The 211,328-nt window shown below is 47.7% G+C and overlaps 4 protein-coding genes across 14 annotated transcripts; 2 read left to right on the plus strand and 2 right to left on the minus strand.

The window, feature by feature from the left end:
* The first annotated feature begins 7,248 nt into the window (after nucleotides 1-7,248).
* On the plus strand, nucleotides 7,249-18,919 carry AMZ2 (archaelysin family metallopeptidase 2). The gene is made up of 9 exons (XM_084751408.1): nucleotides 7,249-7,353; nucleotides 7,808-7,901; nucleotides 8,263-8,371; nucleotides 9,360-9,642; nucleotides 10,234-10,407; nucleotides 10,495-10,623; nucleotides 14,097-14,260; nucleotides 14,778-14,954; nucleotides 17,122-18,919. The coding sequence occupies exons 3-9, from the start codon at nucleotides 8,333-8,335 to the stop codon at nucleotides 17,272-17,274; spliced, it is 1,119 nt and encodes a 372-aa protein (XP_084607534.1). The 5' UTR covers nucleotides 7,249-7,353; nucleotides 7,808-7,901; nucleotides 8,263-8,332; the 3' UTR covers nucleotides 17,275-18,919.
* Nucleotides 18,920-20,454: 1,535 nt separating this feature from the next.
* On the plus strand, nucleotides 20,455-169,520 carry ARSG (arylsulfatase G). Of its 5 annotated transcripts, XR_014773370.1 has the most exons (13): nucleotides 20,464-20,711; nucleotides 68,039-68,939; nucleotides 91,647-91,834; nucleotides 95,956-96,003; nucleotides 99,346-99,457; nucleotides 102,107-102,244; nucleotides 108,925-109,112; nucleotides 110,128-110,208; nucleotides 122,808-122,916; nucleotides 130,848-130,968; nucleotides 136,549-136,639; nucleotides 144,784-145,108; nucleotides 168,751-169,520. XR_014773370.1 is itself a non-coding variant. In XM_084751395.1 (12 exons), exons 2-12 carry the CDS (start codon nucleotides 68,722-68,724, stop codon nucleotides 145,056-145,058), a joined length of 1,569 nt encoding a protein of 522 aa, XP_084607521.1. In that variant the 5' UTR covers nucleotides 20,466-20,711; nucleotides 68,039-68,721; the 3' UTR covers nucleotides 145,059-148,078. The 5 variants fall into 5 exon arrangements, 4 of the variants coding, with proteins under 4 accessions (XP_084607523.1, XP_084607521.1, XP_084607522.1 ...); XM_084751395.1 differs by lacking the exon at nucleotides 168,751-169,520 and having other exon boundaries at nucleotides 20,466-20,711; nucleotides 144,784-148,078; XM_084751396.1 differs by lacking the exons at nucleotides 20,464-20,711; nucleotides 168,751-169,520 and adding an exon at nucleotides 51,898-52,020 and having other exon boundaries at nucleotides 144,784-148,078.
* On the minus strand, nucleotides 30,596-57,438 carry SLC16A6 (solute carrier family 16 member 6). 5 transcript variants are annotated; one of them, XM_084751387.1, is made up of 6 exons: nucleotides 57,219-57,438; nucleotides 41,847-42,085; nucleotides 38,537-38,680; nucleotides 37,286-37,414; nucleotides 34,137-34,949; nucleotides 30,596-32,985 (listed from the first exon to the last, which is right to left on the minus strand). In XM_084751387.1, the coding sequence occupies exons 2-6, from the start codon at nucleotides 42,076-42,078 to the stop codon at nucleotides 32,735-32,737; spliced, it is 1,569 nt and encodes a 522-aa protein (XP_084607513.1). In that variant the 5' UTR covers nucleotides 42,079-42,085; nucleotides 57,219-57,438; the 3' UTR covers nucleotides 30,596-32,734. The 5 variants fall into 5 exon arrangements, with proteins under 5 accessions (XP_084607513.1, XP_084607511.1, XP_084607514.1 ...); XM_084751385.1 differs by lacking the exon at nucleotides 57,219-57,438 and adding an exon at nucleotides 51,844-52,975; XM_084751388.1 differs by lacking the exon at nucleotides 57,219-57,438 and adding an exon at nucleotides 51,537-51,822.
* On the minus strand, nucleotides 146,022-184,826 carry WIPI1 (WD repeat domain, phosphoinositide interacting 1). 3 transcript variants are annotated; one of them, XR_014773371.1, is made up of 13 exons: nucleotides 184,624-184,825; nucleotides 178,250-178,332; nucleotides 176,082-176,251; nucleotides 169,540-169,636; nucleotides 158,190-158,287; nucleotides 157,139-157,231; nucleotides 156,420-156,490; nucleotides 155,530-155,637; nucleotides 152,246-152,410; nucleotides 151,062-151,169; nucleotides 150,296-150,414; nucleotides 148,566-149,735; nucleotides 146,022-148,529 (listed from the first exon to the last, which is right to left on the minus strand). XR_014773371.1 is itself a non-coding variant. In XM_084751399.1 (13 exons), exons 1-13 carry the CDS (start codon nucleotides 184,701-184,703, stop codon nucleotides 147,669-147,671), a joined length of 1,395 nt encoding a protein of 464 aa, XP_084607525.1. In that variant the 5' UTR covers nucleotides 184,704-184,826; the 3' UTR covers nucleotides 146,022-147,668. The 3 variants fall into 3 exon arrangements, 2 of the variants coding, with proteins under 2 accessions (XP_084607525.1, XP_084607526.1); XM_084751399.1 differs by having other exon boundaries at nucleotides 146,022-147,770; nucleotides 149,635-149,735; nucleotides 184,624-184,826; XM_084751400.1 differs by having other exon boundaries at nucleotides 146,022-146,580; nucleotides 149,635-149,735; nucleotides 184,624-184,824.
* Between the last annotated feature and the right edge of the window lie 26,502 nt (nucleotides 184,827-211,328).

Raw genomic sequence — 211,328 nt, forward strand, 5'->3', positions numbered from 1 at the left:
CTGACCCAGGGTGCTCAGGACCTGAAGCCCGGTGTGGTGTCTGATTTAGCAAAATGGAGACACCCTCTGTCCTCCCCTAAGCCCCCGCTCCCCCCTCCCGCCCCCCCCCCAACACAAACACAGAGGCATTCGACGGGGACATAGAAGACTGCCTAGAGAGAGAGCTTGAGGCAGGGTGGGGTAGCGCATGGCCTCCTCAGACAGCACAACACGCAAGACGATCCCTGGTCCCACGTCACTAACTACAGCGTGGTTCTCAGCTTGCGCAGGAGAAGCAGCGAGGAGGAGGAGGAGGAGGACGTGTGGCCAGGGGTAGCGCGTGCAGAAGGCCTGCCCGCCTTCCAGGCAGGTGCTGTGGTCTGGATCGGCTTTACATCGACCTAACGGAAAGGAAGCTGGCTTCTGGCTGCTGGGGGGGGAAGAGGGGGGGGGAAAGGGCTGCACCCGCCCCCAGAAAAGTCCGAAAGGACACGGAGGAGAACGTCTGCAGTGTTTCCATAGAGGTCACAGACAGAGTGGGTGGCTGCTTTGCGCCTGCTGAATGCTAAGACACTTCCTCTTTCATTTGAGCGTCTCTTTCAGGCCAACACCTTCCCTCCACACCTTAGAGACTGAAAAAGAGGAACTCAAATGAAAAACTGAACCTCAGAAGGAGCTGTGTAGCACGGGGCACTGTGCTGTCATTTGGAGCCATGACTGGGGAAGTCATTGGAGGATAATGGACATCCTCCAGTGGTCACAGGGGCCACTGCCCTGAAACTTGCTCCTGTCACCCACCCGTACACCAAACCACTAACTTTTTCTTTTCTTTCTTTTGTTTCAGGGGAAAGGGTCTTGAACAGCTTTGAATTTGCTGTGTAGCTCAGGCTAACTTCAACCTCCTCCTGTTTCAGTCTTGGAGGCTACATTCTATTATTATTATTAATACTATTATTATATTATATTTTTTGTTTTTTCATGACAGGATTTCTCTGTGTTTCCTTGGCTATCCTGGACTTGCTTTGTAGACTAGGCTGGCCTTGAACTCACAGCAATTTGCCTGACTCTGCCTCCTGAGTCCTGGGATTAAAGGCGTGCGCCACCACTCCGGGTTGCTGTGACATTCTTAAAGTAAAAACTAGAGGCAGACCTTTTCAATTTGGGCTTACCGTATTCATATGTAGCTTGTATGTATGTGTTTCTGAATTTATATATAGATCACAGACGTGTACGTGTGTATGTGCGCCTCTACACACATCAGATGGTGACAGGTTTTAGAAACTGTCAGAGGCACAAAAAATAACTTGGCTCCTAAGACATCAAAGGATAACAGAGAGACCACAGCACTGAAGGGCTCCCTGGCTGCTCAGCAATCTGCAGCTTGCCTGCTGATAAGCATCTGTTTTGCTCCAGTAAACAAAGCCTGAAGCAGAACCATAACACTTATTCCGGGAAACAGTAACTGAAGTCCCAAGTCATAAATAATAAAGGAGAGAGAAGTCCTCTTTTAACTTAATGGACTAAAAGATATCTTGCTTTTCATTTTTGCTAATGGCCCCTCTCCCTGGGCACTCTCGGAGCTAGCCCATTATGGAAGAATCTGGCCTCGGTGTGCAAGCAGGACGTGGCCCAAGACATTAGCTGTAAGCCAGCCATTTAGAATGAAGACTGGGCTGTGCTGGGTTCTATGACTCCTCTGCATGATGCCATTTGGCCCCTATGGGCTGTGAGTTCTGAGCCTCAGAGGGAAGGTTCTCTGCAGTGGAGGGAGAAGACGGTCGACTCCCACTCCTTTGTACACAGCCTTTGCTTTGGGCGTAACAGAGACATAGGTTAAAGTTAATTTTCATCAAATAGTCATTTTTCTGCCTTCTTGCCTCCCTGTTGGTGTATGGTCCCAGGGTCCTATTTCCTGCTTTGCAACATCCTCCCTTTATCTGCTGTACCTTCCTCCTCCAGGCTGGCTGCCCTGCTTGGGTAAGTCTGTAACCCTAAACTACCCACCTGTTCCTGCTTGCTGACCAATGATAGGACACTATCATTTCCTCAGGACAGTGGAAATGTCCTGAGCCAGCTAAGGGCCGGCAAAAAAGAAAAACCACAGCAGGCATGAGTTGGTACTAAGGAGGGAACGGCTGAGAACCTGTTAGCCTTCCTTAGTGTACGCTCATGTTAAAACAGGTTAGCCAGCTGTGTGTAATGATTCATGCCTATAACCCCAGTACAAGCAAGAGATAGGCAGGAAACTGCCTTGAGTTCAAGGCCCACCTGGGCGTTCTAGTAAGTTCCAGACCAGTCTGAGCTTCAGAATAAGAGCCTGGCTCAAAGAATAGAAAAAAAGGAAAAGAAAAGGTAAAAGAAAAAAACAAACAAACAAAAAACAAAAACACCTCCAAAACCAAAAAGCAAGGCAGAGCAAAACAAAAACAACAAAACAAAACAAACCCCAAACACCCATAAAGCGTGTTGGGTGTGAGACCTGAAAGCTCTGCAGCAGAACGCAGATAAAAAGCTGGGAGGCACCCCACAAGAAGACCATCAAGGCTGGAGGATCCGAACTCAGGGGGGCCTGCACAAACTGCTGTACCAACCAAGGACAATGCATGCAGTAAACCTAGACCCCCTGTTCAGATCTAGCCAATGGACAGCACATTCTCCACGGTCGTGGGGAGAGCAGGGACTGACGCTGACATGAACCCTGGTACCCACTGTTTGATCACTTTCCCTTGGTGGGGGAGGCCTGGCGGGGGGGGGGCACTCGGATGAAGGGGATGCAGGCTATCTGGATGAGACCTGATAGGCTGTGGTCATATGGTGGGGGAGGAGGTCCCCTCCTGTCAGAGGTCTAGGGGAGGGGAACAGGATGAAAGGGGTGAGGTGGGGAACGGGGAAGATACAAGTGAGGAGATAACAATCGGGATGTAATCTGAATAAGCTGTAATTTAAAAAAGGAAATATAAATGGTAAAAAAAAGAAAGAGACTATGACTAGAAGCAAAACAAGCAAACAAAACACAGCAGGGAGGCAGGGGTCTGGAGAAATGGCTCAACAGTTTAGAGTATGTACTGATCTTATAAGGGACATAAATTTGGTTCCAGGTACATCAATCAGTTCACAAACACCTGTAACTCCAGCTCCATGGGATTGGACACCTTCTTTTGGTTCCTGCGCGTGCGCGCACACACACACACACACACACACACACACACACACTCCAAATAATTTTTTTTTCCGAGACAGGGTTTCTCTGTGTAGCCTTGACTGTCCTGGACTCACTTTGTAGACCAGGCTGGCCTCGAACTCACAGCGATCCGCCTGCCTCTGCCTCCCAAGTGCTAGGATTAAAGGCGTGCGCCACCACCGCCTGGCTCCAAATAAATATTTTAAAATTTAAAAACAAAAATGTCAGACTTCGGGGCTGGAGAGATGGCTCAGAGGCTAAGAGAACTGACTGCTCTTCCAGAAGTCCTGAGTTCAATTCCCAGCAACCACATGGTGGCTCACAACCATCTATAATGTGATCTGATGCCCTTTTCTGGCCTGCAGGTGTACATGCAGGCAGAGTACTGTATACAAAATAAATAAATAAATAAATAAATATTTAAAAAAAATTTTTTTTCAGACTTCGTCCACATTTGAGGAGTTCTCAGGCTGTTAACGGCACGTCAGTTTTAGAAGACAGTTGGGAAATTGCTCTTTCCTGGGAAGCCTAAGATGGCCACAGGGAATACATTCCCACATTCCCACTGTGGGGCCTCCTCTCAGGGGGTGCGCTGGCCCTCTGCCAGCACGCCTCCAAGTACTAGGGAATGGTACATAACCCTGCACATGGAGTGTTTCACCATCCTTTTCTACCTCCAAATAGTATTTTTTTTTCCCAAGACAGGGTTTCTCTGTGTAGCCTTGGCTGTCCTAGACTTCCTTTATAGACCAGGCTGGCCTTGAACTCACAGCGATCCACCTGCCTCTGTCTCCCCGCGTGCTGGGATTAAAGGCATGCGCCACTATGCCCAGCTTTCCAAATAGTATTTTAACAGATTGACAAGCTTCTCCACATGCCTATAAGAAGTTATATCAGGAAAGAAAAAGACACAAAGAGGACATGGGAGAACAAAAGTAGAAAGGCAACGTGGTTCATATTCAAAGAGAGATAAGACATTTAACATGTAAAATGAGGTAGGGTGTGTCTTTGTGGTTTTGAGCTACTGTAACAAAATGCCTTGGGCTGGATGGCTTATTGACAACCGAAGTTTGTTTCTCACCCAAGATCAAAGTACTGGTGGTATGTGTTGTCTGTCGCCTGGCTCCACTTTTTGGTTCGTAGGTAATATGCAGCTGTCTGGAGTCTCTCTCATCAGGTCACCAATCCAAATCATGGGGGGTCCACCTACCATCACCCAGTCACTTGCTGTACTAGTCACATGGCTGAATGTGACCAAATGCCTGATGAGTGGAAACCTGAGGAAAAACTTATTTAGGCTTATAGTTCCAGGGGACACAATGCATATTATGGCGGAGGAGGCATGGCATCTTAAGCCAGAGGCAGCTGGTCACATTCTGGCCACAGTCAGGAAGCGGAGACCTACGAATGCTGGTGTTTGTCTTGGCTTTACTCACAGTTCGGGACCTCTGGCCACATGATGGTGCCAGCCACATTTAACCTTACCAGGAAACTCCCTCACAGGCATGCCCAGAGGTGTGTTTCAAAGGGGATTCTGAATCGGGTATCTAGTTGATTTACTGGGCCGGCTGCAGAGATGGCCTTAAAATCAAGTACTGCCACACCTGGACAAATGCTACTTTGTTTTTGTTTTTGTTCTGTTGTTTTGTTTTAACACTGGGTTTCTCTGTGTAACAGCTCTGGATGTGCTGGACTTACTCTGTAGACCAGGCCGTCTTTGAACTCAGAGATCTGCCTGACTCTGCCTCCTGAGTGCTGGGATTAAAGACATGGATCACCCACTGACCAACCAAATGCAACTTTTTAATAGAAATGTTGACATCCCGTGGAATTAATAATAATAATAATAATAATAATAATAATAATAATAATAATAATTTAAAATGGGTGTGATGACACTTACTTGTGATCCTACCAACCAAGAGGCTGAGGCAGGGGGTTTGTTGTGAGTCTGGGGCCAGCCTGGGCTACATAGGAAGTTCCAGGTCAGATGTGATACTAGCAGGAGTAGGGAAGGACTCACCCAAGTGACGTGAAGTAAGTGCGTAGTATATTATGTATCCTCTGCCTGTGAGGAACCATGAATAATTCCTGCTTATTGGCAGGACTATTTGTCTGCAGTGATATGGATTAGTTATTCTGAAATAATTCTCAGTGTGTGCTGTACCACAGAGCAGTTAAGCGCAGAAGTAAATTATGAATAACGGAGACAGACTTTGCATTACTAGGGGAGGGAGCAGCACGCGTGGAAATACCTTGTGGTATTACACTGGAATCAGAGAGATGGGCAGGAATTCCCAATGCAGGCATCCTGTGACTACTTAGGAAACTTTGCTTGTTTAGAAATACACTCTGGGGTATTTAGAAGTAAAGGGGCATAGCATTTACGTCTGATTGGAAAGTGTCTTAGGAGGAAAGAAAGTAATAATTGGGTTATAGGGGAGAAAGAAAAGGATGAGAGAGGATTGTAGGGAAACATGAGCAAAGTACATTTGTATAGATATGAACTTTTGAAAGAATATTTTTTAAGTGTTGGAGGAGAGAGGATGGAAGGATGCAATGAAAATGTTCATATTTGGGAACTCTAGAGGTTCAGATATATTTTTTTTCCAGGACGGGTTTCTCTATGTAGACCAGGGTGTCCTCAAACTCAGAGATTGAGATTAAAAAGCATATACCATCAATGACCAGCTATATAAAGTTTTTTTTTTAACTTCCATTCTCACCACTCTTCTGTGAAGCTGAAATTTCATTTTTTTTTTTTTAAACAATGCTGCCTGACGTCGGATGGTGGTGGTGCACGCTTTTAATCCCAGCACTTGGATCTCTAGCAGTTGGAGGCCAGCCTGGTCTAAAAAGACAGTTCTAGGATAGACAGAGAAACCCTGTCTCAAAAAACCAAAAAGAAAAAAGAAAGGAAGGAAGGAAGAAAAAAAAGAGAGAGAGAAAGCCTTAATTCGTAGCTCAGGCTGGCCTGGGACATGCTATACAGACGAGACTGGCCTCCAATTTAAAGGTCTTCCTACTTTCGTTTTGCAAGAGCTGCCATAACAGATAGATACCACCATAACCGGCCTTTAATTATTTAAAACTAAATGGATGGGCCTGATGACTCACACTGTAATTTCAGTGCTCAGAAGTCACAGACAGGAGCCTATGGTCATCCTCTGCGACATAGTGAGTTCAAGGCCAGCCTTGGTCACGTAAGGCCCCCCCCCCAAAATAAACAGCTCTGTCAACTTGATAAGGAAGGGCAGTTTGGCTGAGGAAGGACATCAGGTAATGAACCTTGTTGTAGTAACTGCCACAAGGATAGAGCGCAGATAGTTTGGGAGTTGGGTAGGAGGAAAGGTACAGAGATGTGGAGTGTGAGGTCCTTAAATTAAGTTCCAAGGATGAGAGGACATTGACAAGGCAGTTGCATCTCCTGGTCTCATCGTCCAAGGTGCCTGAAGCTTCCAGAGATGCAAGAAGGGTTGAAACAGGTATATGCTGGGTGGGCGGCGATCTCCTTGGGCTCCGGGGCTTCCCCTTTCAAGACCTGAGGCTCCTGGGTGTCCCCGTTGGAAGCTCTTAGTTCCCCAAGGGCGCAAGGCTACCTACCCGAGGCCCCATGCCCTGGGGAACAGGCCCTGCTTCCTGACAGCCGGGGAGGCTACAGCAGTCTCGGTAAACCAACCAAGAAGGGAAAGTCCAGCGGGTGATGTGTCAAGCCGCGGACACGGCTGACTTATTTGGACTCGGTGGTTAAATTACTCAGGCTCAGCCGTGGGCCACTGAGCATCTCCAACAAGTGGCCCCGTGACACTGCACCGCCCGCGAGGAGCAGGCCGTGGCGCCCCCTCGAGGGCCGGCTGGAAACAGCGACGACTGGGGGATGGCTGGCACTACGTCGCCCTCTCGCTACACACATTTCACCCTGGGAGAGGGGTAGTCGGCGCTGCGAAATGGGGAGGGGCCACGCTGTCAGGGGAGGAGCTAGGGCAGATGGGCAGGCCCTTCTTGGGGCGGGGTCAGTGCTTGGAGGAGGAAAGAGTGCGGTTAGGGGGCGGGGCAATGACCGAGAGGCGGGGAGTCGCATTCTGTGGGCGGGGCCGGCGGGGCATGCGTGACTAGGCGTGGTGCGGCGGCGCGATGCGCATGCGCCCTAGGATCGCCGTGGGAGCGGGAGGGCGGCCGAAGGGCCTGTCCGGGTGAGGGTGGAAGGATGGAACCGTCGGGGCCAGGCAGGGGTGGAGGAGGAAGGTCTTGATCGCTGGGGAGGGGCGGATGTGAGAGGGGGTGTTTGCGGCGGAAGCAGAGGGGACGTCGGGGGCGGGATGTCTCCTGAGAACGACGCCGGCCTTTCCGGTTGCTCCCCGGGGAGAAGAGGCGAACCCTGAGTTCCGGGGAGGCCCCTATTCACTCACCCGAGCGGAGACTGGGTGGTGTCTGCAGGGGCCGAGTCCGAAGTACAAGTTGCTATGGGCAACCAGCTAGCATGTCTGATGAAACCCAGTTTGCGTAGGATGTTCTGGTTATAGACCCGTAGAAACCTAGGCGCCCTGATCGGTGCAGTGACTCTACGATGCTTCCCTGCATCCTTCCTTCGGCGTCACCATCCTCATTGGACTAGGATCTGACCTTCCACTCTGTCTTTTTTATTAGGGTGAAAGCGCCCTTCACAACCCTTTGCCAGACATGCCTGTCCTTAAAAAAACCTAAGTGGGAAACAGCAGCTGGAGGTTTCTCTTTTATAAAGGTAGGGAGACCGCGGGGGGTGGGGTGGGGGAAAGGCACATTTTTTGCTTTAATTTCATCCTGTAAAACTAAAATCTCAGCCCAGATGTATAGTATTGAGATTGAGTTACAGTCACAACTTAGTCTATAGAGGCCTTTTTAGTCTGTGCCACCCTCTTGAGCTTCAGAATTCAGGAGTTAAGTGAGCATAGGCGTTAGCTTCAAATTGAAAAAAAAAATCAGGTCTTAGTAAACTGAAAAACACAGAGAAACCAAACCAAACCAAACCAAACCAAGAAACTGAAAAGGCCCTTTATTTAACTAGAAAACACAGACTGACTAGACAGAAATTTTAATCTTTTTTTTTTTTCTAACTCGAAAAGCCTCGTGGTGGAACACCTGCTCGACCCGGTCCGTGGAAGAATGGAAGTGCCACGTAGGGACTCGATATGAATGGAAAAGACCCGTCACCGTGAGTCTGGCACCTCAGAGGTTAGTCATCTTTATGTCATTCCCAGAGTTTCATAACTGACACGGTAAGCTTAAGAGGCTGAGCTTAAGTTGCCAACCTACAGTTAACTGACAGAACTGGGCATTTATGTTACTTCTCTTTTTTTTATTATTGAGTCTCCTTGAGGAACACTGGAAGAGATGAGTTTAGGTGGCCCAAGTGAGTCAGTTCAGAATATTGTGGTTATTGTCAAGTGACAGAGAATGTTGGTCATCACGTTAGGCTCTCAGGGTTACCACTAGTTTGTTTTTTTTTTTCCTTTGCTTTTGTATGATTTTTAGTGTCTTGTTTTTGAAACATGCCTCTGCCTCCTGAATGCTGGGTTTACAGGTGTCCCCACCATGCCCAACTTACCAATAGCTTTTAGGGTGGAAGCAACAGGTTCTATGGGAGATGAAAGAGTGGATTTAATAATTTCCCTTCTAAGCTGAGCGTGGTGGTGCACACATTTAACCCCAGCCCTCGGGAGGCAGAGAGAGGCAGGTGGATCTCTGTGAGTTCAAGGCCAGCCTTGTCTACAAGTCTAGGACAGCCAGAGCTGTTATACAGAGAAACCTCGCCTCATAAAAAACAAAAACCAAACCAAACAAACAAACAAAAAACCCTTCTAATTCCTTAGGTACTCTTCACCAATAGGACGTGGGGAAACTTGTCCTAAGTGTGACATTTGAAGACTTTAGCGACAGGTCATTTATTCCTGAGAGAAGCATGATGTTTTTGAAGGACAGGTCATCCCTGCTACAGATGAAAGAATTTTATTTGCGCTTTTTTTTTTTTTTGAGACAGGGTTTCTCTGTGTAGCCTTGGCTGTCCTCGACTGGCTTTGTAGACCAGGCTGGCCTCGAACTCACAGCCATCCTCCTCCCTCTGCTACCAGAGTGCTGAGATTAAAGGCGTGAGCCACTATGCCCGGCTAGGAATTTTATATCAGTCTTCTTGTGATCTTTTTCCCCCCTTTTTGTTTGACAGATGCAGGTGCTACAGCACTCTGAGCACACGCTGAAAACAGCTCTCATCTCAAAGAACCCAGGGCTTGTGTCGCAGTATGAGAAGTTCAGTGCCGGGGAACAGCGTTTGCTGAACGAAGCTTTCCAGCCATCCAGTAACCTGTTTGGGCCCATTACTGTGCATTCACAGTCAGATTGGATCACCTCCCACCCTGAGGCTCCCCAAGACTTCGAACAGTTTTTCAGGAATCCCTACAGGAAGGCGCCATGTCCAGAGAAACAAATTATCTACATACAGTCCATTGGTTTGTGCTGGGAATGTGAGGGCGCGGGCTTGACTCTCCTGTGGTGCCACTGCTGGGGAGATCGGGAATTGGGCTGGTGACCTAATTCAAACCAGCAAGTTTTAATCCATCCCGCCCCCTCCCCCTGCCCCACCCCCCAGTGCTGGGAATTGAACCGAGGGCTCTATGCATCCTAGGTATTATATCATATGTGATAATTAAAACTGTTGTTATTCTGTGTATGGTGTGGGAGGAGGCACACGTGCTGTATCGAGTATGGCAAGGGACAGGTGATGTGGAGTTGTTTCTCTGCTTCCGGTGAGATTGTCGGGTCTGTAGAGTGAGCACCTTCCCCTGCGGAGCCATCTACTTGGCCCTGTGAATGATAGCTAGTGACGCCTGTCCCAGTGGGAGGAGTTTTGTAGCCAAGCCGACTTAACAGGGAAATTCTTATCTTTTGACTTCCTGTTGTCGGCAATGACTGCTTAAGATGTACTTAGGCTTTATAGTGGATTCTGTTTCTGCTTGCGGACAGTTTATAGAGTAAGGTGAAGCGTTATTCCCGCCCTTTTGAAGTCTGTCTTAATCTCCCGCCCCTCCCCCATCCCACAGGCTCGCTAGGCAACACCAGAGTTATCAGTGAAGAGTATGTTAAATGGCTCAAGGGCTACTGTGAAGCGTTTTTCTATGGATTGACGGTAAAGTTCTTAGACCCAATTCCAGTCTCTGCAACGAAGTGTTCCTTTAGAGTGAACGAGCACACACAAAACCTACAGATTCATGCAGGTCAGTGAAGCACCTTTGCAGTTGGGATGTAGCGGAAAGGGCGTATGTGTGCAAGTAGATACTATACATGAGTTTCTTTGTAAATAGGGCATATCCTGGCATTCTTGAAAAAGAAGAAACCCACAGATGCCTTCTGCATCGTGGGGATCACCATGATCGATCTCTACCCACGGGATTCCTGGAATTTTGTCTTTGGACAGGCCTCTTTGACAGACGGTATTCCTTTTTGATACTGTTTTGATATTGGTCAGCTTGAGAGTATTTGAAGTTATACAAAGAGCAAGGGGGGCCGGGGGATGGGGGTGGGGGTCCAACCAGTAATATTTTCAGTATTTAGAGCTGGCATTTTCCGTGGGTGTGATGCATGCCATAGTGGGAAGTGTGCTTTGAAAGACTGATGGAGTGGATCCTCTTCAGGGGGCCACGTACTCCCTACCTGACCTTGACCGCCATTTGGAGAGAGCTTGGGTAACAGTTCCTATCCATAAGCAATGCGTGAGATGCCTGAGACACACACAGGCATTCACCTCAGCAGATGGGGAGTTTGAGTTATGAAGCAGCAGTTATTGAACACCTTACAAAGAGTTGCGCTATTATTAACACATGTAAAACTCTTGCTAATTCTGTGTGTGAGTGTGTGTATGTGTGCGTGTGTACGTGCGTGCAAATGCATGCTCACATGTGCATAAGGGTGCATGCACAGTACATGCCATTGAATCCAGGCCTGGTTCAAGGCAAGGGCTCTTATACTGAGTTACATGCATCCCTAGTTCTTGCTGGTTGATTTTGCACTTTTGATCTAGCACAGATGGAATAGCCACACACTAATTTATATTCGTACACATTTTCTTTTCAACCTGCACATGGCTTTATTTTTTTCTTTAAAAAATTTAGGATGTAGCTTACTCGGTGCTTGCCTAGAGAGCCGTCTTTGGGCTACACGTGGAAACGTAGCCCTATAATCGGAGCGCTTGGAAGGTGAAGGCAAGAGGGTCAGGAGTGTAAGATCTGCCTGGGCTACAAATACCCTGTCCAGAACAGCCCAACCAAACAGAAACAGCCACAGAAAGAAACCAATGTTCTTGCTGGGCACGGGGGCACATGTGATTTCAGCACTGGGGAGGCAGAGGAAGGAAGATCGTAGTTTGAGGCTAGCCTGAGCTATCTAGCATTATTACCCATCAGAAAGGAAGGAAGGAAGGAAGAAGAGAAAATGACAACAAAGAGAGAGCCACCCTAAACCTTGACTGGGGACATACTAATCTTTAATGCATTAGAAACTGCCTGACAATATAAGAAAGGGTCTGAAAGTGAGCCAGTTTCTTCCTTTTTCTTTTCTTTCCTTTCCCCCCATTTCTCAACTTTGTTCTCGTTTCCCCTAGTTTTTGCTCTTCTCTAACTTTACGCACGTGCACGCGCGCGCGCGCGCGCGCGCGCACACACACACACACACACGCATGCGTGGATGAGGCAGTGAGCACCAAGAGCTGGAGGTAGCTGACGGTAGCCTGGACGTTTGCCAGGCTGAGGCTTTGGAGCAGGGGGTTCCCCTACAGATGTTTGTGTTAGACGTGGGGCTGGGTCGATGTTCTGTCATGCCTCTATCCGCAGCACTCCATCCCTCGAGTCCTCAGTCTCACCCTGGATTCCCTCAGCATGCCCTTCTGGAGTCAGGGTTACAGTCCTGCTGTATGTTTTTATCGGATGTCCCCTTTTATTAACATGATAGAAACAAAAACATTAAGAACAAATGCAGAGCAATTTATCCAGTGACCTAGATACCACTAGTTCATTTTTTAAAAATATGCGTTTGAGAGGAGTGGGCGAAGAAACATTACCCAAACTGTTTCTATTTTATTTATTTTTTTGTTGGGGGGAGGGGTGTAAGTTTTAAACATATTCTATGACATAAAGCAAGACATGTCAGGGTAACAGTTGATCTGACATGAAATGAGTGTATTTACCACAAGAGGCCTGGTTTTCTTCAAGATTAAAGATTATATTTTAAACAGAGACACATTTAAAATGGTCTGGCTGAAGGGATCACGTGTAGTAAGCTCACACATGCATGATTAGATTTGCTTTTTCTTCAGGAATATTCTTTCCCTAAATTTCAAGTATCAGCCTTCAGTTCCTGAGGGTGATCAAGTTGGATTGGCCAGAGTTACTGTGACTTTCCTTATTTACAAATAGACGTTTCATGAGCTCAGTGGTAGGAGGCTTGCCTGGTGTGCACAGTCAGGGCCCCGGCTCTGCTCCATCCATAGGTGTTTTGTGTGCTTGAGTCTCTCTGGGCTTGAGCCCTAGTAACTAACACACACACATTCATTAACAGTCGTGCCATGTCGGTGAGCAGAGTTGTGAGATAGCTCTTGGGCCAGGAGTTAGGTGTCAGAACGTTCTCCACTCTCACAGAGAGGGCAGGTACACCTCTGCCACCGCACACAGGAAGTCGGTCACCAGCCTCTTGAGAGAGTTGTCAGCACTTTTAAAAGGAAGTAGGGGCCGGAGAAGAGGCTTTTCTCTTTAAAGACAGAGTCTCCAGACAGGGAGAGCCAGAACCTTGACTGTGTGAGTAGGGGTCTGCCCATGTATGCTGTATGGGAAAATCGTTGCTGTTTATCTTGGCTCTCTTGGAGTACTTGTCTTGGACTAGCTCTGAGTGAAGTCTTCTTTTTAGGAGAAACTCTGTGAAACTTCCAGTTTCAACCATCTTTTGATGTACGTGTGTGTGTGTGTGTGTGTGTGTGTGTGTGTGTGTGTGTGTGTGTATATTTATTTATTTATTTATTTAGCATATCTTTTTTAGGTTTTTCGAGACAGGGTTTCTCTGTGTAACAATCCTGGCTGTCTGGACTTGCTTTTGTAGACCAGGCTGGCCTTGAACTCATAGCAATCCTCCTGCCTCTGCCTCCCAAGTGCTGGGATTAAAGTCATGAGCCACCACACCCGGCTTATTAGCATATCTTTTTTGTTTGTTTGTTTTTTGAGACAAGGTCTCTCTGTGTAGCCTTGGCTGTCCTGGAACTTACTTTGTAGACCAGGCTGACCTGGAACTCACAGTGATCCACCTACCTCTGCCTTCTGAGTGCTGGGATGAAAGGCGTGCGCTACCACGCCTGGCTTTATTAGCATATCTTAGTTATGTGTAATAGTGGGATTCATTATGCCTTATTTACCCACGTATATAATGTGCTTAGCTCATGCTCACCTCCACATCCTCTGTTCCTCTCTCAGGTGCCGTTTTCACTCCTGTTGATTCCTTTTCTCTTAAATAGTTCCCTCCTATTCTCACCCACAGTGCGTGCGTGTGCGCGCGTGAGTGTGTGTGTGTGTGTGTGTGTGTGTGTGTGTGTACACGTATGGTCATTTACTGGAGCTTGACTGAGGGGTTAAGAAGCACAAGCACCTCAGCTGTGGCTACCTCAGTGAAGAAAATGTCTTCTCCGTCCTCCAGCAGCTCCTCAGGGAGCGGCCTGCACCTGGTGAGCAGGGGCAGTTAGTTGCAGGTAGCCTTCTTGATAGGGAAGTCTGGGACAAAAGTTCTTTGTGTGAGCAGATGTTTTAAGTATTTCCAGTGGTTCCAGTGGAATCCGTCCAGGTGTGCACTGACTGACAGATGTCTGAGCAGACTTGCTTGGTCTTTGCCTTTTGTATCTTACCCAGCAATTGCCTGACCTCTCTTGTAGGTGTGGGGATATTCAGCTTTGCCAGGTATGGCAAGGATTTCTACAGCTCAAGATACGAAGGCAGAGTGAAGACTCCACAACGAACATCTTCCAGTGACTATTCCATCTTTGATAACTATTACAACCCTGAAATCACTAGTATTCTGCTGCGGCGATCCTGTAAGGTAAGGTGCTTAGAAGAATCTTCCTTTATTTTTTTATGTTTAGATAGAAGCTTTACCTTCCCCAGGACTCTTTGTACCCCTTAGAACTATGTGTTCAAAGGGCCCCTCTGTGCTTGTCACTGTCACCTAGTGTGCTCCTTAGCATGCAAATCAGCTTACTGTTCTGCTGCCTCAGCCGTGAGTACAGGGATGACAGGCATGCACCACCACGTTTTGACAGTCACAGGTCATGGTCCTGTCATCTAGTGGGTAGAACCCACTTGTGAAGGTTCCCACACATGGAATCTGCCAGCCAGCAAACACATCAGCTGCACCAAAGGGGAAACCTTGGTCCAGGGGAAGTAACGAAACAACCATTGTTAACTGTAGATCTAGGTACAAGTTTTGCTGATGGTGGTAATGGTGTTGATTCTTATAAATCTGTTTCTTGGAGAAAAAGCAACAGCAAAAACCCAACTAAAACTGTTGTATAATTGCTGATGGTAGTGCCATAAGCAGCAATGTAAATGTCTTGCAGACTTTAACCCATGAGATTGGACACATCTTTGGACTGCGACACTGCCAGTGGCTTGCGTGCTTAATGCAAGGCTCCAATCACTTGGAGGAATCTGACCGGCGTCCTCTAAACCTTTGTCCTATCTGCTTACGCAAGCTGCAGTGTGCCATTGGCTTCAATATTGTGGAGAGATACAAAGTAAGTGGGGAGGGGTGCAAAGATGGGGGAAGTGGTAAACTACATCACAAACGACATTTCTATTAGGCCTTTTAGAGCTATGATTTCTCAGAGGAAATTAGGTAAAGATAAGCAGGAAACTGTGGTTTTTTAAAAAAAGTAAACAGGGCAGGTAAGATGGCTCAGTGGGTAGATCCTTGCCTGCCTTGCCACGAAGGCATGAGGAGCAGAGAGTGGGTCCCTAGAACCCACAGAAGGGCTCCTCTTTAATCTTAGAGCGTGGGATGTGGAAAGAGAGTCCCAGAAGCAAACTGGCTAGCCAGAGTAGCAAGCTTTGGGGTCGTCGAGAGAAAAACCCTGTTTTACTGTTAAGGAAACAAACACTGGAGGTCAACCTTGGTCGTAGACATACACACACTGAACATACATGCTATATGTAAAAACAAAACATGCAGAGAAATGCCCCCTTTAAACCCTTTAATTTAGGGTGGAAGAGATAGCTCCTCAATAAAGGTGCCTTGTGCCCAACCCGCAGCCCCTGCAGTGTTAAGACAGTGAAATCTTATAGTCCGTGGTGGAAGGAGACACTGACTGCTGCAGACTGCCCTCCGCTCCTGCTGTGGCATCCCTCCCTCTCAGCAATGGCAGTGCATCCCAAAAAAGTACAAAAGTTCTCTCATGATGGCTCACACCTGTAATCCCAACACTCAGGAAGCTGAGGCAGAAGGATTGCCCTTAATGTGAAGCCAGCTTGGGTTACATATGAGTTCCAGGACAGCCTGGTCTCTAGGTTGAGACCCTGTTTCAAAAGGAACAATAAACAAACTTTAGTTTGGGGCTGAAGCGTTGGTTCAGCCATTGAGAGCACCTGCTGCTCTTGCAAAGGACCTGAGTTTGGTTCCCAGTATCCATATGGTGACTTACAATTACATGTGACTCCAGTTCCAAGGAATGCAGCACCCTCTTAAACTCAGAGGGCACCAGACGTACATGTGGTGCGTGTGTGTGTGTGTGTGTGTGTGTGTGTGTGTGTGTGTGTGTGTGTAGATAGAACATGCCTAAAGATAAAACAAAGTGAAAGAAAAGAAGCTTTCATTTGACAATGACTGCCTTTTTAAAAGATGTGTCTACGTGTGCCTGTGTGTGTATATACGCCCTCTGAGGCCAGAAGGGCTTGTCTGGTTCCTTGGAGTTACAAGCATTTGTGAGTCACTGATGTGGCTCTGATGCTGGGCTCCAAACCCAGATCCTCTGATAGAGCAGTAAGTGCTCTTAACTACTGAACCATCTCTCCATCCCAGATAATGACTGTCTTACTCTTAGAATTCAACGAAAAACAGTACAAGACACATTTCTCTGATTTTTGTCCAGTTGGGTTAGGAGGGCTTGATTCTGCAGAGCAGGAATCGTACTGACTTGTGTGGTGGAGTTCCTTCGTATAAGCATGTAACTGTGGCTGTACTTTCCCAGATATGTGACAGACACACTGGTCTGTTAGAAAAGGATGGATATGTTTAAGAAGGAAGAGTGAAGATTCTCAATAGGACGCATCCCCGTGGTACCTGTGGTCTACCTGCTCGTGCAGGGACAGCACTTGATACACTTAGGTCAGCTTTCGCCTTTGAGCGTAGTTACGTTTACGTGCACATGCCCACTAGCTAAAAGCACAGCACAGTGCCTGCCTTATGGGATATTAAGCAAATTGAAAAAAGAAATTATAAGTATCTTGTCATCCTGAAATAGTGTAAGAATTAGTATAGTTTTGTTTTTGTTTGTTGTTGTTTTTTGAGGTAGAGGGGGGGTTCCGTGCCATAACCCAGGCTGGTCTGGAATTCACTATGTAACCCAAGGTAGCTATGAAGCTGTGGAAGTCGCCCTGGCTCAGCCTGTTCTGACTGTTGAGATCATAGACCTGAGGAGCCCAGCTCCCTGTGTCCTTTTGAGAACCGTTACTTCTCTATATTGTTGGTCCGTGCTGTTTCACTAGGGGTCACTCATGTCTCCTACTCCTAAGTTACTCCATCAAATGCAGCCTGGTCACAGTGACACAAACCACAGATTAGAAAACCCAACTCCAGTGCCAGCCACCTCGCCTGAGACTGTTTACTGTTACTGCTTTGTTTTTGAGACAAGGTTTCTCTGTGTAGTCCTGTGATTCGTTAAAATGCAGTGTTTGTGTATTTTTAAGGCACTGCTGAGGTGGATTGACGACGAGCCTAGCGATGCATCCAGAACAACTCCGAAAAATAGTTCTGAGCATGTGAACTTGCAGAAACCTGTGGAAGCCTTTAAGGACTGGAGAGAATGGATAGTAAGATGCATTGCTGTTCTCGAGAAATAAGGACTTTCAGCCGGGCGTGGTGGTGCACGCCTTTAATCCCAGCACTCGGGAGGCAGAGGCAGGCGGATCGCTGTGAGTTCGAGGCCAGCCTGGTCTACAAAGTGAGTCCAGGACAGCCAAGGCTACACAGAGAAACCCTGTCTCGAAAACAAAAAAACAAAAAACAAAGCAAAACAAAAAAAAGAAATTAAAAAAAAGAAAAAGAAAAAGAAGGACTTTCAGACAGGAGTCAGGGAGGTAAGGACTGGTCTAGGTGTTTATGAGTAGAGGCTTCCCTGGAACAAGCCATCTGCTGAGTGTGCTGAGACCGCCTAACAGACCAGAACTTCTCTGAAACCCCCTGCACCGGAACCCGGTTCTCGAAGAAGATGGAACCCTTGCTGCCCTTCTCTCCTGTCTCACTTGCTGGTCTGTGGCAGTGAGCACATCTTTTCCACGCTTCCAATAGGATTAGGTGAAGCCAGGGGTAAATAAATAAATACTTTAAAAATCACTGTGTGGCCCTAGGAGTGAACCGACACTTTTCCAGGGTTGCTTTTGCTTTGAGGTGAGGCGCTTCCCCTGTGAGTCACCAGGGCTGCAAGCTTGCACAGGCTGTCATCCTTGCTGTCTGCAGCCTCTGCTTCTGACCCATGGGTGCCCTTTGTTGTTTCCTGGCCATTTTTGAGCCTGTCCCTGAGGGAAGCAATGGCTTACATCACTTCTCAGCAGTGATCCTTCCAGCAGCTGCTGCTGGTGGGGCTATAACACATTCTCAGCTGTAACTTGTGTGTCATGTCTGAGGGCCTTTGTAGCTAACTAGTAATGGTGCTTACACATTTATTCTGTAGGGATAGGTGGCACTGAAGTTTATTCTTACAATGTTTTGCCCACTTAATTGCTTTGTGACGTGTTTGAATAAGGAGTGTGACTACCTGTCAGGATGCCAAGATGCCTGTGGTGGCCTGTCAGCCTTGGCATCAGTCAGTTGCTCTGGTAGTGAGCAGGTTGACAAATTCAGGGTCAACAAATCTGTAAGATCAGTTAGAAGCTAATGTTATTCATGCCGGTGATATGGTGGCTTGTTCTACTTTATCCATACTTGTAGTACTGGTTTTTGTTTGGTCGATGCTTTTCTTTGAGACAGGGTCTCTTTATGCAGCCTTGGCTAGCCAGGAACTTGCTGTATAGACCAGGCTGGCTTTAAACTCACAGAGATCCCCTGCCTTCTTCCTCCCAAGAGCTGGGACTAAAGGTGCCTGGTGATACTGGGGTTAGACCCAGAGCCTTGTGCGTGCTTAGCACTCTACAGCTGAGCAGCATCCTTGGCCCCCAGTTTCCTACTTTATCTTTAAGGTAAGGCTTAAATTCCTTCCTTTCTCTTACTCATTTATTTATTTAACAGTGGGGCAGGGTGGGAAGGTCGAGGATGAGGGACAATCTCAGGTATAACTCGTCACCAGGCCGGCATGCAGGGAGCCTTGGATCCACCTGACTGTTCCCTAGCCCGCACCCGGTGGGTGCTGGGTATCACACTTGGGCCTCTCCTTACAGGGCAAGCGCTTTACTGACTGAGCTATTTCCAGCTCTCTTTTTCCATTTGAAATCTAATTTCTTTCATTGTTGTAACTTACACAGTATAATTAAAAGCACTCTGACAACCAAACCAGTGGTTTTCCTTGGATATGCTTTCTTGGTTAAACTTTTAAATCAGTTTTGAAAATGGCAGCTTGTCATTGGCACCAATTGGAGACTGTTCCTGGTATGATGAAAAGAAGCAGAAGGCTTTCACAGGTTTTATTTATGAAGTTTAATTCATCCTTGGCTGATTACTCTTAATTATTCTCTGTTTTTCTACATTTTCTCTAATTTTCCTAGCAGGTAAAATCAGTTCTCCTGTGGGTCAGTGTTAGTCATTAACCTAGAATGGAGATTTGCCTGGGTTAAAAAATTGGGAATTACAATATCTGGACAAGATAAAAAGTCCATTGGAGCCTGCTCTGCGAAGGAGCCAGGGAAAAAAGATCTTTTTGGAAGCATTTACTCTTGATGAAAACGGGACTGAATGGCTAAATCTTATGCATCAAGTATTTATTAAGCAGCCTTAAGTGACATTATAACAAATTAGGTTGCATACACTTTGGGAAATTTTTTTTTAGGATTAACTTAATATAATTAAGGGCTGGTGAGATGGCTCAGCAGGTGAGGGCATCTGCCACAAGCACTATGCCTTGAGTCTGATTCCAGGGACCCACGTGGTAGAAGGAGAGCCGGCCAAGTTGTCCTCTGATGCAGTGCTTGCTAGTAAGGGGCGGAGGGAGGGGGAGGGGGAAAAGAGATTGAGGAATATGTGTAATTTACTGCAACTCGAGCTCAGTGGTAAAGTGTCTTTTCCCCAGGAAGCACGAGAGCCTGGGCACAGTGCTCAGCCACATGCAAACTACGTTAGCGAGGGATTCAAGCATCTGCACGTGCTAAATGAACGCGGGATTAAACTACTGATGAGAATCATTTCCAGAAATGAGTCTGAAATACCATTTGCTTATGTCACAATTCCTATGCTTTGGGTTCAACAGTTACACCCCTCAAGGGACTTTATCCCTCCCCCTACACAGAGAGGGAGGGAGGGAGAGAGAGAAGGATCAAATGTTGATAGTAAACGAAAACTTAAGAGAGATGGCTGAACAGAAGCAATGGGCAAGGATTTTTGTCCAGTTTGTGTTTGTTCCTACGTCATCTCATTCCTACTGGTTCTTTGGGAGCAGGTCTCACAGTGTAGTCCAGGCTGGCCTTGAGCTGGTGCCCTTCTGTCTCAGTGCCTCTCCAGGGCTGGGATCCCAAAAGTGCTCCTGACTTTTCTTTCTTTCTTTCTTTCTTTCTTTCTTTCTTTCTTTCTTTCTTTTTTTCTTTCTTTGTTTCTTTCTCTTTCTTTCTTTTTTCTTTCTTTCTGACCTTTCTTTCTTTTTTCTTTCATTCTGACCTTTCTTTCTTTTTATTTTACGTGCATTGTGTTTTGCCTGCATCTATGTGTGAGGGTGTCAGATCTTGGAGTTACAGACAGTGAGCTGCCATGTGGGTGCTGGGAATTGAACCCTCCGGGTCCTTTGGAAAAGCAGTCAGTGCTCTTAACCTTGGAGCCATCTCTCCAGCCCCCTGCCTTGTTTTTCGAAGCATATATTTCTCTGGCACAGGGCTTTGACTCATCTCCAACCCCCGAAAGGAACAAAGGGTCCGGGTTGTAGGTTGTTTCCACTCGGACGCCCCGGTGATAAAATCCAAACAGGCAGTGGCAGGACTGCTAAAGCCGGCGACCCGGCCCTTCCCTGGCAGGAAGCTCGTCGCTGTCCGCAGCTGCTCCCTGGGAGTCCAGCTGCCAGTGACGGGCGACACCTGTGGCCGCCCCTGGGAGGAGAGTGGAGTCCGCAGCTTGGCCTGCAGGCGTCGTGTCAGAAACCCAGGTAAACTTGACACACCCCACTGGGGGGAGGTCCCGGCCACCCGGACTCCCATGGCGGGGCCTTGGACTGTCTGAATGGCAGGGCACCTGAGCCAGGGTGGGGGTGGAGAGGGCAGGTGGGCAGATGGGGGTGCGGGGGGTAGGGGGTGCGGGGGTTGGGGTAGAGTGGAATCAGGTCTGCTTTACAGCACTTGGAAAGCTCTTCCGCCAAAAGTTGGAATATCAGCGCTGGGGGTGTAACCCAGTGGTAGCCCTCTGGCGTACAAGTTCGTGGGTTTAACACCCGCCTTCCCCCGAGTGCACCAACCCTGGCACCGCCAAAAAACTAGAGTCTTAGTCATCTTCTGGATTATTTTATCTGGAGCAACTCTGTTCAGTGGAAAAGCACCACAAGTCAGGCATGTAATTTTAACTCGTCTAGAAGCCCCTCTGACAAACGGGAAAAGTGGCAGCTGGAATTCCATTTCAGTAACATTTATTCCCTTGCCACCCAAATGCCATCTCAACAGTAATCACTAAGAGCTGAGAGAGTTTGGTTTTTTTTAATAACTTGCTTTTCTTACCAAGTCTTCAAAAACCTTATCTGACACCTCAGCTTTAGCTGGCCGTCCCGTGTGACTATGGTACTGTGATGGACAGCACAGCTCCGTATTATGAACTAGGATCTTGGGCATTCACTACCATTCCTGATTTGGAGGTTTTAATTAATTAACTAATTAATTAATTAATTAAAATGTATGCTCTCTTCTCACTGACAAGGGCCTGGCACTTCCTTGGGATGTATTTCACGTTGGGAAAGCAGATTGTGAAGTTCCAAATGTGAAAAATGTCTAGTCTTAAACTGGGGGGGAGAGAGACTCCACAGGGCTCCTCTGAGTATCAGAAGTTACGAAAAACGTTGGCAACTGTGAAAGGTTTCTAGCTGTGCAGTTAGGGCTAGAGATATAAACGCATCAGTGGTTAGGAGTACTGGCCGCTCTTGCAGAGGACCTGGATTTGATTCGCTGCATCCACATGGTGGCCCACAACCATCTGTCACTCCAGTTCCAGGGACTCCAACGCCTCCTGAGTGCCCACTGCACTCTGAAGCAAGGCTCTCCCGTGCCGCAGTCAGCCAGCACATGCAGAAGATCTGCAGGACATGGTCCCTAGCTCAGCCTTTCTCAGCCACTGCTAAGGGTACATCTTCCTCAGTAGACTCCAGGGTGGTATGAATCTAGAGCTGCCCTGTTATGTGGTACAAATAACACACACAGGCAAAATATTCATACTTAAAACTATCTTTAGAAAAATAGAAATAAAAAATAACAACAACCCCCCTCCAAAAAAAAAAAACCAAAACAAAACTATCTTTAAAAGTAAAAGTACAATGACCAAAAATGCATTCCAAATCAAACGTATAGTGAACTGAGGTGTTTCTGGCAGGGCGCGTCTGTGTCACACTGCATCCTCGAGGCTGAACACACAACATACACAATGCACCGTACATGCCATCGGAATACACATCTCCAGCGAAAACTGCCCCTGACCCCTCAGCTGAGATTCCAGACTGTCCTGGGCTAAGAAACGCAATGTTTTTAGTGTATACAAGGTCTTCTGCTCCATTAGAAACATCACGGTTTAATTGTAGAAAACAGCTAATATTTTTTATAGTCATTCCTTCGCGTGTATCAAGTTTATAGATTTTCTTATGTTGCAGTGTTTCCTTTTAGAAGTTTCCATTTGAGTTGCTGACTTCAGTTTCATTAAAAAAAAAAAGTATGATGAAATTTGGCTTGAGATTAGGACACAACTTCTGATGTCTCAAGTGGCCCTAAATAGACTTCTATTACTTTATACTGGGTTTTTTTTATGAGAAGTTACATTTTCAGCACTGACGATTTTTTAAAAATCAGACTTATAAGCTGTGGAAAATGTTGAAGATATTGTATTTTACATTATCAGATGCTTAGCCCTGATCATCCCTATCCTTGTGTGTATGTGTCTGTGTGCGTGTGCATGTATGTGTGTCTGTGTGTGTGTGTGTGTGTGTGTGTGTGTGTGTGTGTGCACATGCTAGGGATCAAACCCAGGCCTTTATGCATGGTAAGTGCTCTACCATAGCTCCACCCCCAGTCCAAAATTTAATTCTTTATATAAAAAGAAATAACTACATCCAGCCCATTAGTATGCAAATTTGCTTTACTCTTTAATAAATGATAAAATCATATATGGATCATTCATATATGTATTTCTAACCCCAAAGAATCATTTTTAAAGTAAGTTTATGATTTATCAGTAAATACTTGACTACATCCTGTTTTGTTTACCTACATACCTGGGGCCACAAAAATTTCTCAAGCAAAGGAAAGAGGTCACAAGTGGAAAAAGTTTAAGATGCCCTGATTCAGCGGATGTAGACATAAGCCTGCAGCAGCTGTGTAAATGTATGACATTTAAGGCAGTGGTAAAAACTGGACCTGATTCAGGTTGTTCTACTGTCAAGGTATGTGTTGCTTTCAGGTGTGACCTTGTGTGAGTAAACACTGACAGCTAGAAACCAAGCACTGTTTTCCAGGTTGTTCACACAGGGGCTTATGGGATTAAGCTTTTCTTCAACTTCTTTCTTAATCAAGTAGGGGCCATCTGGGGTGGGCAAAAATATAAAATAAAATAAATAGAAATTTTTTTAAAAAAATCAGAGGAATCAGTCTGAAGACTTCTGCCTTAGCGGAGGAATAATAGAGTCAGGAAAGCACCCGCTGTTGGCTGAGGCATTTAGAAAGGAAACCAGGCTCATGAGGTGAAGGTGCCTGCTTCCAAGCCTGATGTCCCCTGTTTGATCCCTGGGTTATCTTCTGGCTTCCATCTATGCGCTGTAGTACAACATGGCACACATGTATGTACACACACACACACACACACACACTACATCATCATCATCATCATCACCATCACACACATGAAGAGAATTAGCCTATGGTTATCCTTCAGTGATAGAGCGCATGTCTAGCATTTGTGAAGCCCTTGAGCTTCATTTCTAGCACCCCCCCCACACACACAGAGAGAGAGAGAGAGAGAGAGAGAGAGAGAGAGAGAGAGAGAGAGAGAGAGAGAGAAGCCGCATTGATATTTCATTTGTTTCTCTGCAGTACTGGGAGACTGAGCGCAGGTCTTTCTGTGTGTTAGGCAAGTGCTCTACCACTGAGCTACATACCCAGCTCAACCGTGCATTGCAAAATAGTTCGTGGGGGAAGGACTTGGAATGCTGTGAACACAAAGACCAAGCCTGGGATGGTAGATAGGCCAATTCCTTTGATTTGACCTCACTGCCCCTTGTGTACGTGTGCAGAAGGGATCACACTGAGCCCCGTAACCACGTTCCGTCTCCATGTGTGAATGCACATCTGTTGGGCTCCAGGTGTGGGTGTATCCCCCCCCCCCCCCCCCCCGCAGTCCCAGGATTTGTGAAGCTATAGTGGAAGAACAGAGAAAGCCCTGGGCCAGTTTGGGCTGCACGGCTGTGGGGGCAAGGTGGGTAGGAGCACACACATGGATGGGGGCCAGGCGAGGTTAGGAGGAAATCGGAATCCATTTGCGTATCTACTTAGCCTCTGTTAGTCTCTGCTCATGGATCAATCAGTGTTTGGTCCTTTCAGCCAACATGCCATGTACCATACATGCTCTTGCTCGGCACTTCGAGCCCTGTCTTCTGGTCTTGGAATGGCAGTGGTTTCTGTGCACAAGGTTTTCAGCCCACCAAGAAATTCGCAGTAACGCCAGACTCATGGGCTGTCACTGTAAATAGATGCTGTCTTCAAAACTCCACGCAGCAAAGGGGTTTGCCAATCACTGAAAACTAATAAAAGTCATTCGTTCACATGTTTAGTCTCTTAATATTTTAATACCAGGTACCATGTGCTAGCCTTTGTCAAACCCTTCGGGATATAGCAGTGAAGAAAAAAAGATTAAAAAAAAAAAGCTTCCCTAAGAATAGAAGCAAATTCATTTGGGGTTGAGGGTTGAGATGGAGTCTCATGTAGTTCAGGAAGACCTGAACTTGCTGTAGTCAAGGATGACTTTGAACTGATCCTACATGTATATGCCACCACGTCTGGTTCTATGTGGTACTAGGGAATTGAACTCTGGGCTTCCTGCATGGTAGGTGAGCCCTCTACCAAGTGAACCATGTCCCTCGGTCCCAAATATTCTTTTGCGTAGGACAGTTGGAAACGCCTCCATAGTGCTGGCATGTGGAACATTAAAGGATACGCCATATGCACATTGAAGGGCAGGATGTACCAGGCACAGACACCCTCAAGTGCTGACGGTTATAACAACAGGGAACAGTAAGAAATGACAGGGGCTGGAGGGATGGCTCTGTGAGTGCACATGGCAGCTCACAACCGTGTGTAGCTCCAGTACCAGCGAATCTGATGCCCTCTTCTGGCTTCTTTGGGCTCTGCATGCCTGTGGTGCACAGACAGACATTCGGGCAAAAACACCCATAGAAATGAGGGGGTTGGGAGAGTAGGGTGGGGAACTGACCAGAGGCCAGCATAGTTGGACCAAGGAGGGGGGGGGGGGAATAATAGCATCGTGTGGTCATCTAGGGCATGTCCTTGAAGAGTTGTGGCTGCTCGGTGGGGATTTAAGGAGGTGTCTGCATGTGGCTGACAAACCAGCTGGAAGATTACTGCTACAATGCAGTGAAGATGCCATTAGCTTGGATCACAGAGGGAAGCAGAGACGACAGTGCAGCCAGGTCCTGGATATATTTAGAAGGTAGAGCCAGGTGTCAGGGCTCAAGCCTGTAATCCCAGCCTCTAGGAGGTGCAGGCAGGAGGATCAGGTCAAGGTCATCCTTGCCATGTAGTGAGTTCGAGGCTAGCCTGAGCTCTGGGAGATGGACCATCTCCCAGAATAACCCCCCCAACACACACACACACACAAACAAAAAGAACCACAAACCAAAACCCAGTAGCTCTGATGGGATTTACAGAGATAGCAAAGGCCGCTGTTGTTTAGTAGTTGCTCTGAGTAAGACGAGGCTGTAGTTTATCAGCAAAGACAAGACTAAAGACGACACAGCCAACAGACAGGCGGGTCTTTATCCAAGGAAGGAAGTTACTAGGCTATTTAACATGGTTGTCTTCTTGAGCGACTGGAAAGGCAAAGCGTGACATAAACGCGTGGCCCAAATTGTGTTCACTCACAATAGTCTTTGGCGATGCATTCTGTTGTCTGATTTCCTCTCCAAGGACTCCATAAATACTGAAATAATCTTCATTTGGATCTTAATTTTTAGTTTTTGCATGAAAACCCAAACTGCTAGTTTCTGGCCACTGTTGTTGTCTTTAGAAGCGTTATAAAAATGAACACCAGGGGGACCTAGTCTCCTTCCTGTGCCTGGGTAGATGGCCCATCTATTGGATGTGGTGGACCTGGTTTAAGAGACCAGTCCTTTAGATAAGGACAGCCTCTCTCACCTCAGTGTTCGGTTTTTCTGTAGGAGGGACCCAGCCTGTAATGCGTCTGGATTGCTTTTATGTGGCCTGATTTTAATGACTGTTTTAAATTTCAAAGCAATAGCTTCTAAACTCTAGATTGCTTATCAGTGAACTCGGAAAATGTGGGAGCTTTTGAATTAAGGATCAGGACAGACATCAGAAGTTCAAGGCTGCCCTTGGCTGCGTAGTGTGTTCAAGGCCATCCCCGGCAGATCAGAGGGAGGGAGAAAATGAATTACTATGATTCTGGGTTTTAGTTTTCTTTGGACAATACCTCTAAGGTGACTTGAATTCAGTCTGTTGAAACTCAGACTTAGGATGTAATTTACACTGTCACCACATATAAATAAGTGCCCCCGAAGCCACACACTGCTGGAGAATACATTGATACCTGTGTGGCTGGCAATGTAGCTCAGTTGGTAGAGTGCCTGCCTCGGGTGTACCACGTCCTGGGTTTGATCCCCCAACACAGCTAGCTGGGCACAGTAACCATGCCTATAACTCTAGCACTTAGGATGCAGCAGCTGGCGGAGTAAATGTGTAAGGCCATCCTTTGCTGACCTTAGTCAGCTGAGGGCTAGGCTGGGCTGCATAAGACTCTGCTTTCGGGGCTAGAGAGATGGCTCAGTGGTTAAGAGCGCTGCCTGCTCTTCCAGAGGTCCTGAGTTCAATTCCCAGCAACCACATGGTGGCTCACAACCATCTATAATGTGATCTGATGCCCTCTTCTGCAGATAAAGCACTAATATACAATAAATAAATAAATCTTAAAAAGAAGACTCTGCTTTCAAAAAACAAACAAACACAAAAACAAAAACAAAAAAACCAAACCCCCAAAACATGACCTTAACAACTAGACAAAGGCACACAGCCTACATTTGTACAGAAAAGACATGTTATATATACAAGGACAGGAAGTGATGAACTAAAAAGAGTAATCATGGAAATTAAAAGCCATTAATTCATTAATGCATTGGCAATTATTATGAGCTTGCCTATCTTTGACACCTATGATCTGAAAATTACTTTGATGAGGGGCTGGAGAGACGGCTCAGTAGTTAAGAGCACTGGCTGTTCTACCAGAGGACCTGTTATAGGCTAGGCTCAAAACCAAAAATATAAGATTTCATTTGCTGGGTGGTAGTGATGCATGCCTTTAAAACTCGGGAGCTAGAGGCAAGCTGATCTCTGAGTTCAAGACTTAGCCTGGTCTACAGAGCAAGTTCCAAGACAGCCAAGGCAGCACAGAGAAACCCTGTCTTGAAAAAGAAAAAGAAAAAGAAAATAATAACAAAGATTAGTTTTATTTTCAATTATGTATGTGTGTGTGTGCGTGTGTGCGCGTGCATGCGGATGAGTGGCAGTGCCTGAAATGTCCAGAAGAGGATGTCAGATGGCCCCAGAGCTGTACTTACTGTCAGTTGTGAGCTGCCCCACTTGGGTGCTGGGAACTGAACATAGGTTCTTTGCAAGAGTGATGAGCAATCCCTCCAATACTTATTTTAATAGATTATGAGCTAAAAAATGCCTTAACATTCCCCCCAAATCAAATATTTTACATATGATAATTTTTATGAAATTCAAACTTCTGCATCTGTGATAAATTATTGAAGGCAACTATGCCCCTTCATTAATCGTCGTGACTGCTTCAGACCTACAATGGCAACTGAATAGTTTTGGCAGAACCCTTATGGTAAGAAAAGCCTCAAGGCCGGGTGTGGTGGCACACGCCTGTAATCCCAGCACTCGGGAGGCAGAGGCTGGCGGATCACTGCGAGGCCAGCCTGGTCTACAAAGTGAGTCCAGGACAGCAAAGGCCACACAGAGAAACCCTGTCTCAAAAGAACCAAAAAAAAAAAAAAAAAAGAAAGAAAAAAAAAGAAAAAGAAAAAGAAAAGCCTTAAGAATTTACTATCTGGACCTTTGTGGTAGAAGGGTGCCAGCCCTTGGCATTGAGTATGTGTGCTGTTTACTTAGAGATTTAGTGTTCCGAACAGGTGTGTGCTTATACAGTACCCGTCAGCATGCTCAAAAAACCAGGGTTCAACCCCCAGCCCCACAGAAATCAAGGTGGTGGCTCCTGCCTGTAATCCCAGCACTTGGGAGGTGGAGACAGGAGGATCAGAGGTTTAAGGTCATCCTTGGCTATGTAGTGATTTCAAGGTCGGCCTGGGCCACGTGAGACCCCGTCTCGAAAACAAACAGGAAGCAAGAGAGCACGTGGAGCAACACAGGAAGTGTGAAAGGTTCCTGGGGCTTTCTGTAACTGAGTTTAGCTAGTTGTATCAGCTGCCAGTCACTGTGGCAACATGGCTGAGGTAAATATCTCCGTCCAGAGCTTACCCTCAATAGCCTCACTTCCTTCCGCTAGCCCCACCCCCCAACAGAGCCGTGGCCTTTGAGGTACTTTTAACATCACGCTATTTTACTCTTTATTACTTTCTTAAAAGGAGGGTCTTAAGATATAGCCCTAGCTAGGCTGATCTTGGAACTAACAGCCATCCTCCTGCCGCTGGGCTTACAGGTAAATGCCACCATGCCCAGATATTGTTCCTTTTTAAAAAATACATTTAGATTTATCATGTGTGCATTGTGGGAGAACACACATGCCATGGGCTATGTGTGTGGATGTCAGAGGACTGTTCCTAAAGTTGGTCCTCTCTTCCATTATGTGGGCTCTGAGTATCAAATTCAGGTTGTTAATCTTATCTGAGCAATCTTGCTGGTCCACATGTGCACACACACAGGCAAGTATACTCACATAACACACACACACACACACACACACACCCCACACAAACAAAGAAATGAAGTTTTTTGAGGAACAGTGGCATTTACCTTTAATTTTTGTATGCAGGTGGCAGGAGCAGGAGGATTTCCATGAGTTTGAAGCCAGTCTGGATTATACAGCAAGTAATAAGTCAGGCAGGGCTAGAGTTTCAAAAGTTTCTGTTTCAAAAGGAAAGGAAGGAAGGAAGGAAGGAAGGAAGGAAGGAAGGAAAAGGGTCAGATTATTAGGTTAAATTATATTTCATTTTTAATTGAGAATATGCTTGCATATGATTAGGCTATTTAATTTTTATCTGTCCTGTTGTCCGTTATTTAATTCATCTTTTGAATTATTTCTAAAGCATTTAAAAATGATGTATAGGAAAGAGTCAATAGAAAATAAATGGTCAAGCCTGGCACCATGGTATACACCTTTAATCCTAGGCAGAGGCAGGAAAAGTTCTGATCTACAGAGTGAGTTCCAGGACATCCAGGGCTACACAGAGAAACCCTATCTCAAAAAAAAAAAAAAAAAGTCAGCTGAACATAGTGTGGGATATGAAGAGTGTGTGGCCAGTCAGTCAGACTTTGTCTAAATAAATAAATGAATAGTTTTAGTGTTGTGCAAAGACCATGTGTTAGCAGAGTGCTCAGACACAGATCTCTACCACCCTCTCTGCCATTCCCCCGCCCAGGCCTTGGGGTGAAAAGACAGAGGTCAGGGAGAACCGGAGCGAATCTAAGCAGCTGTGATTGCTGGCACAAGCAAGCCAGTCACCTTCCGCACAGATGGGCGGGGGAGGGGGAGACCATGAGCCCCCAGCATGGATGGGGGGGAGACCATGAGTCCCTAGCACAGATGTGGGGGAGACCATGAGTCCCTAGCACAGATGTGGGGGAGACCATGAGCCCCAGCACAGATGGGGGGATCATGAGCCCCCAGCTTTAGCTGAGGAACTACTGACAGGTAGCAGAAGGTAGAGTTCTGCTTTGTCAGGGGCGTGGACTCTGGTAGGGTCCATCTTGCTTCACAACAAACTGGGCTCCATGGGTTATAAAACAACAACGAAGGAAGGAAGGAAGGAAGACAAACAAACAGAAATAAGGAAAAAAAAAAAACACCAAAGGACACAAAGTAGGGCGGAAGGGAGGTGGGGTGGGTCTGGGAGGACTTAGGAAGAGTTAGAGTAAGGGCTGAATATGATTTAAAAAAAAAAAGACACTGTATTTCTTTCAATGAGTTAAGAAAAAATATTTTTTAAAAATAATTTATTTAATTTTATTTTATGTGCATTGGTGTGGGGGCAGGGTGTCAGATCCCTCAGAACTGGAGTTACAGACAGTTGTGAGCTGCCATGTGGGTGCTGGAAATTGAACCCGGGTCCTTTGGAAGAGCAGACAGTGCTCTTAACCACTGAGCCATCTCTCCAGCCCTGAAAAAAATATTTTTAAGGAAGATTCTGAGCATTTTTTTCTCTGCTTCCTGACTACAGATGGGGGGTGTGAGGGGGGGGGAAGGTTGCATAAACCACACCTTGAGAATCATTGTGTGTCCTGGCGTAGCTCAAAGATTTTACAGTTTCTGAAGTCAGTAAAAAGCACATCAGTACAGAAGAACATCAAAATCTTTAAATAAAAAGCCATAAATTTATTGTAAATCTAGAAGTACCAGAACGCCACTTATACAGAACAAATCAGCGATCCTGTGGTGTTTTTTTTTTTTTTTTGGTCTTCCCAACTTTTCTCAATTGTTGACATACTGAAATTGGTATACATTTTCTTGTCTCATGCAGTAAACAGAATAAACTTAGAGTAGATCCTTCAGAAATCAGCTATAAATATTAAATCGTATCGAACATTCGTAGTACAAAATAGGTTGTAAAGTGCTGAAGTCACACGCGTCTGCAAAGCTGCCCACAGCCTAAAGCATCTCTTAGGGCAGCCCCGCAGAGGCTCTGCTACATCCGCCTTGTTTTAGGAATGCCTGCTTTTTTGGACAGACACGTTGTCTTCAAGTCACTCACCCTCCCCAGAGTTTTAGATTGTCCTATTTCTATGGCTGATAAGATGCTGTATAAAACGTGGCCGGTGGTGACAAACTACACCATTTTCATTTCAGTGCAGAGGAAGATTCAAGCGTGTGTCCCTGTACCCAGACTAGACTTGTTCTAAGTTCCCCCTGAGCTGTCATTAAAATAAAGATGAGGACAGATTGAGCAGCAAGCACCGGCCACCCCGTTGGGGAGATGCAGTGAAAACAGACAAGGAAGCAGCCCCCCTCATCCTCACACTGCCAGAGTGCAGAATGCTGCACACACGTAGTGTAACTCGCCAACAGTGGTGACCAGGTACCTGGTACCCATGGCAACTTAGGACAACCGAGTTCTATGGAAGATGTAAATTGCAGTGATAAGAGACGTAAGCATTTCTCCTACTTCAGATGAAACGAGGAAATGCTTGAACAGCTAAAGATTGGATAACAAACAACAACAACAACAACAACAAAAACCACTGGAAATGTTCCAACAATTCAATGACATATAATTCTGATCGAAGAAGATCCTCAAGTATTCTTAGGTGAAAACTTAAAAGCTGAGGCGGTTTGCTGTCCGTTATTCTCCTCTGGTCCCCTTTAAATAACACACATTGCCTTTAACATTACAACTTGGCTGTGGAAATGGACATTATGAGACAAGAAAGGCTTTCTGAAGCAGTCAAAGCTGCAGAAAGGAGGTTACAAAAATGCTGTGTGTATCTCAAACCACCATTTATTTATTTTGATTATTGGTTGTTTTATTTTTTCACATTTTAGAAGTGTGGGTGGGTGGGTGCATGCGTGTCGTAGCATGTGTGTGGAGGTCAGAGGACAACTCAGAAGTTGGTTCTCTCGTTCGGCCATGTGGGTCCTCAGCATGGAATCAGGCCATCAGTCTTGGCGGCAAGCACCTCTACCTACTGAGCCATCTCACCCGTCCTGTCTTTTGATCATCTTAATTATTCTAGAATAACTTAATAATAAATAGTGGTTTAAATTAAAGACACAACAGTCACTCACTTCTTGAATTATGAAAAATAGGAAACATGAATGCAATTTAACATTTCTATTTAAATACTTATGGTAAGGACTGGCCGTAAAAATGTAGTAATCTTCATGTTTATGAAGTTCAAGTTGTTATATGTGTTTCAGTTTTTGCATATTAATAAAATGCTTAGTTTTAAAGCATTGCTTTCTTTCCATGCAGTATTTAGAAAACCCAGAAGCCACATTTTGTCAATGTAAACTTTAATAAATTTTTAAATTGTTTTAAAAAAAATTTACTGTATTTCTGAAATTAGCAACTTTTTTTTTTTAAATGATTCAAGAAGTGTTCTTTCTTTTTGGAATGGCCAATTCATTTCCATGACTTGGGCTAGATGTCACTTTATAAAATAGTAGTTTATCATATGAATGCTTTTAACACCAGTTTGCTCAATCCATGGCATTGTTTTAGCACTGGGATATGAGCCAGCGTCCTTCCGAGTATCTTTGTATTGCTACTGAATAGGGCTGGATTCCTGTATGGAAAAGTGTTTGGTTGTTTTGGTTTTGGCTTAAAGAACAAGCAAAGGGACTTGAGGGAGAGAGACAGATGTTGGTACCGCGGTTCACACATGCACGCCCTTTATGAAGTTTGAAGGTGGGCTCTCCTGGTTGGGGCCTGCCCCCTCCCTGTATCCCCAAGGGCTCCTTTCCCAGGCAACGTAGAAGCTATGACACGAAAAGGCATCACACTGGATCCATTTGCATATGAGCCCTGTGCTCACATTTCCCAAGATCCATTTCCAGAAAGTCTTCAGGTATGTCCTGCAATGCCTTCCTGTTATGGTTGCCTGTCTGGTTTTCCCCTGAATGAGGATGCTGGCACAGGCCCTTTTTACACGGTCTCACCAGGGCGAGGCACACAGCAGCTATAGACATGCCTGCGGCACAGGAGTAGAAGGCCCTGCTGTAGATCTTGCTCTGGTCAACCAGTAGGCCTGGAAGAAAGCATGGGTACCATTAGTGACATCAGTGCCGCACACTCCCTCTCACCCAGGCTCCCATCCCGTCTGAAACTTCTCCATCTCTTAGCCTGACCTACTATCTTATTATTTTATTTTATTATTTTTGAGCCAGGGTCTCACACGGTCGCCCAAACTTCCCTGACACTCACTATGCTGCTCAGCCTGGCCTCAGACTCCGCAGTTTTTGTGTGGCGGCCTCACAGGTGGTGGGATTAGAGGCATGAACCATCGCGCCAAGCTACCTTCCTTCCTTGCTTTAACTTTTCTGAAGGAAACATAGTCAAAGGCTCTGAGTCAAAGCGAAAGAAATCAAACACACAGCATACTTAGAGCCTGGGAAAGGGAGTTTTAAGTTACTGACTAGTTCTTGATGGGCTAAGTCCATCCTACCAAGAATAAAAAATACAGGACCATTAGATGCTCACTACTTTAGCAAGCTAGTATTCTTAACAGGAAGAAAGATACATTGTTCTTACTTATGGTAGCACAATTCTAACAAGCACAATTTCTTTTTTCTTTTCTTTCTTTCTTTCTTTTTTTTCGAGATAGGGTTCCTCTGTGTAGCATTGGCTGTCCTAGACTCACTTTGTAGACCAGGCTGGCCTTGAACTCACAGCGATCCACCTGCCTCTGCCTCCCAAGTACTGGGATTAAAGGCGTGCACCACCACGCCCGGCACGAGCATAATTTCTAATCACAAGAATTAGTTTTTCTGAAGCAGAGTCTCTCTCTGGCTGGCCTGGGACTTACTAGACAGGGCAGGCTGGCCATGAACTCACAGGATCTACTTGCCACTGCCTCTGGAGTGCTGGTGTCACAGGTGTGTGCCACCAAGCCTGGCTTTAATCACAGAAACTGTAAGGACATATCAGTGCTAGGATGTGAAACTCAGCTTGTCCCTACAGCAAAGAAGCATTCTGCAGTAACCAGCACAGACGCCCAGATGGCTCAGTGGGTAAAAGGCGCTTGCTGCCAAGCCTGACAACACGAGTTCAATCCCTGGGACCCACATGGTGGAAGGAGAAAAAGCTTGACTGCCTCCAAGTTGCCCTCTGACCTCCGTAAGCATATCATGGCACACGCACACCCACTTGATAAATAAGGTAGAAAAGCCATTTAAATACCTGCCAGGGGTGGTCCTGCCAGCCCTGAGATGCTCTGAATGAAGACGTAGACCCCAGCTGCAGATGACATCTTCTCGATTCCGACGACATCATCCTCAGCCAACAGTGGAATGTGGGTCCCTCCTATGGTCCCGACCATTACGCCAAAAAACACACTACACAACATGAGACCCCAGAACTCAGTAGCAAAAGTGAAGGCGAAGAGAGACACTGCCAGGAGAACGACACATATGAGTTCGACGTAGATCTTGCGAATGGGCTCTTTGTTGAGGACAAACCCAGCCCCGATCCTCCCGAACACTTCAGCAATGGCCATTGTAGACAGCAAGAGAGCAGCGCGGTCGGGGTCGATGCCCAGACTGATGCCCAAAGGGATGATGTACAGGGAAGGTGCAAAGAAGCCCAGCGTGGCGAAAAGGCCAAACAACGCATAACAGATGAAGCTTTTCTCTTTCAAGACCGAGAAGTCTAACAGCGGGGCTTTCTCCTGGCAGATCTTGGGGCCAGCCACCAGGGTCTGCTGCTGTTCGGCCCTGGCTTCCTGCTCTGTGTTAGCTTGGCTAGGCACATTTTTTGGTGAGGTAGGTAGTTCTACTCCTGAGTCGATGGAGTCGATTGAGGTTCGCGTTTTCTCGTTTTCAAGCATATATTGCACTTCTCTCCGGGGTTCGTGAGTGATTGTTTTCGGTGACCCTGGCCCTTTGATAATAATTGGTTTTAGCAAGGCGCCACAGACCATGATGTTCAGCTGCAGCAGACCCACGAAGAGGAGGCTGTATCTCCAGCCTATGTGCTCCTTCAGCGCTGTGATGGCTTGAAGAGGCAGAAGCAAGGAAAGAAAATCCAAGGTCAGCAACAGGCTCCACACCCAGCAGGCAATAGCCAGGAGAAACATGGATAAAATTTTAGTAATAATTTTTTCTCAAAGTTAGGGCAAATCCAGTTACTTTAGACTATACTTTCTTTTTTTGTTTTTGTTTTTTTTGTTTTTTGAGACAGGGTTTCTCTGTGTAGCCTTGGCTGTCCTAGACTCGCTTTGTAAACCAGGCTGGCCTCGAACTCACAGCGATCCGCCTGCCTCTGCCTCCCGAGTGCTGGGATTAAAGGCGTGCGCCACCACGTCCGGCTTTAGACTGTATTTTCGATGGGAGATGGGGAAGCTTGCATGTGGAGACAGATTTTCTCACTGAATCTGGAATTCAGCAAAACTGGCTGGTCCCTGGGATCCCCCGACTCCACGTACCCAGTGCTGGGAATACAGGCATGGGCCAGCATACCCAGCTGCTGGAGGTCCAAACTCGGGGCCTCACACCCTGCATGGAGACGTCGCCTCAGCCCCACAGACTATCCTTTATTCTGGATTCTAGTGCACTTTATGAATGAATTTAAAAAGTACACACTTATTATTATATATGCTATAAAAAAAACTGTCAGTCCAGTTTTCCAAAAGAGTTTTGGGCAGTAGATTTTCCCAGGTGGAGGCCTAATAGGGAAGATATGTCTGTAGCCTGCATTAAGTGTGCCTGCCCTGACATCCTGGGCTTCCTCACTGTGTCCCAAGAACTGCCCACCCTTTTTACAGATGCTTGCAGGGCTCCATTGTGGACCCTAAGTCAAAAGACATGTCCTTCTCCCTGATCCTAGCATGAAAGGTCACAGTGCTGCAGTTTCTACCTGACTGTGTCCTTGGCAACCTGGGGGCTTGCCTCTTTTACTGTGAGCCCAGGGCAGAGGCTGCGTGCGGCCAGAAGCAGCTTGGGGTGGGGGTGGGGGTGGGGCAGGGGGGGGAGAGGGATGGCCAAAGAGGCGCATGAGGTTTACAACAGTAAAACTGTGTACCCCACCACCTTAAAACCTTTTTTTTTTTTAGATTTTATTTATTTTTATTTTATGTGTATAAGAGTTTTATTTTATTTTGTAGAAGAGTTTTACCTGAATGCATATCTATGCAACTACATGCATGCAGTGCCTTCAGAGGCCAGAAGAAATTGCCAGCTTCCCTTAGGACTAGAGTTACAGATGGTTCTAAGCTACCATGTAGATTTATAGGTTCTGGAAATTGAACCTGGGTCTTCTGCAAGAGCAGCTGGCACTCTTAACCACCAAGCTCCTCATATAACATTTCTTAAGTATGAACCAAGTGTCAGGAACGGTGCCCAGCGCTAGCTGAATAACATGTGGTTTCCACGCTCAGGGCACTCACAGTTCATGGATTTCTTCTCTTGTCAATGTTTTATTTTTTTTTAAGAGATGGAAACAGAGGGAGCGAATGTCATGTATATGCTCACCCTTCACCTAAATTGAATTGTTCCATGATTTCTGATTGTCTTTCTCTGTGTATACATATGTACAAAGATAGACATGCATATACATATATGTATATGTGCATTTATGTATACACACATATATACATGTGTGTGTGTGTGTGTGTGTGTGTGTGTGTGTGTGTGTGTATACAATTATCAGAAACCACCTGAAAAGCCTCAGGTATTGCAATAGTTCACTCCTAAACAGTTCTGTTTGCAGTCTTGTGACCCACTGATGCATCAATAAGAAAGAGTATCGGGCTGGGATACACGCAGCTCAGTGGTAGAATGTTCACCCAGCATGTAAAATGTCCTGAATTTGCAGGAGTCAGGGCAGCGAACCCAGGGAGAAAGGAGGAGAAAAAAAAAAAAGCAACGAATCCGGAAGGGCATCTATTACCTCACTCTTCTTGTAACTCATGCATTCACATTACGCTGGGGACATAAGCCAGGGATAAAGTGTTGTGAGATTACTCATATGCACACAAGAAAGCTGATTTTGTTGGCATAATTTACATCTACACTGAATGTAGCTCTTTTGGAAAGGGAATGATAATAATATGAACAGTCCAAATTATTAAACAATTTAGGGATTATCTTTTCCTGTTCAAGAAGCCTCACACTGAATATGTACCCATTTATGTAAGCTTGGACTTAAGAGTAAGATGGTGTGACTTCCTAAAATAGGCGAGAAGGAGGATATCCTCAGAATGTGCTGAAGGGAGAGCAAGTGACAAACATCTCATTACCCGTCACCCACACTGCTGGCTGCAGTTAGCACAGCAATAACAGCACAGCCTGGCTCCCCTGGCCCCCACTAGTGAGCCACTGTCACTCACATACCTGGTGCAAAAGCAAACACAGCAAAGCACTCTCCTGTGGAAGCGACCGCAGTGACTACTGAGCGCCTTTTGTCGAAGTACTGTGACAGAATGGTGACAGTTGGGAGGAAACTAAAGCAGTACCCCAAACCTGTGGGCAAAAAGCAAAAGGCGGGTGACAACCAGGCATGGTCTGAGCCTGGAGGGTGTGGTTGTGGTTAGCAAGTGGGGGTGGGGGGGGCGAGCTTTGTAGAAGTTCTAAGTTCTGGGAGCCAAGCCATTCCTTCTGCAGAAAAAATGGCAAAGAGAATGGCTTTCATCTTAGATCTGGAGGGCTGTGGGGTAGTTCAGTTGGTAGAGTGCTTGCCTAGCATGCACAAAGTCCTGGGTTCGGTCCCCAGTACCACATAAAATTGGGTATGGTAGTGCACACTTATAACCCCAGCACTCAGGAAGGTCAGGAGTTCAGAGTTACCTCTGACTACTACTGTATAATCATTTGGAGGCTAGCCTGGGATACATGAGATTGTCATAAAAATAAATAAATAGATAAATAAATGCTGCAACAGACAATTAGGGGACTAAGACATAGGGACTGAGAACTGTTTTCCAGAACTCTCCAAATTTATAAAATTCACAATGGAATAAATTATTAAAAGTGGCCTTTTATGTAATATTTGTGTTTGGAAATAAGTCTTTCTCCTTTATCCTTTTGAGACATGGAACTTAGGCTGCCCTCACACTCATGGTCTCCCAGGCTGAGCCTAATCCTGAGTGCTGAGATTACAGGCATGTGTCGTCTTCTCTGGCCAACTAGGTCTTTTGATGTGTCCAGTGCTCTGTACAACATTTAAAATATGCAAATTGGGCACACGTATGTATCACCTACCATCAGTGTCTTCTCCGACACCCCCAAGACTAAGTCCAGCACACTGCCTTCCCCTTACAGAGCCCAGGCTGCTCAGGCCCTGATCTGAGAAATGCTGGTGTGAGAACTTAAGTCTTATGTTACGAAAACAATGCATTTTGGCTTCAAACTAGAGCAAAAGAAAAGTTCTCTTTATTATGAGTAAAAAATTTTTTCTCCATAAGTACATACAAAAGCTCTTGGACACTTGAGATTGTATTTTTACACGGAGACCCTAACACCTGGTTCAAAATTACTGATCTAAGACACAATTAACTTGAAAGAAAAAAGGGAGAAAAAGAAATATGATTTGGGTTCACTTTTCTCCCTCCCTCAAGAGCTCTTGAGCCAAGGAGCGGCACTCACCCGAGATGACCCCTATGCAGATGTACATGTGGTAGACCCTCTGGGAGAAGGAGGCAGCAGCCATTCCTGTGCTGATAAGCAGCCCTCCTGCCATCACCACCTGCCGATGTCCAAAGCGGTTGCTCAGGACTGTGGAGAGCGGAGCTGTAGCGGAAAGGAACAGAAAATGACCCGTGACCTCAGGCGTCCTCGCTGGTTTCGCTAAGATCCCTTCCTACAAATTGTAAACTTGAAGGGATGACGTAAGAACCTGGTGTGTTTTGTGCAATGGCTATTGGTCAGGTCGGAGGTTACTTTAGCATTTGTTCAAATTCGGAGAGCCAGTCCTGGTGGTACATGAGTGTGATGTCAGCTACCTAAGAAGCTGAGGCCAGACTGTGGCAAGTTCAAGGTCATCCTGGGCAAAACTTGAAGGAAGGCTGGAGATGCAGCTCATGGGATGTGCAGTTGCTCCTGCTAGCCAGATCCTAGGTTCAATCCCCCAGTACTTTATTTTATTTATTTTTTAATATTTATTTTTATTTATTTATTTATTTATTTATTTTTTCGAGACAGGGTCTCTCTGTGTAGTTTTGGCTGTCCCAGACTCAGTTTATAGACCAGGCTGGCCTTGAACTCACAGAGATCCACCTCTGCCTCCCGGGTGCTGGGATTAAAGGTGTGCACCATCACACCCAGCTCCCCCAGTACTTAAATGTCAAAATAACAAGAGGACTGGGGCTGGGTACAGCTCAGGTATAGAACACATGCCCAGCATGAGCAAGGCTTTGGATTCCAGCATCTGAGGGTGGATATATATAATGCATTTTTAGGTGAACTATCTTTGCTGACCATGTGCGATACTAGAAACATTAATCTAGCACATACTAGTTTTCCTTATGATCATTTCCCTAATAATTGTTTTTATTTTCTATCTTCATTATACTTGTGGTCAGAATCTACTTAGTTTCATTGGACTGTCCGGAAAATAAGGCCGGTTCTCAGTTGTGTTAACTTAAAAGACAGCCAACAGGGCAGCTGATTCAGAGCACCGAGGAATCTCAGGCTGCTTGGCTTCTAAATGCTCCCTCCCCTGGGACACTGAAATCTAGAAAATTCTTTCCTACTTACATGTGGTTTAACACTGGCTCGAGTGCACTAAGATAGTGAACCACTGAGAGTTGGGTCAAAGAGGAACACACTAGATAGAAGGGATGGGAGGGAAAGGAAGGAATTCTGTTGGAATTAGTGGACACATTACTGTTAGCTTTTTTACTTCTAAAATTGCATGTATGTATATGTGCACGCGTGTGCATGTGTGTATTCGTGTGTGTGTGTGTGTGTGTCAGTATCAGTGATAGTCGGAAGACAACTTTCTGGAGTGGTTCTCTGCTTCTACCATGTCGGTCTCTGAGACCAAAGCAGGCGATCAGCTTGACCACAAGCCCCCGCAGGCTCGTGTTGACTGTAGCTGCTGATGCGAGCGATTCTACACAGTGAGCCCCTTTCTCAACACCAAGCAGGCTAGAGCAGCGTTCTAGGATATTTTATGGCTAAAAAGAACCACATTTAGAGAGTGGCTCTGACTCTGGCAACAAGCTCACAGGTGATGCTGCATGGCAGGGCATGAGTCAGGGAAGTTTAAGGGCAGCCTGGCCAGCTTCCTGAGGCCAGCTCAGTATCCTGGCCTCTCAGGAAAGCCTTGGTGTTGCCTCTCACAGACAGATAAACATGAGACCATAGCATGCATGTCCAAATCAGGCCCATCCAAGTGAAAGTGAATGAGGTAAAAGTGGCACCAGCCCCTACCCCCATCTTACTTTATGCCGCAGGATCTGGGAGTATTGTAGTGTGATGGAGCAGTGAAGGGTTTTGGGGAGTCAGGCGATAGGATTCTGTGTCTCCTCAGAGTACTAGTTATATTTTTACAAGTGGGAATAGAACTTAGATATATATGCATGCTATATGCATTTGTGCCTAGCATGTATGAAACTTAAGGTTTAGTTTCCAGAACAAAAACAAAGGAAAAAAACCCATTGTTCCTGGGACTCTCCCCTCATAAGGAGACCCAATCCAATGCACCGATGCCCAGGCTCCTTAACGCCGACACAGTATTCACAGATAACCTATGTGCATCCTCTGTATACCTGTCATCTCCAGATCATTAATGATCCGTAAGTCAAGGTAACAGCATGCACACAGCTGTTACACTAAGCTTGGGGTGGCACAAGGAAGACCTGTGGGTGTGTTAACCAGGGTCAGCTCCCGGTCGACAGCCCTGCGGGCTGCATCTGTAAGTGAAGGACCCCAAGAGAGAGGGTTGACTGTCTACCCCAGACCCACCCCATCTTTCTTCTTCCTGTGTCCTCACTGAGGTGCTTCTACTGCTTCCTCAGCGTGCCTCCATGAGCCCAGAGCCTTAGCATGCTAAACGAGTTTCTTTTTAAAAAACACAGAGCAGCTGGAGAGGTGGCTCAGCAATTAAGAACACTGACTGCCTTTCCACAGGACCCCGGTTCAACACCCAGCACCTAGTTGGCAAATCCAAACCATCTACAGCTCCAGTTCCAGGGAATCCTATATCCTTTTCTGGCCTCCTTTTGCCCCAGGCACACCCGAGGTGCACAGACATACATGCAGGCAAAACATCCTTAATCATTAAAAGCAAAATGCTTTGTGAGATTGCGAGTTGTCCTTGCTCAGGAGCCATGCTAATCTGTGTGGCTCCATTTTTGGTGCTTGTACCAGTGGGTGTTGCTTTCTCAGCCAGTGACTATGTCCTTTGAGGACTGGAGTTTACCACTATCTTCAAAGTGCTGTATAGACTACTAGCACATGCACACTATAGATATCTGACTGCTGCTTCTTTGTGGTGCTGGGAATTGAACCTGGGGCATTATGTGTGCTAGGCAAGCATTCCCTGAATGCACTGAACTACCTCCCAAGCTGCAGGCGGTACATGAGGAATATGTGTGTTACATTTGGCATCCATGGCTTTTTCTTTAATGTCTCCTAATTCTTGCTGGTCCCCAGCCCTCTGAAAACTGCATTCCTTAATTGATGCTAGACAGTCCAACAGGATGTGTGAGAGAATGCATCACAGATACACTGACAATTGTCAGGTAGGTTGGCAGATTAAAAGAACCATGTGCACAGGCTAAGCTTGTGCTGAAAGATATACTAGCATGTAAATGTTAACATAAAACACATATGGATATCACCCATGTACACACCTGTAAATGTTAACACAAACACACATATGGATATCATCCATGTACATACTTGTACATGTAGGCACAAACACACATATGGATATCACCCATGTACGTACCTGTAAATGTTAACACAAACACACATATCGATATTATCCATGAAATCTTGCTGTTGGATTCATCAAAACTGTCCATTAAGTCATTAAAGAAGACACCAAATGACTTGATGACGCCATAGGTAAAGACTTCAATGAAGAAAAAAGAAACAGCTACTGCCCAGCCCCATCCTCCATCAGGCACTTGGGAATACACATTGGCTGTGGAACAAAGCTTTGAGTTCTTTTGGGTCATTCTTGATCTGAAATAAAAACACAAGAAAAAGGATTCATACCAGTAATATGGAGGCTGACCACTCTCCCTTTGTCTTTGTCTCTTCTGTGAGACGGGGTAGCGCAGAGCCCAGGCTGGCCTTGGATTTGAACTCACTATGTAGCCTAGAATGACCATTCCTGGTCATCCTGCCCCCAGTGTCTGAATGCTGGGATTAAAGGTCCGTTCCAGTACACCTGCTTTAGCAAACATAACTTCAAGAACTTTTTATTAAATATGTAAATCATGCAGTTAGCATAGATAGTCCTAAACAATTTTACACCTATCTTTGGATTATACATGGGACCCACGAAGACTCTGAAAATAAGATCTCTCTGTCATAATTAAAAGGGAGAAAGGATAAACAAACTCAAGGAACCAGAGTGGGATATCTGAAGGCCCTCTGAAGGACGCAGAACACCCACCAGAGCAAGCATTGACGCTGACGTCAAAGAATATAAATGAACTAGAGCCAAGTGTAGTGGCACACACCTTTGATCCCAGCACTCAGGAGGCAGAGTCAGGCAGATCTCTGAGTCTGAGGTCGGCCTGGCCTATATACTGAGTTCCATCCAGGATAGCCAGGGGCTACACAGAGAAACCCTGCCTCAAAAACAAAACAAACCAGTAAAAAAACAAAACAACAACAACAACAACAACCAACTAACCAACTAAAGCAAACCAAGAAAGAGTGACTTGGCCATGAGGCATGCTTTTAGGGAAGGAAGCCAAACACTGAGAGAAGTCCAGCACCTTCCACGCAACAAGTGCTTGAGACTCCCCATCCATTTCTACTTAGCATGACTGGCCATCCAAGCCACCTAGCCAATGTGGCTCCCATTTCCCCTCAGTAAACAGCCTCCCGATTACTACTTGGTGTCCCACGTAGAAGTGTCTTCATGGACTGAAGGCAACTCTCCGTGAAGGTGTAGTTTTCTGAATTTAGATTCTGTCCCTCCAGGTTGATGACCAGGAGCAAATTAACTTCAGAGCACACGACAGATAGTAAACACCAATGGGGCGTTACAGGCCTGCAAGGTCCTGAGCATGTCAACCTCCAGCTGTCATTATGCCTTCTCTTCAAACTTCATCAACAGGGTGCGCAGTGCTGAGCCTTAACACGGCCAAGTAAAAGTCTCTAATGGCCTCTTCAGTTCCATAGCCTTTCCAAATGGGCATACACATTAGAGGTAGGCAGTGTTACTTCTAATGATAACCCATAGCAGTAGAGCTCCTGTCTGCAGGAGGGACTCTTGCTGGGACACACACATATCAAGCACAGTCTGAGCTACATGAGACCTGTCTCAAAAACAAAACGAAGCAACAAGAAACCACATTTTCCTGTCCCCAAATGAACAGACAACAATAAGGAGTTGCTTAGATCGTTGTACATCAGAGAACTTTTCAAGGGATTTACATAGTTTTTCTCCTGACCTTAGGTAGCCACACTCACACACACGGCGTAAGGCAAAGACATTAGTTCTGAGCTTGGAATACAGGGGCCTTGCACACCACAAGCGGGGTGGGGCTGGGGGAGGGGGTCTATCATGGAGCTACAGCCCTGACTTGCTTTCTCATTTTGACAGTATTGAGAACCGGTCCAGGCAGGCCTTAACCTTGAGATTCTCCTGCCTCAGCCTCCCATGTAGCTGGGATTATGTACTAGGGCAACTGGAAAAACAGAACAAAACGCCCCAAACCAGTTCTCAAATATGCAGCAGACTAGTGAGGTTTTTTAAATTTAAAAAATGAATTTAAAACTTAATTCTGTGGCTGAGTGGTGGTGGCACATGCCTTTAATTCCAGCACTTGGGAGGCAGGGGCAGGCAGATCTATGAGTCCAAGGCCAACCTGGTTTACAGAGTTATTTCCAGGAAAGCCAGAGCCACACAGAAAAACTGTCTTGAAAAACAAAACAAAACAAAACACAAAAATAATTCTGTGGGCCTGGAGAGATGGTTAAGAGCACTGGCTGCTCTTCCAGAGGGCACAGGTTCAAATCCCAGTACCCACATGGCAGCTCACAACTGTCTGTAACTGCTGTTTCAGGGGATCCGGCACCTGCCCATAGACATACATGCAGACAGAACACCATCATACATAAAAAATAAAAATAAATTGTAAGAAAAATAATTCTGTGGATGTGTGTGTGCCCGTGTGCTATGGCATGCAGGTGGAAGTCAGTCAGAGGACAAGTGTCAGGTGTCAATTTTTCCTTCCACAATGTGCATCCTGGGGATCGACCACAGGTAGTCAGGCTGGGCCGAATGTAAACATCTCATTGGCTCCTAGTTCACAAACCTGCAAACGGTGATGTATCTAACCTATACTCATCTACCTATTGATGTTTCCCACAGTCACCTGGCATTGGAGGGAGCTATAGCTCATTTTTTTCATACTCTGGTCCTGTTAAATAATTTGGCCAAGTGAAACAGCATGGGGTGTTTTTTTTTGGTTGTTTTGTTTTTGTCTTTTCGAGACAGAGTTTCTCTGTGTAGCCTTGGCTGTCCTGGACTCACTTTTGTAGACCAGGCTGGCCTTGAACTCACAGCGATCCGCTTGCCTCTGCCTCCCGAGTGCTGGGATTAAAGGAGTGTGCCATCATGCCCGGCTCAGCATGGGTGTTTTAAGAGGCCTGTGCTCCTAGTAGCAAAGGTCTTTTCATGCTGTGCATCATGCTTGAGAACGAATGAAAGGGCAAGGGCTGGGAAAGAGCTCCAGGATGTAATCCGGGCAGCTTCAGGGCATCTGTTAGCGTCCCCACCATGGACAGCAGGCGATCTGTGATGGGAGCCAGGAGCCTGCAGGCAAGGGAGGTCTCCAGAACACTTCATCAGTCATGCCACCCTGAAGACAGGCAGCTGGGGCAGAGTGCAAACACCAGCCGGCTGTGGCTTAGGAGACAAAATAAAAGTACTTCCTGAGGGTTGGCTTTCGGACAGTGGTTGTCCCTGGGGAAGGGAGGCCACAGTGGTGGTCAGCCTGTAGCTGTCAAGGCCTTGGCCGCCATGTGAATCTGTCTATTGGATCTTCTCCTTGTGAAGCCTGCAGGTTCCTCCTGGCTGAAAAATGAATCTATTGGCAACATTGCATTTCTCCCCCTGCCACACCCTCCCCCCCCCTCTGTTATAATCACTTTGCTCTTTCTGAAGGAAAAAATCCACTAATGAGACTGACTTTCTGTGCCTCATTCATTACCACACCCCGACCTATCTGGGTAGCCTTTTTTCTTCTGGTTCTAAAGCTTGACTCACCTGCCATGGCCAAAAGAGGCTCCTGGTGGCTCTTGTAGTCTCCAGCTACCTTGCCTTTGGCCATGTCATTTCTTCAAGCTGCACGCAGTCTCTATAGCTGCTGGGGCAACCTCCACTGCCCTGTTCCTTCTGGTCCTCCTTGTCTGTCAGGCTTCCTCTGATAAACTCAACTAAAGTGGTCTCATCTTCTCACGAGAGTAATCACCTAATGGGTAATTATTTACTTGCGTACATTTGTCTTCTTTGCTCAATTAGATTATAAAGCCACAAATGTGATTTTTATGGCTTGAATATCATCTCACACTTTTTTTTTTCTTCCTTCCTTCCTTCCTTTTATGTTTTTTTCTTTGAGAAAAATTTCACTATGTAGCTCTGGCTGTTCTGTCTTGGAACTCACTATTGTAGACTAGGCTGGCCTCTAACTCACAGAGATCCTCCTGCCTCTACCTCTGAGCCACCACGTTGGGCAAGCACCTAGATTTCTTTCTTTCTTTCTTCTTTCTATTTTTGTTTTGTTTGAGACAGGGTTTCTTTGTGTAGACCTGGCTGTCCTGGAACCTGATCTGTAGACCAGGCTAGTCTCAGCTCACAGAGATTCACCTGCCTCTGCCTCCCAAATGTTGAGGTTAACGGTGTGAGCCACCACCACCTAGCCAGAAAGTTTCAGAGTCTTTTTTTTTTTTTCCCAAGACATGGTTTCTCTGTGTAGCCTTGGCTGTCCTGGACTCGCTTTGTAGACCAGGCTGGCCTTGAACTCACAGCAATCCGCCTGCCTCTGCCTCCCAAGTGCTGGGATTAAAGGCATGTGTGCCACCATGCCTGGCTAAGTTTCAGAGTCTTAATGGAGTCATTGGAAACAACGTGAACAGAAGTATATTGGGATAGTGATGCTATGGAGACAAGTTGGACCTCTGTCCTGATTAAAATTCTGTCTTTTATTTGCATGGGTGGAACCAGACTGCAGCTGTGGTTTGAGCTGAACTGAAGTTCCCACCATCACAGAAGGCTGTGTCCCAACAACCTCACAGCCCTCTTGCTACTGCTAAAAGAGCCGGGCGATGCTAGGATCCACCTAGAGCCTTCAAGCAGAATTAGAATTAAGGGGGCCGCAAGGGAGTCCAAAGTCAGCTTGTCCTCCTCATCAGCAAACCAGGGAAACCTGTCCAGGAAGGTAAAGGGTTTTGGCTCCAACAGTCCTGAGTCAGACTGTCCAAGCCAAGGAAGCAACCAACTAAAAGGAGGGAAATGCTTTCTATGTTTATCACGAGGAAGTGATTTTCAGCGCGCGCGCGTGTGCGTGTGTATGTGTGTGTGTATATGTGTGTGTGTGTGTGTGTGTGTGTGTGAAGAGCTGAGGCTGGTCTCTTAACCACTATGGAATGGCACATGACCTTGAACTTCTGACTCTCCTGTTTCTCCAAGACCCCCCAGGTGCTGAGATTGTAGGTGTCACCCATCACACTTGGCGTATATGATAAAAGGGACCAGGCTTCATGCATGTTACATGCTAGGAAGCACTCTAGCATCATCCCAGCATGACAAAGCATTAAAAAAAATTTTTGGTAGTTACATTGACTTATTTATTTACATGCATATTTCAGGACAAATGGGGTATTCATGCCACAGTGCTCATGTGGGGCTCAGAGACCAACCTGGGGCATTGGTTCTCGCCTTTCGCCAGGTGGGTTCCTGAGATTGAAGTTAGGTTGCCAGTTTTACCTGCTGAGTCACCTCACCATCCCCAAACTTTTTTCCCTCCCAAGATAGGGTTTCTCTCTGTGATAGCCCTGGCTGTCCTGGACTCACTTTGTAGACCAGGCTAACCTCGAACTCAGTAATTAGCCTGGTTCAGTCTCCTGAGTGCTGGGATTAAAGTTGTGCACCACCACGCCCGACTCCCCAAACTGTTCTTGACCTCCATGTGTGTAGAGGTCTTGAACTGTTTAGCCACACAGCTGTGTGACCTGCGGTGGTCACTTCCCATTTCTGGGCCTGCACTCCTCTTTGGTTCAAAGAGAAGTGACCAGGGACTCTTTGCTATTGTTTATTGAGACAGGGTCTTTCTATGTAGCCCTGGCTGGCCTGGGACTTGATATGTGCGTGGCCAAGGCTGACTTTGAACTCGTAGTGAAATGCCTCAACCTCGCAAGTGCTGGGTTAAAGGCGCTTGCTACCTCAGCCTACAGTGACCGGAGCGTCTCTAAGGCATCCTCCGGCTTTGACAGCTAATATTTTTGACTTTAGCATTACGCTGTATTCATCAGCTGATTTTTCTGGCCGAACCCCGTGGGTGGCCCGAGGAGACTGAGCTAGGAGGAAAAGTGCTGGGAAGTAGCTTTCACGTGTGACAGCTGGCCGCAGAGCCCGTTCTGGGCAGCACGTTCCTTCACCTATGCTTCAAAGTCCTGCTTCATGTCTACGCCCCTCTGTTCTGCCTACAACCAAATGCAGGTTTCACTTGTAGCCCCAGCTTGATACAAATTGGCAGCAATCCTCCTGTCTCAGCCTTTCAAGCACTGGGATGAAAGGCATAGGTCAGCGATGCCTGACTAATAGGGGTTTAAGTGGAACAAAATTTGACTCCTTGTTACTGGGATCATCATAAAGGTAAAATGATCTTCCCAGACCAACTCCAAAGCATACTCCTTTATGAGCCTGGAGCATCCTATGTCCTACTATGGGTGGCTTTGAGATGAGACCACAGTGTGCCCAATAACAAGAGAAAGCCTCACTGGGAGATACTATCTGCCTGTTATAGCTAAGATCCGATATAAATGCTTGGGCCTGGTAGCATGCTACCTCACATGAGGGAGGTGGAGGCTCCAGGGTCAGGAATTCATTCAAGGTCACCTGTGGCTATATACCAAGTTCATGCTAGTTCGGGCTGCATGAAGCCCTATTTCAACTCCCCCTTCTCCCAGGGGAAAAGACTGCACGTCTCAGGCCACCTACAAGGCTACTCTTCCCATACTCACTGCCTGGATAACAGTTTGTGTATCACATACACTTACTAAAAGTTTACTGAACAATTTTGGCATCGTGGCCCATTCAGAAGGCTGAGGCAGGAGGATTCCCAGCCTCTGTCTCAAAAAAAAGCTTAAGTTCAGCCTAGTCTACAGTACCAACTACCTTCTCTTCCTCCCGTCAAACAACAACAACAAAAACAAAAACAAGCCGGGCGTGGTGGTGCACACCTTTAATCCCAGCACTCGGGAGGCAGAGGCAGGTGGATCACTGAGTTCATGGCCAGCCTGGTCTACAAATCAAGTCTAGGATAGCCAGGGCTACACAGAGAAACCCTGTCTTGAAAAAGGAAAAACAACTCCCCCCAAACAAATAAACACTAACATCCAACAGAAACATAGCCAGTCACCCTCAAGGTTTACTAAAGGAATTAAGAGTCTCAGGACACCCCAAAGCAATGCGCCCGCCTCTTCCTTCTGCCATTTATCCAGCGGGTCATCTGGCTCAACACACTGTCACACTGCGCGCAAAGCCACCGAGGCCTAACCTCTCAACCTGGCTACCCAAAAGCCTCTCCAAATTACAGCACGCAAAAACTACTCATTCTACCACTTGGCTTTGTGGTTGTATCTGAGGAAAAAGACCTTGTGGGGATCTACAGGGCAGGGCTGGGTCAGCAAGCTGACATTTTGATTTTCAGTGTTCCCAATGCACAAATTCTGAACCTAACTAAGGTTCTGAGTCCAGATCTTGTCTCCTAAGAAGAGGCAGTTCCTAGGATGGCCTTTGACCCTGATTGGCTCTGAGTCACCATCTACAGGGCAACCCAGTGGATTTACCTTCTAGAAGCCCTCAGGGGACGGTTCTGCTCTTCACTACCTGGATGAAGTCTCCTGGTGGCTCCATGGCATCTGTGAAGGCGTCTCTAGGGTATTTTCCAACTGGAAAGCTCTGCTATTTTGAGTAAGCTCCTGCTGATTTTTCCCCAAGACCCCAATGTCCTTTTATTTATTTTTTTTAAAAAAAGGCCAGGCAGTTTTCCTAGTAGCTTTCGGTTACACCAGCGTCTCCTTCAAGAAAGAAAAGAGCCGGGCGTGGTGGTGCATGCCTTTAATCCCAGGACTCGGGAGGCAGAGGCAGGCGGATCGCTGTGAGTTCAAGGCCAGCCTGTTCTACAAAGCGAGTCCAGGACAGCCAAGGCTACACAGAGAAACCCTGTCTCGAAAAACCAAAAAAGAAGAAGAAGAAGAAGAAGAAGAAGAAGAAGAAGAAGAAGAAGAAGAAGAAGACGAAGAAGAGGAAGAAGAAACAAAGAAAAAAGGAGCGAATGTAAAATAAAAACAAACCAAACAAAATGGAGAGAGGTTCATTTGCTCTTAGACCCATAGACGCTGCAATGCAGGGAGCCGGGCCAGGAAGTGAGCTATGAGTTGAAACGAGCCTCCTCCACAGTCACTTTCAAGCTAGTCTGGGCTACAGGATGAGACCATTTCACAAAAGGGGGTGCAGGCGGCAGGCATCCCACAGGACTTGGAGGCCCGTGTTACCTGGGACTTCCACTGTGTTTTGATTTGTTGTAAGGATTCGGCAGGAAAGCATAAAGACACTGGATTATCATCTGGCCTCTCCAGCTAACCTGGGGCCAGTTCTGGGCGAAGTTCAAAAGACAAGCATGGGGGGCAGTGAGGCGGCTGCTGGTGTCAGCACAGCAGACACCCTGGGAATCTCCTCTTAAGGCGTAGCTGTGGAGTACACAGCTCAGAACAAGTCGTCTCTAGCCCCAGCTGTCCCGACCAGTCTGAGTGTGTGGGGGTGGGGGGGGGGGGAGAAGTTCGTTTGAATTCTCTATTTAAAAAACAAAATCTCAACTCTAACCTGCTAAGCTGCCTCAGCCACCTTGAGTGAATCATGGCTACAAGCAGTTCACCCGTTTTCGCAAGACCATTGCGCTTTGAAACCCAAGCCCCTAATTTAAGTGTCTTCCTCAGGACTTCCACTGAGGAAAAGTCCTGTTTCTGGAAACCACAGAAGGAAAACTCAGGGCTCATGGTACTCAGTCAGACCATTTTTCCACTTGGCTGCGTTGTTTATTTACGTCCTGTCAGTTTCTATCTTAGCCGCCCGCCTTTCCCTTAATTACCAGAAAAGGTGTTTCTCGACTGGACTCTCCCCAACCCCCAGGGCCACATACTCGTGCTTGGTACACGGGGAGATCTTAGCATAGGAGCTGGCATTTTCTTGTAGCTAGACACACAGCAGTTCGGCTTGCAAAAACAGATCACGGAGCCTGAAACCTCAATCCCAAGGTAAAAGTCTCCTTCCGCTAAAGGAGCTGGCAGGGTGTCTAGCTGTGCAAACAGAACCAGCTTCCAGGTTAACTAGTTGTAATTCTGTTTTCCCAGTTTCTACGACCCACCCTCGTGTTTGATGACATTTTACCCGCCACCTAACAAACTTCTATCACTTGTCGGCTGAAGTGCAGGGAATGAAAACCCAGAAGGAAATTAACCTATTTCCTCTGTAAAACCATTCTCCCCCGCCTGGAGCCGCTCAGCTGCACCGACACTGCTGCCGCTGGTAGCCTGGCGAACCTTTATGGAAGTTGTGCGGGACCGGCTAGCAGAGGGTGACAGTGCAAGGTGTGGGACCTACGCTCCGAGGGAAAGCTGTCTCCTTCTAGAACCGCCCTGGGGAGAGGGGCGTGTAATAGGGAATGGAGACCCGGACTCTCACTTTCCCTCGTGCTGCCTTGGTGGCCGCCTTGTGTGCGCTCGCGAGCCTGGGGAAGGAAGGTACCTCTCTGACATTTCGCTTTGATGGCGCGCAGGCAACTTCATGTGGAAAATCCACAGGGGGTCTGAGGCGGTCGCCCTACTCGCCTTACAGCCTGGGTCCTTTCACCCCGGATTGGGGAAGTCCAAAGGCCAGGCTACCCTTTAAGGTATTTACCCGAACCCATCTGTACTAGGATCATAGGCATTCAACTCTCAGCTGCCCACAACTGCCCGAGAGCGCGTCATCCCGGTGGCCCCCCGAGCACTTCCAACTGTCACAATATTTTTCGGATTAACCTCTTCAAAATGTTAAACGCTTTCCTCCTCCTCCCCGCCCTAAAAAAGGCCCCAACACATATTTAAAAACAAAAAACAAACAAACAAACAAAAAACAACCCATACCCCACAATCAAACTTTTAAGCATGTAAAATAATAAAACCAACTCACCAAGTTAGAAGGGAAGAGAATAAACCCCAAAAGGCTCCCAATAAGGCGGAGGCTGGGCCTCCCGAGCCTTCTTATAAACCGCTCCGTAACATGAAAAAAAAGGTTTAACCCCTTAAGGCGTGGGCCCGAGTCTCTATCAAGTTGGCTCAGGCCAGGGAGCCTGGAGTACCCTGGCCCCCAACCCACGCCAGCCTCGGCCACCCGGGCCACACCCTCCCCGCCCCCCAACCCTGTCGCCTCCTCCCGGGCCGTGCGTGCAGCCGCCCGAGCCCCGGCCCCGCGTCTTTCCCTATCGCTTATCCTATACCGGCTGCAGCCGGTCTCCGCCGGCCTCGGGGGCGCGCCGCCGCCGACCATGTGCTGTGAGCGCCGAGCGCCTGCAAGGAGGGGGCCGGCCTGGTGCGCGCGCGCGGGCCCACGTGGATCGGGGCCGCGCAAGGCACGCGCCCCGCCTGCCGGCTGCCGGGGCTTGAGGTCACGGAAGGTAACCGCGCTGCCACCGGGGGTCGCCCATCCCCGCCGACGCCTCTGGGGTCCTTGGCCCGACGCCCTCATCCCCTCATCCGCGCGTGCTGGTGGGATCCTGACCCGGTCGGACCCCGGCACTTAGCTGCAGTACGAGCCGGAGCGCGGGGCGGTCGAGTGCGCCCCTGCACCCCCGTCTCCGAGCGCAGCTCTCGGGTCCGCCCGCGCCCTGAGGATTTGGGGATCCAGTGAGAAGGGGGGGGGCAAGGGAGGCGCGCGTTTGGGCTGGTCCCGCGCGTGGCTGGCCCCGGACTGAACAGGTTCCTTCCAGTTTGGATGTGAGCAGAGCACGCGCGGGATCCCTAGTTCCTCCTCTAGCGACCACTTCCCCCCCAAATTTCGTCAACTCGCGCGCCCCGCCAGTTCCCCTTCCGGGCATGGGGATGTGGGGGAAGTGCCGCAGTGAGCCCCAAGGAGCCCGCAGCCGGGTAGCTGCGGGTTACACAGCCTTCCCCGCTGCTTTGGTTGCAGCGGCAGCCGCCAGCATCCGCGCAGCGCGAAAGGGATGGGAGAAGCCTGGCTGAGTCAGCATCCCCTCTCCGTGCGCGTGCACCCGCCCAGGCCGGAGGCGACACGGGCACAGGTGCATAGCTGCCTTACCCCCAGGGAGGCCCCTATAGGGGATCGGGAGCCCCTCATTTCCAAGCCCCGTGACCCCTAGGTCGTTATGAACTAAATGGATGCTTCCTGGGAAGCCCGAGTTACGAGTTTCTCCCGAGGACAACCCGTGTTTGAAGACTGGGGACTGTTTAGAGCCAGAGGGGGCGCAAAGTTGGTTTCCTGGACTCCATCTTACACCTCTAGGGAAATTTTGGGAGCTGCTCAGGCTGCAAAGGATTCTCTGCATTTCCCTGTAGACTGGAAAATACAACCTCTGTGGCTTAGTTGTGTTTCAGAGAATGTTTTTCTGTTGTTTGAAACCCAGAGAACCTACTTTGGGAGTGTGCCTGAAGGGTCACCACAGGGAGGAGCCCCCTGCTCCAAATTTTAGTAAACCAAAAACAACAAACTTCTTCCTTGCTCTAAGATCTCCCCCACAGTTTGGGGATGCAGTCATCCAGTGCCGTTAACAAGCTCTGGTGTGGGTTAAGTGGGGGAGCAGGTGTATTGGTGCATAGTGTGTTGTTATGGCCACTGCAGTCCAGCCAGGACTCCACCGAATAATAATTGCTGTCAAGTTTGTAGGAAAAATTAAACTATTCTCCCATATCAGACAGGATCTTGGGTAGTCCAGGCTTGCCCCCAACTTTTTTTTTTTTTAAGACATGATCTCACTAGTGAAAACAAGACTGGCCTAAAACTGAGGGTCCTCCCGACTCAGCTTCAAAGCAAGGGGATCACAGGCTTTCATAACCACGGTCTGTACCGCCTAAGCTCACGTGGTCCTCCAACTGCCCCAACCTGTGCTATGTGCTGGCTGGAGATGGTATGTTTTAAAGATGTAGCTCAGGCTGATTTGGGGCTTGGAATCTTCCTGCTTCTGCTCCCCAAGTGTTGTGATGCCTACCTTTTCAGCCTCTTAACTTTACAAATTAGACAATGCCTGGAGTCCTAGCCAGCAATGAATGATTGACCAGGTAAAACCGGAATAGTGCAGGCAATAACAACAATCAGGTACAATGATTAATAATGTATCATTACCATTTTGTTAAAATTATTTTTTTTACATTTGTGTTAGCACCAATACTGAATTGAGTGCTATCTATATGATTTTACTTGTTTGTTTGGATCTTTGGGGGGAGGTTGTTTGGTTTGTTTTTCAAGATAGGTTTTCTCTGTATACTAGCTCTGGCTGTCCTGGATCTCGATATGTAGACTAGGCTGTCCTTGAACTCACAGAGACTAAGCAAAGGTGTGAGCCACCATGCTCCGCATGTTTGGAATTTTGAGATAAAATCATGAGGATGACCTTGAACTCCTGATCTGAATTCACCTCCTATTGGAATTGTAGGTCTGCTCAGACACACTTGGTCCATCCTTGTGTGGTTTGGTCCTGCTGGTAGCCCTCTGCGAAGGATGGGCGTGTTTCCCATTTTTAGGGATGAGGCAGGTTGAGGCAAGAGCATTTGGTCACATGACCTTTGTAGATTTCCCCCAACCCCCACCCCCAAACACACCCAGGCCTGGTTTGCAATTGCTGCTGCTCCAGAGTTGACTTGGACCACTTGCGTTTTCATAAGGAGAGGTAGCTGGAATCCAGCCTTGCGGAGCCACGGGCTGGTGATGACTCTCGCTAGTGCTGGTTAGAGACCTGTCTCACTTCTATCCCCTCAAGCCTAGTGATCTGATCCCGTGAAGAGACGAAAACCTCTGCTTTCCTCACTTCTGTAGAGAAGGTACTCCATTACCATGCTAATCAAAGCCCCCAAACAAAACTAACTTTGTTTAGTCCCAAATAAGAACAAAGGGACCTTTGCAGTCTGGAGCACAGGACCAGGATGACGGGAGAAATTAAGAGCCTGGGCTGTACCGTTGCCTCTTCAGTAGGTCAGTGGGAGTCTGTGCAGCAGGCAGAGCCCCCTCTGGCTCTTCTTTGCTGCAGGCAAGGCAGTAAGGGTGTTGTGAGAGAGTTCCTCATCTTCTCGGGGTGGGGGCAGTCTCCTCAGAGCGCCCGGTTTCCTTTTTTTTTTTTTTTTTTCCTAGCCCTCTTGCTTAGTTTAGGGTCATTTGCATGAGAACAGATTCCTTTGTGCAAAGTTGGCCTGCCTGTTCCCTGTCCACACTTATAGTCAGTCCCTCAAGTCTTGGGGTTGGGTTGCTAGGCAGATATGACCCTGGCCTGCAAATAAGCTCATCGCTTTTTACCAGCCTGTGAGAACTTCATCTTGGGAAGAGCACTGAAAGAAATCTCCGCTGGAGCTCAGAGGGAGGGTCCCGCAAGCCTGCTTGAGCTGCTGGGTCCTCAGGATAGTCTCAGAAGAGAGGAGTGTGTGAGGGGGCCGTTGGGAAGGCCCTAGCCCCTCACCGTCCCTTGGTCCCTCTTCCTGTCCCCGTTCCACCCACCAATCGCCTACCTAAGGGCTTATGTTCTGCCTGAGCGCCTCAGAGCCCATTATATTCCTTCTTGCTTTAAAAAAGGATAATATCAGCTGGGCGGTGGTGGCACACGCCTTTAATCCCAGCACTCGGGAGGCAGAGGCAGGCGGGATCGTTGTGAGTTCAAGGCCAGCCTGGTCTACAAAGTTAGTCCAGGACAGCCAAGGCTACAGAGAAACCTTGTCTCAAAAAACCAAAACCAAACCAAAGCCAAACAAACAAAAACCCAAAACCGATAATATCCATCTCTCTAGTTAGCAGAGAAGCTCACATCTGTACCACACGTAGGACTCTTCGGTGAACCGAAATATCCAGGTAGAGGGACTGTGTTTACCCTGTGGTCTGGACTCCCACTTGAGAGGTTGTAGAAACGAGGCCAGGCAGGGAAAATGCTCCGAGGGACAGTGGATATTTACAGGGGAACAGCTAGTGATAATGTGATAGAACTTGGGGGTCCCAGTCTATACTCCAGAGGGCCAAGAACAGCCACCTATCCTTTTGGTTTTTTTTTTTTTCGAGACAGGGTTTCTCTGTGTAGCCTTGGCCATCCTGGAATCACTTTGTAGACCAGGCTGGCCTTGAACTCACAGCGATCCACCTGCCTCTGCCTCCCGAGTGCTGGGATTAAAGGCGTGCGCCACCACGCCCGGCTCAGCCACCTATCCTTAAGAAGCCAATTAAAGCGCCTGAATTAATAGAGAAAGGAGAATAGGGCAATTTATCCCATGTGCTCACACTGGAAAGAGGCCTAGTGAGCCTTTGTTTCTGACTTAAGTCCGTCTTCAGGGTCCTGAAGTGGGAGTAAAGTTTAAATAAAGGGCAGAAGGCAGCTAAGCAATTTCTGTCAAGGTTTGGCCCTGCCCAGCATGGCTGCCCGTCATTGTCTGAGCTCCGTTCCTGTCCTGTAAGGAGGTCTGACATGTTGTTAGGTCTGGGAGACTAGGTCCCCTTCTGGTTGATGTCTTTTCCTTCACCCAGCGTGCATTTCCTGGGAGGTGATCTCCTAGTGTGGGGTTTCATTAGTCTGATAGTCAGATGGAGAGCGAGAGAGACAATTGGCTTTTTAGAGGCAATCACTTCGGCTGCGGAACTTGTAATGGACAAGGTCAATGATGAAAACAAGAGCCAGACTATAATCCCTACGGTCCTAGGCTCCAGCAGTGAAAGTGCATACAAGCTCGCTGCTGCCCTTGGCTCCCAGGGGGCTTCCTCTCGCAAGTGTCACGCTTTGTGCCTTCGGGGGAGTTGAGTAGAGTAAAGATGGGTGGAGTGTCGAACAAACAGAGAGGATCTTGGGAAATTTGGTGGTGGTGGTGGTGGTGTGAGTGAGATGATGTTGATGATGCATGGAATGTGAGGAAGGCAGGAGCGGGTGAGAGCATGCTGTATTTGGGGACAGTGAGGTCACTCATAGCAGTGGGGGCCTGTGCATTCCTTCACACCCGGCTATCATTCAGTGCCCTATTGATGACTTGCCCATGGCTGTGTCTCATTAAGTCTGGAGCAACTTGGATTTCAACACCACCACTTTCCTCTCCCAGCCTCCTCGGCCTTCCTAGCTTGCTGCTTCTGTAGTGTGTCATCCTCCCAGTGCTTAAAAAAGGGGGGAAAAACCACACACACACACACACACACACACACACACACACACACACACACACAAAAACCCCAAAAAAACCCCAGCCACACGAAAGAGAACATAGCCTTGAGCCTGTTGCCAAAGTCCGTTATCATCAGAACAAAGCATTAATCACGTTGCATTTAGGGATGGATCCACGTGACATGAAACTTCATAATGCGGCTTTGGGTCATGAAAACCAAAACTGTATAGAAACAGTGGCCTTTGCTCCAGTGAAACCTGCCTTCCCCTGGACAATCGCTGAGGTGGCCCGATGTGCCATGCTCCTCTTGGCCCAAGGAGATGGAAGCCTGCCCTTCTAATGCCTTTGCCTCAAGAGAGTCAGTGGCTTCCCCTGTCTAAACAGATTCCCCCAGAAGGAAGACAGTCTTAGCCTGTCTTTTAACACAGTAGGAGCAGGACAGCCGTGCCTAGAGAAGTACACCTGGCACTTGATGCTAGCACTGTCGTATAGAGAAGAGGCCAGGAGAGGTTGGTCCTACCTGTTTGGAACTCTGCTGTGGTCCACGGAGGGCTCCAGTGTTAGCTGGCTTGGGAGAGCTATGCAGCAGGACTCTGAGAAGACACACCTGTGCTTACCACTTCAGAGTCAGGAACACAACCACACCCAGAGGATGTGCTCCTTTCTCTGAATCGTTTATCATCCCGTTCAGATGATAAGAAGTGAGTCTTACTGAAGGCAGGCTCGCTCGTGCCTGTGCCTCCCCCGCCCCACCTGAGCATGAGAGCCAGGTATCTTCCTCAGTTGCTCTTATTTTTTTTCCCCCAGACAGGGTTTCTCTGTGTAACCTTGGCTGTCCTGGACTCCCTTTGTAGACCAGGCTGGCCTCGAACTTGCATCGATCCACCTGACTCTGTCTCCTGAGTGCTGGGATTAAAGGTGTGCACCGCCACGCCCGACCTAGTTGCTCTTATCTCTTGTTAAACCTGGACTCTCATCTTTTCAGCTAAGACTGACTGGCCAGAAGTCCCCAGGGATCCTCTTGCCTCTACTTCCCCAGCGCCAGGAACACACACACACACACACACACACACACACACACACACGCGCGCGCGCGCGTGCGCGTGTGGAGTTACTACGCCTTTGTGTCTGTACTGGGATCCGAACTCAGGTCCTCATGCTTGTGCAGTGAGCACTTTACTGACTCCACCATGTCCTGAGTCCCCGTTTTCCCTTTTCTTTTTTTATTTTATTTTATTTTTGTTTTCCCTTTTCTTTTTTCCTCTGGGGCTGGGGGTGGAACCAAAGGCCTGACATGTGTTAGGCGGGCACTCACCCACTGAACCACACCTCCAGCCCTCCAGGACAGTTTTTCAGCAAGTTTTACAAGTGACTATCTGGAAGGAGACTTAGGAAAGGGCATCTGAGGTTAGGGGAAGTGAGGCGGTGAAGCTGGGTTTTCAGGGCAGGGCAGATGGGGCTGGGGTTTCATTGTTTGCTGCTAAATGCCCTCCTCATTCAGTAAATATTGATTGAACACTCTGGGCAAGGTTCTGGAATTAGGCAGTGCATCAAACATACCAAAGTCCCTGTCACTGCCGAGTTGCTGACATGCTCAGACAGGTGTCTCGCATGAGCCCTGTAGCTCCTACCACGGACTAGCGCCAGCAAAAGTTCCTCTCACCCACGTCACCTAGACCTCTTTGCAGGAAGAGAGCTTTTACCAACAGTGTCAGCTGTCAGCAGACTGCCCAGCAGAGGGACCTAGCTCACATCTAGAAGAGACGGCTCAGACAATGATGGGGTTATGTGACAAGGAGCCATAGTTTGGAAGCTGGGGGATGAGGGTGGGGTGGGGGGAGAATGCAAAACAGAATGACCTTTCTCTGTCCCTTCAGCGTTGCTCGGGACCAAGGTGTTCGTGACTTCTTCCTCCTCTCAGAGGCCACCACCAGAGCTCACTGACTCAAAGACGCAGGCGCCAATAGCTGCAAGCAGTCTGCATTTCACCACCCCGCCCTGGGAATGCTTTTTGGTCAATGGTGATTTCAGTAAGGCTTTGGGCTTGCGTCACCCTCTTTTCTGGTATCTTCCTAGTCCTCAAAGCAACAGAGAGGTAGCCTCTCAAGAGCCGCCCTTCCCGAGCACAACTTGGGTTGTTTCATCCTCCTTGTACTGCTGGAGGTGAAGGAAGTCAACCAAGGCTTTTGTTTCTAGCTAAGTGAAGACAGGGAGACACAAAGAGATCCTGTGACGTCTCCAAGGTCGCCCAGCTAGCAGGTGACCACGCTGAACTCGTTCTAGAAACATGGGGTGTAGGATGCAGCTGACTGGTAGATGGAGAAGTCCCAGGGTTTGATCTCTGGCACTCCAGAAGAGAGAAGGGAGCAGGGGTGATGGCTCGGTGGCTAAGGGCTTACCACGCAGGCTTGAGGACTGGGCTTCAGATTCTTAGCAGCCATGCAAATGACAGGTGCGCAGGGCAGGCCACCTGTCACTCCTCAGGAGCCAGGCCCCTGAGAAGCCCCTCCCTGGCTTCCATTGGCTACTTTTTGGCTACATTCATTCTCTCTATTAACCCTGTTAGGAGGCCTCCACCTTCAGGGGCTCAGCTGCCCCAGTGGTCCTCTCACCCTCACATGGGGAGTTGGTTAGGGGCTTGTCAGTCAAGCTTTAGGAGTCTGAGGAAAACAACTAAGCCTGAAGCAGATATTGCGCCTACTTCCTCGAAGAGAAGCCGAAGAGACATTTTTATGAAATGATGCCATAGGGGATACAGTTAGCTAAATCCAAACATTGAGAAAATGTGTGGAGCTAACAGCCCAGGTAGTTTTTACATATATTGCAAGCAGAAGGAGAGGGGAGCACTTAAGTGAGAAGAGACCTGAACAGAGTGCATTGCATGTCAGGCAGACCTTGTCTAGATCTGGATTAAAATAAAGAGCTCTGTAATGTGCATGCAAGCTGGGGTGTGTGGTGCATAGACCTGTCATCCCAGCGCTTGCTCTCGAGGCTGAGCTAGGAGGATCATAAGTTCCAGGCCAGTCTGGGCTGCATTGCCTGACTCAAAGCACAAACCAAAACAAAAGTCAGGTGTCTGGGAGAGAGCTCAGTGGGTGAAGTGCTTGCTGTCCAGGTGTGGGGACCTGAGCTCATTCCCTAGCACCCACATAAAAGCGAGCTGTGGGTGTTGAGCTTACTGGCCAGCCAACCTAGCCTGAAAGATGGTTAACTCCTAAGGAGTGTTACTTAAGTGTGACTCCTACACACACACACACACACACACACACACACACACACACACAAACAACCAAACAAACTAAACATTTGAAAACAAAATAAAAAACCCAAAACAATAAAAAGAAGACATTTGAATTTTGTTGGCTTTGGGTCAATAACAAATAGTTGTCAGTCTAAAAAAAGGCCAGTGTTAGCGAAATTGTAGCTATTTATTTTTCATCTTTTAGAGAAGTGTATAGGAATATTTGAGGATGGAACCACTATTTGTTGCTATGACAAAAATGCTTGAGAAAACAATGCGAGGAACATATATTTTTGCCTCACCTTTCAGAGGCTTCACCAATGGCTGCTTGGCCCCATTGCTCTGGGTTCTGTGGTAGGGCAGAGCATCAGGCTAGAAAGAGCACAACCAGGGAGCACAGCAACAGGAAGGCCTTCTTTCCTAACGGCCCATTCATTTCCAAAGTCACTGATGAAGGTAATGTCCCCATGCACCAGCCACTAAGAGCCCATCATGGGCCTGAAGGGAAGGCTCAACAGCTAAGATCACCATTTCTGCACAGGACCTGAGTTTAGTTTCTAGCAACCCACATGGTGGCTGACAACCATCTGTAGCTCCAGTTCTGTGGAACCCGACACCCTCTTTTGACCTCTGCAGGCTCCTACACTCACATAGTGTTCGTACATACACCCAGGCACACTGACATACACATACAAATGAGTAAATGCATCTGAAAGCAGGGGCTGGAGAGATGGCTCAGCGGTTAAGAGCATCAGATGCTTTTGCTAACGTCCCAGGCTCCTAGGTTCCATCCCCAGCTCCTGTACAGTGAGCTCACTGCTGCCTGTAACTCCGCCTCCAGGGGATTTTGACGCCCAATTCTTACCTCCACAGGGAGCAGGTACACTTGTGGTAAACAGACATACATGCAGGCAAAACATTCACACAATAAAAATAAAGAGAGAAAAGAGAAAAGAGAAAAACACCAGTTGCAATTAAGCCTTTACTGTAGGAGCCTTTGAGTGAGGAGAGTTCATGCTCAAAGCATAAAAGGTGGTGTCTGGGATTTACTCAGAAATAATAATCTCTCTAGTCTGGGTCTAGAGAGATGGCTCAGTGAATAAAGAGGGCTTCCTACTCGCCCAGAGGACCCAAGTTTGGTTCTTGGCACCCAATTCAAGAGGCTCACAACTTCCTGTAACCACAGCTCTATAGGATTCAGTGCCCTCTTACCTGGCGTCTGGGAACACTCACACCGGTGTGCCACACACATTCAAAAATACATACACACAGCTACAAACAATCCTATGTATTTGAGAGGGGAGGGGCAAAGGAATGTGGAAGGGAGGCATCTTGATCAGACTGGCTGTGTGTTGACATTTTGTGGGTCCACAGACTGGGCATATGTGAGCCTCTCAAGTCTGGTATATTCTGCCACAACTACAATAAAATATTTAGCAAATAAGTAAATATGGCTTTCAAAGACATCTTTAAAACTTAACCCTGCCATTCTGGGGACGGGGTTCGGGTATGTGACCCTGAGCCCTTTCCTCTTGGTGGTTTGTCTTCGGGGGTGGGGTTCAGGGGAACAACTGTTCCCTCGGCCTAGATATCATTTCTGGGCTTTCAGATGCATGGCATGAAGCCACCTTGGCTCTCCCGGATTGGCTCCTGCTGCGTGGCCTTCCTCTGTGACCACAGGTGGTCTTGGCCTAAACCTGGCCAGGATGCCCTTCCCCTCCTGGTGGTGGCTTTCCTGGCATCTCTGGCTCCCAGAAGGGAAAAACAGGGTCTGGCTTGAGCTGCATAATGCATAAATAAACACGCAAATAAAGGTCTTAGTGAATTAAGTGGATTGCTTCCCCAACTTCCGGTGAAGGCGTTCTCTTTTTTTGTTTTTGTTTTTCGAGACAGGGTTTCTCTGTGTAGCCTTGGCTGTCCTGAAACCCCACTTTGTAGATCAGACTGGCCTCGAACTCAGACCCACCTGCCTCTGCCTCTTGAGTGCTGAGATTAAAGTGAAAGGATTCTATCAAAGATGTATCGGGCACTTTTCTTTCTTGCTGTAATGAAATACCCAATGAAGGGAATATGAGGAAAGAAGGAAGGGTTTATCTCACCAGAAGGCAGAGTCAGTCTTTTGAGAGTGGTCAGACATTGCTGTCTATGAAGTTTAGGCCAGAGAACCACAAATTCAGTTACAAATCCATGCCCCACAGAAGAAAAAAACTTAATTGGAATAAATCTCTTGAAGATTATGGTGTGTGTTGGGCTACATTTATAGCTATCCCAGGGGCGCAGATTAGCTATACCTGGAGGGGATATGGAAGCCAGGCAAGGTGGGGAAGGCGTGATGGCAGGAATGGGAGGAGCAGGTCACATTGTGGCTGCAGTCAGGAAGCATGGAGAAGCATACTGTGATCCCAGCCTCAGCTGGATGGTTCTGCCCACACTCAGGCCTACACTCCCTATTCAGCTAAAACTTTCTGGAGCATGGTGGTGGACATACTCAGAGGTGTGGAGGTGAGTCAAGTTGAGAGTTCAGATCCCTACAGGTAATCTTTAGGTAAAGAGGTCCAAGCCTGTAATCTTAGGCTTTGGAGGCTGAGGCAGGAGGATCACAAATCTTTGGACTGGCTTGTGCCACGTAGTGGGATCTTATCTCAAAAAAAAAAAAAAGTAAAATAATTAAAAATACTCTTTGAATCCTTGTTTGAGCTATTTTTGCTCTTCATACCATGTGCAGACTCTTAGAAAGCAATCTTTCTCAGTTGAACCAGCCCTGCACTGACATGGGGTCTGAGGGCAAAGGAAGGGTCCATCAAGATGTCTCTCAAATTACATTTTTATCTGGCTCTGTTGGAACTGATGTTCTGCTGTATGTGGGGAGAGCACTAAGGCAAAGCAAAATTTAGGGAGTCACCACACTTAGGCGCTGTTAAAGCAAGGTGTCATCTGATACGGTGCCACCTCTGTCCCTTATGCTCTGGACACTTTGCCACCTTCAGCCTGCACTCTGCTTACCCAGACATTCCGAAGGTCTCTGCTTCTTTCCTTACCTGACATCTTACAAATACAAAAATTCTCTTCATAGCAGCCCCGGGGAGTCTGTTACTGTCCCATCTTGCCCTCTCGCCAGCCTTCTTCTGGCTTCCCATCTGGCTTGCTCTCTCCGACTCCACTATCCACTGGTTCACTCCCTTTGGTTGGCCTGGTTAGGTTAGTCTTTTTGACAACTCCACACAAGCTGGTTGTCACCTGGGAAGAGGGAACGCCAACTGAGAAAATGCCTCGTCAGACTGGCCCGTGGGAGTCTGCGAGTCTGTAGGAGTCTGCGGAGGGCATTTTCTTGAGTGATGATTGATATGTGAGGGCCCAGGCAATGGGCAAGTGCGGTTCCTGGGCAAGCCATGGGGAGCAAGCCTGTCAGCAGGGCTCCTCGGTGGCCTCCCCTTCGGTTCCTTCTTCCAGGTCTCTGCCCTCCCTTCCCTTGGACAAAGCTATAAGATGAAGTCAGCCCTTTCCTCCCCATGTTGCTTTTGTCCTGGTCTTCATCACAGCAACAGGAAGCAAGCTAGATCCCTTGTCCTCACACTTGCCTCTCTGCGGCTTGTTACCTGCACTAGACCTTGGCCTTCCCTGATTTCTGTGTCTGTGGTACCCTTTCCACGTGGCTTATTATTCCCTCATCTCCTAAGACCCTAGACCACCGTTTCGGTGGAAGTCCCTTAAACCCCTTTTGGACTGTGCCCACTCCACACTTCTGACACTCTTTCACTTTGGTTTTCCCCATAGCACTCACATTTTACTTTACTTCGTCCTCCATTCCCCTTGGGGGGGTGGGGAACTTAAGTGGTACAAGGCTGGGGATTTTGCCTGTTTTATGTACGGCTGTCTGTGTGCACAGTGCCTAGATAAAAGTGCTAGTGCACATGTGGTGGGCCAATGATTGAGTGCCTGGGAGGACCCCCCCCCCCACCAGACCACACGTGGACAGCTGGTGCCCAAGGCCCCTCCTGGTACGTCCCCATGTGACTCCTGGCCCCTTGCCAGTGCACAGGCCATGCTCTGAGTTGGCCGGCAAAACAACAGAGCTCTGCAATCAGACACTTCTCCTTTCTCCTTTGTCTCTGTTGGCCCCATTTCATCAGAAGCTTCGTTTCTGGAAAACCAACAGAGTCCCGTGCCAGCAAGGTCTGTCCAAACGCCTTGTTATTTCAGCTGTTTTCAAGGTTCTCTAGGAGGATGCTTGGCCACAGGGAGGTCTGTGGGAAGCCAGGGTCAGGTGATGGAGTGGCCTTTCAGCCCGAGGTTACTCAGACACTCCTTAGCACATCTGCAGGTCGCCTTAGCCCATGCCTCTTAGCCAAGGGCCTGTTTGTAGGTCCTTTCTCTACCTTTAACCATGAGCAAACCAGGAAACTAAAGGGAAGCCATACACCTAGAAGCCTTGCTTTGTAGCTAGGCTCAGGGGCTGGGATGGAGTGTAGGCTGTGAACTAGCACCTGCTTAGCATGTGTGGGGGTCTGGGTTCAACCTTTAGAATCATAACCAACAAACAAAGTTGGGGGTGGAGAGAACATGAATTGTTGGTCAAGTTGACTGGCAGCTGAGGTTTGCCCTGCTGCCTGGGGATGTGGAGGAGTTGATGACACCTGCTTGGCAAGGATCGATCACCGTCAGCTGTGCAGTGGTGGAGCAGATGGCCTTCATTTGCGGTGTGTGGAGATTGGTGGCCCAGAACCTTCCACTGAGGTAGACAGAAGAGTGAACGCTTAATTTGTCAAAGATTCTTCCTTTGCCCCCAGTGCTAGGAGGAGAGCTCCTTACCTGTGTCTGCTTTCTTTCCTCTTCTGTGTGCACATTTGTGTGACATGTGTTTGTCCATGGCTGCACCTGTGTGTCAAGACCAGAGGTCAACCCCAGATGTCTTTCCTCAGGACACTTCCCACCTTTTTCTGAGACAGGGTCTTTCACTGGCCTGCAATTTGCTAATTTGACTAGGCTGGCTGGCCAGAAAGCCTCAGGAATCTGTGTGCTGGGAGGCACAGTCCTCAGCACCACACTGGTCTTTTTGTGGGTTCTGGGGTTTGAACTCACATCTTCACGCTTTCATAGCAAGTGCTTTATCAACTGAGCTACCTCAAGCACTTCAGCTGTCTCTCTAGCCCTCCTTACTGAGAGAGAATCATGAAGATTGAGTTGTGTAAGTGACATCAGATGACATCCCAGGGCCACACAAGGGGCCACTTGCTTTAGGACAAAGAAACGTGGAGTCCCAGTATGAATCTCTACTGAAGCCCCGTGGTTCAAGTCCCCCCTTTGACTATCTAGTCTGTCTCTTCCCTTTGGTTGAAGAAAGTAAATAAATAAGCAGAAAGGGCTCAAATGTCCCCTTGGAGGTCTGGATGTGGGGATTTCTGCTAGTGGTCCTGCTAGCTAAATGAGCTCATTTCCAGTCTATGAAAATTTGAATGCTTCCTTTTGCAAATCCTCAAAAGAACGTCACGCCATGGAACTCCAAAGGAAAATAATCTAGTTAGATTTCTCCTTTCATTTCAGCTCCCTTCTTAAATGAATTTCGCCCCCTGGAATTCTTGTATGGTCAGGTCATCCAGAGATGGATTATTGACCAGAAATGAGGCCACACTAGTGCCCTAAGCCAAGCAGCTTTAGGAAGAAAAGCCTCCTGTGGCTGTTGCTCCTGGTTAAAAGCCAGCAGGGGGAGGATGGGGATTAGCCAGCAGGTGAACAAGTATTCACTAAGCACCCTTCTTACGCAAGAGTCTTCCAGAAAGGGGAGAAGTCTTTGGGATCTCAAGATCCGTGAACACCACTTGAATCTGATCAAGTGTGAACCCACTCGTTTTTTGGGAAGTGGGAGGTTTTGCATTTCTGAACAGTTGGCTCATGGGCCTCCAAACGGGACTTCCGGTTATTCTGAACAAGGATGACTCCGTCCATTTGTTTGCTTTTTATCAAGATCTTCTAGAATTTATGACTCCGCTCATAACAGTGGGGTTAGCTTGTCGGAACCCCTGGCCGTGGAGATGGCTCGGTGGGGAAAGGTGCTTGCCACCAAGCCCAGCAGCCACTGGATGGAAGGAGAGAACTGAGCCCTGCAAGTTGCCTTCTGACTGCCACACGTGAGTGCCACGCTTTGTGTGAGCACACATACGCACAAGAGCATGCAACCATTACTATCTTTTTTGCTCCTTTTGAGTTGGGGTCTCACTACGCAGCTACGGCCAGCCTGGAATTTGCGACAGAGACCAGCTTGACCTCAAACCTGCTTCTGCTTCCCAGGTGCTGGGATTGAAGAGACACACCATGTCTGGCTCACAAAGAGATGCAATTTGAAAAAAAAAAAAATTTTTTTTTTTTTAAAGAAATAGCTCATGACATAGCCCCAGCCTGTAGTGTTTTATATATTACAGATTGGTTCTTTGGTGGCTTCCATGGGTGGAAGGCTGTTATTTGCTCTAGAATTTCAACACTGTGTTACCTCACAGGTTTAGAGCCTATAAGTAAACAAGGAGTGGCTTGACTCTATTCTCAGCTCTGCTGGTCACCTCTAGCTGGACATCTACCCTTGTGTTTCGGAACTCAGTCAGATAGGCGCTGTCGGGTTTGCCCACCGGAGCTGAGTCATCTCCAGTTAGGCCATGCAGTTTCCTTTGTCTTCTAGGCCTGGAGTTATGATATTTTTGTTCTCCAACATCTTACCCTTCCAAGAGTGAACGAAGGACAAATGGTGTAGTTCTCACCTGGGAGCTTGCTCAGAGTCATATCACAAAGCCAGGTGTGATGGCTCACACCCCTAGACGGAGGAGGATAGAGAACTCAAGGGCATCCTGTGCTGTGTATTGAGTTTGAGCTACGTGAAATCCTGCCTTGAAAAAAAATCAATCCAACCAAACAGAAAATAGTCTCAGCCTTCCTATTGAATTTGCTGCTTTGTTTGGTTGTTTGGTTGGCTGGTTTTTGAGAGTGGGTCTTAGGCTAGCCTTCAGCTGCCTATGTAGTAGAGAGTGGCCTTGAAACTTCACATCTCTCCCCTCCTACCTCCAGAGTGTGGGGGGTCATGGATATACTTTACCACCCACAGTCTGTGGCATGCTGGGGATTGAACCTAGGGCTTTGTGAGTGTGCGTGCTAAGCAAGCACTCTATAGACTACGCTACATTCCCAACTCTGAGTTTGCGAATTCATATGCTTATCCAAGTTTGAGAATCATTGGTTAAATGGTGGCTGGTTGTTTGGTCGTTTGGTTTTTGTGGCACGGGTGGGATGGAATCAGGGCCCTGTGCATCTTGTGCATCTTCAGTCACAATGAGCTATACCTCCCAGCCCTAGATTTTTTTCCTGAAAATGGCATAGTTAGAATGTACAGAGACCTGTTTCTGTGTCTTCTTTGCAACTTTGGGGGCAGCATTTAATTATGAAAAGTACAAACATACAGAAAAATAGAACACATTCTACAGAAATCACATATGTCCTCTGCCTAGATCTATTATAAACTTTGTTTTCACAAGTCTCTCTCTCTCTCTCTCTCTCTCTCTCTCTCTCTCTCTCTCTCTCTCTCTCTCTCTCTCTCTCTCTTTTCCCTAAATTAATTCCTTTAGGAGAGGCTGTTTGTTTGCTTTGAGATAGCATCTTAGGTGTCCCTGGCTGGTCTCAAACTAGCTGTCTCTACCTTACAATCAAACACTAAACCCAGCTGGTTTTTTGAGTGTTATGGGTCAGACCTAGGGCTTTGTGTGTGCTAGGCAAGCACTCTAACCAAGAGAGCTAGATCCTCAGCCTCCTAGATTAATTTATGCCAAGAATTTCCTATGGAAACATTACTTCATAACATGACCATTATAAACAATTGTGTCTTGCTCATAAGACTTTACTCTACTCTTTCTTCTAAAATTCTCAATGACTTTGACCACTTGTGGTGGCAGGGGTGGGGGTTAGCCGACCGGGAGCTGTCTGGTATTCATCCCACCCAGGACACTGGGCCTCAATAGTCTCGCTCGTAGTGCATGTGAGTCGGAAGAAGCCATCTCTAATGTTCCCGCCAACCCTGTTACTATAGGTCCATTGCAAATATTATTGTCATCCCTGTTTTTCAGGTGGAAGAAACTGATGAGCCAGTTAAGCACTCAGATAAGAAGGAAAACATCTGTTGGCATGGAAAAGTGATTAATTCCCCAGCTACCGAGTAAAACACAGCTGGCCTGGCTGTTTCGACTCTTGTTTTCTTGTCAGATTTTGTTCTTTCAGGAAACCTTACAGAAACCTCAACCATCTGGAGCTCAGACACTCATTTGGGGCCGACTGACCTCTAGAACATCCAGGTGTTGCGCAGATGTGAGAATTGATCCTGTGGTCACCAGATGAAGTCCTAAGCAGATGCAGGGCTTGCGCTGTGGCCCTAGCCTCCCTGATTGCAGAGGGCTACTTCCTTGCTAAGTAGACAAAGAGTGGCTGTTGACACTGATGTGTGAACGCAGCACCCAGCCAGTCCTATCTCATTACACTGTGACAAGGAGACATCTTCAGGGGTCAACCCAACTTAAGAGTGACACATTTCCCGACTCCCTTGGGATTAAGATTCTGGACGGGGACCTTATTTTCATAGCCCCTACCATCCCTGTAGCCATTTCTAACACTGGTGTCTTCTTGCCAACTGGACCCACGCTCCTCGGTGACACCCTGCACTGAAGGTGAACAAAGAGAAGACTCATAGAGGACTTGGTGGCGCTGGTCGGTTATCATCACTTAGTCGAGACCACGGGAGTCTTCTTGTGCCAACATGGCCTGGCTTTTTCTAAAGGTTTTGTTGGTTGGCGTGACTTTCTCTGGACTTCTCTACCCTCTCATGGATTTCTCTATCAGTGGGAAGACCGGAGCCCCCAAACCAAACATTGTCATCATTTTGGCTGATGATATGGGATGGGGTGATCTCGGAGCCAACTGGGCAGAAACAACGGACACCACTAATCTTGACAAGATGGCTTCGGAAGGAGTGAGGTGAGTCTTGAGAATTCCCAGCAACACTTTGCCCCATTCCAGTTGTTTGTTTGTTTGTTTGTTGTTTTTGCCTTTTGAGACAGGGTCTCTCTGTGTAGCCCGGGCTGTCCTGGAACTCACTCTGTAGACCAGGCTGGCCTTGAACTCAGAGATCTGCCTAACCCTGAGTGTTGGGATTAAAGGCGTGCACTACCACTCCCTGCTCAACAAGTACTCTTATCTGATGAGCCATCTCTCCAGCTCTGACAAAGCACTGTAATAAGCAATTAGTAAGTCCGTGTTGATTTCATTACTTTATTGATTTGCTGTGCTTGGAGCCAGTATGGTGCCGTATAAATGTCTATCCATCTATATACTTATTTGCCTATCATCCATCTGTCTGTCTGCCAGTCATCCATCCATCCTCCAATCATGCATCCACTTATCATTTACCAGCAGCCACTAATCTGTATATCCACCAGGCCCTATATCCCCCCACTCACCCCTCTATCCACTCACTTGGTAAGATGTATGTATGTTAGGAGTTGAGGATTTAGAGGTACACAAGATGAGATTTCTTGTGCCCAATTTACTCACTTTCCCAAAGGGGAACCTTGTTAAGCTGAAAGCAGATAGTCACGATACACAAGTGTGTACCCTGGGAGTGTTTGGAGTACAAAAGGGGAGATGTGCAACACCTACCTGGGTGCTCAGGGGAGCGGATGGCCTATGATGAGCAAACTGAGAGCCACTGAGCACACACATTTTACTTGTGAACAGACGCAACTAGCGTTTAAGACTTGCACGTCTGAGGGACGACACAGGGGAGTGGGTATGTGTCTGACAGGCGGCAGTGCTTAGGGGACAGCCTTGGCAAAGTCTTGTTTGGATCCCAGCCTCTTTGCTCACTAAGATGGAGAGCACATGTCAGAGCTTTGCAGACTCCTTTGAGTCCCCCACACCCCCTTTGGGCCCATGTTGATCCAGCTGGAGGCAGGGGCATGGCTGGCCAGCATGGATCCTGTCTGCGTTTTGTAAACCGCCCACATTTGGCTCAGTGGGAACGCTCATGCTAGCTGCTAGGGACAGCGTGTGCAGCATCTCCCCGGAGTTTCTGCTTTATGCATTCTAGAACTTGGAGCTTTTCCCCTTGAGGTAGACACCTCGGCCGACTTCGCCTTCTGCAGCCATCACACTCATCTCAGCCAAGGTGGACCTTTAGCGTTTCTCTGTTTCCAGTCATTCAGAACGATTTACATCCCAAACCCCACAAAACATCTCGCACCCTGTTTTGTTCCCTGCGGCTTCTCCATCTTGCAATTGACTCCAGTTGTCACCTCCCTGGGTAGGCTCCCCCTTACTGACCTGTGTGGTGGACGTTTCCTATGCTCGCTGTCCACTTTCCTGTTACCACTCAAGTGCACCATGGGTCAGGTGTGTTCTGCCCTTACAGCTTTAAATGGCGAGTCTTTCCATAGCTGACCCCATGGGTTGTATTAAATAGCACATATCCCCCACCCACCCACACAATTCATGTCTATCCAGTGTACATGTTGCAGCTCTGAGGAGAAAGGTTTCCCCAATTGAGGTGTTGCAGCCCTGAAGGGAAAGGTACCCGGCAGTCAGCAGTCAGGGAAGACCACAAAGTCACACTGCACAGCAAACCTCACACAGAGAGATTTATAGAGACAGGCACAAGAGGGTGACTGCCTCTGCTTGGGTGAGGCAGAGCAGGGAACTGAACTGAAGGCTTTACAGAGGGTTTCTTGGGAGAGGAGTTTTCTAGGGTGGGGGATTGGTGGGATTTCAAGTCCTGAGCTTTGGGTGAGTTTAGGGATTTTCAACTCAGGGTTTTCAAGTTCAAGGGTTGGTGGGTTTTCAAGTTCAGGGATTGATAGGTTTTCAAACCCAGAAGTGAGCGCAGACTTTTTACCCTAGATCCAGAGTCTTCACAGACGGGAGCAGTGAAAGAGCTTGATGCCAGCACTGGATTTAAGGTGGAAGCAAGTGCAGTGGTTAGTGGAAGAGGAGCAGGACAAGCAGGGGCACCGTGGTACATGCTGTGAGTCTAGCACACAGGGGTCTTAGACAGGAGAGTCAAGGGTTAGGCTAGCCTGGGCTACACAGACACCTCACCTCCACCCCCAATCTCAAAAAACAAAACAGGGCAATGAAACAAAGAAGATTCCAAGGCTTTACCAAGGATGTGTCTCTATCAAGGGCTGCTGTCAGCCCCAGGAAGTCCAGAAGAAGCCAATCCTGCTGACACTTCATTTAAGAATCTTCGGCTTCCTGCAGTGTTGCTTCAAGTCACCCGGTTGTAATTTGTTGCATCAGCAGCAGAAAAGACACATGGGCCCCTTCCAGCGCTGGACTTCAGGAAGAAAAGTAACTTGACGTCTCTGCACTCCTGGCACAAGCGCAGGGCTTCCTGTGTGATGAGCACTGGGTCCCTGCTGCTCAGCAGTAAGTGCCTTTAGAGCCAGACGTCATGGGCTCACCTGTAACCTCAGCATGCTGGGGCCTGAGTCAGCAAGAGGGCAAGTATAAGGCCAGCCTGGGCTAAGCTCTTATCTCAGAAACTAGGGCGTGTGGGAGCTGGCTGAAATCATCTCTCCTTTTTTTTTTTTTTTTTTTGTTTGCTTGCTTTGTTTATTTGTTTTGAGACAGGGTTTCTCTGTGTAGCCTTGGCTGTCCTGGAACTCACAGAGATCTACCTTGCCTTCCTCTGTCTGCCTCCTGAGTGCAAGGATTAAAGGTGTGCTGCTACCACACCTGGCACTCCTTTTTTTTTTTTTTTTGAGACAAACTTTCATTATATAGCCCTGACAGGCCTGGATCTCACTCTGTAGACCACACTGACCTCAAACTCACTGAGATCCTTTTGTCTTCCTCTACCTCCCAATGCTGAGATTAGAGACCTGTACCACCATGCTTGCTGTCCATCTTGAATTTTGCATGCTGACGTTCCCTCGCCCCCCCCCCCCCCCGGAGACAGTTTCTCCAGACAGACCTCCCCACACACCTGACTTCTAAACGTTTAAGAGCTTCTGCTTGAGTGACGAGTGCATTCTCTAAGAGGCATCTGGGCGTTATTTAAGCTGAGATCCTGGAGGCCCAGTCACCTCTTTTCTGAGCTGTTCCACTAATGCATCTCTCTGAGCAGAAGGGGGGCCAGGGGCCAGCCCAGTTTGGTGGGGACTTCTTTATTCTGTTCATCTGAGCCAGTGACAATGGTCAGGCAGATGGTACTCTGACGGTAGGTCAGCGGCTTTTCATTCTGCGCTATGACTTCTTGAAAGGCAGGCTTCCAGCTAAGCCATGGCCGGTGCTGGCTTCAAGGGGCCATCCCTCAGGTGTCACCTACTATTTTTTAAAATTTCTTTTATCTTTAAAAATACATGGAGTGGACACTTACACGGAGGCAGTGGTTCTCAACCTGTGGGTCACAGCCCCCCCCAGGGGTCATGTATCAGATATTTACATTATGATTTATAACAGCAGCAAAATTACAGTTATGAAGTAGCACTGAAAATAATTATATGGCTGGGGGTCACCACAGCATAAGGAGCTGTATTAAAAGGCCACAGCATTAGGAAGGCTGGGAGCCACTGCACTAAGGCATGCATGTGGAGGCCAGAGGACAACTGGCAAAGAGCTGGTTCTCTCATGCCACCCCATGGGTCCCAGGATCAAACTCAAGGAGTCAGGTTTGGCAGCAAGCACTTGCAAAGCCGTACCACTGGCATTGTTTTATTTTTATTTTATTTTATTTTTTGTTGTTGGTTTGGATTTGTTTTGTTTGACAAGGTCTCTCCCTGGTTTGGAACTCGCCAAGGAGACTTGCTTGGCTGAGCAGGGAGCTCAGTGATGATCCTTTCCTTTCCTCTAAGCCTCGTGTTAAGTAGTCCCCACCACACCTGAGATTTTCCTTTTAAATGGAGATCCCAAAATTGACATTAGGTCCTCATGCTTGCAAGGCAGCGTTTCTGCTGACCTGGGCCTTTGCTGCAGCCCACCCGCAGGTGCTTTATGGGAGAGAAAGAGAGTGACCAGTGAGTGTGACAGACCTGCCGGCAGCTAACCCAGCTCACAGGTTGCCTTCCCAGACACACTGCTTGCCAGGCTGAGTCTGGTGAAGCTCAGAGCCTGTTGTGTCCGCACTTACTCATGTGCATCGTGTTCAGTTTGCACCTTGCTTTCACTTCCTGCCTCCTCCCTACCTCACCCCCACCCCTGCCAGCACCCCACTCTCCCCCAACCTCTCCCTCCCAGTTTAGTTCTGGTTCAAGTCAATGCCACTGCCTAGGGGTTCTGGGCGGCAGCTTAGTCATCAAAGATCAATAGTTACTACTCAAAGGTCAGAGGCTCCCAGGAACTTGAGAACTGCGTGTGTGTAGGTGTATGTGTGTCAGTGTGTCTCTGTGTGTGTGCCTGTGTGTTAGTATGCCTGTGTGTGTTCGTGTGTGTGCATGTGTGTGCTTGTGTGCTTATAGTGACCTAAAGGAGCGTGCCGGCCAGGCTGGCACTGGTGAGCCCCTTGCTGTCTGGCACACTATGGACACAGGGCAGAAATGAGGGACATTCTGAGTGAGACTGGAGGTAAGAGAAAGTCCCCCCCCAACTGCGTCACACCTCCATAGGCTGTCACCCGCGTAGGGATGGAAGGACCGTCACTGGGAGGAATCCGCATGTGCTCTGGTGGCTCCCATTCTGTCTCCCCATGAGCTCCCAGCATTGTGAAGCTGGCAGCTTTCCATCTTTGCTCTTCAGTAAACAGGTCAAATAAGCATAAAAGTCATGTCATGCTCACGTATCAGCTGGGACAACGTGAAGATTACAGGAAAGGCTGCGTGCAAGCTTTTACCTCTCGGCTCTGTTTAATAGATGAGGACACTGAGAAACACGGTGACCCAGATGGTAATGAATCTCAGAAGGAAAAAGAAGAAAAGGGAACTGAAATATTAACCAGTGCGGCCTTGGTGTCGGCCTGCTTAACCAAGTGTGAGATCAAAGACAACCAGTCAATCGCCACAGTCAGCTGCTCTATAAGACTCAGGAATACATTTGTTCCATAGGAAATCTCTAAGAGTCGTGACGCCAGCTCTCGCCTTATACAGATTCCTAATGGCAAATAAAGATAAGAGAAAAATGCAGGGTGGTGTGGTGCCGGAATAGAAACCGCTGCTCATCTCCTTCTCTGGGGTACTTTCAGCATGAGCTGCATGTAACTGGCTTGACAGCTTAGAGAATAGAGCGATCACACCCCTTATGTCGGTCCCCCAAGAGAAAGGAGAAAGGCTTCATGTTGGGCTTTTCACCTCCTATAACCTCAGGGTGACATTGGGGCTCTAAGAGGAGAAAGGCACTGGAGTGAAAAAAAAAAGCCAGTGAGAAGGAGATCTGTGACAGCTGCTTTCTGGTTGCGATGGAACACCTAACAAAAACAGCTCACAGGGCTGGAGAGATGGCTCAGTGGTTAAGAGCATTGTCTGCTCTTCCGAAGGACCCAGGTTCGATTCCCAGCAGCCACACGGCAGCTCATAACTGTCCTTAACTCTAGTTCCAAGGGATCTGATACCCTCACACCAATGCACAAAGTAAAATTAAATAAACTATTAAAAAAAAAATCTCTCACAGACAAGCCTAGGGGTCTGTTCCCACTGTGATGCTAAGTTCTACTAAGGTGACAGTCAAGATTAACTGTCACAGGCCCCAATGCTGAGACCTTAAAGATGTGTCTGGATTAGCCAGACCAAGGAGGGGAAAGGTGCTTCAGGCGGAGCAGGTGCATAGAGTATTCTAGAATACTTGGAATGGCTCAGAATGTTAGCAGCGAGGCTCTCCGGGGCAGCTTCATGCAGGTGCCGCTGATAGAGAGCGATGTGAGGTCTGGGAGGCACTGAGCTGTCCCAGTGTGCCCTGTGAGTGTGCAAGCACGTATACTCACAGTGGGAACATGGAAAAAGAAGATTTGCCTGGGACTGGACTCAGCTCTGGGGAACTTGTTTGGAAACAACAAACAAACAAGATAGTGCATTCGTGAATGGGGGAGGAGAAGCAGTGAGGCACCTTTACCACTTTTCGCCTGTGGTCGTGGTCGGCAGGTCTGTGTCCCTTTTATCCAGGCGGTTTAATGAAGGACTTGGTCGTCTTCCCATTTAAGAGAAGGTGATGTGGAGGTGGTACTAAACTGCCAGTCCCTTTAGCTAAGTCTCCTCCACAGGTAGTTCCTCCCAACCCTGTCCCCTCACAACACACATAAAAGCCACAACAGATGATTTTAAAAACCTGTTTCCAACCCCCCCCCTCCGCCTTTAAATTATGAATGGAACGAAGATAGTTTTTAATTCCGGTCACATAACAATTTAGATAGTTGCCACGGAGAGCCTCGTCATCTATTTTAAATTCTTTGTAAGTGAAGGCTGGGCACGCTTGCGCTCTGCAGTGTGGAGTCTCTCTGCAGCAGGCTTTCCAGCATCCTCTATCCCCGACTCTAATACACATAATTTATGCAACGGCAAGTTGCTTGGCTACTGCCTAGCTGTGTCTTAATTTGTACTGATTTTTCTTGTTAGCAGCCTGCTGTAAAGTCTGGCCTCCTGTTTCCAGCTTTGCTTTACAATGTGTTCTCAGACTTTAATGAGGACCCCTCTTGGTGAACTGGCCTGAGCCTGCCCAGATAGATTTGAGGGGAAAAAAAAAAGCTTCCCAGATAATGAGGCCTTGCTGGTGCTTACTCATTAGCCCCTGTCAAATGGACACGGGATGGGACGGGGAGGAAGCACAGGGGCCATGTCTTAAAGCTGTGTGTTTTGGGGAGCTGGAAAGACAGCTCAGTTGTTAAGAACACTGACTGCTCTTCCAGGGGTCCTGAGTTCAATTCCCAGCAACCACATGGTGGCTCACAGCCATCTATAATGTGATCTGACGCCCTCTTCTGGCCTGCAGATGTACATTCAGATAGAGCACTCATATAAAATAAATAAAATCTTAAAAAACAAAACAAAACAAAACAAAGCTGTGTATTTTGGCAAGTGGGGAGATGGGTACTGTCCAGGCTTTCCAGAGGACCCCTCCCCCCACCCGAGTTTCTCTTTTGAAGTTGTTTAGTTTAGTTTTGTTTTTTTTTTCAAGTTTTTATTTTTAACCGCATTGTTCCCCGAGGGGGTGCACCGTTCCTGGAGGTACTGCAATACCAGGTCGATGCGTGGAGTGGACGGAGCAAGCTCCTATTCCAACTCCGACTTCCAAAAATCCATTTAATATATTGTCCTCGGATAGAGGACGTATCAGATATTAAACTGATAAGAACAGATACTACACTTGATCTTAGCCAAACAGATATTGCTAGGGCAGCCACGCTCCACCAAGGTGGTGTGTCTGCAGCCAGGGTTGCAGTCTGAAGTCCCTTCTGTCTGGAGCCCACAGGCTGTAAAAGAGCTCAACGCTACATCTTGTTTGGAGATGCATGCGCCCTGTGGTGGTTCACAAGAAGATGACATCAGCATGTCCACGGAGACGTCACGCTCAGGACAGCAGTTGCAATGGGCAAGGTGGAATAGCAATTAATCGTGGTGTTTCCTGCCTACATTATTAGTTCAGAATGATGTGATAAACACAGTGCGTGGCTTACGCAAATATTTCTCCCCGCTCTGGAGCCTGAAAACACACGTAACTTCTTTGAAGGAATGCTTGCTGGTCTGGTGTGCGCCGCCGTGTAAGAATGTCTGGTGTCTTCTGTTTGCCCACAGCAGAGACACCCACCCTCCACTGAGCCGCTAGAGGGCAGGGGCTTGTCCCATTCCTCTCGTATGTCCATGTTTCCATCTGCAGCCGCTGTTACTGACCAGTACCTGTAGTTCCCAGGTCTCCACCAGTGTGGCGGAAACCCAGCTCCACCAACACACGAACAGAGAGGACCGGCTGGCCTCAAGGACGTAGCCCTGGAGAGGGGCTGTTTTAGCTTGCCCATTCTCTCTCAAGAGCCTTCATGAGACAGGAAATGTTGCTCTTCCCTTCCAAGGCTACATCCTTCTGTGCTGACACCATGGGGGAGAAGGAGTTATTTCCAGTTCTGTTGTATTTTATTTTAAGACAAGGGATCATTCTGTAGTCTAAGGTAGCCTGGAACTCATTATGTAGCCCAGGCTGGCCTTGAACTTCAGGCACTGCTCTTGCTTCAGCCCCACAGCAAGGGTGAGCCACCAACCACATTGGGTTTGGTTTCTAAATAACCCTGTTTAGCCATTGGCTCAGCAAGGGTCCTGAGGCCACAGTGTGTCCATGTTTGTGGGGTAGGTTGGGAGCAGACATCAGCAGATCCATAGGAGTCACACAGAGGGTAGATGTCCAGTAGTCCCACTCATGACCCCAGTGGCCTTGGTATAGATGGTGACAGATGAGCACATACCTTACCTAGAAAGAGTTGTGAGGATGGTACTCAGGCCCCCAAAGTCAGTCAAGGCTAACCCTCCTGGGATTCAAGCAAAGACTGTGATAGATTTGTGTGGATAGCTAGGAATCTGGAGGGGCAAGCCAAGTTATTCTTTCATCCTTTCTTCCTTTTAAAATGTATATTTTAGTCTCTCAGGTTTTCATACTTGTATATGTTATTTGCTGAATGTATTTCCCTTCATAGTCCCGTTTTCATTCCATGGTCTTGTTTGTCCCCCTCGACTAACTAGCCGCTCTCTTTAATATCTAGGAACCATAAGTGAGGGGGAAAACATATGATGTTTGTCTTTTTGAGACTGGCTGAATTTGCTTAATATCATTATTTCCAGTTGTGTCCATTTCCCTGAAAACATAACTTTGCTCTCCTTTCTGACTGAAGAAAAAAATTTCCACTGTGTACACATACCACATTTTCCTTGTCTGTGCCTCTCTGGTTGGATTCCTACGTCAGATCCACAGTTTAGCTGTTGCGAGAACTACAGTATGCACCACCAATCTGCATACCATCCTTGCATCAGGGACCCACGCTACTCCCCTCTGTATTGTTTTAATGGCAGTACGTGTGCTGCTGAGGCGAGCACTCTTCTCTTGCCTGGAGACATGGTCTCATGTAGTACAGGATAGCCTTGAACTCACTGTATTGTAACCACGGATGTCTTTACATCTCTCCTTCTTCCGCCTTCACCTCCCACATGCTAAGATCACAGGCAGGTGTGCCCCCATCACACCCAGTTTGTGTGTATAATCCTGGGGGTCGAACCTAGACTTTGTGCATGGCAGACAAGTGCTCTCCAGCTGAGCTCTGGTCCCAACCCGGTCTATTTTTTTTTTTTTTTAAGATGAGGTCTCACTGGATGGTAGTGGCACATGCCTTTAATCCCAGCGCTTGTAAGGTAGAGACAGGCAGATCTCTGGAGTCTGAGGCCAGCCAGGTCTACAGATCAAGTTTCCAGGATAGCCAGGGCCACACAGAGAAACTTTGTCTTGACAATGCCTCCCCCTCACCCCCATAATAGACAAGCCCTGGCTGGACTTGAACTATGATCCTCCATAGTCTTCCAAATAGCGGAGACCATCGGTCTATACCGCCAGCCCTGCTACTTATTTATCTATCCCTTTAATGCTTTTGAGTAGCTGGCAACCATGGAAACTGGCTTTCTCTGTCCTGCAGGCTGGAAGATCAAGGTGTTTTTGGGTCATGCTCCCTCAGAAGTTCTGCGGGGGGGGGGGGGCAGGGGGGGCGGTTGTCTTGATTTCTTCCAGCTGCTGCTGGCTTCATGCCACCTGGACTGAGTGTGACCTCACTGCCATCTATTTCTGTTTTCATGTGACATCTTCCCTCCATACGTCTTGGGTCTGTGCACACTGTCTTCTCTCTTGTCTGTTTTCTCTTTGAACAGTTAAGTTGGGTAAGGACCCACTCTACTCCAGTATGGCTCTATTGAAATTAGCGACACACGCAATGGCCCTGTGCCCATAGAGCTCGCATTTGGAGATACTGGGGTTTAAACTTCAGCCGATCTTTTTACACTGCTTTGTGGGTGGATGTATGTGTGTGCATGCAAATGGAGACCAGAGGTCAACTTCAAATGACCATTCAGGAGCTGCCCACTTTAATTTATTGATTAAAAAAAGATTTATGGGCTGGAGAGATAGCTCAGAGGTTAAGAGCACTGACTGCCCTTCCAGAGGTCCTGAGTTCAATTCCCAGCAACCACATGGTGGCTCACAACCATCTATAATGAGATGGGGTGCCCTCTTCTGGAACGCAGGCACATGTGCAGGCCGAACATTGTATACATAATAAATAAATAATTAAAAAAAAAAGATTTACTTAGTCAGAAGTGGGGGTACACACCTTTAATCCCAGCGCTTGGGAGGCAAGGCAGGTGGATCTCTGCTTTTGAGGCCAGCCTGGTCTACAGAGTGAGTTCCAGGATAGCCAGGGCTACACAAAGAGAAACTGTGTCTTGAAAAACCAAAACCAAACCAAAACCAAAAAACCAAAACCAAACAAACACACAAACAAGCAAAAAAAAAAAAAACCCAACCAAACAAAAACAACCAACCAAACAACAACAAACAAAAACCAACCAACCAACACCCTTCCCCCCCCCAAAAAAAACTAATGGAATGATAACCAACTCCACTAACTGTTCTCTGACCTCCTTTTCCACACACAGGTGTGTGCACACACACACCACCACCACCAATAATAAAAAGTTTGTAAATTAGTGGTATGCCAGGAGTGGTGGTGCAGTTCACACCTTTAATCCCAGCACTGGAGAGGCAGAGGCAGGCACCTCTCTGAGTCTGAGGCCAGTCTTAGCTACATTGTGAGTTCCAGGCTAGCCGGGGCTACACAAAGACCCTGTCTCAAAAAGAAGAATTTGGACACTTGGAGGTAATGCACCCATGGGTTTGTTTGTTTGTTTTTCAGTGCGTTTAGCCTCAGCCTCCTGTCTCATTTTCTTTATTCTCCTCACATTCTGCTCATGTTACTTTATTATTTGCACGTGCCTTTATACTTGGAGGTGGTTGGTTGATGGGCATGAACTTGGGAGTTTGGGATGAGGGCAGCACGGGTTCTCTGTGCCGAGCCTAACATGTAGCAGGAACACGAGGCCTGCCTGGTGCAGCATCACCAGCAGCTAAGTACCACTTACTCCTGGAATTCCACTCGCTCATTGTGAGGGGTTCCCGCAGGTGTCACACAAGGAAGCAAGCCTTGCAGAGAGATGAGAATGAAAACTCAGTGCAGATTGACATCATCAACCTGGGTCAGACATCGGGGAGTCCGATAATAGGCAGTTTATTCTCAGTGTATTTAAGCCCAGCGTAATTTGGAGAAAAGTTTTCTGGTGTGATACAATTCCCATTGCACAAGACAGAGTAATGACATAGAAACTCAACTCAGGGTAGTGTCATTTCTTCCAAGATGGGTTCTGAAGATAGGTTAACTTACTAGCTCATACACAGAGGTCATTTGGGCTATTAGTCACCTCGGGTCCTGGCTGTGGGAACTTGACATGGCCTGGCCCAACAGGTCACACAGACCACCAGGCCAGCAACCACCTCCATTTTCAGCTTTCTGGATGGAAGAACAGGTTTTTCATCTTTCCCGTTGGGAAGCCATTCCTGGTTTCTCTGGAGGTCTGTGGTCACAAGGACCTCCATGCCATGCTCACTTCTGCCTCCTCTCCCTTATCTCGTGCTGGAACGTTCGTTTTCTCCACATTTCCGCTAGCATTATCAGCCGACATGAGTGTTGAAAGCTGCTGGGTGCCTGATGATGCCCTGCTAATGGCATTGTGTGCTTCATCTCTTCGAATCTTTCAAGTAACACGGTGAGTGAGAGCCAGTCACACTCGTTTTCCAGAGGCAGGGGGACTTCAGAGCAAGTTCCCTGTGTAGCCCCATCTTAGCAACGGTTGACTCTGATCTGCACCCTTGGTTTTTTTTGTTTTGTTTTTTGTTTTTTGTTTTTTTTTGTCAGTGTGCTTAGCCTCAGCCTCCTGTTTCACCTTCTTTATTCTCCTCACACTGGACTCATTTTCACTTTGTAATTTGCACGTGTCTTTATACCTAAAAAACAAACAAACAAACAAACAAAACAACCAAACCATGTCTGTGTGTGTTCGTGTGTATGTGCATGTGTGTATGCAAGCACATGTACATATATGTGCATGTGTATATAGGGGCAGGGACATGCCTCAGCTGTCCTCCACCTTACTTTTTTATTTCAAAAGTTTGCTTATTTTATGGCTCTGAGTGTTTTGACTGCTAACTGCTTTTCAACATCACTTTAGCTATCCCTTAGAAAACGGAGTGGTGGCAGTGGTGATGCACACCTTTAAGCCCAGCATTTGGGAGGCAGAGGCAGAGGCAGGCGAATCTCTGAATTGGAGGCCAGCCTGGTTTACAGAGGGAGTTCTGGGACAGGCAGGGCTTCATGGAGAAACTGTGTTTCAATGGAAAAAAAAAATCAACATGAGAAAAGTGTAGTGCTACACAGAGAGACCCTGTCTCAAAAAAAAAAAAAAAAAAAAAAGAGAGAGAGAGAGAGAGAGAGAAAAGTGTAGTAGGTGGACGTGGGGAAGAGACTAGAGGAATCAGAAATGGGTGAGCAGGGTGGGGCCAGGTATGTACTATTCAACAGCGCCAGACCCACAGTAGGTATGGCACTCCCTAGAGTTACACAATACAGTGGCTCTGGGAGGCAGACACCCATTTGCAGACAAATGGAGACACAGGGCTAGATCCTTATGCTGGTTTGGTAGGGTCCTCTGGAAAGAGGAGGCTCAGCTGAGGAGATGCCCCCAGATTGGGCTGTGGGCAAGTCTGCGGAGCATTGTCTTGATTAGTAATTGCTGTCGGAGGGCCCAGCGCTCTATTTGCAGTGCTGGCCCTTGGCAGGTGGTCCTGGGTGTGTAAGAAAGCAGGCTCAGTGAGTCGTGGGGAGCCAGCCAGTAAGTAGCGTGGGTTCTGCTTTAGTTTCTGCCTCCAGGTTCCTGCCCTGACACCTGTTGGTGGTGGATTGCAGCCTTGGAGTCCGTATGCTGAAATAAACCCTTTCCTCCCTAAGTTGCTGTGCGTCACGGTGGTCAGTATTACAGCCACAGAAGGCAAACTTAGACAGTGCATTGGGGAGATTGAATAGAGGGAGGCAGGGGGAGAGGATGTCTGTTGATGATGTTGATGTTTTATTTTGAGACAGGGTCTTGCTATGAAGCCCAGGCTCCGCCTCCTCAGTGCTGGGTTGCAGGTGTGCTGGACTCAGCTGATGCTTTATCTTGAGCAACTGGGCGAGAGGCGGTGTCTACTGAGATAGGGAAGACTGAAGTAAGAATAGGCATGTGGGCCAGGGTGGAGGGGGCTGCGGGGGGGGGAGGTAAGGGGGGGGACGGACACATGTCTAAAAGATGCAGGCATTCTTGCAGAGGAGGACAAAGGAAACAATCGCAGGTCCTGTGGGAGAACTACCTGGGGCTTTGGGTCCCACAGCCGTTTCTCTCTGGCTCTGGGAAGAAGCCCAGAGGGCTGGGGGCCGCGGCTGGCGTTTCATCAGCTCTGGCTGATGCTCTGAGGCGGCCCTGCGTTTGTAGGCATGTGGCGCAGGCAGGTTCACTGAGGCCTACACTTGGGACTTCTGGTTCCTTGCTGAGTGGTTAGTGGGGTCCTGCTTCTTTGTTTTTTTTTCCCCCCATGGGCCCTGCAAATTGTGCCACTGATCCTACTGGGCTGGGTGTAGAGAAGACACTGGGACACCTGGGCCACTCCACTCGCAACGACATGTTCAAAACGGAATAAGCCCAAGGGCCACAGATGCTAATGGCCTAAGGTGTGTGTGAAGTGCTTGGGAAAGTGCCCAGCGTTGTAACAGGTGTTTGGTGAGCATCGAGATGAAGGTTATGAGGGTAAAACCACGAGGATCCCTTGGAGTGTGAGCTAGGAGGGTCCTTGGGCTTCTGTCGCAGGAGGAAAGGAAGGATGACTGTGTGCCTGGGTGTGACGCTGTGGTTTAGGAGTAATGCTGTGAGCCACGGATGGGGCTGTGTGCAGTCGCTAGGGTAGCCATTGGCAGTTGCCTGCAGCATCAGCATCCGAGGTTTCCCTCAGGAGTCTGAGTCCTGTGATCCCAGTATGTCTGAGGTGCTGGGAGTGTTTGGAAGAAACCCATGCTTGGGAGTGTTATCCCCGGCACCTGGATACCAGGGGAAGGAAGGCCACAAGTACATTTTCCTGAGCCCCCAGGGCCTGAGGGGACAGAAGGGAAGTGCTGGCAGGGCGGAGTTCCTTAGCTATGAACCCAGGATCTCCTGGAAGATCCGGAGGGAAAGCCTCACCCAGCTTTGTGCAAACCTGGCAGTGTGCGTAGGCACCAGCACTCTCCTTGCCCTCATTCTGTCACAGGGAGGTGTCATTGGAGGTGTCATGTGGCCTGCTGCCAAGAGTGGAGCTTTAGGACCGGAGTGCGCTTCCTGACCGGCAGGCCTACGGCCTCACAGTGCAGTCGCCTTGCACTATTCTCTTTTTTGTCCTCCCTGCTGTTTGTCACTTTATTAAAAATGGCTTCAGACTGGGGAGGTAATAAAGCTGAATTGGTAATGTGTTTGAGTTTTATCTCTAGAACCTGTATTAAAAACAAACAAACAAACCAACAAACAAAAAAGTGGAGGTAGTCCATGCTTGTAACACGGGTCCCGGAGAGGCAGAGATTCGAAGATCTCTGGTGATTACTGGCTAGCCTTGTCTACTCTGCCAATTCTAGGGGATGGATGGGAGACATAGTGGATTACTGTTGGGGGACACCACCTGAAATTGTCTTTGGCCTCCACACACCTTGCATGTGCTTGAATGCATACAGGAGCAGACATATGTAACAAGACACACACATACAAACATGCACATACATGATAACACACACACACACACACACACATTTTAAGGCCCGCTGTGGTGGCATGAGCCTATCATCCCAGGATTCAGGAAAGGGGAAACAAAGTATTGTGATTTGAAGCCAGCTTAGGCTACATAGAGAGTGCCAGGCCAGCCTGGGCTATACAGTGAGAGTCTCTCTCTCTTTTTCTTTTCTTCTTTTAAAAAAGGAATTTGATTTGGAGTTAACCTGTATACTGGAAATGAGGCCAGGGTCTCTGTAGTGAGAAAGACTTTGCTATTGTGTACAAACCCAGAGAGTCCTGGTATTGTCCGAGCAGCATGTATTTCGTAGCTTTCATTTTGGTAACCCCCATGCTGGTAGTCTTCAAATATTGTGACATAAGAGAGCTAGACATTGCCTTGCTGTGAAGTGCTGAATAACCAACTGCCTCCACCTCCCCGCGTGTACTGAGCTTCAGACAGCCACCATTTTGTTGTAGCTCAGTACCTTCTTAGCTAGGCATCTGTCACTCTCACAGTGTGTTGGTGAATTCAGCAAGCAGGTGGTCAGATGGAGGTCCAGGGACAGCTTTGTTAACAGGGCGGCTGTCTCCATGGTGATGACCTCAGCTGAGGTCACTGGCCAGAGCAACTATAGATAGCCTTTCTAGCACTGTAGTCTCATGAGGTTCCAACCTTCTGATGCTCACTCGGGGCGCTCCCTCCAGCGGCCAGGACTAACGTCGAAAAGAATGGTTCTCAACCTTCCCAACGCTGCCACCCTTTGCTACAACTCCAGCCATCAAATTCTCTTCATTGCTACTTCATAATTGTAAATTTGCTGCTGTTACGAGTCGTAATATAAAGATCTCTGGAGGTAGACATTTGCCAAAGGGGATGGCGACCCACAGGCTGAGAACCGCTGCTCTACCATCTCCAGACCCTTCATGATGGCATGCCAAGCTGGAGGCCACCTTCTCGAAACATGAGCCTATGCGGGGGCAGGGGGTGGGGGGGACATTCTAGATTCAAAGCAGAATATATGGAGATGCCCCCTTTCTCTGCTGATCACAGTATTCCCCAAGTTAAAGAAAGAAATAAGCGACCCCATTAGTTATAAATAAGTAAGTAGCTGTCAGAGAGACTTAGCGTCCAGACTGGTAGAAACCTTGATCCCAGCTGACCCCTGCTGACCCCTCCTGACCTCTCCTGAGTGGGTTTCTGGGTATTTTTCTCTCAGTTTGTAGGAATTTTGTCTTTTGAATTTTTTTAAACACAAAAACTATTTACACAGCGCAAACTGGCCACTTGAGGCTGTTAGAACCAGTGACAGTCAGTGCAGGTCCCCTGCCACCACCACTTCATTCCAAAAGAAAAGCCCATGCCCATCCCCGACTCTGGCGAGCTCCTAGCATCTGCCAGCCTCTCCTTGTCTCTCTGAGTCTCCATATGCTGCACAGTTGATAGAAGCACATGCACAGGTATGTTGTTGTTGTTGTTGTTGTTGTGTAGGGACATGTGCCATCATCCATGTAATGTTTTTAAGGGACACCTTACTACTTGTATAAAAACTCCATTCCTTTTTAATTACTGAGTAATATTTTACTGCATAGACATACTACATTAAAAAAAAAGATTCCTGTTCACATATAAAATGACATCTGAGCTAGTTTCACTTTTTGGTTATTGAAAATAGGGCTCTATGAGCAATTATTAGTGTTTATTGACTCATTCTCAGTATAGGATTTCTGGGGACCACAATAGCAGTTATGTTTGTTTGTTTTTTAATGCGTATGGGTTTTGGCCACGTGTATATCGGTGTTATATGTCCATGCCCAGTGACTGTAGAGGTCATAAGAAGGTGTCAGGCCCCCGGGACTGGAGTTACATATGGCTGAAAGAGCAGCAAATACTCAAAGCGTCTGAGCCATCTCTCCAGCCCCCAATGATCATGATTTTAAAGAGGCCTGGATTTATGACTTTTAGCCTTCTTAAAAATTAAATATATAGGGCCAGGTGTAGTGGTGCACGCCTTTAATCCCAGCATGTGGGAGGCAGAGGCAGGCGGATTGTTGTGAGTTCAAGGCCAGCCTGGTCTACAAAGCAAATCCAGGACAGCTAAGGCTACACAGAGAGATCCTGTCTCGAAAAACAAAACAAAACAAAAATTAAAGAAATAGTGGGCTGGTGAGATGGCTCAGTGAGTAAAGTTGCCTGCCACCGACCCGGATAACCCTGAGTTTAATCCTGGGACTCATAGGGCAGAAGGCAAAGGCTGCTTTTGACTTCCACACATCATGCCTGCTCTTCATCCTGAACGCAAAATAAATACATAAAAATACAATAAAGAAATGAAGGCGATAAGGAAAGGAAAAATAAAAAGAAACGAGCAAAGGAAGTTTGCCCTTCTGGGTCACTGTCTCTCCTGATGTCAAGGTCATGGTGAGGAGCAGGGATGCTGAGTCTGTTTGCCTAGCTAGTCGGGTGCCGTCTCCATGGAGATACCTGTGAGATAGGTTTCAGCTTACATCGGGGTCCTGGCAGCCAGAGAGAGGCTGCATAAGTGATGCCCAGCAGGAATATTTCTTTTTTCACAGGCATGTGTTGTATGCAGATGTGCGCATACGTGTATGGGTGCACATACCCATACATGCGTGTGTGGGAAGCCACAGGTCGATGTCAGATGTCTTCCTCTGTGGCTTTTGAGTCAGAGTCTGTCGCTGAACCTGGGGACTGCTGGCTGGCTGGGCTGGCCAGTGAGCCCTCAGGACCTCATGGTCTCTCCTCAGCACCGGGATTACTGATGTGGGCCACCACGCCCAGCTTCTATGTGGGTGCTGCAAACACTTTACCAATGGCGTCATGTCCCTAGCTCCCACCTCAAGATCTTTCAGGGTCACACTTTAGCCTCCATGTTGGACCAGCCCCTTAGGTCACTCAGTCTCAGCTTCTCTTCCACGCTATGCCTCTGAGGTTGTCACAACCTGAACACCTCAAGGCCTGGAGATGACACTACCATTTCAACCATCTCTCCCTCCCTCCACTAGGGCCCCACGAGCTCTCTGTTGCTACCATAGTCATTCTAGACTCAGATTTCTATAGGTTAAAAAGTTAAATTTAAGCACATTGATGTAAAGAAGAGAAATCTATGCTAAAATACTGATCTACCCGGGCATTTTGTTGTCTTGTTTATAGTTCTACCTGGAAACACATTCTTTCTCTGTGAATCTTTGGAGGATGGAAACATGCCCCTTCATCGCAAATAGCACAATATGTCTTTTGAGATAAAGAGTATGGGTGTAGGAGAGGTGACTCGTGGGTTAAGAGCACCTGTTATTCTTGCAAAGGACCCAGCTTTGGCTCCCAGACTCACAGCTGTCAGCAGCTCCAGTTCCAGGGGGATCTTATGTTGCCTTCTGGCCTCTGCAGTCACTGCACAAACGTGGTGTGCCTACAGACACACGTGCAAGCAAACCCCTGGGGCACGTACCATAAGTACATCTTTAAACAAGTTCTTTCCATGGGCCAGGCGTGGTGGTGCATGCCTTTAATCCCAGTACTCAGGAGGCAGAGGCAGATGGATCTCTGTGAGTTCGAGGCCAGCCTGGTCTACAAAGTGAGTCTAGAACAGCCAAGGCTACACAGAGAAACCCTGTCTCAAAAAAAAAAAAAAAGAAAAAAAAAAGGTTCTTCCATATGCCCATGTGCCATTATTACACTAAAAATGGCCACTAGTCCCCCAGTCTCTAAAATCCACTCCTCATTAAGTCTTCCTTAGCTATTCCTCAAATGCACTCTTAAGTATGTGAAGTGAGGTCGCTTTGCATTTGCTGCTCTTTGGAGCAGCTGGACCTATTGTCCCAGAACACTGAGCACCGATATGCTTGAGAGCTTCCTTGTGGCATAGCTGAATCTGTTGTCCTCGTAGCTGGATTTCCTGTAACCTGGAAATTAGATTCAGAACTTTGATTAGATTCAGGTTGTTTTTGGCAAAGAGTCCTTGCTTGTATACACTTCATATTTCACCCCCTTGGGAGGCACAAAAGGTCACGGGCAAATGATTAGGGACACTAAATCTAATCCCTTTATAAGGAGCTAATTGCCAGTTCCATCCTATTTATAAATGACCTGAGGGTGACAGAGGGTGACAGAATGACCCGCCCATGTCCCCTGGCCACCAGTTACTGTTCAGGAGGTTGCAGACTTGGTCATTTCCCAGGGCTACTGCTGTGCTTTCAGTGTGAGCTAGGTGTTGCACAGAGTGCTCTTCTTGTCACCTAGAGGGGCTGTGGGGACAGTCCAGAAGACCAGGGCATGTGCTTAAGTATTTTCCTTTAACTATGAACTTACAGGTGGTAGAATTGGTATCATGTTCTCCTCCAGAGTTGAAAAATGACTCAGTGTGTATGAGTGTGTGTGTGTGTGTGTGTGTGTGTGTGTGTTGTGCATGTGTGTGTGTGCATGTGTGCTTGCCTGCATGTATATGCTGATGGAGATCCAACCCAGAGCACTGTGTATGCTAGGCTGCCACTGCACCAATGAACTATGTCCCCCCAGCATATATTTATTTTTCTGATGCCCAAATTGTCTGAAACCTGGAATTACGTATTTATCCAAAGAAACACAATTCCTTGTGATGTGGGATGTTGAAAACAGAGACCGAAGGCAGGTACCTTCGGTTTTGGGTGGGGGAGGGGGAGGCGATGCTTCGTTCTTTCAGTTTATTAGACCCTAGGAAATTGAATTTTAAAATCATTAATTCATAACGACATTGTCTTTCTTTCTAACTAAACTTTTTCTTGTGGTATTGAGATTGAACCCAGAGCCTCACTCATGCTCCACAAGCCCCTTCCCCACTGAGCTGTACCCCCAACCCGGTCATAACACTGCCAGTAATTTTCATATTATAGGCTTTTCTTAACAACTTATACCTCTTATATTTTCTGACAATGAAACTCTTGTCTTCCTGTTAGGAACATTAATATAATGATTTGCATTATTCTCTCATACCCATGAAATTGTCTCAAAACTCCCAGTACTAACAACGCTTCCACCAATAATACAGCCACCGTGTAAAATTTAACACTTCCTTATAATAGACTTTTTGGTTGACGTTCTTCATTTTGTTTTTTGTTTTTTTTTTTTTTTGTTTTTTTATCCCATTGGGATGCACAGCCAGAACACCGTATGGTAATGTTACCTGAAATAATACTTTGCTCTGGGCGTTTTTATTCGAAATTTGTTGTATAGTAAGGCTCATTTGCTTCTGTTTTGTTTCTTCTTGTAGGGTCTGTTTGGGTTCCCTTTGCATTTTGCCCAGATCAGGCATCTACACGGTAGAGAAGGCAATCCACAGAACAACATAGCCAGGATCTTGTTCCCAGCCCTCTACTGCAGGCCCTTTCTCCTGCTCCTTGCGAGGAACTTTGTGTATTTCAGTCTTTTTTTTTTTTTTTTTTTTTTGAGACAGGGTTTCTCTGTGTAGCCTTGGCTGTCCTGGATTCATTTTGTAGACCAGGCTGGTCTCGAACTCACAGTGATCGGCCTGCCTTTGCCTCCCGAGTGCTGGGATTAAAGGCGTGCGCCACCACGCCCAGCTGTGTATTTCAGTCTTAAGCCTCAGTTTGGCTTACCTTTTGCATCAGGTACAAAACCAGTGTAGGCAAGGAAGGGCTTCTTCTGCCTCACAGTCTGAGGGAATGCCCCATCCGGGCAGGGAAGGCACAGTGGAAGGGACCAGAGGCAGTTGGTCGTGTGTTCTCAGGTAGGAAACAGGATGCGATGAATTCAGTCATGGACCCTGCCCCGTGGCATGGCGCCACCCAAATCCAGCCTGGGTCTTCCCCGCTCAGCTAAACATCCCTGAAACCAAACTGACAATCAAACTGTTCCTCCCTGGAGTTGCCTGCCCGTGTGGTTATCAAAGTGTCCTGGAGAGCTTCATCTTTTACATCCCAGGCCATGGAACCTTTTGCTGAGCTTGGATCCTGACCAAGTCCTTTCTCCCTGTCAGTTCTGAAACACTCTTGTCCCCATCCCCTTGGCTCTGCCATCGGTTGGGGGCCATCCATTGTTACTCACTTTTGCTTTCTTCAAGAAAAATTTTTTTAGATGTGTTTGTTTTATGTGTGTGACTATTTCGCCTGTGTGCATGTTTGTGCACCGCGTTGTGAGCCTGGTGCCTTCAGAGGCCAGAAGAGGGCGCTGGGTCTCCTGGGATTAGGGGTGTGAACTACCGTGTGGATGCTGGGAACCAAACTCCAGTCCCCTACAAGGACAATAGTGCTCTTAACTGCTGAGCTACCTCTCCAACCCCTAGCCTTGTTTTTTAACCAGGTTGTATGTTTAACCAGGTTGTAAGGGTGGGGCCATACCTAGAATCTTTTTTTTTTTTTTTTTTTTTTTGGTTTTTCGAGACAGGGTTTCCCTGTGTAGCCTTGGCTGTCCTGGACTCACTTTGTAGACCAGGCTGGCCTCGAACTCACAGTGATCCGCCCGCCTCTGCCTCCCGAGTGCTGGGATTAAAGGCGTGCGCCACCACGCCCGGCTCATACCTAGAATTTTTAAAGAACATGTTTATATTGCATTTTATTTACTTTGCATACATGTTGGGGCTGGTGTTATATGCCTGCCACACCACATGTAGGGGTCAGAGAGTAACTTGTAGGGGTTGGTTCTCTTTTCTACCGTGTGAATCCCAGGAATTGAACTCAAATTCAGGCTTGGTGGTATGCAGCTTTAACCCCAGAGCCCTCTTTCCTGCCCTAGAATTCTTTTATATTCCTTCATGGTATCTAACGTAGGCATAGGTATAGTCATATGTGATAGAGCCAGGCGTTTCTTGCTGTTAGCAATGGTTACATTGTGCCTGGTCACAGCACACAGCAGATACCACAACCTTACTCTGCCTAGAAACACAGAGTTACATTCCTTCCGGACCCTGGATGCAACATTTTTATCAGTCAGTCAATTCATAACCTTGTTTTATGTGGGGCTCTGTTTAAAGACACCTTGTTTGTTTAATACATACTTCTGAGTCATTAGCGTTGCACTTGGCCAACTGCGCTGTAACTCATTCCTGAGCAGCGTGGGGAGCATGCGCAGCTTCTCTGTGAGGCACAGCACAGCTTGCCTGTGCGTGTGAATGATAGACAGCACTTGGCACTTCACTCTGGGGCCAGTGCACACTCTGAAGTCACCCCCCCACACACACACACACAAAATATCGTTAGAAGAGCAAAACAGTCAAGTCAGAGGGCACTTATTAATAGCCTCATAGCTGATAGAGACAGCAGAGAGTCATTTTGTCCGTTTTGTCTGACCTCAACAAGGGATCCGTGAATATGTTCATACGCGTGTGCAGCTATGGTTGCATGTGAAGGTCATACATTGTTGTCAGGTGTCTTTCTGGATTGTTCTCTACCTTACTAAAACAGTTCTTTTATTACGTTTGCTGTGTGTTGGGGGAGGGGGACGTGCTTGTGCCCTGGTGTGCATGTGCAAGTCAGAGGGCAGCTTTGGGGAGTCACTTCTCTCTCCCACCTGTGTGGGCCTTGAGGATTGAACTCAGATCACGCTGCAGTTTTAATCACGGAGTCACCTCTCCTCCATGCCTTCTTCTGTCCATGGATGTTTCTAGACCACCTCAAATATTAATTTTGGGATACAGAAACTCAGTGGAGTGACTGTCTGTCTTTGGCATACAGAATTGGTAAGTAAAGAGGCTTGTCAAGGTGAGTTAAGATGAGACTAATTTCCTGTCCGGGCCTTTATTTCCTTGCACACCACCAGTTGATTGTTATGGTTTTTCTCAGGCTGCCGTTCTAGATTCCCCGCATGAGCCCCCATTCCTTTCCACATGGGCCCTGATCTGATTACCTCTCCTCACAGGTTTGTAGACTTCCACGCAGCCGCTTCCACTTGCTCCCCGTCCCGAGCGTCCCTGCTTACCGGCCGGCTGGGTCTGCGGAATGGAGTCACGCACAACTTTGCAGTCACCTCTGTGGGAGGGCTTCCACTCAACGAGACCACCTTGGCAGAGGTGCTGCGACAGGCTGGCTATGTCACGGCCATGATAGGTAACGGATGGACCCTGGGGAGCTGCCTCTTCTGCTCACATATCTGTGTTTGTTGGTTTCTTGCTGGGCGTGGTAGGAATGCTTTCAGCCAGCTTTAAGTAACTGGGAAGATCTGACGATGGCTGAAAACATGCATAGCTCTTGCCTCCCATGACAATAAGCTTTGTGGTAAGTGATTGCATCCATTAGGTCAGATTACCCCTAAGATACCTTTGGGAGTGTTTCCAGACTCTCTTCTGCTATCCTGAGCATGTTGGCATTTGTTCATGTGCCTGTGGCTGCAATGCCTTGCCTCAGCTTCGGGGTTCTCCATTATAATTAGGCTCAAGGATGAAGAGGAGCAGAGAGTGGGTGGCCTCATGTACCCAACCCACCTCCATCAAGAAACTGAATCCTTGGTTTAAGATAAGTACCCTTTCTTCCTGAGACCTGGACTTAAGTCTTACTGTCCAGAGTTGGGTGACAAGGCTACTGGGTTGCAAAAAAGGCTGGGAAACTTGAGACAGGAGTATAATAATTGACTTGGCCCTGGGCGTGGCCATCTTGAACAATCTGATAGTTCAGGGCCAGGGGTGCATCAATGATGAAGGTCCTACCTAGGATGTGCAGTGCACTGGTTGCCCTCCATATAGACCAGCAGCCCCCACCCTGCCATGCTGCAAAGTTAGAAACACACATGAGGGCATGGATATAGGATAGAAAAGCAGCAGTTGATTTCCCATTGTCCAGCTTCTTTTCCCTCCCTCCCTCCTTCCCTCCTTCCCTCCCTCCCTCTCTTGCTTCCTTCATTTATCCCTCATGTCTTCCAAGATGGCCTCAAACTCACTATATAGCTGAGGATGACAATGAACTTCTGACCCTTCTGTCTCTGCCTCCTGAGTGCTAGAATTTCAGGCACGTGCCACCTGGGGATGGAGCCCAGGGCTCCATGTATGCTAGGCAAGCATGCTACCAACTGCATCCCTAACCTTGTTATTTTGGTCTTACTATGTAGTCCAGGTTGGCCCCAAACATAACATTCCTGTTTGCAGCTGTAGAGTGCTGGAATTCCAGGCTTCTTTTCCTTGTATATATTTTTAAGGCACCACTTACTCAGCATGCATTGTGTTCTAGCCCCTAGGATACATTCATTTATACAGCATTATTATGTTCCTCTTATGGAGCGTGAGAACGATGTCTTAAACCTGAAGGCACCTGCTTCACTGGAGGTGCTGGAACAGGTGGTTTCTGCTCAGGATCTGACCCCAGCCTTCTCCAGATGCTGGGGCCTCCCTGCCAGCCTGTCTCTCTTGCAGATTCTAAGACCACGCAGCAGTTTCTGCAGCCTCCTCAGCCTGCTTGTGCTTGTTAGTTACTTTCACAGAGCTGGTTCCAGTGGGATCCCTGCATCTCTCTGCCATAGTGAAACGGCAAGGGAGGGTGTGCCAACAGGCTTGTGACAGCGAGGGTCCCTGTGGAGGAGAGACTGGTCTCTCGAGCCTTCTCTGTTAGCTTGGAGGATGCTGCTTTCCTAGGCCAAGGGCTGGCACCGTCGCTGTTTACTTCCTCACTCTGAGTTTAAAGGCTTGGTGTTCTTATATAGGCACTCAGACTGGAGGGTGACATCCATTGTCTCAGAAGGAGACACCCCAAGCAGTGGAAGAAGGGAGCAGTGAAGGACTATTATTTTCTCTTTCTATCTTCCTGTGCTGGCTAGTTTTATGTTAGCCTGACACAAGCCAGAGTCATCTGAAAGGAGGGAATCTTAATTAAGAAGATAGTTCTGTAAGATCCATCTGTAGCACATTTTCTTAATTGAAAATGAGGGAGGGTTTGGAAGGAGGCAGGCGGATTTCTGTGAGTTCGAGGCCAGCCAGGTCTACAAAGTGAGTCCAGGACAGCCACGGCTATACAGCTATCTTGACTCCCACCCCACCCCCCCAAAAAAGAAAAGAATATGGTGAGGGCCCAGCCTATTGTGGGTGCTGCCCACCCTGGGCTGGTAGTCCTGGTTCCATTAAAAAAAAAAAAAAAAAAGCAGGCTGAGCAAGCCACGAGGAGCAAGCCAGTAAGCAGCACTCCTCCATGGCTTTGGCATCAGCTCCTGCCTCCAGGTTCCAGCTCTGCTTGAGTTCCTGTCCTGACTGCCTTGTGTGATGAACAGTGATGTGGAAGCATAAGCCGAACCCTTTCTTTCCAATGTTGCTTTTGGTCATAGCAATAGTCACCTTCACCAAGACACTCCTTTCCCTCATGCCCCAAGGTATAATTATGCAGACAACGTCAGCACCCAGAGGGCACATGAAGCTCCCCCTGGGGTTTGCCGGTTAGATAGACCTGTGAGATACACCCGTTTACCCCTGGAGCCCAGGACCATGGAGCCAGGACCAGTTTGGTCTCTGGACTTCCTGATGCTATAGCCTCATACAAAGCAAGGGGGGCTGGGCTCTCCTTTATCTGCCTTGATATTATGGTTCCTTTTTGGCCTCTAAATACCAGGTAAACAGTGGATCACAGGTACCTGGATAACTTCCACCCCTCCCCTTACTTTGTTCTGCACCCTTTGCGAGCCCTGAAGAAGTTAAGAGCATCCCCTTGCTTGTGAATGAAAAGGCTCTGGGGCCCATTCGTAGTGTTTGGCACTGCTTGAAATCTTCGTCTGTGTTCATGTATTTTTACCTACCTGTATAGGTATCCCTTGGCTCCCCCTTTCCCTTTTATATTATCTTATATTTCATCATAATATACATTTTTTTCCACAGAGAGACTTTCTGTATATCCTAGTTTTGGATTCTTATATAACCTAAGCTGGCCTTGAACTTCTGAATTTTCTGCCCCAGAATATCTTAGGTGTTATAATCACAGACATGTGCCACCATGCCAGGGTTCCCTCAATTGTTTTTTTTTTTTCTTCTTTCCTCTCTCTCTCTCTCTCTCTCTCTCTCTCTCTCTCTCTCTCTCTCTCCCCTCCCTTCTTTCTTCCCTTCCCTCCCTTTCTCCCTCCCCCATCCTCTTTCTTCTGAGACATGATCTCACTATGCACCCTGACTGGCCTCGAACTCACTGTGTAGACCAGGCTGACCTGGAACTCACAGAGATCCACCTGCCTGTGTCTCCTGAGTTTCTGTTTCTAAAAAGTTTGTTTTTCAGGCCCACAGAACAGAGCTGGGCCTAGTGGTCTATGGTGGTGTATGTCAATTTCCCAGGAAATTGAGAAAGGAGGCTTCGAATCCGAGGCCAGCACGAGCTACATAGTAAAGCGCCCTGTCTTACATAAAACCAAACGGTTTGCAGTTTCAAAGAAAGAGATAATGGACTCTCACAGATGTTCATCCAGGTTCAATAAACGGTTAATTTTTTTGCTCCGCACATTTTCTTTAAAAGGCAGTTCAGTTGTGTTTTCTCAAGGCCACATCAAATAGTTTACTCAGCCGCACCCTGTGTCTGCTTGCTAGCTTCTCTCCTTTAGGTTGCCAAAGGTCACCAGGTTAGGTCTCTGCATTGATTGTATATGTCTGGCCCCCTTGCCTTGGCAGAGGCTTCCTGGGAGCCAGCCCTCAGAGTAAATGAGCAAATCAGAGCTTCTCACCCTGTCAGAGCTCTGCCCCACACCTCCCAATTATCGCCCCCAGAATGAAGGAATTGGTAGAGCAGGATCTGCAGGTGGCCCAGTTTCTCATTTGCTGCCCTGCGGGTGTCTCAGTGCAGGAGCTCCTGGGGGGAGTGGCCTCTCCCCTCTCTGCAAACTGCTGATGACATCACCCAGAGAGGAAGATGTTGAGGCCAGGCAGGCACTTCTGAGACCTGCAGGGTTTGCAGGAGCCTCCACAGGGCATCACAAGCCACGTGCTCCCGAAGGAAGTGGCTCAGGCAGGCAGCATCACTGAGGCGCGGGGAAGAGGGACCATCCCTAACTCATCTTTCCCATGTGGTCCTGAGTCATCTAGTCCTGGATGGTCTCCCCCATCTGCCTGTAAGATCCCCTGGGGTCTCAGGGAGCAAAGCTCGGCAAGGCAGAGCCTTGGCAGCTTCTCTTTGTCCTCACTGAAGTGTGCAGCTGATGGAAGCCGAGCGTGTGATCAGCTTCCCTGATGGCTTCCACGGAGATCCTTCTGAATGCCTCTTTCTCTCTTTTTCCACAGGCAAATGGCATCTTGGGCACCATGGCTCTTATCACCCCAATTTCCGTGGTAAGAATTCTTTTGGAGTTTGTTCCTTGGGAGACAGGAAATAAGGATCTCTGGGTAAAAGAGCTCTATGAGATTTGAAGCCTGAGTGTCCTGGGGATAGGCTATGTTAGGGCATCTTTGCACCAAAAGTCACTTAGGTACATGTGGGGTACCAGTACCTTATCCGCACATCACCTTCCCTGGTCCCCTGCTTGTTGTCTGTCACCCCAAAGACTAGAGCACTGTGAACCTGTCTTAGTTAGAGTTTTATTGCTGTGAAGGGACACCATGACCATGGCAACACTTGTAAAGGAAAACATTCTCTTAGCTTAGTTTCAGAGATTTAGTCCATTTTTTTTTGTTTGTTTGTTTTTTGGGTTTTTCGAGACAAGGTTTCTCTGTGTAGCCTTGGCTGTTCTGGACTTACTTTGTAGACCAGGCTGGCCTTGAACTCACAGCGATCCACCTGCCTCTGCCTCCCGAGTGCTGGGATTAAAGGCGTGCGCCACCACCGCCCAACTGATTTAGTCCATGGTTGCCATGGCAGCAAACATGGCGGCGTGCTGGCAGGTGTGGTGCTGGACAAAGAGCTCAGAGTTCTCCATCTTGGTCCACAGGCAGCAGCAGGAGACTGTGTGCCACACTGGTGTGGCCTGAGCACAGTGACACACTTCTTCCAGCAAGGCTCCACTTCCTAATAGTGCTGCTCCCTATGGGCCTGTGGGGGCCAATTACATTCAAACTACCACAGAGCCCATCTGTTTCCTTCCATTTTCCAGTTCTTTGTATCTGAGGGAACATTCAATGAGTCCTGACAGCACAGGTAGAAAGAAGCGAGAAAATGTCCTCTGAGGGGTTTGCTGGAGCACACCACTATGTCATGGACCCAGATGTAGGAGGCTGTCTCCTGGCTGTTAGCATCCTCAGACCTCTCATCCCTGGCCTTGCAGAGGAAAGCCAAGACCAGGCTATCAAGGTGGATTCTCTGAAAAGAATCACCGAGTTTGACACACTCTCTCAATGTCAGCTTTGCCAAAAATATGTGGGTTTTTTTTTTCCCCCAACTTGTAGTTTGTATGTCTGCTCTTTCCCTGGCCTTGTCCTTTGCGCTCCAGATGTCTGTCTGTCTGACAGACCTTTATACACAAACATGTGGCCTTCCCTTCAGGGCGAGTCTCTGACTGTTTTGCAACCTTCTCCCTCACCTTTCCCCACTCTGTCTCTCTAACTGTGACAAAGGGCTGCATTGTGCCTGCGGGATCCTTTTAAACACAGAGGGCAGAGGATGAAAGTGTGCGGCTTAAAAAAGGCCGATGGCGGAAATAAACACCAAGCTTCCTGTCCACTAACAACAACAGCAACAACAACAACAACAACCACTCCAGAACACGTGTTCCCTTCTATGCCTTTAGGTCTCGCCTCACATATGAGGGGTTGGATTAGATCTACCGATGGCAGCTTGAGCGCTGTTCCTGGAGTCCCAGTCACAGGGCACATACCTAGCCTGGGCCCTGCTTAGAAGATGGGTTTGTGAGTCTGACCCAGGAGTGAGAAGTGGGAACAAGGAGTTCTATAGATCAGCTACCTTTGCACCAAACAGTGCTGGAAGCCTTCTTGCTTGGACACCGTGGGGTGTCTTGGCTGCTACTTTTTGTCCTCAGTGTTTTGCACCCTGCCATGAATACTCTGCTGGTTTCCCATGAGCCCCTGTCTTCCCCGTGGTTAGCCAGCTCTCTTAGATAGCATGGAACAACCTGCCTAGGGAATGGTGCCGCCCTCAGTAGTTTGGGTCTTCCTACATCAGTGATCAAACAAGATAGTTGCCCCCTGACATATCCACAAGCTGATGTAATCTGGGCAGTTTCTTAATTGAGAATCTCTCCCCACCCCCCCCCCCCCACCTCCCACCCCGGCCCCCCCCCCATCCCCTTCTCAGGTCACTCTAAGCTATGCCAAGTTGAGAGTTAAGGCTAACTGGGACACAAAACACCTACAGGTGAATGAGGGTCTGATGTTCCAGCTTAAGGGGACTTCATGCTGAGAGAGAGAGAGGGGTTGGGGGGTGGGGGGGCGGGGAGAGACTGAAGGCTGTGACTAGACTGAGAAAAAGAAAGAGGAAAGGGCTAGCAGGAACTGGTCAGCAGTGAGGCGTTTTATAGGAAATGGTGCTGGACCACTTCTATGTAGCTTCGTTGGTAAGAGTTACAGAGCAGGCAGTTCCAGGCAGAGCCCCTGGGGTCCCAGGGTGTGAGTCACCTGAGAAGTGGGAGGCAGCTGGCTTAGGAGAGGAAATGTGGAGGTAAGAAAGAGCTTGGCTTGTGGAAGAGACAGGCTGAGGAGCGTGTCAGGAAGGAATTTGGATCCCAGCCCTCACATCCTTACTTCCTCCATCCCGTTCCACCTCCCATCCTGAGTCCTCTCACCCGTTGGAGTCCTGGCCCAGACACTCATTCTGCAGGAAGTGTGTTGAAATGCTGAGATTGCTGTCTCAACCTCATGCTACCCACTGCCTCTGGCAATAACTTCTGCCTCTGACCCTTCTACTTATGAGCCAAGGTCTCGGTATATAGTCCAGGCTAGTCTCGAATGCAGGATCTTCCAACCTCATCCTCCATTATGTGAGGGTTGTAGGCATACACTATACTGCCTGACTCATCCACTTCTCACGGCTTACCATTGCTTATTGTGCCGTGGCATGCACATGGGGGTCAGAGGTCAACTTTTGGGAGTCAGCCTTTTCCTATAACATATAGTTCTATGATGGAACTCTCGTGGCTAGGCTTGTTTGCAAGCACTTCTCCTCACTGACCAGTCTCACTGGGCCTGCATAGCGAGCTTCTTGAAGGCAGAATTTTGATCCCTTAAACTGTCATGCACACAGTGGGTCAATTTGTTTATTTCTAGATACCACATGCATTCATAACTTCATGGAGGGTGTTAGATGTCTGGATTTTTTTTTTTCTTTTCAAGACTGAGTTTCTCTATGTAGCCTTGTCTGTCCTGGAACTTACTCTACACCAGGCTGGCTCTGAACTTGCAGAGATCTGCCTGCCTCTGCCTCTCAAGTGCTGGGATCAAAGGCGTGTACCACCACCCGGCATCAGAAATTCTTGATACTTCCTCCCAACAATCTAGGTTAACTCTCATCACAAGACATTTCTCAAAGCTAGTCTTACAGCCAGAGCCCAGGAAAGTGATTTTCCTCGCACACTTCAAAGGGACATTAATCAAATCCTCTTTTAATTACACACTCTAGAGCTCTGCAATATTAAATCAGGGGAAATTAAATTTTTGTGTGAGTATAAGAGGGCAGGCATGCTGAGAAGCTGAGAGTGGGGGCGTAACCGATTACCCTTCTTTCAGGGTTTGATTACTACTTTGGGATCCCATATAGCAACGATATGGGCTGCATGGATACCCCCGGCTACAACTACCCTCCTTGTCCAGCATGTCCCCAGAGCGGTGGCCTAGGGAGGTAAGAATGTCTGATGCGTTGGCTGTGGGCTTGAAGTCAAAGTAGAGACCCGAGTCTTCCTAGAGCAAGTGAACGGGATAGATGTGGACAGTTGAGGCAGCACACAAGGCGGAGGATATAGCCAGGGAAAAGGTTTTCATTTAAGGGAACTACATTTTTTTTCCTATTGGAATTTTCCAGAATCTTTGAATTGTTTAGCTCACCTGGGGAGAGCCTTGTATGCCTGCCAAAGTCTCACACAGGTGCAGCCTCCCTCATCCTCTGCCTGCTGGCTTTGTTCCTGGGCCACTTGCTACGGGCCTGGCATAGACATAGGACATAAGGAGAGACTGGGGGGGGTGGTAGAAAGGGAGGGGGGGGAAGAGAGAGAGACAGAGAAATGGGGGAGAGAGGGAAGTGAGAGGGGGAGAGAGACAGAGAAAGGGGGAAGAGGGAGGGGGGAGAGAGACAGAGAGAGACAGAGAAGGGGGAGAGGGGTGGAGGGAGAGGGAGAAGAGAGAGAGACAGAGAAAGGGGTGAAAAGGAGGGGGGTGGAGGGAGGTGGGAGAGAGAGAGACAGAGACAGAGAGAAAAGAGAAAGACAGAGAAAGGAGTGAGAGGGAGAAGGGAAGAGAGAGACAGAGAGAGAGAGCGAGATTGAGAGACACAGAGAGAAAGACAGAGACACACAGAGAGATGCTAAGATACAGAGAGAGAAAGAGAGAAACAGAGAGATGGGGAGAGAGTTGCTAAGCCTCACTGAGATGAGGGATTAGCTCAGTCTTCTTGCTCCCGAGCCCTGCTGTGGTTTTTCCTAAGGCCACAGGTGTCTGAACTGCTTTGGGAATGTCTCAGATGGCTCATTAATAACATAATAGTTAATATACTAATGGTTGTTTATTGAGAAACCGTTACATTCTGGGCACAGCCCAACTTTACCTGTGACCCACAGGACCAGTTTGCCTCACCTAGATCACAGCAGAGTCGGCAGGAGACAGGACTCCAGATTGCAGTCTGAGTCTTTAAGTCCAGGGCCCATGTCTGCCAGGTTTGCTTCTTAGTGCGTGCTTGCTGGTTGGACCAGCGTTGTGGATGTCATCGCCTGGTTGCACATCAGACATGAAGAAACACAGAGCTCCCTCCCAGTTCTGCACTTAATAAGATGGCAGGCGACAAGTATAAAAGGCTGTGACATGTCTTGCTACCTTTCGTACACAGCTGTGTGTGGCCTAGGAGCCACAAGTGCAACCCCATGTGGCCGTATCATGGCATGAGATACCTCAACCAATGTCTCCTTCTCTCCCACTTAATCTTCCTCCTCTTCTCATTAACCTATATTACAATTAAACAGAATTGATTGGCTTGTTCGGTTAGTGACCATGGAATTTAATCAAGGCAATAAAAAGAATAAAATTCCAACAAAAATATGGAATAGTCAAGCCAACATCATAACAACCTTTTATTTTTTGGTAATTGTTTATTTTATTTTTATGTATGTATGTATGTATGTATGTATGTATGTATGTATGTGTGCATCTGTGTGTGGGTTTGTGCATGTGAGAGTAAATATGCACAGAGGCCACAAGAGGGCATCACATCCCCAGAGCTGGAGTTTCAGGTGGTTTTTGAGCCACCTCATTTGGGTGTTGGGAACTAAACTTGGCTCCTCTGCAAGAGCTGCAAGTGTTCTTAGCTGCTGAGCCATCTCCGAAACTTCAACTTTTTCTTTTAAAAAATGTCTTTGGTAATGATTTACCCAGTTTGACATTATCCCCTAAGCTTTTACAACAGTGTATTGTATGTATGTAGGTGTAGTGGAGTTTACAACAGTGTATTGTATGTATGTAGGTGTAGTGGGGTTTCAAATGTTATCCTTCTCTAATTGTGGGTGGGAGGACATGTGTGACATTGTACACTTCTTGTCTTTTCATCCACTCCTTGGTGGTGACCAGGGCAGAGAGCTGCCTTTTGTCCTCCTGGTATCCTCTGTAAGGGGGCACAGGTGACACCATGGTAGACAAGTGGAAACCTCTGAGAGTGAAGATAACTCACTCAAGATTGTGGCCAGGGGAGAAGGTGTGCAGCCATGGGACAGCTGCTTGTCAGCATCACTTCAACCTTAGGACCTGCGGTGGAATAATTCTTCTTCTCCTCCTCCTCCTCTTCCTCCTCCTCCTCCTCCTCCTCCTTCTTCTTCCTCTTCCTCTTCCTCCTCTTCCTCCTCCTCCTCTTCTTCTCCTCCTCCCCTCCTCCTCCTCCTCCTTCTTCTTCTTCCTCTTCCTCTTCCTCCTCTTCTTCTTCTCTTCCTCCTCCTCCTCCTCCTCCTCTTCCTCCTCCTCCTCCTCCTCCTCCTCCTCCTCCTCCTCCTCCTCCTCCTCCTCTTCTTCTTCTTCTTCTTCTTCTTCTTCTTCTTCTTCGAATCTGTATCCTTCTGACTTCCTATACTATCCCAGGTTCATAAGCATCTTACCAAGTTTTACAGGGTGGCTGGCTCACCCCAGGAGCAAAAACATCTATTCAAGGGGGATGAAAAAAATAAATGACTGATCTGCTAAGTCCTTTGGAACCAGCTTTGTGGTGTTTTGTATTGATGTGTGTTGCTACAGTAAAGCTTTCAATGACTATTTAGGATGTGAAAATGAATGCTCCTCTCCTGTGTTTCCTGCCCAGGAACCCTGAGAGGGACTGTTACACAGACATAGCTCTTCCTCTCTATGAAAACCTCAACATCGTGGCGCAGCCTGTAAACCTGAGTAGCCTTGCCCAGAAGTATGCAGAAAAGGCAGTGGAGTTCATTGGTCAGGCCAGGTAAGGAGCACAATGCCCTGGTTTTAATCCCTCTTCACACACAGCAAGTCCTCCCGGCCTGTAGGGCTGAGCAAGAGTTTCATGGTTCACCGAGTGTGTGCGTGCGTGTCTGCCATATGCTAGTAACATTGGGATATGGTCCTAATGGCTCTCTGGTCCTGGCTTAGAAGTTCCTCAAGTATGTTGTTGCCCTTCCTGACCATGGTGCTCTGATCAGCACCATGGTCCTGGGCAGTTTTTCTTTTCCTACTAGAGTATAAGTTCCTTGAGGGTGAGGCCTGCCTGCCGCATTCAGCGTACTCAGGATATTTGTGGAGTTCATTTGTTAGCAGAATGTATGAGTTCCTTGCTGCTGCTGTAACAAATGGCCACTAGAGTGGTGGCTAAAACCAACAGTGACCATAATAGCACGTTTTCCTCAGATCTGAACACTAGGTGTCTGAAGCCAGGCTTGGAGGGCTGACGTGAAAGTGTGAGCAGAGCTCATTCTTCCTGGAGTCTCCAGAAATAATTGTTTCTTGTTTCTTTTAGCTTCTGGTAGCTGCTAGTTTTCCTTGATTTCTGGCCACAGCATTCTAATCACTACTTCTATTGATCCCTGGCTATTTCCGCACATAGTCTACACATGTGCTCCCCTTTTTAGACAGAGTGTCATGTAGCCCAGGCTATGCAACTGGGGCTGTTCTTGAACTCCTGATCGCTCGAGTGCTGGAATGTACCTTCATACCCCAGCCTTCTTTGAAGGACACTACTGATTAATAGTCAGTCAGGAGGCAGATGGTGGTAACACAGTCCAGGACTCAGGAAGCTGAGTTCATGGGCAGTGTCCCTCTCTCTCACACACACACACACACACACACACACACACACACACACACACACACAAGTCAACCAGGAAGTCTGAAGATGATCTCATCTCAAGATCTCTAACATAATTATCAGGTATTAATTAAAGTCCCCTTTGCCATGGGAGATAAGGCTCCCCAATTCCAGGGACGAGACGCCAGGCGTGCTTAGAGCTTGTTAGCTAGTCTCCCACACAGGGTTCCAAATACAGCCATCTACAGGGCCCACAAAGCAGGGCTGGAGAGTAGGTCAGCGGTTAAGAGCACTGGCTGTCCTTCCAAGGATCCAGGCTTAATTCCCAGCACCCGGGCTCACAACCATCTGCGCCTCTAGTTCCGGGAGCTCTGAATCTTCTGGCCTCCAAGAGCACTGCACACACGTGGCGCATAGACGCATGCGCAGGCAAAACACCCATACACGTAATACAGAATTTAAAGAAAATCCTTTGAAGAGCAGGATCAACATGTGGAAAACACACCCCGTCTATGGCGAGCAGTAGCTTCTTAGCCCCAGCCGTTGATGATGGGTAAGCCTGGAATGTGAGCCTGGGGTGTTAAACCTTTCCAGGTTCTGAGAGAGACAGGAAACGGCCTTTGAATGTTAAAAAAAAAAAAAAGACTAATTAAAAATAACCGAAAGAGGTCTCAAGATGGCTCCGTGGATGAGGGCGCTTGCTGCTAAGCCTGACAGCATGAGTTGGGTCCCTGGGACCATGAGGGTAGAAGGAGGGAAGCAGCTCCCAAAAGCCGTTCTCTGACCTCCGCACACCGTGGCACTTCTGTATAAACTAAATTAATATATATATATATGTATATATATATATGGCAAAAACTGAAAGTGACAACAAACCCCACACCGCTGTGTGTGAGGCCTCCTGTTGTACATCCTTGTCCTGTCACAGCGGATGATGACGGGAAGTGTGATTGATTTAATCTCTCTCCTAAGATCGCAGACTCCACAAGGACAGTGGGGACCCTTCTCTCAGGGCCACAGCCATAATTAAGTGAGCAAGGAAACAAAAAACCGTGCTTGTGGCTGCGTGCTCGTGCAGAATTAAAATAGCTTCATCAGTGGATAGCCGAGCAGACCAGCCCATGACTGCAGGATCCTGCAGCCTTCGCTCAGCCATGTTGGACTTTTCTAGAGACACCATCAAGGAGGGCAGAAGTGGCAGGCGAAGTAGACTCAGTTGCCTGTGTGCGGCCTTCAGAGTACAACCCATTGCTTTAGTCCCAGATCTCAGAGCAGCATCCCAGGATGTCAGAGGCTGCATCTGAACGATTCCGCAGGCTTTTCTGAGAAACGCTGTCCGTGGTTTTCCTCACATGGCTCATATAGACAGAGCAAAGCTTTCCCGATCTCGAAGGTCGAGCACCTCCTGGCTTCCTACAGCTTGGAAATGGGTCTAGTTCCCATTGCCCTGAAACACGCAGATGCTTCGTGGTTGGTTGGTGAGGGCAGTTTTCTGGTGTTTAACTGAGCCTCAGCTTTCTGAGCAGGAGGGATGACAGCCTGCTGGGCCCTGGGACTGTGTAAGGCTTGCTCTGCAGGAGCCTGGGGCATCAAACGGAAAATATGTAGAGCTGGCCAATTCCTTAGTTAAAGCAAAAGTCACTGACTTTTTAACTTTACAGAGTCTAATTATAGGGCATGCAGGTGTCTTTAAGATTCGACCTGCCAGTTCAGCCATGACTTTCTTACTGCAGCAGAGAAGTCCCCTGGACCTGCTCACATCTGTACTGCCTAGTTTTGTGTCAAGTTGACACTAGCTAAAGTCATCGGAGAGGAGGAAACCTCAATTAAGAAAACTCCCCCGTAAGATCAGGCTGTAGGCAAGCCTTGAGGGCCTTTTCTTAATTAGTGATTAATGGGGGAGGGCCCAGCTTATGGTGGGTGGTGCTGTCCCTGGGCTGGTTGGTCCTGGTTCTATAAGAAAGCAGGCTGAGCAACCCATGAGGAGAAAGCCAGTAAGCAGCACCCCTCCATGGCCTCTGCATCAGCTCCTGCCTCCAGGTTCCTGCCCTGTTTGAGTTCCTGTCCTGACTTTCTTGTGTAATGAACAGTGACGTGGAAATCTAAGGTGAATAAACCGTTTCCTTACCAACTTGCTTGGTCATGGTGTTTCATCACAGCAACAGTACATCTAAGACAACACCTGCCTTCCACTTGGACCACCAAAGCTACCAGGCGATGTGGGTTTTTTTTTTAAGGCATCAGGCAAAAAAGGTCTAAGTAGGAAAAAAGGCAGAGAGTGGATGGCATAGGCTGTGGATGTGTGGAGCCAACCTGTCCTGTGCTGCCTACTGGAAATAGGGAAGAGGACTTGGCAAGTAATTGTGGCCCAGTTGGGCATAGAACAGATGTTGACTTGATGTGTTGGAAACCAGAGTCTTCTGGGAAATCTGTTATGTGGCCAATTCTCAGGATGCTGTGGACTGTACTTCTATGTCCCCTAAGTTTCGCATGTTGAAACCCTAACCCTTAGCCACACAAGACACACTCAACTTTTTGATAGAACATGTTGTTTACGAAGTTTACATTTGCAACTGCACAATCAAGTTATGAGAGACAGACAGACAGACAGACAGACAGACAGACAGACAGACACACACACACACACACACACACACACACACACACACACCCTTATGTTTTAAGTACATTTATGTTTGTCAGCATTCATAAATACCCTGTGTGCAAGCTGGACACATCTCCACCTAGTAGGATATTACTAGGAAGTGGGAACCTTTGGAAGATGTTTAGGTCTGGACGGAGTCAGAAGGATGGAGCCCCGTGATAGTCTTGGTGCCTTTATCAGGAAAGGATAAGGCCAGTTTCTCTCTCTCTCTCTCTCTCTCTCTCTCTCTCTCTCTCTCTCTCTCTCTCTGTTGAGGGTGAAAGGGAGAATCTAAGGATAGATACACTGAACTTCCTAGGTGTTAGGACTGGGAGAAAAAGAATATTTGCTTTGATTCACCCAATCTGTTGTTTTTGTTGATGCAGACTGAGCTGAGACATATGTGTCATTCAGAACAGGGTCTCAATGACACATAGATGAAAACTGGAACTTCACGAACTATAGCCTGAGCTCTTTTTCTTTTCCTTTTTTCTTTTTTTCTTTTTGGTTTTTCGAGACAGGGTCCCTCTGTGTAGCCTTGGTTGTCCTGGACTCGCTTTGTAGACCAGGCTGACCTCGAACTCAAAGCGATCCACCTGCCTCTGCCTCCCAGGTGCTGGATTAAAGGCGTGTGCCACCACCGCCTGGCTTGCCTAAGCTTTTTTACTTTTTCTTTTTCTTTGATTTGTTGTTGCACAATGTGTCGCTCTGAGCAGAATAGCCACTACCTTCTTCAGATCAGCTGGCTACTTGCAAGAGGCCACCAGGAGTAGTCTCATTGACTGTTGACATTCTGTCATAGAAGCGAGGAGGCCAGCAGCTCTTCCCAGCTATTCGTGTGTGGGGACTGCTGTGATTACCCATGGCCTTGATGCCTTGGGAGGTGCTAGAATATATAGGTGTGGGGAGGTAAACCAAGATGGGTACTGTCTTTGAGGATGTGAGGAAGCTGTCTCCATGCTGGGTGAAGACTTTCCAGGCCAACAGCTTTGGGGTTCACCCCCTACTCCTGTCGACAACTCCTCACTCATGTTCTGTAAGACTAATAAAGTCATTGATACCCCAGGATGAACTTTGGTGAAATGATGCCTTAATTTGTCATTGTGACCTTATAAGGAGGGAGCAGACTTTGTTTATATCTCCCGAGGGAAGGAAGTTTTGAAAAACTTGCCCCTCTGTTACCATCATTACCCTCCCCCTACTCCCTCTGCCATGGTGATAAGTTCCCTCCCATCTTCCTTCCCAGCCCAGATGCCAACAGACCAGGACTTTGCAGACCCATATCACCCGTCTCCACCCCTTTTCTTCTTCCTGTTTAGATGCTGCGCTGAATAACGGGTCTCCGAGTAAAGGAACTAACAGTCTTTTAGCAGTCATAGCTAACATCCCCAGAGATGCCCCTGCCTTGAATGGTCACCATGCCTGCACACCAGTAGCTATTTATTCCTTGGCTCTCATGTGATCCTTGTCACCATTTTTATTTTGAGACAGGGTCTCATATTATAGGCTAGACTTGAACTCGGTGCCTAGTTTAGCATGTCACTGCAGTTCTGGTCTTCCTGCCCTCACCCTGTGAGTGAGTGCCGGATTACAGGTGTGCACCAACCACTGTTAAAGTTTAGATTGGGAGGTGGTGGTGAGTCAAGAGAATCCTAAAGCAGATTACTGGGAAATAGGAAGTCTGTTGGAAGAGTTATTCACGGCATGGGCTGACAGAGGGAAAAGGCGGTTGTGCGATGTCCAATGTGGGTGCTAGGAACTGAACCTGGGGCCTCTGTGAGAGAAATAACCGGGAAAAGAAAAGGGATGGACATGGGTGAAAATGGGTCTTCAAAGTGACTCTAGAGCCCTGGTCTGTTGGTGCTGGGTGGCCTCTGAGGGGGGAAGGAAGATGAGGAGGGAACACCTCACCATGGAGGAGTAGGAAGAGAAGTAACCCCCTGAGCCATTTCTCCAGCCCCACATCAAGACATGTTTACCCACAACATGCAGGTCTACAAAACAGGTGCACAAACCAAACATGTACTGATAATAAATCATAAAAAGATTATTCTCAAACGATTCTTTGGCATATGTGTAGTTTTAGCATTCATTAAAGATGAAGTGTGCTTGTTTATTTTAACATGAAGAGTTAAATCCTCTAGGGCATATGCAGTACAAAATGGCAGAAATATGTTTAGTACCATTTTAGAGACGACAGGGAAGTCTGTCCTGAGGTTGAGCCAAAATCCATTGCATGATTTAAAAAAGAAAAAGGGACTCAAGCCAGCAACTCAAACAGCTTTTATAAAGAGTTATTTGTACTGTGTATATTTGCCTGCATGTTTGTGCCCCATGCACGCTCGGTGCCTGTGTAGGCTAGAAGAGGCTGTCAGGGTTGGGTGGGGTGCAGTGGTGCTTTGGGAAGATAAACTTCAGGCCTTACTGTATATCAGGCAAGCATCCTACGCCTAAGCCACATCCCCAGGCCATTTGTTTCCTTTTCATCTTGAGGCAGAATCTTACTAAATTTCCAAGGCTGGTCTTGAACTCACCATGTACCTCAGGCAGGCCTTGAACTTGTAACCTTCCTAATTTTTCCCAAATTTTCCAAGTAGCTGAGATTACCTGCCTACCCTCCATGAGACCATAGAGACTTTGCTTGGAAGCCACCCCAGCTCCCTCAAGCCTTTTATTCTGAATTTCCCAGAGGAATCAGGTTTAGTGTAGAACAGAGCCACTTGTCCCTGTGGTCACACACATCTTAGAGATTCCTTGTGGCTCTGTCTCCTAGAATTTACATGGTGGTCCGGATGCTTGGAGTCTGAAGTGCAGCAGAGAGCACAGATTCCGCCTGGGCAGACATGAGTTTAAGTCCAGACCACCTATTACTAATTGTGTAACCTGAACGAAGTCCTTAAATCCAATCCATCTAAGTTTCCGATTCATCACTGGGAAGGAAAAATTGGGCCTTATCCTGAGGTTGGACTTAGACCTCAATCCTGTGTAATAGCTCTTACTATTATAGAATACTAGCCCTCGTCACAGCTAACCAGCTAACCAGATGATCATTTCTACATTTTCTTAGAAGATTGTAGGTAAATGGATCATCCTTGTGCCTGCATGGCAGGTCGTGAGGCGGGTGGTGGTGGATTTTCTCTGAGATCAGGAAGGACTGCCAAGGCCTTGGACAAGACCAGCCTCCTGCAGAGGCCCTGAGGTTTCCCGTTTGTCCTAGCACCAGTGGAAGACCCTTCCTGCTCTATGTCGGCCTGGCCCACATGCACGTGCCTTTGTCTGTGACTCCACCATCACAGAGCCGAAGTCTGTACCGTGCAAGTCTCCGCGAGATGGACAGTCTGGTAGGGCAGATCAAGGACAAAGTGGACCGCACGGCGAAAGAAAACACACTCCTCTGGTTTACAGGTAAAGTAGACGTGCCCAGCTAATCTGTCTGGGATCTAATGGAGAGTCCCATGGGGGCTCTGTGGAGAGAGGTGTCTTATCTTGTGACATCTTTAACAGGGAAGGGCTCACCTCGAACTTGGGACCCTGATGATACTTATTTGTCTCAGTGCTGAGCTTTTGCGTGTTGGGTTCTTCAAGACTGAGTCATGGGAAAGGTTTGGGCTGACTGAACATGGGCCTCTCTGGCCCCATGGATGGTGACTTTGACATCGTGAGCTTGTATAGGTCTTTACCAGCTCCTCCCTGGTCTAACAACTGTGCTTGCTACTGGCCTTACCTTTAGTCAGGTGGCTCAGGAGGGCTGAATTAATGATCCCTTTAAAGGGTTCACATGTAGCTAGGTATGGTGGTGCATAGCACTTTCTAGAATTCTAGCACTTGAGAGTCTAAGACAGGATGATCTTCAGTTCAAGGCCAAGGTGGGCAGTATAGTGAATTTGAGGCTAGCCTGGGCTATATACATCTACTCTGGATCAAGTTGAAACCTGGTCTGGAACATTTGCCTACTGGGAGAGCCGAGTCTACTCCACTGCACTCTGGTCAGGTTGGAAGATGCTGTGTGTGGAGTTCTAGGTGCATCAAGAATGCTTAGTGACCAGTTGCTGGGCGGACACTAATGACAGTAACGGGTTGCTAAGACTACAAAATGGGAGGTGTAAGAGTAGAGGTTAAGGATGGAGGTCACTGGGTCAGGGCAAGCCACCCCACCCCCACCCCCTGTGAGCCTGGTAGAGATAGGCTCAGTGAGACACATGTATGGCCTAGACCTTTGGAAACTAAGGAGGAGAGTCCTTGGCAGCACGGGGTAGCCGCGCACTGACATCCATGCCTATAAGGGACACCTCAAATGTACGGGTCATGCTTGTCTTTCTGTCTGATCCCTGCTGTGCACAGGCTTGTGGCCAGAGAGGAGGTCAGAAGAAGTGTCCCTCAGAGACCCACTGACCATCCTGTTTCTTTTTCTGCTTTCCAGGAGACAACGGCCCATGGGCTCAGAAGTGTGAGCTGTCGGGCAGCACAGGTCCCTTCCTTGGATTGTGGCAAACCCGTCAAGGTATTATAGACTGATCAGATCACACTTGGGAGACTGGGTGCTGGCTGGGCATGGGGTGTTGCCTGGGGGACGGCGGCCTTGGGTCCTGGCGTTTGGGTCACTGTTACAAAGCAGGGTGGCTCACCAGCCACCAACTTTCAGAGAAGAAACAAGTTGGGGCAGAGAGAAAGTGGGTGCTCATAATGGACCATCTCCTTCTGTCCTTTCGTACTCTTCCCTAAAAGGACCGGCGTTGTCATGACAAACTGGTCCATAAGCTGTCCAGGCAATGTGCTTTGCCTTAATTCATATGGCCACTTGTCCCTTCATGCCTCTTCCCCACTTCCTCCATCCAACCATTAATTTACACTATTCATTCAAGAAACATTTAGGACACAACTCTGTAAGCTTGGGGTTTGTTATTTTGTTATTGCTGTTGTTTTGTTTGACAGGTTCTTACTATGTGGCCTTGGCTGGCCTAGAACTCACTATGTAGATCAGGCTGGCCTCGAATTCAGGGATCCTCTTGCCTCTGCCTCTGGAGTGCTGGGGTTAAAGGTATTTGCCACCATGGCTGGGCCTCCACAAGGCTGTTATGTCTCTTATCTCTAAACCTTATAACAGTGAAGGGTAAATAGCAATGGCTTCATCTATAGATGAAAACCGAACCCTAAAGAAATTGAGTCACTTGTCAAGGTCGCACAGTCGGTGAGGAGACACCTGGCTTGCCACTGGAGTCAAAGCTGATGCCGTCTCCATATACCCAGTGGCCTCCTGCGGTCATTTCTGGCTCTGTGTAAACACTTGAGCCTGGAAACTCGGTTCCCATCTGTTCCGGAAAAGTTCCCAACAAGGAAGGACATTGCCTTCTGAGGGAGCAGCCGCACCGGGGACAGTCTGGTGTGTGGAGCAAAGGCTTGAAAAGTTCCGTGTGCCTTTTGACACACAGACTCCTCCCAGAAGCATTTGTTTTAGGGGACTGACTAGCCAAGGGCACAGTGCATATACATGATGCTCATTGTGTGGGTGGTTAAAGATCCAGCTGGACACCGCTCAGGTACTCAGTGAGGGGAGGATTTAAAGGAGTTACTCATTTAGAGGAACACCAAAGAGACAGTAAGCTCATGGATATTTATTGACTCGGAAATATTTACATGAAATATTTTTCAGTGAATGAAACAAGCTAAAAGATAATATACAGTGTGTACGCGTGTACTTTATGTAACGATGCCTTGTGCAAAGTACAGCTTTTCCACATAAAAGTAAGCTTATGCCTTCTCAGCAAAGTCTTGAGCAAGGCATCAAAACTACTGAAGATTATCAGCGATTACTCCTGGCTTAAGAGGGAGTTTACATGTGACTCGCAATCCCTTCGTCTGATGGCAGACTGTTTCCTAAAAAAAAAAACAAGCGAAGGATTGGAGGTGTAGCTTAGGATAGAGCGCTTTCTTAGCACGCGTGAGTCTGACAAAGAACTCTAAAATATAAACATTAAACTGTAGTGGAATGGGAGTGTAGCTTAGTCAGTAGGGTGCTTGCCTAGCGTGTAGCCCAGTCCTTTCTTTAGCTCCAGCATCATATAAACCAGCTGTGATGGAACACACCCCTAATCTCAGCACCCAGAAGGTGGAGGCAGGAGGAACAGAAGCTCATGCTCACCCTTGGCAATATAGTAAATTCTGGGCCAGCGGGGGCATGTGAAACACTGTCTCAAAAATAAGCCCAGCCTTGCCCTTCTTTCCTTGTCTTGAGCATTTGTTTAACGCCTGCTGTTTCCTGTTCTTCCTACTTGTTGAGCATCTATTGTGTGCTATATGTATTCCCCCACACATACAAAGCCTAGCAAAACCTCTGACCTGAAGGAATCATGGTCCCGTGGTAGCACTTCTCAGGCAGTGTTGTGTAGACACAACAAGATCCTATGGGGAGCTTGCTAAAATGAAGTTTCAACCCAAGAGGTCATCAATTGGTGATGGCGGCCTTGCATTTCTGTGCGACTCCAGGACAAAGCTAATATCATTGGTCACTTTGAGAACCACCAGCCTAGAGCATTGTTGCCTATGATAGCTGTATCTGTATAGCTTATATCTCTGGACCTGCGGTTCCCTGAGTTGGTCATGGGGGGGTGGGCGGCAGTGATTGTAATTTCAGCACTCAGGACACAGAGACAGGGTGGCCACCAGCTGGAGACCAACGTGGGCTCCATAGTGAGTTCAAAGTTGGCCTGGTCTGTCACGATGACTTTTTCAAAAGGCAAAACAACAACAACAACAACAACAACAAAACAAAAAAACCAAAAAAACAAAAAACAAAAACAAAACAAAACAAAAACAAAACCCAAAACAACAGCAACAACAACAACAACAAAACAAAAACAAAACGCACAAAAAACAAAAAGCAAAAACAAAAACAACCCCCCCAGCAATAGCAATAACTACAGTGTCAAAAACAAAAACAAACAACCCTCCTCCCCCAAAGAAAAACAGTGCATGGTTCCCCAAGTTATTAGTTGTGTGAATTCTTCACAGGAAAATGGGTCACAACTGTGTGTGTATGTTCCAGTGTATGCCTCTCCGTGTGTGCTTGTGTGCTCCTGTGTGTGCCTTTCTGTCTGTGTGTGCATGCTCATGTGTGTCTCTCTGCGTGTGCTCATGTGTATGTGTCTGTGTGCATCTGTCTGTTTGCTGTGAAGCCCCAGCTGACCTTGAACTCAAGGAGGCTCCATTGGCTCCCTGACTGCTGAGATCCCAGGTGTGAGCTACTATACCCAGTGAACCATGCATTTTTCACAAGGGAAACAGAACAGAGCTCATTCAAAGAATGCTAGAGTTGGGAGAGAGCTTGAAATCTGTGTTCCTACTCACTCCCTGGTATGAAGTGGAGGCTGAGGAGGATGGAGGCTTGTCTGCACCACCAGGCCAGCTGGTGACAGAAAAGGGTCAAGTGATGGGGGTTCATTCCTCAGCCCGTGTGACTGTGGTTACTCCCACCTTTCAAAACCTGATCATTGCTTAGCTGTCTGGAAAATCCTGTGTTGTTTCTTTGAACTTTGTGGTTGTCAAGGTAAACATCATTAGCCCCCGTGACGGTCAGAATCGTTCTAAATGGAGAGATAAAGAGGCCTGCTGGCTCAGGAGCTTTGCCTGGGCTTGAGTCTCAGCTCAACTATGAACAGGGACAGGAAGCTTTGTTCTTCTGTGTTGGGAGGTGATAGGCCTTCTTCATTACACGAGTAAAATCACACGGAGGCATCACACAGGCACCCAGCCTGGCCCTCTACCAGTAACCCCTCTGGGACTCGGTTTCTTTATTTATAGCAGAAACAGCCTGGGCATCCTTCTTGAAAGGAGAACTAGATGGAGGTGGGGACAGACCTGGCAAGGACTCTCGTACAGAAGTATTAGACAGATAACACATGGCTGATCTCAGAGAGTCCTGAGACCTTGTCTTGGGAAGCTGCTTGGAGCTGGGGTCCGCCACCTTCTTGTTAACACTGTTTTGGGCCAGGCTTTCTGGTAACGTTTTCTGACTTGGCTGTGGCATCTGTAGGCACAACATTTGACTTGGTAATGGGATTGGGGCTGGGGGCCACTCTCTTGTTTTCAAAGTTCTCATTGTGAACTTCCCCTGAAAAATATGTAAAAGTAACTGTTGTGTGTCCCCCCCCCCACCCCACCCACCCCCCCCCCCCCCCCCCGCCCCTGCCTCACTCCATCGCCTCCTTTTCCTCACTACCTGGAACACTGCAGGGAACTAACTCTAGGAAGCCAGGCAGAAGCCGTCCTGCAGTTGTGAGTGAAGAGGACTGACCTAGGTTCCTGTGTCAGGAGGCCGACACATCCCCCTGTGAGGCCAGTCTCAAGAGCCCACAAAAGAGAGGAGACAGTGTTTTCGCAACAGAGTAGGACAAACAGCCCTAGGAGCCCTGCTTTTTTCTCCCCGAGCCAGCTTGCTGCGTCAGGCCACGTGCTGTCTTCCACTGTTCCCAAGTGCCCCCCCTCCCCACCTTTCCTTTCCTTGCCTTTCTTGGCTAGTCCATCAGCTCAGCTGATGCGATGAGACAGCGTCTCTTGGAGTCATCTTTTCACCCTGCGCTAGAGCGAGGATGCTCTATTTGGCAGGCTTCCTGCCGTCTCGGGATGAGGAGCAACCGAGTAGGGGCGTGTATGTGTGCGCGCGCGCGCACAGTGCACATCAGGCTCACCTTCTCCCAAAGAAAGAGGACCTGACTGCAAGTCCCTGCTGCCCTCAGACTCCAGGCACCTGCCTGTGTAAAAAAGCCCCACTCCTAACCTAGCGCATCCCTCCCCACTTTGAACCTGGCTCATACCAAGGCCAGAGTTTACACCTTGTCTCCCCAGCCCATCTGACTGCTGCTCCTCTGTCTGGAAAAATCTTCCTTTGTTTTATTTGAAGAACAGAAGTGTTCCTTCCTCTCCCTTGGTGATGAGAAAACATTCTGTTAACTTGGCATCATCCGTGCTCCTAGGAGACCTTGCTTGTCTGTAATCTGACCCTATCAGGCTCTTACATAAACCTTCCCACTGGGACCCAGATCTCTTGGCATCCTCGGCCTCCTGTCCAGTTGTGAGAAGGTGGAGAAGGGTCAGAGATGCCATGCTCAGGTTGGTAGACTTGGGACAAGGACTGTTAGCTGCTGGGTCCGGCTAGGATAGGGCTTCATGGTTAAAAAAAAAAAAAAACTCTGTGGAAGTTGAAGTCTGTCTTTTTCTAGTCTCTGGACGCTGGCTTGTTACAATGTCCCTGTCAGCACACTTGAGACCACCTCAACCCAGCCATACTTCTGGGCCTCACTGAAGCCCGGCTTCTCTGTGCTTTTATGGAGCCAGTATTCTATGGGCATCCTTGGCAAGGGTATGTATTAATATTTAGGAAGGAAGCGTGCCTCTCTGGAAGGGTATATAGGATGTCCTTCGGTGGGCGCCTCCAGAAATTGCACAAGGAAATGCCAATCGGGGTCCAGCAAGCCAGATAAAGGACTCCACATGGCAGCTGTTGGCAGAGATCTTGCAAGCTGGGTTTGCCTATGATGCTCAAAATTGTTTAAAGGAGCTTATCAGATATGCCGGCCCCTCAGAGGACTGGTACATGAGTGTACCAGCTGCCCCCCCACCCCTCCACCCCCCCGCCCTCCGTCCTGTCTCCATGTGTAGGTATCTTGACCTTTTCTGTCACCCAATCTGTGGCAGGTGCCGTGCGAAAGTGCCTCGCTTCGAACTCTGTGCTCATGATCTTATGTAACTGTTCCCGCAGCCCCGTGAGATAAGCGTGGTCATTTTCCACTTCATGAATGAGAGATGGAGATTGAGGGCGCTTATGAATTCTGCCCGAGACGATCTGATTAAAGGGGCGTCCCTGGAGTTAGGACTTGGATCTGCCCAGCTCTAAAGGTGCCTTCTGATCAGCCTGTTTGTACTTCTCAGAATCTGGTTCTGAGGCCATTGCTGGCTGCCATCAGAATTATCAAGAGTCAGGGTGCTTCTGCACTTGGCGATTTGTGTATGTGTATTTGTATATGTGTGTGTGTGTATATGTGTATGTGTGTATGCGTGTGTATGCGTATGTATATGTGTGTGTATATGTGTGTGTATGTATGTAGGTATGTATGTGTGTATGTATGTGTGTATGCGTGTGTATGCGTGTGTATGTGTATGTATATGTGTCTGTATATGTGTGTGTATGTATGTATGTAGGTATGTATGTGTGTATGTGTGTGTGTGAGTATGTGTATGTGTGTGTATGTGTGTATATGTGTGTATGTGTGTGTATGTATGTGTGTATGTGTGTGTGTGTATGTGTATGTGTGTGTGTTTGTGGGGGGGTGGAGGCAGAGGGCCTGTAAGTACCGTGGGGCACAGGGGGAGGTCAGAAGATAGTTATCAAGGTTCTCTCCTTCCACCATATAGATCCTGGGGCATCGAACTCAGGTCATCAGACTTGGCTACAAACTCCTTTAGCTGCTGGGCTAGTAGCCATCCAGCCTCTATATACAAATCTTTTGAGCTGCTGGGCATGGTGGCGCACGCCTTTAATCCCAGCACTCGGGAGGCAGAGGCAGTCAGATTGCTGTGAGTTTGAGGCCAGCCTGGTCTACAAAGTGAGTCCAGGACAGCCAAGGCTACACAGAGAGACCCTGTCTCGAAAGACAACACAAAACAAATCTTTTGAGCTGACACAGCACAGGTACGGAAGTCAGAAGAGAACCTTCAGACGTTTGTTCTTTCCTTCCACCATGCACACCCTAGGGTTAGAACTCAGACCATCAGGAGTGTGGGCAAGCACCCTCTAACCACTGAGCCACCTCACTGGTTCAGGAACCCAAATTGTGCACGAGCTCTTGTCTGGCGTTGCTCTTGTCTGAAGAGATTGGCACAGCACTCAGCGAGCTGCTTGACTTTCTGACTCAGTGAAACATGGCGGGTGGCCCTTTGCTTGCTCTTCCCAGGCGTAGGCAGCAGTAATCATGGTCGGCTTGCCCCTGCCGTGATACACTGCGGAATGCCACTTTACTTCTGAAGCCAGGGAGGGAAGAACAAGTAAGCAAAGTTATGAATCATGGTTCTGTTTATGTTTTGGTTGCTGAGGCTAAATATTTATTGCTTTAAGTAAGAGGTGCCGCTTTAATTAGAGTCATTACTAACCACGAATGCACTGAAAGACATCATCAGGGCCACAGACAAGCATCTCTGGACAGAAAGCCAAATACAGCTCACACTTTGAGTGTAGCAGAGCCACGGGTCAAAGTACTAAAGCTTATCTAAATTAACAAAGAGCTTTCCAAATGGAAAAGTGCATAGACGTTTAAGCTGTGGACTTAGCTGTTTTTCTTGCTGTAACTTATCGGGTCGTATCTATGATGCGGTGGCATAAGGGATAAAGGTGTGGCCAGTTTAAGGCCTGTGGTTAAAAAGCACGAAAGGCTAGGGAGATGGCTCAGCCAGTAAATTGCTTGCCTTGCAAGCATGAAGACTCGAGTTAGCTCTAGAACCCGTGTTAAAAAACTGTGTGTGATGGTTCATGCTTGGATCCCAGGACTGTGGAGGCAGAGGCAAGTGGATCTCTGGAGCTGGTTGCCCAGCCATGCTTCCTAGTAACTGAGTCTCAGGGCAAGTGAGAGGCCCTGTCTCAGAAAACAAGGTAGTCAGCCCCTGAGGATGGTACCCAAGGTTGACCTTTAGCTGCTAATCCCCTCGTAAAGGCTTTAAGCTTGAGCTACTGGGGATGCAGAGGGAGGGTCAGCTGACCTGGGTCTTCAAATCTGATGAGTTGTCTGCCATGTGGTTAAAACGAAGGTTGTTATGGGAGAACCAGAGGCCTTCAGGCTTTCTTGTCCACCATTTCTGTGCTTGGCATGTGGTTACAGGGGGCATAGGTTGGGTGGGGCTTGAGATCCTGAGCCCAGTATGGGGACCAGAAAGCCAGCCAGCATGTCATGAAGTGGCAGGGACGTGTGAGGGTACAAGTCACTCCAGAACACCCAGGCCTCTGGGCATGATAAGCAGGTGGTAGGTGCTGATGCAGATTATAGAGCAGGGGTCAGACTTTGCCCTTTGCCCCTTCTTCCACACGGTCAAGCCAGACAACCGGTCACAGATGGCCTGCCAGTGTGGCCCTGTCTTGGGACCACAGTAGAGAAGGGAAGGTGTCTCAGAGAGGGAAAGGTTTGGGAGGCAGAGGAAAAGCCTGTATGGTGACTGCACTTTCTTTTTGTTGTTGTTGTTGTTGCTTTTTTTTTTTTTCGAGACAGGGTCTCTCTGTGTAGCCTTGGCTGTCCTGGACTCACTTTGTAGACCAGGCTGGCCTCGAACTCACAGTGATCCGCCTGCCTCTGCCTCCCGAGTGCTGGGATTAAAGGCGTGCACCACCACGCCCGGCCTGGTGACTGCACTTTCTGACTCCCAGGTGATTAGGTAAGGAGAGTGAAGGCTCAGTCAGGATTTCCTCTCTCCCTGACCCCTTCATAATCATAGGCCAATTAAAAACCCAGGAGCTAGGTTTCCTGGGTTTCCACCAAGACCACACAGTCTTAGCTTCCAGAAAATTCCCAGGTCCCCAGAGCAATTAAGAAACGGTTCAAGTTTTACTATTTAATGGATGTGAGAAGGTGAAAAAAAAAAATGGGTCATAGGTCAAGTCGACCAAGGGATTAATTAATTAATTTTTGAGATAGTATTTCATTTTGTAGCCCAATCTGGCCTAGGAGCCACCTTATATCCCAGGCTGGCCTTTGAACTAGAAGGGATCCTCCTGTCTCAGATTCCCAGGTGCTGGGCTTATAGACATGAATGACTGTACCTGGTAGGTTCTCTCCCTTATTTGGAAATTAAGTTATCTGAGTGGGAGAAGACAGCTTAGATTCCCTGGGCCTCAAAACAAACAAACTGGGGCCGGAGAGATGGCTCAGAGATTAAGAGCACTGGCTGTTCTTCCAGATGTCCTGAGTTCAATTCCCAGTAACCACATGGTGGCTCACAAGCATCTATAATGTGATCTGATGCCTTCTACTGGCCTGTAGGTGCACATGCAGGCAGAGCACTGTATACATGATAAGAAATAAATCTTTAAAAACAAAACAAAAACCAAACCGAACAAAACAACCGAAGAGGTTGACCTCTGGCCTCCACACCCACACTTACACACATTGCCCTACATCCCCACATCCACATACATGTGTATGAACAATCACATGCAAAAAGCACACAAGCTACGTTTGGCTTTGAAGCGCGTTGTGCCTGCTTCCCATCTAACCTGGGAGTGAGTCCTGTCCGAGTCACATTTTCCTGGGAGAGCTGTGTAAGGTATTGAAGTGCCTCCCCCATCAGGCCAGCCACTCGCAGCCTCTAGGAGAAGGGCTTCACCATGGTGTTTTTGAAAAAGTCTGCCTGTGATTCTGACACACATTTTGGGTATGGAATGCTAGAAAACTGAATGGGTGAGGGTCCTGGCTGTGTAGTTGGACCTGGATTTACTAAGTACTTAAATTCAGCCAGAGCTGGTGGCACATTCCTGCTGTCTCAGCCATTTGGGTGGCTGAGGCAGGAGACTGGACAATTTGAGAATAGCCTGGGCTGCATAGTGAGTTCAAGGCTAGCCCAGTCAACTTAGTGAGAGCTTGTTTCAAAACTAAAAATTGAAAGAAGAGGCTGGGCTGCAGACGTAACTCAAACCCAGTGGTAGAACACTTTCCCAGCATAGGACGTGCCCTTCGTTCAGCCCTCAATACTGAGAAAAAAAAAATGTACTTAGCCTCTTTGAACTTCTGTTGTTGTTGTTGTGTTTTTTGTTTTTGTCTTTTTTAGAGACAGGATTTCTCTGTGTAGCCTTGACTGTCCTGGACTCGCTTAGTAGACCAGTCTGGCCTCGAACTCACAGAGATCCGCCTGTCTCTGCCTCCCGAGTGCTGAGATAAAAGGTGTGTGCGACTGTGCCTGGCTTTCTTTCTTTTTTTCCTCCTTCCTTCCTTTCTTTTTTCTTTCTTTTTCATTAGAAAAAAAATGGGGATCACAGTGTGTAAGTACGCAGGATTGTCTGGTACAGTCAGTACAAAGGTCTGATGAGGTGGCTCAGTGCGTAAAGGCATTTGCAACGGAGCCTGGACCCCTAAGTTTGGTCCTTAGGACACATGGTTAAAGAAGGGAACCAACTCCCAAAAGTTGTCCCCTGACCTCCCCTTTGCACACCTTGGTGCACATGTGTGCACAAAATGTTGTCATCCAAATCCAATGAAGTTATGTAGGAGAGCACTTAGCCACGTACTTAACTTCGTATGGGCCCAATTAATAGATGATGTTATAGTTACTGTTTCTATTATTTTTAGCTTGGAATGAGGAGTGAAATAGCTACCTAGAGGCGTTATTCTGTAGAGGCGGTTGGTCTGGGCCCTGCCCGTGCTGGAACAGATAAACCACAGAACGCCAGTTGGATAAGTGCACACGGCTGATAATTGTACAACACCACTTGCACTCCACTTCTCACTCCTAGCAGGGCTGGTGAGAAATTGGGGTTTGGCACTAAGAGTGGGGAAGAAAGGTCTCCCCAGAATCTTCCATAGGCCTTCCAAGTGGCGGAGCGCAGTTATCAGCCGTGTGTGCTTATCCAACTGGTTTTCTGTGTTGCGGGTGATAAATATTTATTTGCTTTGGTAATTGCTAAATTCCCTTTGTGTACAAGGACCACGGGACTGGGATCATTTACATGGCTAGAATTAGTGATCTTACCTTTCAGTTAAAATTAGAGCCTTAGGTGCAGCTGGATTAGCCGGCTAGCCCCACCCACGTGGCCATGTTGAGAGGCTTCTCTCTACGGGCCAACCCTTTTCTCTCTCCATCGTGAACTTTCCATGTGGGCTGTCCATCATGTTGACAGATAGGTTTGCCGAAAGCACAGTCCCTTCTCACCCTCTAGCCTCTGACCCTCCGCTGAAAGACGACAAACGTAATGAAACTGTTTCCATTGAGAAACCCTCCGGGGAAGCTCAGTCACCTGCAAAGGGGCTGTCCAAAGTGCAAACTGTTCTTTTGCCTGTCATGGAGCTGAGAGACAGCCCCTGCCTTCTGGTCAGAGAGAGCGATTTACTTCCTAAACCCAGTGCCTTGGCCTTGCCTTAGCGTCTGGCTTAAAAGGTTAATCAGGACCCTTTGAATGCTGTGTACGGTGGGTTGTAAATAAAAGAGCCCCATCTTTCCACCCACTCGCACTAAAAGAGTCCACGCAAATGCAGCTCCCAGAGCTGGAGAGACCCACAGGTTCCCTGGCAAGCGTCTGTATGTGTACTCATTGCTGTTTGGCCATAGGCTGAACCATGCCGTGTATTCTGAGCCCACGTGGAAACAAACGCATCTTGTGCTCGGCCACAGTTCTGGATTTTCTATTTCACGTGCATGAATAACACGAGTGGTCTTGTTCTGTGTCTGTTTCGGGGAGAGAAGGCTCCGATGGAAAGTACGTGCTTGAGAAATGCTGGACTAGATCAAAGAGCCTTTCAGCCCGCAGTGACTGAATTCAGTCGCTTTCTTGAGCCTCACACACTTCAACGTAAACAGTCCATAGGGTGGGAGCTGTTTTGTGTTCAACTTCTTGTATCAACACTTGGGGGTGGGGGTGGGGGGGACACTCCAGAGCTCTTCATGTGCTGGTCCCAGGAATTTGGAGCATTTCCGGTATGATGTACTTAGCCGGGAACATCAAAGGTTCTGTTTGTGGCAGTGAGAACACAGAGGGAGGAAGGCTTCATCTTGGTCGCCTCGCCTCCCCACCCATGATTGCTTTTATTATTTACGCCAGCCAAACTTGAGGAAGTCGCATGACCACAGTGTGTGTGTGAGCCACATACAGCGCTTGTCTTGGAAGAACTTCTTACACGCAAACCTTGTGGAACCGCTGGCCTCTGGCTCAACCAGGGATGAGGGTGGGGTGTGTGTGTGTGTGTGTGTGTGGGAGTGATGGAAGCCGTCATGGTTAATTCAACGCAACATGTGTATTCAGGATGTTTTCATAAAACATGACCTCATCTCTTCCAGCCCACGGCTGTCATTATATTGGTGGTCACTTCGGACTTGGCTACAAAAATAATGCCTCGCGTTACTAATGTGAAAGTTCAAAGATTGCACATGGGAAATTCTTACCTCTCCCAAAGAGGCAAACACTCAGAACCATGACTGATACTGTCTCATCCCAACAACTCATTGATTCAAGGAAAAAACAATGCAAAACAAAACAGATCCACACACGATCAGTCAGGCACTGGGTGGATTCAACAGCCGAGGAAACCCCCTCTTTCCAAGACTTGTAGTCTTTGTTTGTTGTGCAGTGCTAGTGATTGAACTGATGGCATCATGCATGCGAGGTAGGCGTGGGCAACTTGTAGGGGTCTGTCCCCCCTCTCTCTTCATCCTAATCAGACAGGCACAAGATCAACTGGAAGACAAATTCATTTATTCAACCAAGATTCGTTAAGTGCCTAGGGTCACTTGAGTCTCACCGTGCAGGGACACATGAGGAGTCAGGAATGAAGACAGTTTAAAATGGGGGAATGTCATGAAAGGAATTGACAGAATTGACAGAGAGCTTTGTTTATATATGTTAAGTCCAGAGAAAAATCACAGCATGTACGGAAACAAACAGCTGGGCAGTAAAATAAATAATAATAATAATTTATTACTTTTTTGTTTTGTTTTTCAAGACAGGGTTTCTCTGTCCTAGAATTGCTTTGTAGATCAGGCTGGCCTCAGACTCACAGCAATCCACCTGCCTCTGCCTCCCGAGTGCTGGGATTAAAGGCATGCACCACCACTCCCAGCTATTAATTTTTTTTAAGAAAGCCATTTCTTTGTGGAAATTATTGGATACTCCTAGAGAGGGACTGCTTTCCCATAGGCCATCTCTTAGCTGAAAAAGAAGCCAGGCATGGTGGCACATAATCCCAGCACTCAGGGAGGCAGAGACAGGTGGATCTCTGTGAGTTTGAGGCCAGCCTGGTCTCCAAAACAAGTCCAGGACAGCCAGGGCTACACAGAGAAACCCTATCTCAAACAACAAACAAACAAACAAACAAAGCCTTGAGAGTGTGATGTTCATCAAACAACTGCTGCTTCTCACAGGGGGAAGTCCAACCAAGCAGACCACCTGGGAAGGTGGACATCGTGTCCCAGCACTGGCTTACTGGCCTGGCAGAGTTCCAGCCAATGTCACCAGCACTGCCTTGTTAAGGTAAGGGATCCGAATGCCCGTTAGCTGTGGGGGTTTAGAGACAGAGCTGATGTGGACACATGGGTGGCTGAAGATCCCAGCAAACTCACTGCGTGTTGCTTACCTGCATGACCGATAAAGCAGATCTTATAGTAAAGTAGCTACAGAGGGCAGGCGCCTCCCTGTGGGGGACGATACTTGAGTAAACAAGGGACCTTGCTGGTCTCTAACCTCAGCGTTGGTTCTTAGCTAAAGAGAAAAGCAGCCAAAATGGCAGCAGGAGTGAAGTCCCCAGCACTCTTAACTATTCATCCTTGGGATTAGGAGAGCTGTCCCAGGTGGCGACAAGAAGTGGCTATCACTGGAAACCAGGTGAATGCCCCGGAGGCCAGGAAGGAGGCAGATGGCCCCAGTGGACGAAGAGGGAAAGAATTTATCCTTAGGTGAGGATGTCCTCCAGCCTTGCGGAGTGCAGCCTCCAGGCCTCATCTCTAGGGACATCTTTCCTCAGGGGCTTTGTATGTATGATGTCTCTCCGGGTATCAGGGTAAACAGATAAGCCCAGTCAGTGTTTTGGCAGGAAATCTGGCTGTGATGGGTCTCTGGAAACATTGCCTTGGAAACTAATGAACCCTGACTTACAGCTGGGACCCCTCACTAAGTCATTTGAAAAGTATTTGTTTATATACTTAGTGTATGTGTGCGTGTGTGCTCATGTGTCTGTGTGTGTGCGCGCGTGTGTGTATACGTGTGCACATGTCTGTGTGTGTACATGTGTATGTGTGCCTGTGTGTGAGTTTGTGTCTATACATGCTTGTGTGTAAAGGTTAGAGGCCAACCATTGGTGTCATTCCTCTGAAACCACCCACCTTGTGTTCTTTTCTATGCCTTTCTTTAATTTTTTTCTATTTTTGAGGCAGGGTTTCTTGGTGTTTAGCGTTGGCTGTCCTGGACTCACTTTGTAGACCAGGCTAGCCTTGAACTCACAGCGATCCACCTGCCTCTGCCTCCCAAGTGCTGGGATTAAAGGCGTGAGCCACCACACTTGGCTTAATTTTTAAAATCTGTATGAAAGTGCTTTGTCCACGTGTATTTTTTATTTACCATGCATGTACAGTGTTTGTGGAAGCCAGAAGACGACATTAGGGGTCCTGGGCCTGGCATTAGATTTAGTTGTGAGCCATCATGTGGGTGCTGGGAACCAAAGTAGGTCCTCTGTTAGAGCAGTGAGGGCTCTTAATCACTGACTCATTTCCCCAGCTTCTCCTCCCTTTCTCTTTGAGACTACCATGGGGGAGGCTGGTTCAGTGAGTTGGTTATGCTACCTGGCCAGCAAGCCCTGGCTCATTCCTGTCTTGAGATTGCAGGCCCATGCTGCCATACCCAGCATTTTACATGGGCACTGGGGATCGAACTCAGATCTTCCTGCTTGTGTGCGCTACCTCACAAGCCCGACTTCTCACTAGATCAGGTCGGTTACCTCTGTCTGGTTCTGCCCTGTATTCACCAACACCAGAGCCTTCACCGAAGCCCAGGACAATGAGTAAAAGCCTGGCTGAGAAGTTCTCTCACAGAACAGTGCCAACCAGAGGAAGGCAGGCCTCCCCAGCACCTCCCAACATCTCCAGACCCTCTAGGAAAGAAGGGCTGAGACGGAAGCCAAAGGCAGGAGGGGTGAGCAGTTCTGACAGCCTGGGCGAGCAGGCATTACCCCCCCCCCCCCCCCCGCCAGCCCTCAGGCCCCTCAAGGGTTTCAGGTCATCCCTGTGCTATCAGGAGGGGGCAGCGTGCACTCTGTGGGGGCCAGCAGGTGTGACAACAACCACGCAGCTTGGAATCTGTGATGTTAGCTTGGCTAGAAGAAGGCCAGGGAGGGGCGGCTTCTATAGCTCAGACTCAAGGGGCAAGCGTCGGGCTGCACATGCACAAATAACTCCTTAGCGTCTTCAAGGCCCGGGCTTTCACTGCTGGAACAAGCGTGTTTCTCATCTGAGAACTGTGTGTGCAGCTACCATCAGCCACTGCACCACAATAGATGATTGTGTCCTTGATAATCAGAGGACAGGGACTGAGGCCATAGCTGGGTGACTAGAGAGAGTTCTTGGTACAGATGCATTTTCTTGAGGCCCTCTGGCACTTCATCAGAAGAAAACAAGGGGAGCAGGGCAGCCCCTCTTCAGATGTTTTTGGTGTGAAGTTAGTCTGAGTGGCAGCTGGCTCTCCCTCCCCTTCTGGGCGGGGCTTCTTACTGCCGTTGGCTGTGGCTCTCCCTCCCGATCTTCTGGGCGGGGCTTTAGTGCTCACACTTCGTTTTGTGGGAGCCCAGGCTGGTTACTTGTTTTAGTCCTTTATTCTTTGAGGATAGAGACCTTTGCGGTCAGAGTTCCTTCAACTTCTATTCAGATGGCCTCAAGAAATTATGACATCTTAAAATAGGTTAAGATGTGTACTGTCACGAATACAGGAAAAAAAATGAAATCTCCCTCTCTCTCTCTCTCTGAGACAGGATCTCTCTGTGTAGCCTTGACTGTCCTGGACTCGCTTTGTAGACCAGGCTGGCATCGAACTCACAAAGATCTGCCTGCCTCTGCCTCCCTGAGTGGTGGGATTACAGGTGTCCGGCTCAGAAATTAAAATTTTAAAAAAGGGTACGGAGTGAGATGTGTGTGAGAGGCAACAAGATGGCTGGGCCTACAAAGGTGCTTGCTGCTAAGCCAGGTGGCCTGAGTTCCATCCCTGAGTTCCTACGTGGTAAACATAATACAAATTAAACTTAACAGAATGTGCTGGTGGGAGGCTCCTTTAGCCTGAATCTCACTGGCTATCTTTTAGCAATACCCAGGTTACTATTTGGATATGTGCCTATGTGATAATACAGTATTTTAGAAAGACCCTGTATATGACTGTCCCCAAAGCCTGGAGACAGCAATTGCCAGATGGAGACAATGCAAACTTAGTGCTGTTTCTGACTGTGGGTGAAACATTGCCCTGGAGGCTGCGGAAGTAGTCATAAGCCAAGCAGCTTGAATGTTCTTTTTTTTTTTTTTTTTTTTTTTTTAAGGTTTATTTATTTATTTATTATGTATGCTGTGCTCTGCCTGAATGTGCACCTGCAGGCCAGAAGCGGGCACCAGATCACATTATAGATGGTTGTAAGCCACCATGTGATTGCTGGGAATTGAACCCGGGACCTTTGGAAGAGCAGTCAGTGCTCTTAACCTCTGAGCCATCTCTCCAGCCCCAGCTTGGATGTTCTTGATGCTGAGAACTAAACTCACTTTCAAAAGATTGCCTTTGGGGCAAAGCAGAAAAGTCATGATAAATTTACCCTACAGCTCCAGGACAAGGTTTATTTTTTCTTTTCTTTTGGTTTTTCGAGACAAGGGAGGTGTCTCTGTGTAGCCTTGGCTGTCCTGGACTCACTTTGTAGAACAGCCTGGCCTCGAACTCACTGCAATCCATCTGCCTCTGCCTCCCGAGTGCTGGGATTAAAGGTGCAGGACAAGGTTTCTTAAACCTAACATTGCTGTATATTTTGAGCCAGGCAATTCTTTGCCTGTTCTGAGCATTGTGGGATGTTAGCACAATGTCAGGCCCCTTCCCAGTAACTGTGACAACCAAGGTATCTCTAGGCAGTGCCACATGTCCCCAGAAGGACAGAAAGACTCTGATTGAGAACAACAATTTTAGGAAAATTTCTCTTAGTCTTATGAAAGAAAGTGAAGGGTCTGCTATGGACCTGCGATGGGCATCTCCATCCCTGTTCTGGATAGAGGACCACACCTGGCTCTGTGCCTGAGATGGGCATCTCCATCCCTGTTCTGGATGGAGGACCACACCTGGCTCTGTACCTGAGATGGGCATCTCCATCCCTGTTCTGGATGGAGGACCACACCTGGCTCTGTGCCTGAGATGGGCATCTCCATCCCTGTTCTGGATGGAGGACCACACCTGGCAATAAGAGCTGGTGGGCAAGCAGGAGCTGGTGGAACTGATAGGAAGATCTTGAACCAGTCTCATTGGAAAAACAGTCAGAGCTGCAGAAGAGTCCTGGGCTACCTTAGCAGGCTCTGTGGATTCTAGTAAGACAGGGTTATATGGGAAGGGTGAAGGTCAGCAGACTCCATCTTATCTGCAGGCATAGAATGGGATCTACATGCAGAAGCTATAAAATCCTTATCCACATCATGTCCTGTGGTCTGTATGACCCTGCCAAGCTGTCCATGAGAAACATTCACCATTTGCTGTTCAGTATTGCCCTGGTGCTCTAGGACTACCGCTTACTCTAAAGTAGGTGCTTTGGGTGGGGGTGGGGGTGGGGGTGTGTGTCTGTAAGAGGGACTCAAGGGTAGGGAGGGACTGGGATGGGCTGCCAGTCAAATGTGAACACAGGCTAGCCCCTGAAGCCTCTGCAGCGTGACTAAGGCCAGGAAGGGGTGGGAGACCTAGCTTTTTTCAGGGATAATGAGAGGGAATAAACAACACTGAAAGAAAATTACAATTGAATGCTAAAAAAGCCCCTATTTCTGTATCCTAGGGGCAGTTCCATGCCTCCCTCCACCGGAGGCGGATCTGTTTTCATCTCTTCTATTCTTGGCACCTTTCCATATTTACCTCCTTTTCTGCCACTGCGTAGAGCCCTCTGTCACAGCTGTGTCCCTTCCATGAGTGGGCACCGCATTCCTTTCTTCCTATCAGAGGGCCTGTGAAATGGTGCTTTGGGGCCTGAAACCTGCTTACACATCAGGTCCATGACGCACAGTGCCAGAGTCCATAATGTGATTGTGTGAGGGGGGCCAGGCATGTAGCTCAGTAAGTAGAGTGCTTGCCTAGCATGCATGAAGCCCCGGGTGTGATCCCCAACACTGCATACACAGGGTGTGGCAGCTCATGCCTGTAATCCCAGCACTCCAGAGGTCAGCCTTGGATACATGACAGTCTTGTCTGAAAAACAAAGGAAAGAAAAGAAAAATACTTTAAAAGTGGTACAAAATGGTTCACTTATACATTTGTCTTTATATCAATAGTTATAAATGTAGTTTCTGCTTTTTAGACTTTTTAAAATCAGGCAGTGTGTGTGTGTGTGTGGTATATGCAGGTGAGCACAGGTATCCACAGAGGCTGTGGGATGCCTGACGTGGGTGCTGGGAATTGATTGAACTTAGGTCCTTTACAAGAGCTGAGCTGTCTCTCCAGTCCCTTTTTCTTTTTATAATAGACAAGAAACCCGTGGTAGCAAAAATGCCTACCAAGTAAGTCCAGACTGTAGCTCTGACAAAAAGCCAAGCATCAAAATGGACACATTGGAAGTGCAGGGCTTGGGTTCTGCAGGTTTGGGTTTCTTGGGTTAAGACTGAGGCCTGCAGGGGCATCAGTAGCCTCTGTAAGACAGGTCTGCCTTCCAGGTGCGTGAGCAGGAAAGCCCAGCCTCGAGTCTGTGAGTTCCAGGCAGTATTTCCCTCTCATGGGGCTAACCTCAGCGGCTGGGCTTCTGCCATCCTTTGAGAAATGACTTTCCGACAGCCTAGGCATGCCCATGCTGGACAGGGCTACCTTGAATGGTGAGAGTCATCAAACCTGTTGAAGAGGTTTTCTTAGTGGGTGAGGCTTCTCTTTGAGTTCTGTGTAGACTAAAAACCTCTGTAGGGCATGCCAGACTCTGACACACTGGGATTCCCTAACTGTTTAGATTTGGACTAGTGCTGTGTCGCATGCCAAACCTCATGATGCAGAGGAGGCAAAAGATGGAAAAAAGAAAGTATGTAATTCATTCTGGAAGTTTAATATAGAGTCTGTTTAGATGGTTTGCTGATTTGCCCCAGACTCTGGGATGCCGATGTCTCTTAAGATGGCAAAGGAAAGCCTAAATCTACTTCAAATTTGTGTGTGTGTGTGTGTGTGTGTGTGTGTGTGTGTGTGTGTGTGTGTCTGTTGAGAGAGAATATGAATGTGAGCTTGAACAGCCCTACACCATCTCAACCTTTTCAGACCACACAAGACCTCTGTGTTTCCTGGTCTGTGGCAGGGACCTTGGACCCTGAACAGGTTTCCAGACTGTTCTGTACTCTCTTGGGTGCTGACTCCGCATGCCTTGACTGCACACCAGTGTGGGATGCCAGCTCCTGGAGTGCCTATCTCAAGAGATAAGCTACCAGTTTTGTGAACTGTGAAAGCTATGGGCAAAGAGAAACACTTTGTCCCAGAGTCAACGAGAAATTCCGCCTCAGGTCGTAGGCAGAACCCTGCAGGGGGGAAGGAGGTGGGCAGATTAGAGATGCCGCACACTCCTTGGGTCCTTTCTGTGGCTTCTCTGGAGGGCGGAGAGCTGCTCCTAGAACTCAGGGTGGATACATTAGGAATACCTGGCCCTGAGGACTTTCCCACCCAGGATCCTGAATGCTGATGCTGTCCCAGCCTCTGGGTACCAGGACCTCTTTCCTGGGAAAGTCTAAGCCATGACAGAATTCATGTGGGCCCAGCCCCTTGGCTCTGGCAAGCCTCTTTGGCCTTCAGTTCCTTTGGCTCTTGTATAAAGAGCTCTGTTGGAAGGGCAGCCCCTCTGCTCTTCCTGACAACCCACCCCCCATCTCGTGATATGAGCGCGGGAGGCTTGTGGGAGGTACACGGTGCAGTAAAGTTCCACATGACTTTGGAAAAAAAATCACATGACATAAGCCTGTAATCTTATCCCTCATGCCCTCATGAAGTGGAGGCAAGAGGATAAGGAATCCAAGGCAAGTCTTATGTGAAACACCAAACAATCAAAATAGGAACGAATAAAATCACATAAACAAGACCCACCAAAAATGTGAATAGTGGGTGGGGCTGGGGAGATGGCTCCGTGGGGGAAAGTTCTTGCCATGTGAGCATCAAGTCCTGAGCTTAGATTCCCCAGCACCTTGTACGAGCTGGAGACTGAGGCAGAGACACATCCATCACCCCAGTGCTGGAGGGAAACGATCCTGGGGCCTCAGTGTGAGACAGGCTGAAACAGCAAGAGACCGTGTCACAAAAAACAAGATGTGGCATGATAGAGGAAGACAGATGTTAACCTCTGGCCTCCACACAGGTACATATGGGCAAGCAAGCGCGCGCGCGCACACACACACACACATACATACACACACACACACACACGCATATACTGCACACACACAAGTAGGAATTTGAATGTATTGGTTGTGAGCCTAGCCTTTAACGGCTGAGCCATCTCTCCAACCCGAATTTGAATTTTTTTTTTTAAAGTAAATATTAACAGTAGTTACCCTCAAGAGACGGACCAGTTATGTAATATTTTCTTTTTATATTTCTTTATGTTCTAAATTTTTTTTTTCTACTAAGACATTCTCCACTTTGTCATGGACAAAAGAGAATTAAAGTCAAGTGATAGAAGTGGAGTGTTTCACATGTTATAACCAAAATTTCACACACTTCTCCTAAAGACTAAATTTTCATGAGCCAGAGACTCAGGCGATGGAAAATGAAGAGAGTATTTTCCTGCAGACACTTGTCACCCTGCCACACACTATTCCTGATAAGACAGCGCCCCACTCTTCGCTCTCGGGTTAAAGGTGCGACCCTGTTGGTAATTAAAGACGAACAACCACCAAGAACCAGGCTGCTTCTCTTGTGTGTCTTCCCTGAGTGTTTTGCCCACACATCCACCCTGCGCGGCAGTTGTTGTTATTAGACCACACATCTTAGGGATTAGTAAACGGAAGCACTGAGTGTTACACAGGTGGTGAAATTAAATCTGAACCTGTACAACATCTGGCCACATCCTGCCGCTTGTAGCAGAAATCCCGGTTAGAACTCCAAAGAGAAATAGACAGCGTGGGCTCTAAGCGAGGCTGTCTGCTTTTGCTCTGGGCTGCTTCAGGTGGGTTTGGCTCACAGGAGGGCAAGGGAAACAGTTGGAAGACTTGAGGAAAACTGTTCTGTTCTTTCTGCAGCATGCTAGACATCTTCCCCACGGCGATAGCCCTGGCAGGAGCCAGCTTGCCCCCAGATAGGAGCTTCGATGGACTGGATGCCTCTGATGTGCTCTTTGGCAGGTCACAGACAGGGCATAGGGTAAGTGGAGAAAGCACGTGTCTAGGCTGTGTCTCACAGCTCACACCTGCTACCTACATATACAGGACCACTCTCGGAAGATGGCGTGGCAGTGCTTGGTACAGATCCTGTGCAAAAACCGCAGTGATTAATTTCAGAGATGAGCTACCTCCAATAATTCAGTCTGTTAATCCAGATTTATGTTTATATTTGACATGTTGACTTACTGTAGAGGTATGTGAGAATTCATTATCTCAAAGGTTTAATTTCCTTTTTCTGCATGCATTCAGTTTTCTGACATAACGTGGGCACTCAGTACATTTGTTGTTGTTGTTGTTGTTGTTGTTGTTGTTGTTGTTGTTATTGGACAAGATACCTATCCAGTTCTGGGCTCAGCTAGAATGGAAGCCCTATGGGGGACAAGACCTCACCTGCTGGCTTCAGATTTCAGTTCTCTTGTATCTAACAGCATCCAGCCCCAGCCAGCATCTGTACCCAGCCAGCATCCGTACCCAGCCAGCATCCGTACCCAGCCAGCATCCGTACCCAGCCAGCATCCAGCATCCAGCGCATGCAGGGTGAATGAACAAACGAATGAAAGTCAGCAAGGTCTCTGTGTGCTCACCGTTCTCCCAGCACTGGGAGGGCTCAGCACACACTTTGCATCCTGTTATTTCGTTGTTGTTTTACTTTTGAAAGATGCTCCTGCACCAGGCTGACCTCAGGCTTCCAATAGCCTCAGCCTTCTGAGTGCTGGGATTGTAGATATGTACCACCATGGCTGTCTTGCCTGTGCTTGAATCAGCAGCCCCTGGCAATGATTTCAGGTCTCCAGCTTCCAGGATCACCTTCTTGCTGTTGCTTCCTCAGGGTGCTCTGAAGCACCAAATAAGCAGCCAGGAAATTCCAGTCCTCCTGGGTTTTTCATGTCACTTCCATGTGTTTTCCTAAAAGGAAGAGGAAGTCCCCAGAGCAGGAGCCTGGAGGATCTTGGGAACCTCTTAGGGAGACCCAGTGAGCACCCAGCTTCCCCCGCTGGAGATCTATGCTTCAGAGGTCTATTTCTGTCTTTGAGAGGGTCACAGGGGAGTGATTCAGATGTGCTCATGGCCACCAAGGCCAGTAATTACTGCAGCCTTCCTAGGTCAGCCAGAACCTGGGCCTCGAGTGGACCACACTGCACTCCTACACACACTGATGACGTTCTTAGGGCTGGTCAGATTAGCCCTGCACAGTCCTCTGAAGGGTTCTTGGGTCACCTCAGAACATCTGTCTCTGCGGAGCGGCAGATCGTCCGGGCCTGGCCCTTCTGAGCAGCACGAAACAGGAAGATGTTTTCCGCTCTCAGCTGGAAGTCAGCAGCTCTGACCTGGCAGTGTCAGCCAAGGTTTCTGTGGAGAGGTACTCCGGAGTCTCTATTGCCATGGCTACTGATAGGATAATTAGGGTCACCGGGAAGTGATCTTGACACCGTCAGGACTCCTGTGGATGCCAGCTCCTTCACGTGTTTACTTCCGTTCCCGGACAGAGCCGTGCCTTCCTTTAGCATCTGACTTGTGCACACTCATTGAGTTAGGTCCAGGAACCAGGTGGGAAAAAACAGATACAAGTTGTGTTGGTAATCTAGCTCAAGTGGACACTTGTTTACTTTCTTACCATATCCTATGACCCAGCAAGAGGAAGCCAGTTTACGGCCTACAGGGAGCTTCTGATGGTGCCTTTAAAGAGGGACGGCATGTGGGTTCTGTGCCTGGTCTCCCTGAGCACCAACTTCTTCTAGTGTGCATGTAAACTCTCCAGGTTAGACCACCTTGGATTTTAAGGACAGGGCTGATTGATGTGCATGGATTTGGGTTTATTCTTTTCTAGTCAGCCTAACCCATTGAAATGAAGAGACTAAATTGTCTTGGATTTGTAACAGTTTTAGAGGAATCCAGAATATCAAAACAAATGATTTTGTGTGTATCCAAACATCCATCCATCCATGTATGTAGTATGTATATACCTCTTTAAAATATTTACTTTATGTGCATTGTGTGTGCCTGAGTTTATGTGTCGGTGTGCTCTGTGTTGTACAGTGGCCACAGTCATTAGAAGAAGGCATTGGATCCCCTCCAAGTGGAGTTACAGACAGTGTGAGCCTCAGTATTGGTGCAGAGAACCAAACCCAGGCCCCCTGCATGAATAGGAATTGCTCTAACCACTGAACCATCTCTCCAACCCATGTACCACTTAATAAATGCAATTTGTATCTGCCCACAGATTTTGTCCTTCATTCAGAAGGATTCTAATATGGGTCAGTTTGAAACCATTCCAGTTTCTAGAAGCCCAAAGAACTTCTTAGATAGTCGCTCAGAACACTATGTGGATGCCTCCCACCGTTTGGCTTCTGCGTATTGCAAGGAGAGCCCAGAGCTAAAGAGAGAAGCAGCTTAGGGCCACATATTCTCAGCCGCCTCTCAGGGCCCTGGGAGGAAAGTGCAAGGGAAACGGTGGCTACACATCTCTGAGCTCGTGACCTACTTCATTCTCTCTAGGAAGCTTGTGTCTGTGAGCTCCCAAAGCCACCACAGTCGTCATCCGGCTGGGTGCTCTGCCTATTTAACCCCCTGCACCTGACACTGACGGTTCTATGAATAGGCGGTGAGAGCAGCCATGAAGAGAGGGCTGAGAGCCTGAGAGGGGAGGGGGTACACGTTCCAGAACCTAGTGACCCACTTTCTGTTCTCTTGACTCCAAGATGGAAGCTGGAGGTGGTGACGTCATGAGTGATCGAGTCATGTCTTTCATGGCCAGGTTCAAACTTTGTCCGTGAAGGGACAGTTTCCTCAGTAGATCTGCATCTGCGTGGTCTATTCCAATATGGGGCAGCCATGGGCTATAAACAGACACTCCAGAAGCCATGTATCGGGGAACATGAATACCCATCACTTCTCTTAGGGAGGCCCCTAGTGGTGAAAAGTGTCACCAAGAGTGACATGCAAATGACTGACACCCCCTCCCCCACCCCTGCTTTCCGGAGACTTGAAGCTGGGCCCTTCCCTGCCTGTTGGGGTGCAGGAGGACACCTCTGGGGACCATACTGTACAGGGTGACACAGCCATGCTTAGCAAAACAACAAATGCGTAGCAAAGCAGGATGGCATCCCGGAAAGAAGTCTGTATGAGTTCAAGTCCGTAGAAGATAAAGTCAGCCGGCTTTGAACTGTGGAGCAGACATCTGGAGAGGAAGTACCTTCAGCCATGATTGCGTGTCAGCTTACCAGTGGTCGTCTTCCTATGTTGATGTAAACAAGAAAGCTGTCATCGCTCTGCTCAAAGCGGGGTGGCTTATATGATTATCTCAAAACCCACCCCCATCTCTAAGCACAGGCTGCCCCAGTTTTGCTTCTTAGGTTCTGGAGGCTTCTGCTAGTGCCCCTTATACCCTGAGACTGTGGCAGAGTCGTCTTAGTCCTGTTACTGAGCCCCAAATGATAGCCATAGTTTGAAGAGATTGTGTCTTGGGCAGGAGTGGAAGTGGAGGTGTGTCTAAACATGTCCCTCCTGGGAGACAAGGATGGTCCATGTTCTCTGCTCCCACCCTCCTCCCCCACCCCCACCCCCCACCCCCAGTTTTCCCTTTCTCAAGAAAACAAAGCAGTGTCCTGCTGTGACAGGCGTGGCTCTCTGGGATGGAAGAAATGAGGTTTTCAGTAATGACTTCCTCTCTTGTTTGGAGGAAGCTTGCTGGGGGTGTTTGGAGCTTTGATGGGGGGGCAGGGAAGCTGCAGGTGTTGGGGAACCCTTCACAGGGCGGCATCCTCTCAGGGTACTGAAACTAGGGGGGGGGCTGTTTCCCTCTCCAACAGATGTTTCTCATTATTTTTTCCCCAAGCCCCACGGAAACTTTGAATCACGTAAGTGACTTCCCAGCAATATATACGGACGTGATTCATCCCAGGCCAGTCTCATGCCTCCAGCCCAAACCCACCAACCTACTGAGGATGCTGGCCTTTTATTTCCTACCAACTCCTTCCCTCGGGACCTCTGAATTAGGTGTTTCCACTCTTTAGGGTAATTCTTCCACGTCTGACTGAATCAGGAAAGATTTCCTCAGCAGTACAGTAGGACTGAGTCATAGGTGTCTGTGTTCAGGCTAGGCTTGATTTGGAGCCGTAGCTCAGGGGTAGAGTGTGTGCCTCGCCTGTGTGTGGGCCTGAGTTCGAACCCCAGTTCTGCAAGAAAAGCTTCCGAGGTGAAACTGTGCTTGGGGCTGGAGAGATCTCACATTCCTTACACAACTCTTGCTGAAGAGAGTTCGGAGAGTCAGCCAGAGGCGAAAGGAGCCATTTTTTTGTGGAGATCTTCAGGTGGCCTTCGTTACAAGCCCCAGGATAGATGTAAGCCACCTCTGTCTGCAGCTTGCTTTCTGCGCCTGAGGAGAAGGTGCAGGAAGGACTCCTAGGTGCATGACCTGGACAGCCCTCCAGAAACTCCACAGAGAGAAGGGCCCCGAGGGTTGTTTAAAGCACTGCTGTGGCTGTTGGAGTTTTTCAATTAATTTTAATTTAATGGTAAAGTAAAAAAGCACTAGCCCAGGCCACTCAGCACCCTGCAGATTGCAGAGGCGGTCCTTGGCCTGTGAAGCTGACTTCCCTGTGACGTGTTGGAGCTGTACAGCGAGGAAGCCCATTCCTCTGAAGCTCTTAGTCAAATGACTATGGCGGTGGCTTCAGCTGTAGGCCTGTGCTCATCAGCGGGTATTTAGGATGTGGGGATTACAGTAGGCCAGGACACCTAGCATGATTTTCGCTCCTGTGTATGTGCGTATGTATGTGTGTGTGTGTATTGGGGAGGCACATGGACCACATCTGCATGTGGAGGTCAGAGGACAACTTTTTTTTTCCCTCTTTATATTAACATTTCATTCTTACTTAGTTTTTGATTATTTTTGCATCCCGATAAGAGCTTCCCCTCCCTCCCCTCCTCCCATCTCTCCTCCCCCTATGCCTCCTCCGTTTCTCCTCAGACAAGGGGAGGCCTCCCATGGATATCAACCTGCCTTGGCACAACTTCTGTTGAGGCTAGGCAAGGCAGCCCAGTTAGGGGAAAGGCATCCAAAGGCGGACAGCACAGTCAGAGACAGCCCCTGCTCCTGCTGTTAGGAGTCCCACCTGAAGACCAGCTTGGACCTCTGTTACATGTATGTAGGGGGCGTAGGTCTGTCCCAGGCGTGCTCTTTGGTTGGTGGTTGAGTCTCTGTGGGGCCAGGTTACTTGATTCTGAGGGAGGATGGATTGAAGGAGCCGGGAGAGGTCAAGGATACCAGAGGACAACTTTTGAGAGTCTGTTCTGACCTTGCACTTAGCTGAGGTGGGTCTCTCTTGCTGTCACACAGAAGCGTAGTCGGCCCTCGAGCTTCTGATTGCCTCTCTGCCTCCCAGCTTGCAGTCGGAGTGTTGAGATTGCAGATGTGCACCACCACATCTGGTTTTTTTTATGTGGGTTCCTGTAATCAAGCTCAGGGCGGCAGGCTTGCGCATCGAACACAGTTTCCCGAGACGCCATCTTGCCGGCCTAGCACACTTTTCTTATTCACAGGTCGTGCTTTCTTTCTCAGGTACTGTTCCACCCCAACAGTGGGGCTGCCGGAGAGTACGGCGCACTGCAGACTGTCCGCCTGGACCGTCACAAGGCCTTCTACATTACTGGTAAGTGGAGCCTCCCACCCTACCTCCCATGTGCATACATGGGCGTTCCGTGTGAGAGTCGGTATGGCTGGCGTCTTTGAGGAGCTCACATGTGCCTCTGACTATGTCACCCAGACCCTAGCTTGGCAGGAGGGCCCAGCAAAGGCACTCTGCATCCACTGGAGCCTCAGGGGGCCAGCCTCTTCTTCCTTGCCCCCTTTCACACAGAGAACATTTTGCTCCTACTTAACCTTTAAATGCCAGTTTGGCTGCAGATGAAATAGGAGCTCAGAGACCTTTAAAAGTGCCATTTATGTGGCAATAAAATGTTTCAGAAGGTGGACTTTAAAAGTCTGCATAGCAGCTGGACAGAAGTCGCTCCATCCTCGGTCCGTTCAATGGCTGGGGCTCAAAAACCCAAGAATATATTTTAGAAATGTCATACTGGGCCTGCTGAGGTGGCTTAGTGGGTGCTCCAGTTTGCTTTCTATTGATGTGATCAAACGAACAAACAAACAAACAAACAAACCAAACATGATCAAAAGCAGCGTGGGGAGGAAAGGGTCTGTTGGTGTACACATCCTAGGGCACGGTCCATCACTGAGGGGAGTCAAGATAGGAACTCAAGGCAGGAACTGAGGCAGACAGGACATGGAGTAATGCTGCTGACTGGGTTCCTCTCTGTGTCTTGCTTGAGTTTGCTTTTTTTATGCCACCCAGGGCCACCTGCGAAGGGGTGGCACCTCATGCTCAGTGGGATGGTTCCTCCCATATCAGTCATTAATCTAGAAAATGCCCCCACAGACTTGCAACAGGTCCATCCTATAGAGGCTTTTTTTTTTCCCAATTGAAGTTCCTCTTTCCAGATGACTCTAGTTTGTGTGAAGCCAATAAATAACTAATGTAGTGGGTAAAGGTACTTGCCACCAGGCCTGCTGACCTGAGTTTGATCCCAGGCACAGGTACACGTGCAAATGCACACACACACACGTGCAGATGCACACGCACACGTGCAGGTGCACATGCACACACATGCAGGTGCACACGCACACATGCATGAGCACACACAAATAAAATTTAAAATGAAAAAAGTAAACTTTTTTATTGTTTTGACATGCTTGTCCCAGTATTTTGCACTTGATTGGGGCACTAACATCTTGAAGTTAATCGATGAAAAACAAACTAAAACAAAAATAGAGGAGAGACCGGCTAGGACTCAATGGAGGCTTCAGCTTTCTTTAGTTATTTCATGTTGGAGATTTTTAAAGAATGGTATAATTAACACACACACACATACACACACACACACACACACACACACACACACACACAGTTTATTTCCCGAGCGTAAAATGTGGCTACAACAGTAGAGCAAGGCTTTTGAGTTCACAGCTCCAGGGATCTTAGAAATGCTACAAGAGTCTTTGGTTCCTAACCCGCAGACAAAACACTCCGATCCTGACGATGGTCTGGGAGGGAAAGCTCGGGGACCCGAGTCCTTACATTACATTATCTCAGAAGCATGGGCCCCCAGGCTGGGTTGATTTCATGCAGGGAGAACCCTGCCAGCAAGCCCTTGGCACCGCCACGCTGCGATCGTAAACCTTCCCATGAAGTAATAGGGCTGTGTAAAGTGACCGCAGCCCGGCAGAAATGACAATCCCAAGAAGGAAAGCCAGGGCGGGGAGGGGACCAGTGAGCTCTCTCGGTACCTCTGAGGAGGACTGCAAACAGGGCGAGCTGCCTCTATGTTCTGTGTCCTCCCTGCGCTTTTAAAAAATTTGCTTCCTGATCACTTAGAACTGCATTCGGGAAAGGCAGATGCCTGGGCACCTACTCCATTAAGACAGAGAACAACATGTCCTCCCACCGTGGGGAGATGATGCTTTGGTCATGAGCTGGAGTGACCTTGAAAGATAACCAGTCTTTTGGTGTGTGGCCTAGAACTGGGGAGCATCGTTGTTGTTTCCCCTCCCTAGCCCGCCCCCTTTTCAAAAGTCATTTTTTTTTAGCATGTGTATGTGTGGTATAGTGTGTGTGTGTGTGTGTGTGTGTGTGTGTGTGTGTGTGTGTGTGTGTGTGTATGTGTGTGTGTGTGTTGGCCTGAGGTTTGACATCAGGTGTCCTTCTTGATCATTCTCCATCTTATACAGTGAGGCAGGATTTCCCACTTGAACCCACACCTCACTGACCTTGCTGCCCTGGCCAGCTTGCTCTGGAGATCCCTTGTCTCCCGACTCCTGAGCCCTGAGATTCCAGATGGGCTTCCACACCTGCCCATCACTAATGTGGGTGCTGGAGGTCGGAATCCTGGTCCTCACACTTACACGGCAAGCATTGTGCCTACTGATGCAAGTTCGTAACTACCCTTTGCCACTATTTTTTAAAAAGATTTATTTATTATTTTGTATACAGTGCTCTGGCTGCACATACACTTGAAGGCCAGAAGAGGGCATCAGATCACATTACAGATGGTTGTGAGCCATCATGTGGTTGCTGGGAATTGAACTCAGGATCTCTGGAGCAGCAGTCAGTGCCCTTAAACCTCTGAGCCATCTCTCCAGCCCCCTTTACCACTATTTTTAAAGTGATGAAAGACCAGGTTAGATGGTTCTGGGTAAAGGCATTTGCTGACAGTATTGATGAGCTGACTTTAATCCATAAAGCCCACGTGATGGAAGGAGAGAATCAACTCCCGCAACTTGTCCTCTGACCTCCTCATGTGCTCTGTGGCACATGTGTATCCCCATACCACCCCCATGCATGTTTACACACACACACACACACATACACACATACACACACACACACACACACACACACACACACACATGCACACACAGTCATAAAAATGAAACTATAAAACAGGGCAGATTTTATACATAGTAACAGATGCGTATTTAAATGTGTATACTGGTGTATACACTCCATAGTGCTGTATTGGTGTCATGGATACAAACTGCATCTCTCAAAAAGCTCAAGTGTCCAATGCTTGGTCCTCGGTGTAAGTGGTGTTCTAAGGCGGGACTTCTAGAAGATGCTTAGACCATGACAATGCTGACTTCACCTGTGTACTAACTCACTGATGGGTGCCCTGCACAAGAGGCCCTGAGGATGCTGGGCCAGTTTGAAGGGAAGATGTGGATGCACTTTTAGAGTGTGTATCTTGCCTTCCTTGGTCTCTGCTTCTTGCCCACTGCAATTAGGTAAGCAGCTTTCCTTTGATGCTTTGGCCTTGTTAAAAAACCCAAGAGCCAGGGAACCAGCTGACTGTGGACCAAAACCTCTGAAAAGATGATCCAATATAAGTCTTTCCTCATTAAGTTTTTTCCCCCCAAGACAGGGTTTCTCTGTGTAGCCTTGGCTGTCCTGGACTCACTTTGTAGACCAGGCTGACTTTGAACTCACAGTGATCCACCTGCCTCTGCCTCTCCAAGTGCTGGGATTAAAGGTGTGCGCCACCACTGCCCTGGCTCATTAAGTTCTTTACCTCAACTTTATCACAGAAACAAAAAGCTAATGACTACAACTAACATTGTCTGGTTTCTAATTGTTATGCCAATTCTATATTCCTAAATAAACCCACCCAGTCATGATATAATGTATATATAAGTATGTATGTATATATCTAACACACACACACTATTGGATTTGACTTACTAGGAATTTGCTTATAATTTCCTTTCTTGTAAAACATGTGTCAAGGTTTGGCATAAGATTTTTGATGGTTATATGAAACAAGTTTGGAAGAAATCTGTTTTCTCAAAAGGGCTTCCTAAGATTGGTGCTACTCTTTTTGTCCTTGACTGAATTTACTTGTGAACCTATTTGTTATTGCCAACATTCTAAAAATATTTCCTTGTGTTTTCTTCTAAGGGTTTTTATTGTTTTGGGGGGAGGTTCTTACATTTATATCTTGGACCCATTCGGTGTTAACTTTTGTACGTCATTTTTGGTTAAATATTTACTTTTATTATTTTTAATTGTGTGTGTGTGTGTGTCTGTCTGTCTGTCTGTCTGTCTGTCTGTGTGAGTGCAGGTGCCCATAGAAGCCAGAGGTGTCAGATCCCAGTAGAGCTAGAGTTACAGGCAGTTTGTGAGCCACCCAACATAGGTACTGGGAATTAATGTGTGCTGGGAACTGAACTTGAGTCTTCTATAAGAGTGGCACGGGCTCTTAGCCACTGAGCCATTTCTCTAGCACCCTGACTGTTGTATTTGAAGATGTTAGTTTTCTTCCACTGTTCCCGGAATGATAGAATTTTACTATAGCATTTACTGTGAGACCTACCTGAGCTCCTGGAGTTACAATTCACAAATCTAGGAAGCATCCATTATAGATACAGCTTACTGGTCCACGGCTTTCAGCTGGGTCTGGTTCCACAGCCCCAGTGGTGGGGAGAAAGTAACAACATCCCCAAAGTGGAGCAATGGCAAGATCTTCCTGGCATTTTTCTCTCCCAGGCTTGTCCAGCTAGGAGCTCCTTGCTTCCCTCCTCACACTGCTCCAGTGAAGTTCTCTGCTGTGTAAATTGCAGTTCTTTCTGCCCACTGCCTATTCAGCATCGGGCAGGGTTGGCCCTGTTTACACACTTCTCAGAGCTAATGGACACTCTTTTTTTTTTTAATAAGTTGAGTTTTCCCCTGCTATTGCATGGACTGGTGGCTCCACGCTGCTTTTGTGTCATAGTGGCAGCCAGAAGCCTCCTGGGGAGTCATTTAAAAACTGTGCACTGGCCAGGTGGGGTGGCACACGCCTTTAATCCCAGCACTCAGGAGGCAGAGGCAGGCGGATCACTGTGAGTTCGAGGCCAGCCTGGTCTACAAAGTGAGTCCAGGATAGCTAAAGGCTACACAGAGAGACCCTGTCTCGAAAATCAACAATAACAACAAAAACAAAAACAAACAAACAAAAAACAGAACAAAACAACAACAAAAACTGTGCCCTGGGCCTTGTTGGTGAAACATTGGAGAGTCTGCCTTCTGGCTCTCATGGGAAGTCAGTTGCAGTGTGTTCCTTTGAACTTGGGAAGGACTTCTTTTATGCCCTTAGGATTTTTGCCTCTCAGAATTTATCCTTTAGTTTAGAAAAGACCCCTGGGCTCTGATTTCTGTTCCTCATCTGAACTTTGTGGGGATGTCAGAAGCAAATAAAAGGGGGGAGGGGTTTCATTGATTTTGATTTTGTTTTGCCTTTTCTTATCTAAGTGTTTGTTTTGTTTTGTTTTGTTTTTTCTCTTGAAAGAAGGTCTCACTTTGTAGACCAGGATAGCCTTGAGCTGTGTAGGCCAGGCTGGCCTGGAACTCTCGGTCCTCCCGTCTCTGTCTCCGAGTGCTGGGATTACAGGTTGGTACCCTATGCCTGCCTCATCTGTCCGTTTAACAGCAGTACTTACAGTCCAAACGGTTTCTTCTGTGTGGCAGGCCGCCACACAAGTGCCTGCTATTTTGGTCTTCCAGCTGCTAAAGGGTGCTCTCTCTCTCTCTCCCTGGGCAGACACTCTTTCAGGGGTCAGCTAAGGATTCGTAGTTCATATTGAAAACTTCGAGGCTTGTACTCTGTGGCTGTCTTCTTCTCAGGATCTCACCTGTCAGCTTTCATCATTCAGGGCGACCTTAAACTCCGACACCTTAAGCCACCCCAGCTTTCCTCTGGAACTCTGCCTGCTCCACACTGCCTGTGTGGGATCCCCAGGGAGGGAGGAGACTTCGGACCAGGTCCGACCCAGTGTGGCTTTCTTCTTTGCAGAGTCGAGTGCCTTCTAGTCTTTGCCTGTGTGGCTTAGTCCACTAGAGTGCTTTTATGGATTTGCTAAAATATGTTGCCTAGAAGTCACTTTGCTAGCTAGAGGATGGTAGTTCAAAGCACACCATTGTATGCTTTCCTTAAGTGGGATTTATTATGACTGTGTGTGATGAGTATTTGCAGGTATGTGTGTATCATGGTATACCTGTAGAGGTCAGTAGACAACTTTGTACCATTCTTTGTGTAGATTCAGGGGGGGTCTGACTATTTTTTTTTTTTTTATCCATATAGCATTTTTTTAATGTGCTGAACCATCCATCATGTGCCTGATGTTACTATTTTTATTTTTATTTTTATTTATCTATTTATTGTTTTTCAAGACGGGGCTTCTTTGTGTAGCCCTGGCTGTCCTGGACTTGCTTTGACCAGGCTGGCCTTGAACTCAGAGAGATCCACCTGCCTCTGCCTCCCTGAGTGCTGAGATTACAAGTGTGTGCCACAGCATCTGTGTTTTAAATTGTTTTTAAAGTAAGGTCTCATGTAGCTCAGGCTGGCCTTAATTCACTCTGTAGCCAAGGCTGGTCTTGAACTCCTCATCTTCCTATCTCTGGATTCGAACTCTCAGAGATCTGCCTGCCTTTGGCTCCCAGGTGCTGAGTGAGATTAAAGGCTCATGTCAGTTAACTTTTATGAGTCACCCTCAATGTTTGCTTGATTGACTGTCGAGACTTGTGTCATTTCAAGTGGTCCTTGCTGGTGATGGAGAATCAAATTTGTGTCAACTCTAGCCAGTGTCTGTCATGGAGGAAACCCTTGAGGGAGGCTTTGACCTTGAGACTTCCAGTTTCAGTTCCATCCATATTGGACCGGAAAGCTGTGTCTGTGGATTGCTGGCTTTGGTACCTTCAGGTTTGCTTTTGGTGAATTGAGCTGTGTCAATGTGCTGTCTTCTTGAGGTGAGAAGACAGCGGACTCTCTAATCCCAGATGTATTTTCTGTTTTAAGAATGTCCTCAGAGTGGGCAAGGCTGTGCACACCTGCCCTCCTGGTACTTGAGAGGCTGAGGCAGATGATGAAGGGCTTGAGGCCAGCCCAGGACATACAGCAGAGCCCTACCCTGCTCTTATAGAGAGCAGTTCATGATACAGGGTTCCCTGTAGGAAGAGCAACTGGAAAAATTCCTCAGACATCTGTTCAAGGAAAGAACTCTCCATCTCCCAAGCAACTGATGTTTCTATTTTATTAATGTTTTACGACCAAAGTGCCCAGAAGCAAACTGCTACTCAGTTACATAGGTTTCTGTTAGACACTGTAACTACTTTTTGATAGGAAAAGGGAGGGGGAAAGTCACTGGAACCATTAAGACTGGAACCATTAAGTGCTGGGGGCTGGAGAGGCGGCTTGTTAATTAAGAGCACTTGCTGTTCTTCCAGAGAACCCAGGTTTGGTTCCCAGCACTCACATGGTGACTCACGACTATCTGTAGCTCCAAGCACAAGGGAATAAAATGCCCTCTTCTGGCCTCTCTGTGCACTGCATGCACAAGGTGTTTACACTTGGGCAAAACATTTATACACATACAAAAAAATAAATAAATAAGCAGGGTGTGGTGGTCTATGCCTGTCATAGCAGCACTCAGGGAGGCAGAGGCAGGCAGATCACTGTGAGTTTGAGGTCAGTGTAACTTACAAAGAGAGTCTAGGACAGCTAGGCTATACAGAAAACTCCTATCTCAAACAATCAAGCAATAATAAATATTGTCTCTAGAGGTAGAAAGTGCTCTTGCTTCTCCAGGTACTTTTGACCCTATCTTTTGGACTGCTGTACTAGTCAGATTCCAGTCTCTGTAACAACACCATCTTCACCTCAGGGAAGTTAACTTTGACTTCCACCAAGTCCAACAGTCAATATTGGAGGATTCAGTGCTCCAAAGTAACAGATTGAGGGGCCAACAAGACCCAAAGTATCAGATTCAGGGGCCAACAAGACGGCTCAGTGGGTGAAAAGCTCACGCCACACAAAACTGAGAACTTGAGTCTGATTGCTTGAACTCAGTGGAAGGAGAGGACCCCACAAAGTTGTCTTCTGACTTCCAGGTGTGTGCCACTCCCCCCCCCCCCCGCCATTACAAAACAAACAAACAAAAACCAAAACCCAAAACAACTCATGAGATTTACTGCCAAAGGCCAGAGATGAAAGGCATTGAACACATGTCCACTGGTCCTGAAGGCAAGTCCAGGGGACAGACCTAATCCCCCTGCACAGGTGATCATCACCGGACAGACAGACTTGAATCGAAAGGTCATTTATGTGGCAGGGAGAGCAATCATTTGAGTTTCTAGGGTAATCCACCAGGCATGTCCTCCTTTGAAGCTTAGGGTGAAGGTTGCCTTTAACCTTTTACTCATCCTTCCTGTAGGCGGGGCCAAGGCTTGTGATGGGAGCACCGGTCCTGAGCAGCACCACGCTTTCCCTCTCATTTTCAACCTAGAAGATGATGCTGCTGAAGCGGTGCCTCTACCGAGAGGAAGCCCAGAGTACCAGGCGGTGCTGCCAGAGGTCACCAGGGTTCTCGGAGATGTCCTTCGAGACATTGCCGATGACAACAGCTCCCGAGCAGACTATGCTCAGGACCCTTCAGTGACTCCCTGCTGTAACCTCTACCAAATTGCCTGCCGTTGCCAAGTGGTGTGACTGGCCACGGTTTCTCCCCATGAGAAAGACCATCTGGAAATTATAGACAGGTAGGTTCACTTCCAAACTTCAGTCTAGCCGTGGAAAGGAAGTTGCAGAGCGTGGCTTGGATGCTACAGCGTTACCTCTCTCTGTGTAGACCTCAGCCTCCTCTGCATGCAAGCGTGAGAAGCTCTGAGTGCTGGTACAGTGCACACGGGACGAATAAGCACTAGTGGGTTATGCGGTCATGGCCCAGGTACAAGCTCTTGGTTTTAAGCTTGGGCAGTGACTTAAATCTCAATTGCAAGTTGATTTTGAAGGCTAACGTAACACTGCCTGTGTATCCCTGACGCCAAGCAGATCCTTAGTATTTTGATGTATCTCATGTCCTCAGTTTCATTGGCCATTTTAGCACAAACTCATTCTGGCTGGTGGGTATGGAGCGCTCAGCCATCTTCAGGATGCGTACAGATCACCGGCGGGGGTGGGCGTGTGTGTGGGGTGGGCTTGCAAAATGCAGATGGTGGCTCAGAAGATCTGGAAGAGGGTCCGGGAGCCTCCGTCGTTGCCGGATCCTCTGAGATGCCTTGAGAAGCACAGAGCTAAATGGACATTCCCGTAGGTGTTCCCAGGCCTTGGACCGGAACCCTTGGTCCTTCCCTCTTGCTGATGTCAGATGGGTGTATTATGAAGATTGAAGGGTTTGGGGCTGAGGTGATGGGCCATCAGCTAAGAGCACTAAATCTGGGTTCAGTTCCCAACGCCAACATGGCAGCTTAAACTGTCTGTAACTCCAGTTCCAGGGGTGCCTGGTATTCTCCTCGGCTTTTGAGGATGCCAGACTTACATGTGGTGCACATACATACATGTAGGTAAAACACTCATATATTTAAAAAATAATCTTTTCAAAAAAGACTCAGGATTTCTTCCCAGCCCCCAAAACTTCCAAGAAATGAAATAAAAATGTAAACAACTCACAGATGCATTGCCATGATTTTATTTAATTAGTGTCCTGAGTGGGACCCAAAGGTAATAAATGATTTATTTCAATCACTGCAAAAATACTTTGCCTGGCTAAAATAGTCTTTCTCTATATAAGTCTATAATATACAAGAAACACAATTCAAAGAGATTTCCGGCTAAGTACATTTTTTTTTTTTACACAGCATACATTTGACAAGAACGCCCTTTTTAATATAAAATTCTGGTTATATACCAATATGGTTAGTTAGCATTTACACTGTGGTTTGAAGGTATTTTAAATAGCATGATGTTATTCCATCGTTCTCCTCGCCCATGGGTAGCCAAAGCTGAGAGGGCGGGGCGGGCAGGGGGCTAACCACATTCTACGGCTCAGGCAGCGAGGCATCAGGATTCCTGCCTCCCTTCCCTCTCTGCTCACACAATTGATTGCACGCCATTTCTTCCACTTTCCTTGTTCTCTCCAAAACCACCTGACAGGGGTGTCCTGACTTCTGACGTGGGCTTCTGGTCAGGACTGCTTCGTTTTGCCCTTCTGATTTCCACGGCACAAGAGTATCTACCAAAATCAAAACAAAATGGCCTTACTCTTCTCCAGAGAGGCTGTGGGGAGGCAGGCTGGGTTACCCACAGGGCTGTGCTAGGATTTGAAACTTTTATGTCTGACCACAGATTGACCCTCACTCATGGCCACGGGAAAATCCACCCAACTTATGTGGGTGTCGACATTGTGGCACAGATCCCAACAATACTGTTTACAAACTGCATGTGTGCACGTGTGCATGTGTGCACATGTGCTTGTGTGTGTATGTGCATTTTCTTTAAAGGCTCGTCTTACTTGTAAACACTGACTGCTAAATGACTGTAGAGAAAACACACAGTCAGTATGTGTTCTTGGTCCAAGTTGGCCATTTCTTGCTCACACGGTTAAGATTAGCATCACAGAGTTACATGGATTGCAGGCTGGCTTGCTATAGAAGCAGAAGCTGTTAGCCCTTCTCAGAGCCTCTTCCTTGGAGGACCAAAGATGATGAGCTTCCTTGTCTCTTGCTGGTCTTGAGGCGAAGGCAATCCCAAAGAGCAGAGCCGTGCTAAGAGGACAGTGGCGGTCTACTTGATAAAGGAAACTGGGGATGACACTCAGACCTCAGGCAGAGCCCAGAGGCCCAAGGCCGACTCCAAAAGAGAAGGGATTTCGGCTAAGCTGAGACTCCCGAGAGCCTTTTGTAGCCCCAGAGACTTTTTAAAGAATTGTGAGTAAAGATATGGATTCTGGGAGAATACTTGTAAGAAGCATGCAATTCAGAATAAAGGCAGGGAGAGGGGCTTTCCTAGGAAGCCCAGTCCAATACCTAAGCTCCAGGGACGTAACTGAGATGCTGCACTGAACGGCAACCCAGCACTACTCTCACCTCTGGCCCTGGTTGCTGGAGACAGAGAAGTCAGCCTGCTGCTGACCCAGGACCTCAGTCTGAACATTGGCTCCTCTTCTCCATCTGCCTGCAGGCCGTGGGACAGGCTGGGCCTGGTGGCCACCATGACACCTAGCACCTGTGCGCACCCAGGCACTGCCCCACCCTAACTCGTTGGTGACAGACACTTACTGGCAGGGAGAATTTCTTGCATATAAACAGTTTCCTTTGGAGGCTAGGCATGGGAACCAGTGCCCACGGCCCACTGAGCTAGCCACATCCCTAGCCCAGACAAGAACTCCAAATGCAATTGAAGTCCGCATTCACAAACTGGCACCTAAGGAGAGAGACAGGACAACTGCCTTGTACCTGACTTCCTGGCAGTGTTCAGGCCTCATGGCCTCATGGCCTCATGGCCTGACACATTTAAACATTACTGTTTCTGGATTGGGGTGGGGAGAGAGGGAAGGAGGAAGAGAGGAAGAGAGGGAGGGAGGGAGAGAGAGGGAGAGAGGAAGTGGGTGGGGGTGGGGGGAGAGATTTGCTGAGTGTGGAACCCAGAGCCACTTATATACCAGGAAAATACACCATCATTAATCCGCACTCATCAATGCTAGTTCTTAAATTAAGCACCTCTGCTTCTCCTCCCCTCCAGGAAAAATGGGTTATTGTTTTATATGGGTTTTCTCTAGCAAGAGACCACCTCCTACATGCCGGTGTTCAAATTACTCTAATTTGGTAAACACAGGAGGTTGCAAGGTCTGCTCTGATTACAGTGAAGACTGTTAAATTCATGATGTGTCAATCTTCTACAGCAGTCTCAGATTTTTACCCAAATTGCTAAAACAAGACACAGTGAGCCTCTGACCTTCACAGACTAGGATGCTTTGGCCATGTTTCTACCCACTGTCCAACCCAGAGTGCCCTCGCTCCCGGGTGATGTGGTGCTAGCTAAATAGATAAATAACCACCACTTTTGGCATCACGCGAGCCCAAAGGCACTGCTGGCTTAGGCAGTAACTTTTAGGCAGTAGGCCAATGGCTGTCTTAAAGTGTGTAATTAGTTTTTTGTTTTGTTTTGTTTTGTTTTAAAGAACTACTCCTAAAAAAAAAAAAAAAAAAAAAGAACTACTCCTTTCCACCATTAGTATTTAACTGTTACTTGATGGCAATGTATTTGGCAACTTGCCTGTGAAAGTCCAAAAATGTAAATTTCAAACTGCAATCTACAAAGCCAGTATGGAAGTCACAAATACCTCCCAATCACACGAAAACGGGGCTTACCCAGTTCAGAACCCACAGGGCCTGTTCTCCAAGTTAACTTGGCATTGTATACATATGAAATGATTTCAGGTTGGTTGTCTGTTTTTGTTTTTGTTTTTGAGACAAGGCCTCATGTGACCCAGGCAAGCAGTCTACCAATTAAGCCACATCCCTGGCCACTGGGATGTTTTCTAACTGAAATTCACACAAAGGGTGCACACGGCCGCCCTGAAGATGTAGGAGCTAAGGAGGCCCAGGCAGTCCCCAGTGTTGGGGGTGCTGGTGGGGGAGGGAGAATCTTTCCTCCAGCTCTCCGTAGAAGCCAGTCGAGTGCTCAGCCACCCCCCCCTCTCTCACTGCCAGCAAGCTGAGGCAGGATGCTGGGACGCCTTGCTGAAGGTGTCCAGGTGAGCCCGTGCCATCCACACTGGCTTTGTACATGTGGTTTCCTGGCGAATGCCTGCAGCTACCGGAGAGGCCCAAGAGTGCGATGCCAGAGCTACAGGCAGGGCGCAGGTCAGTTCCTGCAGCCAGCTCCGAGCCCCAACCATGACCTAGCCCCATGAGCTCGTCATAACAAGTAACAGGCAACAGCTTCCGAAAACCAGACACGGGCAGAACCTCGGACCTCACAAGCAGCTAAGGGCAGTATGAAGAGGCAGAGACAAGAAGTCTAGGTTTCTGGCGACCGAGCGACCCACACTCCCCAGGTTAGTATTTGGTTATGGTAATGCTTTCAGGCATCAAGCACCACACCCAACTGGCTAGTCCATAGGCTCTGAAACTGCAAAGTGGGTGCCCTAGGGCTCCGTGCATTTTAAAGAGGATTGGCGGTTAGGAGCTAGAGCACAGGGCAGCCACTTGGCCTCTTGTAGGAGGCGGAGCTTCCTTCCAGGCATACAGATGGGCTAACTGTGTTAAGGGTTCCGAATGCTCACAGGGGGAAACTCATTCTCATCGTCAAGACACACTGGTCCCGTTGCAAACTCGTGTTCTGGAATCACTTCTCCTCGGAGCGCACCGCCGTCCTCAGAGTAACCTGGAGGCAAGAGTGAGAAGTGAAACAGGCGGTACCCCAGGGACAGGCTGCTGGAGAGACAGGACCTGAGAAGAAGGGAGAATGGAGGGAAGGGCGCTGGATCTCTGCCTCCCAGTAGAGGGACAGCTCAAGGCGGGTCTAGGTCCCTTCTCAGTCCAGTGCCCAGGTGCCGAGAGAAGGCAGGTCTCACCCACCTCCCATTGGAAACTCCAGCTCTTTGGAATTCTTCAAGAAGTAAAGAGTTATTATTACTTGTTTATTTTGTGCCTTTAGTCTCACCACAGGGATGCAGAGGCAGGTAGATCTTTGGGAGTTTGAGGCCAGCATGGTCTACACAGTGAGCTCCAGGACAGCCTGGTTTACACAGTGAGACCCTGCCTTTAAGAAAGGAAGGAAGGAAAACAAACCTCTTGGGCTACATCCTCCAGTATTAGGGGCCTGAGGGTTGAAGGCCATTGGCAGGTCTCACAGTGAGGAAATATTCGGAGCGTGCTCACCCGGAGATAACACAGAGGTGGGGAGAAGACAGCCCTGTAGGAGGGGCCCCCTCTGCGGCTCACCTGGCACAGTGGAAGCTGCAGACGTGCTGGGCCTCGCTACAGTTGCGGCGTAGGATGGAGGTAAGGACGGTCTGAGGTTGTTTTCTTTGTTCTCGTCTGTTGTTCCTGAGCTAAGCAAGCTGCTTGCAGCGATTAAGAAGAGGAAGGGTAGAGGATGTCAGTACCTCCCTCAGAACACCCTCACACGGAGGAGGGCGGGGAGGCTCACACTCCGCTGTTTGAGGGCAAATCGCAAACCTGCCAGACACTGTAAGATCAGCATAGACCCAAGTAGGTCAGCCATCGCTTCTAGGCCTAAGCAAAGCCCAGCCCTCTGCCCCACTGGTGCATTCAGGCAAGAACACCAAGATATGCTAAGGAGGTCACAGGTGAGGTGCTGTGGCAGTTCACAGTATCCAGTCCACCACGGGATGGGAGGTCATTTGCACATGTCATAGAACTTTAAGAGCTTTCAAAGCTGGTTCTGGGAACATTTTTGATGATCTACTGTGTTCTTAAGAGCTGTCATAGGGGGCGGGCTGAGCAGAGGGACATCTCATTTGGGGTATTATGTTATCTGTCTGGGTTGTGTCTCAAAGGGGGGCAATCGGCTGCGGGTACCTGACCGCGAGCCTGACCTGAAGTAGAAAGCCTGTGAGGGGGCGTGGCCCAGAGACTGCCAGGAGGGAGCAACAGCAGCAGGAACACCAGAGTGGGTCACTGTCCCCAGTGGAGATAGCTCTGCACACCTGTCCCCGAACAGCTGTTTGACAATTAGCAGCTTCACCTGTGGGTTTTGATTAAGACGCATTCTCCTCCATCCTGAGGGTCCAAATTGTAGATGTAAAGGTGCCCATCGGAGGAGGCCACTAGCAGCCGAGGCAATTTCTGGATCCTAAGGGACAAGTGATGAATTGTTAGAGATGTGGAGTCAGCTAGCAAAGCATCACTCCCCGCCTGACTGGCTCCAGCACTTCTGCCTTTGGTAAAGCCTTAGCCCAGTGATCCACAGTTGGGGCTTCTGGCCACGCCTTTTCATTCTGAGCTGGTCATTTTCAGGATTATTTATGGGGTTTGTAGGGGTGGGATAAAATGATGTATGTGGTTACTGTCAGCTGATAGGTGTCCCTGATTGGGATGTTGTCACCACATTATGTGTGTCTCTGCCTTCAACAGTGATGGGGCACAAACTTAGCTCTTTGTTTCTGTGGCAAGCATTCTACTGACCAGATCATCCCCCTAGCCCCTAAAATGATCCCTTTTATGGTCTCTAGAGAGAGAGTCTTGAGGCATATTCTAGACTGGCACTGAACTTGCAAATCCCCTGGCTAGGTCCCCTGAGCATTGGGATTACAGGTGAGCAACACCATGTCCGGCTCATGTTCTTTTTGTTTTGCCTTGTTTTTCATTTTTTTCTTTATTTCTTTTTTCTTTTCATTTCTTTAACAGATACCCCTAAGCTTATTCATATAGGACACCTGTCAGCCCCACAGGCTAGGGAGCTGAAATTCCATTATTTTATCTTACATACATAAGAACTGTTTGTAAGGCATGGTCATTGGGAACCAAGGGTTGGTAGTCACATGACCCCCTTCCAGCTGAGCCCTGAGAATCCACATGAAAATCAGCAGATGGATTCTGCTCACTCTTCTTCAGGGCTGATTTTCTTTCCTTTATCTTTCACTTATGCATATATGTGTGTGCCTTCTTGTGCCTCCATGTCCGTATGTGCATTATATGCATGCAGTACATGAGGAGACCAGAAGAGGGCATCAGACTCCACCAACTGAAGTTCTAGGCAGCTGTGAGCCACCAGATGTGTGCACTAACTGACCCCTGGTTCTCTGCATCAGCAGTACGGGCTCTAACCACTGAGCCACTTTCCCAGCCCCACCATTTTTCTTTTCATACATTTAGGGACTCTTATGTCCCGGGAGCATACACCTGTGAGTTTGGTGGCACCGTACGTACGTGGACAGGGTGCAGATGTTCTTCTGCCCAGAGAAGTTGAGGCGTCCTGTGGCGAAAGCCCTGTCCTGGTTCATCATGTCTGACACCTGGGCGGGGAGGTAGTTGGTAGCTGCCATGAACATCTTTCCCATGTAGCCACTCCAGGTGGAAGGCTCTTCTGGGCGGCTAGGGGAGGCAAGTCAGAGGCAAGGGTGGGCCTGGGCTGTGGGCACAGGCACCTTGCCGGTGATCGCCACAGTCCAGCATTGACCTCAGCAGGCAGAGGCTGTGCCTGAGCACAGTGTTCTGGCCACCGAGACTTATTATTCCATCAGTAACTAAAGAGCATCGGGGCCTGCGTGTCCTCCAGAAGAGCCACTGTAGCCCTGTTCAGAGGTTCCCCATGCCACTTACTGCTTTCTTACAGTAACAGAGGGTTCCTGATGGCTAGTCTGATTCCTAGGTTTCCATAAGAGGGCAAGGGTAGAGGATCAGATGGAATAGATATGTAGGCCTTGTAAAGGGAGCCTCTGAGCCCGCATGGGACTCGGGGAAGAACAGACAGATCTCTCTGAAGGTTTCCTGAGCCAGAATGAGTAGGAAGCAGGCTTCCAGGCAAGACACTCAGGGTGGTGTCTCATGGCTCCAGAGCTTTCCGGTACCCAGAATTCACAATGCTCAGGTGCTCCATGCCAATCAGGGAGGTGCCTGGCACGCCCTGAACTTCTTCTCAAGGCGGCTGTCAGACAAAGAGGTCCATGAGCGAGCAACACTGCTGACTTGGTGTCCCACACCATGGCCAGCACACCAGGGACTGGTGCCACCAGCTGGTGTTTTGGGAGCACCTGCTACAAGGCCACTTGTCTGTGGGACCCGATCCCAGTCGGATAGACGGCTCAGAAGCTCTAGACCCACTTGACACTGTTTCCTACTGGCCACGTGGTCTTCAGGCTAATGTCTCTGGGCTTTGATGTTCTTGGCTGAGAGGGACACTTCTAGACACACCTGTACCTTGTGCTCCAGAGTTGGGGTCTTAACAAGAGGAATGATGTAAGGACTTTACGCTTAAGGGCGGGGCACAGTGTATATGTATAAAAAGCCAAGCAACCCAAAAGGCTATGTTCACGGTCTGGACAGGACCACAGAGGACCAACAGAGGAGAGAGAGGTGGGTGAGGGTTCTTAACATCCTGTTTGCTGTTTTCTCATTAGGAATGCCAGAGCAACCACTGGACCCTCTGGCAGGCTTCCTCAGGGAACCAGAGCAGGCAGCCAAGCAAAAAGACTTGTGTGGTTCTTGCTTAGCAATGAGCAGTGAAGGGGTCTGGGGTTTGGTGTCTCTGGGGTGGAGGGGTCTGGATTCTGCAGGTAAAGGAGGGACTTAGATTTTTAGTATCAAGGGAAAACAATGAAGGAGTCTGGGAAGGGGGTGTCATGTGGGCTGTTGCCGTGTGGCATTTTCCTTGGCACTGAAACATTCTCCCCCAGAAGGGGAGGGAATGAGCTCATGACACTCAGAGAGTAAATAAACCCTCACCTTTGGGAAGGCAGAGACTTGCATGATTTGATGGCCTCACAGAAGCACATATGGCCGCTGAGAGAAAAGGCTTCTGCCGGCCCATGTTGGCTTTTAGTAGTTACTTTGTCATGGCTTCCCCTTCTGGAAGTGAGTAGATGACCTCTGTGTGTGTGTGTGTGTGTGTGTGTGTGTGTGTGTGTGTGTATGTATGTGTGTGTGTGTGTGTGTTGCCCCCTGGGAAAAGTATCTTACAACTGATTAAAGAAAAAGCTGGGAAGAGGAAGGCTACATAGAAATATAATGAAGCTAAAGATGTGGACGCCGGCGTTGGCCAGTGAGGCAGGCCTAAGATCAGAACAGAAGCCAAAACACTGCCCAAGCCAAACTGAGGCTTCTCAGACAGGCCGAGAATTCAAGGTTCTGTCCCTGGCCACTGTTGGCCACTCACACACAGCAGGGCTGGGAGAGGCCAGTTAAACACTGATGGCTGCACTGAAGACCACAGGGTGGGGGTGAGGATGGGGGGAGGGAGGACAGGGGCTTGGGAGTACCAGATTGGCTGTGACACTGATGACTGACAGGAGGTGGGGTCTGGGGGATACAGGAGTAGGGGTGTGGGAGGCTGCCCTCTAGGGCCCAGGCTGCTACCAGAGGCAGAAGCTTCACAGGGCATTAAAGATTTGGAGACTGTTAAGTAGAGTCTAGAAACATTTGAGGAAAGTGCAGAATAAAGATCTTAGATTTACCACCAAAAAAAAAAAAAAAAGTCCTCGTGGCTCATGTTTTGAAGTTGGTGGCACTGTAGAAAGTGGCAAAGCATCTGGGAGGTGAGGCACGAGCTATGGGAAGTAGGCCGCAAGGGAGTGGCTCTTCAAGGTCATGTCAGTTCTTGTTACAGCCCACTCTCTGGTCTGCAAAGATGGGAAGAGCCCCAACCATATCCTCTGGCCACCTTAAACCCTTCAATGGAGCCACAGCCGTGTGCTCTGGCTGTCCTAAACCCTGCTATGGAGCCACAGCCACGTGCTCTGGCCATGCTAAACCGTGCTATGGAGCACAGCCACATGCTCCGGCCATGCTAAACCCTGCCACAGAGCCACAGTCACATGCTCCGGCTGTCCTAAACCCTGCCATGGAGCCGCAGCCGCATGTCCCAGCTGTCCTAAATGCTGCCATGCCTTTTCCATGATGGGTTTAAATCCTCTGAAACCGCGAGCTAAAACAAACCTTCCCTAATTCTTTCTGGAAGGTACCATGGTCACAGAGATCACAGAGATGAGAAAGTAACCAATATAAAGACTGGATTCCCCACAGAGGGGACATGTTTGCCGAGCAGTCACTGCTGGTGGCAACATGGACACTAACTACACTATCTTGCCTCTCATTCCACTGGCTAACGGCTGCGTCAGCTTAGGTGTGTGGGTCCCAGGCATTACCCAAATGCTTTCTATCAACAACAAGCTTACTGAATCCCCGCATCAAGCTTAAGGCGCAAACACAATCATTAGGCTTATTTTCCAGGTGAGGAAAGTGAGAGTCAGAGAGACTTGTCAGTGTCTCACAGCTCAAAGGAGGCCAAGTTGAGAGGTAAACTCAGGATCATAGGTCCAGATTTTGGGCATTTGTGCAGAACACCCCCACGCCGTTCTGCTGGCATACACTTTATCACATTGGCAATGACACAGTAGCAGGGACAAGTTTTAAAAAGTGATGTTCCGATGCCTGCAGCATCACTGGGGCCTACCCCTTCAGTCTGGGAGGCACTCTGTGGCTGGTGTTGCACTTGCCTGTCAGTCAGGTGTTCTAGCTTGAAGATGTGCACGGTCTCCGTGTTGCTGGAGGCGCACAGGAACTGCGAGTCCATGCTGAACACCAGAGAGCTGATTGTCACATACCTAGAGGCAGCAGCACACAGACCAGTAAGCCAAAGCAGCGAGGGGCGTCACTTCACAGTTCGGAGAGCACCTTAAAAAGGAACGTGTGTCTCGAAGAGCCAAGCTATTCTAAAACTCCTCCAACAGTATGCTGTTCGTATTTTAAAGCCATGTGGAAGAGATTCAGAGAGTCATGGTCTTAGGTGTGAACACCCAGGGCCTGGCCTTCCCCCCAGACCAGTGCTTGGGAGTCCTGCTTTCTTAGCACGTGGATATCGCCCCACTGCTTTAAACAGATCCAGCTGTGAGCATCACAGCAAAAAAAAAAAAAAAAAAGGCTCAGGCCTTTAATCCCAGCACTTGGGAGACAGAGGCAGGCAGATGGCTGTGAGCTGGAGGTCAGCCTGGTTTACAAAGCTACTCCAGGATAGCCAGGGCTACACAGAGAGATCCTGTCTTCAAAAACAAAACAAAACAAAACAAAAGCCCCAGTCGCTGACCTTTGATGTCACCCTTTATTTCCCTTTGTGGAAGGAATTGGAAATGGTTTCTACACTGTGATCCGCTGGCTCTCTGCTTTCTCCCATGCTGGTCTCCACAGACATATCAAAAGACCCTACTTCCTCAAGCCTGCATCTTGGCCTTCTGGGTTTTCAAAGCCCCAGGTGGAGGAGCCCTGAGCCAATCACGTGGAAAGCACTTACTCTCTTGGAGGAGGCCACAGAGCTTGCCTCTGCCCTCTCTCTCCCTAGACCACTGCCAGGAAAGATGATGTTAACAAGGGACTGGCGCTGAGCACAGACCTTTTCATTCCTCGACGAAACTCATAGAGTTTTTGCCCATCAGGTACCGAGAACACGCGGATGACGGTGCCCTGGAAGAGAAAGTGGGTGAACTTTTCCCAGCTGCAAATGATTCACACAGAGAGGTCCTTTTCCAGGGCAGTCTGCTCTGCTGGTTTTGAACACCTGTCTCTGAGGAGGAGGAAGCCGGAAGCACTGGGTCATTGTCCAAGGCTCTCTCAGTGTGCACGCGCGCGTGCGTGTGTGTATGTGTGTGTGTGTGTATGCGCGCGTGGGGTCACAAACTCTTCTGGTTTTATAGGCTATTCTATCTCTGCATATCAAAATATATCTGCTTTGCATGGCATTTGAAATGTAACTTGATCACTTTCTCTGTTTATTCTGGTCAACAGAGTCCAATCTCTCTCCATATCTATGGACAAGAGGGACATGTAAGATCTAGCCTTATCTGGGGACAACAGGCACATGTATTTCTCAATAAGACCGCAAGTCTTTATGCCAAGTGTCTTGTATCTTGCATAATGTCAGCTTTTGATATGTCAAATTCACTGACAGACCGCAACAGGCAGGGCCCAGATAGTCTCACTCTGCAACCAATTCTGAGCAGGTTGAGAGACCAGCCAGTCTTCATGTGGCCATCACTGTTGCAGCAGCAATCTGGGCACCTTAGCCGGCTTCTGCAAGCCCTAAGCCAGGAGGAGAAGCTAGGGAGCACTCACTTTCTCCGATGCGCTTGCTAGTTTGGAGCCCGAGGAGTTGAAGGTGATGGCGGCCAGTGTTCCCTCATGGGCAGCGATGGTGCACACTGTCTTCTGTTGGTGCGGGGGACAAGTGGAGAGCGATGCTGGTGAAGAGGAAAGATGGGGTTCCTCTCCTCCCCTTGCTGTCTGCCCTGTCCCCTTGTCCACTGCCTGCATATAAACTGGCAGCTCTTTTCTAGGAAGCTCTGCTAATAGGGATTCCCCCTGACCCCAGACCTCTGCTTTTGTTTTGGTGAACCAATGAGTTTAATTAAAGCCACTTACAGGGTCGTGGGCCACTTAGCAGTGGTTACACTACAGAAGACAATGTCTCTCCCACCCTAGCAAATTAATAGCCTATGTGAGGACCCCTCACTCTCACCCCTTCCATGACAGAACGTCGTCGATTGGCTCAATCTAGTGCAGGTGTCAGGGCTGCTGAGAGCTTGAAGGTGTGACACCCACGTCACGGCCAGAAGACAACATTCTATAGTAGTCGCCCTTTTTTCTGGGTCTTCTGTCCTTCCTATAATGTTCCCAAAACACTCTTCCCTCCCTCCCCCCCTCCCTCCCTCCCTCCCTCCCTCCCTCCCTCTCTCCCTTCCTCCCTCCTCTGTGCATATCTCTTTCCCTGCCTTTGGGAAGGCGGATGAGCAGCTGTGTGCCTAATACAGAGCCAAGCTTTTAGGGGATCTTTCTGCCTGCCTCTTTAGGGGCTTCCCAGAGTGACCCTGCCTTGCTCTATGAGGTCTCCGGGGCAGAGGGCAGGGAATACAGATGGACTGTGTGCCGTCTCATCGAATCCACTCTGGGCAGATGTTCTGCCTTGTTCTGGCACCAGCCTCACAGCGGCGTTGACTGATGTTGACTGTGAGCTTCAACACAAACATCATTTGTTTTCCTTCACCCAACCGCTGTGGCCAGAGAGCTCCCCCAGACAGCTCACCCCATTGCAACAGGGCCTCCTTATCTAGTCTATTCATCACCAGGCCAGGGCTGGCAGGTGCACCAAGAGCCACTGTGAACTTACCAAGGAGTTTCCATCATAGAGTACAATCTCGCCTGTAGTCTGGCTTCCAGGATAGGCCAGGTAAGAATTGGAATGGTTGATAGAGAGGGCACATAGACCTAGCAAAGAACAAACGATGAGGAGAAAAGAGCTTGGCTAGAAAGGGTACCTAAAAACTATGTGTCTAGAGTGCCACCTGCTGGTGAGGGGAGGAATAGCCTTATTCTTCTTGCAGAATATTTTTGTTTATTTCCAAGACAGGATTTCCCTGTGTAGTCCTGGCTGTCCTGGTCTCACTTTGTAGACCAGGCTGGCCTTGAACTCACAGAGATCCACCTACCTCTGCCTCCCCAGTGCTGGGATTACAGGCATGAGCTACCACGCCCGGCTCTAGAATATTTTAACAGCTGATTTCTTATTGTCATCCATATAGGGGTCAAGTAATTGACTGGGGGCAGGGGCGGGTCGCAAAAAGCTGGCAACGGTAAAATATTTCTGAATGCACAACAGGCAAAGGTGAATTCGAAGCAAAGTACGTAAGGGATCAGGTGTTTCTGCAGCACCGGCCAGGTGTGCATCTCCAGTCTTCACTGCAGCCTTGGTCCCAGCACACAAGACGCACACATTGCACTATGTATGCTGTCACACCCACACACCACCACACACTCAGACTCGTGGCTACCATACGCCGGGAACTGCAGGAACTGTACACAAACTTTCCCGCTCTTACAGAAAGTTAACAGTTAATAGGAAACAGAGACCTTTGACATCCTGTATCAGATTGGTTTCTCTTGATGTTGTCTTGTTGGAAGTGTTGATTTTAGAAATTGCTATCTGCGTTGCTGATATGAATTTCATTTAAAAATGGTTAAATGAGCCAGGCAGTGGTGGTGCACATATACATATACATACATACATACATACATACATACATACATACATACATATATACGATTGGAGCCATGTAAAAATTTCTTGGGCCATAAAGTGGGTGCTAGTGGGAAAAGTTTAGGAACGCCTGTTCTGAGCAAAGGATTTGGATGTAGAACATTCACAGCCGACTTGATGACGTAACCCTGACGTAACTCTGTCGGTGAGTGATTCCTCCACTGCTCCACTGCAGAACTCATATACAGCAATATAAAAAGTATCCATTCTCACCCCAAGGCACCAGAACAGCAGCTACCTCTCCTGCAGCCCCATTTCCCCTCTACAGCCCTGTGAGCGTTTACTCTTAACTGAAACAGGACTTCCCAGTGGGAAAAGTCAGGATGCTTTAGCCTTTTCTGAGAGTGATTAAGTGCAGTTAGCCAGGAACTTCAAGATGGACGACAGGAAAGGCAAACGACCTCGTTCCTCATCTCACTGTCTGCTGAGGAGGGACAGCGGAGCCTTTGGGCAGAAGTTCACTAGAAGTCTGCGTCTTGGTTTGAACATGGAGCCTGGCCTTTGAAAGAAACTTTGCAATGGGACACGTCGGATGTAAGATGGGTCAACATCTTCTGGAACTGTAGGAAGCCAATTGAACTCTGGAAGTGACAGGAGCCGTTTTTTATTCTAAGGATAGACTACGGAGGGCTTGTCCCTGCAGCACCGAAAGAGGCTTTTCACAAGGACTGAGATTAAAAGTCATACACGGTGGGAACTCTGGAGCCAAAGCGTTACCAGAAAGGACCTTCAAGAAGATTATACAGGAGATATCTTTTAAATATTGAAATAATGCTGGCCATCTTTGTTGTAAACTGGCATATTCAGTGGGTTCTTTAGGGGTTTTTTTTTTTTTTGAGACAGGGTTTCTCTGTGTAGCCTTGGCTGTCCTAGACTTGTTTTGTAGACAAGGCTGGCCTCGAACTCACAGAGGTTGGCCTGCTTCTGGCTCCTTGTCAGTGGGCTTTTATAAAAGGTATTTGTAAAACTTTAGACCCAGGCTAAAATGTCCTTACCTATCCTGTAGGAGAAATCAAACATTATAACTTGAAACGAGGCCCTCTTCCTGCTCGGGCCTCACTCAGTGTACAGCCAAGCTTCTGTCCTTATCTCCCGCTACACGGAACTCCAAGAGGAGGCTGGCTGGGCACCCTCAACTGCAGGGGCCAGCAGAGCTGTGAGCCCTGGCCTGTACAAGGTCACTCAGGGCCCTTGGCATCAGAAGAGGCCCCAAGAACCTTCCCAGCTCTGCTATGTGAACCCCAACTCCCCATCCGAGTTCTCTGTGATCCAAAGGCAGCTGGGAAGCAGAGATACTCTGACCCTGAGAATTGGAAGAGGGAAACAAGATTACATGGGTTTGGGTGGGTGCCAATAGTGACAGTGGCAGGACAGAGGTTGAGATGACCAAACCGGAGACTTGTGATCGTACAGGTAAGAGGTACTATGAGGGTTTCTCAGTACATGGGCTTGAAAAAGAGGCAGGCTTAAAATCATAATCAGGGGCTGGAGAGATGGCTCAGGGGTTAAGAGCACTGTCTGATCTTCCAGAGGTCCAGAGCTCAATTCCCAGCAACCACATGGTGGCTCACAACCATCTGTAATGTGATATGATGCCCTCTTCTGGCACTCAGGTGTTCATGGAGGCAGAGCTCTCATATATGCATAAACTAACTAAATAAATCTTTTTAAAAAACATAATGGGAGGGAGTGGACAGAATGCTTCCTTTATAAGGATGAGGGCCTGGATTCAGAGCCTAAGATTCATGACATGCAAGGAAGCAAGCAAGCAAACAAATGGCATAGCTTCGTGCATCTGTAACCTAAGCACTGTGGAGTGCAGACACAGGAGGATTGCTGCTGCTGTTTCCTGGCTACCAGCCTGCCTCCAGGCTCAGTGAAAGACCCCTTCTCAAGAAGGTAAGTCAGAGTTTCACAGAAAGCACCTGACATCATCATCTGGCCACCTCCCCTCACCCTGTGATGTGTAGTCACTTCATAATTACCAGGGTAACTACAACTTAAAAAGGCAGCCAGGGACCAGAGAGATGGCTGAGCAGTTATGAGCACTGGCTGCTCTTCTAGAGGACGCAGGTTTAATTTTCAGTACTCACATAGCAGCTCACACTGACCGATGTTCCAGAGGATCCAGTGCTGCCTTTTGGCCTCCACTGGTACCAGGCATACACGGTGCACAGACACACATTCAGGCAAAATCCCCATACACATAAAAACACTTTTTTAAAGAGGAAGCTAATAAGTGCTGATGAGAAGATGGAAAAATTGGAAGGATGTGTACAGGGCTATGAATTGGGGCAGTATGTTGGAGAGCAGCCTGGGAGTTCCTCAGAAGTTAAACACAGTTGTCACATGCCCTGGAAATTCTACTCTCATGTATACACCAGGAAGGAGTAAGAGCAATGGCCACACAAAAACTTACATGTGAGCGGTCACACTGACAATTGCCATCATCATCAAAAACTGGAAATACAGAAGGAGGGGGAGGTGGGGGGAGTTTAACTAAAATTAAGGCTGTATGGGAACCCACAGCTTTGCAAACCAATTTAGAGCATTGTTTGAATACAGCTACCCAGCAGGGTGGGTGCTGCTTTCTCAAGACAGTGGTTATTTTTTAAAATTTATTTATTTTATTTATTGCATATGAGTGCTTTATCTGCAGAAGAGGGTATCAGATTACATTGTAGATGGTTGTGAGCCATCGTGTGGTTGCTGGGAATTGAACTCAGGACCTCTGGAAGAGCAGGCGGCGCTCTTAACCACTGAGCCATCTCTCCAACCCCAAGACAGGGCTTATTAAATGAAAATCTTAGTGTCAGGCATGGGATGTCTCTCTATGAGTGATTGATCAGGGAGGCTCCTGAAGCACCCCCAAACAACACAGGCTCTTGGTTGCCCACCACAACTAGATGGTAAGATCCCATTAATTACTGATGACCCAACACACATTACTTGCAGGATACAGAGAAATCAAGCTGGAAGTTATCTGGAAACTTCCTCTTAGCTTTTATAGTGCCAGAAGGTATTACCCAGTGGAAAACCTGCACACTGTAACACCAACCTACCAGACAAGATGTGCCCATCAGTGCAATAGTGGCACAAAGGTTACAGGGGTAGCCAACAGCTTTTGGGCTGAATTGGAGGCCTACTCTATAAGAGAGAATTTATCCCATAGCTCAGGCTATACAAACGTTCTACTGTGATGTTACTGAATGGATATATTGTCGAACCACCTTCCAGATTAGTGCTGCCTTCAACCTTGGGCGTAAAAGCATCTCTCTGCAATGATCACCAGACAAGGCCGACTCGTAAGTGAGCAAAGTGCTGAGAAGGAGTGTCTGTTGACTACCCAGCGCCAACTGGCGCATCTGTAAGAACCTTCCTCTCCCCCAAGGCTCAGAGAGCATCACAGAAGAAGGGGCAGAAGGAACACAAGGATGAAGAGGGGTGCTGTAAAACGCTGTCTGACGGACACGGCATGGCCATGGCCATTGTACTTGTGAACTCATCACAACCGCGATGACCTACACAGGATCAAGCCGACACCATCAGTCAGCATTCCCACGGGCAGCACCAATGGGCTCAGTAGGTTACCAAAAAGAGAGGAAAGGATTGGAAGGTGAAATGGCTAAAGAATGGGGGAAAAGATATTCCTTTTTTTCTTTTCTTTTCTTTTCTTTTTTTTTTTTTTTGGTTTTTTGAGACAGGGTTTCTCTGTGTAGCCTTAGCTGTCCTAGACTCGCATTGTGGACCAGGCTGGCCTCGAACTCGCAGGGATCCACCTGCCTCTGCCTCCCGAGTGCTGGGATTAAAGGCGCGTGCCACCACCGCCTGGCAGATAGTCTATTTTTTAAAAGGTGGAAACAACCCGTGTGAACAAACTAACAGATGGATAAATAACATATGCCATGTCCTTCTAACAGGATAGTATTTGACAATAAGAAGGAAGGACACATGCCACAGTACAGTATATACAATACTGCCTTGGAAGCAGTAAGTAGTAGAAGGCAGTGACAGAAAGTAGATCAGGGGTTACCCAGAGCTAGGGGAATATGAGGCGACAGCTAAGAGATGTAGGCTGTCTCTGGAGGAATGGTGATGAAAATGTTCTAAAATTAAATGTGGGTCTTGTGAGATGGCTCTGCGGGTAAGGTGCTTGCTGCCAAGCCCGACAGCCTGAGTTAGGTCCCTGGACCCATATGGTAGAAGAAGAGAAGTGACTTGTGAAAGTTGTCCTCTTAGCTCCACATGTATGTATAAGTAGATGTAATAAAATACACGTGAATAAACATACTAAACATTCAAAACATTTAATAATAAATTTGTGGCAATTGCTATGCCCTTCTGTGAACATGTCAAAGCCAATTATGTGCTTCACCTATTTTTTTTATATATGAGTATGTGTGTATGTGTGTCGATCACGTGTGTGCAGGTGCCTAAGGACGCTAGCAGAGGGCATTGGATTCCCTGGAGCTGGAGTTATGGGCAGTTGTTAACTTATCAGAAATGGGGTTGGGAACTGAACTCAGGGTCCTTTGGAAGAACGGCAAGCACCGTTAGCTACTGAACCATCTCTCCAGCCAGGAACTGCGTATTTTAAATGAATAGACCTTATGACATGTGGATTATACATCAATACAGCTTTGGGAGGTGGTAGAAATAATTTTAATTATTGTGTGTTAATTATATAGTGATTATAGCCATCTTTTTTGTTTTGCTTTGTGTTTTGTTTTTGTTTTTGTTTTAAGACAGAGTTTCTCTGTGTAGCCCTGGCTGTCCTGGAATTGCTCTGTAGACCTGGCTGGCCTTGAACTAAGAGATCTATCTGCCTGCCCCTGCCTCCTGAGGGCTGTGCTGGGATTAAAGGCCAGCACCACCACCCCCCAACCATTTTCTATTGCTCACCTTACCTTCCACCCGCCCCCCTTTTTTTCTGCCTGTCTCTCAGGGAAGCACAACATTTCAGGAAGTTCTGGAGGACAGGGACAGGCTGAGGAGTCAGTTCCCCAGCAGGCACCTGCCCTGTACCACTTGGCTCTTTCAGGCTAGTTTCCCATCTGAAATGAAGGGGGCTCCCCTGTTGGAGTTCTCTAAGTGGCCAAGCCTTTATTTCCCACCCCCACCCCCACCCCCTTTGAAACCATGGAGAGCATCTCATGGCTGAGCGAGTCCGGAGGCCTGGAGCAGAAGCCTTTGACCAAACACTTGCAGTTGTCTTTTGGAATTTTAGGTCAAGATATAAATATCCCAGGGAGGAAGAAAGGCTTGAACGCTTTAACTTTGAACTTCTGTCCCACTCTGTGTAGAAGCAGATGACACTGGATTCTAACAAGACAGGAATAATGACAGAATAATGGCAAGGAGAGATGGCCTGTGACACAGGACGCCTTATTAGACAGTTTTGCTTCTGGGCTTGCACTCTGCCACCCCAAATGTCTTCAGGGAGGGACCCTAAACAGACCTGCACAGACTTAATGAAGTGTCCCAGCGATGCTTAACTGAAGTTCCTTCAGTGTCCGAGCCCCTGTGCATCCCCATCCCCCACCTCCTTACCCCCTGCACCCCACCCCCTTATCGCCTCCATCTCCCACCCCCTCCACCCCCCACCCACACCCACCCACACCCAAGTCTCAGAACGATCCGACCCAGCTGTAAGGATGTATTTTCGGAGTCGTGATGCACCCTGGGAAGTGGGAAGACCTGCTTCAGGCGTAGCCACAACCATCCCACAGCCTTCTGTTTCTCTCACTGGTGTCCCACACACTCACATTTGAGATACAAAGTGGGCTCCTTCTTTGATATTATTTCCCAGTATAAAAGCGCTGGGTGACAAAGCCCAGAAAGGAAAAGGGACAAAAATAGAAAGGCAGCCAAATTTGAAACTCAGGCTTTTCTCTCCTTTCAGCGCTTGAGCATGTAATGTAGTCTTTAAGCCACAGGCATGAGCTTTAAATTCTTTTTACATTTGTTTACTTATTTATGGGGGGGGGTACAGGGGAGACAGCCGTGTGCTGTGATGAGCATGTGGGGCTCAGAAGACAACATGAGGACAGAAGAGACCTCTCTTTTCATTATGTGGGTCCCAGGGAACCAGCTCACGTCATCAGGCTTAGCGGCAGGCAAGCAGCTCTTTCTGCTGAGCCACCTCACTGGCGCAGGCGTGGGGCTTTTATTTGGCTTCTGTCCTTGCTCTTTATACTTGACATATATTTTTGTAAATACTTGTTATGTAGCTGAGCTTGTTTGCCTCTAATTCTCCCACGTCTGGAAGAGAGAAGCCTGTTACTAACCCTAGCACCAACAGAACTGTAGGAAGTCCTTCCATCTTTCTCCTTTTGCCTTTAGTATCTACAGCATCGAATGCCCAAAGTCAGGCAGCTCAGTGGGAACTGGTTTCTAAAGCGTGATTGGTACCCCAGAGGACACTTTCCAGGGCCAGAGGATGTGATGTAGCTCAGTCGTACAGCGTGTGTGCAGCATGTACGAAGGCCTGGGTTCCAGCCCCAGCCCCATTCACTAAAACTGCTTTCCAATTTCCAGAAATAGAAAGTTAAATCCACTACGTGTACTGTGGTGTGATGGTGCACACCTGTCAGTCCAGTACCCAGGAGGCTGAGGCAGGAGGATTGCAAGCTTGAAGCTAGCCTGGGAAAACAAGACCTTATCTCCAAAGAATCAGAAGAACAGAAAAGAGAGCCATGTGCTGCAAGCCCTTTATCCCTCTGGTTGGGGATTGTTTATGTCCCCCTAATTTCCATCTGCAGAAAGGCAATGTGCTGGGCCACGACCCTCAGCTCCCTTCTCTGAGCACAGGGATGCATGTTCCAGAACATTCCTTCCGGAGTCAGTCTGAGGTGGTCAGTCTGTGACCCTCCACTCCATCCTGCTGTTCTAGGACTGGCAGGGTTTTCACGGAGAGTTCCATCCTTCACTGCTCAGGGCACAGACTCAGGGTTAGGCAGGAAATTAACTCTCAGCTCAGTCTGGTCAAACTCTTTAAAGGAAACGGCCTGCAAGCTTTGGTGCAACAGGAATGGGCAGGACACACAGAGAGAGAGAGAAGGAAGGACCGTTACAGTCATCTTAGACACAGAGCACCAAACAAGAAGAGAGTCCTTGGAGCCAACTGACCCTCAGCCACTAGACAGAAGCCTTCAGAACGTGTGTGGTGAAGCTATTTTAAATGGCATTGTGTAGCTAGGAAGGATTTCCATTTCCATGGAAAACAAGGCAAAGGGAGCATTCATGCAGGCTGCAGGCATTCAGAGAGTCATGCTCTTCCTAGGATGGGGTCCTCTTACACTTGCTGAGAGAAACTGATGTGTTGTCCTGAGAGGGGCTGCCCTCTGGGATGAAGGGGGACCAGAGAGTGATGCTGGCTCATCTGACATACACAGACTGCACCTTGGCTTATTTACACATGGGAGTTTCCCCCTTAACTCCTCGATGCAGCTCCAGACGTCAGAATCCATCATCCAACTTCCCTACCATGAAAGGGCAGTTCCAAGGAAGCAGCCGTGGAAACTGTGAATTTGGGATTCGAGACTATTTTTGGGCTATTGCTCTAAAAGGTCATCAGGCATCTGCATGGATGTGCTGTGGTTAACTTGCCCTTGTCTTTTAAGTGAATTAATCAATACATCTCTGAATCCTGTTGTGACGTTTATCTGAGACCAAGAAAATGTTTTTGTGGTTTTCTGCAGGGGAGCAGGCAGCAGGGCCCTAATTATGTGGCTCTACCTAACCTGGAACTCACTATGTAGCCCAGGCTATCCTAGAACTCACTATGTAGCCCAGGCTATCCTGGAACTTACCTCCAACTCACAGATGGTCCTCCTGCTTCAGGCCCCTGAAAGCTGGGACTATGGATGTGTGTCACCACTCCTGTCTCTAACTTTTCTTGAGATGAAAGTGTTTTCATTTTGGCAAGGGTCAGGCTGCACACTTGTAATCCCACCATCCAGGAGGACTGAGATTGAGGAGAGCCTGGGCTACACAGTGAGACCCTGTCTCAACTAACAAGACTCACTCCCTTTCATCAAGGGCACAAATAGCTCCTTGCTTTTAATTTATTTTCTCCTTGAATTTAAGCAACCAATGAGAGTTTTCTGGGATGCAGAGAAGCAAGGACAGCCACACATTGCAGACTAACATCACAGAGAAGGACAGACCTCTTTCTATACGGCAGTTTTCACCATACAGCCACGTTTACTAGGGTACACTGTCCAGGTTTACACAGTGAAGAAGCCACCTAGTGACACAGTTCTTGGAACCTATCTTGTCATTATGGGACACACGGCTGTACATTGGATTAAAGCTGAGAGTAAGAAGGGAGTTGTTTCCCTTTTCCTGTAATGGGGTGTAAGCTTTCCCGTGTGCTGATCTTCCTTGCCAAATGCATCAAAGTGCAGCTCGGGCCCTCTCCTCCGGGGTCTGCTCCGATCAGGGCATTTCCTGTACCCACCACAAAAGCACACCTTCTTTCACGTTGCTTACAGCCCCCAGCAAGGCAGGTCACCCCTCTAGGGCTCGCTGCTAGGGCCTCTGACTTCATTGCCCAGGACAGCTGGGTCTGGGTTCCTGAGAAGCAGAGTTTGTCCCTGTTGGGGCCTGCTGCTGCTGGACACCCAGAACCTTTGTGATCACTGCTCTCCTAGATTGGCTCAACCGTCCATTCCTTAAAAAAACCAGTAAACTTACTGCTATGAATCCCTTCCTGGGGGAAATATGCTTCAACATTGTTAACTCGTGAGACTTGATGCTTTCCCTTTTCAGTGCTGGGGATGGACACCCGGTCTTGGGCACCCAGCCTCCCTCAGAACTTTATTATGGCCTTAACATCCTTTTCACAAATTATTTTTACTTATTTATTCTTATGTGTATTAGTATTTTGCCTGCATGTGTGTGTGTGTGCACCTGGTGTCCTTGGAGGTCAGAAAAAGGCACCGGACACTCTGGAACTGGAGTTGAGGACTGAGCGCCATCACCTGGGTGTTTGGAACTGAACATGGGTCCTCTGGAAGGACAGTGAGTTCTAACCTCTGAGCCATCCCTCCAGCCCTGGCCTCAGCATCACAGAGGGGCCAGGAGCAGTTTGGTGCTGGTGTGAGATCCTGGGCTGAATCCCCAGAGCCACGCATCCACACACAGCCCTGACATCAGCTGCAAAGGGCACTTATGCCAACGAGAGGAGAGGGAAGCAGGACACGGGAGGATTTAGCAGCAAGCCCTGTGCCTGCCGGCCACCTTCCCAGACCTTACCTAGTTTAATGCTCATCCTGGGCTGTGAGATGGCTGTCATCTCATTACCCAACAAGGGAGCCAAGGCTCACAAAGCCCCAGCCACTTGTGTGGACCCACACAGACTCTAACATTTCACTGAAAGTCATGGAATTGGGAAACTCACAGTAGAATGAAGAAGTCATTTAGTGACATTAAGTTAAAACAGCTCTTATATTAAACATTAATTTTCTTCATTAAAATATTTTTAGATTTAATTTTTATGTATATGAATGTTTTGCCTGCATATATGTATGTGTACCATGTACATCCGTATGTATGTATGTATGTATGTATGTATGTATGTATGTATGTATGTATGTACACCTATATATTTCTATGTGCTTGGTCCCTGCAGATCTCAGAAGAGGGTGTTTGATTGCCTGGAACTGGAGTTACCCACTATGGGGTGCTGGGGACGAACACTCTAACTGTTGAGCCTTCGCTCAGCCCTGTGACTGCCAAATATTATGGGTTATTAGATACCCAGACTGCTCTGGGGGAACAGCTCGCCACACCACGATGAAGAGATTCATTCTCAATTACTTTCAGCTCAATGAGTTCAAAAGATGTCAATCATCTGCGATGATGTCATCCTACCACATCCAACTCTTTGTAGGCCAGAGACTTAACATGCCCCACTAAATTCTGAGACTTTCCCCAAATTCAATTTTCTAGCATATCACCCGAGGTGAGAAACATATTTTTTAAAAACTCATATAATAAGACACCTTCTTTGTAGTTCAGGTGGTCTGGCTGACTAACCTCGCAGACATACCAAGCCCAAACTTGCTTGTAATTATCATACCTACTCTGTAATGAACATTCATAAAAAGCATCAGGGATAAACACCTTTCAACATCGGATGCGTGGACTCTCCCACGAGCCTATCCGACATGCCCCAGCCCATTTGCTTGCATGGGTCCCAGAAGAAGGGTGCTTCCCTTGGGCTCCCAGGAAGACTGCACAGCCTTCCCACAGGGACCACAGATTTTCATAATCCCGGATCTGTCGCCCATTCAAATGCCATCTTCAACTCAGACCCCAAAGCATACCCTGGGCTCGGGTTCAGGTGCAACCGCAGCGTGGGAATGCAGCACCTTCACTTTGGGGAGGGGAGGGGCTCTGTTCTGTTGCTGGCGCTCACCTGTTGGGTTTGAGGGGATATCCAGGAGGGTCTTCAATAGCTTCATATCCTTAATGTTGTGGATATAGATGGATTCCTCCAGGCAGACCAGCAGCCTCTGTAATCAGACCGAGCCATCAGCCTCCCACACAGAGCCCATGAAAAGGGACCCCCCACGTCCTTGCTCATCTTTCCTCTGAGTCCTAACTTGATTCCATGCCTAAAGGAGGAGGCATGTTGATGACGCCTTCGGAAAGTCATGCTTATGAATGTAAACAGCCCGCTCTTCCTTGCTTTCTCCTTTCCTTTCTTCCCTCCTCCCTCCTCCCCTCTCCTTACAGCAGGATGGTTCAGGGAACCTCTAGTACTGTCCCCACATTTAATGCGGGTGACTGAGCTCTTGCGCTTACACAAACGCAGGCTTTATACTCTGCATTGCTACATCTTAGATTTTTACCCCTTCCTCTGCACACAGCTTGAGTATCCCTGATTCAAAACTCCCAAGATGCCCCAGTGGAGTTTGAGCAAGGACGCTCAAAGTCTTTAGATTGGTCAGCTCTGGAAAATTCAGTGTAAATATTTCAAAATGTGGTAAAGCTGAAGTCTGGTCTCAAGGATTTGGCACCTTCTGCCCTATATTTAAAGCCGGGTAACGGGATGGAGCGCAGCGCACATGGAGGTGTGGGGTGCTGCGTGGAGGCGCTAGGAGGGCGCCTACTTCAACAGCGCCTTCTAACCCCAGTAGCTGTCCCTGGGCCTCCACAGCCTGACTTAGCTTCCCCTAGGTCAGCGTTGCTCAGCTGGGAGCGCATCAGAGTCCCCCAAGGACCAGTCCTGAGGACCCGGAGCCTGACGTGGGGAATCTTTAAACAAAGCCCCAAGAGATGACTGTGCACACTCATGTTTGTGATGATTTGCTTTGGGGACAGACACTTGGAGTCTGAGGCACATCAGTGGGAGGGGAAGACAGCTAAACATAAGAAGGCTGTAGACCCCCTCCTCCAGGAAAGACTGAGCTGTTTTCCCAAAAGGGGAAACTCTCTCCTCAGGACTGAACCCATGGTCTTGCATATGACAGGCAACTTTTCCATCCCTAAGCTACATCCCCAGCCCTCTCTGTATTTGGAATTCTGACAGGGTTTCACTAAATTGCCAAGGCTGACCTTGGGCTCACTCTGTAGCCCAGGCATGATTTGAACTCATGTCCCTACTGCCTCAGATGCCCCCGTAGCTGGGATGACAGGGCTGAGACACCCTCCACCCCGCAACCTCATCTCCAGGAACTCTTCTCTGTCTTAATTAAAGCACTCTGGTCACAGTGCTAACACTATGTATGAGAAGTGAAGAAAATTCTAGCAAGAACTCAAAGTTGGAACCAGTGAGGTAGCTCAGTGGGGAAAGGGACTTGTTCAAATGTGAGGAGCTGGATTTGATGCTTGAAATCCACAGAAAGACGGAAGGAGAGAGTCAACTTCACACATAAAGTTGCCCTCTGACCTCCACATGTTCTCTGTAGCACAGGCACAACGTCCCCCATTTTACACACACACACACACACACACACACACACACACACACACACACACACGCTTTCAAACTAAAAAGGGGGCGGGGTGGCTGGAGAGATGGCTCAGCAATTAAGAGCACTTGCTCTTGCTGAAGACCTGGGCTCAGTTCCCAGCACCCACGTGGCACACAGTCCTCTGTAACCCCAGCTCCAGGGGACCTTATGCCCTCTTCTGTCCACCTTGGGCACTGCATGGATGTGGGGTACAGAAAGAAATGTGAGCAAAACACTCATACAACAGAAAACATTTAAAAAAAAACTCACCAAAAGATACATTAAAATAAAATTTCAAAGTGGGTGATAAATATTGCCACTTCTCTGTAGTCAGTCACCTGGTCCCTTGCCAGCCACACCATGGTTTGTTTTGATATTTTCTATGTTTGTTTCTATTCTGAGTTTCTAACAGCGCCTGGTACCCCTGTCCAGCCCTGCACCCAATCCTCAGGAGACAGAGGCCCTGACAGCTACCTCCTGTAGGAACATTGTCTCCTTTAGGCTTGTCTGACCTGATCAGCATCCTTACAGTGCTGTCAGCTCTGTGGACCACTCACCTGTTGGCTGGAGACAAGAATGAAAAGGGAGGGAAACAGGAAAAGCAGGAAGGAAATGAGGAGGTGCTTGTCCGGAGTCACACAAGAGCAAGCTTCTGGGACAAGTACAGGCTGGAGCCTGCAGCGCCGCCCTGCCTGCCTTGCCTTCGTTCCCCATTGCCATTCGTCGTGTGGCCCGGCCGACCACAAGCTCCCAGTGATACCGCTGAGGAGCTGGTTCTCCTGATCCTGCTTCCCAAGAGCTGAGGTTACAGGTGTGCCTCACCAATTCTGGTTTTATGTGGACTTGAACCCGGGGCTTTGAGCATCCTAGGCAAACATTCTGTCAACTAAACTACATCCCCGGCCCACTTTGACTTTCAACCCATGTCTTTTATAGGTGGTTAATCCTTTTTCTTTCTTTTTTTTTTTTTTATCAATTAAAGAATTAGAAATCTGCCTTAAGCGACACAATGTAGCCTCAAAGGCTTCAGTCCAATCAGCTTGCAGTTGGATAACAGGAGTCAGATGTTAATAATAATAACAACAGTATTATATTACAATAATATACAATATGCACTACATGTTATATTTTATATCATTATAATTTATATTAATTAATTATGTAATTAATATTTATTATTAACATTATTATTTCACTGTAGCCCTGGCTTCCCTAGAATTTGCTACATGTCAGAGGATGGCCTTGAACTTCTCATCCTTCTGCCTCTGCCTCACCAGTGCTGGGATTCTGGGCATGTGGCATCACACCTGGTTTTATGTGGTGCTGAGGCCTGAACCCAGCGCTCTGTGCACGGTAAGCAGGGCACTCACTGTACCAGGTGAGCTTTAGTGCTAGCCCTGAAAACAACGGTTCTGTTGAGTTTGTTTTGAGACAGTCTTACTCTATATAGCCCAGGCTATCCTTTGGTGTACCGTTCTCTTGCCTTGGCCTTCCCTAAGTGCAGGGCTATGGGAGCCCACTAGTAGGCCATATTTGAAAACATGGGTTTTTGTTTCTTTGTAAGAGATTTATTTTTTGGTTTTTCAAGACAGGGTTTCTCCGTGTAGGCTTGGCTGTCCTGGACTCTCTTTGTAGACCAGGCTGGCCTCGAGCTCACAGAGATCCACCTGCCTCTGCCTCCCTAGTGTTGGGATTAAAGGCGTGCGCCACCACGCCCGGTGTAACAGATTTCTTATACAACTCTTTTCCTGCTTTTAAAAAGGAGCCACATGTCTGAGGACCCGACAGTGACAGGGTGGTTACTACAGAGAAATACATGCCTACCCCATGCCCTTTGCCGTGCCCCTGAGCAAGGCTCTGCAGGCCTTGCGTGACCTCCCGGCAGCAGGTGAACTGCATAAGCCAAAATTAAGCCCAAAGCCTGGCAACTTGAAGGGAGGAAACCCGGGAAGCCCTTCAGGTCTTTATCAAACTGCGTTGGAAGACAAAAGGCTAAGCAGTGTCTCTCAGCCTTGGGTCGTGACCCCTTTGGGGGTTCTATATCAGATATTTACAGAACGATTCATACCGTAACAGCAGCAAAATTACAGTTATGAAGTAGCAATGAAAATAAATTTATGGTTGAAAATCACCACAACATGAAGAACTGTACTAAAGGGTCACCGCGTTAGGAACGTTGAGAACCACCGGGCTAACGGGAGGTACAGTGTTGGCTTTGGCTTGCTGCTAGCTCCAGCACTAACCGTGGAGCGGGTCTGCCTACATCCATGCTCTCTGGAGGATGGGGGGCAAGAACCTGAGTTAATGAGTGTTCTGTGGAGTGGAGCCGGTGCCTACAGTCTACCAGACACTTGAGTCTTCCTTCCTCACCTCATGCAGAGGAAGAGCAAAATCACAGCAGCAGATTCCACGGGCACTACCTGAGAGCTCTGCTTGTGATAACATATGACCAAGTCATCCTAAAAAGGAGGCCAGGTACCGGAAAAGACATTTAGCGTCACACAGTGGCTGCCACTATTTGCAAAATGAAAGGTTCTGCAACAAAAAGTCATGCTTGAGCCAAGAACCCCACTTAAAAAGTCCCTCAGGGAGGAAATTCCCAGGCCGCCTTCCCTTTTCTGCCCCCTGGCTGCTCTATGCCACTGAAAACCTTCACCTTCTGTCCCTGCAACTGTTTTCTATGAACGTCAGTGGATACTCTGTGAAAATAGCTGATTAACTCAAAGCAACGAGCCAGGTGTGAAGCTCACTCTTGTAGTCACAGCATTTGGGGGCGTGGGGACTGAAGCAGGCGCATCACTTCGAGTTCCAGGCTAGCCTAGGCTACCAATGAGGCCATCTCAACAACAAAGCAAAACAGAAAACTTAAAGTCTTTTTCTTCTCAGAAACTTAACAAAATACTTGGTCTCAGTATTAAAAGAATCTTAATCATTGGGTTGGAGAGTGCGGTCGGCAGTTGAGAGCGCTGGCTTCTGTGGCAGAGGATGAGTTCAGTTCCCAGCAACCACATGGCAGACCACAACTGCCTATAACTCCAATTCCAAGGGACCCTGCGCCCTCTGCTGGCCTCCTCGAATACTGTGCACATGTGGTACATACATTACATACACACATGTAGTCAAAATACTCATAAAATAAAAATAAGTCTTGAAAGCTATTAATCAGCATTTAATAGTTCAGATTCTAGAAAAAGGAGAAGGAGGAGGAAGAGGAAGAAGAGGACAAAGAGGAGAAGAAGAAGAGGAAGAAGAAGAAGAGGAGGAGGAAGAGGAAGAAGAAGAAGAAGAAGAAGAAGAAGAAGAAGAAGAAGAAGAAGAAGAAGAAGAAGAAGAAGAAGAAGAAGAAGAAGAAGCAGCCACCGCCATCCTTAACGGCCGCCACTGTTTGCCTATTCCTGGGAATATTTAGCTGAGTAGATAACCCTGCCCATCCCAGGAAGTGCCTCTTGGCTTATCCACTTGTTTAACAGTTAGGCAGGAAACAAACATTCAGGAGCTCTCTCTTGCCAGGTCTCACAGCAATGAAGAGAACCTGCCACAGGCCCTGCTCTCACAGCATGTAAAACCCAGTCACTCCAGGAGAGTACGCTAGCACACTCAACACCTCCTAAGCGTTAACGTCTTTTTTAAAAGGCGTATTGCCTATTTGAGACGAGAGAAATGCCTTTCAACAATGAAAACTCCAGAAGAATATATCCTTAAGGATTATCTGGAGAAAGTGTGGGTCTAGCTCAGTGGGAGAGCTCTGACTTAATGTGCATGGTGTCCTAAGGGCCAGTCCTCTGTGTGGTAGGGAAGGCGTGGGCATCAGCTCAAACTGCGGAAGCATGAGACCGAGTAGCTGGCTGCCCAGGAGGGGCCACACAGAGGGCAGGCGGCCAGTCTCACCTACTGATTTAAGAGCTGACCCAGGAGGACCACACCCTGGTCTGAGGTGTGCCATTCTTAGAGGCAAGACTGCTTCGCACAATAAATCTCACTGCCTAGGGTCAAGACCGGAAGAGCTCTTCCACTTATTTAGGATGCCCGGAGGCAGCTCATGGGACAGACCGACTTGTGTAGGAGACTCATCCTATCTGTGCTGGTGCCAGCCTGCCCCAAGAGGAGATGGTGAGCTTGGCCAGGCAATGGCCAATGCTGGAGAGAGGACATGAGCCACTGTGACTAAGGAAGATGCCCTGACTGGATACTCTCTAACTTTCACCATGATCCCCCAGCTGCTGTAAGAGTTCTGTTACATTATCTGCAGCATTTGATACTCGCTTTAGAGACTTTTTTTTTTTTTTAAATAAAAAGACAGGGTCTCATGTAGTCCAGGACAGACTCAAACTTGCTATATTGACAAGAAGGGGGGGGGGTTGTTTTTTGTTTTGTTTTTCGAGACAGGGTCTCTCTGTGTTAGCCTTGGCTGTCCTGGACTCACTTTGTAAACCAGGCTGGCCTCGAACTCACAGCGATCCGCCTGCCTCTGCCTCCTGAGTGCTAGGATTAAAGGCATGTGCCACCACACCCGGCTAGGGTAGCCCCAGTCTTCTGATTTTCCTGACTCTACCTCCTGAGTGCTGGCATCACATGGTTCCCTCCTGAGTTTTTTCTGGTATCACAGGTTCACACCACCACACTGCTCTGTCTACCTGGTACTGGGGCTCAGATCTATGGCTTTGCACATGCCAGGTAAGCATTCCATCAACTGAGCTATATCTCAAAGAGGTTCATCTTAAATTTTTTTTATTACCTTTGTTTATTTCTGTCCATGTGCACATGCACATGTATTGCATGTATGTGGAGGTCAAAGGACAACATGCACGAGCCAATTCTCTCCTTCAACAGTGTGGGTGGTAGGGACTGAGCTCAGCGGTCCAGGCTTGGTGACAAGTGCTTTGCCTGCTGATCCATCTAGCCAACCTCAAGGCATTCATCTTTAGAGATGTTTTTCTTCTGCTCCAATCACAGAAGCCTTGGGGCCTTGGGTATGGGGCGGGGGGATGTCCCACCTCCTCACCTGTCGGTTCAGCCGGATGGACAGTATGTTGCTGGAGTAGCTGTAATTACAGATCTCGGTGCCTTTCTTGAAGTGGTACACGTTCATCTGGCGAGGTTTCGTGTGACTGACCACCACCACCAGGCTGCTGGAGAAGAGGCGCTCTACGATGTATACATCCGGGATCTCATCTGAGGAGAAGCAGAAGTGTGCTCACGCAGATGGCCTTTGAGAGAAAGGCCGGCCTTTGTGACGCTGGGGACCACCCAGGGTAGTTTTCACATGGGATCTGGGCCTTGCTTTGCATACCTTTCATCAGTAATGACCCACCCTGGCCCCGACAGTGAGCTTTAACTGTCTCCAGGGGTAACACTTCCAGGACCTTTCCAAATACTCAAAGCAAAGAATACCCTAGTGACTAAGACCCAAAGCCAGGATCCTCAGAGCCATCTTGAACACCATATACATGGTAGAATTACCCATTAAACACACACACACACACACACACACACACACACACACACGAACATTTACTGTGTGTGTGTGCATAGCACAACACACTTGAGGAGCTCAGAAGACAGCTTGCAAGCATTTGTTCTCTCTTTCCACCATGTGAGTCCTCGGAAATGGACTCAGGTTGTGAGGCCTGGCATCAAGCAACTTTATCTCTGAGCCAATACCACCAGCTCCCTCCCTCCTTAAGACGGAACCTTGCTCTATAACCCAGGCTGGCCTGGGGCCCATGATCTTTTCTGCTTCAGCCCCCTGAATGCTGGGTTGTATGGGCATGCACCACCATACTTGCTGCCAGAAAATACTTCTGTACTCAGAAGGGAAGAATAGCAGCAAGGCCCCAGAATACCAAACGAGGCCTTGGTGTCCTTCTGAGGCTTGTCTTGTCATTTGTCTTTCTTGTTTGTTTATAGGCAAGTCCCACCAGAAGTATGACATGAGACATATACATATGTAAAATATTCACAAAACGATATGATAATAACAGCATTTTACAAATATATTAGGGACCAAGGGTGGAAGAGATGGCTCACTGGATAAAGGGCTTGCTATGCACACATGAAAGCTTGAGCTCAAAGCCCTGTAGCCTAGGTAAGGCTGGATTTGGTAGCACAGGCCTATTACCCCAGTGCTCTATGAGATGGGAGGCTCTGACAGGAGAGTTCCTGGAAGCTCACAGTGGTCCAGCTTGCCTGAGATACATAACGGTGGACAGCAAAGAGACTGTGGTGGAAGGTGGGGACGGACACATGTGAGTGGGCACACACCTTCTCTCACACACAGGGATTAAAAATAAATAAATAAAGATAAATAAATAAATAAGGAGCCCCAAGTATTATTTACCAAACCGCAGAGGTGAAATATTTGTCACTATGGCAACAGCATAAATTACTACCCTGAGAAAAATCACAGTCACATTTGTAAGTGGAATTATTTTTAATACTCACTGGAAATACTTCAATGCCTTCAATATGGGCTATGCAGATATGACCGTGTTCCTTCATTCAAACATATAAAATATGTCCCTTAGTACTGAATGCTGTGAATAGGCTACAGAGCCAGTAATAGCAAAAAGAAGCAACAAGTGCCCTTTTGGGTTGACAATGACAAAAACTGATCACCATGAGCACAAATATGTAGAAAAGTATCAACAATATGATTTCAAACAAGGGCTTTCTTGTAACAAATAAGAAAATGTCACTCAGGTTATTGCCAAATTTCAATAAGAGCCCCATTGTAGCTTTTATGCAAGAGGAGACAATGGCTTGTATTCAAATCTACACAAGACTGGCTCTTTAGGTTGATGTAAGACAGAAATCAGAAGCTCAAGACTGAAATTTACGGCTGGGGTGTAGCCTTGGTGGCAGAGTGCTTTTAAGGGGCTGTGGGGTTCAATCCCCAGGACCCCAAAAAGAAGAGAATTAAGAAAAGGAGGAAAAAAGGGGGGACTGGAGAGATGGCTCAGTGGTTAAGAGCATTGTCTGCTCTTCCAGAGGTCCTGAGTTCAATTCCCAGCAACTGGGATCTGATGCCCTCTTCTGGCATGCAGGTGTACATGCAGATAGAGCACTCATATGTATAAAGTAAACAAATAAATATTTGGTACCTCTCATTGTTATCTTCTCAACCCTTACACACACACACACACACATACACACACACACACACACACTTACTGCTTCCATGGACTTGGTCAAGTTGCTCCACAGAACTCAAAGAAAACAGCTTGTAACCGGCCTTGGTTCCAATTGCTAGGGATCTGCAAAAGATGATGACAGCCCAGGAATGACAGCAGATACCACATTCCAAGCCCTGTCTGAAAACTCAGGTGTCCCCAGAGGCAGCTGAGGTAAACACACAATCTCAGGACAGATCCTAGATAAGGCACTCAAAGCAGAGCATGCTCTGGGCAGACAATCATGTTGAGGAAAAGGGGAAAGGTCAAAGGCAACCTTTTTTTTTGGTTTTTCAAGACAGGGTTTCTCTGTGTAGCCTTGGCTGTCCTGGGCTCACTTTGTAGACCAGGCTGGCCTCGAACTCACAGTGATCTACCTGCTTGTGCCTCCCGAGTGTTGCGATCACAAGAGTGCACCACCACGCCCAGCTCCAAAGGCCACTTTTAAAGAGAAACTGCTTGGGCTCTGTTACCAAGCAGAATGTCAAAGCTCCTACAGATCTTGTTTTCCCAGCTGAGCAGGCCTAGGAAAAAAGGAATGTTTAGGAGCTGTCTCCACCTCCACAATGCCTGGGGGAGATGGCCTTATCATTTGTTTGGAAAGCCCTTTGTGGGAGGGTGAGTTGTTACCATTATGTGCGTGTACATGCTTGCACGCGTATGTGTGTGTGTTCATGTATATGCAGATTTAGGGGTGTGTGCTGGGTGCTGTCCACATGTCAGAAAGCTCAGTGGATAGGCAAGTCTGGCTGGCTAGCCAGCCCCGGGGGAGGAATCAGCTGGCTTTATTTTCCACCTCCCCAGAGCTGGGTTTACAAGCATACACTGCCTTGCTCAGATATCTATATCTAAATCTCTATATATATATTTACTATTAACATTACATAAATTCTGGGCCTCGAATCTAGGTCCTCTCACTGGCTTAGCTATCACCTCAGCTCCAAATTCTCCACTTTTAACTCATAAATAAAGGGAAGCTGTAAGCCAAAGTGTAGTGGTTAGCCTTTTCTCAACTTGATACAGGTTGAGATGAATCTAAGAAGAAGGGCTCTGGAGCGAGAAAATGTCTCCTCATCCGACTGTCTTGTAGGTAAGCCTTGGGGTATTTTCTTGGTTAATGGGTGAAGTGAGAGGATTCATTCTATTGTTGGTGGTATCATGCCTAGACAGGTGGTCCTGGGTTGTGTAAAACAGCAAGCTGAATGAATCATGAGGAGCAAGCCAGTAAGCAGCACTCCCCCATGGTTGTGCTCCAGGCTCCTGCCTCCAGGTTCCTACCTCCATGTTCCTGCCTCCAGGTTCCTGCCTCCTGATTCCTGCCTCCAGGTTCCTGCCTCCAGGTTCCTGCCTCCTGGTTCCTGCCTCCAGGTTCCTGCCTCCAGGCTCCTGCCTCCAGGCTCCTGCCTCCAGGTTCCTGCCTCCAGGCTCCTGCCTTGAACTCCTCCCCATACTTCCTTACATGATGGGTGGTAAGCTAGAAAGTGAAGTCAGCCCTTTCCTCCCCACATTGTTTTTTGGTCCTGGTGTTTATCACAGCAATGGAAAGCAAACTAGGACACCAGGTATTCCTGGCAACATGATGAAATAAATGAGTGACCAGGTGTAACCACAGTCCTTGATCAGAAGGTTTGAGGTCAGCCTGGACTACGTGACAAGACTGTGTCTCAAAAAGGGAAAAGAGAAAGAGAAAAAAAAAGTTGTCTCTAGTTGACACTTAAAAAAAAAATCCCCTCTCACCAAAACTTTGCACAGAACACTCTCAGGATGAGTGCTGTGACCACAAGTACTTCTGCCCTAGGAATGTGGGATGCCGGTGTTGAAATGGGCCTTCCATTGATGGAGCCAGAGGGGTCAAGGACACCACAAGAAGACCTATAGAGTAAACTAACCTGGGCGCATGGGGGCTCACAGAGACTGAACCACCAACCAAAGAGCATGCTTGGGCTGGACCTAGGCCCCCCCCATACATATGTAGCAGCAGCTTGGTCAACATGGGGGTCCCCTAACAATGGGAGTGGGGGCCATCTCTGACTCTCTTGCCTGCCTTTGGATCCCTTTCCCCTAGCTGGGCTGCCTTGTCAGGTGTCAGTGAGAGAGGGTGTGTTTAGTCCTGCTGTGACTTGAGGTGCGATGGTGGGTTGGTACTCCTTGAAGGCCTTGCCTTCTCTGAGAAGAAAGAAAGGGGGGCATGAGGGAAGGGGGAATGAGGATGAGACTAGGAGGAGAGGCCGGAGAGGCCTGGGATCAGGCTTTAAGGTGATTAAATGAATGAGTGAATGAATGAATGAATAAGTAAATATAAGGAAAAATAAGTTAATTGAAAAAAAAAAAGCAAGAAATGGGCCTTCCAACTGTTCAGTCCAATTTTTTTGTTTTTTTCATTTAAAGCAAATATATGCCAAGCTGAGATTCAGTCTTCAAGGGAAGCATATGCTAAAATAAGCAACTTACAAGCCCGGATGCCAAGGCTCTTGAAAGAGAAAGTCACATGATCCTTCCTCTCCCCAATTCCCTTTTCTACACAAACATTTGTTCTTTCCTGGGATATAGGAACAAGCTATTGCTGTCAGCTTTTAACCAGCAAGGCAGCAGGGCCTAGGCCTTAGCCCTCCTACCTGCTAAGTGGCCATGCTTGCCCTGTGGATGGCGGCAACTGCTGCTGCAGCCCAGTGAAAACTGGGTGTTGGCCTCCAGCCCTGCAGACCAGCACCGGCAGGCACTTGTAAAGGTAAGTGAGGAGAATCTTTGAATTCTTTTTTTAAATTTTTAATTAATTATTTATTTTTTGAGACAGGGTTTCTCGTGTAGCCCTGGCTATCCTGGACTCGCTTTGTAGATCAGGCTGGCCCTCAACTCATAGAGATCCACCTGCCTCTGCCTCCCGAGTGCTGGGATTAAAGGCGTGCGCCACCCCCAAAATATAGCGGAGTGGTCACTATTTGGGGGTTTTGTTTTGTTCTCTGACATATACTGGAGTGGTCACTATTTTGGGGTTTTGTGTTGTTTTGTGATGCAGAGTTTTCATATAGCCCAAGCTGTCCTTGAAAATATGCTAGGGACAGAGCCTGGAGCCTCGTGCATGCTACAGAAACATCTATTAACTTAGTAGTGTCCTCAGCCCTGACGGTTGCTTTTAAATTTTCTTCTTACAAGAGTAGACACAAAGCCGGGTGGTGGTGGCGCACGCCTTTAATCTCAGCACTCGGGAGGCAGAGGCAGGTGGATCGCTGTGAGTTCGAAGCCATCCTGGTCTACAAAGCGAGTCCAGGATGGCCAACATAACATAGAGAAACCGTGTCCTGAAAAACCAGATACCCCACTCCCCCCCAAAAAAGAATAGACACAGTTGGTTGCAAACTGAAGATGTAAAGCTTGCAAGTAAAGACACAGTAGAGTCCTAAAGCAAAACCAAAAAGAGACGTGTAACCTCAACACTGGGGAGGCAGGCAGAGGCAGGAGGGTCTCCAGTTACTCGGAAAGCATCCTGGGTTACACAAAGTGATCCTTATCACACCTCCCTCTCAAAAACAAAACAAGCCCCACACGAACCATCAAAAATGAGTTAGCCGAAAGATTTAACCATTTAAAGTAGGTGTCAAGGGCTGGACTTGAACCGCAGACCCCCTGTAAAGGTGGAAAGGAGACGGCCTAGCTCCACAGAGTTGGTCCCGGACCTTCGCACGCGCACTGTGGCCAACGTGCTGCCAACCACTTCATGCTCAGATACACACAGTAGTAAGTAAAGTCCAGATGCATAATTTTCAGGCCTATTTTCAGTCCTGATTCCGGAACAAATGGCTTTCTTCCTTGTTTCTTCAATTTTATGTTTGCGAAAGGATCTCTCTCTCTGTTACTCATGCTGCCTCTGAGGTTGTGGGTTAAAATGACCTTTCTGCTCTTGCCTCAGTAGTACCTAGGGTTCCTCCCAAGCTGCCTGCCACACGTAGCTCAGAAGGGCTGGGTTTGTGAGAAAAGGCAACAGTGATCCCTCCTTTGTTTTAAAGGATTGTTCTATGCCCAGAAAAGACTCCATAACTTAGAATTTAGATTTATACCTTATTTTGTCCATAAGTCCTTTCTGTAAAAATAAAATTCTCATCACTATTCATTGATGTGGGCTTGGAGACAAATCCCATTCACTACTCAAGTTTTGAAATATAGCTAAGCTGTCTAGCCCAGTTCCAAAGCATTAAGTATGAGTAGTGGATGTTGGTACAATTTGATTCTTTTTCTCTGCCTTCTCTAAAAAGACTAGATCCCAAACTCAGCTCTCACGTGCAGAAAAAGACCCACCAATTCACCCAAAGGCATCCAGCAAGGGAGATGATTTATTTTAAAATTCAATGTCATACCCTCCATGGCTCCAAGGAACTGACTGTGACAAGACCTTTTATTTATAGGTGAGGCAGAGCTGCCCAGCGGAGCCTTCATCCAGGAAAACAGAGCTGACAGTGGGGACCAAGGAAATCAACTTTCAAAGCACCTTGCAGTTCTCTGGCTGTTACTCTGCGCTGTTTAATAACTAGAATGGACAATAACATTTGTCTTCCAAATCCAGTAATATCACGAAGTGCAGTCTAGATGATTTACTCCTCGTAAGTAAACTACCTCCCCTCCTTCACCTGTGTTCAATTGGGAAGGAAAACACTGCCCAGCATTACAACAGACAGACACTCTTGCAAAAGTTTCTTACAAAACTTCAGAATTTTATCTATTCTGTCATGCATTGAAGTCTCATCTTAGGAGATGATCCCCAAAACAACCCAACGGATTACAACAGCTTTTTTTTTTTGAAAAGCAAACAAAGACATACAAATTCCAGGGCCTGGAGGCTGGCAAGCAGCTCAGTGGTAGAGTCTTTGCTAAGGGTGGTCGAAACTTTGGGTCTTATGCTCCCTACCCTGCACCCTACCCCACCCCCAAAACAAGAAAATAGGGTCAGACTTTTCTAGCATGTATAAAGCCTTGAGTTCCACCCCCAGCACCACATGAACAAAGTATGATGATCCTTCCTTTAATTCCAGAACATTCCAGAACAAGAGACAGGAGGATCAGAATGTGTGAGGCTGTCTAGATTATGTAAGAGGGCCTCAAAATCAAGCAAGAACAAAATACCAGAAAAAAAAAAGCCACAGGGTACCACACTTAATAGTTTGTGACTATTGCATGTCTATGGGTATTGGGAGATGTTGTAATGTACTTTTTTTTTCTTTCTCTCTTGTGGGTTGTGGTCAGAGGCAGCCTGAGAGTCACTCATCCGACCAAGCTGTCCAGTTATTCGATTACATGATTACACATAAAGACTTTTCAAACAAAGCCATATTGTTCAGAGCAGGAGTTTTCAAACAGAAACACACCGAGAATGGAACACACTGCGTATGGCCTTAATTACACCACCAAATGTTCAATATTAGCACAGCTCAGCCACCAGCAGCCAAGGTACAAGCCTGAAGCTGCCTCCAAAACAAGGAACACAGCAAAAACTGGTACAGCCGGAAGTGGGACACTGGGAAGTGGTCATCCCTGCCCTTAGCTGCTTGATGCTTCAGGGCTCCACATTCCAAAGAGATTATTCCATATGGTCCCCAGGCTGGCTTCCACTTAAACAGTGAAGGGAACAGCAGTTTGCTTCTAAGATTTAATCCTGCAGATGCCTAGAACACAGGCAAGCAGTTCCTCACCCATGGAACAAAGTCTAAATGTTGACCATCATAGTGAAACATTAAAAATCCACTTAAAGGCAACAGGGTGGAACGCCTGTTTCCGGGATGGGAAGCTGTCTGGGACTGAGAAAGGGCTCCCGAGCTTCCCGGGGAAGATTCCTGGGACTGGGTGGACGGCGAGTAAACACAGTAAGACAAATAAAGAAAAGCTTCCTACAGCCAGAGCTACCAGCCAAGATGCCCAGTGCTGGGGCTGGCCGGGCCACAGGGATAGGCTGCCGCTTTGTTCAAGGCCCTGCCCAAATGCCACGTTGAGATACTCAAGGACAAATGGTAAAGTTTTCTCCATCCTCTCGCATCCTCTAGAGTCAAGTTGCACCTTCCCCCCTCCCCTCGCTTTTGTTTTGGTCCCTGATCTCCCTTTCGGTCACTAGGTGGCCCACACCCGGTCCCCCACATTCAAGGCCCCCTTCACCCTCCCTGTTGACTTCTTTGGGTCATCCTGGCCGGGCCCCTTCTGACAGTGGCTGGCAGTCGACTGGGTGGGCTCAAGCCCCACTGCTGAGCAACACCGCGAAGCAGGCTACCCCGTCGAGGTACCGTAGGCTCGCAGGCCCCGGCTGGCCACCAGTTGCATTACAGGACAACACCCTTTGGTGGCGACATTCTGTCCCCCCACTTCCCTGGCCAGGGGGCTGGCGCCGTGGCTTACGTGCAGTCTTGATTGAAAGAGAAGCAGCTGAGCGCCGCCTCCACTCGGCCCGGAGGGGCATCTGAGGCTTCGGCCTCCATCGGGGGCTTGACCCGAGAAGCCGCAGCTCGGAGCGGGGGACAGCCACCTCAGCAGCCCGCCCGCGCCGGCTCCTTGGGCCGGCTTGCCGCCTCGGTCCCGCCCCGGCCTCGCCTCCAGCCAGGCTCCGCCCACTCAGATGCCACTTAGCCCCGCCTCTCCCTTCTAGGCCCTGCCCCCGAGACCCCGCCCTTACACGACCCCTTCCACTTAGCTCTACCCCACTCCAGACCCGCCCACCTCAGAGCTGCGTCTCCTCCTGGACTAGCCAGGCTCCGCCCCCTAGCCGGATCTAATTTAGCCCCGCCCCTCCCTGCTCCAGCTCTGCCTGAAGCCCTTTAGGACCCACCCCACCCATTTCCCACTTAGCCTCGCCCTCCCACTCACCCGGGCGGATAGCCCCGCCCCTCACAACTATAGCCCCGCCCCCGCCCCAGCCAAACCCGGTCCCCACCCCGCCACTTATCTCAGGGAACCGACGAAACCCCGAGGCAGGGGCCACCACAACCAGCCACGGTTGGCCACCAGCTCATTGGTCAATGAACTGGGTAGGACAATTGCTGAAAACCCACCCCCTGATTTGGAGACAACGGCTTGCCATTGGTTGAGGGAGCGTGAGGCAAAGGCAGCAGGCCACGTGGTGGTGTTTTCATTGCCTGAGCGTCCGAGGGATAGGAAGGAGGAGGAGTGGAGCTGAGGGCTTCGGGCCTGCCTGAGCATTAAGGGTGACGCCAAGGAAGATGACGGGACGCCTGCTTCCCTGCCCGCACGTTTAGCTTACAGAATGTGTCATTGAAATCTAGACATCGAAGTCCCGCCCTTTGGGAGAGTCCTTTTGCTTCCTGGAGAAAAGTTAAAAGGGCTGCACTGATCAGCGATAAGAAGTCATCCAAGCTCTACAGTTGAGAAAGAGCACTTACTAACCCCAAGCATTGCATTAGCATGACATTATCTGGTTCTTATGGAACTGTGTGTGGAAAATACATTCGTACACGACTTACTGAAGTCGCAGTCGAAGTCCTACTGGCTAGACTATGTATCTAAAACCAACAATACGCAGAGGCGTGTGAACTGGTCTTTCAAGACCTGTGTGCAGAAACAACTTTGCTCAATAGCATTTGCCAAGGCATTTGATTTTTTAGAAATGAAAGAAACGACAGGAATAAAGTCTCGAAGACAGTACAGCTTGAAGCGCATGTAATTTGAGATGCATTCTGACACCGGAGATTTGCTTCCCAAGCTAAATACTTGTGTACAGTTGGCTCTGAGATACCTGGTGTAGGTTCTAGGAAACTGAATTCCGGTCATCAGTAAGAACATCAATAGCTTTTAAGTGCTGAGCCGTATCTCCAGCCCCGAAACGATTGATGACTGATGATGATGATGTTGATGATGTCACAGCTCTTTAGAATGCAGCAACTCAATGCATATGCAGCCATCCTTTTATTTTTTTGCATATACTGTCTCAGGCTATAGTCCACGCTCTTCTTGCTCTTCTCAAATGCTTGGTGATGATTCTCCTTCCTTGGCCTCCCAGATGCTGGATTACAGGTGTGAGCCATCACGGTCAGCCACAGTTCCCCAATTCTCCACAAAAGTATACATATCATATACAGATATTTGGACTGTACACTTAGAGTGGATGAGCAAGAGAGCCCTGCTTCACGTAAGCTTTTCTGGTTGGCTCTCCAGTTTGGTTTTTCTGAGATTAAAAAAAAAAAAAAGTAACAGTTTATTTTCTTAAGTCCATTGCTCTGCCAATTCACAGACGGGACCCCTGAGGATTACCCTAGGGCCAATGTGAGGCGCTGTATAAACAAACCCAAGTGGAAAGAATCGCTGTTTGGATGCTTTGACCTTGTGATCTTTGCAATCTTCGCAGTCCCAGTTGCCTCTCCCCATCCCTCCCAGGTGCCACTATCCTTTCAGTTTGGTTCAAAGAGTCAAGAGCCTGGCAGGTAAGTGCTAGGCTGCTGGAAGTTAGACAAAAGTGCACAGTCAAGGCTTTAAAGTAGGGCCTATTATCAGTTTGTTACTAAGCAGTTGGACTTCGGAGGGGCAGCAATAGGAGCTGGGGTTAGTTTTTGCCTAGGAGTGTGTCATGATAAAAGTAGTGTTGTGGCCAGATAAACTTGGCCAGTGTGTGCAGATCAAATGAGAAGGCCTGGAAGTCTTTTCTCTACAAAGCAGTAAGTAAAAAGCAGTAAGCATCCTTTGCATGCTCGAAAAGAGCTGAACAGTCTAATCCACACAAACACCTGCACACAAGTCTCTCTCCTCTCTCTCTCCCCCCCCCTCTTTGTTTTTTTTTTTTTTGTTTTGTGTTTTGAGATAGGGTTTCTCTGTGTAGCCTTGACTGTCCTGGACTCGCTTTGTAGACCAGGCTGGCCTCGAACTCACAGCGATCTGCCTGCCTCTGCCTCCCAAGAGCTGGGATTAAAGGCGTGCGCCACCACTGCCCGACAGCTGAGAAGTCTTAAAGGAACTAACATGACATTCTGGGAGATATGGAACATGAGATGAGGCTAATGTGATGTGATGATACCAAGACCAGAAAGGTTAGGGCAAATGCAAGAGATGCTTGGAGGCAAGACTGCCCAACAACAACAACAACAACAACAACAACAACAACAATAACAAATAGAGGCCACGTGTGTGAGACTCATATATAACAGGCAATAACGCTAGCCAGATGACTCAGTGAGTAAAGGCACCCACTGCCTAAGCCTGCCAACCTGAGGTTGGCCCCCAGAACCTACATACATGTGGAAAAGGGGAACCAACTCAATGAAGTTTTCCTCTGAGCTCCGTACATACTCTGTGTTATGTGCACTCCTCATAGGCATCCTCATGGTAACAAATTAAATAAACAGCTAGGTAACTTTTAATATACTTTGTTTAGCTAAATATGTTAAAAAGCAAGAATGGAGAAACAGGGGAATTAGGGGGCTGAGGAAAAAGATTCCAGCACAACTGATGTCATTTGCTGTGAAGGCTGCCGTCAGAAACACAATATTCCTTTTCCACAAATATATTTTCAACTTTAAAAGATGGGGCCAGAGGGCTGCCACTGCTGCTTTTTCAGAGGACCAGGGTTTGAGTTCCAGCAGCCACACTAGGCTGCTCACAACTGCCTGTAGCTCATATGATGTCTTCCTTTGGCTTTTGTGAAAATGTAAGCACGCATACACACACACACACACACACACACACACACACACACACACACACACACACACACACAACTTCATAAAAACAAAGTGAAATCTTAAAAGAGTCTTTTAATAGACTCTGAATCTGCTTCATACAGGTTCATCCTGAAATTCTTTTCTGCCTTGTAACTGCTAATCTGGTTTGGAGAATGGAATTCCCTAAAAGATTAAAGGAGGTAGGCCACACTGTGGAGCTGTGCCTATTCCTCTGTAGTTCTCTCCCTCTCTCTCTCTCTCTCTCTCTCTCTCTCTCTCTCTCTGTGTGTGTGTGTGTGTGTGTGTGTGTGTGTGGTGTGTGTGTGTGTGTGTGTTGCGCTACTGTCACAGGTGGGCAGAGAATAACTTTACAGATCTGGTCTCTCCTGCCACCTTTATGTGGGTTTAGGAGATCCAACTTGGGTTACTGGGCCTGTTTTGGTAGTCCATCTCACCAGCCGGAATAGAAAATGATTAATCAGCTGAATCATATTTTAATTTTAAGCCCTAAGTGTTGAAGATACAGTGTGTATTTTCCACATCTTACCTTACCATAACCCCACACTCAGGGCCACTCCCTTCTGCTCGGTAGGATTTTAAGGGAATAAATGGCACAGCACAGTAAATATGGTGACGTGGTGATGTGAGGAAGAAAGGGGGATCACAGCTAATTTCCCCTTTGGAAAGAGGTCTCACTGTGTTGAAGCCAGACCTCTGCGCAGGTGTTTGGGAAGTCAAGTTTCATTTCATCCTGTGGTAGGTCCGGAGTTGGATAGTCCCAAGAATTAAGAGTCAGGCCCAGAAACAGAAGCTGCCTTCATATGCTGCCTCCTGGGTCCACGCGCATCACCGCTCATGTGGCAATAATATCTCAAGGCTGCCATCTCTGATTTTATTTTTCCATATGCAATATATAAACTATCTTCATATGCGTCTGTGTTAATAGAAATCTAAGTTTGGTTTATGCACAACCTGTATGTATTTCATGTAGGAAGAGGGTAGAAAAGTGAGGAAACAAGTCAGGCTTTGAAAACAGATTTCCGGCAGGCTGAGGAGAAGGAAGAGGCAGAAGCAGCTGGTGTTACAACACATTAGAGGTTCAAGAGAAAGTCTCAGGTCCTGTGAGGACTGGGTTCAGAGCGGTGCAGAAATACTCAGACAGAAATCCTTGCCAGCGCATGGAAACTGACTACTAGAATCCAGCCAGGAAGTCAGAAGTGGAACCGGATTGGCAGGTACCCGGGGTGTTAAATAAGTGGCCCTTTTAGGTGGCTTGTGAAGGAGACACCCAAGGCATCGACTGGACAACTAACCAATTCTTTTTTTCAAAAGCACCTTGTTGGCTTAAGCTCAGTGCGTCCTCTGTCTGGATGTGGTTTGTGGAGGGCCAGGTGGTGAGTAAGCAGCCTGCTTAGTGACTCCACCCTAAAAAAAATAAATCCAAGAAGTCCATTCACAAAAAAGCCAAGGAAACGATTATAAATAAATTCACAGGTGCTGAATATATTGACTGCCAGACTAGACTTCCTTTTAAAGTTCGAGTTCTGTGTTCCATGGGGCTCTCCTTATTTGAATTTGGGGTTTGTGACATCCTAATCTCCTTCCTCCCTCCCTCCCTCCCCCTTTCTTTCTTTTTTCTTTTCTTTCTTTCTTTTTTTTTTTTGGGGGGGGGAGGTTCAAGACAGGGTTTCTCTGTGTAGCCTTGGCTGTCCTGTACTTGCTTTGTAGACCAGGCTGGCCTCGAACTCATAGAGATCCACCTGCCTCTGCCTCTCCAAGTGCTGGGATTAAAGGCATGTGCCACCACGCCCGGTCTTTCTTTCTTTCTTTCTTTCTTTCTTTCTTTCTTTCTTTCTTTCTTTCTTTTTCTTTGATGGCTAATCATCATTGTCAACTTGGCCCATCTCAGAGAACAGGAAACCTCGGTTGAAGAGTTGTTTTCTCAGATTGGCGGGAACGTCTAATTGATGGAGGCAGCCTAGCGCGGTACCACCCCTAGGCGGGAGAGCACAGTGTGTTTAGGTAGCTGGATGTGAGCCTGAGAACAAGTCACTACCAAGTGTTCTTCCATGGGTTCTTGCCTTCTCTCCACCACGGATTGGATAGTGACCTGGAAGTGTAAGCCCAAACAATGTTCCCTTCCGAAGTTGCTTTTGACTATGATATTTATCATAGCAATAGAAACCAAACCAGAGCACTTCATTGCTTTTCCAGACACAGTCTCACCAGGGGCCCAGCCTGGCCTTGAACACACTATGTAGCTAAAGCTGATCTTGAACTCTTGATCCCCCCCCTTGTCTCCCCATCTTAATTCCTGGAATTACAGGTGTGCGCTATCACACCCAGCTTCTAACCCACATTCTTGCAACAAATTAACTACCAAACAATGCAAAAAAAAAAAAAAGTATCAGAGGAGAAAAATATGACTCTCCTGCAATTGGAGTAAGACTTCCTCATTATCTTTGCCCAGGTGCAATTCCTCAATGCTTATCTTTTCCATATGCAAATAGATTGATTCACTATGTCTAGGAAAATGGCAAGTTTCCTGAGAATAAAGCCAGGTTCTGAGAATTAAATGTCATTGGTAATGCAAGGTTGTAGACCTCAACTTGCGTAATGGGGACATTTCCTATCTCGCTAATGAGCAGACTTTAATTGTAAGATGCTGATTAGGGTCTGCATGGGGCATTAACAGGGAAGTTGGAAATGAGACAGACATCCCGTCTGACGCAACCCTCTGTCACCCAATATGGTTGCCCATGCCGCCCGGCTGCCTGTAATTAGAGTAACTACTAGGTGAACAAATGGCCCTCCTGTCTTCCTTTTATAAAACCCATTCTATTTTTATAAAACCAAGTCACAGGAAATTGCTCTTTTCCTTTATTGCTGTGTTCCAGTATCCAGAAGGTGCCCTGAGAAACTTGGACCCTAAAGGGGCCAGGGTCAGGGGGACTTGGCAGAGAGAAGGCGCTCAGGCCGGGGAGGCAGGAGAAAGACGGAAGAAGGAAAGGTTGTGTCTTCGTGGGGACAGAGGAAAGAAGTCAACCTGACCTTGCAGAGGAGGAGAGGCGGCGGGGTTGGCTGCGCAGCCGCTTCTGGGAAAGGAGATAGTTGGACAGGAATTGCAAACAGGAAGCATTTGAAATGGTTGTGCAGAAAGCACAGTTGGGGTTTTCAGGTTTTTCATTAGCTGCAGCCTGCGTGAGGTAATATGGTGGAGAAGAATGAACTCACCCTAAATAGGGCCATTCTTTCGGGGTTAATTTTCTTCTTATCTTTGTATTTACGGGGACTTGTGAGGTGGTTCAGAGGGTGAAGGGGCTTTTGATCTACGAGACCCCCATAGAGGAAGGAGAGATCAGACTTTAGCAAGTTATGCTCTTCCTTCCACATGTACGTGAGGCACAAGCTCACCTGCTTACGCCAGCCAGCTCCGTAAATGAATAAATTATATATATATAATATATATGTGTGTGAATAAATTATATATATAATATATATATGTGTGAATAAATTATATATATATAATATATATATATAATAATATATATATGTGAAGGGCCAGGAAGAAATTCCAGCAAGCACTCTGGCATTATTCAACATGAATATTATGAATATTTCCTTCTAAGAGTATGAAGCAAAGTTAGGGAAATAGCTTAGTTGGTGACCTTGTCTTATAAGCATATGAGTTAGAGCTCACAGAACTTATGTTAAAAAGCCAGATGTGAGCCAGGTGTGGCGGCAAACACCTTTAATCCCAGCGTTTGGGAGGCAGAGGCAGAGTGCTGGGATTAAAGGCGTGAGCCACCATGCCCCGCACCTGAGATAGATTCTTAAAACATCATTTGTTCCCAGGTCATGGGTTAACCTGGGCTTCTGCGTGAGCATGGGCTAGCTGTTAAGCGGTATTAATGAAGTGAGATTTGGGCTGTGGATATGTCTGAGTTGGTAGTGTGTTTGCTTAGAATACATCCTGGCTTTTATCTCCATCTTTGGCACTATGAAAGCTAGCGGCCACATATTCTGTAATCTCAGTGCTCATGATGTGGAGGAGGGAGTTTTAGGTGAGTCGAGGCTACATGGTAAGCTCCAGGCTAGTCTAGACTGAGACCCTGTCTCAATAAAAACACAGCAACAAAAACGAAAGAAAGCAGGTTTTGTCTTACTCTTGTGCAAGGTCTCCGCTCAGGTCACCACCCTGAGACGTCACTGGTTGGGGGGGGGGGTAGAGACTAGGAATCCGTAGATTCTTGGTGAACAGTGCCATCTAGTGACATGAGATATTTAGTTTCAGGCTCATGGCGTGAGCCTGGTGAGCAACACCAGTTTGAATAAGAACGTTCCCGCGGCAGATGTCAAAGACCTACAAGAAGAGACCTCAGGACTGGTTCTTGCTCTTCCAAAATCACTTTTCTTTCTGTCAGTGGGAAGCATGATCAGTTCCTTCACCCCTTTCCTCTTAGGAGGCGAAGTTTGGAAGGTGTCTTCTTATTTAGTCAGTAACTCCATCTTTACTGCGTGTTCTTTATGTGCCAGCCATGGCTTGAGGTCCTAGGGATGAACCGCTGTATAAAAAAAAAAAACAAAAACAAAAACTCCCTGCCTGCAGGACCAGATGGACAGTGAACACAGGAGATAAAGTGGATGCTGTGTCTAAGGAGACACAGCAGGGAAAGGATGTTGGGGACTGGTAGGAAGACAGTGGGGCAGGAGGGAGTAAGGAGGCCTTGCTAGAAAGTTCCATTTGATAAAAGACCTGAGAGGGAGAAGGAAGTGGCTTACACAGTCATGGGAGTCAGGGAAAGATCCGGGGTCAAAGTGCTCACAGGAGACATAAGAGACGTGGTGTCTGGGGTAGGGAGAGGGGTGAGAAGAGTAGTCAGGTAGCTCTTGTGTGACGGTGAAGGTTTGGGGGGTTGGGGTTGGGGGCAAGAAACCTCTGATGTTTTTGCTTGTTTTATTGTTTATTATTATCATTTTTAAAGAGTTTTGAGACCCAGTCTTTGAGACAGAGTTTCATGCCTGGCTTTGAACTTGCTACACAGCTTAGGATGTCCTTGGCTTCGGATCTTCTGGCTACCACCTTCCCAGTGTTGGCATCACAGGTCTGCGTTCCCTGGACCTGGTTTATGAGATACTGGGAATTGAACCCGGGACTTCGCTCATGCCAGACAAGCACTCTACCACCTGAGCTACAGCCAAATCTTTTTATTTGTATTAGCTGTGTTGAAAAGAAATGAAAAGAGTCTTGGGAAATTTACAATTCCCTTTAAATCTAATTTTACCTTATTTCACATTTCAAATTTAAATTTACAAGCCCTTTAAAAGCACCTGAAAGTCCTGCATTACATATATTATTAACATTATGGGTTTTTGTCTAATATGTATATATATATATTAGACACACACATATATATACATATATATATATATAGTGTGTGTGTGTGTGTGTGTGTGTATGTGTGTGTACACGCATGCGCACCCAACAAGGCCAGCAAGGGTGAATGCAGCAGTCCAGGATGGTATTTAACTTGAGCCCAAGCGGCGGCTGTGAAATGACACTGGGTGACTCAGTCCTTTGTATCGACCTTCCCAGACCTGAGCTTCTCCTCACATCTGATTTCTGAGATGCCAAATTTTAAACCACCTGCTTCTCGCCACATTCTATCCTGGCCTGATTCCTTCTACCATTCGCTGCTAGAATCATTTGGCACGAACCTGGCCAAGGTTACCTGTCCCACAGTCTCTTACCAAGATGCCCCGTGGTTCCTTTGGGGTGCGCGTTCTCCTGTAGATGTAATTTAATAGATCTAGCGGAGTTCAGCAGTCCACACACCAAAGCTCGAGAAAAGCCAGATGAAACAACAAACTCCCTACTATAAAATCCTGTCACTTAGTTAAGATGTTTTGTGTGCCAACTGGAAAAGTCTTCTAGGAACAAAGAGGGTGAGGCAATATTGGCAAGTATTTTAGAATGGAAAGTATGGGTTATTTTTATGTGTGAGTTGTTCCATGCCTGTCTGGTCCCTCACTAAAAGTTTAATATTAAGCCCCACCCCCACCCTCACCCCCACCCCCACCCCCCGCCGCCACGCCTACTTTGGACCAGAGGGAGATCAGAGGGAGTTGTGGCAGAGGGAAGGGGTGACGAGAGAAGGTGAGGAGTGAGTCCGGTCCCAGTCTGGGTAGGATGCAGCAGCCCTAAAGCCATGGGCAGGAGACACAGGTTAGCACACAGAGTGGGGCCTTGCTAGATTCTTAATGGCAGTGGGGTCATCCAAATTTCACCAGCCCTTGCCCCTGCCATTCATGGGTTGCTCAGTTCCCCCTTAAAGGCCTTTCCCAGTGATTATTAGAAGGAAGTTGCAGCAAATGGCTTACACACGCAGGGGGTCTGTGTGTTGTGAACAGCCACCTCGCAGGAATCTTCCTGCTGTAGCAGGCAGGGACTATAAGGCAGGGCCTCATTACTGCCACCTGCTGGTGTCTGCTGTGACAACACCAGCGATTTCTTCCAAGGATGGTCTCTTGAATTCAATCGTGTTTTTTCTATCTTATGTTAACATGGTGAATCATATTGAATGATTATTTTTACTGAGGCCATTTTCAATAAATTATCTGCTTAAGTCAAGAACCTTCTGGTGTTTCGTACATTTACAACTCCTAAATACATTCCTTAGAAGAGCTGGGAAAGTTGTAGCTCAGTGGTAGAGTGCTGGCCTATCAAGCACAAGGCCCTGGGTTCAATTCCTACTTTGGAAAAGCAAAGACAAACTATATCCCTCTGAAGAAAACCCAGGGCCACTGAGATGGCTCAGCAGATAAAGGGCCTTGCCACCAAGCGCGAGGACTGACCTGAGTGTTTATTTCTGAGACCCACATGCTGGAAGGAGAGAACCAACTATAAGAGGTCCTTTGACCTCCACACAGATGCATGGCACACACACACATCCCACCTTACCACGTGCAAAAATAAACAGGCAGAAAATATTGAAAGAAAAAGAAAGTAATTCCACAGCCTTTAGCAGTTATTTCCCACCCTTCCTCCCCAGTCCCTGAAAATCACTGGCACGCTTTCTGCTTCTGTGGTTTACCTATTCTAGAATTTAAAATAGTCTTTAATTAAAAAAAATCAAAACTTTCAAAAATGTATATGAGTGTTTTGTCTGCCCTTATAGCTGTGTGGCATGTGCCTGTTTGGTGCAGGCCAGAAGAAGGTGTCTGGTCCTCTGGAGCTGGAGTAACAGGCAGTTGTGAGGCTTTGTATTGGTGCTGGAAATCAAACCCTGGCCCTTTGGAAGAGCAAGCAGTGGACTTAATCACGGAGCTATCTTTCCAGCCCCACGGCTCATGTGTTTTTAGGTCTTTATACACATAAAACACCACGATGTGTGACTTTATGTGTCTAGATTCTCTGATTTTTGCGTGCAAAATCCATCAGTTTTAGAGTAGGTGTCAACATTGATTTTTTTTTAATTTCTGAGAAGTATTCCATTGAGGGCAAATACTGCAGCTTTATTTCTTCATCAAAGGGCGGGCATTTCGGTTGTTTCTACTTTATAGCTCACGTTGTGAAAATGCAAACGTGCATGTACCTGTGCTTATTTGAACATTTGTTTTCTGTTCCCAAGGAAATTTGCTAAAATCCCAGGAGTGAAATGTCTGTGCCATCCAACCGTTCTGTGTGCCACATTTCAGGTGACTGCATGCTGTTTTTCACAGCATCAGGACCACTTCTCACTCCTGCCACCACACAGGAGCTCTTGTTTCTTCATAGCCCTGCCAATACTTGTCACCTTTTCTTTCTTTCTTTCTTTCTTTCTTTCTTTCTTTCTTTCTTTCTTTCCTTCTTCTTCTTCTTCTTCTTCTTCTTCTTCTTCTTCTTCTTCTTCTTCTTCTTCTTCTTCTTCTTCTTCTTCTTCTTCTTCTTCCCACAGCTCTACTTGTTGATGTGACCAACTGAAGTCTTGGGGTTTTTTTTTTTTTTTTTTAGTTTTTTTCAAAATAGGGTTTCTCTGTGTAGCTTTGGCTGTCATGGACTCACTTTATAGACCAGGCTGGCCTCGAACTCAACAGCAATTCACCTGCCTCTGCCTCCCGAGTGCTGGGATTAAAGATATGCGCCACAACGCCCGGCTGACCAACTGAAGTCTTATTCGGTACCTGAAAACTCTTTGGGGCATCCAAAAAGTACCGGGATCTCCCAGTTTACTGCTGAGGAAAAGCTACGATGTTGTCTTCACAGAGCCTACGTGTCCATTTGGATCACACTCTTGATACCAGAAAAACAAAGCCTCCTTTCGCCCAGAGAATTATTGGGCTGTGAATGCAGAGCCCCTTTTGACAGAGCTCCAGTGTGAGATCATGGAAGGTACGAGAAAGGGTCAACACTGACACCGAACATAGGATACCCTCCCTCTCCAGCCTGCACTGTCCAGTGTGTGTGTGTGTGTGTGTGTGTGTGTGTGTGTGTGTGTGTGTGTGTATGTGCTGCACACTCATGTGTGTGCACGCATGTGCCTATAGAAGCCAGAAGTTGACATCAGGTGTCTTCCGCAATTACTTCTATATTTTATTTTTTTTTCCAAAAGATTAACTTTAACTATTTTAAAAGGTTCTCTGTGTTTGAGTGTGGTAAGGTCAGGAGTCTGGAAAGCCCAGAAGAGGGCATCAAATCTCCTACAGCTGGAGTTAAAGGCATTTGCAAGCCACTCAGTGTGGGTGCTAGGATCCAAACCCAGGTCCCCTGAAAACACAGTACATGCTCTTAACCACAGAACCATCTTTCCATGCCTGCTATTATATTTTTGCAGGCAAGGTCTCTCACCTGGAGCTCACAGATTTTAGCTAGACTGGCTGGCCAGTGAGTCCTCAGTGACCCCTTTTCTCTGCCTCCCCAGACCAGAGTTTACAGGTGAGACCTGCAGTGTTTAGCTTTAATTATTCTAAAATTATTATTATTATTTTAAAAGATTTATTTATTTATTTATTTATTTATTATGTATACAGTGTTGTCTTCATGTACACCTGCAGGCCAGAAGAGGCCATCAGATCACATTATAGATGGTCGCGGGCCACTATGTGGTTGCTGAGAACTGAACTCAGGACCTCAGGAAGAGCAGTCAGTGTGCTTAACCTCTGAGCCATCCTTCCAGCCCCTAAAATTATTATTATTTTTTTTGTTTTGTTTTTTTGAGACAGGGTTTCTCTGTGTAGCCTTGGCTGTCCTGGACTCCCTTTGTAGACCAGACTGGCCTTGAACTCACAGCAATCCGCCTGCCTCTGCCTCCCGAGTGCTGAGATTAAAGGCATGCACCACCATGCCCGGCTAAAATTATTTTTAATACATGTGTATTGGGCATCGGAACTGAGGTCCTCATGCTTGTCCATTGAGCCATCTCCTCAGGCTGTGTTCTTTTCATTCTTATCTTTTATTCTTCTGTAAAATGCCTCAGTGTGTCACCCGATTATCAGATAATAGAGGACATGATGTCATCCAAGCTTAGGCTCAGCTGGGGGGTCTCACTGGGGTGGAAATGGGGCCAGTCACATACGTGATACAGAAATATCAACACTTCCGCACACTGGGAACTTTCATCTCTTTGTGCAGATCCGGAGTGACATCAGAAGCCAGGTCTAGGAGGCAGCTGGTATCCGACCCTGGGGCTTAGGGTTAGGCCAGTGTTTGGGGTCAGAAGATCAGGACATTATTGCAATCTGAGATGTAGGGGCTGAAATTGGGAGAGGAGGTGAGAGGTAATGGAAAAATGTGTCATCTGTCAAAGAGCTGGAAAGAAGTGTCCTGGTCTGATTTGAGTATCCTTTTAATTTTAGAAACACTATCAGGAAGGAGGCTGGCTTGTGAGTTGAGCTGCCTGCACCGGCTCTAAATCACACGTTGCCGATGAGTGAGGATCCGTGTTATAAATGGAAACGTTAATTGGCAGGTACTCACTGGCTCTAACTAAGATCCTGGTAATGCCAGAGCCTATAATGTTTGTGATCTGGCTCCCTTATCAAGTGTAAATGAGCACAATGGATACAAAGTTATTGGTACTCTTCAAAAACAAGACCGCTTTCATGGTGGCATGCCCGAAGTGGGTACAGATGGGACTTCTCCCTATTTCCCTGAGGTCAGGAACCCTTTCTGCTACGCTAATATATATTTAATAATTTAATAATGATAGACGTATGTCTATTTGTAGAACGTCAGCCGCAGACACTGTTCAAGTGCTTCCAGAAAAAGCATTAAGTGGAGAAAGCGTGTCTCAAGAACGTTTCAAGGTGGCGCCTCCCTCTCCTCTCTCCAGAGATTTGCTCAACCTCTACCTGCACAGGACCTCGTGCTGCCCACTCTCTGGAATATGGAGCTTTACACACACACACACACACACACACACACACACACACACACTTCTGCGGGCATTCCTGGTGAATCTCCTGCTCCTGGGGCCATGAAGGAATCCGGTTCCAGGGGGCTCTCCAGACGGAGGGAGAGATGCTATTTGAAAAGGAGTCTGGTCACTGATTGCTTCGTTGGTGGGACAGTCTTTCCTTCCGCCATCCCAGTCCATGACTCTGTGGTATATTATTAGGTCCATTCGAGGCGAAACACACAATTTCCCAGGACTGTGACTATATAGCCTTGGCTGTCCTGGACTCACTTTGTAGACCAGGCTGGCCTTGAACTCACAACGATCTGCCTGCCTCTGCCTCCTGAGTGCTGGGATTAAAGGCGTGCGCTACTACGCCCGGCTTGCTTTTTATTCCTAAGAATATGTGTGTGTGTGTGTGGTGTTTGTATGTGTGGCATGTTGTCATGTGTGTGGGCACACATATATGTGTGGATGCCAGTGCATGTGTATGTGTGTGTATATTGAGGCAGAATCTCTCAGCTGAGCCCAAATCTGGCCAGTACAGCTAATCTAGCTTGCCAGCTTGTTCCAAGATCCGTTGCTGCATCCTTCCAAGCATTGGAATTACGGGCAGGCTATCACAGCTACCCATCACTCACATACGTGTGCTGGTGATTCAAACCCTTGTCCTCAGTGGCGTTAACCACTGAGCCATCTCCTTAACCCCGCCCCCCTCCCCCAAGTATCCCCTAGGGTGGTTTGAATGAGAACGGCCCCATATGTTCCTATGTTTAAATGCTTGGTCCCTGGTTAGTGGAACTGTTTGGGGAGGGTTGGGGGGGCATGCAGCCTTGTTGGGGGAGGTGTCTCACTAGGAGTGGGCTTTGAGGTTTCAAAAGCCCACTCTAGGTCCAGTCTCTCTCTGTCTCTGTCTCTGTCTCTCCCCTCCCTATCCCTCCCCCTCCCTCCCTCCCTCCCTCCCTCCCTCCCCCCCCCTCTGCATCTGCTTCCCACCATGGTGACCATGGACTAACGCTATAAAACCATTAGCAAGCCCCCTATCCAATGCTTTCTTTTATAACAGTCGCCTTGGCCATGGTGTTTCTTCACAGCAACAGAACAGAGAGATGCTTCCCTCTCCATTTAGGTATGTAATGTGTGCATGTGTGTGCCTTGTTTGTATGTAAAATATGCTCTCACACACGCTATATAGCATGTGTCTGGAAGTCAGAGGACAGCTTTCAGGAGTCAACTCTGTCTTCTCACTGTGGGGGTTCCAGGGCTCAGACTCAGAACTCAGGCTCAGAACTCAGAACTCAGGTGCCTTTGCCCTCAGAATCATTTCGGTAACTCTTTATTGTCTCTCTTAAACAATTATCTTTTCTGAATTAACTGGCCTAATTGCCAAATGTCACTGAACTATATTAGTGCCTAGCAAACCTTTTGAATCTTTGGGTTTTTTTTTTCTTTTTTCTTTTTTTTGATTTTTCGAGACACAGTCTCTCTGTGTAGTCTTGACTGTTCTGGACTCACTTTGTAGACCAGGCTGGCCTCGAACTCACAGCAATCCGCTTGCCTCTTCCTCCAAAGTGCTGGGATTAAAGGTGTGTGCCACCACCGCCCGGCCTCTTTGTTTATTCTTAAATATTACCAAGAACCCCACAGAGCTTGTATATGTGAGTAATATCCATCACCGATCAGTGAAACTAGCAAGGTCTAAAATATTTACCAACTCATGTAAGTAACAGCAAACTCATTATATGTTAATATTAATACCATAGTTTTATTTCTGTTTACAAAGTAGAGAGAAGAGAAGCAGGCTTCAACAGCTAGGGCTCCGACCCACTGGCCCTAGCACATCTCCGTAGCATGGCTTTAGAGACAGCAGGTGGATTCTCGGCCCTAGCACATCTCTGTAGCATGGCTTTAGAGACAGCAGGTGGATTCTCACTCCTGCCTCTCTCTCTCTGCATTCAACAGGTGGTATGAAAGAGTGAGAGCAACAGAGGCAAACAGCCTCTTCTTGGCTTCTTTGCAAAGCACTTTGAGCTAACAGACGCCTCAAGGAATCCCTTGGCTAGCGCCAGAGAGCTTGAAAACTACACTGAGAGCAAGCGATAGACATAGGCATAGAGCAGTCATTGCTTTCTCTTGAAGCACATAGTGTATTTTTCTCTTCAGTGCCCTTTACTGTGATCCCAGCACTCAGAAAGGCAGAGGCAGGTGGACCTCTGTGGGTTCCAGGCCAGCCTGCTCTACAAAGCAAGTCCAGGATAGCCAAGGCTACACAAAGAAACCCTGTCTCAACAAACAAACAAACAAACAAACAAATCACACAGTGGCTTATAACTTTCAATGATTCCAGTTGGGGGGGTGAGAGGGTTCCAATGCCCTCTTCTGGCCTCTATGGGCACTGCACCCATATAGTGCTCTTAACATTCACACAGGCAAAATCTGATAGATAAAAGAGAAATAATTTTTTAAATTGAATAATTTGTACAAGATTACAAGGTCCAAAAGTGAGAGTGTGGTGACTGTTACAGTTCAAATTGTCTTTACTCAGTCAGATGTAAGGTTATCTGGGCTGGTTATTTTTTTATTTTATTTTATTTTTTTTGTCAATGTGACTCAACTAGTGTCACCTGAAAAGAGGGAACTTTGACGGAAGAATTGCCTGGATCAGATTGCTAGGTCAGACATCTGTAGGGGATTGTCTTCACTAGTGATTTTTGTTTTGTTTTTTCTTTTTGGGTTTTTGGTTTTTCAAGACAGGGTTTCTCTGTGTAACCTTGCCTGTTCTGGAATTCTTTTTGCAGACCAGGCTGTTGACTAGTGATTTTTGTAAGAGGGCAGAGCCCACTGTGGGCAGCATTACCCCTAGGCAGGCTGGGAGTCTGGGCTGTAGTAAAAGGGAGCCCAGTGAGCCAGAAAGAGCCTTTTCTCTGCTCCCTGCCTCCCCTGGTTTATCAAAATCTTTTTCTGACTTGGAGCCAAACCAAAGAATGAAATAAAGGGGTATTGTCTTTGCCATCCTTTCTTGCCAGATGCCTTTCAGGGTGTGTGCCAAATGCTTCCAAGGTTCTGACCTTCACGGAAAGTATTTAACCTAGCCAATAGGCTTTTTGTTTGTTTGTTTTAAAAACATGTACATTTTCAACTTAAAAATTATTGAAAAGAATAAAAGGCTCTTAGAGAAAGAAATGCCCATTGGCTTAAAATTTTCATGCTCAGCCAATTATTGGTAATGTATTGATTCTCGCTGATTTTTTTTTGGAAAAAATTTGGTGTATAGTTTTCCCTTTTTTTGTTTTTGTTTTGTTTTTGTCTTTTTGAGACAGGCTTTCTCTGTGTAGCCTTGGCTGTCCTAGACTCACTTTGTAGACCAGGCTAGCCTTGAACTCACAGCGATCCACCTGCCTCTGGCTCCCGAGTGCTGGGATTAAAGGAATGCACCACCGTGTCCGGCTGAGTGTATTTTAAAAAATTCATTCTAGATTACATATAGCTATATATAGCTTAACCAGCTTCAGTTCAAACAGAAAATGTTGACAAGCTTTGAGATTACAGGCACTAAGTCTGCTTTTTTCCTGAGGCTAAGTCTCTGGAAGGGGTGGGAGGCAGCAGCTGTCATGTGGCCATTTTTAACAAGGGGAAGTGTGTTTCCGGCCAGGGCAAGATGGAGACGATGCTGACAGGAGGTGATTTCCTGCCTTGGCCACTGTCTGTGTGAACAAAAGGAGTCCAGGAGTTGGGTAACTTACCCAGTAATACCCCAGGGGCCTGCTGATCTCCGGTTGCCTGATGTCACACATAGTGAGAAGGCTGGCAGTGGGAAGGCAGAGTGGCCTGTCCCGTGATGGTCAACAGAGCCCCGTGTCAGCTGGCTCCTGGCCAAGGTTTCCCAATCAGTGCCTTACCAAGAGAAAACCGTAGAACACCAGCATTCACCCTCCACCCCCCCAGTTTCCTATTTGCTTAAATAAGTGAAGAAAAAAAATTTTAAGTGTCTGTTTTAAACTTGAAAATGTACGTTGGTCTGATTTCTGTAACAAAAGAATGCTTAGCATTCAAAAGCCAAGTATTTTTTTTTTCGTTCATTAAATAAATGTTTATGTGTATCTTGCCTGCAAGTACTTGTGTATCACATGCATGCAGTGTTCCTGGAGGCCAGAAGAGGGAGCCAGATTCCCGGAACTGGAGTTACAGATGGTTGTGAGCTGCCGTGTGGTTGCTGGGAATCAGACTCAGACTCTCTGGAACAGCAGCCAGTGCTCTTAACCACTGAGCCATCTCTCCAGCCTCTTATCAACAGGTCTTTTAATGGACTGACAGATTTCAAGACATTTAATGACAAAAATTTTCAGTCAGTTGGAAATGAAAGGGAACTTCCTTAACTAAATAAAAAATTTATCTGCTTAAAACTTCAAGCCAAGGCCGGTGCCGTGACACAGGCCTATCATCCAAGCTACTCAGGAGCCACAGGCAGAAAAGTCAGAAGACAGCCGGGGGGACCTAGTGAAAGTCTTGTTTCAAAATAAAAAAAAGTAGGTCCGTGGTGGAGAGTCAGCCAGGATGAGTAAGGGTTCAATCCCCAACACAACAAAACCAAAACAAACCAACCCAAAGCTGAAGTAAGTTACATACTGATTGGAGACCCAGAAAGCACTTCCTTGGAGTCATGCAGGCCGTTGGTACTCTTGGCACAATGGAGCAATTAAATGGATAAGTTAAATTTCCTCATCTGTCAAGATGATCTAGAGAAACAATATTGAGCCAGGTGTGATTGCACACATCTTTAATCCCAGCACTTGGAAGGCGGAGGCAGATGCATCTCTGGGAGTCTGAGGCCAGCCTGGTCTATATAGTGAGCACCAGACCAGGGCGACACAATAAGACACACACACACACACACACACACACACACACACACACACACACACAAACACACACGAGAAACACAATGTTAAGCAATGTTAAATTCTGTCCCTACTGTTATTTATTTATTTATTTATTTTTGGTTTTTCGAGACAGGGTCTCTCTGTGTAGCCTTGGCTGTCCTGGACTCACTTTGTAGACCAGGCTGGCCTCGAACTCACAGTGATCCGCCTGCCTCTGCCTCCCGAGTGCTGGGATTAAAGGCGTGCGCCACCACGCCCGGCTTGTTATTTTTTTAAGTTACTTTCGGATTTTGCGGAAAACATGGTTGCTAGATTTCTGTTGATATCTACTTATAGCCCAATGTATTTGTGTATATATGGACTGGCGTGCTTTGGTAAATGGTTTATTCAACTTTTAAAAAGAATGGAAATGCATAACTCATCTTTCATTGAGCACGAGGGATGTCTCAACAGTTAGGAGCACTGGCTGCTCTTCCAGAGGTCCCAGGTTCTGTTCCCAGCATGGACATGACCGCTCACAACTGTCTCTTAACTCCATTTCTGGGGGAAATCTGGTGCCCTCTTCTGGCCTCCACAGGCACTGAGGGGGAATAGTGTAAGTACACATATGCAGGCAAAACACTGACAGATATAAAATAAAAACAATAAATCTTAAGCAAAGAAAGAATGAGGATGGCTGATTGTGAGTGCAAGGCTCTCTCCGTTATCTAGGAGGTCAAGCCTCTAAATTGTATTATTCCACGGCTGCAGAAATGCCTCAGTAGTTAAGAGCACTTTCTGCTCCTCCAGAGGACAAGACTTCATTCAGCTCCGAGCACCTATGTTGGACAGCCCACAACTACCTGTAAATCTAGCTGTAGAGGATCTCTTTCCCTCTTTTGGCCTCTACAGGCATCAGCATATACATAACATACACTGATATAGACTACGTATGCGTGCGCGCGCACACACACACACACACACACACACACACACACACACACACACAAACTCAATTTTGTTTCTGACTGGGTGTTAAAAAATACCCAGTCTAGTGGTGCCTTTTGTGGTCCTAGTCTATTTAACACTATGAGTTATTTTTGTAGGCAGATGTGGAAATCTCCACATTTTCCTCCTTTTTAATTATAAAAGGTATTTTTGGGGACAGATAACAGGCTCACGTGGTTGAAAATTTAAGAGCCCCAAATGGCGAACTCATTTAATTACTATTCTCATCGTTGTAACAAAACGTCTGATAGAAGCCGCTGCAGGAAGGGGGGATTTCGGGTGGCTCAAGGTTTGAGGAGACGCCGTGCTTCAACGTGTGGAAGCCATGGATCAGTTCACGCAGCAGCAAGACTGTGTGGCGCAAGACGCCTCACATCTCAACCAATGAGAAGGCAGGGAGTCTGGGCTGGAAGTCAAGCCTTGTTCTAACCCTCACGACCCTCCAGCCCTGTGACCCATTTCTTCCAGCTCTGTTCTACCTCCTGAAAGTCCCACAATCTTCTAAATCAACGCCCCCAGCTAGGGACCGAGTGTTCAAACGCACGAGCCTGAGGCAAACATTTTACGTTCAAGACGTAACACACAGAGGGAAAGTTAAGTAGTTGCTACCTCACCCAGGATCCCCTATTATTAGGAGTTGCTTTTGAATTCCTCCGGAGATTGTACATGACACCCGGCCTCCCTGTCTCCTTTGTCTCTTTCTCCTTCCTTTTCCCTCCCTTTCCCGTTCTTTTAACACAGACACTTCTACTCTTCTCTGCTCTCTACCTTATTTCTAATCCCTTAGAAACAGCCAACGAAGAGGTGGGCGTAATGGTATGCACCTGTCATCCCAGCCCTTGGAAAGTGGAGGCAGGAGAATCAAAAGTTCAAGACCAGCCTGGACTACCTGCGACCCTGTCTCCAGCAAATGAAAGACAAACAAGCAACTTCCCCCCCGAAATACTGAAAACCATCACAATATCAGAAACTTTATGTGTTCTTCCTATTTTGAGCCCTTGGCCTTTTCTATTAGGAGACCGTCACTTTACTATGTACGCTACTTACTATATTCACTATTTTCTTGTTGCTTTGACTGAACTGTCTGACAGAAGCATCTTAGATCAGGAAAGACTGGTTTTGGCTCACAGTTTCAGAGCATAGTGGCTCAGTTTGACCAGGATTCCATAGCTGCAGAAGCATGTGGTTATTTATTTATTGATTGTGGGTCTCACTGTATAACTCTGCTTGTCCCGGAGCTCTCTATGTAGACCAGGCTGGACTTGAACTCGCAGAGATCCACCTACCTCTGCCTCCTGAGTGCTGAAATTAAAGGTGTGTGCCACCACTATGCCCAGGGGGTCGTGTGGTTTTAAAATAAATCATACCACAATGTTATGTATGGGAAATCTTTGTCTAATCCAAAGTCGTGAAAAATGTCTCTATGCCATTTTTATAGTCTTTTACTTCTATATTTTATATGGATGTCTGTGATCTAGTTTGAGTTGGGTTTCCTGGATGGCTTGAGGTATGGATCCAAGCCCATATTTCTGCATACAGGATCATCAGATTGTTCTGGCACCATTTATTAGGAAGACCATCCTTCTTTATTATGTTATCTTTGTGTCTGATTTTAATTAAAAATTTTTATGTGTTCCCATGACATCAGTTGCCTTTCTAGACCATTCTCAAGCAGGATCCATTAACTGAACCCGGAGCCTGCCAGTTTGACTAGTCGAGCTGGCCAGCCCTTGTCTCTGCCCCCTGAGCATGAAGCTTACAGACAGGCTGCCATGTCCACCTGCCATGTGTGTGGCAGCTAGGGTCTGAACTCGGGTCTTCATTCTTGCGTGGCAAGTACATTATCAGCTGGTGCATCTCTCTGCCCTGTTCCTTTGCTAACAACCAGATGCCCATATACTTGTGGCTTGGTCCCTGCGCTTTCCGCCCAGCTCAAGAATCTATTTGTTTACACCGATGTCAGTAGTAATATGCTATTTTATTGCTAGGGCTTTATGATGACATTGGTCCTTCACCTCTGTTATTTTTGTAGAGTTGTTTTGACAAATATTCATCTTGTGTATTTTTTTAGATGGAACTGTAGTTAGTTGGAATCAACTTGCCAATATCTGCCAAGACTCATTTGGCAGATTTATGTTTTAAAATTTTGTAGTCTTTTCCCCATTAATATGCTAAATTAAAAAAATCATTATTTATCTTATATGTATGACTGCTGTGTTTGCATACATGTCTGTGAGCCATGTGTATGCTTGGTGTCCACAGAAGGCAGAAGAGGGCGTCAGATCCCCTGGAACTGGCGTTGTAGATAGTTGTGAGCGACCATGTGGGTGGGTGCTGAGAATTGAACCCAGGTCTTCTGGAAAAGCATCCAGTGGTCCTAACTGTTAAGCCATCTCTCCAGTCCCTAAATCTTGTACAGTTTTGATACTATTACAAATGGTTCTTGTTTTAAAGTTTTAATTACCAGTTTTTATTGCTAGAACATAGAAATACAATTTTTGACTTTTTACATTGTTATGCCATCTTGCTAACCTTATATACTCTCTCTGTGTGTGTGTATGTGTGTGTGTGTGTAACTTTTCTAAAATCATTGTTCTTTCCTGATATAGATGCCTTTTACTTTGTGTTCTTGCCTTATTGAGCTAACTAGAATCTTCCTTGTTGTGTTAAGTGGAGGTGATGAAAGCTTACAGCCTTGACTTGTCCCTGATCTTGGATGGAAAGCATTTGGCCTCCTGTCTTCATTACGGTTTTCACAGATGCCTTTTCTCATGTTGTGGGAGCTGTGTCTGGGTTAGTTTTGGATGCTCACTAAAGCCAGAAAAAAAAAAAAGACCTGTTGAACAAAATAATATCTTTCATCAGGTTTCAGACAGCAAGTGTAGGCAAAGTCTTGATCATGGAGACAGCTCAAACTAAGGGGAAAAAAAACACTCCCAAATTTGTTATGAAAATGAACATTATGTTTAATTTTCCAATGTAAAGTTCTATTTGCTCCATTCTATCTAAAATAAATGCATGTTCTATCCTAACACCCAATAACGACTGACACATTAGCAGTTGGGTTTGTGAGCAAATGGAACGTACAAGGACATTGTAGATGTATGCTTGTTTGTTTGTTTGTTTTAACCAAGATCTCAGACAAACCCACATGTTTTTGTGATTTGTTGGACTCAGGGGCGGACTTGGGCTGCATTTCTCTTAAGGACATTATTTCACTCATCAGTCATCTTGGGAAAAGGCTGCCAAAAAAAAAAAATTCATTTATGCAAATAGGCTGGAAGTGAAGGTTAAGTTCAGTGCAGGTGGGGAGCAGGAGTTGGCGACTGACTTCACAGAGGGTGGAATGACCTTGGAAACCAAGGCCATCTTGTGCAAGGCTCTTGATCCAGACCCTCGGGTCCCTGTGGTGCCTGGATTGGGCTGTAGTGATGCAGTGGTGGGCTTGCTGTATAACAGAGGGAGGGCAAAGAACAGAGAGAGGACATCTGTTCCTCCTAGGGGAGTCAAGCTGTCTAAAAATATTTCTCTTTCAGGAGCCCCTTTGTTACTTCGGCCCTTTGATCACTGGCTCTGAAGAGAAGATGATTCAAGCTCTCTGTTTCCCCGTGGGTTGGGAAAACTGTGGCGGTGTCTGCACCAGTGAAAGGGAGATTTCACTTTACATGTAAAACTTTTGGAAGTTTAGAGGTTGTATGAACAGAAAAGACAATGTTTCCAGTGTGTGTGTGTGTGTGTGTGTGTGTGTGTGTGTGTGTGTGTGTGTGTGTGTGTATACACATGTTCATGAGTGCATGTATGTGGAGGCTCGAGGTTGATATTGAGGGTTGTTTACTTTGTTGAGACAGGATTTCTCACAGAAACTGGAGCTGGTAGAACTGGCCAGGCAGACTGGCCAGTGAATCCCAGCGACCCTCTTCTCTCTTCTCCCCAGCACCGGGACTACCAAGCACTGCCACTTTCAGCTTTTTATGTGGGTACAGCGCATTGAACTCAGGTCCCTTCCTTACACGACAAGCCACTTTGCTAATTAGGCAATCTCCCCAGCTCCCTACTTTACCTGCAAAGCCTGAAGAACTACAGTTTCTTCGTTTTAAAAAAGCACACTCAAATTGGGGGTGGTGGCGCATGCCTTTATTCCTAGCGCCCAGGAGGCAGAGGCAGGCGGATCTCCATGAGTTCAAGGCCAGCCTGGTCTACAGAGCTAGTTCCAGGACAGCCAGGACACACAGAGAAACCTTGTCTCAAAAACCAGAACACAACAACAACAACAAAATAATACACTCAAGTACACTCATTGCACAGACATTTTGCGTTCAGTGATGGAATCCCGAGCCCATTTCCTGGTGAGTCAGAGACTGCTGATGGGCCAAAATGAAAGAAAAGGTTTCTTGGGAAGCAGCCAGTTTTGCAGTCAATTTAATGAGTCAGATTGGTGCCTCAGCTAGGCGGAGAAGACCCAGGAGATTTTTTGATGTCTGCACTACAGCAGAGTCTGGAGAGCATAAGTAGCTTTCGGGGCGCTGTTCCACAATGGGTTTTTGGGTTGAAATCCATTTGCAGCATCAGGAGTCACGAGCTCTGCGCTTTCCACTGTGACACTCCATTTCCCCTCACCCCACCCCCTCCTCCCTGCCTCTAATGCATCCTTCTTAGCGCCTTTTAAAAATCTTCCTTCTCATCTTCATCTTTTTTTTTTTTGGTCCTCCTTTACCCCTCTTTCTTTCCCCCTCCTTACTGTAAACAGAAAGATCCCCTTCTTCATATTATAAGAATAGTTAAGCTCCTTTGTAGAAAGTAACAAGCAGCATGGCTGGCTCTTGATCTGGAATCAAAGTTGACCTTTAAAGGGCATTCTCTTGGGCTGGGGGAGATGGTCCAGTTGTTAAAGTGCTTGCTGTGCAGCATGGGGACCTGAGTCTGGACCACAGCACTCACAAGAGCCAGGCATGGCGGCATGCACCTGTAACTCCAGTGTTCTGGAGAGGCAGAGATGGAAGGGTTTCTGGAGCTTGCTGGCCAGCTAGTGATTGAATTGGAGAATCCATGTTGAGTGAGAGACCTTGTCTCAAAAAACAAGATATAGAGTGTTTGAAGAAGACACTCAACATTCATCTGTGTCTTCCATATGCACGTGCACACGCCTGCACACACACACACACACACACACACACGTGTCCATACACCTGTACATCAAACAAGCATCTATGCTCTGTTGTTGAGTAGCTGTGTAACCTTGTAGAGGTGACTCATGGATACATGTAACACAGTGCTTAGGCAAAATATTGCTTTATTAACAAAAATCAGGAAAATTAGCTCATTAAAACTGCCTACAACACAACGGCTGGAAAATAAACCTTACCTATAAGTACATTCTTGAATTCTAGAAATGTTCAGTGTAAACCACCAAGAAGAACAATATTTATTTACCTTGGTGCAATGGTATATAATGAACAATATATAATTATATTTAAATTAACCTTGTTTGATTTTTTTATGTGCTAATAATTATATTTTATGTATTGTTATTCCAATAGAATTTTTATTTGAAAAAAATTTTTTTGCACTTTTTGTTGGTTTTCTTTTTAAGACAGGGTCGTTCCATATAAGCCAGGCTAGCCTGTAACTCATAGCATAGTTCGCAGTGTAGCTCAGGCTGTCCTCAAATTCATGATCTTCTTGCATTAATCTTCCTGGTGCTTGGGATTACAAGATATGCACAACTGTGTCCCACCTCCTCCTTTTCATCTGCCTCCTCCCCCTCCTCCTCATCCTCCTCCTCCTCCCCCTCCTCCTCATTCTCATCCTCCTCCTCCTCCTGCCCCCTCCTTCTTATGAGCTAGGAGCTGCTCTTGTACAACAGTGAACAACAGAATCTTGCTCTCATGCTGCCCCCATCTCTCTGTGAGTGTGTGTGTGTGTGTGTGTGTGTGTGTGTGTGTGTGTGTATGTGTGTAAATGACTCAGAGAGAGAACAAACTAGTGAAATTAGCATGTCAGGTGGATAAGTACAGAGAGTAGGAGAGTGGAAGGTCACGCAGGGAAGGTTGCAATTGGAAATAAGAGTACCAGGTGGTAGCCTAGTTAGCTTAAGTCAGCCTGACACAGGCTAAAGTCATCTGAGAAAGGAGTCTCAGCTGAGGGATTAGCCAGTCCAGGTTGTCCTATGGACCTTCTGGGAGATTATCTTGATTGTTAGATGGTGTGGGAGGCCCCAGCCCACTGTGGGCAGCACTATTCCCTGGGCCAGAGCTCCTGAGCTATATATATGAAGGCTAGTGATGTAGAACCTGCGCCTGAGCCGGCAAGCAGCACTCCTCCATGGTTTCTGCTGCGTTTCCTTGACTGTGACTGAGGCCTTTGGTTGGAGGTAATAGCAAGCCAGCACGACTTCAGGTTGCTGCCTCGATGGACCTTTCCTTCCCAACAGCAACAACGAGCAAACTAAGGGTCAAAAGACCCTTTTACAGGGTAGCATATCAGATAGCCTACCTAACAGTTACTTACACTACAATTCATAACATTAGCAAAATTACAGTTATAATTTATTTTATGTTGTGCAGAATTTATGTTTATACTTACATAAAGAGCTTTATGGTGAGGAGGGTCACTGCAGCATGAGGAACTGCACTAAAGGGTCACAAGCATTAGGAAGGTTGAGACACACTCCTCCAGCTAGGGTCTTGCTGAATAGAACCCAATGGCCTCAGTCAAAGAAGAATTGCTCAGGTGAGCCTACCAAACTTTCTGATCCATAAACCATGAGTTAGAATGGGATTGTCATTTGAACATTGCTAATTTGTTAGTGGCAACAGGTCATAGGGATTCCAACAGAGAAAGACTTTTTTTTTTTTTTTTTTTTTTTTGCAGCACTCAGTTCTCCCAGATCTGCTATGCCACCACTTCCTGGTTTCCCTCCCATTCCTATAGTACTGTAATTTCCGGCTCCTTAGAGGTTCCTAAATGTTCTCTTGTCATCACCCTCTGCGATGTGCTTTCTGCTGGCCTCAATTTCTCACGTATTCTCTTTGTCCCAACAGCAATAATGAGCAAACTAAGGGTCAAAAGACCCTTTTACAGGGTAACATACTACTCTCCCCTTCCTACTTTTTACCCCTCTTCCTCTACTTGACCATCCACCAGTTCCTCTATCCCCCTGGGAAATTCCTGCTCATCCTTAAAACCCAGCTCCATTGGTT

This window comes from Acomys minous (assembly GCF_964271855.1).
Source record: "Acomys minous genome assembly, chromosome: 12".
Taxonomy (NCBI): domain Eukaryota; kingdom Metazoa; phylum Chordata; class Mammalia; order Rodentia; family Muridae; genus Acomys; species Acomys minous.

Coding starts and splice junctions, on each gene's coding strand:
- WIPI1 (XM_084751399.1), bottom strand. CDS start 184,703: ATGGAGGCCGAAGCCTCAGATGCCCCTCCGGGCCGAGTGGAGGCGGCG. Junction 158,288..169,539: donor TATCCCCTCAAACCCAACAG/GTGAGCGCCAGC, acceptor GTTCTTTGCTAG/GTCTATGTGCCCTCTCTATC. Junction 156,491..157,138: donor TAGCAAGCGCATCGGAGAAA/GTGAGTGCTCCC, acceptor TTTCTCTTCCAG/GGCACCGTCATCCGCGTGTT.
- SLC16A6 (XM_084751385.1), bottom strand. CDS start 52,091: ATGAGGGCGTCGGGCCAAGGACCCCAGAGGCGTCGGCGGGGATGGGCG. Junction 42,086..51,843: donor GCGGAGACCGGCTGCAGCCG/GTATAGGATAAG, acceptor TTTTTATTTCAG/ATCAAGAATGACCCAAAAGA. Junction 37,415..38,536: donor CTGCATAGGGGTCATCTCGG/GTGAGTGCCGCT, acceptor TTTTGCCCACAG/GTTTGGGGTACTGCTTTAGT.
- AMZ2 (XM_084751408.1), top strand. CDS start 8,333: ATGGAAAAGACCCGTCACCGTGAGTCTGGCACCTCAGAG. Junction 8,372..9,359: donor GTGAGTCTGGCACCTCAGAG/GTTAGTCATCTT, acceptor TTTGTTTGACAG/ATGCAGGTGCTACAGCACTC. Junction 10,408..10,494: donor AAACCTACAGATTCATGCAG/GTCAGTGAAGCA, acceptor CTTTGTAAATAG/GGCATATCCTGGCATTCTTG.
- ARSG (XM_084751395.1), top strand. CDS start 68,722: ATGGCCTGGCTTTTTCTAAAGGTTTTGTTGGTTGGCGTGACTTTCTCT. Junction 96,004..99,345: donor TTATCACCCCAATTTCCGTG/GTAAGAATTCTT, acceptor CCCTTCTTTCAG/GGTTTGATTACTACTTTGGG. Junction 122,917..130,847: donor ACCAGCACTGCCTTGTTAAG/GTAAGGGATCCG, acceptor TTCTTTCTGCAG/CATGCTAGACATCTTCCCCA.